The sequence below is a fragment of the Callithrix jacchus genome, chromosome 5, assembly GCF_049354715.1.
Source record: "Callithrix jacchus isolate 240 chromosome 5, calJac240_pri, whole genome shotgun sequence".
NCBI lineage: Eukaryota > Metazoa > Chordata > Mammalia > Primates > Cebidae > Callithrix > Callithrix jacchus.
In genome coordinates, this window is record NC_133506.1 from 82,015,233 (window position 1) to 82,276,100 (window position 260,868).

The following is a 260,868-nucleotide window of genomic DNA, read 5'->3' on the forward strand; positions in this document are numbered from 1 at the left end:
GTTGGACTTGAAGATGTTTAACTCCTGACATTAATATTTGTAAACAGGACAGACATAGTGGCTCACATCTATAATCCCAGCACTTTGGGAGGCTGAGGTGGGCACATCATTTGAGGTCAGGAATTTGAGACTAACCTGGTCAACATGGTGAAACCCTATCTATACTATATATATATATATGTATGTATGTGTGTGTGCATATATACATACACACACACACACACATATAGAGAGGGAGGGAGAAACGTAGCAAAAGATAAGGAATTTTAAAAGATGATATTTTAAAAATAAATTTGAATAGAAGTTGACATGGTACAAGGTGAATCACTATAACAAATATATCTCCCAAATTTCAGTGGCTTGACAGAATAAAGTTTCTTTCTTTCTCATGTTGGAGTTGGTAGAAAGGGTGTCGGCCCCTTGCATTCATTTGAAGATGGAGGACCTTTCCATCTCGTGGCTCTTCCATCCTCTAAGGCCTTGGAATCTTCTTCATTTAACCAGAGAATGGAGAAAGAGAGGAAGACTTGAGGCCTGCATGGTGCATGAAAACTTAAGACCTAGACCTGGAAGGGGCAGCATTATGGCATCATGGCTGCCCTGACTCCATTCATCCAAAGATAGTCATGTGGTCCCAGCAAGGGAGGCTGGGAAACGTAGTCTACCTTGTGCTTGGGAGGAAAAGGCAGTGAGGTTTGGTGAATACATAGCAAACTCTGACACAGAAATTCAAGTATCTCCTTATCCCAGATTTTTTTGAGCACCCTGCAGGGTTTCCCATTTGGAGACTATTCGCCTGGAAGACTAGGCACAGACTGACCCTGTCAACCCCCATTCCTCTCCCACAGAGCAAACTCCCTGAGGAGAACAGATTTAGGGTCAGATGAGAAGATGTTAATAATAGCTAACATTACTGAGCATTTACCCTGTGTCCAGCACCAACTAAGCAGTGCACGTGCATTAACTCATTTAATCCAACAAAAACTCAGTGATGTAGATGCTATTATTATCCCCATTTTCCAGATGAAGAAATGAAACTGAAGTCCAGAGAGACTGTAACCTACCCCAAATCAGACAGCATCAGCTACAGAATTTGACATCCATCACTGTCTCCCGAGTCTGTGCTGTGTGTCACTATATTGTGCTGAGCCTAGAGGGAAAATGGGAGAATAACTCCCAGCTTGGCAGGCTTTCCATGCCAGGTAGAAACAGGGCAGGAGAGTGGCAGGCTGGGGCTGAGGTGGGTGGGTGCCATGAGTGGGGCTATACAGGGAGAGCAGAGTCAGACAGGAATAGGAGGGTGGGCATGAGGTAAGAGGGATGAAGAAAAGTGAGCTTGCAGAGTCAAGCTATTGGAGCTCAGCCATGCCATTCAGGAAGCAAGTACCATGTGGAGGACTCAGAGAGTCCAGGTAGTGCCCGATGCCCAGGGGAGCCCCTTTCACGCTGGTCCCTGTCCTTGATTAAACTTGGAATGACAACTGGGAAGAAGTTAGCCCAACAGAGGTGGTCATGGCCTGCCCACATCCCAGCTGCTCCCAGAGCTCATGCCTGTTGCACTCCCAGGACCACCTCAGCTACTCGCCTGCCCTGGCAACAGGGTCCGAGTGTCACCAGCACTGCAATAGCCCCTGTGGTGTGCTGGGTCCTCCAGACTCACGCTGGCCCTTCTGATGCCCTAGTCCCTTGGGCTGCCTTCTAAGGAGTCCACCCTATCCTGGTCTCCACACCAAATGGACCTAATTTACCCAGGTAGAAAAACTCTCAGTGGGTGTTTCCAGGGTACTGTCACCGCATCATATTCTAAGCCAGTGGCTGAACAACCTCAGTTCTGGCTCCCCTTGGAACATGATCAGAGCCTGCCCATGGGTAAGAAAACAGACTGTCAGATCATGCGTTCTTGTGTTGCTCCTGCCATAACTTCAGCCTCCAGCATCACTCAGTGCCTTCAGTTTCCCCACAGTAAAAGCACCTCAGAAATCTGGTGACTCAAGCCCCCAAGGAAATTCTGGGTAGTTCTGTGTGTCTTCACTTCAGCACTGCTGAGTCTTTTCTCCAGGTGGCTGGATGACAAATCTTCCTCTAGGACATGTGGGGTTGTAATTTGCACTCAGAGATGCAGGTGGCCCGGGGGTTTCCTTTCACAAATGAGAGGCCTGTCCCTGCCACATGCCAGGCTGCCTGTGAACATCACAGAGGTCACCCTAACCTCCTCACAGAGCTTCCCTGCTGTGGTGGCTGTCAACTCTACCTCTCTGCTGGTTGGAGCCCACATCTTGTTCAGGGATCCAGCCCCAAGAAAGAAGAAGCCGCATGCCTTCTCTGCTTCTATTCTGATTTTTTTAAAATTGTCCTATTTATCAATCCGGCATGTTACCACCTGTTTTAATCAATTTGCATTAGATGTAATGGGCAGAAAGTGCTAAGCCATGCAGTATGTTATGGAATATGACTGGCCCACCCTGGAATACTTTGCAAGGCTCTGTCACCCCCACATCCCACTTAACCCTTATAGCTGTCCCTGGAGAGCCCACTCCCGCCACCCTTGTATAGACAACAGAACTGCTGCACAAAGAACATAAGAGACTTGGTCAAGATCACTGAAGCAACTGGGATTCGAACTAGGACTTGCCTGACTCCAAATCCCAGTTATTAACACCTCACTCTGCCTCATCAGGAGGAGAGAAAAATTATATAAGCCAAGGAGCAGTAGGTTAAGGAGCGGTAGGTTACATGGAAAGGAAATAAAGAGGGGAAGTGAGTGGTCTCAGCCATGGAAGGTTTGACAATTCAGGCCATGCACTATATGCTTATTATTATGGTAGACTTACCATTTGACCTCTTTGAACTTGTGAAATCGTTTTTATTCTATAATTTATTTATTCATTCTTTCACTAAGAATTTACTGAAAAATTATCATGTGTTAGAATGTCTTGTAAACTGTTCCCGCACCTGCCAGCAGAGATGGAGTCTTGCTCTGTCGCTCAGAGCTGGAGTACAATGGCACCATCTTGGCTCACTGTAGTCTCCACCTCCCAGGTTCAAGCGATTCTCCTGCCTCAGCCTCCCGAGTAGCTGGGATTATAGGTGCATGCCTACCACATCTGGTTAATTTTTGTATTTTTAGTAAAGACGGGGTTTCCCCACATTGGCCAGGCTGGTCTCGAACTCCTGATGTGATCCACCCGCCTCAGCCTCCTAAATTGCTGTGATTACAGGCATGAGCCACCGCACCCAGTCTGCAAACTTTTAAGTACATATGCAATTATTAATTTCTAAACCTTGGGAGAGCTGCAAAAGATTTCTGCCCTTAAGGAGTTTATAACTTGTTGAGCCTAGAATACGTAGTTCCCTTATATTTCTTAGAACAAAAATGAAGCATCCTCTAATAACAGTGGGAAGGTACAGGATGTAGCTAAAGCATTTCTGTCCAGATTTTCCCACTGTCCCTTCCTATTCATCACTGTCCCTTCCCGTTGACTCATTTCAACTTGGGATTCACTGTGACCACTAGATCCTTTTCTTCTCTATTTCTCTTGAAGTTCATTCTAACTACTTGGACATTATTTAATCCCGTATTCACAATGCCCACCTTCCCAATCTTTAACTGACTTGGTGACCTATTAACAAGAGTTCTGCACCCAGTGACTCACTGAGGAGAGAAGAGAACTTCATATTTGTGGAACTGGCCACAGTATGCACTTAGAAGCTGTGGGACTAATAGCCACTCCTCAGAGAGTCCCTGGGGAAAGTGAGGCATAACAGACCCTAACTGCTGTAAGTCAGCTGTGTCTGGCCTGGTAGCTCTGAGTCTTTTCTGTCACATATTTCCATTGAAAGACTGCCTTTAGGAGCTAGGGAGTTTAATGAGGCTGTCCACAGTGGGACAGCCAGTGGTAGTGGGATCGAAGTGGAAATCATGTGATTTCGGTGAAAAAAGTATAAACTGACCAGATTCAGGGAGCTGCCACCCAGCTAGAGAACAGATGTGACCTCTCAGTGGGCAGAGCTGCACAAGGCCAGATCTGCTCCCTCCTCAGCCATGAAGGCGGCCACTGGCCCCAAGAGAAGGAGGGAGAACCAGACCTCACTCCCCCAAGCCTCAGAGGGATCACCACTGAAGCACAGCTCGGAGGGAGCTCAGGGGCCTCATCCCCCATCTCTCTCCATGTCCTTCCCACTGTGACCTCCTTCAAAGGCATGATCACCCGGCCTGTTCGGCACTACGTAGTAAAACGGGTCAACCTTTAAAAGCACTTTTCAGTATGAAGGCCCAGAAAAAGATAAAAGATGACATTCAATGGCGGGGGGGCGGGGGAGCGTGATTGAAAAAAACACAGTTTCTGGAATTGGACTTGTTAAGCCTTACCCATTAGTCCCCGCCCTCGGAAGTAAGGGCAAAGAGAACAGCCACACGCAGAGAAGGTGGAGGCCTCCGCCCCTTCCCTCTTGGTCCCCGCCTAGGAGGGACCCTGGTGCCAGTAAAAGAGGGACTGCCTGGCCCGGAGCCCTGGGGATCCCCTCCTTTGTCTGGAACCCTCTGGCTCATGGCGTCCTTCCTCCAGGCCACGTGGCCCTGCTCCGCAGGGCAGGCGTGCTGGGGACTACTCAGACATCGGAGGGAGGAGAACCTTGCAGGGACCGCGCTGCTGCCTCTCCTCCGCCCTTTTCCCCTCAGTTTTTCAAGCTTCCAAGAAGAGGAGCTTCAGATTTGTGGGTTGTTTTTAATGCATTCCAGATGCCGGAAGAAATTTTGGCCCGGCCTCAGCAGTTCCTCCGCCTTTGAGAGTCTCCCCGCCTGCACTCCAGGCCCCAGAGCCGCAGGGAGAGAAATAGGCGGACGGGCGCCATCTGTTGGCAGCTGCCTGGACCCGCAGGGAGACGCGGAGGACTAAGGTGGGGCGCAGGTTTCCTGTGAAGAGTTGGATCAGGGATCTTCGGGAAAGAATTAATGTCTATCTGATGAAACGTCCTCGAGGGATGGCCCAAGCTGCAGCTCCCGCCTGTGATCCCAGGGCTTTGTGGGGCAGAAGCGGGAAGATCTCTTGAGCTCAAGAGTTTGAGACCAGCCTGGGCAATGTAGCGAGACCCTGACTCTACACAAAATAAAATAAAAATAAATTAGCCGGGTGTGGTTGTGCACGCCTGTGGTCCCAGCTATTTGAGAGGCTGAGGTGGGAGGATCGCTTGAGCCCAGGAAGTGGGAGATGCAGTGAGCTGTGACCATACCACTGCACTCCAGCCTGGACGACAGAGCAAGACCATGTCTCCAAAAAAAAGTCCTTGAGGCGAAAGGTGACATGCTTTAGAACCCCTCAGTCCTTAGACCCGAACGGTGAAGTGACTGAACATTGCGGGAGCACGTGCAGGACCCTCTTGGCCTCCTTTTATTGCTTCATTATGTTCTATTTCAACTTTAAAAAGAGTTGCTGGCATTAGAATGTCAAAAAGTTGGTGACATTAGAATGTCAAATCCTTTGAAAGATGGAGATTTTTGCATTCAGTTATGTGTTCACCAAAATCAGCTAGCAGAAGATTCTGTGCAAGTTAACTTGTAAGTTTATGGTTTGGTGAAATCTAATAGGTAGAAAAGGGGGAAATGTAAAGTAAATGAAGCAAGTGGAAATAAACGGTTGTTATGGTTAGGAAAAGGCCACTGTGAGACTTTTCATGGCTAGCATGCAGACCATCGAAGTTCTATCCCAAACAGAAGGAAGCTCTTGTAGGATGGTGAGTTATGGTAGGGTTCTAGGAGGAGAGGTTCTCGGTCTGTTGGAAGGGGGAAGGGGAGGGGGAAGTGAATGAAGTTCCAAAGCCAGGGAACTAAGCACAACCCCATGAGTAGCACCAAACCTAAGGATGATTTCTCAGGGACACTCAGAAAAAAAGACCCCTGTCTCCTGAGAGCAAGCGTGCAGCCCTGACTGTCTCCACATTTCCCCTGAACGTGGTCCTGTCCACCCAATCAGGCCTGAGGAACCTGAAACACCTCCAGAACCTGGGCCCTCACTCCCTAGACAGCCCAGGAACTAGGGGCCTAGGCCTGAAAAATGGGAAGCTTCTGGTACTGGGCTTTATATTCCTGCATTTTTATTTATTTATTTATTTTTTTTGAGACGGAATCTCACTCTGTCACCCAGGCTGGAGTGCAATGGCACGATCTCAGCTCACTGCAACCTCCGCCTCCTGGGTTCAAGTGATTCTCCTGCCTCAGCCTCCTGAGTAGCTGGGATGACAGGTGCATGCCATCACCCACAGCTAATTTTTGTATTTTTGGTAGAGTCGGAGTTTCATCTTGGCCAGACTGGTCTCAAACTCCTGACCTTGTGATCTGCCCACCTTGGCCTCCCAGAGTGCTGGGATTACAGGCATGAGCCACCGCGCCTGGCCTATTCCTGCATTTTCATCTGGAACAAGACTTTGTGATGTGTGGGTTTTCACACCCTTTCTCTCTCCCTCTTCCTCTTAGAACCACTTTTGTCTTTGCCAATTTGTCCCTTGGGTTTGGCGACCCAGAGGCAGTGGCCAGAAAAGAGAGGCAGAATTGGAGTTATGGTCATGGGACTTTGGCTTTGGACAAGGCCAAGACTTACTTGGATAAGAACATAAAAACGAGGAGCTGCTGGAAGAGAAGAACTGCACTTTGGATGGGTTTATTGGGAGCTGAGAGCACGGAAGATGAGACAGTTTTGGAAACCAGCTGCAGTAGCATGGAAGATACTGACAATCACTTCAATAAGGACAATTTTTTTTAAGAGACAGGGTCTCATGCTGTGGCCCAGGCTGGAGTGCCATGGTGTGATCACAGCTCACTGAAGCCAAAATCTCCTGGGCTTAAGCGATCTTCCAACCTCAGCCTCCCAAGTAGCTGGGACTACAGGCACATCCAACCATGCCCAGCTCATTTTTAACTTTTTTTGTAGAGCCGGGTCTCACTGTTTTGTCCAGATTGGTCTTAAACTCCTAGGCTGAACTCTCTCTTCAGCCTCCCAAAGTGCTGAGATTACAGGTGTGAGCTGCTGTGCTCCATGGAGGATGAGGTTTTTAAGGTGATTTCTGGTGCATCAAGATAATTCCTCCCCTCCCTCTGATCTTTAGGGGTTTCTTGAGGGACTAAAAATTGGAAGGTACTTTTCACTGCTCTTCTGGAAGAAGGAGATGGGCCAAAAAAACTGCTGTTTCTTTGAACCCACATCATGCATAGCCCAGGCCACACGGACCCCCAGTTACATACTGATTACACATTCAATGCATGTGTGTTTCAGCACTGACGAGGTAGTGGTAATGAAGGCAGATGTGGAGCTATAGTCCTAGACTTTTTCCCTTTAATATTTAAAGCAAACCTGTTCCGGAAAACAAAGGAGGCCGGAAAAAAAAACCTCCATGTCAGTTTTTAGAAAAAATCTGGACCATGTGCCTTTCCAAGATGCATGGAAATCTTTGGTCCAAGGTGCTGCTGATGAGCTGGTGGGTGGGCTGGGAGTTTGTTAGTGGACCAACAGTGCACCATGGAGCTCAAATCAATTCTCCCAGCAGTCTCAGGCAGTGACGCCAGTGGTTTAGAGCACAGATTCTACATCAAGACGTTCCTGGGTTCGGATCCTATATAACTCCTTCCTGTATAACTCAAGAAAGTCAGCTTTTGCAGAGGCCGCTGCCGCCTCTATCAGCCATGGTCAACCCCACCGTGTCCTTCGACATTGCCACAGATCATGAGCCCTTGGGCCGTGTCTCCTTCGAGCTGTTTGCAGTCAAGTTTCCAAAGACAGCAGAAAACTTTCATTCTCTGCGCACTGGAGAGAAAGGATTTGGTTATAAGGGCTCCTGTTCTCACAGAATTATCCCAGAGTTTATGTCAGGGCAGTGACTTTACATGTCATAATGGCACTCGTGGCAAGTCCATCTACAGGGAGAGATTTGATGATGTGAACTTCATCCTAAAGCATATAGGTCCTGGCATCTCATCAGTGGCAAATGCTGGACCAGACACAAATGGTTCCCCATTTTTCATCTGCACTCCCAAGACTGAGTGGTTGGACGGGAAGCATGTGGTCTCTGGCAAGGTGAGAGAAGGCATGGCTACTGTGGACACCGTGGAGCACCTTCAATTCTATTTGTTTTTATCTCTTTTTTTTTTTTTTTTTTTTTTTTTTTTGAGACAGAGTTTCGCTCTTGTTACCCAGACTGGAGTGCAATGGCGCGATCTCGGCTCACCGCAACCTCCGCCTCCTGGGTTGAGGCAATTCTCCTGCCTCAGCCTCCTGAGTAGCTGGGACTATAGGCGCTCGCCACCATGCCCAGCTAATTTTTGTACTTTTGATAGAGACGGAGTTTCACCATGTTGACCAGGATGGTCTCGATCTCTTGACCTTGTGATCCACCCACCTTGGCCTCCCAAAGTGCTGGGATTATAAGCGTGAGCCACCACGCCCGGCCCTGTTTTTATCTCATTTTTAAACTTCTATTCTGGGATATGTTTTAGATTTACATAATGGCACAGTAATAGCTGTTTACATTAATAAATAAACACACAGTTACTTAGGATGCATGAGCAAATGTGAAAGGGCACAATTTTAAAGATTTGGCGGCCAGAGTCCTGGCCCACAGTGCCTGTCTGTCATTCTCTGATCTGGCTTCAGGGAGGTTTTCTTGCTATATCAGCCCCCAGGGTTGTTGCACAACCTCTAACAGAGGGAAGAGCCTGGCACCAACCAACCAATCAGAGGGACCCGGAGGCTCTGGGCTCAGCCCACGTGAACCCCTTAGTTGCTGGACCAAGGGAAAGTGCTAAGGGGCAGCCCAGGTGACAGAATGCACTTGGAAGGCCTGGAGCAGCTGCTGGTTACAACAGTCAGGCAATACTTTGGAAAATTAACAGCAAGGAGTTCTTTCCAAGTGGTGGTTCCTACCAGCCGCACCTTTGCAAATTTCTTGGTCTTTGCTTATACAGGTCCCTGAGAGTAAAATGCCCTTCCACACTTCCTCTGCCTATTAAAATTCCACTCATCTGGCTGGGCACAGTGGCTCACACCTGTAGTCCCAGTACTTTGGGAGGCCAAGGTGAGAGGATCACTTGAGCCCAGGAGATGGAGGCTGCAATGAACCATGATTATGCCACTGCACTCCAGCCTGAGCGACACAGCAAGGACAAAAAGAAAAATCCACTCATCCTTCAAACTCTAGTAGCGATCCTCCCCTATCAGGGAGAACCCTCTGATGCTCTGAGATAGAGGGAAGTGCTCCTTCCCTGACTCACAGGGCGTGCTCTGACTTAGCTTTTACTGTGCTCTTGCCTCACCTGAAGGCAGACTGTTAAGCTCCTTGAAGGAAGAAACTATCATATTCCAACAAGCCTAAGATGACATGGTTGTAAAATGCATCATTATTTTATGTATCTCTAAGAAAGAAAAGAACCTGCCAATGGACTATTGAGGGGTAAGGCATACCCTGATTTCAGAGATGTTAACATTTTCTAAAAAAAGCAAAAGTGCTACTTAGAATGAATGACATGCGGTGGCCAGCTGGCCTGTGTCTCTGCATCGTCCATGTCGAGCATGGTGTCTGATTTGCAGCAAGTGTTCAGGAAATGTTTCTTTTTGCTGTTTTCAGGGTTCTAGCTAGGAGTTCCAGGGGAGGAAGTAGAGAGGAGAGCTGGGCTTGAGGAAGATGATGATGACACCCGAGGGACTAAGACTTGAGCAAACAAACAAATCAACAAGAAAAAAGCAAACGACCACATAAAAAGTGGGCAAAGGACATGAACAAACGCTTATCAAGAGAAGACATACAAGTGGCCAATAAACATGAGAAAATATGCAACATCATTAATTATCAGAGAGATGCGAGTCAAAACCAATAAGATACCATCTTACACCAGTCAGAATGGCTATTATTAAGTCAAAAAATAGCAGGTGTTGGCCAGTCTGTGGAGTAAAGGAAAGCTTATACATTGCTAGTGAGAGCATAAATTAGTTCAGCCTCTATGGAAAGCAGTTTGCAGATCTCTCAAAGAATCAAAAATAGAATTACCATTCAACCCAATATTATACCCAAAGGAAAAAAATTGTTCTACCAAAAAGACACATGCCCCATTCACAATAGCAAAAATATGGAATAGACCTGAGTGCCCATCAGTGGTGGATTAGATAAAACAAATATGGTACATGTACACCATGGAATACTATATAGCCATTAAAAAGAACAAAATCATGCTTTTTGCAGCAAGATGGATGCAGCTGGAAGACATAATCCTAAGCAAATTAAGACAGGAACAGAAAACTAAATGCCATATGTCATCACATATAAGAAGGAACTAAACTTTGGGTACTCATGGACGGCAACAGTAGACACTGGGGACTCTAAAAAAGGGAAGGGAGAGAGGGAGGGAGGCAAGGGTTGAAAAACTACCTATAGAGTCCTATGCTCACTATTCAGATGACAGGTTCAGTTGAAGCCCTAACCTCTGCATCAGGCAATATATCCATGTAACAAACCTGCACATGTGTACTTTCGATACCTAATGTGATATGATCTCATAATAGTTTCATGTTATTTTCATTATTTAATATGTAAAATTAAGTAATCTGATGTTTTTAATGTTTATTAGCAAACAAATTAATTATAGGAGTATGAAGAAGACTTAAGAGATTGGAAATTATGGCTTAATTAGTGGTTATGTAGAACAGCTCTTCTCAAAAATCACCTGGACAACCTGTTGGAACACAGACTGCTGGGTCTCATCTCCACAGTTGCTGATTCAGTAGATCCGGGTGGGACAGCATGATTTGAACTTTTAATAACTTTTAATAACTCCCAGGTAACAGGTGGTCCTGGGACCACCCTTGAGAACCACTGACTTACATGGTTATTGAAAGGGCCAAGAAAGACAAACCACAGAAGACAAACCTCTTCTGTCTTTCTTGGGATGTGGGTTGCTCTGATGCTGACGTGGTGGGGTTAGGAAGAGACTGGGGAAGACACTGTAAGCCAGGATAACAGGTTTCATTTGTAAAATCTTTGGGAGAGTTTCCTTCTTTAATCCAGACTTTGTCTCAAGAGCAAGAAATCATGAGATCTAAGGTCCTTCTGGCAAGAACAGGCTCTAAACTGTCTCCATATTACCCTCGGATCCCAAAAGGACCTTCCATAAGAAGACACAAGGAGGACAAGGCTACAGGGGGAATTCACCAGTACAGGTAACTATGACAACACCCAAATAATCCCTGCAATGTTCGAAGGTTCATAAGAAAGGAGAATCTGTTGACCCATCTGGTGGCATCCAGTCCCCAAGTGGAAAGCGATCTCTGTTGCTACAATGCCCAAACTACTGAAAGCCATGCTCTTTGCTTTGCATATTGCTGACTGCATGAACATCATACACACACACACACACACACACACACACACGTACATTTAATTATTTACTTATTTAAAGACAGAGTTTCGCTCTTGTTGCCCAGGCTGGAGTGCAATGATGTGATCTCAGCTCACCGCAACTTCCACCTCCCAGGTTCAAGGAATTCTCCTGCCTCAGCCTCCCAAGTAGCTGGGATTACAGGCATGCACCACTATGCCTGGCTAAGTCTGTATTTTTAATAGAGACAGGGTTCGTCCATGTTGCTCAGGCTGGTCTCAAACTCCCAACCTCAGGTGGTCCGCCCACCTTGCCATCCCAATGTGCTGGGATTACAGGCATGAGCCACCACGCCCAGCCATACATGTAAATTTTAAATAGCCCATAGAATAACATTAATATATCTTTATTAGATATATAGTTCATATCAGGAAATATTAAGTTACCAACTCCTAGCAGCCATTGTATTAAAAAAAAAACCAATCCTACTACCATGACTAAACCTAATTGGGCCAAAGAAAGATGCCTGGTTAGGGACTATATCAAATCAAAAGGGAGATGACCCATCCACACCCCTGGAGTCCCCTCTGCCTAGGAAGGCTGAGGACATGGCACAAATGGGCTATGTGGGACCTTTGGCAAGTTCCCTTTCCTCTCCTCCCTGGGCTTTGATTTCTTCTTCTAGAAAGCTAGGAGGCTAGATTTCATTTGTTCAGAAGCACTTTTGGTTCTGACGGCCATAAACACAGTAACTTTCTATTCTTTTGCATGCCACTCCTGGGCCCCTTCTCTTTGTACTATGCGAGGAACTTACCCCATCATCAGATTTGAGTGGGGGAGTATGTGGGGCTCCACCAGGCCAGGAACAGTCCCTAGGAAGCCAAGGCAGACTTCAGAATATACGATGAGGCTCAAATGGCAAGGAACTTAGACAATGAATGTCACATTGTGGAGTTTAAAAACATGCATTTTTAAGAGCCTGGGCTTACTGAGTCAGCGATCTGGAACATTCTCAAGAGCCTAAAAATATCCTGAAAGTGGACTGAATTTTAAACTATGCTTTAAAAAGCTTTCTATGTGAAAACAATTGAGTATTTCTTCTTTAAAACAGTTATCCATTTTCTTTATTTAGATTTTTACAACTGGAATTGGTAAGTAGAGAGGAGGCTCCAGCCTGAGATGGGAGATTGAACATCACGGTTCGAAGGTTGTCCAGTCCTAGCGTCGACAGCAAAGGACCAAGATTCATAACTTTAAATCTCTCAAGCAATCTATATTTTCAAAACAAAGAGGTAAAATGCTTTCTCTTTTCTTTCTGACAGTTTGAGGATTCTCTTTCACAGCATCAAACAGCAAGACAAAGGGTTCTTTTCAACCAGGAGGTGAGTATCTGCCAAATGCTTAGCTCTTGGCATTGCCTATCTTTTCCCAGCAAGACATGAGCAGCAGATCTGTAAATGGACTGAAATGTCCAGCAAAAGGGATATCCAAGTACCTACCTATCACCACCCCACCAACTCCATGCGATTAGTCCCTAATCGACACTAAAATAATATGGAGACACAAAAGGCAGTGACAGTAAGCTACTGTCTGAGTCTCAGCATTGAGCAGAAGAAGCTGGATGTAGAAAGTGCTTTCCATCATTTTCTCAAGTATGCTTTAAATGCAGGGGCGGACAGTGAGGGAGGCCCAGAGACCCACGGCCTGTCACCAACCAGAAAACTGCAGCATTCAAAAGCAGCCTCTGCACACTTCCAAGAGAACGTTCTTATCACCATTTGTGGGGTGCAGCTATTCACTCTGGGCTACATGCTTAGGAGCAGAGGCTGGACTCTATGGTTGAATATGGCCTGTCAATCCGGCAGCAAACACACTTTTTAATAAACTATGAATCCTCTCTCAGGTTGGAGCAGCCTTTTCAATGGTCCTGCCCCGGCTCGGACATAACAAAATACTATAGCCTGGATGGTTTAAACAAGTCAAACAAGTAAGTAGGGTCGCTTCAAAAGAACAGGAAATGTTTCTAAGCAGGCACTCACTAATCTTTAAAAATGAATCTTAGGATTTCTGTTGTAACATTAAACACATCACCTCTTTTCAACTTAGTACTGCATGTTAAACTGTAAGACCTACGTAGCTTTCTGATGACGTGGCTAAACAAGTGTGTGCATGCTCCGGCATTTATTTATTACTTTTAAGAATGACAAAAATGCTAAACTGTATGTGATAGAAAACAAATAGCATGAAAGAAAGAGGAAAAATTGAAAATAAGAAGCACAGAATTCCAAAGGTCAGGGAAATAGGCAAGCTGACATCAGCGTGGCCGAGTATAATGTAGGCAATTTATGGCAAAACTGGCAAAACGGGGAGAGTTCTACAATGTAAACGATTGGGGTCAAAGGTTAAACACCTAAAATAATACAGTATTTTGCCACGTCAAAAAGGTTCACGCTGCTCAGCACTTGAGACCTCTGCTGTTACAAGGACAACTTACAGGAGATACCCACAAAACAAAAAGCCACAGAGGACAACGCAAGTGCGAAACTGAGCAAAGGGATCCCCAACCTGAGCCACTGCTCTGGTGGATGAAACAACAGGGACGTACGCGCACGTGGCTGCGGCGGACACTAGGAGCGTGCCACCCAGATCCCCGCCGATCCCTTTTACAGGTTAGAGGCATCTTTCCCCAGCTTCAGTGCGCTTTAGGTTTCCAACAGTCCAGAAGTGCCACTCCTTTTTCGAGGATTGCCTTTGGGGTACCAGAAACACGGCTGCCAGAATACATAAGCCGGAAGTGGCTAGGAGTGCCCATACCCACAGTGGGCGTGGCCCTGAGGGGATGACTGACAGATGTGGGAGGGAGAAAGCCCTGCTCCCTGGGCCCCGGGGACAAAGGAAAAACGTGCACTCCAGAGACACCCTGGGCAATCCGACTGAATCTGCACCCTGGAACTTAACCTAAAATTACAACCCCTCCTACCTAATGCTTCCCCAACTCAACTTTACTCCCGTGGAACCAGAAATAAATCATCTGAGTAAGAATCCTCATGTAAGCGTCAGGATATTTTTAGACGCTTACATGAGGATTCTTACTCAGATGATGGCCTCATAAGGGCCTAGCCTAAGACAAGCACCTATGTGAACCAGGCACCGGGCCTGGCACTGTTGGTGAATTAACCCCTCAGAGGGGAATCCTGCCTCCACTGGGGAAGCATATATGCCCAGTTGGGAGCTTGAAACGCGAGCAATGAAAAATGAACTACACGAGATACGATTTTCATGCTGAAAAAGTACTTTGGATTCAGAGGAGAGTGAGAATACGGGTATCCTTTTAAATGCTTTTTATTAGTGGAGAATCAGAATCTAGAAAGGTCAGGTGATAGAGGATAAGTCCCTGAACATCACACCCAAGGAGTAGAGACCCTAACGATCCTAAACCCCAGCTTTCACTATGCCCTTCCATTGCCCTAGGGTCTCCAAATATCTTTTGGGTGGATTGCTGACCTGAGCAAGATGAATGAATGGCAGGCACAGTGACATAGTTTGGGTTTGTGTCCCTGGCTGTCTCATGTTGGAGTGTAATCCCTAATGCTGGAGATGGGGGCTGGCATCAGGTGATTGGATCACGGGGGTGGCTTCTCATGAATGGTTTAGCACTATGTCCCTAGTGCTGTCCTGACAGAGTTATCATGAGATCTGATTGTTTTAAAAGTGTGTGGCACCTCCACCCCTTCTCTCGGTCCTTCTCCTGCCAGGTAAGATGGCTGCTCCCCCTTTGCCTTCCGCCATGAGTAGAAGCTCCCCAGAAGCAGATGTTGCCATGCTTCCTGTACAGCCTGCAGAATCATGAGCCAGTTAAATTAACCTCTTTTCTTTATAAATTACCCAGTCTCAGATATTTCTTTGGACCAATGAGAGAACAGTCGAATACATACAGCGAAGCCAAAGGCCACCTGCCACAGTGCACAGCGAGGAGGCAACAGCAAGAATGGAAAAGAAATACAGGTGTTGGTCGTGAAGGAAATCTAGGGGACTTGGTAATGAATGTGACAGGAAGAAGGGAGGGATGATTAGTGCGTTAGTCAGCCCGGGCTGCGATAACATATTTCCATAGACTGGGTGGATTGAACAACAGAAATGTGTTACTCACAGTTCTGGAGACTGGAAGCCCAAGATTGAGGTGTCAGCAGGGCTGGTTTCCTCTAAGGCCTTTCTCCTTGGCTTGTGGACGGCATCTTCACCCTTTGTCTTCACGTGGTCCTTCTGTGTATGTCAGTGTCCTCATATCCTCTTCTTATGGAACACCAGTCAGACTGAATGAAGGTCCACCCATACGACCTCATTTTATCTTAATCACCTCTTTAAAGGTCCTGTCTCCAAATACAGTCACTTTGAAAAGTAGTGTGTGGTTAGGGCTCCAACATACGAATTTGGGGGTGGAGGTGGACAATACAGCCCTTAAAAGTTAGCAATATTGGGCCTGGCATGGTGGCTCACACCTGTAACCCCAGCACTTTGGGAGGCTGAGGCAGGTGGATCACCTGAGGTCAGGAGTTCGAGACCAGCCTGGTGAACATGGTGAAACCCTGTCTCCACTAAATTTACAAAAATTAGCCAGACATGGTGGCGGACGCCTGTCATCTCAGCTACTCAGGAGGCTGAGGCAGGAGAATCACCTGAACCTAGGAGACAGAGGTTGCAGTGAGCTGAGATCACGCCATTGCTCTCCATCTTGGGCAGCAAGAGTGAAACTTCGTCTCAAAAAAAAAAGAAAGAAAGAAAGAGTTAGCAATATTATGGTGGGGTTGATTCCAGAAAGACCATGTTTGAGGTGATGACCACACCTCCCAAGTATGAACATCCAGCAGGTGTATCAGAGACCTGGGCATAAACTTCAGGAGAGAGGCCGTGGCTGCAGAAGACTAGAAGATCCTGCTTGCTTGCCCTACTTCAGCGGTGCATCCCACAGTGCATGCTGTCTGCGAAAAGCACAGGCACGGCATCTCACCCCGGGTGTGCAAGCTGAAAAACTCAATTGTATCTATTCAAGTGCTGAGCAAGCCCCCTGTCACTCAGTTCTCTTGTCGAGCAAACTCAAAAGATTCTACTTTATAAATGACCGTGTCTATTTAATAATTTACCCACAGAGATTCCTGGTAGCATAATGCATGCCATTCATTTCCATGGGACACTTCTTTCTATGGACTACTTGATCGTCCACCCTTTTCACCTCCCTGTCACCCCCCAACTGATAGTAAGCTTTCTGTGACCTGGGACTGTGTCCCACTCAATTGCATAGTCCTGTTCATTCATCCTAAATGTACCTTCCTAATATGTGTATCCTCCCCAGTGTCTAACACAGTTTCTTTCAGGGAGCAGGTGGTCAATACCTATGCATCAGTAGTTATGCAGAGAAATGGGTACTGATCCTTAATAGGTGCACAGTAGCTAAGAGCACAGACTTCCATAGTCTGCATCTTGTCTTTACCAAGTATTATCTGTGTGGCCCTCCCTGAGTAGAATTAGCTACTCTATGCCTCAGTTTCCTCATCTTATCCAATAAGGGTGATAATCACTTTTATCATCCACCTTATCAAGTTGTTGGGAGCATTAAATGAGTTAATATATGTAGTACATGGTGCACAGTCAACCTATATGGGTACTGGGAATTGTTTATATCCATCACGTGCTTGACACATGAGCCGGGTTGTCTCGTTAAACCTCCAAACAGTGGTTTCAGGTGGATGTTGCCATCCCACCCTAGAGAGGAGGAAGCCACATCTGGTGAAGGTAAGTAACACCCAGATGACTACACAGGTGGCAGGCAGCAGAGACAGAAGGTGAGCTCAGAGCTGAGTCCCATGGCCATTCTCTTCCCTCTGTGCCATAAGAGAATTCCCACTCAAGAATGTTCCCAGCCTCTCACAGAGAACCCCACAGGCACTAAGAGTCGGGAGCTGAAGCCAATACAGCAGCAGGGTCTACTCAGATATAAGGGGGCTCAGAGACGTGATCATGTCCCAAATCCTGCCCTATATGGTTGCAATGCTGCACACTGTATCAACAGCACAGCCAAGCTAAAAAGCAGCACATCCAAGCTAAAAAGCCCTTCATGTGCATCATCCAGAAGGCATCCCTAGCATTCAGGGGCTCAAAATGTCCCCCTTGGCACTCAGCTGAACCATCAGCATGCCAGCAATACCCATGTAACTCCTACATCTGGAAAGCAGATGACAGCTGGGCTCTCAGCAGCTGGTCAACAACAGACTGTGACTAGGAGAGATTGTCACTGTGCCTTAGAGAATCTTAAGCATTCCTTCAGCTCTAGGATGACACACAGACAGTGTCCATGCTAACTCTAATTAATTAGAAGTGATTGTCTAGAATCTGTGTTTTCCAAAGAATTCCATGGCTAAGACTGGGCTCAATAGAGAAGAGCTCCATGGTTGACTAGCAATGTCTGCCCTGGATACAAGAGGGAGAGGAGAACATGAGACAAAGGTTTTCCAAACCTTCTTCAGGCCAAATCACCTTGTGATATGGTTTGGCTCTGTGGCCTCACTCAAATCACATCTTGAATTGTAATCCCCACATGTCCAGAGAAGGACCTGGTAGGGGTGATTGGGTCATGGGAATGGTTTTCCCCATCCTGTTCTTGTAATAATGCATGAGTTCTCATGAGATCTGATTTCAAGGTATGTGGCAGTTCCCCGCTCTCTCTCACTCTCCTGCTGCCATGTAAAATGTGCCTTGCTTTCCCTTCACCTACTGCCATGATTGTAAGTTTCCTGAGGCCTCCCAAGCCATGCGGAACTGTCCATTAAACCTCTTCTTTTTACAAATTACCCAGTCTCAGGTGGTTCTTTATAGCAGTGTGAAAATGGACTAATACACCTTGCATTCACTTAGGTATTGAAGAAGAACCTGCTATGCACATACTACCAGTTTATTACTGGAACATGAAAACATGTATATGAAATGGACCCTGCCTTCAAGAAAAGACATACAGAGGTGAGAAACCAAATAAAAATACAAATACAAGCCAAGCATGGTGGCTGCTTCCTGTAATCCCAGCACTTTGGAAGGCTGAGGGAGAAGAATCGCTTGAGCCCAAGAGTTCAAGGCTGCAGTGAGCCATGATCACGCCACTGCATTCCAGCCTCAGTGTCAGAGTAAGACCCCATCTCAAATATATATATATACACAAATTATGTGTTAAGCGTGGGGGACACTCTCTTTTAAAACCCTGTCTACTCCGTTTTTTAAAGGTTGGGAGGCAAGGGTTGAGAAAAGGACTCACTTTTCTCAACAAGCCTAAAAGTACTGTCAGTTGGTGACAGCTGCATTTCATGGAGGCCAAGCTATGCAAACCAAACTATGAAACACTTTAAGAGTAAAATCTGGAGACAACGGATGCTGAAGAGGATGTGGAGAAATAGGAAAACTTTTATACTGTTGTGGGAGTGTAAATTAGTTCAACCATTGTGGAAGACACTGTGGTGATTCCTCGAGGACCTAGAAATAGAAATATCATTTGACCTAGCAATCCCATTACTGGGTATATACCCAAAGAATTATAAACTGTTTTATCATAAAGATACATGCACACATATGTTCACTGTGGCACTGTTTACAATAGCAAAAACCTGGAACCAACCCAAAATGTCCATCATCGATAAACTGGATAAAGAAAATGTGGCACATATACACCATGGAATACTACGCAGCCATAAAAAGTGATGAGTTCGTGTCCCTCCTAGGGACATGGATGAATCTGGAAACTATCATTCTCAGCAAACTGACACAAGAACAAAAAACCAAACGCCACATGTTATCCCTCATAAGCAGGTGTCGAACAATTAGAACACGTGGACACAGGGAGGGGAGCATCCCACCAAAAGGTGGGAGCTAGGGGAGGGACAGCAGGGGGTGGGGAGGGTAGGGAGGGATAATGAGGGGAGAAATACCAGATGTAGGTGATGGGCCGGTGAAGGCAGCAAACCACCTTGCCAAGCATGTACCTATGCAACAATCCTGCATGATCTGCACATATACCCCAGAACCTAAAGTACAATTAAAAAAAAGAAGAAGAGTAAAAGGGACCTGGATGCCATTTAGGTCAATCACTTGGCACTGCAGAAGCCCCTTAAGCAAGAGCCCAGCATGCTCACTCAGTCCCTTCATCCCCCGGCTGAGGAAGGCTGCCCACTCCAGTCTGATCAACCATGATAGCTAAAAACTTTTTCCTTGGGCTTCACCAAAATCCCCTTTCTCTCATTTCATCCAGCCGTCCTAATGCTGTCTTTCAGGGCCATACAGAACACAAACAACCCCTGTTCAACGTGACAGTCTTTCTAATCTCTAAAGACAGTTTCCATATTGCCCCTCAGTCTTCTCTACCGCCAGTTAAACAGCCCAAGGCTTCTAACTCTTTTCCAGATGACATGGTTTCAGATCACCTAACCTCCCCTGGGCTCACGTTTTGGGGTCATCTTTGATCTTCTCAACTCAGAGAGGATTCCAGGCTCTGTTTAGATTCCTCCTCCCTTATCCTATTGTCAGAAATTGCCCCCAGGCAAAAAGCCAAGGCAATTATAGGGTTCGTTTCACTTATTTCCATTTTCCCAGGGATCACAATCATGCACTTCCTGAAATAAGTTATTTTATGTATCTTGTCCACTTTCTAGTTACTTAACAGTGGGAGGATAAGTGGCTGAAACTGGACATCTGCACATGTTCAAACAATGCTTTCAATATTTTACCATTAAATATGATATTATCAATGTTCCCCTTAATATTGGGGGCAAGCAAGGGTTCCCGATACCACCATGTCTTTACAAAATTGCACTGGAGCTCCTGATGAAAGCAGTAAGGCATTAGAAAAATAAGATTGGAAATGAATGAAAAGATCGATCAGCTTTTGCAGTTTGCATGTCTGTCTAGATAAAAATCCCAAAATATCTACACATAAATCCTAAAGTATATACATTTAAAATTAACCTTTAAAATGTGATTGTATAAAATACTACTAATAATAGCAACATAAAAATTAACCCAAAAATTAAAGCTACCCACAAATAGAAAAGACCTCTATAGAGGAAATTATAAAAACTTTATTCAAAGAAATCAAGAACTTAAGAGACATACAATCTTTATGGATCAGAAGATTCAACATTGCAAAGATGGGAATCCCCCCAATTGATATATGTTTTCAATGAAGTTATGATCAAAATTCTAGCAGGGTGTCTTTGGTACTTAACAAGTTGATTATAACATTGTTATAGTCTCTCCTAAGTTGGTATTGGTATAGGGGTATTCAAATAGAGAAATAGAACTGAAAATAGAGGCCAGAAAGAGAATCACATATGTGGAGAAACTTAGTTTATGATAGAGTTGGTACTGGAGATCAGTGTGGAAAGGACAGACATTTCAATAATTGGTTAGCCATATGGGAAATACAAAGCAATGTGATTATGTGCTAGCCATGTTGCCGCGACTATGCCGTGTAACAAACAACTTCCCAAGTCTCAGTAGCTTGTAACAACAAACACATATTTGTCACGCAGAGTCAGTTGTGGGATGCTGCAGGTCAGACCTGGTCTACTCCACATGTCTCTCATTCTCTGACCCAAGCTTAAGGAGTGTGGTGGCTACCTGGGGCGTGCACTTCTCATATTACAGGTAAGGAATACATGAGAGCAAATCAAACCACACATTTAAAGTTTCTTGTTGGGTGTGGCATACATTATATCTGCTCACATTCTAATCACCAAGACGAGTCACGTGGTTAATGGTTAAGCTCAAAGACCGTGGGGCACTACATCCTGTCCAAAATGAATCATGGCTCACGGAGGAAGGCAAGAAAGAATTGTGAGCAAATAATACAATTTACTACAGATCCGACCTCAGACCATACCAAAAAAAATCAATCAATCAATCAATTTGAGGAGGCCTAAAGACAAAACTTATGAAACTTTTAAGAGACAATATAAGAGAATATCTTTAGGTGCTTAGTGTAAGAAAGAGATTCAAAAATATGAAACATAAAATAGAAACTATAAAATTTGATTATTTTAATTAAAATTAAGAGCTGCTATTCATGAGAAATTCAAAGTGAGATAAGACATTCACAATATGTATCGGTGGCAAAGAATTAGCATTCGGAAAACACAAAGTTTCCCTATAAATGAGGAACTTGGTATTTGATAGAATGGCATCATGAATCAGTGAGAAGAATCTGGATTATTCAATACAGGGTGCTGGTACAGTTGGCTGTCTACATGAGGAGAGATAAAATGAGATTCCTACTTCACTCTATATGCCAAGATAAATTCTAGATTATTTTAAAAGCTAAATATGTAAAGCAACATTTTATTACTTTAAGAGAAATGTAGAGTATCATTATTACATTGATAAGGAAAGAGTGTTTTAAATGAATATTGAAAAGACAAGTCATAAAAGTTGGTACGTTTGGCAACATTTTTTTAAAACTTGTGTAAGTCAAAAGACTTCTGGCCAAGTGCAGTGGCTCACGCCTGTAATCCCACCACTTTGAGAAGCCGAGGCAGCCAGATCACCTGAGGTCAGGAGTTCCAGACCAGCCTCACCAACTTGATGAAACCCTGTCTCTACAAAAATACAAAAATTAGTAGGTGTGGCGGTGCACACCTGTAATCCCAGCTACTAGGGAGGCTGAGACAGAAGAATCACTTGAACTTGGGAGGTGGAGGTTGCAGTGAGCCAAGATCACACCAGTGCACACCAGACAGAGCAAGAGAGAAAGATTCCCTCTCAAAAAAAACAGGACTACCTAAAAAATGTTAAAAGTGAAGTTATAGAGCAGAATTTGTTTTTTTGAGATGGAGTCTCACTCTGTCAATCGTCTGTCCCCCACCCCCTTTCTGCAATTCCAGGAGTGCCCTGGATGGGGATGCTCTGATGATGACTATGGGTCCCAAGGTGGGAGACAGTAACAAGGGTGACGCAGAGACCTGGGTGATCATGTGAGTGGGGCAGCCAGGCCCAGCCAGAACAGTGACACACCCATGCACACTTGTTCACCCACATAACACATGCATGCTGACATACACAAACACTGCACACAAGCATGTGGACACGTTGGGGTATGGAGGGTGCTGACTCTGGGCCCTGCTGACCCAGGCAGGGGCCCCTTGTGATGGATGTCATGACATCACAATGACACTGCTGCTGAGCACTCACCCACCTGCCCCCCTCCCCTCTCTGTGTCTGGAGCTCTTGGAGACAAGACATAGAGGTGTCTGAGTCTGCAGAAACAGTTTTCTAAGTGACACAGCTGACTCCGTAGACTTGGGTGAGTGTGACCTGCTCTGTTCCCTCCCTGCTGACCTGGGGACAGTGGCTACCTCGTTAGCAGTCCTGGCCTCTGGGGAGGGTCATCCTGAGCACTTACCAGGTGCCTGTTCTACAGCGACCTGGTAGACTCTGTAGGGTGGGTGCTGTCCCCGAATGTACCCATATCACAGGTGAGTGAGATGCCTAGGGTCAGAGAGGCAGTGACTGGCCAAGGGACCCAGTTGTGACTCTCAGCCCTGCCCTGTGTGAGCCCTGACTTCTGTGACCTCCCTACCCTAGATCCCAAATCTGTCTGGGTTCAGCCCGCAATGGGGCAGAGTCTGGCCCTGGAAGAGCCACTGGGATGGAGCTCCTATGGGTGGGGTGGAGGGGGTGGTGCTCGGTCCAAGTCTGTGCCCTAAGCTGGGTCCCCGCAAGAGGAGGTCTCACCAACTCAGACTTCGTGTGCAGTCACCGATGGTCATTGTGGGACCCACTGGACACATGGGGTCCCTTGTCTGGGCCCAGGGTTTGGAGCCGTCTGCCTGTGGGTAATTGCGGAAGGGGACGTTGAGCACCGCTGCTCTGGGCCTGGGCAGTGGGGACCTGGTCAGGAAGGCCTGGTCGCTTGGGGACTGGTCAGCAAGGACGTGGTCAGTGGGGAATTGGTCATCAGGGGTCTGGTCAGCAGAGTCTTGGCCATTGGGGCTTAGTCAGTGAAAACCCGGTCAGTGGAGACATGGTCAGTTGGAGCCTGGTCATCAGGGGCCTGATCAGCAAGGACCTAGTCAGAAGGCCTGGTCACCGGGAAAACAGTGAAAGCCAGGCCAGCAGGGGTCTGGCCAGATACTTGCTGGGTGACCTCAGGCACAGGGTGTGTCCTTAGAACATCCTTGCCTCCATCCATAGCAGAAATGAGTCATGGCAGCCCGCAAGGCTACCGGGAAGAGGAGGTGAGAAGGTGTGTGGAGTCTGACCCTGCCACTCACACCTAGCATGTTACAGTCTAGCTGAGTTCCCCCTAATGAGGGGGCCTGCCCTGTGCCCTCTACCCACTAACCCCCATTTGCATCTTCAGTGCTGCCCCGGGTGGGGAGCTCTGAGGTTGGGGAAGACCATGGATGCTCTGATGCTGGCCACAGGCCCCAAGGGAAGGTGACACTGATGAGGAATTGATGAGAACTTGGGTGCACATGTCAGTGGGACAGCTAGGCCTGGCCAGAGAAGCTACTCACGCACACGCATGTTCACCCACAGGAACTGCATGCTCACCTGCACAAACACATCACACAAACACATTTTGGCACCTTGGGGGCTGGAGGCCACTGACTCTGAGCCCTCTGGGCCTGGGCAATGGAACCATTGTGATGAGTGTCATGACCTCACAATGTCACTGGTGCCGAGGGACCTCCCACCTGCCCACCCGCCCACCTGTGTGTTGTGCGGCACTTGGACACAAAACACACACAGGTGTCTGGTTCTGTGCATAAACGACTTTTCTAAGTGAGAGAGACAACTGCCTCAGTAGACTCAGGTGAGTGACCTCTGGGCAGATGCCAAGGAGAGCCATCCCTGAGCACTCACCGGGTGCACATTCTGCACTGACTGGGTGGACCATCCTCTCCCTTGTCCTCATAGCGACTCTGTGGTGTGGGTGCTGTCCCCAGATGTACCCATTCCACAGGTGAGATGTGAGAGTCAGAGAGGTGGTGACTAGCCCAGAGACCCAGGTGTGACCTGGGCCGTACTCTCAGCCCTACCCTTTGCCATGCTGGACTTGAGCTCTGACCTCTGTGGCCCCCTGCCCTAGATTCCAAATCTTCCTGGAGTTCTGGACTCCAGTGAGGCAGAGTCTGGTCCTGGAAGAGTCACTGCGACAGAGTGTGGGTGGGGTGGAGGGTGTGATTCTTGCTCCAAGTCTGTGCCCTAAGCTGGGTCCCCACAGGATGAGGTCTCACCAACTCAGACTTCAGGTGCAGTCACTGATGGTTGCTGTGGGACCCACTGGACACACGGGGTCCTTCGTCTAGGAGTGGGGTGGGGCGTGCTCTGCCCTCAGGCAGCTGTGGAAAATGAAGGCTCCCTGGAGGGCTGCCTGGAGGGTGAAAATCCTACCTTCTGGTCAAAGGGGCTTAGGGACTGGAACCCACCCACCGTGTCCCATTCTCTCTGTCTGTCCCTCTTGTCATGACAGCTAGGAATTGTGGAGTCTGCCATCCCCCCCATCTGAGACAGGGTCTTCACGAGCACAGAGGCTGCTCTGGAGTCAATAGATCATCATTTCCCCAGACCAAAGGGCTTGGCTGGTGGTGTTCCTGAAGCAGCTTCACTGGCAAGAGTGAGTGACCATTGGAGTAGAACAGAGCAGTCACCAGATGTCTTGCTTCCTACAGAAAACTGAGTATATTCCTGGTCCCTGAACAATCCCCGGAGGATTTCTGACCCCACATGTCTCCAGGTGCCCAGAACAGCCCATCATAGGCGTTTCACCCTCAGTAAGTAGACGCCGTTTGTCCTGCTGGGGCCGGTGCGTGTCTGCCTTGGGGTGCTTGGGGACAATGGGCCTCTCTGTTCAGGTCCCCATGTGCTCAAGTCTTCAGGAAGGAGCCCACCACTGGTTGGAGGCAAGAACTCCAGAGATTGAGTCAGGGGTGGGGCCACTCTTTCTGGCCCCTGTCATCTGGAAGGGGTAGTGGAATGCGTCTGGGAGTCTAGTGGGAGAGATTGGGGTGTTCTCTGGAGCTCTCGGCTGCAGCAGAACCTTGGATGACTTTGTCTTGCAGGATGGAGCTGAATGAGGCCCTGGATATGCTGCCCGGCCAGGGACAAGGAAACATCATCTGCCAGGTACAGGTCGGGCCGCTCCCTCAAGGGAGGCAGGGGCTCACTTCTCCTTCTGTGCCCTGGTCAGAGGGTCCTGGCTTCCTAAGGTCACAAGGCAGGGAGGGACTTCTCACATCACTGGGCTGAATAACCCTCACCTTGCCCCCCTACCCTGGCCACCTCTGGATTTCAGGTACACCGAGCTGGCACAGCAGTGGACGTGGGGCATGGGCCTGCTGATAATGAAAAAGACACCAAGCACCTTGGGATTATGCAGTGAGTCCTTTGTCCACCTCACCCCACCCCTTGCCACCGACCCCAACCTCAGCGATGGGTTTTGTTTTTAGAAAAGCCCCTCTGAAGCAGGACATGTCTCCCCGGCTCGGGCCAACTTACTCTCCAGGGTCAGAACTCCTCCCAGGCTCTCCTGCAGGTCCAGCCCATGGTCAGGGTTGTTGGCACAGCCTCGTGGCACATCTAGGGAGCTCAGGACAGTGGGTGGGGACAGAGCGGGGACTAGGACAGGTCCTTGGGTTTTCAGCTCTGTGGTCTCCAAGCAAGCAGGAGAGGACAGGGCAGCCTGAGGGTCTGGGCCTGTTCCCTTGGGGCCTGCTCAGGTGAGATCTGAGGGTTGTGGCCATGGGGCAAGGGGCACCTCGCCTGCCCTGTGGGTAGATTTACAGTAGATCTCTGAGAGCTCAGGGGGCTAAGCCATCAAAAGGGGCATGGGTACACTGAGGGTCTTGGCCCAGGCCATGGAAGGTTGTGAAGAAGAAGAGCAGGGCTCTGGCCTGGGTTTCTCACTGAGGCTTGGGGGACAACAAAGCATGCAGCTGAAGGCCCCAGAGTGGTGCTGGGAAGGGCTCTGGCCTGGGAAGCAGAGACCAGCCTGGAGCCGGCCCCTCAGGACTCACAGGATCAAGAGAGGGAGGAGCCTGGGGGAAGGGAGCAGAGTGAGCCTGTGAGACCTGCCACTTCTGGGAAGCACCTGAACCAAGCCGGCCCAGTGTGGAGCTGATAGTCCGGGGAGGACAACAGATGGGGTTGGCATGGAAAAGCAGCTCACCTGGGACCCATCAGGTGGGGGACTCAGTCAGTCCCCAAGGCTTTGTATGGCCCTCCAGAGACCCTGCTTCCCGCTGGCTCACTCAGCACTGCACAGGGTGGATGGGGGGCAAAGTCAGGGCAGGCAGAACCGTAGGGGGAGGACAGCCAGGCACCCCATGTCCTTGTTTTTGCAGTGGCTGGGAGGAGGCTGAGGGCTGAACGTCAGACCCTGAGAGCCAGCTGAGGCTGGAGGCAGGGTGGTGGGGCATACCCACTACCTGCAGGGCCCATGCTCACCCTATTACCCTGAATGTCTCGCTGGCAGTCCAGTAAGAGAGTGGCCGAGGCCTGGGTGTGGACGTATCAGGGAGGTCTCACTCAGAGGTTCCGACAGGACAAGGGTCACAGAAAGGCCACTGTGGCTTGAGTGAGGGTCATAGTCTCTGGGCAGGGCAGGATGGGGGAAGATGGGGAAGAGGCAGGGTCAGCGGCCAGGGTGCAGGCAGAGGCAGGTGCATGCTGGGAGATCAGACCCTGCAAGGCCTGTGGGGAGTGTCTTGTGGGACGGGCTCCAGGTGCATCCTCAGGGCCCTGGGAAGCTCTCAGGCCAGGCTCCCTGGACTCTGGCGGGTGATGTGGTCACTCACAAGGCACTGCTGTCCGTCAGGGCTCAGCCACCCACCCTGGGCGGCAGCCATCCTGTCTCAGGACTGGACTTGCTCAGCTCCCACAGAGGGTGTTGCCTCCAGCCCAGAAGGGGCAGCCCCGTTGTGTAGCCGGAGGCACCCCACTGGCCCCAGGTGGCCCCTGCCAGGCCAGCATCAAGCTCCCTCTTCTCTAGGGTCCTGGCGGCTCATGGGCATCAGCTCCGCAGGGAGGTTCTTGCCTTCCTTCCGTGTACCTTCTTCCAGACTGAGACTTAGGGTGGATAGGGATGGGCTGGTCCTTCCCTGGGGCCCTCTCTGGGAGGGGGATGGCTCCTGGCCTGGGCAGGATCTCAGCTCTGCCTGGGTTGCCTTACAGTGAGACAGAGCTGCTCCCTGTGCGTATTCCGGAGGTGAAGGTAAGAGCCTGGGACTGCTGTGTGGGACACTGGTCCAAGGACAGGGAATCAGGTGGTGAGTGAGGCAGCGGGGATGGCCCACAGGCCCGGGCGGTGGTGAGTGGGCCACGGCTATCAATGGGAGGAGGGGCAGCCATTCCTGCTGAACTCTGTTCCCATGAGGGTTTCACCAAAATGCAAACTGCAGTCCTGGCTCAGAGTCAACCACCTGTTTGCACAAGTCCCGAGCTGAAGCCTGGGGCTGACCAAAACTCAGGGCGTCTGTGTCCTGAAGATGGTGTGTCCTGTGGTCACCAGTCCACACTTCTAGCTGCAGTTAGTTCAGAGGGTCTCCGCCCCTGGGGTCTGCCCTTTCCTGGCTCCTTCCCATTGGGTCCCTTCAGGGCCCCAAAGCCCAGGACCCAGCATCCACAGGCCGCTGCCAGACCCCTGACAGCTCAGCTAACTCCATCATGCCTCATTTTACAGCAAAGAAGTCAGGATACAATATGCATCAAGAACTGGGTCAAGGTGTTTAAAAGCTGGCCGAAATATAAAAACACCAAGAAGGTACCATGGGGAGGGAGTGGCCCCATGACTGATTGCTGCAGAGCCAGGAGACAGGCACCCATGGCTGTGACCTGGCACCACCTGCCTCTCAGTGGGTGGGTGGCACCCCATCCTCACTACAGGACAGCGGGCCTGTTCGCCAGCTTTCCTCGCTGGAGCCGCCCCGTGTCCTGTCTCACTGGAAGTTTCTTCTGTCTGTAGCTCTCCCACATAGTATACAAAGGAATTCCCCAAGCAGTACGAGGTCAGGCATGGGCACTCCTGCTTGATGTTGACCAAATCAAGACTGAAAACCCTGGGAAATACAGGGTAAGGCCCTCCCAGACTCAGCCAGGGCAGGACAAAGAGGCCAGACCGTGGCAGGCGCCCGGGACCCCAGCTGGAGGGAACGTGGAGCCCGGGTTGGGGGTGGGGGTTCTGGTCAGACGCACATCCAGGACGGACACTCACGCACCACAGGTGTGCTGGGCTCTGCTGACCCTCCCTGGCTTCAGAAACAAGGCAAAAAGAGCTTTCTGCAGAAGGAAACCTTCCTCCTTTCCTTCCAGAAGTGCTGACTGTGGGATGGCTGCTGTTTGGGGCAGGCAGTCTTTTGTCTGTTCTGAGGCTGCTTCCTCCTCTTGGTCCTTCCCTACAGGTCATGAAGGAGAAGAGCAAGAGTTCCCCCAGGATCATCCGCCGCATCAAGCTAGATGTCAAGTACAATCTCTGGGACAAGATGTTCACAGAAGGACTTCGGGTCAAGTAAGACCTATGGGGGCTGCAGGGGTGCCAGGGAAGATGGAGCGATCCAGAGGAATGAGGGCTTCCCCAGGGCAGAAGCCAGGGTCACCCAGGAGGGGTGACAGAGCCACCAAGGGCTCTCCTGCCCCAGGGAGCAGCCAGCACCATGGACTGAGCACCTCTGGGGCTCTAAGCCCTGGTCCAGGCTGGGAGGCGTGGGGCTAGAATCCAGGTGGTTCCCAAGGAGATGAAAGGCAGCAAAAGGAAAAAGCAAAATATATATATATATATGTATGTATGTATGCAGAACGGTGAAAAGTGCTCTCCATGACCCTCAAGTGCCCAGGGTAGGGACCCATGGGAAGGTAGCAGGATGCCATGGTTCAGGAGCCTTCCTGGGCAACACTAACAGCCCAAAGTACCAGGGAAGATGCTGGGCCCCAGAAACTGGTGGGAATCCCATCTAAGACTGGTGGGAATGGGACAGGGCACAGCCACTTTAGAAGTCAGATAGGCCACAGCTTACAAAGCTCAGTAGCTTCGTACCACACAACCCCGAAGTGTCACAGATATTGACCACGCTGATTTGAAACTGACGTGCAAGTAAAACCCACATGCCACGTTCATTGCTTGATTGATTGTCACTCACACCTGGAGGCTACCGAGATGATCTTCAACACAGGAACTGGGGAGGAAGGGGATTCTGGTCTTCAGACAGACGACTCAGTGAGGAAAAGGAATGAACCCCTGATGCCCACAGGAACATGGGTGGATTGTAGATGCATCTTGCTGAGGGCATGAAGCCAGACCCAACAGGCTACCACTGCAGAAATCCAATTCACAGACCATTCAGGAAAAGGGCAAATCATAGAGACAGAGAGCAGGTCAGGATGGCCAGGGGCTGACGGAGCCCGGAGAGGTCGGCTGCAAAGGGACATGCTGGGGACTTGGAGGATGAAGGAGCTGCTCCAGGTGGGGCTGAGTGGTGGACGAGAGGCCCTGCACATTAGTTCAGAGCCATGGAACTGTACATCCCAAAGACTGGACTTCCATGTGTGCAAACCCAGAAAGGGGGGAAGAAAAAGATCAACCAGAGTGAAAATGATCACTGATCACACCTGTGATATTTGCATTGCGAGGAATGTGAATTTTATCGAAACAATTCCTAAAAACTCAGGTGTCCTGAAGAGCTCCCTGCTTATTTGGGGGATCATCCAAACCCAGAATTGTGTTTGTGGTCCGGGTTTGTAGACAAAATGAAACTGACAGAATCTGAACAAAACAAGCAAAACTCTCTTTTCCCTCTTTTCCAGTCAGCAGGAATTATGTGACATTCTCGTGGCCTACTCTGCATATAACCCTGTGAGTATTCCCGGGCAGCCATATTCCTGGGCCATATTCCCATATTCACAGGCATGGGTTTCTCTCGGGGGTGTCCCCACTTCTTGAAATTTCAGTGTTCGTGACCCACCAGAACGTAGTAGGCGGGACTCAAGCTCACTGCTGGCAGAAAAGGGTTGAGGCCCAGATGTCTCAGATGAAGAAATGACCTTCCCCTCCTGGTGTTGCCCCAAAGCTTGGGAGCTTGGCTGGGTCCAACACAGGATGGCCCTCACAGGAGACAGGTTTGACAAGTTGCCGAGGTGCCTGATGGGCCAGGCTCTTCTCATGAAATGAGTCTGCATCCTGAGGAAGCCTCTTGTTCACTGGAAACCTGGAACGGATACAATTTCCCCTTTGCCCAAACCCCATAGGAGCACAGCAGATAGGGGAGGGGGTCACCCAGGTGGCTGCTCCTGCTCGGCCCCCACTTTCCAGACCATTCCAGGCAGGGAGAGCCGCTGAGCTGACTCCACGGGCTGCCCACATGGGGTCTGGACCCATCCACCCTCCTGTGCCCGGCAGGCAGCCCCTGGGCTGTTGTTGTGGGACCTTTGTGTGGGGGTCAGCGCCCAGCCGTCTGCCCTCATGGTGCGTGCAGTTCATAGGTCCTACTCCAGGCCTGGCCCAGGGGAGGGGCATGAACAATCCCTGCCTGTGCCCTTTTGGGCCATGTGAGCTTGAACGCTCATGGCAGGGGTTCCCCCAGGCTCCTTGTCCACTGAGTTGTGTTTGACCTGCTCTGTCCTCATGGGCCAGGGGAGGAGTGCAGAGGCTACACCTCAAATCCCCTGTGGCCTGAGGCAGATGTCCCTGAGGACCTCTGCCATCTCTGGTGATGCGAACGTCCCGGGTGACATCCTTCTACAGTGAATCTGGCTCTTGCAGGAGATGTGCTACCACAGGGACCTGAGCCACATCACCTCAATCCTCCTCCTCTATCTGCCAGAGGAAGATGCGTTCTGGGCTCTGACCCAACTACTGGACAGTAAAAGGCCTTTCCTGCAAGGTAGGTGGACATCTTTCCCCAGTGCCTTACACAGCCATGCCAGGGGACGGCCACTCTGGCTGGTGATCCCGACTTCCAGGCAAGGTAACTTCCTTGTATCCCAGCTCATTTGGAGACTCCAGGATGTCCCTGCTGAGGTCCCACAGCAGCCTGGGTCTGGGCAGGGACCCCCTCATGTCAGGTCAGACGCCTTTCATCCCCAACAGCAGAGGGCATCGATACCTCCCCCTGGTCACCCTCTTTCACCGAAGCCAGCCTTGACTTTGTGCAGGTGCCGCTCAACTTCCTGAGTGTCCTCCTGCCTCTTAGCTGGCTGTGCTCCCAGCCACCTTCCCTCCCAATGGATGGGCCAACAAGGCCAAGATGGCTGTGTCTGCCCATCACGTGTCCCCCAACCTGACCTCACATCCAAGAGATGCTCACATAGCCCTGAGCTCCCACCCTGTTCTCCCTGCTGGCACCTGCCTCATGGTGTCAAACGCATGCCTGCTCTCCTGGCACCTGGATCCAGGATGCCACTGGGCAGCACCTCCAACTAGACCACACCTATCCAGGTCTGAGGCCATATGAGGGGTCACCATGATGGGAGGGAGGGAGGCCTCAGGGTCCAGGGTCCCCCTCCCTGCCCCACTCTTCCAGCTCAAGCCTCCACTTCTTGGGAATGGGCTCTGACCGGGTAATGGGTTGGGGCCTTCTCAGCATTCTACAGCCCAAATAAAGCCCTGCTGCAGAAGCTCTTATCACGCCAAAAGCAGATGTTGCACAAGTACTTCCCCAAGACCATGAGACACCTGGTGAGTAAATGATGCCCTCGGCTCCTCCCCAGAGGCCCTGGGTCCCATGGGCCAGGGGAGGCTCAAGCGCCTCATGGGGCTGGCAAGAGGCCAAGTCCCAGCCGCGGCCTGACCTGGGATGGGCATTCTCCATGGGTTCAGAGTTGGGTTTCCTTTCTCTGCCCTGGTGGAGGCAGAGGCGCTGGGACCAGGGCCAAGCTGCAGCTGAGCAGGGCTGAGGGAAGTGTTTCCACTGGGCGTCCATACATGGGGCAGGTGTTGGAGCCCTGGCCACTGCCCTGGGTTCTGTCTATGTGAGAAGGGTCTGCAGAAGGGCCTGGAAGTGGGAGGATTTCAGGGAAACCCAGGGGGCCCTGAGCACCTCTGCTCCTTTCTTCAGGGCAAGGAAAGGCTGTGCATTGAGGATTCCATGCTGATGAGGCTCTTCGGGTGTTTTGTTGACGGGGTAAGGAGGCACAGGGAGACCCCAGCCCAGGGACCCTCCTGCCCTGCAGTGTCCGGCTCCCTCAGCCCAGGGGTCTGGCTTTCCCAGGAGGACCTGGCTCACCCCCAGCCTGCAGAAGGCAAAGGCAGGTCCCTGCAGGGCACACAAACCAGGCCCTGCCTGAGAGGGGGCATCTCACAACAGAGGCCAGGGCTCAGGCCCAGCCTCATGAGCAGACTGGGTCAGGACCCAAATTGGGAAGGAAGCCCCAAGTCCTCAGAAAGCCCCTCATTCCAGAAGCCACAGCCCTGAAGAGTCCCACATGAGGAGCTGTAGGACTTTGTCTGACCCAACCTCATGGGGGGGTCTCATCCCACGGAGAGGGGTCCCCACCACTCCAGGGGACTGAAACCCTAATGGGCCCTGCTCAGGCCACCAACCCCAACCTGGCCAAGTCCTCTCAAACCTGCTGTCCCTACAGAAATCCTTAGGGCTCACCCTGCGACTGTGGGATGTGCTCATCCTGGAGGGCCAGCGGGTACTGACAGCCATGGTGCATGCATCATTCAAAATACACAGGAGTAAGTCACGTGTACCCAAGGGTGCGTGAAGGAACACGCGGGACAGACCCCGGCTGGCCTGAGGGACCTGTCCTTACACTGCCTGCCTCATCGGGTCGGGGGTCTGGCCTGGGGCTAGGCAAGGCATGATGACACTGGGCCCCAACGTGACCCAGAGGAAAGTCAGGAGTGTGATGAGCACTTCCCTGCACGGCCTTCCCCAGCTGTGGCCTCCTGTGCACAGCTCGACCTTGGGTGGCCCAAAAGGACCCGGCACTACCCAGTGGGAGGTGGGCCTGGTAGAAACAGGGTGTGGGCACTGACCCTTCCCGGGGAACCCTCATGGCCTGATGCCCCCCTGTCCCTAGAGCTCCTCATGAAGCTTTCCTGGAACACCATCCCGGAGTTTCAGGAGCAGCTCTCTCAGAGCTGGGCCCTGGAGGACAATGCCATCCTCAGGAATCTTCTAGCATCCATGAAGAAACTCACAAGAACACACTGGGACCTGCCACCCCCAGGTGGGCTCCAGCACCAGATCCCCTCTTGAGTCACCCTCTGGGCAGTCAATGGTGGGGAGTGCCCTGGCCCCACCAGTCCTGCTACCTGGCCTTCCTCCTGCACCACAAACGGGTCTGCTGGTCCTCAGGGCAGGTGCTGAGCGCACATGTGCTGGACATGCTGTGCGGGCAGGCAGGGGCTGTGGGCAGGACTCCCCAACAGCCCTCCCACACTTTCCATGTTGCTCCCCTCTCCCACTTGAAGGGCCCTGAGGGACACCGGGGCAGTCAGACCCCACTGTGGAAGCCCCCACCCCTACCTCCAAGCAGCAGGGACCCCCCATTCTTGAGTGCCCCTCCAAGGATGTCAAGATAACAAGACAGGGGGACGAGAGAATCAGGATTTGGGCAGACAGCATTCGGGGGAAGCCCTGACCCAGAGCCAGAACCAAGAGTTCAGCCGGGTGTGGGATCAGTCCAGCCCCAGCATGGCGTGGAGGGCCTGGAGGGCAGAGGGGAACCCGTGCCTGGGGCCTTCTCATGCTCTGTGGAGACAGGCCCCCATGTGAGGTGGCAAGAAGGCTGTGTGACAGTGCAGGTCCCTTCCACCTGTGTTCTAAATCGCGGCTGCCGGGCAGCCCTGAGGTGAGGGTGTGAGGCAGGAAGCCCTGAGCCACCCAGAAACCTGGGGGCCATTCCAGGAGTGACCTGAGGTTCCTAGAAAGGTCCCCCACCACAGACTGTACACAGCCCTCACCCTGAAATCAGCTGCCTGCATGGCCGTCCTCAATGTCAGACCAGGAGGCCAAACATGGACACTGAGGATTCCAGAGACCCAGGCTTGTGGGGTGTAGCCCTGAAGAGAACAGATGGGCCCGGTGAAGATGCCGACTACTTCTGTTTCTTTTTCCAGCCAAGCTCAAGGAAGAGTCCTCGGGTGTGTCCTCTGGCATTGGGCCCCGCTGTGAGGAGGACAGACAGACCCTCCCCACCCCACCAGCTCAGCTCCAGGAGCTCATGCCATCAGACCACCTGCGACAAAGGACTTGTCCTCCCACAGCCTCACCTGACAGGGCTGTCCCTAAGGCCCAGATTGAGGGCCCTCAGCATGAGGGGGCTCCCCAAGAACACAGAGACAGCCCAAAGACTGAAGATAAGAACCGTCTGTCCTCCAGCAAGATCAGACTTTACATTCCATGGAAATGCATGTCCAGGAGCTCTGTGCCACTGCTCCTCAGAGATGTGACTGTTGGGGACCACCATTTCCTGCATTGCCATTTCAAACACGGCTCTAGGGACTCTAAGGTGGCTTCTCCAGGACCCAAGACCACACGCTGCCCTGTGGGGGTCCCAGAGGCTGAAGATGAGGGCCGCCTGTCCCCTGGCGAGGTCAGACTTTGGGATTCAGACACATCCTCATCCAGTAGCTCATCCAGGAGCTCTGTGCCACCACTCCATGCAGACCCGCCCATCAGGGTCCTCCGTTCCATGCCCCGCCATTTCAAACATGCCTCCAGGGACTCTGCGGTGGCTTCTCCAGGACCCAAGGCCACACGCTGCCCGGTGGGGGTCCCAGAGGCTGAAGATGAGGGCCGCCAGTCCCCTGGCGAGGTCAGGCTTTGGGATTCATGCAAATACTCATCCAAAACCACACGCTGCCCTGTGGGGGTCCCACAGGCTCAAGATGAGGGCCGCCTGTCCCCGGGCGAGGTCAGGCTTTGGGATTCACGCAAATACTCATCCAAAACCACACACTGCCCTGTGGGGGTCCCACAGGCTCAAGATGAGGGCCGCCTGTCCCCAAGTGAGGTCAGGCTTTGGGATTCACGTAAATACTCATCCAAAACCACACACTGCCCTGTGGGGGTCCCACGGGCTCAAGATGAGGGCCGCCTGTCCCCAGGTGAGGTCAGGCTTTGGGATTCACTCAAATACTCATCCAAAACCATACGCTGCCCTGTGGGGGTCCCACGGGCTCAAGATGAGGGCCGCCTGTCCCCGGGCGAGGTCAGGCTTTGGGATTCATGCAAATACTCATCCAAAACCACACGCTGCCCTGTGGGGGTCCCACAGGCTCAAGATGAGGGCCGCCTGTCCCCGGGTGAGGTCAGGCTTTGGGATTCACGCAAATACTCATCCAAAACCACATGCTTCCCTGTGGGGGTCCCACAGGCTCAAGATGAGGGCCGCCTGTCCCCTGGCGAGGTCAGACTTTGGGATTCAGACACATCCTCATCCAGTACCTCATCCGGGAGCTCTGTGCCACCACTCCATGCAGACCCGCCCATCAGGGTCCTCCATTCCATGCCCCGCCATTTCAAACATGACTCCAGGGACTCTTCGGTGGCTTTTCCAGGACCCAAGGCCACACGCTGCCCGGTGGGGGTCCCAGAGGCTGAAGATGAGGGCCGCCAGTCCCCTGGCGAGGTCAGGCTTTGGGATTCACGCAAATACTCATCCAAAACCACACGCTGCCCTGTGGGGGTCCCATGGGCTCAAGATGAGGGCCACCTGTCCCCGGGCGAGGTCAGGCTTTGGGATTCTTGCAAATACTCATCGAAAACCACACGCTGCCCTGTGGGGGTCCCACAGGCTCAAGATGAGGGCCACCTGTCCCCGGGCGAGGTCAGGCTTTGGGATTCATGCAAATACTCATCCAAACCACATTCTGCCCTGTGGGGGTCCCACGGGCTCAAGATGAGGGCCGCCTGTCCCTGGGCGAGGTCAGGCTTTGGGATTCACGCAAATACTTATCCAAAACCACACGCTGCCCTGTGGGGGTCCCACAGGCTCAAGATGAGGGCCGCCTGTCCCCGGCGAGGTCAGGCTTTGGGATTCAGACACATCCTCATCCAGTAGCTCATCCGGGAGCTCTGTGCCACCGCTCCATGCAGACCCGCCCATCAGGGTCCTCCATTTCCTGTGCTGTCATTTTGAACACTGTCGTTTCTACATCTCCCATGAACAGCCCTGGAACTACAAGACCCTACTTTTGTTGTGTTTATGTCGAAGAGAGTATTTGTGTAGAAGACAGCTTGGAACATTAGGAGAATAAAGTGTTTCCTGTGGTTACAGCACAGAGTGGGGTGTGTGTGTGTGTGTGTGTGTGTGTGTGTTTATGTGTGTGTGTTTATGTGTGTGTGTTACTCACATCTCTACACAAGAAATTTCTTTAACTTAGAATGCCCTTTTACCATTGTGTTCCTGGAGTTAGAAAACACTTCATGAAAATTAGCATGACCTTCCTTTATGCTTCTCTGGTTTGTTTTATATTCTCTATTAGACACATTTTAAAATATTATAAATCATTGAGAGTAACATTTTGCCTCCCCCTGCTCCAAATATGCGTTTTTCCTGTTTGATTAAACAGCCTTTGAGCATCTGTCACAGATCCAGTTCTGTCCTAGGTAATTCAGAATAAAGATCAGGGCTTGGTTGTTGCCAGGCTAGTCTGTAAATTCTAAGGAAGGGGGTTAAGGACAGGACTCTGGGAGGCAGTATGATGTGATCCTGGAGACAGAAGATAGGAAAAGATAAGCACGTGTTCTAGACGTGTTTAAATTCTCAAGTAGGAGTCAACGCCATTCTCTTTGATGAGGAAGGAGATATGAAATCAGACAGCCAAAAAGGCTTTCTAGAGAACATCCTAACTTTTGATGATGTTTCCATCACCTGGGTGGCATCCTCTTCTCCATCCCTCTGTTTGCTCCAAAGCAGCTGCTGGCGTCTCAGAGAGGTGCACACAGTGGCTATAGGGGTTCATAGATCCACAGCTAAACACTCTTATCTACCCCTGGAAGGTTTTGATGCTTTAAAACCTTTACACCTTCATCCTAAGACCCAAAGTTGCAAATTGCACCAGGAGCTGGAAACAGATGCCCGCTGAGAGCTAAGAACAGACACAGTGCATGAGCAGTGTCCCAGCAGGATCACCACTTGGCTCTTGGCAGTGTCAGGCCTGCTCATGGCTTCTGGCAATGACCATCAGTTGCTTCATCTTCTGAAAAGGAAAACTACCCAGCTGGCCAAGCCAGATCTCCAGGAAGGAGGTGTATCTGTCTCCTGCTTTGAGATCAATCCTTCCACTGCTCCATTCAGGGAGCCCCAGAGAAAGTAATGTGTGAGTTCAACACACTGAAAATCTGTACCTAGCCCAGGTCAATGGTTGAAAACAGCAGGTATACCACGGCTTTCACCTTCATTGTTAAAAGGTGGGTACATGCCCAGTAAATGTTTATTGAGTGCCTTTAGGTGCCCAGCGTTGGGCCATGCACTGGCAGTGTGAAGGCAAATGAGAAAAATAGACTTCCTGCTGTGGTAGCATTTACAGAAAACTGAAGGCATGTGATGGTTAATTTTTTGTTTCAGCTTAGCTAGTACTGAGTTATTTAATCAAACTAGGTGTTGCTTGCTGTGAAGCTATTTCATAAACACGTACAATCTGATAACATTAAGTAAAATAGTTTACCCTTTAACTGTGTGGGAATGTCTCATCCAGTCAGTTAAAGGCCTTATGAGCAAAACTTAAGATTTCCCTGAGGAAGTAGAAAGTTGACCTCAAGATTGCAACATCAGCTCCTGCTTGAGAGTTCCAGCCTGCGGGCCTGCCCTTGTCAGTTCCCACAACTGCATAAGCCAACTCTTTGAAATCAGTCAATCTCTGTGTGGGTACGTGTGCATGTGTATGTGTGTCTGTGTGTGTGTGCGTATGCCCATGTTCGTCTCTGGCACAAGGAGACCCACATACAAAGGTGGTGTTGTAAGGGGTATGATCTCATGTGGTACTCAGCACTGTAATGCTAACGCAGACTATCCAGATATGAATTTGGTTCCATCATGTACTAGATGCACCATAACCTTGGGTCAACTCCTACATTCTCTGACCCTCAGTTTCCTCATCTGTAAAATGGAGATAGTATCTCCCTCATAGGGTTATTGCAAAGAGTCAAAGAGATTAACTATCTCATATTTAAGAGGTTAAATGCCATGAACAACACAGCAAGTACGTATGGAGCCAGGATTTAAACTCAGGTTTGTCTGCACTGTGTATGCCCTTACCCTCTGCCTATCACCTTGCTCTTTGGGAATTATGCTTCAGCTATCAGTTCTTTAACTGACACAGTTGCCATAGACCACCCCTACATTGTTGCAGCTTCAACTCTGCTCTACAGAGTTGCTCTTAAACATATACCTTTGGCCCGATCCTAAGCTTGAGTTCCAGGTTTCCACTGCACTTTGCTACTTTGATAGGACCCATTGGCTTCAAATCTGACATATCTTGAACTCAAGCTCATCATCTTCCCCTCACCATTGACAAGTCCTGGCTTCACCTCTCCTTAGGTATATGACCCTGGGAAAGCTACATATCCCCTAATCCTCAGTTTCCTCACTTGTTAAATGGCAGGGTTTGTCAAGATCAGGAAGGTAGACACATATCACACATAGTTCTTCTTATGTCTCACTGTGTCTACAGTACCTGTCTTGATGTCTGGAACATGGCGGGTATTTTATTGTACTTATTTATTCATCTATTCATCCCCTTGCCCTGCTTTTGACTAATTTCACAATAAGATACATGGATTTAGTCTTAACTCACCACTTGTAGGAAAACCTTCCTTTCTTACTAAACCAAGTAAGTAAATCGGGTGCTCCAGCACCCGTTTGTTTCATTTACATCATACGTTAGTATATTGCCATCTAGAGGATCTAGTGCAAGTTACAAGCAAGAAGAAGGAACTGGGCTTGCAGAGAAAGGCAATATCCTAGAAGAAATGTTTAAAAGCCATTAAAACTCATTTGTAGCAGTGCTGGATTTCAACAATTATCCAAAAAATATAAATAACAGGATGTGCTGTAACTATAAAATAAATTAGAATGAATGTGATAGCAAGTTACCGGCTCGTAAATTTATGATCTCTGTTACATAAAATTCATAGGGGGTCATTGGTTTGGACTGAGTGCATGCACGAGGCCCCAGGAGACCAAAATGGAGTTACTCATAGTAAAGTTCCAGGTCACCAAGCCAAAACTACGTTGTTTATCTGACCTTCCAAGAAATCTAGAGAGCCAGTTTTAGCCTGCCTGATAAGGAAGTCCCCTCTGTTTTAACCTTTCCAAGGAAGGTAACTTTGAAACAACCAATTCACTTTGTCTTCCTTGTTTCTGCATTCTTCAGGTTCTTCTGCCTATAAATACTCCCTGCCCATGTTTCAGAGCAAAGCCTAATTCCCATGAATCATTCTTTGCTGCAACTGTTAAATTTGTTTCAAGTTTTTCTTTTATCATCTCTAACTTGTTCTAAACAAAATAAAAAATAAAATCAGCATTCTCTCCTATAATTGACTGCTTTGCTGCATTTGGAATATCCATGCCCTATACTAGATGAGAACCTAAATTAAAGAGGAGCCACCAAACTAGGGGTTAGGTCTCCTGACTGCTCCACTGTTAACTTAGCAACTGAGTTTTCCATCTGAGCAAGTTACCGTTATCAAGTGCTTACTGTAGGCTTGGGACGATAGGGAATGTTTTACATGAGTTATCTCATTTAATCCTCACAAGCTCCTCCCACCTCAATAGGGTAAGTATTTGTGCTTATGGCTCTCAGCCTGCTGCCTCATCTGTAAAAACGGGATAAGTGGCCAGGCGCGGTGGCTCACACCTGTAATCCCAGCACTTTAGGAGGCTGAGGTGGGCAGATCACGAGACCATCCTGGCCAAGATGGTGAAACCCCGTCTCTACTAAATATACAAAAAAAATTAGCTGGGCATGGTGGCGCATGCCTGTAGTCCCAACTACTCGGGAGGCTGAGGCAGAAGAATCACTTGAACCCGGGAGGTGGAGGTTGCAGTGAGCTGAGGTAACGCCACTGCACTCCAGCCTGGCGACAGAGCGAGACGCCATCTCAAAAAAAAAAAAAAAAAAAAAATGGGATAAGTGATTTTCTCAAAGTCTAAACCAGGATACTGAATTAATCCACAACTCAGATCTGCCTGAATCCAAATTCTTAATGATTACCATTTACTAAATACAACAGCTTCTGCATTCTAAGAATGTTATGAGGATGAAACAATTCATGGACAGCACTTTTTGGAGAAGGAACAACGTTTGAATGCTTAACAGAAAGTCCACACCAAAAATAGGTGTAAAGCGATGTATATTCTATTGGGATAACCCATTGCTTTTTCAGTAAACAGTAATGAGATCTTCTCTTTCAATCTGATTCCAGGTCTGTCAATTTTGTTAATCCTGTTAAAGAACAAACTTCTAGTTTTGTTGATTTTCTCTATCGTTTTTCTAGTCTTTATGATTTTTATTTCCTTTCTAATCTATTATTTTTTTCCTCTGCTTACTTTACCACGGTCATCTGCTGATTTCTTAAGACGAAAGGTGAGATCGTAGATTTGAGATCTCTTCTTTAAAAAAAAAAAAGTGTTTACAGTTATAAATTTCTCTATAAATACTGTTATAGCTGCATCCCGTAAGTCTTGGCATGTTGCGTTTGCATTTTCATTAATCTCAAAGTATTTTCTAATTTCCCTTGTGATTTCTTCTTTGACCCATTGGTTATTTGGCAACATGTTGTTTAATTTGCACATCTTTCTGAATTCTCAGATTCACGAATGTGTTGTTCATTTCTAATTTAATTCCATTTTGACCAAAGATTATATTATACTTTGTTTGACGTTAATTATTTTAAATGTATTGAAGCCTGTTGTATGGCCTAACATATAGTCTATCGTGGAGAATGTTCCATGCACATTTGCATAGAATATGTAGTCGGCTGCTGCTGGATAGAGTCTCTACAGATACCTGTCTTTTGTTTTTGTGTTTGTTTGTTTGTTTGTTTGTGTTTGTTTTGAGATGGAGTCTCACTCTGTCACCCAGGCTGGAGTGCTGTGGCAAGATCGCTCATTGCAGCTTCCGCCTCCAGAGTTCAAGCAAGCAATTCTCCTGCCTCAGCCTCTTGAGACGCTGGGATTACAGGCATGCACCACCACACCCGGCTGATTTTGTATGTTTAGTAGAGATGGGGTTTCACCATGTTGACCAGGCTGGTCTCAAACTCCTGACCTCAAGTGACATGCCCACTCTGCCCTCCCAAAGTGCTGGGATTACAGACATGAGCCACCGTGCCCAGCAGATTTAGTTTGTTTATAGTGCTGTGGAATCCTCTTCTTCCTAGTTGATCATCTGCCTTCTTCTATGCATTATGATGAATGAAGTGGTGATATCTCCAGCCACTATTGTTAGATTTTCTGACTTCTTCACCTTTAACTAGCAAAGCAACTCAGTTTTTCCTTCTAAATAAGGTATCATCATGAAGTGCTTACCATGTATCTGGGACTATGCTGACTCTTTTTTTTTTTCTTTTTTGAGATGGAGTTTCGCTCTTGTTACCCAGGTTGGAGTGCAATGGCGCGATCTCGGCTCACCGCAACCTCCGCCTCCTGGGTTCAGGCAATTCTTCTGCCTCAGCCTCCTGAGTACCTGGGATTACAGGCACGCACCACCATGCCCAGCTAACTTTTTGCATTTTTTTTTTTTTTTTTTTTTAGTAGAGACGGGGTTTCACCATGTTGACCACAATGGTCTCGATCTCTTGACCTTGTGATCCACCCGCCTCAGCCTCCCAAAGTACTGGGATTACAGGCATGAGCCACCACGCCCGGATGCTGACTCTTTTACATGGATTATCTCGTTTAGTTATTAATAATTATTAAGAGCAAATTGTTATGCTGGGCGCGATGGCTCACCCTTGTAATCCCAGCACTTTGGAGGCCGAGACAGGCAGATCACTACAGGTCAGGAGTTAGAGACCAGCCTGGCCAACATGGTGAAACCCAATCTCTACTAAAAATATAAAAATTAGCCTGACTCGATGGTGTGGGCCTGTCATCCCAGCTACTTGGGAGGCTGAGGCAGGAGAATTGCTTGAACCTGGAAGTCTGGGGTTGCAGTGAGCCGAGATAGCACCACTGCACTCCAGTCTGGGTGACAGAGTGAGACTCTGTCTCAAAAATAAAAAAAAAGTAAATTGTTAGTAATTATTAAATTGTTTAATTTTGTCAGCTTTTGCTTCATGTATGGGATTTTTAAAGTGCATATTTGTTTTTAAGTGGTAATGTCTTTCTGATGGATTGGCCCTTTTATCAATATGCAATATCCTTCTTTGTCCCTTGAAACAGTTTTTGTCTTAAAAATCGGTTTTGTTTGGCATCAGCGTTGTACCTCCAGCTATCTTTTGGTTACTGTTTGCATGGTGTATCTGTTTCTATACTTTTACTTTCTACGTTTTTGTCTTTGAATCTAAAATGTGCCTCTTACAGTATATAGTTGGATCATGTTTTTTGCCAATCTGTTTTTTTTTTTTTTTTTTGAGATGGAGTCTTGCTCTGTCACCCACACTGGAGTGCAGTGACGCGATCTCGGCTCACTGCAACCTCCACCTCCCCACTTCAAAAGATTATCATGCCTCAGCCTCCAGGGTAGCTGGAATTACAGGCGCCCACCACCATGCCCAGCGAATTTTTGTATTTTCAGTAGAGATGGGGTTTCACCATGTTGGCCAGGCTGGTCTTAAACTTCTGACCGCAAGTGATCCGATCCACCCACCTCGACCTCCCAAAGTGCTGGGATTACATGTGTGAGCCACTGTGCTGGCCACCAATCTCTTTTGATTGGAATATTTAATTGATTTACTTTTAATACAATTACTGATAAGGTGGGAGTTTTATCTGGGATATTTGCTTTTTCTTTTATGCGTCCTATGTCTTTTGATTTCCTTTCTCTACTACTGCCTTTTGTATTAAATAGGTATTTTCTAGTATATCATTTTAATTTCCTTCTTGTTCCTCTTATTGTATTTTTATTGAGACTTTTCTTAGTGGTTGCCCTAGGCACTATGCTTAATATCTAAACATAAGCTAGGTTCAGATTAATGCCAAGCTGATTTCAGTAATACTCAAACACTTTTTTTTTTTTTTTTTTTTGAGACAGAGTCTTGTTCTGTCGCCAGGCATCAGGCTGGAGTGCAGTGGCACAATCTCGGCTCACTGCAATCTCTGCCTCCTGGGTTCAGGCAATTCTCCTGCCTCAGCCTCCCGAGTAGCTGGGATTACAGGCACACGCCACCATGCCTGCCTAGCTAATTTTTGTATTTTTTAGTAGAGACGGGGTTTCACCATGTTAGCCAGGATGGTCTCGATCTCCTGACCTCGTGATCCGCCCACCTCAGCCTCCCAAAGTACTGGGATTACAGGCGTGAGCCACCGTGCCCAGCCCAAAATCTTTAATATACCTCTATTCCCTCCCTCCTCCTTTGTGCTATTATCATCATACAAGTTGCATCTTTGTAAGTTATAACCCTATCAAAACTATAAGTATTGCTTTATGTAGCTGTCTTTAGGTCAGACAGGAAAAGGATTACAAACAAAAATACATTTATACTCTATTTCATGTCTACCTATGTAGTTACCTTTAATGATGCTTTTTATTTCCTCATGTGGATTGGAGTTACTGTCTAGTGTCCTTTCATTTCAGCCTGAAGGACGACTTTTAGCATTTCTTCTAAGGCAGACCTGCTAGCAGTGAATTCTCTTAGTTTTTATCTGGGTATGCTTTTCTTTTTCTTTTTTTTTTTTTTTGAGGGAGGGGTCTTATTCTGTCACCCAAGCAGGAGTGCAGTGATATGATCAGGACCTTAACCTACCAGACTCAAATGATCCTCCTGCCTCAGCCTCCCAAGTAGCTGGGACCACGGGCACATGCCACCACACCTAGCTGTTTGTTGTACTTTTTGTAGAGATGGCTTTTTACCATGTTGCCCATGCTGGTCTCAAATTCCTGGGCTCAAGCAAACCTGCTGCCTTGGCCTCCTAAAGTACTGGGATTACAGGTGTGAGCCACCATGTTCATCCTTTCCTACAGTTTTGAAGCATAGTTTTGTTGGATCTAAAATTCTGGTTTTTTTCCTTTTAGCACTTGTCTATGAATATGTCATAGAACAAACTACCTCTGTAGCTTCTGATGAGTAGTAGGCATTTAATCTTATTGAGGATCCCTCATACATAAGTTGTTTTCCTCCTGCTGCTTTAAAGATTCTCTGTCTCCGGCTTTTGACAGCCCAACTGTGATGTGTTTAGTAATGGAGCTCTTGGAGTTTATCCTATTGATAATTCGTTGACCTTTTTGAATGTGTGGCTCATGTATTTCATTGAATTTGGGAAGTCTCAGCCATTATTTCTTCAGATATTATTTCTGCCCTTTTCTCTTCATCTTCTGGAACTTCTGCAATGCCTATGTTGGTAACCTGATACCATCCCACAGATCCCTTAGGCTCTGTTCACTCTTCATTTTTTCTTTCTGTTCCTCAGACTGGATACTTACATTTGTCCTGTTTTCAAGTTTTGCTGATTCTTTTGCCTGTTCTAACCTGTAAGCCTAAGAAACTTGTCATTTATTACAGTTTTTTAGCTCCAGAATTTCTTTCATATTTTCTGTTTACTGATATTTCCACATTTTATACATTATTTTCCTTTCTCTTAGTTCTTTGTCCATTGTTTCCTTTAGTTTCTAAAGCATATTTGAAGGTTGACAAACTTTTTGTCTAGTAGATCCAATGTCTGGGTTTTCTTAAGGATGGTTTCTGTTTTCTGAGCTTTCTTCCCCCACCCCCCATACACAGGCGGCCATAATTCCTGTCTCTTCATGTCTTTTGTTGTTGAAAACTGGAAAATTTAAGTAAGGTGACAACTCTGGAAATCAGATTTGTCCCACACCCCCCACCTTTGCAGGGTTTGTTACTATTACTATTTGTTGTCATTTTTAGTGTGATGGTGGCATGTGTAGTACCTTTCCTGGACTAATTTCGTTAAGTCTGTATTTTTTGTTCTGTGCAGTCACCGAAATCTCTGCTTGGTTACTTTAGTCTTGAACATATGATTAGACAGGGATTTCCTCAAGTAGTTGAAGCAATTAGTCTCTCATCTTTCCCTGCCTTTCTAGCTCCCGAGGATATTTTGGCACTTTTCAAAGCCTCTACAGACATCACACTCCCCTTATTTTTCTTTTAAGTTTTCTGGCCAGTCCCGTTTGTCCCAGCTCGTATATACCTGTCAGGCAACTGTGCTGTTTAAACGATTGCCACCAATTTTTCTGACAAATAACCTGAGGATAGGGCTTTCCTCATTGAATGACCTGAATCAGGTTAAATGAAGACAAGCCTGTGATTGGGACTATTCCAGGGAGCTACCAGACAGGTCAAAGAGTGACAGATCTCTGGGGATGGGGCTTCTTGGAAAACTCCAAACCTATCCTGGGGGCACTCTGAATTCTTCCAGTGGTTTCTAGGCTACTGGTTTTCACAGCTACTGTGGTCTCAAGGTTGCTGATTTTCAAGGCTACTGTGGAGTTGGGAGAAGATGGGGACGGGGCAAGTTAAAACACCACAAAGCTTACTGTTCATACAGAGATTCAGACTTTCGCTCAAATATATTTTCTTTGAGTTCTTGTAATCCTTTTGTTGATTTCCAGAGTTTCAAAAAGCTTATTTTGACCATTTCTGCCAGTGTCCTCATTGATTTTATGCAGAATCAGATATTCAAAGATCCATACTCCACCATTGCGGAAATGCTTCTCTAGGATTTTTCTTTTAATGGGATACATAGGATTTCTCTTAAATTAACATAAGCAGCATCTACTACAGTCACTTAGAACACTAGAAATTACCAGCTATGATAGACCACCTGAGTGAGAAAATTGCTTCACTTCTCAAATGTCATAAAACGTCCATTCTGGTTTCCAAAGCATATGGCATCTACCTTCAGTAAGCAGCACAGAATATTAGAACATCAGAGCTCAAGTCCTTATCTACCCACACTCCAGCTCCAACTAAGAGGGCCTAAGGAACAAACTGTTCATCAATGACTGTAGACTAATAGTTTTCACCCCTTCAGGCCCACAGCCACTTTTTATCAGAATACTTTTAAACGTGTTTTATTATTCTACAACACAATGTAACTTACCTCAGGCATAAATCATCTATCATGATTAAAGGTATCTTTAATACCTTTAATAACTGTAATGTAACAGAGAAATAAAATGAAGCAACCTATGGTAATATGTAATTCAATCTAGAAATGAATGGCCAAAACTCCTGAAGACACAATGATTAGATACTTGCATATGTACATATAATTACCATTAATGTGGCCACTACAAATACAGACCACTGCAGTTTTGACTTGGAACTCAAATGCCAGGAGCCATGTTGTCGCTAGTGACAACTTTCAAAATGATGGAAAACTCTTGCTAAAGTACTGAACAAAGACTACAACCTTCCCTCACTTCATTGGGTAAGTCAAGTATTGCAGATCTGCAACAACAAAAATATAAAATGAAGTTATCATCTAGGCTCAAAAAATTATTGTCAATGTCCACCAGTTCGAGATCGTGAGGAACAGCTCTGCGGAGGTTCAATCGAGTTGGGTTTATTAGCACACTTTTGCACAACAGAGACCACATACCATGAGGAACCATGGGGTGCCTCAGTATGAGGGTGCTGGGAAGGGCTTTTTTTTTTTTTAAACCATCCAAGCAGTTTTTATTCATTAATATTCATAAATACACACAGCAGCTTCATTAGAGATTTCAATTTTCCTCTTCAGTTTGAATGTGGAATATTAGGAGAGCCTTTTGCATGTCAAGGTACAGGAAGCAGAGATCACCCCTGCACTGCTACCTACATTTACCTGCTAGAAGTAAAAATTAGTTAAGTGGAAATGATTATCATATATATTTTCTCTCTTCCTTTTGAATGTACACAATGTAACAAGAGTGACAGACCTGAAATTACAATCACCAAACAAACCCAAGATAGTTGTTGTCCACTTACATTGGCAAATACAGCACAGAGGACACTGTCTGCGAATTGGGATGTCATCAAAGAGGAGGTGGTGGAGGCTCATTTCCTTTATTACTCTCTTTTAAATTTAGGTTTCCTAAGCAACATCTAAAGGCATAATATCTACACAGCCCACAGCACCAAAATCTGCCATCTCTCCCCGATCATCCTCGTCTGAGGACGAGCTCTCTTCACGCACTAAAGTGGACAGATGGAGCTCTTGGACAAACAGGCTGCGGTCCGCACGCTCGCTTTCCATGGACTGGCGCTCCGTTTCAGACATTTTAGGATCATTCAACCTTGTTAAAAGAAACGGAATTCTGGAGAGTCTGCTGACTGCTTTCTGTATTAGCTATGTTGGTTGTTGCTGTGGATTGTGTGATGGTAGTGGTGACACTGCTTGTGTTAGTACGCCGGGTTGCGTTGCGTGCGGTCTCCAGTTGTTGCCATGCTGCCTGGGCATGCTGCCGTTCTAGCTGCAGCTGCATCTGCAGTTGTTGTAACTGAGAAGCGGAAGGGCCAGAGGAATTAAGCTGTCCTCCTGCAGAACGTCTCACTCCCGATAACTGAGATAAAAGCTCAGCTATAGGATCCATGGCTTCCCTATTGCTTGGAGAATATGAACTCTGAGAAGAAGAAAGTCCACCAGTAGAACTGCTAGTAAAGTGCATGTTTGATCTACGAGCACGAGGACCTCCTAATCCCCGGCCAGGGTGAAACATTCTACATACATGTCGAACACCACTCGATTCATCTAAATCTCTAGGGGCTCTGTGTTCAAGTGTAAGATGAGCTGCAAAGTCATCCGTGACATGATTAGGATCGCCTCCAGGTAATGCTGCACATATTGGACAAATCACTTCTGTTGATGTTTCTGCGTGTTCAGAAGTAACAAGCTCTTTAAGAGATGTCTCCGTATAGCCCATTTTTCCACAACAGGGACAAGTAAAAGACCGTGGCTGCTCTACAGAGAAAGCTTCCCCACCATAGTATAAATCAAAATCTACCCTTGTTAATATGCACTGCATTGGGTGGTCAGTTGTATGCCTTGTTGTTGTTGCACCACTTTCATAACAAGATGCACAAAGATCGTAATCGTAGCAAATTAAACACTTATATCTGCGACCTCGAAAATTTCCTTTTAAACATGCATCACAGCTGACACCTTCATGTCGGGACATCCTAGTTCAGACGGTGGCGGCGCGGCCCCTCCCGGGCTCCGGCTGCAGTGTCCCCCGCGGGGTCCCGGCGCTGCCCGCGCCGGCCGGCCGACTCCCACTGGACTCCTGGGCTCGGCCGCGGGGGCGGGGTGGGCAGGGGAGCGCTCCGGCGGCGGCGGCGGCGGCGGCGGCGGGGAGGCGGCGCGGGGCGGGAATGGGGACGGGCCTAGTCGGGGCTGAGCTCCTCCAGGAGGCGGGTCCGACGCCGCGGCTCCGCCGGCGCCCACCGTGACTCCGGTCACTCTCGGGCCCGCCGGCTCCCGGCAGCGGCGCGGCGCTCCGTAAATCCCGCTCCTCCCCTTCCCCGGCCCACCCCCCGCGCCTCTCCCCCGGCTCCCGGCCGCCGCCTCCTCCTCCTCTTCCTCCTCCTCCGCCTCCTTCCGCCGCCCGCACGCCAGCCCCGCCTCTCGCTGCCCGCGCCGGACGCAGCGACCCCGAGGCCCCGCGGCCGGCGGGGGCGGTGCGGCGGCGGCGGCGGCGGCGGCGGCGGCTCGGGTTGCGGCGTTTGCCCCCGCTTGCCAGCCGGCCGCGAACGGACGCCCGAGCCCAGCCTCCGCCTGGCCGCCTCCGCGCCGCTCCACGCCGCGCGTAGGGAGGAAGAGCGGAAGGGCTTTTTATAGGATTTGGGGTTGTGTTGGGTGGTTTGAAGAAGGGCTCCATGAATCATCGTTTTACTCTGGATTGAGTGCTTTCAGAAAGCAAGGACAATTTTAAGTGAGTGTAAATAAAATTTTTCATCTAGGAGGAAGGGGGAGCAGAGTGATCTAATGGGTAATGGAGCAACTATCACTCATGTAAGCCAAGAGGCAGAATGTCTGGTCACTCTTTATGATTTGTACAGAATCTTGTTCTATGTTTGAACATGACTATAGAGTGTCCTAATTTTTGTCTTCCTCCACCACACTCAGTGGCCTTGTCAGTTGTTGCTCTTCTATAACATTGTTTATATTCAACAGAGTATAATAGCCTAGCCATTAGGGCAAGGTCAGCTTTCAGCTGCCAGGTGTAGGGTTGCTTTTCCTTTCTCATTATAAACAGGATTTCCATGTACGTAATTGTTCAGCGAGGTACGAAGAAGTCATGAATACAGGACAATTCTTTGTTGTCTGTAACTGTCCTACGCCATTCAGGCACCTAACATCTCTATTCACTTTCACATTTCATTGGCCATTGCTAACCACGTGGCCTCAAACTAATTAAGGAAACTGGGAAATGTAGAACAAATGGGACATCTAGTGAGTATTACTATCCTTACTACATGCAACCTTCAACAAATTAACTTCTGCCAGTATTAGTTACCTACCTGTAACATGAGGTTACGTGGTACATAATGGTCATTCTTCCCTCTTGAGGAGAATCACATAATACATAAAATAACTTTAATAAGCTCTAAGAGTTATACAGATTTAGAAGGCCCACAGTACCTACATGTTGGAATTAATGTGCCATCACCTCTACACATACACACATCCTTACTATCTATTTAGAGGTGTAAGTCAAAGAATACAGATACTCTGGCAGCTGTAGAATTAGAATGGGATGCTACTTTCATTTTAATCGCACCATTCAGTCAATTCACCTGTATCTAAGGCTGACCCAGGGACAATAAAAAGGAAAACCACTGATCCTCAGTCTCTCCCAAGCAATTTCTCCAGTCTTAAGGAAATGATTAGTGTCACAGATTTTATTTTCCAAAGAGTATTTCCCATCCCACATACTCTTATTATTATGTAATCTTAACACTCCTCTCTTCAAATAGTGGGCTCTATGTGCCCTTCTATTGAACCCAAACAGACCTTGGTTACTGCTTCATCCAATAGAGTATGACAGAAGATACATCATGTGAATTCCAAGACTAGTCATGAAAATTAAAATGCCATGCACTTTTCTTGCTCTCGGAAGGACTCACTGGAACCCAGTGCCAAGTTGTGAAGAAGCCAAATGTGTCCACAGGGAGAAACTACACAGTGTACGTGTTCCAACCCACAGCCTAGCTGAGGCCACAGCTGATGGCCAATGTCAACCTCCAGGCCAGTGGCTGAAAAGCTCCCCGCCACTCACTGCCACTGCCTGGCTCCTTCCCCAGCCATCACTGTGCTCCATCCAAATTCCTGTCCCGCAGAATTTGTAAGCATAATAAAATAACATGTTTTTCGCCAGTAATTCTGGGGATACATTTTTATGTAGCAACAGCCCCTGGAACAGTGCAACTCATTGGCACCTATAACTGTTCACTTAATTACTACATAAAGGTCAAATATGTATTTACTAAATTATCACATCTCTACTACTGTACTAATAACTGGAGTTGTTAGTATAATTTAGAAAGTACAAATGGAAATAATCATAAATAATGCTCAAAGTGCACTGTATTGACAAGAATCCAGTTAGGCTGAGTAACAGAGAAGCCAGAACAGTAACACTTAAAGAAGATGGTTTCCTTCACTTAAAAGTTCAGACAGGTGGCCAGTCACGGTGGCTCACACCTATAACCCCAGTACCTTGGGAGGCGGAGACGGGCGGATCACCTAAGGTCAGGAGTTCAAGACTAGCCTGGCCAATGTGGTGAAACACTGTCTCTACTAAAAATACAAAAATTAGCCGGGCATGGTGGTAATCCTAGCTACTAGGGAGGCTAAGGCAGGAGAATTGCTTGAACCCAGGAGGCAGAGGTTGCAGTGAGCTGAGATCACACCACTGCACTCCAGCCTGGGTGACAAGAGCAAAACTCCATCTCAAAACAAAAAAGTCAGTCAGGCAGTTCGGGGCTGCTATACTCCAAGATGGGATTCAGAGAGTATCTACCTCATTTCTCTGCCATTCACAAAACAAGGCCTTTACCACATAGTCCAAGACGGCTGCTCTAGTTCCAGCTATTCTGTCTGCCTATCAGGAAAAAAGGGGAAGGGATGGGCATGCCTCCTCCTTTTAAGGATACTTCCTGGAAGTGTCCCCATTGGCCTAAACTTTGTCATGTAGCCACACCAAGATATAACAATAAAATCTAGGAAAAGTTATCTCTATTCCAGGATGTCATGCCCTAGCGAAGTAAGTGGGAAATCATAGGAGAAAAACAATTATTAGGGAATACATGATAGCTCCTGCCATGTGCATATTCTAAAATTCAGTTGTTTCATGGTTTAGAATTGCAGTTCAAATCACACAGTTACCCAAAGAACTATGCCAGTGTATCCTCTGTTAGACTCTAACCCTAAAGATTTAGGTTAGATCTTACAGGTTAAATTTTAAAATGTCTTTAGTGAAGTACCAACTTTTCTCACCAGACAGAACAGCTGAATATAAGTAAACTAAACAAGCCCTTAATAAATTAGTAATTCTTAAGAAAGGAAACAGCATTTAGAGCAAATACTTTCTCTAAATACTAATATATCGTGTTTTATAGCCTACAGATACTCCTGTAGTCTGTTTTCCTTGGGAAAGTCATTCAATAACCTGAAGTTCAGCTTCATCATCTAAAGTATTACGTATTTGTCATGAGGGTTAAATGAGATTACACATGTCAAATGCCTTGTAAACAGTAGAATTTTATACAAATATAAAGTTTTGCACCTTCAAAGCTATCATTCCAATAAGACACTTATTCAATAAACAAATAATCTTAAAAATATCTTTAAAATGTACAAATATATTTACAACATAATCTGCTGATTAAGACTTCAACAAAGTTTATAGAACCTACAACAGAATTTACAGATGCCTACAACAGTATGTAGATTGGTTTAGTTTAGTTACATCTATTGCTTTAAGAAATACCATTAATACAAATGCATAATTTACAATATCCCCATTATAGCAAGAAAAAAATAGATTCAGAAAATAAAATGTCTTTTTAGGCATTTATTATGCCAAGTATATAAATGATTATTCCCATTATCACATGAGAATAATGCTCTTTAGGTAAAAGATACATTTATTAGCTCAAGGTCCACTGAAGAGTTTTCTATCTAGCTATCCTTTCTGAAAATAAATAGAACAGCAGCAATCTCTGGGTATTCCTTAAACAAACTACGATGATTCCATTTATATTAACTGGGCCTTAAGTAAATGACTTCTTACAGACAAAAATAAAATTTTAGAAAGTAGTTATCATTGGCCTTGTTTTCGCTTGCTTGCATATGTCTAAGAAATTTCCCCATGAAGTACATATTAAAAACTAGTAATTATTTCTAACTTATACATAAGCCAAAGTGCTCACTCTTAACCATGGAAGCAAAACTTACTTTTGAAAATAATCTAAAGAAATAATATGTAAACACATAGAGCTTTCGGACAGACTAAACACATCCTTCTGTGTTCTGTGGATCAAAATACAAAGGTCTCTCTTACCTACGTAAATGAACACTTTCACTAACTTGGGATATATTGATACTACATAGCCATGTGCATACCTACACCACAGAACAAATCTTGACAACGTTTCTAGAGTCAACATAATACTTTCTAGCCCCAATTGCTAGAAAGGATATAAAAGCTTAATAAGAAAACTACTTTTTCTTTTTATAAATAAAGTTTTTAAGTGGAAAAACAAAGCCAACACTCCTTGCTGCAACATGGACTCAGCTCTAAAAGGTTCAGAGTCAAGAATCTCTTCAGTTGTTCCCCAATGTAACAAAGCGCATAATCTTTCTCTCTTCAGAAAGTCTGATCACCTCCAGTGTTCTGCAAAAGACAAAAACTCCTTAATATCAAAGTGATTTCACTTCACACATCATGGACTTCAAGGCCTACGCCTAGGAAAACATTCTATATTTCTAAGCAGAGCATGGCCTTACATACACCCAATCACCTTAAAAAGTAGACATGCTACAGAAGTAAATCCATGGATACCATCATCTACCCAGCTGTCCAATTAGTCCCATTTGAGCAGATGCCAGGAACCATGTAAGATACTAACCCTATCCATGTTACGTCAGGCTTAAGGCTTAATTTCACCTGTATTCCATGTCCCTCCACACCTTCAGAAACACTGAAAATTCTAAGGGAAAAAACCTAATAAGCACATACATGCAAGTTACCCTAAGGTGGACTACAGTAAAGATATACTGGGCCAAGCAAAAATCCTTCAGAATGAGATGACATGTCCCTACACAAATACTCATTTTCTCTACTTTTCATCTTCTGTAAGAGAAACTGTATGGTAAAATAAAAAGAGCAATACATTTTGAGTAGAGAGAGCTGGGTTCAAGATCTAGCTTTGCACCACTTATTAGCTGTATGATCTTAAGTAAATCATTTAATTTCTAAGGGCTTTAGTTATCTAAAATGTAAACCCTGGACCAGCGCCCTCGGTACCACGTGAAAACTTAGGAGAAATGCAAATTATGAGACCCCACCCCCAGATCCACTGAATAAGCAGCCTGGGGGTAGAACCCAGCAATCTTGTGCCCTCTAGGTGATTCTCATCTATGTTCGAGTTTGAGAATCCCTGTCCCATATAACATATAACATCACTTCCCCAACCTACTGTACTAACCAAATGCAAGGTATTACTCATATAAAGACATACTCATTTTTCCCAAGAGATTTAACCAACGATTATTTGTCTATGATTACTACTTATCCTCCTGAAAACCCTGACATGGGGGTATTATAGTAAAACCTTTTATGTTCTAGGGGGAAAGAAAAATCAACTGCTCTCCCTAAAACCACACAACATACACTCTTCAAGGACATTCACTTAAAGCTCCCACAGTTAATGAAAAACAAATGAACCTAAAGTAATTTTTTAAAAACAAGTTACTATCAATGATAGTTTATCTTTCCTGGCTTTAAAAATAATTTTAGGATACTGACAACACACTTCCAGAATGTCTTCAACACCTCCAAAGAGCAATTCAAACATATTTATCTTACATTTAAATAAGCATATGCCTTAAAAAAAAAAACTTCTGTTAAGGAGCATTTCATAAAAATTAAACTATAAAAGTTAAAAATCACTACATTAGTCACTGATAACATCCAGAAAACACTTACTTGTCTTAAAAACTGCTTTCCAACATATGAAGTAGCCATGCTGGTTAAATTCTTTCTGCTGCCCACCTGACACCTGATGTAACCATACAGGTTGGCACCCTGTAGCACCACACCCATGATAACCACCGCCTGGGACAAGGGAAAAAAATTATCAATGATTACTGGCCTGAAATTGACCTTTCTCTGTGCCATAAATGAGACAAGGCAGATTGTCATGAGAAAGAGGAAACAGGAAGCTCTGCAAAGTCACCATTGTGCCAGTGAGACTCTTCCAGAGACAGCTGCCAGAACAAACCCATCTGGATAGACACTCTGTACAAGGCCCAAGTCGTTCACACAGCTAGTATTTACTCAACACAACTGCTGTATGTGCCAGGCACCATGCTAGCCACTGGGGATGCAGTGAAGGGGGAGCCTTCTTGCTCTGTTTCCCATTGGTCTGTGAGTAAAGTTAGGGAAAGTAAATGACTCAGGGAAGGCTCAAATGTTCATTATTCCTGTAAGAATCACAAAAGAACAGTAAAGAGGCAGATCAAGTTCAGTAAACTGAGAGCAGGTAGAGGTGAATCTCTGCTCTATGTGACAACTGGCTTCTGGTAAAGTAGACACAACGCCCTAAGGCAGCAATCAACAGATGCCTGCCTTTGGTGAGGAGGGAGACAGACAGCTCCGAGGGGAACTGTACTTTGGCAGAGCTGTTTGTTCCTGTGAGTTTCTTTTTCTCACCTATGGTGATCTCACTAGGATCAATGAGAAGTGAGAAAAAGAAACTCAAAAACACACTCTTTAAAAATTTGTAATTAATCTTCATTAGAAAAATTAATTAAGACAATGTGAGGAATTCCCAAGGTTAAAAATTAGAATACAGTGATCAGCCAAGTTCTTCTGTAAAGGGCCAAATCATAAATATTTTAGACCATATGGTCTCTGTTGCAATTACTCAACTCTGCTGTTCTAATACAAAGGCAGCCATAGATAATATATAAAAAAATGGACAAGGCTGTTTTTCAATAACAATTTACAAAAGCAAGTGTCAGGCTGGATTTGGCCTGCAGGCCACAGTTTGCCAACCCTTGTTCTGGAATAAACAGCTCACCGGACCTTCTACTCTTTTATATCTATGATAAGCAAAACAGCTAAACAAAATGTCTTTTTCCAATCTAGATTTATTCTCCTTACCCTTAACAAGATATAGTTAATTGTTTAATTAATGGATTTAAATGTTCAATTAATGAACAGGTTCATATTCCTAGTAAAAGAAGAGGAGGTGGTACTTTCTGTTCTAAACTTACGTTTCATGGAATTAAATGTGTTGGTTTAATAAGAGGATGCCAGTTACCTAAGTGAACAGAAAACTGTGTCTTTATTTGAATAAATTTCCTTTTAATTTCCCATGCTTCTCAAACAGGGGCACTACTGGGTATATATATATATCAACATGCCAGGGTGCACCTGAATTCACAGACCAAGGAACCTAAAGATAAGAACTCAAAAAGCTTGAGGGTGAGATAACAGGAGATAAAAATGGAGCTGGCAGTTTACTCAATGGCAACAAATTTTAACAGCTGTAAGTTAAACTTCTGGTTTAAGATGGTGCGGTGAAGTCTGACATGAAGATCTCCCTCCCTGAAGGTATAAACAGCAAACAGTGTTTTTAAAAATGCAAACAAACTAATACAAACAAACATAAAAAAGGGCTAGTGGCCAAAGAAAGAGCCAGCTTGGAACAATCCTAAACAGTTCCAAGCTCTCCAAAGAAGCTCTATGGAAAATTACACTAATTACCATCCCCAGCAACTTATAAAGAAGCAAAAAAATGCAGAGGAAAAAAATGCAGAAATAGTCATGATAGCAGAAACTTCTCCCAACTAACAATGACCCAAAAAGGCAGGAATCTCTCTGCAGCTGGCCACAGTGGTACCACCAGGTGAGAAAAAGGCAGGAGAGGAAGCATAGAAGGACCAAAAATCATGAGCGCTGATCATCTTAAGAGAAGTGAGGAGGTGGGAGACTCATGGAAAGCCTGAGTGAAGCCCCTTCCTGTCCTGTGGTCTTAACCCATTTACACTGTAGGTTGCAATTTTTTGAGTAAAAAAATCAGACCTTGCTAATGACCTTGAGCAGGATATAAATAACTCCCACATGCCTAGCGTTCCAATAATGGAACCCTAGGCATAAGTAGGTTAACACAGGATCAAACTGGCTTTCACATAACCTCTCCCTGTTTTCTTTTAAGGAAGAAGAAACACTACTAGAAAAAAATGGGGCTGACTCTCCTGGATGGATGCTAAAGCTTCAAGGTCTCACAAACAATTCAAAGCAGAAAGGGAGAACCAGAAGGGAGTGCACAGCCAACCAGGAGATAAGAGCTCCCCTAAGGAAGAGAGAACGCAAAACCCAGGCAGCCCAGCAAAGAGCCAGAACCTGGCCAAGTTCTCCACCTTGCACCTCACGCCCGTGTCTTCAGGCCACCGATCCCAGCACTGCACCTCCAGCTCAAAGCAGCAGCCACATGCTTCAGACATCAGGGGAAGGTGGTCAAGGAAGATTCACCAACACTAAACCAGCAGAAAGAGAAGGGCTGGACAGGGCTGTCACCATAAGGATGAGCAAAATGGATTAAGGAAAAAGGGAAGTGCATTTATACAAAACTATAGCAAAAAAAGAAAAAAAGCAGCATAGTATCCAGAAGACAGGTGAAGAATCTACTCTGAAAGAAAAAAAAAACCCGCCAAAATAAAAGCATTCCTGGGAATATTTCACCCTACAGAGGAACCTAAAGATAAGAACTCAAAAACCTTGAGGGTGAGATAACAGGAGATGAAAATGGAGCTGGCAGAGCTAAGAAAATACAGAGAGAAGCTTTAGCTTCTCTAAATATTTCCTAAATAGTTGTTGTTCTCTCCTCTGCACTCTCTACCCCATTGCTCTGTATCATTAACTAACATCCCCTACCGTACTTTTTACTATCTACCTTCCACTAAAACATAAGCTCTACTGGAGCAGTCATCTTGCTTACCTGTCTCCTAACTTATCCCCCCGTGTCCCCAGACAGCTCTGATACAACGGTGAACTCTTAAAAATAATTGCTGAATAAATAAGGAAAAGACGAATGATTAAAGCAACAAGAAAATAGATGAGAAAAGATAAAAATGATCCAACATAGACATAACTGGTACCTCAGAATTAAAGGTCAAAAAATAGAACATAAATAAATGCAAAGATTTAACAGAAAACAATTTTCCTGATTCCAAGCAAAACTTCAGTATGTTTGTCAGAAAGGCACACAGGCCCCAGAAAACTTAATACGGAAAGATAAATACAGATACATCCATGTTATATTTTTAAATGTCACAAACTAAAAAACAAAACCTTACGGGGAGAGATTACAACTGTTAAGTAAGCCTGGCTTCAGACTTCTCCAAAATATTTAATACAAGAAAACGATGGAATAGTGTCTTCCACAAAGAAATAAACTGTGACCCAAGAATATTAATCCAGCCAAGTCATCATTCAGGAACAGTCCATAGGCTCACATGTTTAAACATGAGTCAAAAGAAAATAATGCGTACATGTTCTTTTACAAAATATCACCCAACAGTGAAATGTAGCCAAACAATAGGTAAAAGGAGAAGCTGCAGTAAGATTTGCAATAGGCAATGAATCGACTTTAAAAAAAAAAAAAAAAAAACAGATCAAGGACTGAACAACCAGTAAGAAATGTTTTCGAAAGATAAATATTATGAACTTGACAACACAAAAATAATATTGGAACAAACAAGAAAGAAAGAAACTCACAGGAAGGAATATGAGTGTTTATTTTCTTTCCCTTCTAAACAGTCTATTAAGTCATTAAACAAGCTTAAGTACATTAACTAATGTTACAAAGAAAACCACTAGAAGGACTAAAGTAAGACTATAAGAAGCAAAAATCTAGAGGTAGGAGCAGGGAGAAGTTAAAGAAAGCATATGAGTATAAACTTCCCCATTTTCCAGAGCAGGAAATCCATAAATATTGAAATGAATTTCCAAATTCAACAAAGAGGGTAATGATATAAACATATAAAGTATGTACTAGAGGTAACTACTAGAACTGAAAGACAATAAGCTTCCAAATCCAAAAAAGGAAAGTATGAATATATGAGCACACGCAAGAAAAAAAGAACCTATATCGCAAAATAGGAATAAGAAAATACTACAAATTAGGAGGAAAAACATAATTAAGGCCAAAATATATCTGATATCAATAAGTATTGTGTGATATCAGATATAAAATAAGAAAAATAATGTAAGCTATAAGAAAGAATAAGACTCACAAATTGGTCAAGTGCAAAACTATTTTCCAAAGATGGCAGCAACAAGTCTCCTCTTCTACACAGTCTTCTAGCACCTTCTTACTCCTTAGCAAGAGTAGAGCCTAATTCCCATTTTCGTGAATGTGGGTAGGCAGCAGAAGTGATGCCACGACATCTTAGGCTAGATTGTAAAAGCTTGTGAGCTGTAACACTCCTCAAGTGGAGTCCTGGGCCTCCATGTAAGCAGTCCCACCAACATGAGGCCACCATGCCATGAGGAAGCCCAAACTGAGGCACATGGAAAAACATGTGGAGAGGCCATAAAACCTCACGAAGCAAAGATGCCTCACAACCCCCAATCATTCCAACTACTGTCTGACTACAGCTACTCAGTAGTTGTAAGACTGCTGAAAAGACCACTAATATCCTAGAAAACTGGTGGGAAGGAGTCTTTCATACAATCTCTTCTCCAGTACTACAGACAAAGGTAGTGTTGGGAAGCAAAACTTAGGAATTACATGATGAAGCTGCCTATTCAAGATCGGTCCCTAATGATAGGACTAGGCTGTTGCTTCCTATGCTTACCATCAGACATCTTAATGGATTATTTGAAAGTTTCTACATTGATACTCACCAACCACTTTATTCTGAAGGAGAAGAGGGCACTAAAGGCAAATATCACCCACAGCACTGGACAGGTGATAAGTCCCAACCAAAAGATTCTTGATTCAGCCTCTGACATAGTTTTCTTCTCTTGAGAGGACTCCTATAAAAGAACACAGATTCAATGATCATGTTGTGAGATTTAGCAATAAAAAGTTCAACATGTTTAATAAAAGACATATTACCCACAAGTTCAAATCTTAATACAGACAGCCCAAGTCCTAAGTTAGAACCCCCCAAAAAAATCACTCTATCACTCTTGTAACTTTAGAAACTGATTTATATTAACTCAAGAATTTTGCATTTTCAGGGCAGGATAGACAGTTTACCACAACTCATGACAGTAAAGAGTGGGCTCTGATAGGCTTCTATTCCATTCTTCTTGCACTTGTACTATTTATTTATAAGGAAGCTCTAAATGATACCTTTCTGACTAAAGATCAAGGAAATCACGGTTACAATTATTCTAGAGACTAAAAGGTCAAATTAGGGTCCAGAGGAAAAGAAAATGGAATCAAGGGATACTGAACAATTATCAAAATGTCTTAGCAATACCCAGGAATTTAAAAGGTGGTAAGCTGTTTCCAAGGTAGATTCTATAATATAAAAGAATATAGACTCACTGAACACAGTACCACTTTCTTAGAATTACTTGTCAATGCCCTTGGTGTACTATCGCCAGGAATTTTGTCCTCTGCTTCCAAAACTTATTTCCAAGAGGAAAGTGAATATTTACTATAGTGTAGCAGGCTAACCCAAAGCAGACACGGGACCCCCCAGAGCTCCTGAAGGCAGCAGCTTAAAGAATAGGGTGCTCCAACCAGATTTACTATCCAATTGCACTCCTCCTCCTCCTCCTCCTCCTCCTCCTCCTCCTCCTCCTCCTCCTCCTCCTCCTCCTCCTCTTTCTGCCCAGAAATAAAAGACAGCCATCGGAGCAAAGACAGAATAAGATGTTGAAAGCGGTTACTTGCAGAGCATAGAGGGACACATGGAGATACCCACCAAGACAACAAAGAGATCTTTTATCAGCAATCCCTGACAGGCAGGTTAGCACACTGTATAAACTGTGACCCAGTATCTTCCTTCAAAAGATTCTATTCTGTATATTGCTTGTTTCTGGGCTGAACTAGACAGAAAAATGCATTAAATTCTACAAGGCCATCTCATTTAGTACTGACATGCTAAGTGACTTGGTACAGTGTTTTTAATTCTGAATAATTTATCCTCCCATATTGAAATATAATCTACAAATAATTTAGCTGATAACACTGATTAAAACAAAAAAGGCAGTTTACCTTTCTAGATTCAAACACCCAATGGCTCTTTCCATCTTCATCAATGTGATTCCACCAACGTAGGCCAACCATTAGTCTACCTGTGACATTCTGGTGAAGATTAATATAAACAGGTACATTTTAAAAGCATTATTTAAAGATCTATCGTAAGCTCATATCTTAGTCTAACATTTCGCAAATAAAAGTCTTCAGCTTTCCTCCATAATATCCAGTTAGCAAAGACTACTATGTATCAGGCCTGGCTAAACGATTAAGTAAAACGGTAATGGCAGGATTAGCAGTGGGGTAGAGGTAACAAAGCAAGCAATAAGTCCACCCATAAACATTACCCCTTCTCAATGGCCGGGTGCGGTGGCTCACACCTGTAATCCCAGCATTTTGGAAGGCTGTGGCAGGTGGATCACAAGGTTAGGAGTTCAAGACCAGCCTGGCCAAGATGGTGAAACATCATTCTCTAGTAAAATAGACAAAAATTAGCCAGGCATGGTGGCAGGCGCCTGTAATCCCAGCTACTCAGGAGGCTGAGACAGAGAATCACTGGAACCCAGGAGGCGGAAGTTGCAGTGAGCCGAGATGGCACCACTGCACTCCAGCTTGGATGAAGAATCAAGACTTTGTCTCAAAACCAACCAACAAACAAACAAACATACATTACCCCTTCTCTTTTTCCTCATGAACAATTTGCCCTTTCTCCAGTTCCCTAATTTTACCTAAACCCCTTGCTATTTGATTACTGTGACCTACCTTATATCCTGACTGTAGCTACATATATTTCGTGACTCCATATCCCTAAAAATGGTTATAGGCACTGGCCTTCAGTCTCTCAAGTGTACCAAGCTCTTTTCTTACTTACTAACATAACAAATTACTTTGATAGCTTTCCTAGTGTGTATTTACTCAACAAATATTAACTGAGCATCTACTATGTGCTGGTATTAAAGCAGTGACTAACAGATGCCATCTCTTTCCTCAGGGAGCATAACAGTGAAATTTAATCTAGTCTGGGTGTCAGAAAATGACTCCATGAAGAATCAACATTTGGAATGAAATTTAAAGGATAAACAGGAGTCAACAGTACTGGGGATGTTTAATTAATCACGTTCACTGACAGATTCAGTGGTTCTGTGAACTTTGATGGGAAAAAAATGTTATCTTCATTTTCATTAACCTCTGGCTGAAATTTAGCATACCTTTAAATTATGAATGTAGACAACAAACTATGAATGTAGGCAAAATTAAAAATACCCCAGTGCAATTTTTTCATTTTGTACTATACTTGCTGTGATTATCTCAAAATATTGCTTATGCGCACCACTTCTTTGAAAGTAGTTATTAAACCTGCCACTAGCTCTTATCATTAACACATTCACAAAGCATAGTAGTCCTCCCTTACCTACAGGGGATACATTCCAAAACCCCCAGCGGACACCTAAAATTGTGCATAATACCAAACCTTATATATATATATATATATATGCTCTATTTTTTCTTATACATACTTACCTAAGATAAAGTTTAATTTACAAATAAGGCACAGTAAGAGATTAACAAGAACTAAAAATAGAACAACTGTAACAACATACTCTAATAAAAGTTACATGAATGTAGTTTTCTCTCACGATATCTTAGTGTATGTAGTGTAGTGTACTGCAGTAACTGAAACTGCAGAAAGTGAAACCTCAGATAATGGGGGGACTACTACACACATAACTCAATCAGAAATGTACCTTTTTAATAATTTTAAGTTATAGTCCAATATAAGTACTTACTTTGTAATCGTGTATTTTATGTATGTGAAAACATTATTCGTGAGACTATGAAAGGGGCCCATGCATTAAAAGATTAGGAATACTTGTATTAATGTGATATGGGAGCAAGAAGAGCATTCCAGGTAGAGCAGTAGGCAATGAAGCCCTAATGAAGAAAGTACAATCTACGGATTTATGGGAGTTGGTCATTAATTGGATATGGAGTAGGAAGGAGGCAACTGATCCATTTCTGGTTTGCTCAAGTAAAAAAATAGTGATTCTAGGCCCTGTGAAAGGGAACGCTTAAAGAAGAGCTTCTGGGGAATGGAAGATGACAACTAGTATTTTACACGTTAAGATATGAAATGCCTGGCCAGGTGCAGTGGCTTACTTGGATTTGAGACCAGCCTGGCCAACACAGTGAAACCCATCTCTACTAAATATACAAAAATTAGCTGGACATGGTAGCGTGTGCCTGTAGTCTCAGCTACTTGGGAGATTGAGGCAGGAGAATCACTTGAACCCAGGAGGTGGAGGTTGCAGTGAGCCAAGATGGCGCCACTGCATTCCAGCATGGGCAACAGAGTGAGATTTCATCTCAAAAAAAAAAAAAAAGCCAGGCACGGTGGATCACGCCTGTAATCCCAACACTTTGGGAGGCCCAGGCGGGTGGATCACAAGGTCAAGAGATCGAGACCATCCTGACCAACATGGTGAAACCCCGTCTCTACTAAAAATACAAAATTAGCCAGGCATGGTGGCACTCGCCTGTGGTCCCAGCTACTTGGGAGGCTGAGGCGGAAGAATCACTTGAACCCGGGAAGCAGAGGTTGCAGTGAGCCAAGATTGCACCACTGCACTCCAGCCTGGCAACAAAACAAGACTCCGTCTAAAAAAAAAAAAAAACAAAAAAACAAAATTTGAGATGCCTTCAAGACAGCCACATAAAAATATCAAGAAGACACATGAAGAGGTCTTGAGTTGTGAGGACAAATCTGGATGGAGATACGGATCTGGGAGGCAACACAGTTTACACATCAGCAATCGAAACAAGAAGCACAGATGGCACCCCTTAGGAAAGGAACACAGGAGAAGAAAAGGAGGAGTCTTATGAGACTGAAATTCCTGTAAGAGAGATTCTAATTAAAAGCTAAGTAAAAAAGAAAAAAAAAGAGCTGGCAAGGGACCTAAACCAGAGTTCTCTTCTACAGGTATTTCCAAAGTATGCTCTCAGAATACTTTCAAACTTTTCTATGTTCCCATTTTCCAACTATTTATTTCCTGTTTTTATCTTGATTAGTTTGTTTTCCTAATTTCTCAGGCTTACTGCTTGTTTTTGAAACTTCTGGACTCAAGTAAGTCCATTATTTTCACTCTTTGTCTAAGACAAAGCCTTTAGTCTATGATTTTCCCCTGAATTCAGTTTTTGACATATTCAGAAAGCTTGACTGTAAATGATCACCACCACTAAGGTATAAATAACCTATATTTGCAGTTTTTGCTTCCTTTTAAACACAAGATACATAGTAGTTAGCTTTTTAAAAAGAATTCCAATTTTGACAACCGCTTTCTATTTATTTCTAGTTTTGTTTCATTGGACTAGAAAATCTAGACACTTTGAGCAATTTTATTTGGATTTTCTTCACACTAGTCAATTTTAACAAGAAAGTATTCTCTCTGTACATACACAGTTCCAAATACTGCTATGAAACTGATGTTGCTAATTATTTCATTCAGATTCTTCAGACCTTATTTATTTTTTGGCAATTTGGTTAAAGATAGTAGTTTGTTAGATTTATCAGAATGCTTTTCTATCTTCTAATATTCCTAACTTTTATTACACATAGTTCGATATAGTTTTATTCTGTGAGTGATCTTCACTGTGATTCATAAAATGATCTGTTTTTGTTCCGCTTAGTGCTTTCTTATTCTGATTCCTATCTCATCTGATAATAATATCTTGCCAGGTTTCTTTTTGTTTGAATTGATCTGATGTTATCTTTGCCATATTTTATTTTTTCTAATGTCATTAATTTGGTTAGATCTTTTGTTTGGACTTCCATTTCTGGCCCAATCTTAGTATTCTTGTCTTTAAAAGCATGGTTTAATCAAATTATATTTACTATTATTTGCTATTACTTACATCACCTGATAAATGTGCTTTCTGATATTTAAGCTTCCTTGACACTTGCTTTGTTTTCCTCTTTTGCTATATGAACTGTTTTACTTGCTCCATCTTCTCCATTGTTGCAGAAGATACATAACTTGTTTTAAATTTTACTAATAGTTGTCATTAAGTTTTTTAAAACATTATTTAACCTTTTTGACTCAATTTGTCAGAGTGAAGAATAAAATAAAAACCGATATAAGCTGTAGCATTTAATCACACCTTTAAATAATTTTCCCTTCTCTACCTCTTCTTTATCTTCATTACCACCAGCTAGGGTAAGCCTATCCAACCTGCCGTCCATAGACCTCATGCTGCCCAGGACAACTTCGAATGCGGTCCAACAGAAACTCGTAAACTTTCTCAAAACATTATGAGATTTTTTTTGTGATTTTGGTTTTTGTTGTTGTTGTTGTTGTTGTTTTAGCTCATCAACTAATGTTAGTGTATTTTATGTGTGGCCCAAGACAATTCTTTCTTCCACTGTGGCCTAGGGAAGCCAAAATACTGGACACCTAGGGGTTTAGATAAAGACTGCTTGTTTGTTTTTTTAGTAAGTACACTGAGATTTATGACAATGATGACACATCTCTATTTTAACTGTTTTAGAACCCTTCTTATCCCCTTTCCCAAGTCCACTTAATAATTTCCTTATTCTTGACTTCTTAATTTTGCTTCCTTATCTCCATTGTTTGGCTATCTATAAGTAAACTGTGCCAATGACAAAAGGATGCCATTTTTTAGGCCCTTGTTTAAATAAATAAATAAATACCTTATAAAAAAATAAACCATTTTGATCACATTTTTTGAAACTCTAAACCCAGAAAAATTTTAAGAGTTTAGCAATTACCAGGAAGAACTGACTAGAAAGCATGTTCTATTTAGCTGAACAGAAACTGTATGAACGACAAAAAGAAACGTCTATCAAAATGAAACTGTGACTAGTATGTACTAAATACTTTAGACTTTAGAGCAGAAATAAATACTTTATACTTTAGAGCATAAAGTAACAAAAGTTTTGTTTTGATAGACGTTAAGAAACACTGCCCTAAAGCATCCATAGAAGCCTTTGCAAAAGGTAGGTATTTTTCAGGTATTTGCAGACAAACTATTCTGGGGCTTCATCTAGAAATCCTATACAGCAAACCTACAGGTAAGCCTGAAGGAAACCATGGTATGGATTAGAAGCAACATTGTAGGGTCTGTGGTTGCTAGTCACATTTCTTTATGAGACTTTAAAGCTGAAGTAGGTTAGAAAATGGCACAGAAAAATCAGCGGCACAGTAACCTCTATGTCTCACCTTGTGTTGTCAAAGGGAAAAAATGAAAAAAAAATAATAATAATCTACATGTGATTTGATATATCTAGCACTTTAACAAAGATGAGGTTTGAAGTAACAAAAGATTAACACTAATGCAAAATACTCTCATTTTTTACTATTTATACATCATTTTCATAATAAATATCATTTTAAAATAAAAACAATCAAAATTACCTTCACTGCCCAAAAGTCACATGACAGCAACAAGATAATTGTCACCATACAGGCAATAAAGCTGCTGCTGAGAAACTCACAGAGAAGATAGACGACGACTGCACTGACTCGAAAGAATAAGTGGAAAAAGGATGCTACTGGATGTCTGAAAACCAAAACACAATGAAAGAAATGCAATTACATTTTACTACAGGTACTAGCAAACGCAGAGAAAAATCTTTAGCCATGGTGTAACTGTGAAGAGCTTTGTCAAAATAAAAGGAGCAAGCAAACCTCCTACCTCTCTTTTTCTTATGTCCCACTATTTGACTAGGCCCTAGTGTCACAGAAAATACACTACGCACACACGACTTTAACGCCTCGTTGAATATAAAGTTTCACAAAATATATAAAAAAGACTTTACCTCGCTTGGAGAAATAAGGAAACTGTATCTTAGAATTTGAATCCTATTTTCAAATCATGCCAATCAGTAGCCCTCAGAAATCACTTCAGACATTAAGAAAAAGTTTTCATCAGCTACAGTTTGTTGCTTGTTTTTTAATAACTTTTTGGAGATACAATTCACATATCATACAATTTACTTATTTAAGGTAAACAATCTAATGGTTTGTAGTACATTCGCAGAGTTGTAAAACCATCAGTCCAATCAACTTTACAACTTCATTACCCCAGAAAGAATATTTGTATCCACTGGCAGTCATTTCCCATTTACCTTCAAATCCCTCAGCTTCTAGCAACAGCTAATCTCTTTTGTCTCTACACATTTGCCTTTCTGGACATTTCATATAAATGAAATCATACAATACATGGCCGGTTGTGACTGGCATGAAAGATGAAAGAAAAGTGACAGCATCGTAGCAAAGTTCAGGTATAACTAGCTTTCAATAAGTGAATTTATTTACAGAGAATTAAATTTAGAATAGAAATGTTATATAATATTGAAATGTACACAACAAATCAAAATGTAATGTATCTATAGAAACTATATAAAGAAATGGTACATTCTTGGAAAACGGCACAGAATTAAAAACACAGGTGTTCAAATATCTGGATTTGCTGATTTTAAAACTCAGTATTAAGTAACACTCCATATGCCAATTATTCCCAAAAAATCTGAAATGTCATCTTCGTCTTACACAAAATGTCAAACTAGCAATGTGCAGTATCCAAAACACATCGAAACAACTCTGCCTTGACTCCCATCAGTTAGCACCGACATACATACAGAACAGCACTGGACACTAACACAGCTCATGCAACTTCTCCTCCTACCTGATTTTGGATTTTCTTGGTCTATTAGTTGTCTCCTCTTCCACATCAAACAGTGAAACATCTTCAGTGTCACCATTACTATCCTAATAAGAAAAGTCAATGTTCAAGAAGCAAAAGGAAATTCAATGTTTACATGGCTACTGCATACAAAGCTGCGTACTCATCAAAACAGAAGAAAAAATAATGACATAGTCACAGCATCAGAGTTGCAAAATTTAGAAAAAGGACACATGCAGATCCTCAAAAACACCAGGGAATAATCCACGTCTCTGCTGATCCATCCCTGCCCCTGGGCTGTACCCTCCGAGAAAACTGTGGGGTGCAGACGATGGTCCTACAAACTTACTCCTATCCTCACGTGTTCTCTCCCAAGTCACAGAGCAAGTCAAGGCTACTGGGGATAATCTCAAGGTTGTGGCTCCTTCACAAAATCATCTGACTGCAGGCTTAGTTCCATGACCCCTTCTCACAACTCCTCTCTTCTTGCCCAAGGCTAAACCAATTATTTGTGCTCAGAATCCCTTCTTTTCCTGCCTCCTCGCTTGGGAACTTGTTTCATCACTTTTCCCTTTATTTACACTTTCTTATCTTCAAGGCTATCTACTGGATCTTTCCTTGTGGTTGTTGTTGAGACAGTTTCACTCGTCACCCAGGTTGGAGCGCAGTGGCACAATCTCGACTCACTGCAACCTCTGCCTCCCAGGTTCAAGTGATTCTCCCACCTCAGCCTCCCAAGTAGCTGGGATTATAGGCACATGCCACCATACTCAGCTCATTTTTCTATTTTTAGAAGAGACAGGGTTTCACCATGTTGGCCAGGCTGGTCTCAAATTCCTGACCTCAGGTGATGTGCCTGCAGTTGCCTCCCAAAGTGCTGGGATTACAGGCATGAGCCACCGCCCTCTACTGGATCTTTCTAATCAGCATATAAACTTCTTCAAGGCCACTTACTAGGCAAAAAAAAAAAAAAATTTTTTTTAACCCTGATCCTGGCCAGGTATGGTGGCTCACACCTGTAATCCCAACACTTTGGGAGGCTGAGGCTGATGCATCATGAGGTCAGGAGATCAAGACCATCCTGGCCAACATGGTGAAAAATCCCATCTCTACTAAAAATACGAAACTTAGCTGGGTATAGTGGTATGCACCTGTAATCCCAGCTACTCAGGAGTCTGAGGCCAGAGAATCACCTAAACCCAGAAGGCAGAGGCTGCAGTGAGCCGAGATCACGCCACTGCACTCCAGCCTGGGCGACGGAACAAGACTCTGTCTCGCGGGGGGGGGGGTGGGGGGGGGAGGGAAACCTGATCCTGAATCTCTCGTTCAATCCTCTGTCTTCCCAAAGCATTGCTTCTTTTTACAACCTTAGGCTTCTAAGAGTGGTTCACACTTCAATTCACTGCAATTCCCCTCAACTACAACAAACCTGCTCCTGTTCCTCTCCTAGTGCCACTCGTCAGCCTCCATCCCTTTACCCCTCTCTATTCCAGTCTCTCCTCTACATTACCCAGAGCAATATTCCCAATATGGAAATCACACCATGTCACTCCATTGCTCAGATTTTTTGATGGCATCCCCAACTATAGGATAAAATTTAATTCCTTCACATAAAGCATAGAAGATCATAGAATCTAATGCCCCCTATTTGCCTCTGACATTGTCTCCACTGAGCACTGTTGAGCACTGTACCAATACTATTACTACATGATCTCTAAGAAACACGAGGATCTCTCTCCCATCTCCTGCCTTTCACATTTTCTCAGAAAATTCTTCCCTTCCCCATGCCCTCTTCAACTCCAGATAAATACCAAATCCTCCTTCAAGTTTTTTAGCTCATATACTCAAACAGCTGAAAAACTGTCTCTGAAATCCCCATGTTCCCACAGCATTAGGACAAATCTCCATTTGAACAATTATCTCAGAGTATTCTTACTGCAGGTCTACCCTCTCCTACCTCCATATAGATTAAGCTGCTGGAGAACCTAAAGGGCAAGGTCTTTTTTTTTTCTTGAGACAGAGTCTTGCTCTTCTTAAACTTCTGACCTCAGGTGATCCACCTGCTTCAGCCTCCCAAAGTGCTGGGATTACAAGTGTGAGCCGCCAGGCGCCAACTGTTCCCACTTGATATATTTGTGACGGTGAACCTCAGTTGAGCCCTTAGTGCTGCCAGGCAGTCATTCTACATCTCCATAGCCCCTTCACCCTCTCATCTTAGGCAACTAATAAAACTCAAATTTTCAACATTTCTTCTCTTATACTCTCTCAGCTGGTAACATTGCTTCTTGTTTCACTAAGAAATGGAACCCATCAGAAGAGAATTTTCACACTGCCTGCCTATTTAATTGTGTGTTTACTCATAGTCTGCCATATATTCTTTTGATAACTGGGCTGTCAGTGCTTCGTTCTTAGGTCTTCCTGTCTACTTGTGTCCTGGTTTCCATCTCCTCTTGCCTACCGCCAGGTATTGTTCCAGTAATTCTTGCATCATCCATTTTTTAATCCTTTTAAAAACATTTGTTCACGTCAACATATAAACATGTTTTAATTTCACCTACCTTAAAAAATGAAAACTTGATACCACAAGCCCTTTCACCTGTCACCCCATTCTTTTTCCTTTAAAGATTTGTATTATATAGACTTGTCTCTTAATTCTTCTAGTCTCTCTTGTATTCACTTTAGTCAGCCTTTCCTCCCCTCTCCCAACCATACTGGAACTGCTCTTACTGAAGTCCCTGATGACCTGTTAAAAATACAGTGGTCACTTTTTGGTTCTCATCTTACTTGTGAGCAGCATTTGACACAGATGTTGGATCTTCCTCCTGGAGGCACTTCATTTGCTTTCCAGGACACTACCAACTCCTGGCTCACCTCCCATTTCTTGGCACTTCTTTTGCAGTCCCCAGTGTCTATTCCTTCTACCTCTCTCACCTCTAATTATTAGAATGCCAAGAGTCTGTCTTAGCCATCTTCATCTTCTTAGTTGTTCAGGACAAAAACTTTGGAATCTTCCTTTATTCCTTTTATGTACCTTCTATCTCCCCAATCAACCCATCAGCAAATCCTGGCAGCTCTACCTTAAAATGTATTTGGAATCTATTTTTCATCACCTCCACTGCATCCACCCTAGACTAAGCCATTACTTCTTGGCCTCCTGATTGAAGCAGTTTCCTAATCAGCCTCCTAGCTTCATGCCTTTATTCCTCCTTCCGTGCCCCTCCCCCTCCAGATTTTTACTACAGTAGCTAGAATTTTCTTTTTAACAGGTGAGTCAGAACATGCGGTCTAACAAACACTTACAACACTCCAATGGGTCTCCCTCTCAGTGCTTTTGGTTTTAAAAATACTAACATCTTAAAATGTCCAAAATCAAGCTGCTGATTTTGCCCTGAAATCTTCTGTGTCCATAGTCTTCCCCATCTTAGTAAATTTAACTCCAGGAGTGCAGAGCTATTTGTCTTTTTTTTTTTTTTTTTTTTTAATCTGTACTACTTACAGCAGTACCAGGCACTTGGTAGGCACTCAGTATTTACTGAATAAATGAGAAGAAACCGGTCATTTAAAGAGCAAGATAAAAGAAGCCTGTTCTAGGTAGTATGAACCATAAGTGCAAAAGAACTGGATGGGACCCAAGTTTGGCATGTTTAAGGAACTGAAAAGAAGGCCAGCCTGGCCATGGTGGCTCATCGTAACACTTTGGGAGGCCAAGGCAGGAGAACTGCTTGAGCCCAGAAGTTTGAGACTAGTCTGGGCAACACAGTGAGATCCCATTTCTACAAGAAATTAAAATATTAGTCAGGTATGGTGGCTTGTAGTACTCAGGAGGCTGAGATGGGGAGATGGCTCAGACATGAGAGGTAGAGCCTGCAGTTGTGACCCCCAATTGCTCCACTGCACTCCAGCCTGGGTGAGAGCCAGACCCTGTCTCAAAAAAAAAAAAAAGGCCAGTCTGGCAGAAGCTGATGTACTATATAAGTTTCCTATTGCTGCTGCAGCAGCAAATTCCTATATACTGTTATAAAGTTCTGGTGCTCAGATGTCCAGATGAGGTTCAAGGGGTTAAACATCAAGATGTGGGTAGGGGTTCTGGAGAATCGGTTTCCTTCCCTGTTTCTGCTTCTAAACGCCCTTAATATCATCAGCATGGCATATTCAAATCTGTCTCTGATCTCTACTTTGCTTGTTTCATCACCTTCTCTGACCCACCTTCCTTTGTTTCTCTTGTAAGGACCACTGTGATCACATCATCTGGCCAGCCTGGATAATCAGGATAATCTCTGGACCTCAAGATCCTTAATAGCAATTAATCACATTTGTGAAATTATTTTTGCCAGTCCAGGGATTAGAACCTAGACATTTTTGGCAGGGGTAAGGAGGTATTATTCAGCTTACCACAGTTAATGAAAGGTGAGTGGCCTAAGATAAGGTCTTAGAGATTGACAGGGACCAGATCATGATAGTTCATGAGAGTCTGTTTTTTAGTCATAGTGCTGAGGGGTTTCAGTAGGGGATTATGATCTGATGTGAAAATCTCTCCCTATCCACTGGATGGCGATTAGACTGTTGGGATCGAGAGCAGAAGGCCTCAGCTTTTTATTCGTAACATCATACAGTGGATCTCAATCTTGGACATTATAATCACACCTCAGAGCACTTATATCTGAACCCCTGGGAGCAGGACCCAAGTATCAGCTTTTTTTTTTTTTTTTTTTAAAGAAAAAGAGCATTCTAATTATAGCCAAAGTTGAGAACCACTAGTCTCATAGATCTGAATCCATTTTACCTTTTCAGCCTTAGCTCAATAGGAGCTTCTCCCATCGGTCACTTACTGCATGGGCTACTTGGCCATTTCTTAGACCAACTTCCTGTATTCCCACCTGTGCCTTTGAAAATATACCTAATCTAGGGACTAGAGTGAGCAGAGGCCTACATGGACTGGCAGGGCACAGGTGATACACTCTCCTCCAAAAAGCTTCTCCGGTACCCGGTAGTAGGAATGATTTGCTTCTTTCCCTGGCTCCCATTTGCACTTAGATGTCTCAGCCCTGATCACAGTCAGCTGTATATTATAGACTCCTTTGCTTACTCATGCCTTCAACAAATATACCACTTGACTGAATGCCCTGCTAGACACTAGGATTTATTACAATGTAAAGTCAGTCCTGGTCGGGGGTGGTGGCTAACACCTATAATCCCAGAACTTTACGAGGGTGAGGCGAGCAGGTCACTTGAGGTCAGGAGTTTGAAACTAGCCTGGCTAACATAGGTAAACCCTCTCTCTACTAAAAATACAAAAACTAGCCACACTAATTAGCCACGGTGACACACTCCTGTAATCCCAGCTACTCAGAAGGCAGAGGCACTAGCATCATTTGAACCCAGGAGTTGGAGGTTGCAGTGAGCCAAGATTACACCACTGCACTCCAGCCTGGGCATTGAGAGTGAAACGCTGTCTCAAAATAAATAAGTAAACAAAAATAAAAAGTGGGAACAGTCAGCATGGTCGTGTTTCTCCAGCCTCATCTGGCCTGGGTGCAGGTTCAGATGACAGAAGCACATGAACCAGAACAACCCCATCTTGAACAGGAGCTGGGTGAAATGAGGCTGAAACGGACGGGGCTGCATTACCGGAGAGTTAAGGCATTCTAAGTCACAGGATGAGACAGGAGGTCGGCACAAGATACAGGTTATAAAGATACTGCTGAAAAAACAGGTTGCAGTAAAGAAGCCAGCCAAAACCCACCGAAACTAACATGGCCAGGAGAATGACCTCTGGTCACCCTTACTACCATACTTCCAACAGCACCATGCCAGTTTACGAATGCCATGGCAACGTCAGGAAGGTACCCTACATAGTCTAAAAATGGGGGGAATGAATAATCCACCCCTTGTTTACCATAGCACCAAGAAATAACCAGAAAAATGGGCAACCAGCATTGCTTTACTTTCTTGATAACCTTGCTTTCACTTTGCACTGTGGACACGCCCTGCATTCTTTCTTGCCTGATCCAAGAACCCTCTTTTGGGGTCTGGATCGCGACCACTTTCCTGTAACACAGAGAGCTGAATTTAACCATCACTGGATTTTTCTCCACTCAAGGCATCTCCTCCTAAGTGGTCTTTTCCGACCACAAATCCGACTTGTCCTATCCTCAGACACTTGCTGTTTTATCACCCTTTCTTCGCAATTATCTGAAAATATCTTTAGTTACATAACTTATCGTGTCTCACTGCCCCACCCCAATCCCCTGGAACCCGCGTCCCTAACCTGAAAATACAGGGCAAGAAACCTGACTGTACTGTTCACAGCCCTATCCCTGGGCCCGTGTCTGAGTCACAGTAATCCCTCAGTAAATTATTCGAACGAAAGAAAAAAACACTTAAGGCAATCTAAGTGACAAAACAGTAAGGTTTTCTAGAAGTAAGACATTATTAATTTTACTAGTCTCAGGCTGCCAACACGTGGACTACAATTAACATAAAGGAGAGAATCACCAACAACTTGAGCTTGGTAACAGCAACTGGAGAGCCAGGCTCTGGCGGTGTCGTTGATTCCTACAAATTCGCAGCGCACCCCTGGAGGTCAGGGAGCTAAAAGAGGCCCTCAGGCCGCTCCTCCTCGCCTAAAGGCTGAGAGAAAAGAGACCCCGGCTCGCGCTGGTTAACAATGGGCGTCCTCACAGCCGAAAGCAGTACCTGTTCGGCGGCACACGGATCACGCCTCCTCCAGAGGCCTCAGAGCGCCCAGCCGCCCTCCTCAGACAACTACCCACAGCCCTCCACTCCCGCCCGCCCCGCTCCTCCTCGAGTTCGAGTAGCGGGCAGGGGGGGACACGAACTCCAGTCCCACGGAACCTACAGAGCCAGTCCCAGGAGCCGCCAACCTCCCAGCGCGCCGGCAGCCCCTCACCTGCTGCAACATGGCGGCCCTGGCCAGCCCTATTTCCGGGAGCGACGACAGCGCAGCAGGGTACAGGTCCGGGTCGGAACTGACGCGACCCTTCACCAAAGGCCAGGACGGACCACTGTGCCAGCCTCAATCCGGCTTCACGTCCGCTTAGAAGCACGTAGCCAGAGGAGCAACTCCGGGAGCGGGGCGAGCGGTGGCGGAGCCGGTGGGTGGAGCGGGGCGAGCGGTGGCGGAGCTGGTGCGTGGAGCGGGCCGAGCGGTGGCGGAGCTGGTGCGTGGAGCCGGCCGAGCGGTGGCGGAGCTGGTGCGTGGAGCGGAGCGAGAAGCACGGACTCGGCGGAGGCGGAGCCTGGTCCCAGCAGTAATGAAAACCAGCTGTCAAAGGCACCAGGCCCACAGTGGGCTCCAAGTGGAAAGCTTCGTGGCCTGTTTCGGGGAAATGTTTGCTGTCCATCCAATGCAAACTCTCAAGTCGTTCCGCCAGCGTGGAGGCCGTGAATGCAGGGAACGGGGTTTTATTCTATAATTAAATTTTCTTTAAATGTTTTACAAAGACGTACTCCTGCACATTATTACTTTTGTACTTTAAATTGTAAAAGCAACTTTTAAAAATATGCTCTTGCAAAGAAGTAAAACGTTATTAAAGAAAACAAGGCAGAAGGACTCTAGAGTAAGAAACGGACTGGTATTATGGGAGTTATAACCTTAGACTCCAGGAAACTAAGGAATAGGGACCGTGCGCCCTGGGGCTTGGGCGCCTGGGTCCCCTATTGCCAATCATATTACCAATCTTTATGTACTTCTTTCATCGATCGTAAAGTGGGGGTAATAATGCTGTCCTTACAGTGTAAGTAGTAAATGGGAGACGTTATTAAGTCCAGCGGCTCATGCTGTGATTGAAGGCATTCAATTAAGGAAAATTTTACCTGGCTGTTTGCCAGTGCCATTTAAATCCTAATAATGATAGGAGAAAACACACACACACATTTCTCAAAGGGGATAAAGTTCGGCAGCACAATTGCATTCGTGCCCATGGAGTTGAAAAGCTGACAAATTTGGGGCCTGCACGTCCAGCCCGCCCATGGCAGGTTTTCAGTAGCCCACTCAGTGCTGTGGAGTTTTGTGCTGTTTTGTTGTGGTTGTTGTTGTTTTTGGTTTTTTTAAGACATTTTGTTTAAATTTGTTGCCATCTTTTAAAATTTAGGACATTTCACAGAAAAATCTGAATGTGTGGCTTTTCTTGAAGAGGCTAAAGATCTGACTTTGCTGAGCAAAACTATCACCTATGTACAAAGCTTGAACTTGCTTTTTTTTTCTTTCTTTCCTTTTTTTTTTTTTTTAGTTGAGACAGAGTTTTGCTCTTGTTGCCCAGGCTGGAGTGCAATGGCACAATCTCGGCTCACTGCAACCTCCACCTGCCTCAACTTTCAGAGTAGCTGGAATTTCTGGCACATGCCACCACGATCGGCCATTTTTTGTAGTTTTAGTAGAGACGGGGTTTCACCAGGTTGGTCAGGCTAGTCTCGAGCTTCCGACCTCAGGTGATCCACCCGCCTCGGCCTTCCAAAGTGCTCGGATTACAAGTGTGAGCCACCGTGCCCGGCAATAAGCTCTTTCTTAAAGAGAAGATATTTCCACCTCTAGCTACAAAATCCCAAAATGTACATCAAGAATTTATTTTTAAAAACTTCTCAAAGATCATTTAGAAGTTTTTAAAAATAAATTATTACCACAGTAGAAAAAGTATAAAAAATTGCACAGACCCCTGAAAATACGATTATATACATTTTCTTTTTCGTTTTGTTTTCTTGAGACAGAGTTTCACTCTTGTCGTTCAGGTTGTAGTGCAGTGGCGGGATCTCAACTCACTGCAACATCCATCTCCCAGGTTCAAGCAATTCTCCTGCCTCAACCTCCCGAGTAGCTGGGATCACAGGTGCCCATCACGACCGCCGACTAATTTTTTGTGTTTTTAGTAGAAATGGGGTTTTGTCATGTTAACCAAGCTGGTCTCTAACTGCTGACCTCAGGTGATCCGCTCGCCTTGGCCTCCCAAAGTGCTGGAATTACAAGCATGAGCCACCTCGCCCAGCCTGCTTATATACATTTTCAATGAACATATGTGAAAATGGTCTCAAGCCTTTTCAGAATTAGAAGATCAAAATAAATAAAAATGAAAAAACACTATCCACTATCCAGAATACATAAAAGAAAGACTGAAAAAAATCAGGAGTTGGAAAGGATATCTAATTAGAACTCTCTTAAACATGTGTTTGGGTTGTATATTAGTGAAAAAAAATTTTTGAAATTAAAAAATTGATAAATTATATGTATTTGTGGTGTGCCACATTATTTACACACACACACAGAGATACACACACATTGCAGAATAGCTAAATCTGTGTGTATGTGTGTGTATATGTATATACATATTTGTATATATGGCTACAGACGTACATTGTAGAATGGCTAAATCAAGCTACCTAGCATTATCAGTTACCTTAGCTACTTATCTTTTTTTGTGCGGTGAAAACGTTTAAAATCTGCTGTCTTAGAGATTTCAAGTATTACCACATTGTTATTAACTGTAGTCAACATGTACAATAGAGCTCTTGAGCTTTTTCCTCCTAGCTGAAATTTTTGGTGACATACATTGCATTTGAACATAGGCAGTTACTATGACCAAGCTATTTTATTCGTAAGTCTGTACTTAACTAAAATATCTATACATGTGTACCAAAAGAAATTAACAAGAATATTCATGGTGCCTTTATTGCTAATAGCCCCAAACTGCAAACAAACCAGTGTCCATCAGCAGTAGAATTGAGAGGTGCCATATTCATGCAGAGCACCACCGAGCAGGGAAAAGAAATGAACTGCTTCACGAAACCACATAAAGGAGCATCACAAATGTGATGCTGGGCCAAAGAAGCCACACACACAAGCATTCCTACTGAATGGCCCTCCATGAATCCATTCACGAAACAGGCAGCACTAATTGGGGCTGCTAAAAACCAAGTGATTGTGTGCTTTGGCAAGACAGATGGGCAGTGGTTAGGGAGCAGACCTTCAGGAGAGGGATTTCCAGATTGTTATTTTTAGTTCATTTTCTTGGACTGTGTGGTAGGTCCAAGCATGTGCTCCCTTTGAGATAAATCACTGAGTAGTAGACTAATAGGATTCCTGTGTATATTACACTTTAACGTATTTGAATTCATTTTGCCATTAGGACAAAAAATGTAAATCATAACAAATCTTTGCAATTTTAGTATTATTTCTGGTTGATGAAAAATAAGTTGCCCGAAGGATTCCAAACTTGGGTATTTCAATATAGAACTTATGCGTGCAAATATATATTTCTGGAGATCCACAACAGTCTGACTAATGTCATTTGAGTATTAAAAAAGCACAGTTACGTTTACAATTTGCTGACTCTCTAATCTTTTACTTGAAGTTAATTATCCACATTTATCAATAAAACTGCTTTCATAGAAGAACCCAATCCATAGCATAAATGGTAGGAACTTCAGAAAAGTCATTTTTTCTTCATTATTCATGTAAAAATATTAAATTTCTCAGAAACCCAGGCCATCAAACTCTCAGTTTGGTGTTGCTTTCATTGCTTCCTGTAGTTTTGTTCCCAGAGATTTTTAGTTTCAGAATTGCACAGAGGGAATAGTTGACTATCATGGTTACCACTGTGGCCATCAAGACAAGGCACACGATTCCTAGGATGATCCCAGCAGTGACCTCCCTGGAGGTGATGGGAATTAAGGGACCTGCTATGGAAACTGTGGGGACTGACTAAGCAGTCTCTACAAAGCTTTCTCTGTGTCTGCTACGTGAAGTCCACGGGCAGTAAACAAGGGAAGATTACAAAACAGGCAGGGATTCTATGAGCGAGAGCTGGAACCCCATAAAAATAAAGTGAAACCCATGTTCATAGAGCTAAACACACGCCAGTAACCCAGCAGTGCACACACACTTGCACACTTGCTACAAAATTCATTTTATTCCAGTGTGTGTGTGCACGTGTATGTGTGTGTGCGTGTGTGCATGTGCGTGCGCACTCCTGTTGACTCAGTTTCTGCTCTATGTCAAGGTCCATGACACTAGACGACCCCAGGTGTACCCTTGATGACATCTGCAGGGATCAGGCACAGCCCCTGCTGCTGGGTATTGCACTGTCTGACGCCATCCTGGGGGCCCTTGGAGTCATGGAACCCAATAGGCTTCCTTAGGCTTTCCTTTTAGATGGAAGGGAAATAGATGATGTTCTACTGTCATTTTGTTTCCTTCAGTGGATTCCCTAAACATCTTCCTCTCCTCATTGACTCTGCAAGAAAGGGATTCTTGGTGGGGGAAAGGTAGCTGGTAAGAAATGAGATACGAAGAAATTAGCAAAGGGTCTTCTGGCCATCTCGGGACAGTCCTCATGAGGTCCCTGGCCCAGTCTCAAAGGTTCTGGGCCAGTCACCTTGTGGCCTCTGTGGTGTGTCTCTGGATCCAGCCTCCGCAGGAATGACCTAGGGAGACTCAGCAGAGTGGGGTGTCTGGCCTGACAAACGTTCCCACTTCCTCTGGGTCTGTGGCTCAGGAATAGGCTCAGACATCATGTCCAGGCAGTGCCAGGGCACCTCACTGTCCCCTTTGAGGTGAGCCCAGAGGGCTTTCAGGGGTGAGCATGAAGCTGGGTACCCAGAACCTGAGGCCAACTGTCCCTTTCTGTGTCCTGGAGGAGGGGCTCTGACCCAACAAAACTCACAGGGCATGGCCTGTGGGTGCTGATGTGGGGAGGGGAGGGTCTGGGGACTGAGTGGGGTCATTGGTAGGGGACGCTGAGCACCGAGGCTCAGGGTTCTGCTCAGTGGGGGCCTGGTCAGTGGGGCCTGGTCAGTGAAGGGCTGGTCAGTGGGGGCCTGGTCAGTGGGGGTCTGGTCAGTGGGGGTCTGGCTAGCAGAGGCCTTGCCAGGTGGTCACTAGGTAACCTCAGGTAGGGGTTTGCCCTTGGAGCCTCCTTGCTGCCATCTGTCGAGGGAACGAGTTGTGGCTCTCCAGAGGGCTACTGGGAGGAGGAGGTGAGCAGGTGTGTAGAATCCAGCCCTGACTCACAGACCTAGCACTTTACAGCCTAGCGGAGTCCGCTGCTAGGGAGGGGTTGGCCCTTTGCCCTTTGCCCTTTGCCCTTTGCCCCCAATCCTCAACCTTCTGCCCCCTACCCCTTTTCTGCAATTCCAGGAGTGCCCTGGATGGGGATACTCTGATGGTGACTATGGATCCCAAGGTGGGAGACAGTGGCAAGGGTGACCCAGTGTCCTGGGTGCTCATATGAGTGGGGCAGCCAGGCCCAGCCAGAGCAGTGACACACCCATGCACACTTGTTCACCCACATAACACATGCATGCTGACATACACAAACGCTGCACACAAGCATGTGAACACTTCGGGGGATGGAGGGTGCTGACTCTGGGCCCTGCTGACCTAGGCAGGGGCCCCTTGTGATGGATGTCATGACATCACAATGACACTGGTGCTGAGCACTCACCCACCTGCCCCCCTCCCATCTCTGTGTCTGGAGCTCTTGGAGACAAGACATAGAGGTGTCTGAGTCTGCAGAAACAGTTTTCTAAGTGACACAGCTGACTCAGTAGACTTGGGTGAGTATGACAGGCTCTGTTCCCTCCCTGCTGACCTGGGGACAGTCGCTACCTGGTAAGCAGTCCTGGCCTCTGGGCAGGGTCATCCCTGAGCACGTACCAGGTGCCTGTTCTACACCGACCTGGTAGACTCTGTGGGGTGGGTGCTGTCCCCGAATGTACCCATATCACAGGTGAGTGAGATGCCTAGGGTCAGAGAGGCAGTGACTGGCCAAGCGACCTAGATGTGACTCTCAGCCCTGCCCTGTGCGAGCCCTGACTTCTGTGATCTCCCTACCCTAGATCCCAAATCTGTCTGGGTTCAGCCCGCGATGGGGCAGAGTCTGGCCCTGGAAGAGCCACTGGGATGGAGCTCCTATGGGTGGGGTGGAGGGGCTGGTGCTCGGTCCAAGTCTGTGCCGTAAGCTGGGTCCCCGCAAGAGGAGGTCTCACCAACTCAGACTTCGTGTGCAGTCACCGATGGTCATTGTGGGACCCACTGGACACATGGGGTCCCTTGTCTGGGCCCAGGGTTGGGAGCCGTCTGCCTGTGGGCAATTGCGGAAGGGGACGTTGAGCACCGCTGCTCTGGGCCTGGGCAGTGGGGACCTGGTCAGGAAGGCCTGGTCGCTTGGGGACTGGTCAGCAAGGACGTGGTCAGTGGGGAATTGGTCATCAGGGGTCTGGTCAGCAGAGGCTTGGCCATTGGGGCTTAGTCAGTGAAAACCTGGTCAGTGGAGACATGGTCAGTTGGAGCCTGGTCATCAGGGGCCTGATCAGCAAGGACCTAGTCAGAAGGCCTGGTCACCGGGAAAACAGTGAAAGCCAGGCCAGCAGGGGTCTGGCCAGATACTTGCTGGGTGACCTCAGGCACAGGGTGTGTCCTTAGAACATCATTGCCTCCATCCATAGCAGAAATGAGTCATGGCAGCCCGCAAGGCTACCGGGAAGAGGAGGTGAGAAGGTGTGTGGAGTCTGACCCTGCCACTCACACCTAGCATGTTACAGTCTAGCTGAGTTCCCCCTAATGAGGGGGCCTGCCCTGTGCCCTCTACCCACTAACCCCCATTTGCATCTTCAGGACTGCCCCGGGTGGGGAGCTCTGAAGTTGGGGAAGGCCATGGATGCTCTGATGCTGGCCACAGGCCCCAAGGGAAGGTGACACTGATGAGGAATTGATGAGAACTTGGGTGCACATGTCAGTGGGACAGCTAGGCCTGGCCAGAGAAGCTACTCACGCGCACGCATGTTCACCCACAGGAACTGCATGCTCATCTGCACAAACACATCACACAAACACATTTTGGCACCTTGGGGGCTGGAGGCCACTGACTCTGAGCCCTCTGGGCCTGGGCAATGGAACCATTGTGATGAGTGTCATGACCTCACAATGTCACTGGTGCCGAGGGACCTCCCACCTGCCCACCCGCCCACCTGTGTGTTGTGCGGCACTTGGACACAAAACACACACAGGTGTCTGGTTCTGTGCATAAACGACTTTTCTAAGTGAGAGAGACAACTGCCTCAGTAGACTCAGGTGAGTGACCTCTGGGCAGATGCCAAGGAGAGCCATCCCTGAGCACTCACCGGGTGCACATTCTGCACTGACTGGGTGGACCATCCTCTCCCTTGTCCTCATAGCGACTCTGTGGTGTGGGTGCTGTCCCCAGATGTACCCATTCCACAGGTGAGATGTGAGAGTCAGAGAGGTGGTGACTAGCCCAGAGACCCAGGTGTGACCTGGGCCGTACTCTCAGCCCTACCCTTTGCCATGCTGGACTTGAGCTCTGACCTCTGTGGCCCCCCTGCCCTAGATTCCAAATCTTCCTGGAGTTCTGGACTCCAGTGAGGCAGAGTCTGGTCCTGGAAGAGTCACTGCGACAGAGTGTGGGTGGGGTGGAGGGTGTGATTCTTGCTCCAAGTCTGTGCCCTAAGCTGGGTTTCCACAGGAGGAGGTCTCACCAACTCAGACTTCAGGTGCAGTCACTGATGGTTGCTGTGGGACCCACTGGACACACGGGGTCCTTCGTCTAGGAGTGGGGTGGGGCATGCTCTGCCCTCAGGCAGTTGTGGAAAATGAAGGCTCCCTGGAGGGCTGTCTGGAGGGTGACAATCGTACCTTCTGGTCAAAGGGGCTTAGGGACTGGAACCCACCCACCGTGTCCCATTCTCTCTGTCTGTCCCTCTTGTCATGACAGCTAGGAATTGTGGAGTCTGCCATCCCTCCATCTGAGACAGGGTCTTCACGAGCACAGAGGCTGCTGTGGAGTCAATAGATCATCATTTCCCCAGACCAAAGTGCTTGGCTGGTGGTGTTCCTGAAGCAGCTTCACTGGCCAGAGTGAGTGACCATTGGAGTAGAACAGAGCAGTCACCAGATGTCTTGCTTCCTACAGAAAACTGAGTATATTCCTGGTCCCTGAAAAATCCCCGGAGGATCCCTGACCCCACCTGTCTCCGGGTGCCCAGAACAGCCCATCATAGGCGTTTCACCCTCAGTAAGTAGACGCCGTTTGTCCTGCTGGGGCCGGTGCGTGTCTGCCTTGGGGTGCTTGGGGACAATGGGCCTCTCTCTTCAGGTCCCCGTGTGCTCAAGTCCACAGGAAGGAGCCCACCACTGGTTGGAGGCAAGAACTCCAGAGATTGAGTCAGGGGTGGGGCCACTCTTTCTGGCCCCTGTCATCTGGAAGGGGTAGTGGAATGCGTCTGGGAGTCTAGTGGGAGAGATTGGGGTGTTCTCTGGAGCTCTCGGCTGCAGCAGAACCTTGGATGACTTTGTCTTGCAGGATGGAGGTGGATGAGGCCCTGGATATGCTGCCCGGCCAGGGACAAGGAAACATCATCTGCCAGGTACAGGTCGGGCCGCTCCCTCACGGGAGGCAGGGGCTAACCTCTCCTTCTCTGCCCTGGTCAGAGGGTCCTGGGCTTCCTAAGGTCACAAGGCAGGGAGGGACTGCTCACATCACTGGGCTGAATAACCCTCACCTTGCCCCCCTACCCTGGCCACCTCTGGATTTCAGGTACACCGAGCTGGCACAGCAGTGGGCGTGGGGCATGGGGCTGCTGATAATGAAAAAGACACCAAGCACCTTGGGATTATGCAGTGAGTCCTTTGTCCACCTCACCCCACCCCTTGCCACCGACCCCAACCTCAGCGATGGGTTTTGTTTTTAGAAAAGCCCCTCTGAAGCAGGTCATGTCTCCCCGGCTCGGGCCAACTTCCTCTCCAGGGTCAGAACTCCTCCCAGGCTCTCCTGCAGGTCCAGCCCATGGTCAGGTTGTTGGCACAGCCTCATGGCACATCTAGGGAGCTCAGGACAGTGGGTGGGGACAGAGAGGGGACTAGGACAGGTACTTGGGCTCTCAGCACTGTGGTCTCCAAGCAAGCAGGAGAGGACAGGGCAGCCTGAGGGTCTGGGCCTGTTCCCTTGGGGCCTGCTCAAGTGAGATCTGAGGGTTGTGGCCACGGGGCAAGGGGCACCTGGCCTGCCCTGTGCATAGTTGAACAGCAGATCTCTGAGAGCTCAGGGGGCTAAGCCATCAAAAGGGGCATGGGTACACTGAGGGTCTTGGCCCTGGCCATGGAAGGTTGTGAAGAAGAAGAGCAGGGCTCTGGCCTGGGTTTCTCACTGAGGCTTGGGGGACAACAAAGCATGCAGCTGAAGGCCCCAGAGTGGTGCTGGGAAGGGCTCTGGGCCTGGGAAGCAGAGACCAGCCTGGAGCCGGCCCCTCAGGACTCACAGGATCAAGAGAGGGAGGAGCCTGGGGGAAGGGAGCAGAGTGAGCCTGTGAGACCTGCCACTTCTGGGAAGCACCTGAACCAAGCCGGCCCAGTGTGGAGCTGATAGTCCGGGGAAAACAACAGATGGGGTTGGCACGGAACAGCAGCTCACCTGGGACCCCTCAGGTGGGGGACTCAGTCAGTCCCCAAGGCTCTGCATGACCCTCCAGAGACCCTGCTTCCCGCTGGCTCACTCAGCACTGCAGAGGGTGGATGGTGGGGCAAAGTCAGGGCAGGCAGGACCGTAGGGGGAGGACAGCCAGGCACCCCATGTCCTTGTTTTTGCAGTGGCTGGGAGGAGGCTGAGGACTGAACGTCAGACCCTGAGAGCCAGCTGAGGCTGGAGGCAGGGTGGTGGGGCATACCCACTACCTGCAGGGCCCATGCTCACCCTATTGCCCTGAATGTCTCACTGGCAGTCCAGTAAGAGAGTGGCCGAGGCCTGGGTGTGCACATATCAGGGAGGTCTCACTCAGAGGTTCCGACAGGACAAGGGTCACAGAAAGGCCACTGTGGCTTGAGTGAGGGTCATAGTCTCTGGGCAGGGCAGGATGGGGGAAGATGGGGAAGAGGCAGGGTCAGCGGCCAGGGTGCAGGCAGAGGCAGGTGCATGCTGGGAGATCAGACCCTGCAAGGCCTGTGGGGAGTGTCTTGTGGGACGGGCTCCAGGTGCATCCTCAGGGCCCTGGGAAGCTCTCAGGCCAGGCTCCCTGGACTCTGGCGGGTGATGTGGTCACTCACAAGGCACTGCTGTCCGTCAGGGCTCAGCCACCCACCCTGGGCGGCAGCCATACTGTCTCAGGACTGGACTTGCTCAGCTCCCACAGAGGGTGTTGCCTCCAGCCCAGGAGGGGCAGCCCCATTGTGTAGCCGGAGGCACCCCGCTGGCCCCAGGTGGCCCCTGCCAGGCCAGCATCAAGCTCCCTCTTCTCTAGGGTCCTGGCGGCTCGTGGGCATCAGCTCCGCAGGGAGGCTCTTGCCTTCCTTCCGTGTACCTTCTTCCAGACTGAGACTTAGGGTGGATAGGGATGGGCTGGTCCTTCCCTGGGGCCCTCTCTGGGAGGGGGATGGCTCCTGGCCTGGGCAGGATCTCAGCTCTGCCTGGGTTGCCTTACAGTGAGACAGAGCTGCTCCCTGTGCGTATTCCGGAGGTGAAGGTAAGAGCCTGGGACTGCTGTGTGGGACACTGGTCCAAGGACAGGGAATCAGGTGGTCAGTGAGGCAGCGGGGATGGCCCACAGGCCCAGGCGGTGGTGAGTGGGCCACGGCTCTCAATGGGAGGAGGGGCAGCCATTCCTGCTGAACTCTGTTCCTATGAGGGTTTCACCAAAATGCAAACTGCAGTCCTGGCTCAGAGTCAACCACCTGTTTGCACAAGTCCCGAGCTGAAGCCTGGGGCTGACCAAAACTCAGGGCGTCTGTGTCCTGAAGATGGTGTGTCCTGGCGTCACCAGTCCACACTTCTAGCTGCAGTTAGTTCAGAGGGTCTCCGCCCCTGGGGTCTGCCCTTTCCTGGCTCCTTCCCATTGGGTCCCTTCAGGGCCCCAAAGTCCAGGACCCAGCATCCACAGGCCGCTGCCAGACCCCTGACAGCTCAGCTAACTCCATCATGCCTCATTTTACAGCAAAGAAGTCAGGATACAATATGCATCAAGAACTGGGTCAAGGTGTTTAAAAGCTGGCCGAAATATAAAAACACCAAGAAGGTACCATGGGGAGGGAGTGGCCCCATGACTGATTGCTGCAGAGCCAGGAGACAGGCACCCATGGCTGTGACCTGGCACCACCTGCCTCTCAGTGGGTGGGTGGCACCCCATCCTCACTACAGGACAGCGGGCCCGTTTGCCAGCTTTCCTCGCTGGAGCCGCCCCGTGTCCTGTCTCACTGGAAGTTTCTTCTGTCTGTAGCTCTCCCACATAGTATACAAAGGAATTCCCCAAGCAGTACGAGGTCAGGCATGGGCACTCCTGCTTGATGTTGACCAAATCAAGACTGAAAACCCTGGGAAATACAGGGTAAGGCGCTCCCAGACTCAGCCAGGGCAGGACAAAGAGGCCAGACCGTGGCAGGCGCCCGGGACCCCAGCCGGAGGGAACGTGGAGCCCGGGTTGGGGGTGGGGGTTCTGGTCAGACGCACATCCAGGACGGACACTCACGCACCACAGGTGTGCTGGGCTCTGCTGACCCTCCCTGGCTTCAGAAACAAGGCAAAAAGAGCTTTCTGCAGAAGGAAACCTTCCTCCTTTCCTTCCAGAAGTGCTGACTGTGGGATGGCTGCTGTTTGGGGCAGGCAGTCTTTTGTCTGTTCTGAGGCTGCTTCCTCCTCTTGGTCCTTCCCTACAGGTCATGAAGGAGAAGAGCAAGAGTTCCCCCAGGATCATCCGCCGCATCAAGCTAGATGTCAAGTACAATCTCTGGGACAAGATGTTCACAGAAGGACTTCGGGTCAAGTAAGACCTATGGGGCCTGCAGGGGTGCCAGGGAAGATGGAGCAATCCAGAGGAATGAGGGCTTCCCCAGGGCAGAGGCCAGGGTCACCCAGGAGGGGTGACAGAGCCACCAAGGGCTCTCCTGCCCCAGGGAGCAGCCAGCACCATGGACTGAGCACCTCTGGGGCTCTAAGCCCTGGTCCAGGCTGGGAGGCGTGGGGCTAGAATCCAGGTGGTTCCCAAGGAGATGAAAGGCAGCATAAGAAAAAAGCAAAATATATATATATATATTTATATGTATACATATATATACATATATAGGTATGTATGTATGCAGAACGGTGAAAAGTGCTCTCCATGACCCTCAAGTGCCCAGGGTAGGGACCCATGGGAAGGTAGCAGGATGCCATGGTTCAGGAGCCTTCCTGGGCAACACTAACAGCCCAAAGTACCAGGGAAGATACTGGGCCCCAGAAACTGGTGGGAATCCCATCTAAGACTGGTGGGAATGGGACAGGGCACAGCCACTTTAGAAGTCAGATAGGCCACAGCTTACAAAGCTCAGTAGCTTCGTACCACACAACCCCGATGTGTCACAGATATTGACCACGCTGATTTGAAACTGACGTGCAAGTAAAACCCGCATGCCACGTTCATTGCTTGATTGATTGTCACTCACACCTGGAGGCTACCGAGATGATCTTCAACACAGGAACTGGGGAGGAAGGGGATTCTGCTCTTCAGACAGACGACTCAGTGAGGAAAAGGAATGAACCCCTGATGCCCACAGGAACATGGGTGGATTGTAGATGCATCTTACTGAGGGAATGAAGCCAGACCCAACAGGCTACCACTGCAGAAATCCAATTCACAGACCAGAAAAGGGCAAATCATAGAGACAGAGAGCAGGTCAGGATGGCCAGGGGCTGACGGAGCCCGGAGAGGTCGGCTGCAAAGGGACATGCTGGGGACTTGGAGGATGAAGGAGCTGCTCCAGGTGGGGCTGAGTGGTGGACGAGAGGCCCTGCACATTAGTTCAGAGCCACGGAACTGTACATCCCAAAGACTGGACTTCCATGTGTGCAAACCCAGAAAGGGGGGAAGAAAAAGATCAACCAGAGTGAAAATGATCACTGATCACACCTGTGATATTTGCATTGCGAGGAATGTGAATTTTATCGAAACAATTCCTAAAAACTCAGGTGTCCTGAAGAGCTCCCTGCTTATTTGGGGGATCATCCAAACCCAGAATTGTGTTTGTGGTCCGGGTTTGTAGACAAAATGAAACTGACAGAAGCCGAACAAAACAAGCAAAACTCTCTTTTCCCTCTTTTCCAGTCAGCAGGAATTATGTGACATTCTCATGGCCTACTCTGCATATAACCCTGTGAGTATTCCCGGGCAGCCATATTCCTGGGCCATATTCCCACATTCACAGGCATGGGTTTCTCTCGGGGGTGTCCCCACTTCTTGAAATTTCAGTGTTCGTCACCCACCAGAACGTAGTAGGCGGGACTCAAGCTCACTGCTGGCAGAAAAGGGTTGAGGCCCAGATGTCTCAGATGAAGAAATGACCTTCCCCTCCTGGTGTTGCCCCAAAGCTTGGGAGCTTGGCTGGGTCCCACACAGGATGGCCCTCACAGGAGACAGGTTTGACAAGTTGCCGACGTGCCTGATGGGCCAGGCTCTTGTCATGAAATGAGTCTGCATCCTGAGGAAGCCTCTTGTTCACTGGAAACCTGGAACGGATACAATTTCCCCTTTGCCCAAACCCCATAGGAGCACAGCAGATAGGGGTGGGGGTCACCCAGGTGGCTGCTCCTGCTCGGCCCCCACTTTCCAGACCATTCCAGGCAGGGAGAGCCGCTGAGCTGACTCCACGGGCTGCCCACATGGGGTCTGGACCCATCCACCCTCCTGTGCCTGGCAGGCAGCCCCTGGGCTGTTGTTGCGGGACCTTTGTGTGGGGGTCAGCACCCCGCCGTCTGCCCTCATGGTGCGTGCAGTTCATAGGTCCTGCCCCATGCCTGTCCCAGGGGAGGGGCATGAACAGTCCCTGCCTGTGCCCTTTTAAGCCATGTGAGCTTGAACGCTCACAGCAGGGGTCCCCCCAGGCTCCTTGTCCACTGAGTTGTGTTTGACCTGCTCTGTCCTCATGGGCCAGGGGAGGAGTGCAGAGGCTACACCTCAAATCCCCTGTGGCCTGAGGCAGATGTCCCTGAGGACCTCTGCCATCTCTGGTGATGCGAACCCTCCCGGGTGACATACTTCTACAGTGACTCTGGCTCTTGCAGGAGATGTGCTACCACAGGGACCTGAGCCACATCACCGCAATCCTCCTCCTCTATCTGCCAGAGGAAGATGCGTTCTGGGCTCTGACCCAACTACTGGACAGTAAAAGGCACTTCCTGCAAGGTAGGTGGACATCTGTCCCCAGTGCCTTACACAGCCATGCCAGGGGACGGCCACTCTGGCTGGTGATCTTGACTTCTAGGCAAGGTAACTTCCTTGTATCCCAGCTCATTTGGAGACTCCAGGATGTCCCTGCTGAGGTCCCACAGCAGCCTGGGTCTGGGCAGGGACCCCCTCATGTCAGGTCAGACGCCTTTCATCCCCAACAGCAGAGGGCATCGATACCTCCCCCTGGTCGCCCTCTTTCACTGAAGCCAGCCTTGACTTTGTGCATGTGCCGCTCAACTTCCTGAGTGTCCTCCTGCCTCTTAGCTGGCTGTGCTCCCAGCCACCTTCCCTCCCCATGGATGGGCCAACAAGGCCAAGATGGCTGTGTCTGCCCATCACGTGTCCCCCAGCCTGACCTCACATCCAAGAGATGCTCACATAGCCCCGAGCTCCCACCCTGTTCTCCCTGCTGGCACCTGCCTCTTGGTGTCAAACGCAGGCCTGCCCTCCTGGCACCTGGATCCAGGATGCCACTGGGCAGCACCTCCAACTAACCCACACCTATCCAGGTCTGAGGGGTCACCATGATGGGAGGGAGGGAGGTCTCAGGGTCCAGGGTCCCCCTCCCTGCCCCACGTTTCTAGCTAAAGCCTCCACTTCTTGGGAATGGGCTCTGACAGGGTAATGGGTTGGGGCCTTCTCAGCATTCTATAGCCCAAATAAAGCCCTGCTGCAGGAGCTCCTAACGTGCCAAAAGCAGATGTTGCACAAGTACTTCCCCAAGACCATGAGACACCTGGTGAGTGAATGATGCCCTTGGCTCCTCCCCAGAAGCCCTGGGTCCCATGGTCCAGGGGAGGCTCGAGCGCCTCATGGGGCTGGCAAGAGGCCAAGTCCCAGCCGCGGCCTGACCTGGGATGGGCATTCTCCATGGGTTCAGAGTTGGGTTTCCTTTTTCTGCCCTGGTGGAGGCAGAGGCGCTGGGACCAGGGCCAAGCTGCAGCTGAGCAGGGCTGAGGGAAGTGTGTCCACTGGGCGTCCATACATGGGGCAGGTGTTGGAGCCCTGGCCACCGCCCTGGGTTCTGTCCCTTGGGGAAAAGTCTCCAGAAGGGCATGGAAGTGGGAGGATTTCAGGGAAACCCAGGGGGCCCTGAGCACCTCTGCTCCTTTCTTCAGGGCAAGGAAAGGCTGTGCATTGAGGATTCCATGCTGATGAGGCTCTTCGGGTGTTTTGTTGACGGGGTAAGGAGGCACAGGGAGACCCCAGCCCAGGGACCCTCCTGCCCTGCAGTGTCCGGCTCCCTCAGCCCAGGGGTCTGGCTTTCCCAGGAGGACCTGGCTCACCCCCAGCCTGCAGAAGGCAAAGGCAGGTCCCTGCAGGGCACACAAGCCAGGCCCTGCCTGAGAGGGGGCATCTCACAACAGAGGCCAGGGCTCAGGCCCAGCCTCGTGAGCAGATTGGGTCAGGACCCAACTTGGGAAGGAAGCCCCAAGTCCTCAGAAAGCCCCTCATTCCAGAAGCCACAGCCCTGAAGAGTCCCCCATGAGGAGCTGTAGGACTTTGTCTGACCCAACCTTATGGGGGGGTCTCATCCCACAGAGAGGGGGTCCCCCCCACTCCAGGGGACTGAAACCCTAATGGGCCGTGCTCAGGCCACCAACCCCAGCCTGGAAAGGCCAAGTCCTCTCAAACCTGCTGTCCCCACAGAAATCCTTAGGGCTCACCCTGCGACTGTGGGATGTGCTCATCCTGGAGGGCCAGCGGGTACTGACGGCCATGGTGCATGCATCATTCAAAATACACAGGAGTAAGTCACGTGTACCCAAGGGTGCGTGAAGGAACATGCGGGACAGACCCCGGCTGGCCTGAGGGAACTGTCCTTACACTGCCTGCCCCATCGGGTCGGGGGTCTGGCCTGGGGCTAGGCAAGGCATGATGACACTGGGCCCCAACGTGACCCAGAGGAAAGTCAGGAGTGTGATGAGCACTTCCCTGCACGGCCTTCCCCAGCTGTGGCCTCCTGTGCACAGCTCGACCTCGGGTGGCCCAAAAGGACCCGGCACTACCCAGTGGGAGGTGGGCCTGATAGAAACAGGGTGTGGGCACTGACCCTTCCCGGGGAACCCTCGTGGCCTGATGCCCCCCTGTCCCTAGAGCTCCTCATGAAGCTTTCCTGGAACACCATCCCGGAGTTTCAGGAGCAGCTCTCTCAGAGCTGGGCCCTGGAGGACAATGCCGTCCTCAGGAACCTTCTAGCATCCATGAAGAAACTCACAAGAACACACTGGGACCTGCCACCCCCAGGTGGGCTCCAGCACCAGATCCCCTCTTGAGTCACCCTCTGGGCAGTCAATGGTGGGGAGTGCCCTGGCCCCACCAGTCCTGCTACCTGGCCTTCCTCCTGCACCTCAAACGGGTCTGCTGGTCCTCAGGGCAGCTGCTGAGTGCACATGTGCTGGACATGCTGTGCGGGCAGGCAGGGGCTGTGGGCAGGACCCCCCAACACCCCTCCCACACTTTCCACGTTGCTCCCCTCTCCCACTTAAAGGGCCCTGAGGGAAACCGGGGCAGTCAGACCCCACTGTGGAAGCCCCCACCCCTACGTCCAAGCAGCAGGGACCCCCCATTCTTGAGTGCCCCTCCAAGGATGTCAAGATAACAAGACAGGGGGACGAGAGAATCAGGATTTGGGCAGACGGCATTCGGGGGAAGCCCTGACCCAGAGCCAGAACCAAGAGTTCAGCCGGGCGTGGGATCAGTCCAGCCCCAGCATGGCGTGGAGGGCCTGGAGGGCAGAGGGGAACCCGTGCCTGGGGCCTTCTCATGCTCTGTGGAGACAGGCCCCCATGTGAGGTGGCAAGAAGGCTGTGTGACAGTGCAGGTCCCTTCCACCTGTGTTCTAAATCGCAGCTGCCGAGCAGCCCTGAGGTGAGGGTGTGAGGCAGGAAGCCCTGAGCCACCCAGAAACCTGGGGGCCATTCCAGGAGTGACCTGAGGTTCCTAGAAAGGTCCCCCACCACAGACTGTACACAGCCCTCACCCTGAAATCAGCTGCCTGCAGGGGCGTCCTCAGTGTCAGACCAGGAGGCCACACATGGACACTGAGGATTCCAGAGACCCAGGCTTGTGGGGTGTAGCCCTGAAGAGAACAGATGGGCCCGGTGAAGATGCCGACTACTTCTGTTTCTTTTTCCAGCCAAGCTCAAGGAAGAGTCCTCGGGTGTGTCCTCTGGCATTGGGCCCCGCTGTGAGGAGGACAGCCAGACCCTCCCCACCCCACCAGCTCAGCTCCAGGAGCTCATGCCATCAGACCCCCTGCGACAAAGGCCTTGTCCTCCCGCAGCCTCGCCTGACAGGGCTGTCCCTAAGGCCCAGATTGAGGCCCCTCAGCATGAGGGGGCTGCCCAAGAACACAGAGCCAGCTCAGAGACTGAAGAGAAGAACCATCTGCCCTCCGGCAAGGTAAGGCTTTGCATTCCATGGAAATGCATGTCCAGGAGCTCTGTGCCACCGCTCCACGCAGACGCGATCGTCGGGCACCCCAGTTTTGTGTGCTTTCATTTCAAACAGGGTTCCAGGGACTCTGTGGAAAATTCTTCAGGACCCAGGGCCAGAGGCCACCCTCTGGAGGTCGCAAAGGATCAAGATGACGGCCACCTGTCCCCCAGAAAGGGCAGACTTTACATTCCATGGAAATGCACATCCAGGAGCCCTGTGTCACCGCACCACAGAGATATGACAGTTGGGGGCCCCCATTTCCTGCGCTGCTATTTCAAACACAGCTCCAGAGACTCTGAGGTGGCTTCTCCAGAACCCAAGAACACACGCTGCCCTGTGGGAATCCTAGAGGCTGAAGATGAGAACCGCCTGTCCCCTGGTGAGGTCAGGCTTTGGGATTTAGACGCATCCTCATCCAGTAGCTCATCCGGGAGCTCTCTGCCACCACTCCATGCAGACCCGCCCATCAAGGTCCTCCGTTCCCTGCCCTGCCATTACAAACATGGATCCAGGGAATCTGCAGTGGCTTCTCCAGGACCCAAGACCACACGTTGCCCTGTGGGGGTCCCAGAGGCTGAAGATGAGGGCCGCCTGTCCCCTGGTGAGGTCAGGCTTTGGGATTCACACAAATCCTCATCCAAGGCCACACGGTGCCCTGTGGGGGTCCCAGAGGCTAAAGATGAGGGCCGCCTGTCCCCTGGCGAGGTCAGGCTTTGGGATTCAGACACATCCTCATCCAGTAGCTCATCCAGGAGCTCTCTGCCACCACTCCATGCAGACCCGCCCATTAGGGTCCTCCGTTTTCTGCCCTGCCATTACAAACATGGCTCCAGGGACTCTGCGGTGGCTTCTCCAGGACCCAAGACCACACGCTGCCCTGTGGGGGTCCCAGAGGCTGAAGATGAGGGCCGCCTGTCCCCTGGTGAGGTCAGGCTTTGGGATTCATACAAATCCTCATCCAAGACCACACACTGCCCTGTGGGGGTCCCAGAGGCTGAAGATGAGGGCCGCCTGTCCCCTGGCGAGGTCAGGCTTTGGGATTCACACAAATCCTCATCGAAGGCCACACATTGCCCTGTGGGGAGCCCAGAGGCTGAAGATGAGGGCCGCCTGTCCCCTGGCGAGGTCAGACTTTGGGATTCAGACACATCCTCATCCAGTAGCTCATCCGGGAGCTCTCTGCCACCACTCCATGCAGACCCGCCCATCAGGGTCCTCCGTTCCCTGCCCTGCCATTACAAACATGGCTCCAGGGAATCTGCAGTGGCTTCTCCAGGACCCAAGACCACACGCTGCCCTGTGGGGGTCCCAGAGGCTGAAGATGAGGGCCGCCTGTCCGCTGGCGAGGTCAGGCTTTGGGATTCACACAAATCCTCATCCAAGGCCACACGCTGCCCTGTGGGGATCCCAGAGGCTGAAGATGAGGGCTGCCTGTCCCCTGGCGAGGTCAGGCTTTGGGATTCAGACACATCCTCATCCAGTAGCTCATCCGGGAGCTCTCTGCCACCACTCCATGCAGACCCGCCCATCAGGGTCCTCCGTTCCCTGCCCTGCCATTACAAACATGGATCCAGGGAATCTGCAGTGGCTTCTCCAGGACCCAAGACCACACGCTGCCCTGTGGGGGTCCCAGAGGCTGAAGATGAGGGCTGCCTGTCCCCTGGCGAGGTCAGGCTTTGGGATTCACACAAATCCTCATCCAAGGCCACACGCTGCCCTGTGGGGATCCCAGAGGCTGAAGATGAGGGCTGCCTGTCCCCTGGCGAGGTCAGGCTTTGGGATTCAGACACATCCTCATCCAGTAGCTCATCCGGGAGCTCTCTGCCACCACTCCATGCAGACCCGCCCATCAGGGTGCTCCGTTCCCTGCCCTGCCATTACAAACATGGCTCCAGGGACTCTGCGGTGGCTTCTCCAAGACCCAAGACCACACGCTGCCCTGTGGGGGTCCCAGAGGCTGAAGATGAGGGCCGCCTGTCCCCTGGCGAGGTCAGGCTTTGGGATTCACACAAATCCTCATCCAAGACAACACGCTGCCCTGTGGGGGTCCCAGAGGCTGAAGATGAGGGCCGCCTGTCCCCTGGCGAGGTCAGGCTTTGGGATTCACACAAATCCTCATCCAAGACCACACGCTGCCCTGTGGGGGTCCCAGAGGCTGAAGATGAGGGCCGCCTGTCCCCTGGCGAGGTCAGGCTTTGGGATTCACACAAATCCTCATCCAAGGCCACACGCTGTCTTGTGGGCGGCCCAGAGGCTCAAGATGAGGGCCGCCTGTCCCCTGGCGAGGTCAGGCTTTGCGTTTCCAACAAATCCTCATCCAAGGCCACACGCTGCCCGGTGGAAATCCCAGAGGCTCAAGATGAGGGCCGACTGTCCCCTGGCGAGGTCAGGCTTTGGGTTTTCAACAAATCCTCATCCAAGGCCACACGCTGCCCGGTGGAAATCCCAGAGGCTCAAGATGAGGGCCGACTGTCCCCTGGCGAGGTCAGGCTTTGGGTTTCACACAAATCCTTATCCAAGGCCACACGCTGCCCGGTGGGGGTCCCAGAATCTCAAGATGAGGGCCGCCTGTCCCCTGGTGAGGTCACGCTTTGGGTTTCACACAAATCCTCATCCAAGGCCACACGCTGTCCTGTGGGCGGCCCAGAGGCTCAAGATGAGGGCCGACTGTCCCCTGGCGAGGTCAGGCTTTGGGTTTCACACAAATACTCATCCAAGGCCACACACTGTCCTGTGGGGGGGCCAAGAGGCTCAAGATGAGGGCTGCCTGTCCCCTGGCAGGCTTTGCGTTTCACACAAATACTCATCCAGTTGCTCGTCCGGGAGCTCTGTGTCACCGCTCCACAGTGGTGACTGTTGGGGACCCCCATTTTCTGAATTGCCATTTCAAACACACTCCAGGGACTCTGAGGTGGTTTCTCCAGGACCCAAGCCCACATGCTGCTCTGTGGGGGTCCCAGAGGCTCAAGGTGAGGGCCGCCTGTCCCCTGGCAAGGTCAGGCTTTGCATTCCATGGAAATGCTCATCCAGGAGCTCTGTGCCACCCCTCCACATAGACCCTCTCATCAGGGACCCGAGTTTCCTGCCCTGCCATTTTGAACACAGATCCTGGGACTCTATCAGTTCTACATCTTCCGTGAACAGCCCTGCAACTACAAGACGGACCCAACCGAGCTAGCCCAGTGGGACCCTTACACTAATCCTGCCTGGGCTTATGACAGAGAGGAGGCACCTCAAGAGAAACCCCAGCAACAAAGTTTCCCTGCATGTGACTCCCCTCGGTAGAAGAACAACACAGCATGGAAGGAGCTCAGGGGCCTCTGCCCAGCGGCCTCGAAGACCCAGATGGCTGCTGGACCTTGTTTTCTACAGCTCTTTTATTTCTATTTTATGTTTTTGGCTTCTGGGCCTTGGGAAAAACGACTCGATGGGGAACTTGGCCCCATCAAGGCCTCTGGAGGGAAGGCTGAGCATGGGGTTCTGGCAGCCCCAGCCAGCCAGCAGCATGCCCTGGGACCTCTAACTCCACCTGTGGATCAGAGCCCCTCGCCCAGTGCCCAAGTCCAAGCCCAGAGGGACCTGGCTCCAGCCAGAGTCCTAGAAGGAGAGGGGCACTGCAGGCCCCCAGGTGACCATGCAGGGGACCAGGGCACTGTGAGCCCTGGGTGCTGTGAGGATTCACATCAGAGAACCTGTGCAAGCCGGCCCAGAGGCGCTGAGCCTGTGCAGTGATGCTATGGGTGGCTGGTACAGGGGTCAACAGCCGTGAACACTGCTGCCTCTTCCTGATGTGATCGCTGCAGTGCGGGCAGTCAGCACCCTGCAGCCTGGCCCCGCAGCCGACCGAGCACCCTGGTCTGCTATGCCAACATGCCACCTGGAAGCTTCGAGGCCCTGCCTGCTACAACATTCGCCTCCTGAAAGTCTTGTCCTGAAGCCTAGCCACCACCGCAGCCACAGGGGGTACCACTGCCAAGCGCCTTCCAGCCAGGCTTCCCAGAGGGTTGGGGTGCCTCAGCAGCTCAGACTGGGAAGGTAGTTTCATCCACATTTCCATTGTTTCCACCAAAGAGATTCCCTACAGAGGATGCTTTTGAGGTGGGCAAATTGGCACATCAAGTGGATGGAGTCAGCTCCTTTCCCTGGCCGCCACATTAGGTTGGGGACAAAGTGGCCATCAGACAGGCATGGGACATGAGAGGCTCAGCATGCTACACATGGCCTGACCAAGGCTGACCAAGCCACCACCACTGCCAAGCGCCCCATCTGCTGATGAGCGACTTGCTGTCAATCCCTGGGAGGGCACTGTTTCCCAGGACGACCGGCTGGCTGCCTGTGGGTAGGATGCCACACTGTGGAGGGAGCAGAGATCGGCCTTCACCGCAGGGATCTCTTACCTGGATATAGACTTGCCTTGCCTGTCCTTCCTGTCATCACGACAGCAGCCCACATCGCATTGCTTTTGATCAGGTCACTTCATTCAGAGCAAGGGACATGCAGCAGTAACCCCAGACCAAGGAACTACCCGTTCTCACTACATCACCCACTGCCTGGAAGCCACTGGGCTTACGATCACTCAGTTACACTGAATTTTATCCTTTCTACTGGAAACCAGTAGATGGTGCTGACTCCCTCACGGCCAGAAGGTACAGGTCTGAGAGTCAAGGTGTGAAAGCGGACAATGTTCAGTATTGCACCTCATCTCTCAGTCACAAAGTTTTCTATGCCTGTCCTGGAGAAATGGAGCTTTGCTGGTTAAAAGGTCTTAGGACCCAGGCAGAGTGAAGCTTCCCCCAGGGGAACACAACGATGTTTCTCTTTAATGTGAAGACACCGGACTGTCTGAAACCCGGGCACTCTCTGGTGTTCTTGGTGTTTCCATGTGAAGAAAGTCAAATAACTTGCCACAAAGGTTTGCCACAGAGGCATCTGAAAAAAGAGGGGGCAGAACTATTCAGAACTCAGAGGCTTCAGAGTCAAAGATGAGGCCAGGAAGGAGATTCCTGACCCATTGAGGGCAGGGGAAGTATGGAGGCCACTGGGAGAGGACATCAAAGAGGTCCACTCCCACCTTGTGATTTGTCACAGAACCATGCACTAAAATAGCTGTGCATATTTTCTCTCCACTGATTATAGTATTTCTTTGCATTTGCAACTCTCCAGTCACATAGACAGCTTGGTACAAAATGCACATTGCTATACCACAGCCTGGGTCTTGCAATCCAAGCCTGGCAAGGATCCCTTCATGTTCAAGGAATAAAGGAATGGCTGTCCTGAATCCTAGATGTCACCTTTATGCCCAAAAAAAGGAGGAATGGGGTCAACCAGCAGCAGGCCAGTCACAGAAAGAGATAAAATGTGAGGGCATGGCCTTCTTGACACCCAGGCAAGACTTTGACACAAAGCCCAGCTGCAGCTCTGGCCACTGACTCGGACCAGGGATGCCCCCATGCAGGCTGATCTGCCCTGGCTGCTCTTCTCCCTCCTACCACCCTCTCTTCGGCTGATTGTGTTAGGAAGGGAGAACCTGCCAGTTTTCAGAAGAAAATGTAGCTTTGTTGTGACATAGGAAAGACTGCAAGTTATTAGGAAAGGAGGAGGAGTCGAACAGCTCCCAAAAATCAGAGGGAAAAGGAAGGTGTAAATATGTCGGTAATAAAATCTCCAACTACAGCACAGTCATTGGAACGTTTTCCTTACAATTTTTGTTTTCAAGAACATAGTAAATCAAACAGTCACTTGAATTGTCAAAAAAGAAACAATTTTACACAATGAAAAGGATACACACTAAGCCAGAATACAACAGCACTCAGGTCTATATGTTTTAGTGGTGCTAGTGCAGGAGAAAAATGTCCAGGGAGGTTGCAGTGCCCACCAGGGAGCCCAGACCCATGGAAGGGCCTGGGGTTGGAGGGAGGCCACAAAGCACTTCCTTCGGGCATCCGAAGGGGGAAAGCCCAGGTCTTCCTGTGAAGCACCAGAAGGACAGCCAGCCTCTCAGAAATGCAGGCGATTTTTAATACACTGGTGTGAGTGAGTCTGGAGTTACCCAAGGGGTCCCTTCGTGGTCGGATGCACTATGAAACTGAAGCAGGAGCAGCAAGGAACAAACCTCTCGAACACCAAACTGAGGAAGGAAGTGGCTTTTTATCCAGCTGGGAGCTGCAGGGGGCTACAGCCTCATTCACTGAGCTCCCTGAGCTGCAGCTTCTCTCCCCTTTTATAGCCTTACAACACTAAAGAGGAAACTGAGATGGAACCATGTCCTTGTCCATTTGCTGGATGTCTGACCTTGCAATCTTTTGGGTTCATTGATTTGCTAATTCATATGCAGGGTGCATGGGGACTGGCATGGGGAAGGGGGCCTTACAGAGACAAGACAAAGCCAACAAGCTGTTTGTTGGCAGAGATGTTTGCAGGAGGGAGCCTGGTCCATGGAGATGTGGGGGTGTGACCCAGTGCCCGGCTCCAGCTGGCAGAGATAACCTTGAAAGAGCTGCAAATGTATGTTAACAGATCACAGAGACGCTGGGAATGAAAAAGGGAGTTATTTGCCTCCCTCTTAGGTATTTTAGTTTTTTCATTCTTCACTCTCCTTTCCATCTGGAAGGGGGGAAGGGAGGAGGTGAAATAGAAGGAGGTGAGGGGGATCTCCCCTCTCACCCCCACTTGGAGAATCTCACTTACCTTTTTTTTTTTTTTTTAAGTGAAAATTCTCAGTCTTACCTTCAGCCTCGCTGTTGGGGTTTTCTTGGTGAGACAGATTGGTAGTGGTTCATGTAACAAGCCTGTGCTAACGTTTTTTCTTGAACCACAGCAGTAATAAATCCTTTTATCACATGCGGCAGCAAGGACATTAAGCAGGGGAGCAATGTGCATGTCCCTATTATTAGTAACACACGTATGATAATGGTCTTGAGCCCTCCTATAGCAGGAAACCAATTCACAAACATTCATTCAGGGTCAAACCCATGCCAGGCCTGTACAGGTACATGTGCCAGTGTTGTTGACATCCCTTACAGTATTTTTAACCACCTGACCCTGGTCATCTATTTGTAGGCAACGGGTAGTTAAGGTGAATTTTCACATACCCCTCCTTTAGCTTTTGTAATTACTTCACTTGTGTCCCCTAGAAAGGGAACAGTTTTTAGCCTTATTTCAAATATGGAGGACATGGTAGGTTCAGATGGGGTATAACACACATCAGGTTGGTTGCTCCCTGGGCTGCACACTCGGTATAGGGTAGCATGATATAAATAAGTTCCTTTGCGAGTTCTGGTGCATTCATTATAACTGTAGAAGAAGAGAACTGTGGTAACCTTTTGTTCTACCTTAGTAACCTTATGTATGCACTGTGAACAATCCTTGGATGGGGGATTTACATCTACCGGGGTAGCAAAGATACAAGTCCGTAGTCCAAAGAGAAGGAGTACCCATCCGACAGAGGCAGTCCTCATGCTTTGGCCCTGCATAGACCAGTCAGCTTCCAGGGTGTGACACAGCAGGGCTTGTTGTCTTGATTCTCCTTAAGGTGATCTTACATGGGTTATGGAGATCTGGCTTTGCTTCCCAGGTGTCTGGTGCTGCAGGTTTCACATGGCTGTGATGGATCCACACAGGAACTCCCTCGACCTTCATGGCAGTTGAAGTTGTCAGAATGACAGTTTGGGGTCCTTTTCATCTCAGTTGTAGGGGGCCACATTCCAGTCCTTGATCCAAACTCAGTCACCTGGTGAGAAAGGGTGAACTGGGGAGAATAAGCTGGCACAGCATCTTTCATTAACCCATTTAGACACCTTCTCTGCCACCTTTCCCAAAGCCTGTAATTGCCATCATAGTTTCCCCTAATTCCTGGGGAGTCCCTGGAAGTCCTCAGAGAAGGGGGGGAGGCCTGTGATACAGGATACTATAAGGGGAATAGCCAGTGTTTTTAGAAAGCGTACATCTAATTTTAAACAAAACCATAGGAAGGACCTGTACCCACTTTAACCCCAACTCCTGGCACACTTCCCCTAAACTATTCTTTATAGTTTGGTTCATTCACTCCACTTTGCCTGAACTCTGAGGCCGGCAGGCAGCATGTAGTTTCCGGTTTATTGCTAGCATTCTTGCCGTACTCTGCACCAGGTCAGCTATGAATGCAGGCCCGTTGCTGGGCCTACCCACAAAGGCAGTCCAAATCTAGGGACGGTGTCTCCGTGTCTCTTAAAAGAGCACGAGTCACTTCATGGGCCTTCTCAGTCCATGATGGGTCGGCTTCTACCCACCTGGAGTAAGGACATACCGGAACCAGCAGATACCGGTTACCTCTGCACTTAGGCATCTTGGTGAAATCCCTTAAAAGCTTGCAAGTCTTTAAAAGGAGCACTTCCATAAGGCTGGATTCCTGGTGAGACCACAGGTCCTTGTCTGGCATTGTGCTGTCTGCATGTTACACACCATTGTGTTACTGTTTTTGCTAGCGCAGATAAATGAGAGATGTAAAAACACCAGCCTAACAATTTTTCAAGGGTTTCTTGACCAAGGTGGGAGGTTTCATGGACAGCTAAGACCACTTCAGGTCGTAACAGCTGTGGCACTGCTACCCATCCATCTGGCAGGCATATCCATCTTCCCTTTATTTTAACCTTTCCACCTTCAGTTTGAAGGAAATTTTTTCTCCCCCTGAGTAAACTGGCAAGTCTAGGGCCTGGGGCAAGTAGGGGGGCTGTGACTGATGCCCGTTATGGGATGGATGCGACCCTCCGAGCCTCCGCATCTGCACAGGCATTTCCCTGGGCGACTGTGGCAGAGGTTTGCTGATGTCCTCTGCAGTGTATGACTGCCACTTTCCGGGGCTTTCATACTGTTTTCAGTAGCTGCAAAATTTCCTGTTGGTATTTTATTTCTTTGCCCCCAGAGTTAAGTAGGCCCATCTCCTTGGACAGTGCCCCATGTACGAGGACAGTGAGGAACGCATACCGTGAGTCAGTGAAAATGTTAACAGATTTTTCTTCACTTAATTCGAAGGCACAAGTTAAGGCTACTAACTCTGCTCCCTGTGCTGAGGTGCTTTGAAGTAATGGCTTGGCCTCTGGCGTTGAGTCCAGAGTCACCACCACACATCCAGCACACCTTTACCCTAGAGGGCTGACGAAACTGCTTCTGTCCACATACAGTTCCCAATCAGCATGAGACCATGGCTAGTCCCACAGATCCGGCTGACTGAAATAAACTAAGTTCAGCACCTTTAAGCAGTTATGTGTTACCAGGTCCTGAGACACCAGGAGTAAGGTGGCTGGATTTAGGGTGATACAAACATCTATGGTGATGCACAGATTCTTGCACAGTAGGCGCTGGCACTTAGTCAAGCGGGCACTGGTGAGCCAGTGATGGCCCTTCATGTTCATTAAGGTGACCATGGTGTGGGGGGCTTTTATCTTTAAATTCTGCCCCAAAGTGAGCTTGTCAGCCTCTTGTGCCAGTAGGGCAGTGGCTGCTAAGGCTCGTAGACATGGGGGCCATTCCCTGGAAACTCCATCCAGTTGTTTGGACAAGTATGCCACTGGTCAAGGCCATGGGCCCACAGTCTGGGTCAGGATCCCCACTGCCATGTTCTCTCTCTCAGACACATACAGCGTAATGTGGACTGTATGGACTTGACTTTGTCAAGTCCAGCAGTCCCAGAGCCGGGGCAGTCATCGGTTTTGCTTGTGACTGTGAGAAGGTTCCCCTGCTGCTCTGAGTGCCACTCAAATGGCTCTCCATGCCCCGCTTTTGTGGTTTCATACAGGTGTTTAGCCAAAACTGCAAAGTTAGGAATCCACAGTCTGAAGAATCCCACTCCCCAAGAATTCTCCTACCTGCCTTTGATTCTTAGGCACCAGCAGGTTACTGATAACCTGCTTTTTTATATTTTTCTTTGTTTTTTTTTTATTCCTAGGCTTCGCTGCCCCTACTGGATAATAAATCCCAGATAGCACACCTGCTGCTGGCAAACCTGGGCCTTCCTTTTGGAGACATTGTATTCACAGGTCTCCAGATGTCTGAGCAACAAGTTAGTTCCCCGGGCACATCTGGCTGCTACCGGGTGTCCTGGCAAAAACTCATTCACATACTGAAGCAGCCCACAAACTAGGTCCTTGGTGAGGAATCTCTGGAGGTCCCGGGCCAATGCCTCTCAGAAGACGGTCGGGGAGTTTTTGAATCCCTGTGGAAGCCAAGTCCAGGTGTACTGTGCTGTTACACCTGACTCCGGGTTTTCTTATGGGAAGGCAAACAGTTTCTGGCTCTCAGGGGCTAACTGGATACTGAAGAAAGCATCTTTAAGTCTAAGCAAGTGAAAGGGCTGGCCTCAGCTGGCAGGAGTCCTGGCAATGAATAGGGATTGGGCACCATGGGGAACAACATCACAGTTGCCTGGTTGACCAAGCGTAGATCCTGTAAAAGTTTATAGTCCTTGGTCCCCAGCTTGGGGACAGACGGGAGAGGCATGTTCCAAAGAGACTGGCAGGGATCTATAATACCATAGGCTTTTAGGTGTCTGATACGGACCTGGATGCCCTCAAGGGCTTTTCTTGGTACTGGGTACCACCTCTGTTTAAATGGTCGTGCCCCCGGCTTTACTTCAGTAACTACCAGGGCTTGGTTTACTACCAACACTGGGGGGTTGTCTTCTGCCCAGACCCATGGCCATCACTTGGTCAGCGCAGAGGTTAATTCTCCTCCCAGTTCAGTCAGGAAGAGTCTCCACTCCCCTTCCCTCGGGACTGTGAGAGCCGTAATTATTCCTGTCAGAGGCAGTTTGAGCTGCGGCAGCTCTTATCAGTAAAGTGATAGTAGCTCTTAGTTTGCTCAGCAAGTCTCTTCCAAGAGGGGTAGATGGCAGTCCAGCATGTACAAGAACTGATGTACAATCTCATGGCCTCCCATTGAGCAGGTCTGTAGCAGGCAAAAAGCTTTTTTGTTTTTTTGAAACTTCAGTTGCTCCAGTTGTATTTATTGTCTTGCTGGACAAAGGGGCCTTGGGTTGGGTCATCACCAAGTGCTCCCAACAACTGTGCAGTGCTCATGGCCGTGCACCCATTCTGTTTTTGAATCTTTTTCCTAATATCATTTGCATGCTGACGCAAGTTAACTTCACCATGGGCTGATTCTCAGGGTTCTCAGGGTCAAAAGGAGTATACATGCAGCAGGCCTCACACAGTCTTTTATAAAACTAGGTTGGACTTTCATTTTGCCCCTGCTTGAGATACTTTCTGTATATTTGTGACTTTTTGTGCTCCTTTTCTTTCTACTCTGGGTGATCTAGGAGGGTTCAGATCTTGCAGAGGTATGGAGATCTATGGCTCTGGAGAGGGGGCCTCTCCCCCCTATAAGGAGGAGGTGTTACTGGAAGAGGGTCCTCTGGTACAGAGTCAGCAGAGTCAGCCAAGATCTTAGGAGGCTACATCCTCTGGTGGGTGGAACAAGATTCTTCCCTAACTGCCTATCCCTTTGCTACTAATGCTGCTGCTGCTTGGCCTCTTAACCACTGTGAGGGGTTTAAAACTAACTGTAACAAGAATCTATGTACAGAAATTGGTCAAGGTGCCCTGGCTTGCCTGTAACCTTGTGCCACACTTTGGAGACAAGGGATCTGTTCAGGCTCCCTTCTGTGGGCCAATCTGCCTCTAATGCTGGCCAGGGTACTTCACACAGAGTTTTAAGTTTTTTTGGTGTCATGGTAGCATTATAATCTCCACTAAATCCCTTCTAGAAATTCTTTAGCATAGTTCCCAACAGAGTGGGTTTACTCTGCATCTTACTCATCTCCCTCCAGCCAAGTCAGAAACAGAAACAAGCTTAAGGCACCATGACTGGCTTACAGAGTCACAAAATTAAAACCAAAGTGCAAAGATTGGCACACACACACAAGAACAAAACCAAGGTGCCAACTCAGCGTGTTCCATTACGACTGCCCTGGCAGCAGGTAAGCTATTCCCCCCTGCACTGTGCCAGCTGCCAGCTCAGCAGGCCCTATTCCACTCTTTGCTGGCTCTCAGGACACACACACACACACACACACACACATGCACGCACGCACGAACAGAACCAAAACTAAGGTGCTGACCTTGGCACACCATGGGTGATCAGGCCACACTTTCACCCAGTGGGGTGGGCCAGCGAAGCTTCCCAGAATTAATCCTACCAAGTTTCTGATGTCTGGACTCCAAGTGCACCAGTTCCTTCTCAGGGATCAGCCTCTGCTCCAGATCCCCATGGGCCTACCTGGCCGTGCTGGGAGAAGGGTCCACCAGGTCAATTGCCTACACAGGAGTGCTGTCAGGACCCCATTGCCCAAGCAGGCTGGAGTTCACATGGGGATGCTCCCCAGAACAGGGCACAGCTGCCTGGGAGGCTGTCCTGGCCATCATCTGCCAATCAAACTTCGTTTCCAGATCAGGGAATCAAAAATGAGGCAGGAGTGGCAAGGAACAAACCTCTCAAACACTGAACTGAGGAAGGAAGTGGCTTTTTATTGGGCTGGGAGCTGCGAGGGGGCTACCACTTCATTCACTGAGTTCCCCGAGCTGCAGCTTCTCTCCCCTTTTATAGGTTTACAATGCTAAAGGGGAAACTGAGGTGGAACTATGTCGTTGTCCATTTGCTGGACGTCTGACCTTACAATCTTTGGGCTTCATTGATTTGCTAATTCATATGCAGTGTGAGCTGGGAGCAGCAGGGGAGGGGGCTTACAGAGACAAGAGAAAGCCAACAAGATCTTTGTTGGCAGAGGTGTTTGCAGGAGGGAGACTGGTCCATGGAGACGTGGGGGCGTGACTCAGTGCCTGGCTCCAGCCAGCAGGGATAACATTCATTTGCAGCTCTTTCAAAGTTAACAGCAAAGGGAGTTATTTTCCTTACTGTCTGGTATTTTTATTTTTTACCTTCTTCACCCTCCTTCCCATCTGGAAGTGGGGAAGGGAGGAGGTGAAATAGAAGGAAGCGAGGGGATCTCCCCTCTCAAAACAATCAACATCTACACAGGAGGTTACTAGAAAACAGGAAAAATATTTTCCTGAATTCCATAGCAGATTAGGAGCTAAAGGAAGAGATTCTCAAGCCCATCATGGAAATGTTTTGTTCTAACAAAGTAAATTCACAAAAGCACATCAAACACCAGACCTAATGCAAGGGGCAGTGCCCAGGGCCACTGACTGCCTCAGGTGGGAAGTTCCTTAGCAGCAGTCACAGGGCAATGCTTAGAATGGCAATGCCACAGTGAAGAAGCGGGATTAGATACAAAAGGTTAGAATAATGCCCACCAAGAATGCACGTAGCTACATCTCTCTCTCCAGTTCTAATTTTCTCAGAGTAGTAGCAACCCCTGAACACGAGGGGAAACAGGAAAGGGCCCAGGGGCATGGGGGTTTATTTCTGGGTTCTCTATTATTTTGCATAGGTCTATGTATCTGTTTTTATGCCAGCACATTACTGTTTTAATTACTATAGCTCTGTAGTATAATTTGAAGTCAAGTAATGTGACTCCTCCAATTTTGATCTTTTTGCTTAGGGTAAGCTTTGGCTATTCTGGGTCTTTGTGGTTCCATTTGGATTATTTTTTTCTATTTCTGTGAAGAATGTCATTGGTGTTTTGATAGGGATTTCATTGAATCTAGATTGCTTTTGGCAGTGTAAACATTTTAAGAATATTGATTTTTTGAATCTATGAACATGGAATATATGTCAATCGGGTGTGTTCTCTTCAATTTCCTGCATCAGTGCTTTATAATTTTCATTGTAGAGATCTTTCACTTCTTTAAGTTTATTCTTAAGTGTTTTGTTTTTACTTGTAGCGATTGTAAATGGGATTTCTTTCTTAATTTCTTTAGATTGTTCACTGTCAGCATATAGAAACACTACTGATTTTTGCATGTTAATTTTGCATCTTGCAATTTAACTAAATTTGTCTATTCTAATAGTTTTCCAGTGGATTCTTTAGGTTTCTCCAAATATTTAGGAGTGTATTATCTTCAGACTAAGAGAATTTGACTTCTGTATATTTGGCTTCAACCTTTATGCTTCCTAGAGTTTCTTATTTTGGTTAAAAAGATATGTGGGGCTGGGCATGGTGGTTCACGCCTGTAAATCCCAGCTCTTTGGGAGGCCAAAGCAGGTGGATCACGAGGTCAGGAGATTGAGACCATCCTGGCTAATATGGTGAAACTCCGTCTCTACTAAAAATACGAAAAAATAATTAGCTGGGTGTGGTGGCATGTACCTGTAGTCCCAGCTACTGGGGAGGCTGAGGCCAGATAATTGCTTGAACCTGGGAGGCAGAGGTTGCAGTGAGCCGAGATTGTGTCTCTGCACTCCAGCCTGGGTGACAGAGCAAGACTCCTCTAAAAAAGATAAAGAAGAAGATATGTGACTCAGAGGCTGAGGCAGGAGAATTGCCTGAACCCAGGAGGCAGAGGTTGTGGTGAGCCGAGATCTCGCCATTGCACTCCAGCCTGGGTAACAAGAGCAAAACTCCGTCTAAAAAAAAAACACACACACACACACACACATTTTGTGTCATTTTATACTCTGATCTTTTTAATGGTTTACCACTCAGTTACACAATCACACACTTAGTTTTAAGTATATGCTACACTTCTGGCTATTTTTTAAGATCATTTTTACCTTTAGCCATCCAAAAAGTTGACAATTTCCAAAATAATGCCCTATTGATTCCCTTTTTTGTCTATGCTGAAACAGTTTTTTCAGCAATTTATTTCTATTCTTAGGTTTTATTATAAAAAGCAAGAAGAAACAAGGTAGCACTTTCAGCATATTGCTTAGAAATCTCCTCAGTACCGTATCAAGGTTTCTCACTTTACAAGTTTGCTTTCCACATACTATCAGAAGACCAAACTGCTGAGCTCTCTGCCTTTCATCCAACTTCCTTAACATGAGCTTCAGTCTCAAACACTCAGGGGCAGCGTCCATAAAGAATCTCTTCAAGGCAACTTATACTTTCAAAATCTTTTGGACTCCCACCATTTTCCAGATGCTAAATTGCTGATACTTTTGAAAGCACTTTATTAAAGCAGTACCCCATAAATATGGGGCTTTTTATTACTGCCTAAGAAATTAGTAGGGCGGCTTGAAACGCATACATATTTTACCTCCCAGTTTCCACGGGCTAGGAGTTTGACACAGTTGTGCTGGGTGCTCTGCTCAGGGTATTACCAAGATAAAAGCACAGGGTCCTTTCCTAAGCTCACCAGTGGTTGGCACAATTAGGTTCTGTGTGGTTATAGGACTGATATCTCTGGGTTTTTGCTGGTTGTCAAGGAGGAGCCCTTCCTTCTCAACACCTAGAGACCACTTGCCAGTCTCTGCCATACAGCCTTTTCCACAAAGATTGATTTTTGAAGGCCAGCAGGGGAAAATGCCTTGCTTTAAATCTTTCTGACTTCTATATAGGTCATTCCTAAGGTAATCTCTGTCTTGACTAACTACAAGTTGACTGACTATAACCTTTGTATATCTGCCAAATCACTTTTGTTAGAAGATTTAACACATAGGAATAATATTCAACCTTGATATCCTGGCTATCGTATGAAGGAACAAAGATAAGAGTAACAGCAAACAAATTATTAAAGTGATGAAGCCAAGAGGCAATGCAGTCACATGTCTTAAAGAACTGAGAAGGTGGGGGCCGCGGTGGTTCCGGCCAGCTGTCCTGGCACTTGAGGAGGCAAGGCTATGAGTTCAAGGCCAACCTGAGCAATGGGTTGATTACAAGCTCTCATTGATTAAAAAAAAAAGATCTGAGAAGGAAACAAAACTGGAATAGAATTCTATGTCCAATGAAAATATTTTTCAAAAATTAGGGTAATATTTTTAAATATATAAATATTAATACAATTTACTGCCAAGAGACTTGTACAATAAGACATTTTCAAACAGCACATTCAGGAAGAAGGCAACAATATCAGATTAAAAATGTGGATTATCACAAATAAATTAAATGTGCTTTAAATAGTAAATATGTGATAATTTATAAAATTTTCTTTTTGATATGATGGGACATTCCAAAAAATATATATTTCAATATTTAAACTCTTTAGCATATAAAAAACATAAATGCAAGAATCCTGCTTCTGACCAAGACGGAGTAACGGATTAGTCACCCAATACAATATGATATGATGTGCAAAATGTATCTAGCAATGTTTTCTAAAACCTGATATCAGGCAACAAAGCTCAGTCATCCATGATAGACAGGGAACATAAGATATCAGCTCTCTGATTTCCATTGTCATGGCCTTGAGAGAGTATCTATAGTGCAATGTAAGGATTAAGATGTAGCCCAGCAGATTCCCTGATTTGATGAGAAAGAGCTGAGAATCTGGTTAGATCAAGACAGCTGGAGTTCACAGGACAGAGTACCACAGTAAGGAGAGTTAAATATAGAAATTGTCAGAAATCTGTACTGTCCCCACTGTACATTTGGATTTCTGATCAGTAGGAGGTTCATGGGAGGAAAAGAGAAACCCCTGAAGAGAACAGGGGTAACAGCACCTAGTGCCCACACAGAACTGAGAAAGGTGCCTTTTCCAAAAGTTAGAATGAAAAAAAATCTCGGCCGGGCACGGTGGCTCAAGCCTGTAATCCCAGGACTTTGGGAGGCTGAGGCGGGTGGATCACGAGGTCAAGAGATCGAGACCATCCTGGTCAATATGGTGAAACCCCGTCTCTACTAAAAATACAAAAAATTAGCTGGGCATGATGGCGCATGCCTGTAATCCCAGCAACTCAGGAGGCTGAGGCAGGAGAATTGCTTGAACCCAGGAGGCAGACTTTGCGGTGAGCCGAGATCGCACCATTGCACTCCACCCTGGGTAACAAGAGCGAAACTCCGCCTCAAAAAGAAAAACAAAAACTCATAATTCATTGAAGAGTAGTGACTAGATTTAATAAAAATGTTTTGTTTCAGCACTGGGGAATTGAAGAAAAGTAGTGACTAGATTTAACAAAAATGGTTTGTTTCAGCACTGGGGAATAGAAGAAAAATCACTTTTTAAAAAATTTTCTCATATGGTATTAACTAAAAGCTGTGCTATGCGTTTCCCAGGCTCAACATTCCAAGGAATGGAGGAAGACACTAGAATTTGAATTTCCCCTATAAAGTCCACATCAATAACTTCTGTATGAATTCTCTCTCCTTGAGCATTAAGACTAGATCTTCCTAGAATTAAGCCCATGGTTGGGGTGGGAGCAAAGGTCCACAAACTCCTGTAGATATTTTTTTTGTGGTGGCTCTCCTAGTAAAATACTTACTCTTTGAGAGCTGCACAGATTTACTGCCATGCTCCCAGTTGTGGCAGGGAACAAGCATTGCATATGGATGAGGGAATAGCTCGCACTGGTTAGGCCCCAGGTTTGGATCAGGGTCCGAGGCGGGACCCTCAATCCATTTCCCAAAATTAGATTCTCTTCCTGGTCAAATTTTGAATGACATTGATTTGCCCAATGCCTTTCTTTTCTACATCTGGGACATAACTCTGGGCCCAGTAGTACCCTTTTGCTTTAAAGAAGGTAAAGGCCTTCTTTTTTGTCCTTTTCTACCTTCCTTTCTTGTATGACCTTTTTTCCCCACAATTGTGACATGCTCCAGGAAAAACCACATCCCCTTTATCTATTTTAAGTCCAGCCATAGTTTGTGCCAGCAAAGTAGCTTTATGCAAACTTCCCCCTATTCCATCACATGCCTTAATGTAATCCACCAAGTGAGCTTTCCCTTTAAGTGGCCGTAAAGCAGCCTGGCAGTCAGAATTAGCAATGTCAAACACCAGTAAGCATAAAACAATATCCCGAGCCTCTGTATCTGATATGGCCTTTCTTATGGCTTCTTGCAGTCGAGCTATAAAGTCGGCATATGGCTCTTTCGGGCCCTGCTTAACAGCTCCAAAAGAAGGGGTTTTTCTGTTGCTGTTGTTGTTTTCTGATGTAATTATCTACCAAGCTCTTAAACATACTTTCCTAATCTGCTCTATGACCAAATCGGCCATAGTAGCTTGTGCCTGCCGAGAAGCCCAGGGACCTGTTTCTGTAAGCTGTTCCATGGGAATATTAATTGGGGGTTGAACATTAACATTTATATTAGCTTGAATATTAGCCTTGTCAGTCCACCAGGTCTCAAACCGTAAACATTGAGAGGGCAATAAACAAGCTCGGGTTAAAGTATCCCAGTCTACTGGAATCGGCCGGTAAGACGTGGCTGCATTCTTTAATAATCCTAGCACAGAGACCCAGGCCCATATCAGCTAATGGCCTGTTTAAACACCTTCAGCAATTTGAAGGGAAAGTGTTCAAAAGCAACCCATACTGCCCCTGCCGATCTTGAGGGTGTACAACTGGAAACTGCCATGCCTCCAAATCTCTTTTCCTGCTTGTTGAATTCAGGCTTGGATGGAACCAGTTACCATATTACACATGGCAACAGGAGCAGCCAATCTGATTTTTGAGACAGCTTCCAATTCCTTTCATGGAGAAATATTGGGAGAATCTGGCCATCCCTCAACAAGATACTGAGGGGTGCTGACAGGCACATCGTTTCCTCATTTGACTTCTCTTCCTTTTGCTCTACAATTTCTTTACATACTTCATCACACTCCCTTTCCTCTTCTGAATCCTCTTCCTCATCTTTGTCTGAAACAGCTCCAGGGCAGAACGCACCAAAGCCCAAACGGACCCCACTGGAACAGAAGTATCTTCTACTCCTTCTCTGTGTACCTTCCTTAAAGTAGTACCCACCTTTCCCCATTCCTCCATGCTCCATGCTCCCTGCTCAGGAAACCAGGGACAAAATTCCTCAACTACATCAAAAAACTGCGTTAAGCTGTCAGTACTACCTTTAATTCCCTCTCTTTTAGGCAGCTGACGAAGCAAACCAGAACAAGCCTCTCGTTTGTTCGATCCTTGTCCCTTGTTACCCCAATATTACCAAGCTCCCCCAGCTACTCCTGGGAGATTTTTTTCAAGCGTTCTCGGGCTCATTCCGAGCTCCCCCAACTAACCCTGGGAGATTTTTTCCCCTTTTTTTTTTTCTCTTTTCCTCAAAAGTTCTCAGTCTACTTCTGAGTTCTCCCTAACTCACCTGGGAGATCCAAATTTTCCTGGGCCTCTTCCGAGCTCCCTGACTTACCCCAGGGATTTTTTTTCCAAGAGTACTCAGGATACCTTCAGCTTAGCCTCTCCTCTCTCCATTGCTCAGACAACTCTTCATCCTGGGTTCGAGTCCCCATACTTGGGCGCCACTTACTGAGTACCACCTTGGCCAAGAGACCCCCACCCAGGTGGCACTGAAGGAAGTGAGAGGCAAACACCCAGATAGAACAGCAAAGCGGGTCTATGGGGGGGCGGGGCAAGCAGCCTACTGAGCTGAGAGCTTCAGGGGCTGACAGCATTCCAGGCTGAAGGTCCTGAGCAGATGCTGATCCACGTATTTATTCTCTCTGAACAGGTGACTATTATTAACAAACAGGTGGTCTGTACTTTCCAATAACTCAAAAATATACCGAGTAGGCAGCTGTTACCTTCTCACCACTGATTACAGCCACTAAAAGGTATTCTCCATGAGGGAGCCACAGGGGCAGGATAAACTTCATATTTCTCAACAGAAAAGTGCATTAGCCAGCTGCGAGATTACTCAAAGCCACATATTATGGAATTTGAATCCCTTAAAGGAGAAAGATGGAGTACAGAAAATAATTTTTAATGGTTTAAAGTTTTCAAATTTGATAAAAACATAAGTCACAGATCTGAATATCTCAAAAAAAAAAAAAAACCCAAGCACAAGAAACATAAAGAAACTGCCACAGGGAATATCAAAGTTAAATTTTTCCAAAACAGTAATAAAAATTCAACCTTAAAATTAGCCAGAGGATAAAAGAGAAACACAAATAAAGAGAATGGCAGATTTCTCAGTGAAAGCCCCCCCCGCTTTTTTTTTTTCTTTTTCTTTTTGAGACCGAGTCTTGCTCTGTTGCCCAGGCTGGAGTGCAGTGGCACAATCTCAGCTCACTGCAATCTCCACCTCCCAGGTTCAAGTGATTCCCCTGCCTCAGCCTCCAACATAGCTGGGACTACAGGCACGCACCACCATGCCCGGCTTATTTTTTGTATTTAGTAGAGATGGGGTTTTACCATGTTGGCCAGGATGGTCTCGATCTCTTGACCTCGTGATCCACCCGCCTTGGCCTCCCAAAGCCCTGGGATTATATGCATGACACACCGTGCCTGGCCAAACCTCTGAGTTTTTATTTAAAAATCTTTACTGAAAAAAAAATCTGCAGGTATAATTCTATTACTATAAATATATGTCAGTAAAAAAGTAATATATCTTCATTTTGATTTCATTGGACAAATTTAGACAAAGCTGGGTCTTTAGCCATTTGTTTACCCAATATGATATGTCTGTCTTACCTAAAGTGTGAAAACAGTTTAAATTTAATGTAGTTATTTACATGGTTAGATTTAATCCAGCATTCCATTTTTTTCCTATTGATACTATCTGTTCTTTTGCCCCCCTCCCTTTTTTTTGTCTCTGTTTTCTTTCCAATTAAAAAACATCAGCTGGGCACGGTGGCTCACACCTGTAATCCCAGTACTTTGGGAGGCCAAGGCAGGTGGATCACAAGGTCAGGAGTTTGAGACCAGCCTGGCCAATATGGTGAAACCCCATCACTACTAAACACACACACACACACACACACACACACACACACACACAATTAGCCAGGCATGGTGGCAGGTGCCTGTAGTCCCAGCTACTCAGGATGCTGAGGCAGAAGAATCACTTGAAACTGGGAGGCAGAGGTTTCAGTGAACCAAGATTGTGCCAGTGCACTACAGCTTGAGTGACAGAACAAGACTCCATCTCAAAAAAAAAAAAAGAAAAAGAAAAGAAAGTGTTAAGTAATTACATTTATATTGACTTTGGCTTATTAATTACATAATTTTGTCTTATTTTAGAGGTTTCTCTGGGGCTTAAAGATGGAGCTGCAGACCATTATATTTAGCAAACTAACACAGGAACGAAAAACCAGATGCTGCATATTCTTACTTACAAGTGGGAGCTATATGATGAGAACACACAGACACACAGAGGAGAACAACACACACTGGGGCCTTTCAGAGGGTGGAGGGTGGGAGGAGAGAGAGGATTGGGAAACATAACTAATGAGTAATAGGCTTAGTGCTTGTGTGATGAAATAATCTGTACCACAAACCCCATGCCACAAGTTTACCTGTGTAACAAACCTGCATTTGTACCCCTGAACTTAAAAGTTAAAAAATAAGCAAATAAATAAATGAAATGCAGAACAGTGTGTACAGTCAAAAATAATTGAATAAGACAAAAGAAATGGAACAAAATGCATCCCATGTACAAAGATTTAAATAAATTAATATTGTTAAAACGTTCATAGTATTCAAAGTGATCTACAGATTCAATGAAATTCCAATCAAATTTCCAGTGACATCTTTCACAGAAATAGAAAAAAATCATAAGATATGTATGAAACCACAAAAGACTCCAAATAGCCAAAGCAATTTTGAGAAAGAACAAAGCTGGAAACATCACAGTCGCTGTTTTCAAACAATATTACAAAACTATAGTAATTGAATCAGTATGGTTCTGGTATAAAAACACACACATAGACTAATGAAACAAAAGAGAGAGCCCAAAAAGAAACCCATACATATATGGTCAACTAGTGTTTGACAAGGACACCTAGAATGCACAACGAAGAAAGGAAAGTCTTCAATACACGATGCTGGGGAAACTGGATATCCACATACAAAAGAAAAAAGTTGTGTACCCTTGTCTTATATCATGTATAAAAATTAACTGAAAGCACTCTTTAGTTGGATTGACAGTGAGTGCATTAGCCTTTCCTAGTAATTTGTAGAAATCATAGGAAAGTCTTGGAAACTTTCTTAATCCAAGGATAATTTGTATTAAGTGGCATGTGACATTTGGGTGACGTATTCATATATTTTTTTAAGTTATTATATTTTACACACTAATTTTGATTTGTTTTTTTAAGTCAAATATACGTTTTTCACTTGTCACTAACTACTCTTGTAGATGATTTTGGTGGAATAGGAGACACTTATGAAGTGATTTATACGATGTAATTGTTTTTGCTGTGGTTATAACTACCCAAAAGAGAAATCTTTATTTTCTGCAGAAAAATAATAAAAGTAAAAATAAATTATAAAGAATATACAGGCCAGGCATGGTGACTCACACCTGTAATCCCAGCACTTTGGGAGGCCGAGGTGGGTGGATCGCGAGGTCAAGAGATCGAGACCATCCTGGTCAATATAGTGAAACCCCATCTCTACTAAAAATAAAAAAAATTAGCTGGGCATGGTGGCGCGTGCCTGTAATCCCAGCTATTCAGGAGGCTGAGGCAGGAGAATTGCCTGAACCCAGGAGGCGGAGGTTGCAGTGAGCCGAGATTTACCATTGCACTCCAGCCTGGGTAACAAGAGTGAAACTCCATCTCAAAAAAAAAAAAAAAAAAAAAAAAAAGAATATACAATACATTCACAAACTAAAACAGAATGAAAACATAAAAATTAACAGATGAGCTGTAAATTGAAAGAGATTAAAAATTACGGAAGCTATTTCATTGACTATTATACTGGTCATACTGGTCATTATTGATGTTTGCTGAAATTTAAAGATTTCAGATTGTTGAACATGTATGTAAATAAATTATCAATAAGAATATATGTATTTATAAATATGATTCAAAAGCTTCACTTCCTCAGAATAGTGTTACTACTCAAGTATCAAAGAGGCCAATTGGGTCATGAACACATGAAGAAGCATCGACACAATGTTTATAATCTAATCTTCATGGGGAAAAACAATGCTCAAAAACCTAGAGATGTGAGCAAGACCAATAAAATTTCTACAATTTGTCAAGATTGTTTAAAATGATAACTCCTATTTCCCTGGTTGGCTATTGCTTTTCTGGAAGCCTGAGGGGGGAAGCTGTCACTGAGGTCCCTGAAGTTACCCGGGCCCAGAAGAGAGACAGCATCAGCTGACAGCTGCAGTACATGCCGCTGAAGACCCTCACTGGGAAGAGACTGCCGGACCGTGTCTGCCATGCTCATGCTTTGTTTTGTTTTTTTTGAGAGAGAGTCTTTCTGTTGCCAGGCGCCAGACTGGAGTGCAGTGGCACAATCTCGGCTCACTGCAACCTCCACCTCCCGGGTTCAAGCAGTTCTCCTGCCTCTGCCTCCCAACTAGCTGGGACTATAGGCGCACGCCACCACACCAGCTAATTTTTTTGTATTTTTAGTAGAGACAGGGGTTTCACCATGTTGGCCAGGATGGTCTCGATCTCTTGACCTGGTGATCCGCCCACCTCAGCCTCCCAAAGTGCTGGGATTACAGGCTTGAGCCACCGCACCCGGCCACCATGCTCATGATCCACCCACCTGGGTCTCCTAAAGTGCTGGGATTACAGGTGTAAGCCACCATGCCTGGCCAAGGCTTGAACTTTCCAGTTGGCCATAGCTTTTGCAGTGGGCAGCACTCTTCTAAATTACCTAGTCCCTGACACTGTAGCCCAAAGGTTTAAGCAGAAACCTCAGTGCACTTGATGTTACTGGCCCTCTTTATACAGAGGATCAATATGCTAATTCTCTTCTTTAAGAGATAGCCCTGAAAAGGAAAAGTTCAATGTCATCAAATGCAACCAGCTCAATCCCATTGAGCGCTTCCCCTTTCAAATTCTTAACTCAGTGGGTTTCATCAGGCTTCTATGTAAAAATACCAGAAGACTCCAATTCGTTACCCTGATACAATCCCATGACTTCATTTGCTGGAAGAACTCATAGCACTAAATTGGTAGTGCTGAATGGTATCTAATTTCCATGATCATCTCCTCATCCCCCATCAACGAAACTGAGTTTTCCTAATGCTCACTAAATTGTTTTCAGTGGGACTACAGAAGCCATCTCTCCCAGCCTCCTTCTGTTTTCTTCTTTTGATGATATCAGATATTTGGCTTAGAGGAAGACAATTAAGAGTTCCCACATTAATTACCAGGAAGAGACAGTCCCAAAAAAGGCCAAACAGCAACATCCACTTGGCTCTCTGTTTATTGTAAGACATTGTAATTTCCCAAGGCTGGTTTAGATAAACACATTTTGTCCAAGTTCAGGCGCCGCTGTTTTCCCCCGTTTCATGAAATTATCAATAGGCAGGCCTTTGATTTTTCTGATCCACGCAGCTTTGCGAGCTTTTTCTGGATCAACCACTCCAGTGGACTCCCTGGCCTGATATTCCTTCATCTTGGCTTCCTGGTACTCTTTCTCCTCCTTCACAGTCAACAGCATGAACTCAGTGTTCACTCTAAGGGGATCAAGGGCTGTGTATATGCAAGGCCGTTCTTTCTTAAGAGACAGGGTGGCTGTGCCCATTTGTGGAGCTAGCATGCGGTTTGGTTTAATGACCTGCATACTGGTCAGGGGACCCGTACTGCCCACTGCCCTTTCAATTGAACTGGTCACTTGGTCTCCACCCTTTAAGCTGCCAGAGAACCTGGAGCAGATAATCATGGGCTGGGGTATGGTGGACTGGACTCTGGGACTGTGCAAAGAGTTCTTCAAGTTGGGCTGCAGTTTCCGGATTTCAAGGGGAATACTGGTTTGTTTCACGTCTATGGGAGGATTGCTGAATCTCAACCGATCAACTGCATATTGGATTGATTTTCCTTTGAAATTCAAGACCTTCCTTGGGTATGTAATTGAAGCTTCCCAGGCATCGGTGATTTCTGTTTTGGGCCTACAGGGATAGGCAAATTCCCCAGAATTATGGGCTTGCTGCAGGGTGCTGACAGTCAGGAGGAATCGATCAGGTGACATAGGGATTTTCCAAGACTTTCTCTTTGGGTGATTGATCAATTCCTCTGGAGTTTCCAATTGTTCTTGTTTTTGTCCTTTTTCTGCATCATCCGCTTTTTCAAAAAAAGAAAATAAAAACAAATTGGCATTCTGTGAAAAATATTGAGTTGTATGCATTTAGTACTCGGGCATTCTAACTTTGAAGCACATTGAGGTCTTTGTTGCCCAATAGGTATGCCATTGTACAGGCAGGCATCCTCAGTGGTATTAAAAGTGAGGATACTAGGCTGGGTGTGGTGACTCGCGCCTATAATCTCAGCGCTTTAGGAGGCTGAGGTGGGTGAATCACCTGAGGTCAGGAGTTCAAGACCAGTGTGGCCAACATGGCAAAACTCCATCTCTACCAAAAAGGCAAAATTTAACCAGGCATGATGGCAGGTGCCTGTAATCCCAGCTACTCAGGAGGCTGAGGCAGGAGAATTGCTTGAACCCAGGAGGCAGATGTTGCAGTGAGCCAAGATCCAGCCTCTGAACTCTAGCCTTGGTGGCTGAACAAGACTCCATCAAAAAACAAAAAAAATGAAGATACTAGAAATGATTTAATAAAACAACGTTTTGTTGTCGTTATTTTTGTTTTGTTTTTGAGACGGAGTTTTGCTCTTGTTGCCCAGCCTGGAATGCAATAGTGCCATCTTGACTCACCGCCACCTCCACCTCCCAAATTCAAGTGATTCTCCTGCCTCAGCTTCCCGAGTAGCTGGGATTACAGGCATGCGCCACTATGCCTGGCTAATTTTGTATTTTTAGTGGAGGTGGGGTTTCTTCACGTTGGTCAGGCTGGTCTCGGACTTCCAACCTCAGGTGATCCACCCGCCTCGGCCTCCCAAAGCACCTGGCCTAAAACAAGTTTTTAATATAATGCTAGTATTGAATAAAGTGTATACTAGCCTCTAGGTGTGCATATTTTGAAGGCAACAGGTGTGATTTCAATGCTCCACATATTTTTGAAAATGTGAAGCTGGGAATGACCTTCACGTCTCATTTAGGATTCACACAAAGCAGATCTTATAAGTTTATAGTAGCATACCTATATTTTTGAACAGTTATTATATCACAAAATTTGAACTTTATCTTATTAATCAAATTTGATTCCAAATAATCTTGAATGTTGCTCAAAATAAAACCTGTCTTCAAATAACATGTCACCCAGGGTAATGCAAATAATCACAACATGACTAAAAGGCAGTTCCTAAAGAGGAGTTCCCAAAATGAACGATTAGCAACAGGTCCAAGAGCTACTGACCTGAATCAGAGACTCCTGCCATGTTGGTTTTGATCAAGACCTCAGAGGTATGAAGACCATTAAGTGAACAAAGATATCTTCACAGGCAAGCAAGTCTATTATGCCTTTCCCATTTGAGCTTCTCAATCCCTACAATACCTCACAGAAACACCAAAAGCATTGTCCTTATTTTAAAAAAGGAATAACTGAGTCATGAAAAGTAGAAGTCCTTTGCCTAGTCTAACCTAACAAGTAAAATCTGTATCCCAGGCTATACCAGAAAACAAAATGTAACAGTGTGTGAAGCATATCATTTCCCTTGGCCAAATAGATTATATCCCAAGATGTTTGTGCATAGACACTAGGAGCGAAGGAAACATCACATTTTCCCAAATCTTTACGTTCTTAATTAAACAATATTGTATTAGAACATGTATCACTGAGTGGCTGGGCTCAGTAGCTCATGCCTGTAATCCCAGCACTGTGGGAGGCCAAGGCAGGCAGATCACCTGATGTAAGGAGTTCAAGACCAACCTGGCCAACATGCTGAAACCCCATCTCTACTGAAAACACAAAAATTAGCTGAGCATGGTGGTGGGCACCTGTAGTCCCAGCTACTCGGGTGGCTGAGGCAGGAGAATCACTTGAACTCCGGAAGCGGAGGTTGCTGTGAGCCAAGGTTGCAACACTGCACTCCAGCCTGGGCAACAGAGCAAGACTCCATCTCAAAGAAAAACACAAAAAGCAAAAAACTGAGTGAAATCAAGATGTGAAAATCTTCCCTATTCTCCTTCCAAACTCAAAAAGAGGATTTTTCTCCTTTTATAAAAAAAGGGATTGTGATGAGCTCATTGCTTATTAATTTGTCTTTTTTCAAATGATAATGCATTGTGGATCTTTTTTTTTTTTCTGCTGGAGTGCAATGGCTCTTTTTTTTCTTTTTTCCTGGAGTGCAATGGTGCAATCTTGGCTCACTGCAACCTCGAAAACAATACGAAACTAGAGAGAGACAGAGAGAGGCCACTAATTGGATGTTGCCACTAATTCAGAATTAAGTATCACCGTTTGTCTTATCTCCTGCCATGGATTTTGCTTCCAAATGCTCCTGCCCACCATCCATGCCATTTGTCCCCTTATGAACTGAATAAACTCTCCTCTTACCATCTCTCCCGAGTAATTTTGACTTTCCTTGACTTTGAGGTTCCTCTGTTAACACTGCTAAATTGGGATTGAGAAAAAAACGTAGTCATTATATACTTCAATTAGGGCACAAAATAATATAATAAGTAATAATGGGGGCTGATAATTGGACTGATTTTTATACAAAATATCACTATCTTTTTTATAGATACATAATGATGGAGTACATGTGCTATTTTGATACATGCATGCAATGTGTAATGATTAGATCAAGGTAATTAGGATAGCCATCGTTTTAAACATCTATCATCTCTTTGTGTTAGGAACATTCCAACTCTTCTCCTCTAGCCATTTGGAAACACACAGTGCCTTATTGCTAACTGTAGTCACCCTACTGTGCAACCAAACACTGGAACTTATTCCTTCCATCTAACTGCATTTTTCTACCAAACACCATATTTGTTTGTTGTCATATGAAACCAAATAGTTACCTGCAGTCTGTGAAAAGTAAAGGGAGTGTAACAACCTTCTAAACTGACTGTGTGACAGGGAAAAGTGAAGCCCTGGAAACTGAGTCACATAGCACAGCTGTTTTCCTGCTCTGGTGCGTGATCATTGCTTCCTGACCTTTGTGTTGAGGTCTTTTCCATTAACCAGACTCCCTAGTCTTCATTGAAACTGAGACTATGACGTGGAGACTGACACCCCTGTGATTGTCACTTCTTTACAGCAGAATGTTAAGAACCCATTAGAGTGTAATCAGTAGTAACCAATCTAGTCTTACATCTGTATGTTAGCCTTTGTATGGAAAACTGAATTCTGTTCAGCACCTCTATTTCTGTCTATGTAAAGGATCTTCACTTTTCCCCACCCCAGGAGCACTGGTCACACTAGTCTTTGGTGTCCCTGTGCCCCTGGATGCTGCCCTCAAACTTTGCACTTGGGTAAACTCTTTTAGGTAGATCCTGAATCTTTCGATTATTTTAGGTTGACAAGTCTAAGGTCTAGATCTCATCCTGACTCCCCCTATATGGGGCTGGTAAAAGGAAGGAGTCTTGCCACTCTAACCCATGCATGATTAGTCTTTGGATGTCTTATAAATGGCATTAGCCATGCCTACACCCCCCCACACACACACAAACACACACACACCTGCTTTATACGTAAGATTTTCCGGCTACAAACGTGATCTCTCGGGTCTAAAAACAATACATTCTGCGTAGATCATTTTTCTGTTTGTCTCTGTCTTAAATGAACAGTTTTATTTATTTATTTGTTTGTTTGTTTATTTATTTGAGACAGAGTCTCACTCTGTCGCCCAGGCTGGAGTGCAATGGCGTGCTCTCGGCTCACCGCAACCTCTGCCTCCCAGGCTCAAGCGATTCTCCTGCCTCAGCCTCCCCAGTAGCTGGGATTACAGGCCTGTGGTACCACATCCGGCTAATTTTTGTATTTTTTTAGTAGAGATGGGGTTTCACCATGTTGGTCAGGCTGGTCATGAACTCCTGACCTCGTGATCTGCCCGCCTCGGCCTCCCAAAGTGCTGGGATTACAGGCTTGAGCCACCGCGCCCAGCCTGAAACAGTTTTATGATATACGTTTTGAATTTGGGGAATGGGGTATTGGTTGCTTTTTGTTTCGGTGGCAAGTATTAAGGCTAGTCTTATCTACTGTGCAAAGATTCTTATAAGTTTGAAAATCTAGCTTCTGCAAATCAGAAAGTTCCCTTTAACCAGCTGATAAATTGTTTGGTGGATCAGGGAGAATGGCTCCTACCTTCCTGGAGGGTTAGGATTTATATCCTCAGGAAACCGCTGGCCAAAATATTCCACAAAGAAACCAGTCCTCGCCTGTTCCCATCACCCCCCCACCAAACCCCAAGCTACGCTGTGGCTTATCACTGAACTTGCTCGTATTTCATTTTTTTTTACCTGAAGATAACTTGGCTGGCTTCAGGAGTACTCGGGACTTGGGGGGTTTCTTTGGTAGGAGCTCCTGGATCACAGTTTGTTTACTGGATACAGACTCTCTCGGGCTGTGAACCTGAGTATTAGACTTGAAGAGAATTTCCATGAGGATATTTTCTTCTTTTTCCTCCTCTTTCTCCTTATTCTTCTCTTGTTTCATTTTTTCCATGGCATACTGCCACTTTATGTGCTCAAACTGGAACATGAGAACATTGCTCTCTGTGTTGACCACCATCCTGGAACCAAAACAGGGATGCCCGTAAACAGGGCGTGGAGGCCACTGAGAGATGCACTGCAGTTACTGTCTTACCTGATCTTTAGACCAAGGGAACAGTGTCGGGGTAACGACCCAACAGACTAGTGGTGTAGGGGGCTGGAGGGTGGATAGCGGTAAAAGGTATCAGACCATGTAGCAGGATTCGTTAGCTTTGTCACTTTTCTTTAAAAAATAAACATGATCGGGGCACATATGTTCTGATTATTTCACTTCTCAAGTTAAAATGCCTTTTTTTTTTTTTTTTTTTGAGACAGAGTTTCGCTCGTTACCCAAGCTGGAGTGCAATGGCGCAATCTCAGCTCACGGCAACCTCCGCCTCCTGCGTTCAGGCAATTCTCCTGCCTCAGCCTCCTGAGTAGCTGGGATTGCAGGCCCAGCTAATTTATTTATTTATTTGTTTGTTTGTTTATTTATTTATTTATTTATTTTGATACAGAGTTTCACTCTTGTTACCCAGGCTGGAGTGCAATGGCACGATCTCGGCTCACCACAACCTCTGCCTCCTGGGTCCAGGCAATTCTCCTGCCTCAGCCTCCTGAGTAGCTGGGATTACAGGCACACGCCACCATGCCCAGCTAATTTTTTGTATTTTTTAGTAGAGATGGGGTTTCACCATGTTGAACAGGATGGTCTAGATCTCTTGACCTCGTGATCCACCCACCTCAGCCTCCCAAAGTGCTGGGATTACAGGCGTGAGCCACCGCAGCCGGCCAAAATGCCTTTTTTAAAAAATTCAGTTTGAGACAGTCTCCTTCTGTCACCCAGGCTGGAGTGCAGTGGCATTATCTCGGCTCACTGCAGCCTCCACCTCCCGGGTTCAAGCAATTCTCATGGCTCAGCCTCCTGAGTAGCAGGGACTACAGGCATGGGACACCATGCCGGGCTCATTTGGTGCTTTTAGTAGAGACAGGGTTTCCCCATATTGCCCAGGCTGGTCTTGAACTCCAGAACTCAACGACCCACCTGCCTTGACCTCCCAAAGTGCTGGGATTATGAGCCACCATGCCCGGCCTCAAGTTAAAATGCTTTTAAATGAATTTCTGTTCTTGGAGTGACTGCCTCTGCACACAGATGTCTTGAAATTCACTGGATTTTTTCGCTGTTTTGTTTTGCACAGCTTCCAAACCCAATATTACTATTGCTGCTGCTGGGAATGAGGGAAGCTCTCTAGTGGGGAGGCCTCATCTCCTTCTCAGATCCTCCACACAGACACCACACACTCCATGCTGTCACTCCAGGCAGGATCTCTGCACATACCCTAGATGTAGACAGAGCATCTGTACTTTATAAACAGAGGTGATTTCTAACTTCTCTAATCCCCACTTTTATGCTCCATAGACAAAGAGCTCCAGAACTTGCCCTCCCTATCCCTTTCCTGTCCCCCTCAGCACTGCCTCCCCGACCCCCCAGTTTCACAAGCAAGCGGCTTTCCCCTGTCTGTGCTCTTCCATTAACTATTAGCAAAAAATGAAAATACACTGCGCAGGATCCTTTCTGCTCCAAAAGGCTGCAACATTAAGACCTTAATCAATAGCATAAACTCAAGAACAGTAACTTGTTTTGGCTGGAACTGCTGGAATGGAATGGGGGGAGTCATTCCAATAAGAAATCTCTTTTAGACTTATTTTTACTCAAGCTGAAAGGAAATCACCTTTCTTTGGATGCTGTGAATAAAATATGGTCTGAGCTTTTTCTTTCTTTTTTTTTTTAGCAGCATGACTGAAAGGTGTTGATTAATTGAGCCTTGTTACCAGGCTGCCCTCTTTATGATGGTAAATAGTACCAATGAAGTTTCACTAAAATGAAGGCAATATGGTTCAGAGAGATTAAGTGATGCCTCAAGTGAGCCTGAAGTAGAATTTATGGGTTAGTTCTATTTGGTCATTTTCATATAACGGCACCTGAATCTATGCATATAAAAAGCTCAGTACTGTATACAATGCAGACAGTTCAGGTACTAGTTTTGTAAGCTCACCAGCTCAGCTCTCCTTCACTGCACCCCCTGCTGCTGCCAGCCCCCACACTCTTATTTGTCCCTTTGCATTAGAAGTGAGGCATCAGAGATAGCTCATAGAACTCTCAGGCAGCCAAAGGCATGATCAAAAAGCAGGCAGGGGCTGCACGTTGATCGAACTGTGGTCCTTACAGAAGCGTTACCTTGCACCCACTGCAATTCCCACAAACACCCAGGATGAATTAAGAGTCAAAATGAACCATGATTGCTTCCTGATTACTAAGTTTCGTGCAAAGCCCTATTAGTCCCCACAAGACTGTCGCTCTGCCCAGCCAAAATTGTAGAGAGGCACTGCCCACTCTCTCCTGTTGACAGCAAATCCAGGGCTAGTATCCCAGGGGAGGAAAAAATCAAGCAGAATCACTCACAGTTCTGACCTCCACACCTACCACCCACCTGCTGCCCCGAATAAAGAAGGACAGCACAGGATCGCCTCTGCCATTGGCTTTTATCACCTTCATACAGTTCCCACTGAGGAAATTGTAAATTCGGATCTTGCCATCTGCACAGGCGCTGATGACCCGGAGGAAGAGAAGGAACACGTGGAGCACCTCCCTGGAAAGGAACAGAGCAGCAGGCAGTACCCTTCCTCTCATAAAGGGCCTGGGTTTGTTTGGAGTTTGGGGTATTTTGTGTGTGATTGGGAGGCAGTGGCCGTAACTGGCCTCGAAATGGGGTTTACCATCATTTCATAATTGTGGAAGTAAATCATGAACCACTTCTCAAGACATACCTCTTCCCATTCTGGAGCTACTTTCCCTGCAATTAGGTCACAGGGCCACAGATGACAAAACAAAGGGGATAATGTCACAATCTTTTTTTTTAATCTGACATATAGATGATCATGTTTGTCTCTTGCAATTTGATTCCTAGCTTTTAGTTATACATAGTCATGCTGAGAATTATTTGATATTTTAATTCCTTTTAAAATAATATTATCATATTAAAAAGAAAACAGTAAGGAAAATGATTATCTTTATCTAAAGCAAATACTTTATATTTGAGCAGTTTCCTTTTTATCTTAAATTGGTGGCTTTTATTCTTTCAGTGAAATATCCTTAGGGAAAATTATATCCAGGGATGAGATTGAGGAGTGTCCTTTTTTTTTTTTTTTTTTTGAGACGGAGTCTCGCACTGTCGCTAGGCTGGAGTTCAGTGGCGTGATCTCAGCTCACTGTAACTTCCACCTCCTGGGTTCAAGAGATTCCCCTGCCTCAGCCACCCAAGTAGCTGGCACTACAGACGCACCACCACACCTGGCTAATATTTTGTATTTTTATTAGAGATGAGGTTTCACCATGTTGACCAGGATGGTCTTGATCTCCTGACCTCATGATCCACCTGCCTTGGCCTCTGAAAGGGCTGACATTACAGGCGTGAGCCACCACGCCCGGCCTCAGGAGTGTCTTTTTTGACGGCCAGCAGGAAAAGGGAGGAGGGAGCAGGAGAAGATCTAGACAGATTCCTCCAACAAAATCCTTTCTAGAAACTTTCTGGGTTCAGATTAGATCCCAGATATGTGAAGTACTCAATTCTAAGAAGTAAAAGGACCCCATTCCTGTTAATGACACAGAAAAGTTGAATTTGATACCACCAATTTGTTAGATTCTATATGCAAAGCAAGTCTATAAATCCCCGCCAGCTCTACCCATCCAAGTCCATTCATGGCCTAGTTCATGTGCTACCTTCTCCAAAAAGCCATTTCTTATCTTAATTTCTTCCCACCTCTCCCCCCATCACACATGTATACAAACTTCAAGTATACTTTCAGATTATCTTGGGCACAACTCATATTATTGCATGCTTATCACCTACCATAGCACTCAGCCCATAGTTAAGTCCTTAATTTATATTTGTTGAAAAAGTGACCATCTGATCATGTTTTCAGAGTATGGTCATTGCTACAGTGTGTTAAAAACATGACATCCACCCTATGCCATTTGGTCTCAGACTTGGTCAGACCCCAGGATCAGATGAAGACTTTTCAAGGCCCCAACCATTAACCAAACAAAAATAGCAAAGACCTCAAAAGGCAGGAGCATGATCAGCATACCCAAAGAACAGCAAGGAGGCAAATATGACTTGAATCCCTGATTATGTGGTTAAGATAGAGAGAGAGAGATAAAACTCATCTATAAAATAAGTATTAACAAGTCTAACAAGGCCAAGCATAGCAGCTTATGCCTAAAATCCCAGCACTTTGGGAGACAAAGGTGGGAAGATTGTTTGAGGCCATAAGTTCGAGACCTTGGCTCTAAGAAACATTTAAAAATTAGCCAGGCGTGGTGGTGTACTTCATAAGTTGCTTCACAAGTCCAGCTACTTGTGAAGCTGAGGTGATAGGCTAACCTGAGTGTAAGAGTTTGAAATTATGAGGTTACAGTCAGTCATGACTGCATCACTGCACTCCAGCCTGGGCAAGAGAGTGAGACCCTGTCTCAAAAAAGAAGAAAGAAAGAAAAGAAAAGAAAAGAAAAGAAAGAAAGAAAGAAAGAAAGAAAGAAAGAAAGAAAGAAAGAAAGAAAGAAAGAAAGAAAGAAAGAGAAAGAGAGAGAGAAAAAGTCCAACAAATTTTGAGATTTTTTTCAAGGTGGAAATATAACTTTTTTGGTGTCCTAAGCACATCAGTCTGCCAATCATGTAATCCAGCGCTGGGAGAGATGCTATGTGATAGAAAAGTTGGCCTCTTTGTATATCTCTTTTGATCTTGCTGAACTGAGCCCAATACTTTTCTTCCCAGAGATCCCCATGATACTTAGTAGTTCAGTCTACATCGGTGTAGCCTAGTAATTAAAAGCACAATTGGGATCAGAAAACCTGGGATCAAAACCTGACTCAACCACTTATGGGCTGTATAACCTTCAGGAAGTAGTTTAATATCTCAGTCTTCAGTTTCCTTTTCTATGAGACAGAGATAGTAAAAATTTCTGCCTCAGAGGATTGCTGTTAGCACTAAATTAATTAAGGCATTTTAAAAGCTTAGTTGAATACCTGACACAATAGTGGTTACTATGATCTTACAATAGCCCAATCTCCTTTCAGCTTTTACCTCTGCCCTAGAAATAAATTGTTTGTCTCCTTTTTTTTCTCCTTCTTCATCAAAGTCGCTGTAGACTGATGTTAATGAAAATGGTGGGGTAAGAAATTCCAAAATTCTGCCCTTCCATAAAAGCAAAGAGAATCTAGCAAAAACTTCCAAAATCAATTTATCCAGAACTCTGGAAAATAATCAAAGGTTTGCAGCAACCCCGGGAGAACTTAGACAAGTAAAATGGCGTGGTGTCACTAAGAATAGTGAGACTTCAAGGTCAGGAGTTCAAGACCAGCCTGACCAACATGGTGAAACCTTGTCTCTACTAAAAATACATGCACCTGTTATCCCAGCTACTCAGGAGGCTGAAGCAGGAGAATCACTTGAACTCGGGAGGTGGAAGTTACAGTGAGCCGAGATTTCACCACTTCACACCTCCCAGCCCAGTGGTAGCCACCAAAGTAACAGCCCCCATTTCTGGTAGTGGAGGGAACAGAATGGACCTCATTCTGACAACTACAACAACTGAAGAAAGAAAAAGAAAGCTCACTAGAGGGGGCTCTAGTGAAGAGGAGGCTCAACAGCATATTCAAGCAAGCAGAAGAAGCAAAGTACTTGAAATAAGGTCACTTGAAGTTATGCAGTGCGTGGAACAGAAAGAAAATAAAGAGTAAAGGAAATCAATAGAGCCCCAGAAATCTGTATGGCATCATCAAACAAATCAATATATGCATAACACGAAATCCAGGAGGAAAGTAGAGAAAGAGGCAGAAAGAATATTTGAACAAATTATTGCTGAAAGCTTCTCAAATATGATGAAAAACATTCTTTTTCTTACAGGTCCAAGAAGCTCAACAAATTCTAACTGGGACAAACTACAAAAGCTCCATACTTAGATGTATCATAATCAAATTTTCAAAAACCAAGGGTGAAAAGAATAATGAAAACAGCATGAGAAAAGCAGGCCCTCATGTAAAGAGGATCCTCAAGTAAGATTAATTAATGATTTATCTTTAGAAAAGTGTCTTAGTCTATCGTGTGCTGTTATAACAAAATACCATACAATGGGTAATTAATAATCAACAGAAGCTTATTGACTCATGGGGTTTAGAGGCTGGGAAGTCCAAAACCAAAGGACTGGCATCTTGAGTGAACCTTCTTGCTGTGCCCGTCCATGGTAGAAAGGCAAAAAGAGGGCAAAAGAGAGAGCAAGAGAGAACTGAAATCATCCTTTTATAAGGAACCCATTCCCACAGTAATGAACCTATTCCAACTATAGCATTAGTCCATTCCTGAAAGAAGACCCCTCATGACCTAAATACCTCCCATTAGGCTCCACCTCCGAACACTGTTGCATTAGGGATTACGTTTCTAACACATACTTCTTGGGGACACATTCAAATTATAGAAAAGAAAAATGTCAAGAAAATTAAAATGACACACTAAAAATATACAATTAATGCAAAAGCAGGCAGCAATGGAAGAATTCAGGAACAAAAAGTACATAAGACTATAAAAAACAAACAGCATAATGACAGAAGTAAGTCCTCTCTTTTTTTCTTTAGAGTCAGGGTCTCACTCCATCACCCAGGCTCGAGTGCAGTGGTGAGATCATAGCTTACCACGGCCTTGAGTTCCTGGGTTCAAGTGATCTTCCCACCTCAGCCTCCTCCTGAGAGGGTGGGACTGAAAAGGACAACTAGTTAGAAGATCCACAAGGAAATAGAAGACGTGAATATCATAAACTATCTAGAGCTAACATACATATACAGAACACTCCACCAAACAGCAGCAGAGGGCACATTTATCTCAAGGGCACATGGAACATTTTCCAGGATAGACCATATGTCAGGCTACAAAACAAATCTTAATATATTTTGAAAGACTGAAATCATACAAAGTATGCTCTCCAACTACAATGAAATTAAATTAGAAATGAATAATGAAGGACATTTAGAAAATTCATAATTATGTGGAAATTAAACAACCTTCTCTCAAATAACCACTGAGTCAAAGAATAAATCAGAAAGGAAACAAGAAAATAATTTGAGATGAATGAAAATGAAAACACAACATATCAAAACTTATGGAATGAAGCTAAGCAGTTCTCAGAGGGAAATTTATAGCAGTAGATGGCAATCTTTCTCCAATAGAAACTAGAAAACGATCAAACAAAAATCAAGAGGCAGAAAGGAAATAATAAAAATTTTGCAGAAATTAAAAATAGACAATTTAAAAATACAGAAAATCAAATTAAACCAAAAGTTTTTTTTTTTAATTCATTCATATATTTATTTATTTTGAGACAGAGTTCTGTTCTTGTCGCCCAGGCTGGAGTACAATGGCGTGATCTCAGCTCACTGCAACCTCCACCTTCCAGGTTCAAACTATTCTCTGGCCTCAGCCTCCCAAGTAGCTAGGATTAAAGGCGCCCGACACCACACCCAGCTAATTTTTGTATTTTTCAGTAGAGATGGGGTTTTGCCATATTGGCCAGGCTGGTCTCAAATTCCTGACCTCAGGTGATCCACCCGCCTCGGCCTCCCAAAGTGCTGGGATCACAGGCGTGAGCCACCATGCCCGGCTGGTTCTCTTTTTAAAAAGTCAACAAACTGTTAGCTAGATAATTGACAAATCTTTGACCAAGAAACTAAGAGAGAGGACTCAAATTACTAATACAAAGAATGAAGCAGGGGACATTTTTACTAACTGATGAAAATGTTCTATAACTGGATAGTGGCAATGATTGCACATTATAAATATACTTTAAAAATTTAGTTGTACACTAAAGTGGTGAATTTTATGTCATGTGAATCATATCCTAATTAAAAATTGCAAAGAAAACCAAATTACAATGTGAGCTATGGAAAATACATTGAGGAATAAAGTGTTTTGTTTGTTTTGTTTTGTTTTTATGAAACAAGGTCTCACTTTGTCGCCTAGTGCAGTGGCACAATCCCAACTTCCTGCAGCCTCAACCTCCCCAGTCTCAGGTGATCTTCCCACTTCAGCCTCAAGAGTAGCTGGGACTACAGATATGTGCCACCATGCCAGGCTAATTTTTGTAGAGACAGGGTTTTGCCATGTGGTCAGGCTTAAATTTAAAAAAAAAAAGACACTTTACAGGCCAGGAGCGGTGACTCATGCCTGTAATCCCAGAACTTTGAGAGGCCAAGACAGGTGGATAACTTGAGGTCAGGAGTTCGAGACCAGGCTGGCCAACATGGTGAAACACCATCTCTACTAAAAATACAAAAATTAAGCACTTTGGGAGGCCAAGGCGGGTGGATCACGAGGTCAAGAGATCGAGACCATCCTGGTCAACATGCTGAAACCCCGTCTCTACTAAAAATACAAAAAATTAGCTGGGCATGGTGGCACGTGCCTGTAATCCCAGCTACTCAGGAGGCTGAGGCAGGAGAATTGCCTGAACCCAGGAGGCAAAGGTTGTGGTGAGCCGAGATCGTGCCATTGCACTCCAGCCTGGGTAACAAGAGCGAAACTCCGTCTCAAAAAAAAAAATACAAAAATTAGCCAGGTGTGGTAGCACACGCCTGTAGTCCCAGCTACTCAGGAGGCTGAGGCAGGAGACTTGCTGGAACCCAAGAATCACAGGTTTACAGTGAGCCAAGATCATGTCACTGTCCTCTAGCCTGGGCAAGAAAGCAAGACTCTTTCAAGAATAAAAACAAAAGACACTACATAGTACGGAAGCTTTTCCAAAGATCATCGTTCCTGTTGGTCCTACTTTGCATCCTCAGATTTCCTCCCTCCTATCCATTCTGTCCCATGCTACATTCAAAAATCTTAATTTTAGTTGAAAAAGTATTAGACCAGGATTGGAAAGGAGACCACTTTCTCTAGCCCCTGTTCCATCAAAGGACAGACAGCAACTATATCTGCTTTCTCACCTATGTCACATTCAAAATATAAGTTATCAGTCCAATCATTAGAACTTTCCAGAAAGGCAAGCTGTCAAATTATTCCTTGTTACCAATCAGTTAGATATATTTATTGAGGACAGTGCTCCTACAGACAAGTAAGACAAGTGGAGAGAAGACCTACAAATGAGAGATTGACCACGTCTTCCAAATATCTCTGGTTTTTCTGTTACTGTGTAGGATAGCAAGAGCTAATACGAATGTTATGTTAGGGATTGTCATTCAATAGCAGTGAGAGTTGTCTGAGAACGTCTCATAGCAGAGGCAGAGGGAGAGGCTAATGATATGAAGGAACAGAGACCAAATTGCTGGGCTTCCTAGGAACAAATTATTTTCTGCTAACTAACTAATCCTACTAAATCCTGCTGAGAAGGTTTTAAAACACATAGATGACATTATCAGGTGATTTCATAAAGTTTGACTTCCTCCCTGAGATCAAGGCTTGATAATCCAGAAGGTTTACTAAGCTGGTTGGACAGAGTTAAAATCTTGTGGTGGGGACTAAGAGGGCTTTTCACAAAACTTAGCAATCAGGAAGCAATCATGGTTCATTCTGACTCTTAATATCTAAGGGTAAGCTAAGTCACTGAACACAGGGCCCTCCTGGCACCTACCTGTCAATAATGCAGTCATATACCATAGACCGAGACCACACAGATACACCCACACCTTCTTACACATCCCACAAAACTAATGTGCCCACCTCAAAGTTTCCTATAAGGGCATAAGAAAATCTAGGACTATACTAAAAATAATGAGCTGGGCACGGTGCTCATGCCTGTAATCCCAGCACTTTGGGAGGTAGAGGCAGGCAAATTGCTTTGAGCTCAGGAGTTCAAGACCATCCTGGCCAACATGGCAAAACCCCACCTCTACTAAAAATAAAAGAATTAGCTGGGCATGGTGGTGTGTGCCTGTAATTCCAGCTACTCAGAATTACTTGAACTTGGGAGGCAGAGGTTGCCGTGATCCGAGATTGACCACTGCACTTCCAGCCTGGGTGACAGAGCGAGACTTCATCTTAAAAAAAAAAAAAAAAAAGAAAAAGATCAGTTTACTAAAAATAAGATTCCCCTGATAGATCCCCTAGAAAGCCCACTTATTTGTTTAATCAATTAAGGCAGCATTTAGTTTCCTGGAAATTTTTATAATGCATGCAGGGGCAGAAGCTGTATTCATGTAGTATAAGAGTAGCATAGCAGCATATAAAACTCATGACCATGGCAGAATCACTAATTGACCACAATACTCTTTCCAAACAAGCCTGGACGCAGTCTCAGAATGCTTATCAATTGGCTCCAAGCAGCCACACCACTAAATTTGAATTGGCATGTAAATGAAAATATAACTTGTAGTTATAAGCTCTCAGCTCCTTTTAAGTCTTTAGATCATTTTTAAGCTTTTGTGAGCACAAGCATCCTGAGATAAAGACCAATTCCTAGAATTTTAAGTTTACTAGAATTGGCATTATTTGGGATTGTTCTGCCAGTATTCATATGTCTGATAGGTATCTGGTATGCATTCATCATGAACTTATCGTGTTGTAAATATACAATTTTAATAACTTCTCAAAACCCCCAGCTCCTATAGTAACTGCTCAAGAGAAATGAGATAGTGTGGAAGAGGTTAATAGCCAGACAGAGAAGATGGTGGGGAAAAATGGGTTCCACGTGGAAGAGGGGGGAAGCAGAGGGGGCAAGATACAGAGAACACGACATCCGCAGGGAGCAGAAGATCTGCCAATAATTGCAATCTAGGCTGTAACAGGGAAGGGAAGGACACCAGGTTTATTGTTCCAGGCTTCACAGGCACCTACCTGGGATGCTTGAAGGCCATCAGGCAGCGCTCATACTTCCCCGCCATGCTCCAGGCCATGACCAGGCCATCAGCACTTCCCGAGAGGAGATGCCACTGGTCAAAGAACAGACACTTCACAGCTCCCTCATGGCCACTGAGAGTCTGCAAGAAAAGATGCCACTGTCTTCAACTCAGACTGTGACTCCTCCAAGAACCAAAGCTGAGGCTTCTGCAGACAAATCCCAAAGTCACACCCCACCAATCTGTGACTGCCATTCATTCACCCAGTAGGTACCTGAGCTAATCTTGCTTTTGCTCCAAGAAGGCCAATGGAGTCCATTCCATGCCTTCCTCTCTTTAGAGCTCTCTTTCTCTCTGGTTAAGGAGGAATAGGATCAGGGAGGGGCCTTGCTCCTGGTGGGTCTGAGTTTGGGGCAGCCACTACCTTCTTGGAGCACCAGAGAGGGTCAGAAATCACTGTCCTTTGCTGTCAGAAGGATGAAGGTAAGGGTGCCATCCCAGCTCCTTGCCAGAACCCAGAGTGCACATGAGCCATCCCTGTGCCAGCAATTGATGGATTGGCCATAGTGACAAGATTGGTGGGAAAATTCCACAGGCCAAGCCAGCCACTTTTCACTATGATCCTGTGTTCCTGGTAAAAAACATATCAACACCACCCGCTAAGGCCAGAGGTTCAGATACGGCAAGAATATGTGTTGTGACCATCCAGTCACTTTCAAGACCATCAGTGTTCTCTCTTCATTAGAGAGCAAGGAGAAAAAAACTTATCTGTTCATCCCCCAGTGTTTTCTTCTTAGGGAAAAAGAAAATGTTTTGTTCATCCCCTCACCCCACGCCAGAATCAGAGTGCAATGCTCTTGAGGAGAAAAAAGCACTTCACCTGCACTGCTGTTAGAAGGCCCTGAGCCCATATCTCATGCTAAGTTAGAATGCAGCCTTCCTCCACCAACCCCAGGATACTGTGGGTTATGATGTGGGTGGTGGAGCCCCTACCCTCCACGGACTCTGAATGCTACACTTTGGGGCCCTCCCCTTTAGAGCTTCAGGACCTTCCTTCTTAATGGCTGTCCTCAGTTGCTCTAGGATGACCTGGGGAGCTAGGTAAGGGGAGCCCACCCACCTCCTCCCCTGTGCCCTTTCCCCCAAGGCAGCCCACTGTCCCCTCACCTTTACCAACTGGCCCATAGCAATGTGCCACACTTTTACCACCCCTCGCTCACACGCGCTCACAATGTAGGTGTCGTTGATCCTGGTGGCCAAGATGGGGTCTTTGTGTCTAAACGTCTTCAGGCACTTCCCTGTGTCTACATCCCACACTGAACAGGAGGGAGAAAGAGGAAGAAATGGGAGGGGGGAAACGGAAGAAAAGGAAAGGTTACACTGGAGTACTGCTTCCCATCACAGAACTGAAGACTCACCGAGCCCAACAAATCAGACCCTAGAAGGCCTTCCCCTGGCCTAGCACTTCCACAGGGCATGCTCACCAACAGCTCATGTACCCACAGCACAGAGCACCCTGACTACAGGTGGCTGAGGAGCCCACAGTACAGAAGACCTTGGCTATGGCCCTGGAACTTAGCCTTGAGGCCCAAGTGCTAGACAGCTCATCTCCAATCAGCTGAAAATATACTTGAAACATGCTTGCTATTGAGTAGATTTCATGGCATACATGAAAATCACGGCATACAGTTTGAGTAGGAGCAGGTAAAGTAATTAAAAAAAAAAAAAAAGAAAATCATGGCATATGTTTAGTGTTGTCATGTTTTGCAGATGCTGTCTTCCTGACTCACACCTTCTGTCCCGAAAAGAAAAGAAAGTTGTCTGCTCTCACATTTTTAAATACTTCTGAATCTGACTTTTGGGTTTTATGGAGAAATGGTCATGGCTAGGGGTGGGCCTACTGCTGCTTCAACACAGACTGTGTTAAAACAACTGCCTGGCATCTTCTAGGTGCTGAGTGGGGAAAAGAGTGGGTAGGTGGGTAGGAGAACAGGGCTAAAAGGAAGAAGTCGAAAGTGAGCTCTATGAATTCAGGAATGAAATCATTAAAGTCTCCTTCAAAGGTGCTCCCCTAAAGCACCTTCTTCCTCAGGCAACAGAACAAGTGGCCTGAGACAAAATATAATAATAACCAGAGTTGACACTTACATAGCACTAACAGTAAGCCAGCGACCACTCAAGGTGCATGACATGCATTAGCTCATCTTCACAAGACATGTACTATTACTATTCCCCACTACATAGATGAGGAAACTGAGGCAGAGAGAAGTTAGATTGCCTGCTCAAGTCATGCAGGTGGTGAGTGGCAGAGCCAGGATTTGAACCTAGGGAGTCTGGATCCAGAGGCCATGTGCTTAACCATTCTGCTAGGTTAACCCTAGCTATGTGAGTATGCATGCTTTCTTTCACTTATATTTTAGGTATATATCTTGGCCCACTTATAAAATTACCAGTGGGGCTCTCAGGAGGATTAAATGATATATGTTAAGCATCTGTCACATATTAGTACTCAGTAAGTGGCAGCTATTGTTGTTCATGTATTTATTATATTCCCCACTATATATTCATGTATCTGCTTCCATTAGGAGACTATGAGCCCTTTGAAGAAATGAAAAGTTGTATCTAAAGGGCTACATCCTATTCTTTATTTCTTCTCAGCATCTAGCTCAGTGTGTAGCTTATTGTAGGCATTCTACAAATAGTTGTTGAATGGATGGATTAACAGATAGGTGGAAGGAAAAAAGGATGGATGGATGGATGATAAAGAATAAATGACTGTCTACAGAAATGAGCAAAACAAAGCATTTGGGGTTGGGGGAAACTTCTCAGAAAATTGAAGGCATTTTTCTCTCACCTTTTACCTGGCAATCTCTTGCTCCAGATACAAGCCTGTTCTTACATAAATCCATGCAAGTGACAGTCCCCTGGTGACCATTGAAGATTCGTGTGCAAGCCCCACTTCTCAGATCCCAGTATCTGCAGGAATCAGGCCAAAAGAACATTTGTGAGAGTTCCTGAGGGCCCAGAGGATCATATTGCGTAGAACCCCTGTAGACAAGAAGGCAGTTGGGAGGCAGCAGGCTCTCATGGTTCAGCTTAGAGTCAGGGGCCTGGATTTGAATCCCAGCTGCAGCACCTATTTGGTGTAACTTTGAGGAAGTTAATTTCTGTGTAAGTTTCCTTTCCTCATTGATAAAATGGAAATAATAATAATAATAGTCACATCGTAGGGTTGTTGTGAAGAATTAAATGGACAAATACAGTGATTGTCAGTCAATCATGGGTAACATCTACCTCCAGGGACCATCTGGAAATGTCTGTACATATTTTTGGTCACAAGCAGACAAGGAGGTGCCACTGGCATCTAGTGCACAGAATCCAGGGATGCTGTTAATCATCCTACATTGCATAGGGCAGACCCCACAGTAAAGAAATTCCCAGCCCCAGATGGCAATAGTGCCAAGGTTAAGAAACCCTGCCCCAGTGGAGGTAACGATGGAATAGTGACTACCATGTACAAAACGGTTGATCGATGTCAGGTGGTTTTTAGGTAAAAGCGTGTCGAATGACCACCAGGCTTAGAATCCACGGCACTGATTCAATGGTATGGCTAATCTTCAAATAAGAGCAACAGAATCCTTTACCAATCACTTAGATCCAAAATATTTATGTACATATAAAGCATATCTAAGAGATAGATGGGAGCAAAGACAAATTATCCTGTTTTTTAATAAGAAAACTTGCCCAAGGTCTCTCAACTACCACTGATACTTCCGATTCAGCTAGGCTGCGTTTGAAACAGGACAAAGCAGAATGCTGAGAGAGTGGGCTCTGGAGCAGGCTGCCTGAAGTCCATTCCCAGGCCCATCACTTTCTGGCTGTGTGATCCTAGGCAAGTTACTGAACCACCACGTACCTCAGATTCTTCTTCTGTAAACTGGGGATAATAATTATACTTACTTCATAGAATTATTGTGTGGCTTGGCACATAAAAATGATTAATAAATATGTCTTTGGGGTTTTTTTGGGATATGTTCAGCTTTTTTTTTCTAATATTTCCAAGGGCCTTGCAGCCTTACCAATGCCTCACCAGCTTCTCAGAGCCCACAATACAGCCGCAGTGCATTGAATGATGTCCCTGCGCTCTGTAAAACAGCATGTTTTGAATTTCTGTTTCTAGCACTATGGTGGTATACGTCTTCAGGTTGGTTTTTAAAATTTATATAAAAAACGGTATTTGATAAATATTTTTAGAAAAATAGGGATACAAGGAACTTTCCAGACTTAGTGAAAGGTATAAGCCAAAGTCATAACAGTAAGTAATATGCTCAGTGGAGAAACGGTAGATGTATTCCCTTCCAGAAGGGAAACAAGATGAAGATGCCCACTCTCACTGCTACAGCCCACTGCGGCACTGGAAGGCCTGGGAAAAGTGAGAAGGAAAGAAAAACAAAAAGTGGTATAGGCATTAGAAAAGGAGATAATACATTGTCATTATTTGCAGTTGAAGAGATCATCTACATAGAAAAACCAATTCGACATATATGCTCTTCGAACTAATAAGAGAGTTTGGCAAGGATGCCAGACACAAGATCAATTTACAAAAATCAACTGCGTTTCTCTATGCCAGCAAAAACTAATTCGCCTGAACCCAGGAGGCGGAGGTTGCGGTGAGCCAAGATCGCGCCATTGCACTCCAGCCTGGGCAACAAGAGCGAAACTCCGTCTCAAAAAAAAAAAAAAACTAATTTGAAAATATAAGCAAAGTAAGATACCATTCACAATAGTAATAAAATTATAACATTTACAGGCATTAAGTAAAAATATACAAGACTTTTATAAAGAAAACTTTCAGTCTCTAAGAAAGAACAAAGATGATCTAATTGAGTGTATTTACCAAACTAATCTGTAAATTCAATGCAACCCCAATAAAAAGTCGTTAGGTTTTACTGAAAGTGGATAAACTTACTCCAAAAACTCAAAATGTATATCCCATAGCCGTTACATTAAAAAAGAAAAGTGAAAAGGAGAATTTCCCTCCCCATCACATTTTAAAACATTCTCCAAATGCATAGCTAAAAAAAAAAACTTTTCAAGGAGGGGGATTTTGATGAAAAACAGAAAAACAGACAATGGACTAGACCAGGGAGGTCAGGGACATTCTCATGCACATATGGGAAATTTCCATGTGATAGAGATGGCACCACAGATCAGTGGAGGAAGTGGCAGATTATATGGTAGTTGCTGTAGGGGAGAAACTGCTCACTTCATTTAAGTATGAATAAATGAAACAAAACCCTACCTAACACCACATACAAGCTTGAATTGGAAATAGATTAAAAAACTGAATGCAAAAGATAAAACTGTAATGTTGATAGAAGAAAATGTCAGAAACTATCTCTGTGACTTGGAAGAGGGAAGAATCACACAAGTCAGGGGGGAAAAAGCCCTGATAAACTGATGCTTTATTACACTTATATTGAGAACTTTTGTTCAACAAAATTCAGGTAGACACAATGAACAAAGTTAATAGATAGTCCTGGCAAGACGGAATTCTCCGGCAGATGGCCTTTGGACATGTTAAGCCAGCATCTGCACTGCTGGCCCTCCTGGGTCTCCAGCCTGACAGCCCATGCTGCAGATTTTGGACTTGCCAGCCTCCTTGATCACACAAGTCAATACTTTATAATACATCTCCTTTGTATATACACATTCTGTTGGTTCTGTTTCTCTGGAGACCCTGACTAAGACACATGTGAAAAGGTGTTCAACTTCATTAGTAATCAGGAAAGTTAAAATTTAAACCCCAATAAAACACAGTGGGTTTAACACCCATCAGATTGACAAAACTGTTAGACTGACAATATTAAGTGTTGGTGAGAATATATAAGAGAGATATTCTCATACACTGCCAATGGGAATGTAAATTAATACAAGCACATTGGAAAACAGTTTAGTACTCCTTCCTAGAAATTCCCATACAGCCGGGCGCAGTGGCACATGCCTGTAATCCCAGCACTTTGGGAGGCCAAGGCAGGCAGATCACATGAAGTTGGGAGTTTGAAATCAGCCTGACCAACATGGAGAAACCCTGTCGCTACTAAAAATACAAAATTAGCCAGGCCTGATGGTACCTGCCTGTAATCCCAGCTACTCGGGAGGCTGAGTAAGGAGAATCACTTGAACCTGGGAGGTGGAGGTTGCAGTGAGCCAAGATCACGCCATTGCACTCCAGCTTAGGCAACAAGAGCGAAACTCCATCTGAATGAAAAAAAAAGAAATTCCCCTACTAAGACTATCCCTTTAAAAACCTCCTGCACATGGGCATGAGGGAACATATCTGAGATCCGTCTCCGGCAGCATTCTTTGAAATAATTAAAAACAGGCTGGGCGTGGTGGTTCATGCCTGTAATCCCAGCACTTTGGGAGGCCGAGGCGGGTGGATCATGGGGTACATGGTGAAACTCCGTCTCTACTAAAAATGCAAAAAATTATCTGGGCATGGTGGCACTTGCCTGTAATCCCAGCCACTCAGGAGGCTGAGACAGGAGAATTGCCTGAACCCAGGAGGCGGAGGTTGCGGTGAGCCGAGATCGCGCCATTGCACCCCAGCCTGGGTAACAAGAGTGAAACTCCGTCTCAACAAAAAAAGAAGAGAAAAGAAAAGAAATAATTAAAAACTGGAAACAATGCAAATGTCCACCAACAGAAAAATAAATGAGTGATAATACATTTATCCAATTTAATACTGTATCTCAGTCCAAGTAAGTTAATTACTGCCATCTACGTCATACAGGTGACTCTGAAAAACATAGTTCTATGTAAGAATGAAGTACCGACAAATTTTTTAAATGATTCATTTTATGTTGAGTTCAAAAACAGGCGAAAGTAATTAATACTCTTGGAGATATGTAAGAAGGAAGCAAAAATGATAATGAAATGCAAGAAAATAATTAGTATAAAATCAGGATAACATTACCTCTGGTTGGCAGGAAGAAGCAAGAAGAGAAGAGCACATTGAAAGGATTGGGGAATGGTGATATCTTATTTTCTGGCCTGAGTGATGGATGCACGAGTGTTTTTTATATTGTTTAAAAATGTACATACATATACATTTTTAAAACACTATTTTGTATCTATACTCTTGTCTCATACTCATAAGAATCCATGTTCCCCTGAATCTGTAAGAACAAATGTAAGTTATTTCTTCATCTAAGAATGCTAATAAAGAAAATTTTTCCGATTCACAGTCATCAATTAGAAAATACATCTGATAACTGTTATAAATCTATCTTATTCAAATTTTAAGCAATATATATGTTCCTGACTTTTTCCTGGCCAAAAAAAAAAAAAAAAAAAAGCTGAAGGTTCTAGAAGTCAGTATCTTCTAGGATAACTGTTAAATATAAAAAGAAAAAGAGCTGTGGGCCCTCTAGGCCCTAGGTGGGATGGGGATCATGATGCCTTTGGACTCCTCACCTGATACTTAGGTCATAGCTCCCGCTTAGGAGAAAGTTTTCCTCCTCACACAGGAAGAGGGCGCGGACACTCCCAGCATGGCCTCGGAACTCAATGGGTATCGCTTTTACTTGTATGATATCCAGAAGATGGATCTTTCGATTAGATGACACAGCTATCAGATCTCCCCCGGAGTAGTGGATGACTCTGTTTTGATCCCACCTGAGTGCCAGGAGAAAAGGATTATCCATGAAAGAAGAGTCAGTGTCCATCCTGGGACTGACTTAGCCCTATGACTTTTGCCTGCAGCAATGGTATAAAGGAAAATTCAGGGCCTTTCAGCAAGGGAGGCAACAGAAGGCCAGGCTGAGAATTAACAGGCCGTGAGGGATCCCCACTCTCATATGATGACAAAAATCCATTTCTGTTCAATTTAAAACCTAAAGACACAAGGCAATTTTTTTAAATTCTGCAAATGTATGCTAAATCCCCAAGAGAAAGAATGAAGTCTGTGGCATTGCCCAAATGTCATTGATCATGGAAACCTTTTTTCTTGGAAAACATCAGAGGAACACAGTTGGGAAGCCCTGTGCAAACAGTATTTCTTTTCCCTTAATATTCAGTGAGCATATATTAGGTTCAAAGTCCTGTGCTAGTAGATACCACAGGAAATACAAAGAATTATCAGATAAGGACCTTACTTACAATGAGCTTATTGTCCCATAAAACTAGGTGAGTTGAATTAATTAGCTGGGTATGGTGGTCTATGCCTGTAATCCTCGCTACTCAGGAGGCTGAGGCAGAAGAATCACTTGAATCTGGGAGGTGGAGGTTGCAGTGAGCTGAGATGGCACCATTGCACCCCAGCCTGAGAAACAAGAGTAAAACTCCATCTCAAAAAAAGAAAAGGAAGGGGATTAATGACACCAGGACTGCAGAGTAGAAAGGGATTGTTCCAATAAACAGGGATATATCATCACTCTAAATATGAGGAGCTTGGAGACCAGCCTGGCCAGGAGAACAAAACCCCATCTCTGCAAAAAAATTCAGAAATTAGCCAGGCACAGTGGCATGTGCCTATAGTCCCAGCTACTTGGGAGGCTGAGGCAGGAGGATTGCTTGAGCCCAGGAGGTGGAGGTTACAATGAGCCAAGATTGCGCCACTGCACTCCCAGCCTGGACAACGGAATGAGGTTCACTCTGAAAAAAGAAATACGGAGAGTATGGTGATAACTGTTCTTTAAAAAAATAAATATATATATATGTATACATACATATATTTTTATGTATATACATGTACATATGTGTATGTGTGCATATATCCGTATATATGTACACACACATATATAAGGAGCAATTCTGGATATTTTTGCCCTCATTCCATTTGTCGTACCTAGAGTTCAACTAGTCACCATCTCTTCTAAAGAGCAGTTATCACCATACCATCCATAAAAATTCAGCTTTGCCTTTCCACTATCTTATTTGCTCTGTCTTCCCCATACTGACTGTTCTATTGTCAAGATGCAATTTGTTAATAAGATTCATGGCCAAAAATAAGTAGAGGTGGATTTCACAAAACCTTGTGAATATAAAGTAAAGAATCCTAGGCCTAAAATATGACAGAAAGTTGATTTTTAAAGAACCTTCTCTCGGCATATTGCAATAATGTGAGAGTATCCAATTGTTATAAATATGATTGTCATATTTACCATGGGAAGATATCTATATAGTACCTTGCTGGACTGGGTTACAGAAAGATATGTAATGGGCCAGATGCAGTGGCTCACGCCTGTAATCCTAGCACTTTGGGAGGCCAAAGTGGGCATATCACGAGGTCAGGAGTTCAAGACCAGCCTAGCCAACATAGCAAAACCCTGTCTCTATTAAAAATACAAAAAAATTGCTGGGCATAGTGGCACACGCCTATAATCCCAGCTACTTGGGAGGTTGAGGCAGGAGAATTGCCTGAACCTGGGAGGTGAAGGTTGCAGTAAGCCGAGATTACGCCACTGCACTCTAGCCTGGATGACAGAGCAAGACTCTGTCTCAAAAAAAAATGTGTAATATAATCCCACTTCTACTTAAAATATGTGCTATATATATGCAAATAAAAGAATTCTAGAAGGATAGACATCAATATTAATGGTGGTTATCACCAGGTGATTATAAAAAGGCAAAACTTTGCCTTTCTCTATACACTTTCTGGTATTTGAAAGATTTTTTTTTCAATAAGCATATATTATTTCTAAAATTAATATAACAAAACAAAGATATTTCAAAAAATAAAGATTTTATGTGCGACTTGTGCAAAAGGTTGTTGGTTAGCATACCCAAAAGTTATAAAGGGAAAGCGTCCTGTACCCACTGCCAAGAACAGTGCAAAATGAAGCACCTATTGTCTACGTGGGATCATGTGCAAGTTTGGGGCTAGAGCTTGAGGTGAGGAGAGCCTGCCTTTCCACGCACACAAGGATCGGGGAAATCCCAAGTGCCAGTGGGGATAGCTCAAGCGTCCCTAGAGACCTAGATTCTGACCCCAGTACCTACCTGTCAGAGAGAATGCGGACATTGTAGGTCCCACAGAAAACATTTCTCTCCTCCATCAGGACCTGCTGTGTTTCCTGGTTCTGGTATGCAGTCCACAGGTTGTAGTCAGTCTAACAAGGGAATACTTGAAGTTAAAGCTCAGAGGCAACTTTAAATACCCACAGTCCCAGAGCCCCTAGGGTCTCCCTGGCAAGGGCACAGGGCTCACGGATTCTTCCTCTGAAGGCTGAGGTTGCTGCTCTGCAGAGAAGGGACTGGCCAGTGAGCAAGCACCAAAGTAAATAATGAGTTAGAAAGTGTCGGGTTAAGGGTCCTAATTCTTTTACCTCTTTGTGTTTGCCATGTTCCCTGATTCCATGAACTATCAATGCTGAATTCCAAATGTTACCAATAATGCAACTGTTTCAAAAATGAGCTCACAAGGGGTATCCTCACAACTTAAGGTCACAGGTGCCCTTTGACTGACCATTTTACAGAAGTCAGAAGGTCATATGTATGTTACATCTACCTGATAGTACAAAGCACACTCGAGGGAGTTTAAGCCATATGTGAAATTACTGCTACACAGGCTATGCATTTGCATTTTTTTAAGATGGAGTTTTGCTCTTGTCACCCAGTCTGGAATGCAACGGTGCGATCTCAGCTCACTGCAACCTCTGCCTCCTGGGTTCAAGCAATTCTCCTGCCTCAGACTCCCAAGTAGCTGGGATTACAGACACACACCAGCAAGCCTGGCTAATTTTTGTATTTTTAGTAGAGATGCGATTGCACCACATTGGCCAAGCTGGTCTCGAACTCCTGACCTCAGGTGATCTGCCCGACTTGACCTCCCAAAGTGCTGGGATTACAGGCAAGAGCCACTGCACCCAGCCTGTATTTGCATTTCAAAGTTTTCATACATCTTCAACCTTCATTTGCTCTTGGAGCTGCCTTACAAGGTAGATCACTTGCCCCACAAAATGTTCCCATTATTTTACAGAGAAGGTATCTGGGACTCAGGGAGAGGAAATCAATAGTATCAAGTCTTGACAGTGGCACTTTCATTTGCTTCACAATCTTTATTTCCTTTCTACCTGCCTGCCTGCCTTCAATCTTCCTCCCTCCTTTGCTCTCTCCCTTGCTTCCTCTATCACACACCTTCTGAGCAGGTATGGCATGCCAGACATGCTAAATTTTGGCATAGATGACTGAATAGACTCTCAGTTCCATTTATCTTCCCTGCCATACTCTATCCTCAAATAGCAGGGAATAACAGTCCCATTAAACTAGCAGGGGAAAAAAAAGCAGAATATATTTATCTTGAAGGCAAAGAGAACATATGCACCTGAAAGTCCTCCTGGGGGACATCTCCAAAGTCTCCTTCCAAACCTTAGTCTTCTGCAGCATGCCTTTAGACTCTTCCTCAGATGCCCTCTTTCCTCTGCTTGCTCTCCTTCTTAATCTTTAACCATGTATCAATGTCCACAAAGAAAAAGTCTCTGCCCAGAAGAATCTGCCAACCTGCCTCCCCTCCAGTGTCCAGGCAGCTTTCCATATCCTAGCCTGAATTAAATGAGGCTGCCCTGGATTCTCCCAACCCAGGTGGGAATTCCTTGGTCCTTGCTCATCTCCTAAGTTTTGTGAGCCCCAGAAACCACATGGTGGAGTCATTGGGAGGGAAAAGACCTGAATTTAAATTCTAGCTCTGCCATTGCTCAGCTACGAGAACTTGGGCACACTTTCTCATACCACATCCCTCATTTCCCCATCCATAAATTAGGAGCAATAACATCTCCTTGATCTCTGGTGAAATCAAGTAAATGTTGTATGCAGAGCTACAGGCATTGTGCCTGGCATACAGTTTACACTCATGCTATTACACACCACTCTGAGAAGCACTCAATTCCACCTTTTCCTAGGAGACTCCATAACTGCCTAGTCCTGCTACTTCATGTGTTCTCCATACTGCATCACCCATTACTCTCCCTTTTCTGTCTGTCCATTTTTTTTTTAATTTGAGACAGAGTCTCACTCTGTTGCCAAAGCTGAAGTGCAGTGGTGTAATCTCTGCTCACTGCAACCTCCATCTCCCCAGTTCAAGTGATTCTCTTTCCTCATCCCCCTGAGTAGCTGGGATTACAGGCATGCACAGCCACACCTGGCTAATTTTCTGTTTTTTTAGTAGAGACAGGGTTTTGTCATGTTGGCCAGGCTGGTCTTGAACTCCTGACCTCAGGTGTGAGTCACCACACCTGGTCCCTTTTCTTAAATTATACATGTAAGAATTAAAGAGAAGAGAAATACAAAGGGTGGCTCGACAGTCAACAGGTTTATTTCAAACCTGGGAGGGACTTCTAACCCAGTTAGTTCAGAAGCTGCACTCTCTTACAGACAAGAGTTTTTAAGGACTCAGGGTGGGAGAGTTTATCACAGGCTTGGACTGTTTCTGTGTCTCTTTGTTATGCTTATCTGGGAGGGAGAGTTATGTGTCTATCCCCATACATCTTCCTGCAGCTGCAGGCATACCTCCAAGTCTGCTTTCAGCTTCCCTATCTTAGTGCACCTGAAGGGAAAGGAATGTGCTTATTAAGGCCCACTCTTTTACCGGGGCCCAGTATACGAGGGTGAAATTTGGCAGTTACCCAAGAGACTTTCCCCCCACCTCCCTCTGTGCACAATCTGTCTTATCTGTATTTTACTGTCTGCTCTTTCTGGCTGCTTGTAGTTAGAAGAGAGGTGATTTCCTTGAAATGCATGAGGTTAGCAAGGGACCTGGAACTTCAAGTGGTGGTGTTTGCCGGAGATGACAGTTCTCCTGCTCTTGTCAATACATTCCATCACAGCCACACCATCCTCTGCTGCCCACATCACCTGCCTCCTCCTTTGTGTCACCTGCCTGGCCCCTACAGGTCATATGAACTAGATGCTCTCTCTGGATGCTTCTGTTTCTCAAATTCTAATTTAACACAGCTTCTTTATGGAAAGTGACAATCAAACCATCCCTCATTAACTAACCTTTTTGAGCCAACTGAACAGACTTCAAAATAGACTTTAAGCAGAGGAGAGGGGGCAGAAATCTAATGGCTTTAGGAATACCAACCATGCCTTGATAGACAAAGCATAGAGCTCGAAGGGTCTTCTGTTCACTCTTCATTATTGCCTAAGAACTAGTGGAGAGGGCTGCATTTAATTAACTCTCCCCTTCCAACCTAGAGCCAGAATGAACCTGGAAATGAAGGATGAGGGAGCCAAATTCATCTAGGCCCTAGGCATTCGGAACCAGCCCTGGCCCTCCCCTCAGGTCCTCCTCAAATTCCTGAGCAACAGATGCTGGAGCCTCCAGAGGCATGGGAAACTGATGGGGTTGCTCCTGGCCTCTGAACTCGCCACTCGATGACCTGGTGCCATGGACGGGGAACATGGCCATGGGCTTTGAAGTAAGGAAGAACCCTGAGAGGACAATCAAATCAATCTACCCATCCAACAGATGAGGAAAACAAGGCTTAAGAAGACGAAGGGACTTGCAAGTCAGTAGCAACACAGAACTCTCGTCTTCCTTAGGGAGTGTTATCTGCCGTGATCCTCTGTCCTTACTCCAGGGCCGAGTCCAGACTTCAGCCTTCAATGGCCAGTTCGAATGAGACACTCACAGCTACTTGCCCCAGATGTCATTGGAACCCACCTTCGTTCTCAGCTTCCATTTCTGATGTTTCACACGCACGTGCTTCCCGTCATCTACCATTTTAGGAACTGGGATAGAAACTTTACTGGCGTAATTAGGATCAATTTCTCTTGTGTAGGACCCCTGGAAAATACCAGAAAAAAAAATAAACACAGAAAATAGTTACTGTTAGTTCTGATTCTGCAGGAGGAAGGGAAAACTAGTTCTTGGCAAAATCTGAAGGATAGGTAAGCCCTGGCTGTGGCAGGCAGGCCCAGTTCTGGCCGGTTCCCCCGTCACTGTGTGTAGACTGAATGGAGGAGAAAATAAGCATCAAATGCTGGCCGGGAGCACTGGCTCACGCCTGTAATCCCAGCACTTTGGGAGGCCGAGGCGGGTGGATCACAAGGTCAAGAAATCGAGACCATCCTGGTCAACATGGTAAAACCCCATCTCTATTAAAAATACAAAAAATTAGCTGGGCATGGTGGCACATGCCTGTAATCCCAGCTACTCAGGAGGCTGAGGCAGGAGAATTGCCTGATCCCAGGAGGCGGAGGTTGCAGTGAGCCGAGATCACGCCATTGCACTCCAGTCTGGGTAACAAGAGTGAAACTCCATCTCAAAAAAAAAAAAAAAAAGCATCAAATGCCACAGGGAGACCAGCAAAGATGGTCAGACTATCACCAGCCTCACCATATCTGCTGTTTCTCATCCTCTGTCATCTCTCTCTGCTGGGAAAAAAAAAAAAATCTAAGCTACCAAAATCCATGGTTTAGGGTGAGACTTCTGGCAAGAAACTGAGAAGTAAAAATGCTGGAGTAGATTGCCATTTGGGAAAATTGTATTTTAACTTAAGAAATACTTTGCAGCCTTGTAAACATCTGTGTTCCACATGAAGCTGATGCAGAAACATAATTATGGCTTTCTTGCTGCGTAAGCTGTGATATAACTCCCTGGGGCTGGGGTTCTCTGCTTTGTGAGGTTTTGGAAAGGCTCTGCCTCTCTGCTCCTAAGCGGTCTCTATTCCTGTTGTCCTTGTGAGATGCACTGACAATGAGAGTACTCAGTTATCGACAGGAGTTTGGACCAAAAGGAAGGGACCCAGGAAGCCTAAAAGGCCACAAATGTAGAGCAGGAGGCCAGCTAAGGGTTTACTGAAAGGTTCGCAGTCAATCTCAACACAAAAATGAAGTTGTTCTCAGATATTCCCCCGTCAGACTTGCAGGAAGTACCTGCAAGAAGGCAATCTGGTTCTGAATGAAGCCGTGCGCCGACAATTCCACCTTAACCTGCTGAGCCAGTGCGGCCCAGTGCTGGCTCACAGAGGCACATTTGTTCAGGGTGTGTCTATCCAGCATTCCTGGAAAAAAGAAAAAAGATGGATTCGGAAACCCCAGAACTGGGCCAAGATGGGAGGTGTCTGAGAAATCCCCTCATACGGCCCAGCATACTTAGAATGTACTTGGAGAGGTGGATGGGCAGGTAACGGATAAAGTCTCGGTATTTGCTGAACCCAGAAGACAGGTCTCTGATGTCATCCAGGTCAACCAACAGATTGCAGGGATCGAACCCTGGCTTGGTTAAGTCTCCTTTTTCAGAAAACAGCCTATTCATCTCGGAAATACACTGGAGTGAACGCCTCCACGGTCCCTCTAGAGTAAAGCCAGAGAAAGGTGCGTGGTTGAGTTGGCTCTGTAGAAACTCCAGGCCAAGAACAAGTCCTCACCAAAAGCTCTCCCACAAAATAAACCTCCTCAGAGTCTACCCTTAGGCCACTAGATTTTTGTCATCTCTTCTGCCACATGAGAATAGAACCTTTTGATCCAAATATACGTGTACTTTTCAGCACAAAGAGAAGTCTATAGTATCAGAGTCTGAAATGACATCGTGTCTGGAATTTTCTTAAAAATACTCCAATAAGAAAAAATTTAAATCAGTTTAAGAAAGGGGGAGGCTGGGCATGGTGGCTCACGCCTGTAATCCCAGCACTTTGGGAGGCCAAGACAGGCAGATCACCTGAGGTCAAGAGTTTGAGACCAACCTGACCAACATGGAGAAACCCCATCTCTACTAAAAATATATAATTAGTCAGATGTGGTGGCACATGCCTGTAGTCCCAGCTAGTCAGGAGGTGGAGGCAGGGGAATCACTTGAACCCAGGAGGTGGATGGAGGTTGCAGTGAGCCAAGATGGGCCACTGTACTCCAGCCTGGGCAACAAGAGTGAAACAAGAAAGAAAGAAAGAGAGAGAGGAGAGAGGAGGGAGGGGGAGAGAGAGAGAGAGAGAGAGAGAGAGAGAGAGAGAGAGAGAGAGAGAGAGAGAGAGAGAAAGGAGGGAGGGAGGAAGGAAGGAAAGGAAAGGAAAGGAAAGAAATAAAGAGGTTGAATGGAATGGAATAAAATTGGTAAAATGTTGATAACTGTTGAAACCAGTGCTATGTGGGTAGTTATCATACTGTTCTACATACTTAGGAAATTTGAAATTTTCCATATAAAGAATGTTTTAGAATCTGTGCTTTGTATTTCCTATAATATTGTGTCTTCCATGATATTTTGTGTATATGTGTTGCTGCAAAACCCAGCTTAGGAGTACCATGAGGCCGAGAACCAAATTCCCCATTAATGTTTTCCCTCCTCAAGACTGAATCCAATACTGCAAAAATAGCCACTGATGGGTTTAATTCTAGAGCTGCCCACCATGCCTGAGTCCAGAGGCTAGATGATGGATTGTGGCCTGGAGCAGAGAAAGACTCCAAAGGAAACCACTGATAGTTTCCTTTCTGATCTCTGTGGTCAGATGTCTCAGTGGAAAGGTGAAGATACCGGTTTTGGTATCATCCTGCCAGCCCCTTCAGTTCCACTGGGACTTCCCATTCTCATAATGGTTTCATATTGGCTTTCTTGCTTAAAGTGGACTTACCCGGGTTAGATGCTGCCCCAAGCAAGTGTTCATTTTCTAGGGCTTTGGACAAAGGAAAGGACGTGTGCTGAGTTTTGGTTCTCCAATAGACTTGTGAGGTCGCAGACTTGGAGCTGTGGTCTTTTTCTGGGGAAAAACACACATCTGTGATGTCCTGATTGAGCCCTGGAGAACAAAACAGCAAGGCAAGGTTGCTCTTGAAGCAGGTGTGTTGAGGAAAATGAGGTGGATAGAAACGGTTATGTTTTGTCTTCCTTCTTTTAAAAATGCACTGTACGGACCAGGGCTGTTATGTCTATTTTTATTTGGGGCCTCCAAACTTCTATGAAAAAATCTCAGAAAGCTTCCTGATAGCTTTTCAGTCCACCTCCAGTGTAAAATTTATTGAGCTGTATATACAAGGAGACAGAGAAAGAGAGTTACTGAGTCCAGGTCAGGAATTGCAACAGGGAAAGCTCTTTGGAAGCTCATGCTGAATTTTCTTCAATTATAGAAATAACCACCCTCAAGTCATATTAGAACATTTTACCTTTTTTTTGAGACCAAGTTTTGCTCTTATTGCCCAAGCTGTGCAATGGTGCGATCTTGGCTCACTGCAAGCTCCGCCTCCCTGAGGCAAGTGACTCTCCTGCCTCAGCCTCCCAAGTAGCTGGGACTACAGGTGCATACCACAATACCCAGCCTATTTTTGTATTTTTAGTAGAGATGGGGTTTCACCTTGTAGGTTGGGCTGGTCTTGAACTCCTGACCTAAGGTGATCTGCCTGCCTTGGCCTCCCAAAGTGCTGGGATTACAAGTATAAGCCACTGCACAGGGCCAGAACATTTAACTTTTTAAGAGAGAATCTGCTCTAAGAAAAGAGATGGTTGCCACACCTGTAACAGGTCTTATAAAACTTCAGTATGGATAGCCCATTCCTATGGTGTGTGATGAAGCTCTTAAAAGAGCACCGTGGAGCACTGCATCTGTGCCTACAAGCCAGGCCCTCCACTGCTGGCAGCACTCCAGAGTGGAAGGGGCTCAGGAGGGGATCCTCCTTTAGATCCTATGTGGTGGGTGACCCAAGCAAAGTCATTCAGATGCCCTGGACTTTGGTCTCCGTCTTTAAAAATTAAGGAATCGGACTGGTTGATCTCTAATCTAACTTAAACTGTTTTTGATACCCTGGGATTCACTGTGTCTTCATTTTGTATTATCATTCTTTTATACCCCTGCCTGATGCACCAAATAAATCAAGTCACATACATTGTGATCTAATTGCATCCTAGGTCATCCACTTTTAAAATTCTTTTGGATTTCATTAGTTTACAAATATGACCACCTCTCAGGTCTCATTGGTGGCAGGAATTACACACCTTCAAGAGCTAAAACTCCAAAACTCCTCCATATGACCACCCCCTCCCAGCTTTGTCCCACTCCTGCCTAAATCCAAGCTTCCCCACACTGGACCTTCCACTCATGGACCCCACCAAAGTTCAAGTCTCTTGCCTCCTAATACTGTGTGGATATTTGTTCCCTCCAAATCCCATGTTGAAATGTGAACCCCCAATGTTGGAGGTGAGGCCAGGAAGGCAGAACCCTCAAGAATGGCTTAGTGCCCTTCCCACAGTGAGTTCTCACTCCATTAATGTAGTTCAAGCAAGAGCCGGCTATTTAAAAGAGCCTGGTACCCCTCCCCCTCTCTTGCTTCCTCTCTTACCGCATGATACACAATTCCCCTTGCATTCCACCGTGAGTGGAAGCTTCCTGAAGCCCTCACCAGAAAGAGATGCTAGTGCCATGCTTCTGGTACAGTCTGCAGAACTGCAAGCCAAATAAACCTCTTTTCCTTAGAAATTACTTATAAACTTCTTTTTATAAATTACTCAGCCTCAGGTATTCCTTTGTAGCAAAGCAAAACGGACACCAACCTAATGGTTTCCTTTGCTTCCCTGAACTAGCTGGCCAAACACTTCCAGGATTCTCTAACACCCTAGGCTTGTGATTCTCAAAGAGAGATCCCCAGACCAGCAACATCATCACTAGCTGGAAACTCGTTAGTTAGAAATACAGAATCCCGAGGCCGGGCACAGTGGCTCAAGCCTGTAATCCCAGCACTTTGGGAGGCCGAGGCAAGTGGATCACGAGGTCAAGAGATGGAGACCATCCTGGTCAACATGGTGAAACCCCATCTCTACTAAAAATACAAAAAATTAGCTGGGCATGGTGGCACATGCCTGTGATCCCAGCTACTCAGGAGGCTGAGGCAGGAGAATTGCCTGAACCCAGGAGGTGGAGGTTGCAGTGAACTGAGATCATGCCATTGCAATTGCACTCCAGCCTGGGTAACAAGAGCAAGACTCTGTCTGAAAAAAAAAAAAAAAAAAAAAAAGGAAATACAGAATCCCAGGCCCACTTCAGACCTGCTGAGTCTGAAGTTCTGGGGGTGAAGCTTGTTTTAACAGGTCCTGCTGGAGATCCTGATACAAGCCACAGTTGCAAAACTACCACCCTAGACCTATTTGGCCCTTAAGCTATCTCCAGCCTTGGAGAAACTCTACTTCAAGGTTTGATGTCATGGATAAGCAAGGAACATAGTAGAGTGAATGAAAAAAGAGCTCTGAGTTTTAACTTCTTGCCCTGGTTTTTGTGCAGGGCAGCTGAAGAGCAAAATAGTTTATCAGCTTCCCCTTTATAATCCTCTCAAGCCCAGTCCAATCCCCAAAGCAGGAATGACACCAGCATTGAGGGGTCAGAGTCAGGGACCAGCCATTTCTGGGCCTATGAGATGCAGAAATCCATTATAAATGCTTGACGGTTAAAAGTTCTGCACTTCCTCCTGCATTTACCATTTTAAAGACGGGAGTTACATTCAGTCATTTCTCTTTTGATAAACGGGATCAGGTGTCAGGACAAGGTGTCAATTCAAGGAACCTGTGCTGCATTCTGTGCACTCCGTCTACCTAAGCTGTCTACAACTGCAGTTCCTTACAGATTTCTCAAGTCTGGCTTTCTGGTCTTTGGGGGCCCTCTGGTCTTGCCTGTGGCCTTGTTTACCTGAGATATTGTTCTGTTCTCTCAGAAACAGGACTCTGATCACGTTGGCAGCAGTGAGCAGTAATTTGGGGTTGCACATCTGCAGCAATAAGAGAGTATAATTCGCCTTGGTCCAGTGGGTGCTGTTCACAAACCAGTACAAGAGCTCCTTCATCTTCTGTTCTACTGTTTTATCTGACATTTGGTTCAAGGAGGACTTAGCAACTTTCCCCTCCTTCTTGCTGAGATCGACCAGGGACCTGTTATAGATGAAATCCTTTCCCTGTGTGGTCTGAAGGATATTTTGGAAATAGTGTAACAAATATAAGCTATTTAACTGCTTCAGAATGCTAACTAGAAACCTCCTCTGAGACACGTCATTGATCCTGCAGAACCACTCTTTGGTAGAGAAGATCTTCCAGGCCAAGACACACGTCTCACACTTCTGACATATAGAGTAGAAATCGTTTCCCTTCTCACAACGAAAATCGGGGGCATTCTTGAGCCTTGATTCCAGGTTTTCCATGATCCTGGGATAACCAGTTCATTTTAGCCCTGCCTACTTGCAAGGGCAACGCCACCAAACAATAGAGGAACAGAGGGCAACAAGTAAATACCCCACTTGTGCCTTTTCTATTATGAACGTCTCCCAGATCAAAAGTAAACGGCCGCCATGGAAAGCCTATCTCTCCCAGAAACTGCCAGTAGAAGTCTGGCTTTCTGTACAGACCTCCTTGGAAACATGGGTTTACCGTAAATCTCCTAAACCTGGCACTGCTTTATGTGGAGGCAGTTGCTGTATATTCTGAAAGAGCTGGTCATCTCATTTCTAGAAAAACAAGAATACCGTTAGTCAAATTTAAATAATATATGGAGTATTAATGGTGTTGGGCTTTAGTTATTGTTGTTAATAATGGATTCTGAATATTCATGAATATAAAATAAGATGCAAATTTTTATATCTGTTCAGTTACAAGGTGGCTATCCCAACGATGCTAAATATGTTTCTATTCATTTTCTTAAGTCATCATCAAAGTAAAACCAGAAACGTTTAATATAATTTATTTAACTGCTTCAGAATACTAACCAGAAATCTCACTGCAGTCAAAGTTCCCAGGCAAAAAATATTGGGCAGCTTTCTTTGAAAGAATTTCAAAGTCATGCTGAGATAATTCTCCTACTTCAGGCAGGACTAGGTTCAAACATGGACTCTGGTACTTAGGAGCTATATGGTCTCGAGCAAGCAACCTGTCCTCTCTGAGCCTCAGTGTCTCCATCATAGTTATGCGGATGGGGAAGATAAAGATGGATACGAAAAATGATAACTACCTTCTAGGATTGCATTACATATGAGATCAGTTGTTGACGCTACTGTTACCATTACTAAAGTATTACTACCCTAGATAAAACCAAAAGGTTTGCAATATTGTGTGCCTTTCTAATGCCCATGTCAGGAGACTAGGCACAACCAGAGAAAGGTAATGGGAGTCCATCGCTGGGGTTTGGTTGGTGATGGCAGTCACAGATTAGGGTCAGAATGCGGGATAGGAATCAGGTTAGGAATGAGATCAGTTCTCACAACTCTACCTCTTCTGTCTAAAGAACAATCTGGAGAAAAGGCGAGAGTAGATTAATATAAAATTTATCGGGAATGCCAGACAAAGGACGGTGACAAAGAGAAGGGAGGCCCAAAGCAGCCTCTTTGAATCTGTAAGGCGGGTCCATTATGCTCAGAAGTGCTGCAAACTAAAAGTAGCTCTTTTTTTTTCCTTAATTAACTTGTTTATTTATAATGACACATTATAAATAGCTTGTTTTTAAAGGTTTAAATAAATTTGGGTTTTAATCTATGAGGCTGACATTCCTCAAGCAAGCAGTTTCAACCACCCAACTCAGTCTTTATTCCACATTTCAGGGCCACAAACTTGGGAGTCAGATTGAGAGACTAAGTTTCATACATCAGTCATGGTATGACTGATCCCCTCTCCCTCAACACTGCACACGCACTGTTCTCCTTAAACACCTGTGGACCATAGTGTGTTGTTGCCACACTCGGCACCTCCTTTTCTTAACAGCTTCTTGGAGAATATGACAAGGGGCTGCCTCCTGAGAACAGAGGGACAAGGGGTGCTCCAGAGCAACAGAGTGCGAGAGGGCAGCGCCTCACTGCCTTCCTCCCTGCCACCTGCTGGCCTGCACCTTTTAGAGGTTGGGCCATACACCGATTTTAGAGTTAAAAATGTGGCCTCCGCATAGGGCAGGACAGATGGGCTAGATGGGACAGACCAATGTGGGGACATGGCGCCAGTGGTACTTAGGCAGGTGGGCAAACAGGCCTCATCAGAGTGACTCACAGGAGTCCAGTGGGGAAGAGCACTTCGCAGAGGAATGCTTTAGGATGAGAGGGGCATCTGAGACCTCTCAAGTATTCAGGCTTTGAGCAGTCTGGAGGCTTCATGCCAATACCCTACCTTTCCTTTCTGCCCTGTTTTATTCAAGATCCTGATGAAACCCCCTCAGCACACAACCCTAAATCTCCACTTGCTTTTCCTGCCTTCCCACATGGTACGGAGAAGCTTGGAAGGTGCAGCCACTACTGGGCTGGGTAGGGAACAATATGTCACACCCATCTAGCTCTGCTGTCGCACCTAACACTTCACCAGAGGACCTGAGCCTCTGCTGGCTGCAGCCCATCCCCTCTGCCTTCCCCAAAGGCCACCTGCCCTGGCCAGCCAGCAGGAATTCGGGAAAGCACGCAGGTTTCAGAGTAGGAAGACAAGGAGCAGCTTCATATCCCTGGATAATTCACTTGACACTCTCAGCTTGCTCCTCTTTCATAAAAGAGAGACCACAGTCCCACCTAGCCCATAGGTGGCTGTCAGGGTCAAATGAGTCGACTTTTACACCATGCAAAGAGCTAACAATATTATTAGTATCATTAGGGAGTCTGGGAAAAGCATGATGTCTCATCTGTCCCCTTCCCATCATGTGGTATTACACTTGCTGGCAAAGCCAAATTTTAAAAAGCTTTTGTTCATGAGAAACCAGTGCATGCACATATAAACACACCTTCTTTCAGGTAATTCAGGGTTACTACTTAAGTTATTAATGTGAGGGGAAGCATTTTCACCTAAAATGTCTGACCACTGCTATATTGACCCTTGGTCCTTGTGAAATGATCTGTTCTCTCTCTTCTTTTCCAGTACTTGACCTCCTTCCTTCTGGGAGATGGTGGGATTTTCCCAACAAGCTAGAACTAGAGATAAAACTAGGCATATTCCAGCAAAGCAGGCATGGCCAACACTCTACCTGAGCCACGTGCAGTCTGTGCCCTGCATGGACATACTGGGGGCATACAGACAGCAGACTGCCCTGCAAGGGCCTCCTCCCCAGCCACCAAGATGTCTAGTCACAAGTGCAGAGGGAGGGAGTCGGTGCTGAAACCTGAGGAAGCCAAGAGAAGCAGGAAATATATGCACCACCTTTCCTTCCACCTCCCACTTGATTTCTGCCACTGAAAATGTCTTTCATCATGCATGATCAGTGGATAAAGGTGAAAAGGGTGGGGGCTAACATTATTGCAGTTACACCCATGCATAATTTTTTTGTGTGTGACAGAGTCTCACACTGTCGCCCAGGCTGTAGTGCAATGGTGCAATTTCGGCTCACTACAGTCTCTGCCTCCTGGGTTCAAGCAATTCTCCTGCCTCAGCCTCCCGAGTAGCTGGGACTGCAGGCGTGCACCACCACATCCAGCTAATTTTTTTTGTATTTTTAGTAGAAATGGGGTTTCACCATGTTGGCCAGGATGGTCTCGATCTCCTGACCTCGTGATCAGTCCGCCTCGGCCTCCCAAAGTACTGGGATTACAGGCGTGAGCCACCATGCCCAGCCCACTCATACATAATTTGTATATAACTAAACCTAGAAGCTATTGACTGAGTGTCACAAGATTCTAGATTTGGTCCTAAACTCATTAATATACTTATAAACAAGGGTAAGACTTAAGAAAAAAGCACTGGTCGGGTGCGGTGGCTCACCCGCACCTGTAATCCCAGCACTTTGGGAGGCCAAGGCATGCAGATCATGAGGTCAGGAGATCGAGACCATCCTGGCCAACATGGTGAAACCCGGTATCTATTAAAAATACAAATATTAGCCAGGCATGGTGGCACACACCTGTAACCCCAGCTACTCAGGAGGTATATCTGACATAGCATATCAAAGATCGCTTGAACCCGGGGGGTGGAGGTTGCAGTGAGCCAAGATCATGCTACTGAGCTCCAGCCTGGTGACAGAGCAAGACTCCATCTCAAAAAAAAAAAAGAAGAAGAAGAAGAGGAAAGGGTTACCAATTGTGCAGGTGGCACTAAGCTAGGAAGGAGAGGGAATATACTGGATGAGGAATCATGAAGCGAAAGTTTCTCAGCATGAAGCAATCATGTAATGAAATTAAAGTAAAATCATTTTAAATCTCACACTGTATACATCCTTAGATACAAATATAGATACAAGTCATATTATTCCCAAGTAATATACTCTTGAGACAGGTCAATCACACTGACTGAAGAAAAAGAGATTTGCCTTGACAGAGGTCACAGGAACTGACTCAAAAGTTATATATCTGGTGAATCCCACCAGAGACTCAGGTTATAGCCTCAGAAACCCATTTAAAGACAGTTTGCCATTTGCTTGAAGGCTTGATGAATGCTTGTGATTAATCTTAGGAAGCTTATCTGTCAAAAGAAGATGAAATAATCAGGGGCAAAGGACTGAGAACCATAAAGGAAGGTGAGAAATTTAATATGAAAACAAGAACACCAGGGGTGTGGGGGTTACGTGAGTTCTTGAAGAACCATTCTTTGAATGAGAATTCAGACAAGTCCACATACTCCAGGTTACTTTAGAGAAGAGGAGTAGGGCCCCTTCCCAGGGGTCACAGGGACTAAGACTCCATTAAGACATTTCTTTTAATCCTTGCTGTCCCAAAATAGAAAGCACTGCTATGGGAGGTAGTGGGGCAGTGAGACAGTGAGTCAGTGCATGGCAGTATGGGCTGAGTCAGATGTTGTCTGTGGATTTGCAAACTGAAAGATGTGGGTTTCAGATGCACTATTTCTCTGCTATGTACATTATTCCCTTATATACAATGTCCACGATCTAATAAGGAAGGCAATACGATGTGGTGGTTAAAAGTCCAGTGTCATTCTACCCAGACTTGAATCTCAGCTCTGCCTCTCACTGACCATGTGACCAGAGTGATCATGAACAAGTTAGCTAACTGCCCTGGACCACAGTTTCTCCATCTCCAAAATAATGATGACATAAGCATCTACCCACGAATCCTCTGTAATGATTAAGTGAGTTCATGTGCAGGACGCATAAGAAACAGTGTCTGGCACATAGGAAATACACAAGTTCGCAATTTATTATAACTCTGCAATCTTCTCAGCCACTCTGAAGATTCCTGGTCATCCATTCTGGGCACAATGTGACATTTACCTGAGCAGACAGGAGAATTGTACTAGGAGATGAGGGAGACTTGGTGCCTAAGATTACTACAAACAGGCCAGGCTCACACCTGTAATCCCAGCACTTTGGGAGGCTGAGGAGGGTGAATCACGAGGTCAGGATTTCAAGACCAGCTTGGCCAACATTGTGAAACCCTGTCTCTACTAAAAATACAAAAAATTAGCTGGGTGTGGTGGCAGGCGCCTATAATCCCAGCTACTCGGGAGGCTGAGATGGAAGAATCTCTTGAACGTAGGAGGTGGAGGTTGCAGTGAGCCGAGATCACGCCACTGCCCTCCAGCCCAGGCGACAGTGCGAGACTTTCTCAATAAAAAGAAAACAAAGAATTACTACCAACACATAAAGAACAGCACCGTATGGAGCAAAGGAGAGCAGCTGGAGAATCTTCTCATTCGGGGATGCATGAGATTTTAAAAGTCTGCTACCACTGGCAGTTATTTCTGCCCACAAATCACCCTAAAATGCAAATCCCATCACTATGGCTAGCAAAGGCCTGGCATATGGTTCCTGTAGGCTAGGAAGCAGTCTCCACCAAGGACGGTGCTGGCTTCTCGGGTTCCTCTCCCAGATCCACAATCCGGATGGTGGAAAGCCAGAAGGCAGCGTAGACTGGCTCTGAAAACTTGCAGGCGAACTTGTGAACCAGAGTCATAGCATCATACTCTACGCCATAGAAGGAAAGGATCCCTCCTGGGAAGTCGACATAGACCCCGAGCCTACGGAAAGGGCCGGATTTGAGCGGGGTCTCCATGTCACTGTGCCAGGCCGTGAACTCCTTCCCGTTACATTGGAGGCTCCAGGAGAAGTTGTTCCCGGAAATGCAACTGTTGCGCTCCTCCCCTTTCCGGTCGATGCCTTTACAGGTCAGGCCAACATAGGCGCCTGCCCCGAAGATCTCCACCTCAAAATAGTACCTGTGCAGGTACAGACTCTGCTGGGACAGCACCTGCCGCCAGTGCAGGAACCTGCTGGGGAGGTCCGGGTAGGGGTGCTCCCAGGGTGTGGTGTTGGTGACTTTGCGGTTGTCCTCCTGCAGCCGGAGATACCTGTGTGCCGTGTCCGGGTCGAACGTGATGTCGTGCGCATCTGGGGATACACAGAAGGCAGAAGAATGGTTCGGGAATTGACAGCTGATTCAGACGGAACACTTTAAACCCAGCTGGGCTCCAAAGCACATAGAAGAAAGCATCCATTTCTCTGTTCTCTATTTACCCAGGCTGCTATTTCCCTAGGAAAAGAGCTGAGTGGTCCTAATCTCATCTATATATTTATCAACAAAGATAATACTTAAGAAAGTCTTATGAAGATTCCCCTTATGAAGCTCAGATTGCTTGACATTGATGACATCATTTGATGAACTGAATCAAGAAATAGATTAATTTACATTCATTCTTTCAGTCAACAAACATGTATTTAAAGTATTTGAGGAAGCAGGTACTCTTATACCTACATTTGACCCATTCATTCATTTTTAAAAATCTTTGACCAATATCTTAAAAGTGAACCAATGGATCAAACGGAGCATGATGAACTCTCAAACATGCCCTCATATTCCCCTCCCAAGCCCAAAGAATAAAAGTATCTCATGCACCCCATTGCTCAAGTCAAGCTCTGTGTTATTTTTGACATTTGTTTTGCCCTCAGTCTCATCCCCCATCCTCACCACACACACAGGCAACAGCAACGCCTATAGATTCTACCACTTCTCTCCAGACCCCTGCTTTACCCCCCACTAAGCCATCAGTCATCTCACTTGGACTAGTGCAATGTGTTCCTGACTGGTCAGTCATTGCTCTCTCTTGTCCCCTTGAAGACCTTCTCCACAACAGAGCCATGCTGCTTGTTTCAAGCTGTAGGCTAAGGCCAGTCATGTTGTTCCAGCTTAAAACCCTTTCATGGTGCCCTCTGTTCTTACAATAAAGCAGTGACCCCTTGCAATGACCTACCAGGCGCCACATTCCCAGTCCTTTCCTGTGTCTCTGATGCTCTCCCTTGATTACTGCATTCCTGCCATGCTGACCTCAGACCTACTCAGCACTCAACACCCGCTTTGGGCTTTTGGCACAGCCTGTTCCGTCTGAGACATGATCATGCCCTACTCTGAGTCTGGTGATTCCTACTGATCTGTTCAGGCTGCAACTGAGAGTTCATGTCCTTGAAGAGGCCCTCTGTGACTCTAAAGCACTTTCTCTCAGAGCACCATGGCTTTTTAAACTTGGTACCCCTCCCCATTTATAACAGTATATTCGTGTGAGTGTTTGTTTCCTGCTTGTCCTCCCTCTAATCTATGAGCTTCACATTTTGCACGAGATTCTTCTCTACCTCAGAGAAGATGTTCAGTATATATTTACCAAATGAATTAGCACATTAAAGACTATTTAAAAATCCCATAATTGGCTGGGTGTGGTGGCTCACGCCTGTAATCCCAGCACTTTGGGAGGCCAAGGCAGGTGGATCATGAGGTCAGGAGATTGAGACCATCCTGGCCAACATGGTGAAACTCGGCCTCTGCTAATAATACAAAAAATTAGCTGAGCATAGTGGCACGCACCTGGAGCCCCAGCTACTTGGGAGGCTGAGGCAGGAGAATCACTTGAACCAGGTAGGCAGAGGTTGCAGTGAGCCGAGATCATGCTACTGCACTCCAGCCTGGGCAACAAAAAAAGAATCCCATAATTTAAAAAGTTCTCGCTGGATACAGAGGCTCATGCCAACACTTTGGGAAGCTGAGAGGAGAGAATCACTTGAGGCCAACAGTTTGAGACCAACCTGGGCAACATAGGAAGCCTCCATCTCTACAATTGTTAAAAAAAAAAAAATTTTTTTTTTTAATTAGCCAGAGGTGATGGCACGTGCTTGTGGTCCCAGCTACACAGGAGACTGAGGAAGAAGGATTGCTTGAGCATGGGAGCCACGCTGGAGCCACTGCACTCCAACCTGGGGAGGAGACGGAGACCCTATCTCAAAAAATATACATACATACATATATATATGTCTACATGTTTATATATGTAAACATAGAAAACGTTTTAAGTGACTGTTTGTATTAACAGAAAGCTATCACTAATTAAGTTCTTGAGGAATCAAAAGCTACAGATGGATTTTTAACTATATGAGGGATTGGTATCCCAACGCCCATGTTGTTCAAGGGTCAACTGTACAGTGTTTTAAAAATGCTCATGGGCCAAGTTAATACCACTTAGAGACAGGTTCCTGACTTATGCAATTCTGGCCAAGCCATACATAGAAATGAACCACTTGGTAACTAGCCAGGAATCTTCAAAGTGCTATGGTCATGAAAGACAAAGATTGAAAGACTGATCCAGATTGAAGAGGACTAAGGAGACATGGAAACATCTGTGATCTTGGTTTGGACTTTGGGCCAGAAAAAAGGGCATTGATGAAACAGTTGGTGAAAGCTGAATAAGTTCTGTAGATTAGTTGATAGCATTGTAACGATGTTAATTCCCTAGTTTTGATCAATGCATTGTAGTTATGTAAAGCGTTAACATTAGGAAAAACTGAGTGAAAGATACATGGGAATTCTTTGTCCGATTTCTGTAATATTTGTGTAAGTTTCATATTATTTCAAAATGAAAAGTTAAAAAAACTGTTATTAAATTTTAAGAAATATATCATTTAGGGATAGACATGAAGTTGCAAGAACCTGAAACCCATATGAGAGATGGCAGTTCTTACTTAGCAAAGCGCTACACGGATATCAACAACTGGAGAAGGGGGTGCGTTCACAACTTACATTGGAGGAACTGTTCCCTGGTGCTGGGCTCAGGTTTTGAAGTCCAGTATTTGCGCTGAACAACAGCAGACACTTGAGTGCTGATGTCATACTCCTCTAGAAAACCAGAGAGTTGTGAATGCACACCTGTGCAGGTGGTCAGGAGACTCTGTGAATCAGGACTTCCCAGCCACCCTTCCCTGGGCTTCCTGGGGAAAGAAGGGGCTGAAGCCTAGTAATGTCTCACAGAAATATGCTCAATAGACTACAGTCCTTTCATAGGTAAGACAGAAACCACTGAAAAAGTGATCCAGACTGTCTTGGATTTAACTTCAAAGTACAGGCATCAGCAACCTGAGAAGCCAGTCATAGAAATGCCAGCCAATGGTATAATATAAGCATGACTAACTGACCTTTTCTGGGTCTCAATTGTAGAACAAAATCATCAAGAACAGAGTCCATGGGTATCACAGCTTGTCAGAAGGATGGCTTTGAAAATGAGACATTAGGCTGGGCGGGTTGCTCATGCCTATAATCCCAGCACTTTGGGAGGCTGAGGTGGGCAGATTACTTGAGGTCAGGAGTTCGAGACCAGCCTGGTCACATGGTGAAATCCCATCTCTACTGTCTCTACTAAAAATACAAAAATCAGACAGGCATGGTGACAGGTGCCTGTAATCCCAGCTACTAGGGAGGCTGAGGCAGAAGAATCTTGAATCTGGGAGGTGGAGGTTGCAGTGAGCCAAAATCGTGCCATTGCTCTCCAGCCTGGGCAACAGAGTGAGACTCTGTCTCAATTAAAAAAAAGAAAAAAGAAAAAAGAAAATGAGATATGAGATATTCACCCTGATATCATCTTCCCTTCCCTGTCTCTCACCTTCCTATCATCTACTGCTAGAGACATACCAGCCAGAGCCCATGGCCCAGAAAGCATCTCACCTTCCTTGGAAAACTCCTGGAGCTTTTCCTTATAGTTCTCCAACAACTGGATTAAGTGTACCGTGGAGTCCGTGATGACTTTGCGGATGCCCGAGGGTTTATCCTTCAGCCCTATGTAAACACTAGGGAAGGTGATGTCTTCGGTATTCTTAAACTTGCAGTATTCCTGCAGAAAAGAAAACAGCAAAACTTGCTGTGGTTTCTGTATTCTAAAATCAGATTTCTGTCTTCATTAAGTCACTTTTCGCATCTGTAAAATGGGCTGACGGTGTTGTGTCCTTCACAAAGAAAGTACATGTAAAATTTCAAGCTCAGGGTCTAACAAAATAGAAAGCACTTTTCTAATGTTGCAGAATATTCTGGAGACCGGAGAGACCAATGGATGAAACAGGAGGATTTTATTAAGGTGGCCACTGGCTCAGCAGATTAGGATCCCAAGGCTGAGCAAAGGAGAAAGAAAATGGGGTATTTTTTAGACAATCAAGATGAGGTAGCAGCTAACAGGTTTCCAGAAGCCAGAACAAAGAACAGTTAATTAATTTGCAACATGTAGTGCTGTACATTACATTTGAAAAGTAGCATTTTGAGAAACACACTGTACATTCTTTGGATGTTATCTTGCCCTGTGACCTTGCAACTGGTCAAGAAGAAAAACAAGAGTCTTGAGATGCCTGGGAACTCTGCTGAGAATGTGGGGAGAATAAATAAGGTTAAGTTTTACAGGGAGTTAGTTCACTTTAAGAAGAGCTGGGGGTTAAGTTTTATATTAAACAGCATACAACACAGCAAAATTTATTATATAGCAACTACAAATTATAAGGGTTTGTTTTTACTATTATTGCTATTATTTCCCTTCTTCACTTGCTGTTAGGCCCTCAAAATAAGTGGGATTTTAAAAAATCAAGTGAGAAAGTAGGTTTTTAAAAATCAAGACATACTAGATAGCCATGAACAGCTCCAATACACGGTCCAGACTGGGGACCAAAAAATAAAGAACATTCTTGCTTGGTTCATTCTGTCAATACTTGTTTTTTGATAATTTTTAAACACAAACCATAGTAGGAAATGGAGGAGCTCTCGGACAGGAGCGCCACCTCTTCCTTGTCAGTTTCATCCAATGCATAAATTTCTGTAATGCCTGTACCTTGCTTTAGCATTTACAAAGTGTTTTCACACAAATAATCATAGTTTCACCTAAGTTTCCAAACAATGTGTTATCAGGAGGGATGCTTTCAGATATAACACAGTATCAAACTTCAGCTGCAACTGAAGCATTAAAGAGCAGAGCAGGTGTAGAAGAACACATAGCAAAACCATAGCAATTAAAAGAGTTGTATGAAAATGATTAGATAGAGGCACAGAAGTAAAAACCAGAGAATTGATAGCGAAAGGGTGATTCAATATTTTAATGCTATATTCTGTATATGACAAAAGCAGCATTTATAATCAGTGGGAGAAAGGATGAGCTACTCAATAAATGTTGTTTTGAATGCCTAACCAACAATCTGGGGGGCAATGTTACCTTTTACCAAAATAAATAAATAAGTTATCTTACACTAAAATTTATTTTATATGTATTAAAGTCTTTTACGTTAAAAATAAAGTTACGAACGGAGAAAAGAAAACAAAGAAAAATAATTTATATATATATATTTTTTTTTCTTTTTTTTTGAGACAGAGTCTTGCTCTGTTGCCAGGCGCCAGGCTGGAGTGCAGTGGCACTATCTCGGCTCACTACAACCTCCGCTTCCCGGGTTCAAGCAGTTCTCCTGCCTCAGCCTCCTGAGTAGCTGGGACTACAGGCATATGCCACCATGCTCAGCTAATTTTTTTATTTTTAGTAGAGACAGGTTTTTGCCACGTTGGCCAGGATGGTCTCGAACTCCTGACCTCATGATCCACCCGCCTCAGCCTCCCAAAGTGCTGGAATTACAGGCATGAGCCACTGTGCCAGGCCAATTTATATACTTTTTGAATAGGAGAATCTGGAGGGAAACTTGTGAGGCAGGAAGCCAAATGCTTATTCATATTTTGTTTTGATATTGAAAAGCACAGAAAGAGAAACACTGTTGGTGTTTTTGTCTTTCTCAGCTTCTTTTTTATTCATTCGGAAGTTAACTATGTTGCATTTGTGTATTGGGATTACTGATAATTTTTTCCCCTCTTTTTTTGTATTTTCCAAGTTTTTTAACAATAAACATTTATTTTTTCTAACTAGCAGATAATTTTTTTTTAAATGCAAGCAAGAAAAAAAATCCTATTTCAGAATACTGAAGCTTGGATGGAGCCTTCTGAATTATTTACTTCAGTGGGCTTGTAGATAAATGAGAAATTTGAGACCCAGAGAGGTTAACAGCAGAGCTGTTTAGTGACAGATTTAGAAGGATGGTGTTTACCCCCAAACTAGTGTTCCTTCCCTGAAAAGTTACATGTTCTTCAGATGGGCTCCAATGGCTTGGCATTTAATGTCTATTGATACACTGTAATGAAAAGCATTTGCTCTTCCCAGCCTTCTTCAATTATTCCAGCCACAGCCTCTCTGTGGCAGGGCTCCAGTCTTATCCCTACCAAGCAAACCTCCATGCAGCAGACTGCTGGAGTGGTTTATAAAACATACTCACTGACTCATCACTCTCCCATGTGAAGCCCTTCCCAGCCAGACACCTGCCTGGCCATGCCAGCCTCATCACTCTGCACCTAGCATTCCAGGCTCCACCCTTGTTAAAGTACCTTGGCTCCCCAAGTCAGCTATGCTTCCCTCTCCCTTTGCATATGTTGTTCCCTCTACCTGGAACTACTGCACATTGAACTGACTGATCTTCCAGGACCTGCTTCAAGCTTCCCTACTCTGAGCAGTCCTACCTCCCTACCCCTTCACCTACTGCCATGATTGTAAGTTTCCTGAGGCCTCCCAAGCCATGCGGAACTGTCCATTAAACCTCTTCTTTTTACAAATTACCCAGTCTCAGGCGGTTCTTTATAGCAGTGTGAAAATGGACTAATACACCTTGCATTCACTTAGGTATTGAAGAAGAACCTGCTATGCACATACTACCAGTTTATTACTGGAACATGAAAACATGTATATGAAATGGACCCTGCCTTCAAGAAAAGACATACAGAGGTGAGAAACCAAATAAAAATACAAATACAAGCCAAGCATGGTGGCTGCTTCCTGTAATCCCAGCACTTTGGAAGGCTGAGGGAGAAGAATCGCTTGAGCCCAAGAGTTCAAGGCTGCAGTGAGCCATGATCACGCCACTGCATTCCAGCCTCAGTGTCAGAGTAAGACCCCATCTCAAATATATATATATACACAAATTATGTGTTAAGCGTGGGGGACACTCTCTTTTAAAACCCTGTCTACTCCGTTTTTTAAAGGTTGGGAGGCAAGGGTTGAGAAAAGGACTCACTTTTCTCAACAAGCCTAAAAGTACTGTCAGTTGGTGACAGCTGCCTTTCATGGAGGCCAAGCTACGCAAACAAAACTATGAAACACTTTAAGAGTAACATCTGGAGACAACGGATGCTGAAGAGGATGTGGAGAAATAGGAAAACTTTTATACTGTTGTGGGAGTGTAAATTAGTTCAACCATTGTGGAAGACACTGTGGTGATTCCTCGAGGACCTAGAAATAGAAATATCATTTGACCTAGCAATCCCATTACTGGGTATATACCCAAAGAATTATAAACTGTTTTATCATAAAGATACATGCACACATATGTTCGCTGTGGCACTGTTTACAATAGCAAAAACCTGGAACCGACCCAAAATGTCCATCATCGATAAACTGGATAAAGAAAATGTGGCACATATACACCATGGAATACTACGCAGCCATAAAAAGTGATGAGTTCGTGTCCCTCCTAGGGACATGGATGAATCTGGAAACTATCATTCTCAGCAAACTGACACAAGAACAAAAAACCAAACGCCACATGTTATCCCTCATAAGCAGGTGTCGAACAATTAGAACACGTGGACACAGGGAGGGGAGCATCCCACCAAAAGGTGGGAGCTAGGGGAGGGACAGCAGGGGGTGGGGAGGGTAGGGAGGGATAATGAGGGGAGAAATACCAGATGTAGGTGATGGGCCGGTGAAGGCAGCAAACCACCTTGCCAAGCATGTACCTATGCAACAATCCTGCATGATCTGCACATATACCCCAGAACCTAAAGTACAATTAAAAAAAACAAGAAGAGTAAAAGGGACCTGGATGCCATTTAGGTCAATCACTTGGCACTGCAGAAGCCCCTTAAGCAAGAGCCCAGCATGCTCACTCAGTCCCTTCATCCCCCGGCTGAGGAAGGCTGCCCACTCCAGTCTGATCAACCATGATAGCTAAAAACTTTTTCCTTGGGCTTCACCAAAATCCCCTTTCTCTCATTTCATCCAGCCGTCCTAATGCTGTCTTTCAGGGCCATACAGAACACAAACAACCCCTGTTCAACGTGACAGTCTTTCTAATCTCTAAAGACAGTTTCCATATTGCCCCTCAGTCTTCTCTACCGCCAGTTAAACAGCCCAAGGCTTCTAACTCTTTTCCAGATGACATGGTTTCAGATCACCTAACCTCCCCTGGGCTCACGTTTTGGGGTCATCTTTGATCTTCTCAACTCAGAGAGGATTCCAGGCTCTGTTTAGATTCCTCCTCCCTTATCCTATTGTCAGAAATTGCCCCCAGGCAAAAAGCCAAGGCAATTATAGGGTTCGTTTCACTTATTTCCATTTTCCCAGGGATCACAATCATGCACTTCCTGAAATAAGTTATTTTATGTATCTTGTCCACTTTCTAGTTACTTAACAGTGGGAGGATAAGTGGCTGAAACTGGACATCTGCACATGTTCAAACAATGCTTTCAACATTTTACCATTAAATATGATATTATCAATGTTCCCCTTAATATTGGGGGCAAGCAAGGGTTCCCGATACCACCATGTCTTTACAAAATTGCACTGGAGCTCCTGGTGAAAGCAGTAAGGCATTAAAAAAATAAGACTGGAAATGAATGAAAAGATCGATCAGCTTTTGCAGTTTGCATGTTTGTCTAGATAAAAATCCCAAAATATCTACACATAAATCCTAAAGTATATACATTTAAAATTAACCTTTAAAATGTGATTGTATAAAATACTACTAATAATAGCAACATAAAAATTTACCCAAAAATTAAAGCTACCCACAAATAGAAAAGACCTCTATAGAGGAAATTATAAAAACTTTATTCAAAGAAATCAAGAACTTAAGAGACATACAATCTTTATGGATCAGAAGATTCAACATTGCAAAGATGGGAATCCCCCCAATTGATATATGTTTTCAATGAAGTTATGATCAAAATTCTAGCAGGGTGTCTTTGGTACTTAACAAGTTGATTATAACATTGTTATAGTCTCTCCTAAGTTGGTATTGGTATAGGGGTATTCAAATAGAGAAATAGAACTGAAAATAGAGGCCAGAAAGAGAATCACATATGTGGAGAAACTTAGTTTATGATAGAGTTGGTACTGGAGATCAGTGTGGGAAGGACAGACGTTTCAATAATTGGTTAGCCATATGGGAAATACAAAGCAATGTGATTATGTGCTAGCCATGTTGCCGCGACTCTGCCGTGTAACAAACAACTTCCCAAGTCTCAGTAGCTTGTAACAACAAACACATATTTGTCACGCAGAGTCAGTTGTGGGATGCTGCAGGTCAGACCTGGTCTACTCCACAGGTCTCTCATTCTCTGACCCAAGCTTAAGGAGTGTGGTGGCTACCTGGGGCGTGCACTTCTCATATTACAGGTAAGGAATACACGAGAGCAAATCAAACCACACATTTAAAGTTTCTTGTTGGGTGGGGCATACATTATATCTGCTCACATTCTAATCACCAAGACGAGTCACGTGGTTAATGGTTAAGCTCAAAGACCGTGGGGCACTACATCCTGTCCAAAATGAATCATGGCTCACGGAGGAAGGCAAGAAAGAATTGTGAGCAAATAATACAATTTACTACAGATCCGACCTCAGACCATACCAAAAAAAATCAATCAATCAATCAATTTGAGGAGGCCTAAAGACAAAACTTATGAAACTTTTAAGAGACAATATAAGAGAATATCTTTAGGTGCTTAGTGTAAGAAAGAGATTCAAAAATATGAAACATAAAATAGAAACTATAAAATTTGATTATTTTAATTAAAATTAAGAGCTGCTATTCATGAGAAATTGAAAGTGAGATAAGACATTCACAATATGTATCGGTGGCAAAGAATTAGCATTCAGAAAACACAAAGTTTCCCTATAAATGAGGAACTTGGTATTTGATAGAATGGCATCATGAATCAGTGAGAAGAATCTGGATTATTCAATACAGGGTGCTGGTACAGTTGGCTGTCTACATGAGGAGAGATAAAATGAGATTCCTACTTCACTCTATATGCCAAGATAAATTCTAGATTATTTTAAAAGCTAAATATGTAAAGCAACATTTTATTACTTTAAGAGAAATGTAGAGTATCATTATTACATTGATAAGGAAAGAGTGTTTTAAATGAATATTGAAAAGACAAGTCATAAAAGTTGGTACGTTTGGCAACATTTTTTTAAAACTTATGTAAGTCAAAAGACTTCTGGCCAAGTGCAGTGGCTCACGCCTGTAATCCCACCACTTTGAGAAGCCGAGGCAGCCAGATCACCTGAGGTCAGGAGTTCCAGACCAGCCTCACCAACTTGATGAAACCCTGTCTCTACAAAAATACAAAAATTAGTAGGTGTGGCGGTGCACACCTGTAATCCCAGCTACTAGGGAGGCTGAGACAGAAGAATCGCTTGAACTTGGGAGGTGGAGGTTGCAGTGAGCCAAGATCACACCAGTGCACACCAGACTGAGCAAGAGAGCAAGATTCCCTCTCAAAAAAAACAGGACTACCTAAAAAATGTTAAAAGTGAAGTTATAGAGCAGAATTTGTTTTTTTGAGATGGAGTCTCACTCTGTCAATCGTCTGTCCCCCACCCCATTTCTGCAATTCCAGGAGTGCCCTGGATGGGGATGCTCTGATGATGACTATGGGTCCCAAGGTGGGAGACAGTAACAAGGGTGATGCAGAGACCTGGGTGATCATGTGAGTGGGGCAGCCAGGCCCAGCCAGAACAGTGACACACCCATGCACACTTGTTCACCCACATAACACATGCATGCTGACATACACAAACGCTGCACACAAGCATGTGGACACGTCGGGGGATGGAGGGTGCTGACTCTGGGCCATGCTGACCCAGGCAGGGGCCCCTTGTGATGGATGTCATGACATCACAATGACACGGCTGCTGAGCACTCACCCACCTGCCCCCCTCCCCTCTCTGTGTCTGGAGCTCTTGGAGACAAGACATAGAGGTGTCTGAGTCTGCAGAAACAGTTTTCTAAGTGACACAGCTGACTCAGTAGACTTGGGTGAGTGTGACCTGCTCTGTTCCCTCCCTGCTGACCTGGGGACAGCGGCTACCTCGTTAGCAGTCCTGGCCTCTGGGGAGGGTCATCCTGAGCACTTACCAGGTGCCTGTTCTACACCGACCTGGTAGACTCTGTGGGGTGGGTGCTGTCCCCGAATGTACCCATATCACAGGTGAGTGAGATGCCTAGGGTCAGAGAGGCAGTAACTGGCCAAGGGACCCAGTTGTGACTCTCAGCCCTGCCCTGTGCGAGCCCTGACTTCTGTGACCTCCCTACCCTAGATCCCAAATCTGTCTGGGTTCAGCCCGCGATGGGGCAGAGTCTGGCCCTGGAAGAGCCACTGGGATGGAGCTCCTATGGGCGGGGTGGAGGGGGTGGTGCTCGGTCCAAGTCTGTGCCCTAAGCTGGGTCCCCGCAAGAGGAGGTCTCACCAACTCAGACTTCGTGTGCAGTCACCGATGGTCATTGTGGGACCCACTGGACACATGGGGTCCCTTGACTGGGCCCAGGGTTTGGAGCCGTCTGCCTGTGGGTAATTGCGGAAGGGGACGTTGAGCACCGCTGCTCTGGGCCTGGGCAGTGGGGACCTGGTCAGGAAGGCCTGGTCGCTTGGGGACTGGTCAGCAAGGACGTGGTCAGTGGGGAATTGGTCATCCGGGGTCTGGTCAGCAGAGGCTTGGCCATTGGGGCTTAGTCAGTGAAAACCCGGTCAGTGGAGACATGGTCAGTTGGAGCCTGGTCATCAGGGGCCTGATCAGCAAGGACCTAGTCAGAAGGCCTGGTCACCGGGAAAACAGTGAAAGCCAGGCCAGCAGGGGTCTGGCCAGATACTTGCTGGGTGACCTCAGGCACAGTGTTTGTCCTTAGAACATCCTTGCCTCCATCCATAGCAGAAATGAGTCATGGCAGCCCGAAAGGCTACCGGGAAGAGGAGGTGAGAAGGTGTGTGGAGTCTGACCCTGCCACTCACACCTAGCATGTTACAGTCTAGCTGAGTTCCCCCTAATGAGGGGGCCTGCCTTGTGCCCTCTACCCACTAACCCCCATTTGCATCTTCAGTGCTGCCCCGGGTGGGGAGCTCTGAGGTTGGGGAAGACCATGGATGCTCTGATGCTGGACACAGGCCCCAAGGGAAGGTGACACTGATGAGGAATTGATGAGAACTTGGGTGCACATGTCAGTGGGACAGCTAGGCCTGGCCAGAGAAGCTACTCACGCGCACGCATGTTCACCCACAGGAACTGCATGCTCATCTGCACAAACACATCACACAAACACATTTTGGCACCTTGGGGGCTGGAGGCCACTGACTCTGAGCCCTCTGGGCCTGGGCAATGGAACCATTGTGATGAGTGTCATGACCTCACAATGTCACTGGTGCCGAGGGACCTCCCACCTGCCCACCCGCCCACCTGTGTGTTGTGCGGCACTTGGACACAAAACACACACAGGTGTCTGGTTCTGTGCATAAACGACTTTTCTAAGTGAGAGAGACAACTGCCTCAGTAGACTCAGGTGAGTGACCTCTGGGCAGATGCCAAGGAGAGCCATCCCTGAGCACTCACCGGGTGCACATTCTGCACTGACTGGGTGGACCATCCTCTCCCTTGTCCTCATAGTGACTCTGTGGTGTGGGTGCTGTCCCCAGATGTACCCATTCCACAGGTGAGATGTGAGAGTCAGAGAGGTGGTGACTAGCCCAGAGACCCAGGTGTGACCTGGGCCGTACTCTCAGCCCTACCCTTTGCCATGCTGGACTTGAGCTCTGACCTCTGTGGCCCCCTGCCCTAGATTCCAAATCTTCCTGCAGTTCTGGACTCCAGTGAGGCAGAGTCTGGTCCTGGAAGAGTCACTGCGACAGAGTGTGGGTGGGGTGGAGGGTGTGATTCTTGCTCCAAGTCTGTGCCCTAAGCTGGGTCCCCACAGGAGGAGGTCTCACCAACTCAGACTTCAGGTGCGGTCACTGATGGTTGCTGTGGGACCCACTGGACACATGGGGTCCTTCGTCTAGGAGTGGGGTGGGGCGTGCTCTGCCCTCAGGCAGCTGTGGAAAATGAAGGCTCCCTGGAGGGCTGCCTGGAGGGTGAAAATCCTACCTTCTGGTCAAAGGGGCTTAGGGACTGGAACCCAACCACCGTGTCCCATTCTCTCTGTCTGTCCCTCTTGTCATGACAGCTAGGAATTGTGGAGTCTGCCATCCCCCCCATCTGAGACAGGGTCTTCACGAGCACAGAGGCTGCTCTGGAGTCAATAGATCATCATTTCCCCAGACCAAAGTGCTTGGCTGGTGGTGTTCCTGAAGCAGCTTCACTGGCAAGAGTGAGTGACCATTGGAGTAGAACAGAGCAGTCACCAGATGTCTTGCTTCCTACAGAAAACTGAGTATATTCCTGGTCCCTGAAAAATCCCCGGAGGATTTCTGACCCCACATGTCTCCAGTTGCCCAGAACAGCCCATCATAGGCGTTTCACCCTCAGTAAGTAGACGCCGTTTGTCCTGCTGGGGCCGGTGCGTGTCTGCCTTGGGGTGCTTGGGGACAATGGGCCTCTCTGTTCAGGTCCCCATGTGCTCAAGTCTTCAGCAAGGAGCCCACCACTGGTTGGAGGCAAGAACTCCAGAGATTGAGTCAGGGGTGGGGCCACTCTTGCTGGCCCCTGTCATCTGGAAGGGGTAGTGGAATGCGTCTGGGAGTCTAGTGGGAGAGATTGGGTTGTTCTCTGGAGCTCTCGGCTGCAGCAGAACCTTGGATGACTTTGTCTTGCAGGATGGAGCTAGATGAGGCCCTGGATATGCTGCCCGGCCAGGGACAAGGAAACATCATCTGCCAGGTACAGGTCGGGCCGCTCCCTCAAGGGAGGCAGGGGCTCACTTCTCCTTCTGTGCCCTGGTCAGAGGGTCCTGGCTTCCTAAGGTCACAAGGCAGGGAGGGACTTCTCACATCACTGGGCTGAATAACCCTCACCTTGCCCCCCTACCCTGGCCACCTCTGGATTTCAGGTACACCGAGCTGGCACAGCAGTGGACGTGGGGCATGGGCCTGCTGATAATGAAAAAGACACCAAGCACCTTGGGATTACGCAGTGAGTCCTTTGTCCACCTCACCCCACCCCTTGCCACCGACCCCAACCTCAGCGATGGGTTTTGTTTTTAGAAAAGCCCCTCTGAAGCAGGACATGTCTCCCCAGCTCGGACCAACTTCCTCTCCAGGGTCAGAACTCCTCCCAGGCTCTCCTGCAGGTCCAGCCCATGGTCAGGGTTGTTGGCACAGCCTCGTGGCACATCTAGGGAGCTCAGGACAGTGGGTGGGGACAGAGCGGGGACTAGGACAGGTCCTTGGGTTTTCAGCTCTGTGGTCTCCAAGAAAGCAGGAGAGGACAGGGCAGCCTGAGGGTCTGGGCCTGTTCCCTTGGGGCCTGCTCAGGTGAGATCTGAGGGTTGTGGCCATGGGGCAAGGGGCACCTGGCCTGCCCTGTGGGTAGTTGTACAGCAGATCTCTGAGAGCTCAGGGGGCTAAGGCATCAAAAGGGGCATGGGTACACTGAGGGTCTTGGCCCAGGCCATGGAAGGTTGTGAAGAAGAAGAGCAGGGCTCTGGCCTGGGTTTCTCACTGAGGCTTGGGGGACAACAAAGCATGCAGCTGAAGGCCCCAGAGTGGTGCTGGGAAGGGCTCTGGCCTGGGAAGCAGAGACCAGCCTGGAGCCGGCCCCTCAGGACTCACAGGATCAAGAGAGGGAGGAGCCTGGGGGAAGGGAGCAGAGTGAGCCTGTGAGACCTGCCACTTCTGGGAAGCACCTGAACCAAGCCGGCCCAGTGTGGAGCTGATAGTCCGGGGAGGACAACAGATGGGGTTGGCACGGAACAGCAGCTCACCTGGGACCCCTCAGGTGGGGGACTCAGTCAGTCCCCAAGGCTTTGTAAGGCCCTCCAGAGACCCTGCTTCCCGCTGGCTCACTCAGCACTGCACAGGGTGGATGGGGGGCAAAGTCAGGGCAGGCAGAACCGTAGGGGGAGGACAGCCAGGCACCCCATGTCCTTGTTTTTGCAGTGGCTGGGAGGAGGCTGAGGGCTGAACGTCAGACCCTGAGAGCCAGCTGAGGCTGGAGGCAGGGTGGTGGGGCATACCCACTACCTGCAGGGCCCATGCTCACCCTATTACCCTGAATGTCTCACTGGCAGTCCAGCAAGAGATTGGCCGAGGCCTGGGTGTGGACGTATCAGGGAGGTCTCACTCAGAGGTTCCGACAGGACAAGGGTCACAGAAAGGCCACTGTGGCTTGAGTGAGGGTCATAGTCTCTGGGCAGGGCAGGATGGGGGAAGATGGGGAAGAGGCAGGGTCAGCGGCCAGGGTACAGGCAGAGGCAGGTGCATGCTGGGAGATCAGACCCTGCAAGGCCTGTGGGGAGTGTCTTGTGGGACAGGCTCCAGGTGCATCCTCAGGGCCCTGGGAAGCTCTCAGGCCAGGCTCCCTGGACTCTGGCGGGTGATGTGGTCACTCACAAGGCACTGCTGTCCGTCAGGGCTCAGCCACCCACCCTGGGCGGCAGCCATCCTGTCTCAGGACTGGACTTGCTCAGTTCCCACAGAGGGTGTTGCCTCCAGCCCAGGAGGGGCAGCCCCATTGTGTAGCCGGAGGCACCCCACTGGCCCCAGGTGGCCCCTGCCAGGCCAGCATCAAGCTCCCTCTTCTCTAGGGTCCTGGCGGCTCATGGGCATCAGCTCCGCAGGGAGGTTCTTGCCTTCCTTCCGTGTACCTTCTTCCAGACTGAGACTTAGGGTGGATAGGGATGGGCTGGTCCTTCCCTGGGGCCCTCTCTGGGAGGGGGATGGCTCCTGGCCTGGGCAGGATCTCAGCTCTGCCTGGGTTGCCTTACAGTGAGACAGAGCTGCTCCCTGTGCATATTCCGAAGGTGAAGGTAAGAGCCTGGGACTGCTGTGTGGGACACTGGTCCAAGGACAGGGAATCAGGTGGTCAGTGAGGCAGCGGGGATGGCCCACAGGCCCGGGCGGTGGTGAGTGGGCCACGGCTATCAATGGGAGGAGGGGCAGCCATTCCTGCTGAACTCTGTTCCCATGAGGGTTTCACCAAAATGCAAACTGCAGTCCTGGCTCACAGTCAACCACCTGTTTGCACAAGTCCCGAGCTGAAGCCTGGGGCTGACCAAAACTCAGGGCGTCTGTGTCCTGAAGATGGTGTGTCCTGGCGTCACCAGTCCACACTTCTAGCTGCAGTTAGTTCAGAGGGTCTCCGCCCCTGGGGTCTGCCCTTTCCTGGCTCCTTCCCATTGGGTCCCTTCAGGGCCCCAAAGCCCAGGACCCAGCATCCACAGGCCGCTGCCAGGCCCCTGACAGCTCAGCTAACTCCATCATGCCTCATTTTACAGCAAAGAAGTCAGGATACAATATGCATCAAGAACTGGGTCAAGGTGTTTAAAAGCTGGCCGAAATATAAAAACACCAAGAAGGTACCATGGGGAGGGAGTGGCCCCATGACTGATTGCTGCAGAGCCAGGAGACAGGCACCCATGGCTGTGACCTGGCACCACCTGCCTCTCAGTGGGTGGGTGGCAACCCATCCTCACTACAGGACAGCGGGCCTGTTCGCCAGCTTTCCTCGCTGGAGCCGCCCCGTGTCCTGTCTCACTGGAAGTTTCTTCTGTCTGTAGCTCTCCCACATAGTATACAAAGGAATTCCCCAAGCAGTACGAGGTCAGGCATGGGCACTCCTGCTTGATGTTGACCAAATCAAGACTGAAAACCCTGGGAAATACAGGGTAAGGCCCTCCCAGACTCAGCCCGGGCAGGACAAAGAGGCCAGACCGTGGCAGGCGCCCGGGACCCAAGCTGGAGGGAACGTGGAGCCCGGGTTGGGGGTGGGGGTTCAGGTCAGACGCACATCCAGGACGGACACTCACGCACCACAGGTGTGCTGGGCTCTGCTGACCCTCCCTGGCTTCAGAAACAAGGCAAAAAGAGCTTTCTGCAGAAGGAAACCTTCCTCCTTTCCTTCCAGAAGTGCTGACTGTGGGATGGCTGCTGTTTGGGGCAGGCAGTCTTTTGTCTGTTCTGAGGCTGCTTCCTCCTCTTGGTCCTTCCCTACAGGTCATGAAGGAGAAGAGCAAGAGTTCCCCCAGGATCATCCGCCGCATCAAGCTAGATGTCAAGTACAATCTCTGGGACAAGATGTTCACAGAAGGACTTCGGGTCAAGTAAGACCTATGGGGGCTGCAGGGGTGCCAGGGAAGATGGAGCGATCCAGAGGAATGAGGGCTTCCCCAGGGCAGAGGCCAGGGTCACCCAGGAGGGGTGACAGAGCCACCAAGGGCTCTCCTGCCCCAGGGAGCAGCCAGCACCATGGACTGAGCACCTCTGGGGCTCTAAGCCCTGGTCCAGGCTGGGAGGCGTGGGGCTAGAATCCAGGTGGTTCCCAAGGAGATGAAAGGCAGCAAAAGGAAAAAGCAAAATATATATATATATTATATATATATATATACATATATATGTATGTATTATATGTATGTATGTATGCAGAACAGTGAAAAGTGCTCTCCATGACCCTCAAGTGCCCAGGGTAGGGACCCCTGGGAAGGTAGCAGGATGCCATGGTTCAGGAGCCTTCCTGGGCAACACTAACAGCCCAAAGTACCAGGGAAGATGCTGGGCCCCAGAAACTGGTGGGAATCCCATCTAAGACTTGTGGGAATGGGACAGGGCACAGCCACTTTAGAAGTCAGATAGGCCACAGCTTACAAAGCTCAGTAGCTTCGTACCACACAACCCCGAAGTGTCACAGATATTGACCACGCTGATTTGAAACTGACGTGCAAGTAAAACCCGCATGCCACGTTCATTGCTTGATTGATTGTCACTCACACCTGGAGGCTACCGAGATGATCTTCAACACAGGAACTGGGGAGGAAGGGGATTCTGCTCTTCAGACAGACAACTCAGTGAGGAAAAGGAATGAACCCCTGATGCCCACAGGAACATGGGTGGATTGTAGATGCATCTTGCTGAGGGAATGAAGCCAGACCCAACAGGCTACCACTGCAGAAATCCAATTCACAGACCAGGAAAAAGGCAAATCATAGAGACAGAGAGCAGGTCAGGATGGCCAGGGGCTGATGGAGCCCGGAGAGGTCGGCTGCAAAGGGACATGCTGGGGACTTGGAGGATGAAGGAGCTGCTCCAGGTGGGGCTGAGTGGTGGACGAGAGGCCCTGCACATTAGTTCAGAGCCACGGAACTGTACATCCCAAAGACTGGACTTCCATGTGTGCAAACCCAGAAAGGGGGGAAGAAAAAGATCAACCAGAGTGAAAATGATCACTGATCACACCTGTGATATTTGCATTGCGAGGAATGTGAATTTTATCGAAACAATTCCTAAAAACTCAGGTGTCCTGAAGAGCTCCCTGCTTATTTGGGGGATCATCCAAACCCAGAATTGTGTTTGTGGTCCGGGTTTGTAGACAAAATGAAACTGACAGAAGCCGAACAAAACAAGCAAAACTCTCTTTTCCCTCTTTTCCAGTCAGCAGGAATTATGTGACATTCTCGTGGCCTACTCTGCATATAACCCTGTGAGTATTCCCGGGCAGCGATATTCCTGGGCCATATTCCCATATTCACAGGCATGGGTTTCTCTCGGGGGTGTCCCCACTTCTTGAAATTTCAGTGTTCGTCACCCACCAGAACGTAGTAGGCGGGACTCAAGCTCACTGCTGGCAGAAAAGGGTTGAGGCCCAGATGTCTCAGATGAAGAAATGACCTTCCCCTCCTGGTGTTGCCCCAAAGCTTGGGAGCTTGGCTGGGTCCCACACAGGATGGCCCTCACAGGAGACAGGTTTGACAAGTTGCCGAGGTGCCTGATGGGCCAGGCTCTTCTCATGAAATGAGTCTGCATCCTGAGGAAGCCTCTTGTTCACTGGAAACCTGGAACGGATACAATTTCCCCTTTGCCCAAACCCCATAGGAGCACAGCAGATAGGGGAGGGGGTCACCCAGGTGGCTGCTCCTGCTCGGCCCCCACTTTCCAGACCATTCCAGGCAGGGAGAGCCGCTGAGCTGACTCCACGGGCTGCCCACATGGGGTCTGGACCCATCCACCCTCCTGTGCCCGGCAGGCAGCCCCTGGGCTGTTGTTGTGGGACCTTTGTGTGGGGGTCAGCGCCCAGCCGTCTGCCCTCATGGTGCGTGCAGTTCATAGGTCCTACTCCAGGCCTGGCCCAGGGGAGGGGCATGAACAATCCCTGCCTGTGCCCTTTTGGGCCATGTGAGCTTGAACGCTCATGGCAGGGGTTCCCCCAGGCTCCTTGTCCACTGAGTTGTGTTTTACCTGCTCTGTCCTCATGGGCCAGGGGAGGAGTGCAGAGGCTACACCTCAAATCCCCTGTGGCCTGAGGCAGATGTCCCTGAGGACCTCTGCCATCTCTGGTGATGCGAACGTCCCGGGTGACATCCTACTACAGTGACTCTGGCTCTTGCAGGAGATGTGCTACCACAGGGACCTGAGCCACATCACCGCAATCCTCCTCCTCTATCTGCCAGAGGAAGATGCGTTCTGGGCTCTGACCCAACTACTGGACAGTAAAAGGCATTTCCTGCAAGGTAGGTGGACATCTGTCCCCAGTGCTTTACACAGCCATGCCAGGGGACGGCCACTCTGGCTGGTGATCCCGACTTCCAGGCAAGGTAACTTCCTTGTATCCCAGCTCATTTGGAGACACAGCAGCCTGGGTCTGGGCAGGGACCCCCTCATGTCAGGTCAGACGCCTTTCATCCCCAACAGCAGAGGGCATCGATACCTCCCCCTGGTCGCCCTCTTTCACCGAAGCCAGCCTTGACTTTGTGCAGGTGCCGCTCAACTTCCTGAGTGTCCTCCTGCCTCTTAGCTGGCTGTGCTCCCAGCCAACTTCCCTCCCCATGGATGGGCCAACAAGGCCAAGATGGCTGTGTCTGCCCATCACGTGTCCCCCAACCTGACCTCACATCCAAGAGATGCTCACATAGCCCCGAGCTCCCACCCTGTTCTCCCTGCTGGCACCTGCCTCATGGTGTCAAACGCATGCCTGCTCTCCTGGCACCTGGATCCAGGATGCCACTGGGCAGCACCTCCAACTAGACCACACCTATCCAGGTCTGAGGCCATATGAGGGGTCACCATGATGGGAGGGAGGGAGGCCTCAGGGTCCAGGGTCCCCCTCCTGCCCCACTCTTCCAGCTCAAGCCTCCACTTATTGGGAATGGGCTCTGACAGGGTAATGGGTTGGGGCCTTCTCAGCATTCTACAGCCCAAATAAAGCCCTGCTGCAGAAGCTCCTATCGCGCCAAAAGCAGATGTTGCACAAGTACTTCCCCAAGACCATGAGACACCTGGTGAGTAAATGATGCCCTCGGCTCCTCCCCAGAGGCCCTGGGTCCCATGGGCCAGGGGAGGCTCCAGCGCCTCATGGGGCTGGCAAGAGGCCAAGTCCCAGCCGCGGCCTGACCTGGGATGGGCATTCTCCACGGGTTCAGAGTTGGGTTTCCTTTCTCTGCCCTGGTGGAGGCAGAGGCACTGGGACCAGGGCCAAGCTGAAGCTGAGCAGGGCTGAGGGAAGTGTTTCCACTGGGCGTCCATACATGGGGCAGGTGTTGAAGCCCTGGCCACTGCCCTGGGTTCTGTCTTTTTGAGAAGGGTCTGCAGAAGGGCCTGGAAGTGGGAGGATTTCAGGGAAACCCAGGGGGTCCTGAGCACCTCTGCTCCTTTCTTCAGGGCAAGGAAAGGCTGTGCATTGAGGATTCCATGCTGAGGAGGCTCTTCGGGTGTTTTGTTGACGGGGTAAGGAGGCACAGGGAGACCCCAGCCCAGGGACCCTCCTGCCCTACAGTGTCCGGCTCCCTCAGCCCAGGGGTCTGGCTTTCCCAGGAGGACCTGGCTCACCCCCAGCCTGCAGAAGGCAAAGGCAGGTCCCTGCAGGGCACACAAACCAGGCCCTGCCTGAGAGGGGGCATCTCACAACAGAGGCCAGGGCTCAGGCCCAGCCTCATGAGCAGACTGGGTCAGGACCCAAATTAAGAAGGAAGCCCCAAGTCCTCAGAAAGCCCCTCATTCCAGAAGCCACAGCCCTGAAGAGTCCCCCATGAGGAGCTGTAGGACTCTGTCTGACCCAACCTCATGGGGGGGTCTCATCCCACGGAGAGGGGTCCCCACCACTCCAGGGGACTGAAACCCTAATGGGCCCTGCTCAGGCCACCAACCCCAGCCTGGCCAAGTCCTCTCAAACCTGCTGTCCCTACAGAAATCCTTAGGGCTCACCCTGCGACTGTGGGATGTGCTCATCCTGGAGGGCCAGCGGGTACTGACGGCCATGGTGCATGCATCATTCAAAATACACAGGAGTAAGTCACATGTGCCCAAGGGTGCGTGAAGGAACACGCGGGACAGACCCCGGCTGGCCTGAGGGACCTGTCCTTACACTGCCTGCCCCATCGGGTCGGGGGTCTGGCCTGGGGCTAGGCAAGGCATGATGACACTGGGCCCCAACGTGACCCAGAGGAAAGTCAGGAGTGTGATGAGCACTTCCCTGCACGGCCTTCCCCAGCTGTGGCCTCCTGTGCACAGCTCGACCTCGGGTGGCCCAAAAGGACCCGGCACTACCCAGTGGGAGGTGGGCCTGGTAGAAACAGGGTGTGGGCACTGACCCTTCCCGGGGAACCCTCGTGGCCTGATGCCCCCCTGTCCCTAGAGCTCCTCATGAAGCTTTCCTGGAACACCATCCCGGAGTTTCAGGAGCAGCTCTCTCAGAGCTGGGCCCTGGAGGACAATGCCATCCTCAGGAATCTTCTAGCATCCATGAAGAAACTCACAAGAACACACTGGGACCTGCCACCCCCAGGTGGGCTCCAGCACCAGATCCCCTCTTGAGTCACCCTCTGGGCAGTCAATGGTGGGGAGTGCCCTGGCCCCACCAGTCCTGCTACCTGGCCTTCCTCCTGCACCACAAACGGGTCTGCTGGTCCTCAGGGCAGGTGCTGAGCGCACATGTGCTGGACATGCTGTGCGGGCAGGCAGGGGCTGTGGGCAGGACCCCCCAACACCCCTCCCACACTTTCCATGTTGCTCCCCTCTCCCACTTGAAGGGCCCTGAGGGACACCGGGGCAGTCAGACCCCACTGTGGAAGCCCCCACCCCTACCTCCAAGCAGCAGGGACCCCCCATTCTTGAGTGCCCCTCCAAGGATGTCAAGATAACAAGACAGGGGGACGAGAGAATCAGGATTTGGGCAGACAGCATTCGGGGGAAGCCCTGACCCAGAGCCAGAACCAAGAGTTCAGCCGGGTGTGGGATCAGTCCAGCCCCAGCATGGCGTGGAGGGCCTGGAGGGCAGAGGGGAACCCGTGCCTGGGGCCTTCTCATGCTCTGTGGAGACAGGCCCCCATGTGACGTGGCAAGAAGGCTGTGTGACAGCGCAGGTCCCTTCCACCTGTGTTCTAAATCGCAGCTGCCGGGCAGCCCTGAGGTGAGGGTGTGAGGCAGGAAGCCCTGAGCCACCCAGAAACCTGGGGGCCATTCCAGGAGTGACCTGAGGTTCCTAGAAAGGTCCCCCACCACAGACTGTACACAGCCCTCACCCTGAAATCAGCTGCCTGCAGGGCCGTCCTCAATGTCAGACCAGGAGGCCAAACATGGACACTGAGGATTCCAGAGACCCAGGCTTGTGGGGTGTAGCCCTGAAGAGAACAGATGGGCCCGGTGAAGATGCCGACTACTTCTGTTTCTTTTTCCAGCCAAGCTCAAGGAAGAGTCCTCGGGTGTGTCCTCTGGCATTGGGCCCCGCTGTGAGGAGGACAGACAGACCCTCCCCACCCCACCAGCTCAGCTCCAGGAGCTCATGCCATCAGACCACCTGCGACAAAGGACTTGTCCTCCCACAGCCTCACCTGACAGGGCTGTCCCTAAGGCCCAGATTGAGGACCCTCAGCATGAGGGGGCTCCCCAAGAACACAGAGACAGTCCAAAGACTGAAGATAAGAACCATCTGTCCTCCAGCAAGATCAGACTTTACATTCCATGGAAATGCATGTCCAGGAGCTCTGTGCCACTGCTCCTCAGAGATGTGACTGTTGGGGACCACCATTTCCTGCATTGCCATTTCAAACACGGCTCTAGGGACTCTGAGGTGGCTTCTCCAGGACCCAAGACCACACGCTGCCCTGTGGGGGTCCCAGAGGCTGAAGATGAGGGCCGCCTGTCCCCTGGCGAGGTCAGACTTTGGGATTCAGACACATCCTCATCCAGTAGCTCATCCGGGAGCTCTGTGCCACCACTCCATGCAGACCCGCCCATCAGGGTCCTCCGTTCCATGCCCCGCCATTTCAAACATGCCTCCAGGGACTCTGCGGTGGCTTCTCCAGGACCCAAGGCCACACGCTGCCCGGTGGGGGTCCCAGAGGCTGAAGATGAGGGCCGCCAGTCCCCTGGCGAGGTCAGGCTTTGGGATTCACGCAAATACTCATCCAAAACCACACGCTGCCCTGTGGGGGTCCCACAGGCTCAAGATGAGGGCCGCCTGTCCCCGGGCGAGGTCAGGCTTTGGGATTCACGCAAATACTCATCCAAAACCACACGCTGCCCTGTGGGGGTCCCACAGGCTCAAGATGAGGGCCGCCTGTCCCCGGGCGAGGTCAGGCTTTGGGATTCACGCAAATACTCATCCAAAACCACACACTGCCCTGTGGGGGTCCCACAGGCTCAAGATGAGGGCCGCCTGTCCCCAGGTGAGGTCAGGCTTTGGGATTCACGTAAATACTCATCCAAAACCACACGCTGCCCTGTGGGGGTCCCACGGGCTCAAGATGAGGGCCGCCTGTCCCCGGGCGAGGTCAGGCTTTGGGATTCATGCAAATACTCATCCAAAACCACACGCTGCCCTGTGGGGGTCCCACAGGCTCAAGATGAGGGCCGCCTGTCCCCGGGTGAGGTCAGGCTTTGGGATTCACGCAAATACTCATCCAAAACCACATGCTTCCCTGTGGGGGTCCCACAGGCTCAAGATGAGGGCCGCCTGTCCCCTGGCGAGGTCAGACTTTGGGATTCAGACACATCCTCATCCAGTAGCTCATCCGGGAGCTCTGTGCCACCACTCCATGCAGACCCGCCCATCAGGGTCCTCCATTCCATGCCCCGCCATTTCAAACATGACTCCAGGGACTCTTCGGTGGCTTTTCCAGGACCCAAGGCCACACGCTGCCCGGTGGGGGTCCCAGAGGCTGAAGATGAGGGCCGCCAGTCCCCTGGCGAGGTCAGGCTTTGGGATTCACGCAAATACTCATCCAAAACCACAGGCTGCCCTGTGGGGGTCCCATGGGCTCAAGATGAGGGCCACCTGTCCCCGGGCGAGGTCAGGCTTTGGGATTCCCGCAAATACTCATCCAAAACCACACGCTGCCCTGTGGGGGTCCCACAGGCTCAAGATGAGGGCCACCTGTCCCCGGGCGAGGTCAGGCTTTGGGATTCACGCAAATACTCATCCAAAACCACACGCTGCCCTGTGGGGGTCCCACAGGCTCAAGATGAGGGCCGCCTGTCCCTGGGCGAGGTCAGGCTTTGGGATTCACGCAAATACTTATCCAAAACCACACGCTGCCCTGTGGGGGTCCCACAGGCTCAAGATGAGGGCCGCCTGTACCCGGCGAGGTCAGGCTTTGGGATTCAGACACATCCTCATCCAGTAGCTCATCCGGGAGCTCTGTGCCACCGCTCCATGCAGACCTGCCCATCAGGGTCCTCCATTTCCTGCGCTGTCATTTTGAACACTGTCGTTTCTACATCTCCCATGAACAGCCCTGGAACTACAAGACCCTACTTTTGTTGTGTTTATGTCGAAGAGAGTATTTGTGTAGAAGACAGCTTGGAACATTAGGAGAATAAAGTGTTTCCTGTGGTTACAGCACAGAGTGGGGTGTGTGTGTGTGTGTGTGTGTTTATGTGTGTGTGTTACTCACATCTCTACACAAGAAATTCCTTTAACTTAGAATGCCCTTTTACCATTGTGTTCCTGGAGTTAGAAAACACTTCATGAAAATTAGCATGACCTTCCTTTATGCTTCTCTGGTTTGTTTTATATTCTCTATTAGACACATTTTAAAATATTATAAATCATTGAGAGTAACATTTTGCCTCCCCCTGCTCCAAATATGCGTTTTTCCTGTTTGATTAAACAGCCTTTGAGCATCTGTCACAGATCCAGTTCTGTCCTAGGTAATTCAGAATAAAGATCAGGGCTTGGTTGTTGCCAGGCTAGTCTGTAAATTCTAAGGAAGGGGGTTAAGGACAGGACTCTGGGAGGCAGTATGATGTGATCCTGGAGACAGAAGATAGGAAAAGATAAGCACGTGTTCTAGACGTGTTTAAATTCTCAAGTAGGAGTCAACGCCATTCTCTTTGATGAGGAAGGAGATATGAAATCAGACAGCCAAAAAGGCTTTCTAGAGAACATCCTAACTTTTGATGATGTTTCCATCACCTGGGTGGCATCCTCTTCTCCATCCCTCTGTTTGCTCCAAAGCAGCTGCTGGCGTCTCAGAGAGGTGCACACAGTGGCTATAGGGGTTCATAGATCCACAGCTAAACACTCTTATCTACCCCTGGAAGGTTTTGATGCTTTAAAACCTTTACACCTTCATCCTAAGACCCAAAGTTGCAAATTGCACCAGGAGCTGGAAACAGATGCCCGCTGAGAGCTAAGAACAGACACAGTGCATGAGCAGTGTCCCAGCAGGATCACCACTTGGCTCTTGGCAGTGTCAGGCCTGCTCATGGCTTCTGGCAATGACCATCAGTTGCTTCATCTTCTGAAAAGGAAAACTACCCAGCTGGCCAAGCCAGATCTCCAGGAAGGAGGTGTATCTGTCTCCTGCTTTGAGATCAATCCTTCCACTGCTCCATTCAGGGAGCCCCAGAGAAAGTAATGTGTGAGTTCAACACACTGAAAATCTGTACCTAGCCCAGGTCAATGGTTGAAAACAGCAGGTATACCACGGCTTTCACCTTCATTGTTAAAAGGTGGGTACATGCCCAGTAAATGTTTATTGAGTGCCTTTAGGTGCCCAGCGTTGGGCCATGCACTGGCAGTGTGAAGGCAAATGAGAAAAATAGACTTCCTGCTGTGGTAGCATTTACAGAAAACTGAAGGCATGTGATGGTTAATTTTTTGTGTCAGCTTAGCTAGTACTGAGTTATTTAATCAAACTAGGTGTTGCTTGCTGTGAAGCTATTTCATAAACACGTACAATCTGATAACATTAAGTAAAATAGTTTACCTTTTAACTGTGTGGGAATGTCTCATCCAGTCAGTTAAAGGCCTTATGAGCAAAACTTAAGATTTCCCTGAGGAAGTAGAAAGTTGACCTCAAGATTGTAACATCAGCTCCTGCTTGAGAGTTCCAGCCTGCGGGCCTGCCCTTGTCAGTTCCCACAACTGCATAAGCCAACTCTTTGAAATCAGTCAATCTCTGTGTGGGTACGTGTGCATGTGTATGTGTGTCTGTGTGTGTGTGCGTGTGCGCGTATGCCCATGTTCGTCTCTGGCACAAGGAGACCCACATACAAAGGTGGTGTTGTAAGGGGTATGATCGCATGTGGTACTCAGCACTGTAATGCTAACGCAGACTATCCAGATATGAATTTGGTTCCATCATGTACTAGATGCACCATAACCTTGGGTCAACTCCTACATTCTCTGACCCTCAGTTTCCTCATCTGTAAAATGGAGATAGTATCTCCCTCATAGGGTTATTGCAAAGAGTCAAAGAGATTAAGTATCTCATATTTAAGAGATTAAATGCCATGAACAACACAGCAAGTACGTATGGAGCCAGGATTTAAACTCAGGTTTGTCTGCACTGTGTATGCCCTTACCCTCTGCCTATCACCTTGCTCTTTGGGAATTACGCTTCAGCTATCAGTTCTTTAACTGACACATTTGCCATAGACCACCCCTACATTGTTGCAGCTTCAACTCTGCTCTACAGAGTTGCTCTTAAACATATACCTTTGGCCTGATCCTAAGCTTGAGTTCCAGGTTTCCACTGCACTTTGCTACTTTGATACGACCCATTGGCTTCAAATCTGACATATCTTGAACTCAAGCTCATCATCTTCCCCTCACCATTGACAAGTCCTGGCTTCACCTCTCCTTAGGTATATGACCCTGGGAAAGCTACATATCCCCTAATCCTCAGTTTCCTCACTTGTTAAATGGCAGGGTTTGTCAAGATCAGGAAGGTAGACACATATCACACATAGTTCTTCTTATGTCTCACTGTGTCTACAGTACCTGTCTTGATGTCTGGAACATGGCGGGTATTTTATTGTACTTATTTATTCATCTATTCATCCCCTTGCCCTGCTTTTGACTAATTTCACAATAAGATACATGGATTTAGTCTTAACTCACCACTTGTAGGAAAACCATCCTTTCTTACTAAACCAAGTAAGTAAATCGGGTGCTCCAGCACCCGTTTGTTTCATTTACATCATACGTTAGTATATTGCCATCTAGAGGATCTAGTGCAAGTTACAAGCAAGAAGAAGGAACTGGGCTTGCAGAGAAAGGCAATATCCTAGAAGAAATGTTTAAAAGCCATTAAAACTCATTTGTAGCAGTGCTGGATTTCAACAATTATCCAAAAAATATAAATAACAGGATGTGCTTTAACTATAAAATAAATTAGAATGAATGTGATAGCAAGTTACCGGCTCGTAAACTTATGATCTCTGTTACATAAAATTCACAGGGGGTCATTGGTTTGGACTGAGTTCATGCACGAGGCCCCAGGAGACCAAAATGGAGTTACTCATAGTAAAGTTCCAGGTCACCAAGCCAAAACTACGTTGTTTATCTGACCTTCCAAGAAATCTAGAGAGCCAGTTTTAGCCTGCCTGATAAGGAAGTCCCCTCTGCTTTAACCTTTCCAAGGAAGGTAACTTTGAAACAACCAATTCACTTTGTCTTCCTTGTTTCTGCATTCTTCAGCTTCTTCTGCCTATAAATACTCCCTGCCCATGTTTCAGAGCAAAGCCTAATTCCCATGAATCATTCTTTACTGCAACTGTTAAATTTGTCTCAAGTTTTTCTTTTATTATCTCTAACTTGTTCTAAACAAAATAAAAAATAAAATCAGCATTCTCTCCTATAATTGACTGCTTTGCTGCATTTGGAATATCCATGTCCTATACTAGATGAGAACCTAAATTAAAGAGGAGCCACCAAACTAGGGGTTAGGTCTCCTGACTACTCCACTGTTAACTTAGCAACTGAGTTTTCCATCTGAGCAAGTTACCGTTATCAAGTGCTTACTGTAGGCTTGGGACTATAGGGAATGTTTTACATGAGTTATCTCATTTAATCCTCACAAGCTCCTCCCACCTCAATAGGGTAAGTATTTGTGCTTATGGCTCTCAGCCTGCTGCCTCATCTGTAAAAACGGGATAAGTGGCCAGGCGCGGTGGCTCACACCTGTAATCCCAGCACTTTAGGAGGCTGAGGCGGGCAGATCACGAGACCATCCTGGCCAAGATGGTGAAACCCCGTCTCTACTAAAAATACAAAAAAAAATTAGCTGGGCATGGTGGCGCATGCCTGTAGTCCCAACTACTCGGGAGGCTGAGGCAGAAGAATCACTTGAACCCGGGAGGTGGAGGTTGCAGTGAGCTGAGGTAACGCCACTGCACTCCAGCCTGGCGACAGAGCGAGACGCCATCTCAAAAAAAAAAAAATGGGAAAAGTGATTTTCTCAAAGTCTAAACCAGGATACTGAATTAATCCACAACTCAGATCTGCCTGAATTCAAATTCTTAATGATTACCATTTACTAAATACAACAGCTTCTGCATTCTAAGAATGTTATGAGGATGAAACAATTCGTGGACAGCACTTTTTGGAGAAGGAACGTTTGAATGCTTAACAGAAAGTCCACACCAAAAATAGGTGTAAAGCGATGTATATTCTATTGGGATAACCCATTGCTTTTTCAGTAAACAGTAATGAGATCTTCTCTTTCAATCTGATTCCAGGTCTGTCAATTTTGTTAATCCTGTTAAAGAACAAACTTCTAGTTTTGTTGATTTTCTCTATCGTTTTTCTAGTCTTTATGATTTTTATTTCCTTTCTAATCTATTATTTTTTTCCTCTGCTTACTTTACCACGGTCATCTGCTGATTTCTTAAGACGAAAGGTGAGATCGTAGATTTGAGATCTCTTCTTTAAAAAAAAAAAAGTGTTTACAGTTATAAATTTCTCTATAAATACTGTTATAGCTGCATCCCGTAAGTGTTGGTATGTTGCGTTTGCATTTTCATTAATCTCAAAGTATTTTCTAATTTCCCTTGTGATTTCTTCTTTGACCCACTGGTTATTTAGCAACATGTTGTTTAATTTGCACATCTTTCTGAATTCTCAGATTCACGAATGTGTTGTTCATTTCTAATTTAATTCCATTTTGACCAAAGATTATATTATACTTTGTTTGACGTTAATTATTTTAAATGTATTGAAGCCTGTTGTATGGCCTAACATATAGTCTATCGTGGAGAATGTTCCATGCACATTTGCATAGAATATGTAGTCGGCTGCTGCTGGATAGAGTCTCTATAGATACCTGTCTTTTGTTTTTGTGTTTGTTTGTTTGTTTGTGTTTGTTTTCAGATGGAGTCTCACTCTGTCACCCAGGCTGGAGTGCTGTGGCAAGATCGCTCATTGCAGCTTCCGCCTCCAGAGTTCAAGCAAGCAATTCTCCTGCCTCAGCCTCTTGAGACGCTGGGATTACAGGCATGCACCACCACACCCGGCTGATTTTGTATTTTTAGTAGAGATGGGGTTTCACCATGTTGACCAGGCTGGTCTCAAACTCCTGACCTCAAGTGACCTGCCCACTCTGCCCTCCCAAAGTGCTGGGATTACAGACATGAGCCACCGTGCCCAGCAGATTTAGTTTGTTTATAGTGCTGTGGAATCCTCTTTTTCCTAGTTGATCATCTGCCTTCTTCTATGCATTATGATGAATGAAGTGGTGATATCTCCAGCCACTATTGTTAGATTTTCTGACTTCTTCACCTTTAACTAGCAAAGCAACTCAGTTTTTCCTTCTAAATAAGGTATCATCATGAAGTGCTTACCATGTATCTGGGACTATGCTGACTCTTTTTTTTTTTTTTTTTTTGAGATGGAGTTTCGCTCTTGTTACCCAGGTTGGAGTGCAATGGTGCGATCTCGGCTCACCGCAACCTCCGCCTCCTGGGTTCAGGCAATTCTTCTGCCTCAGCCTCCTGAGTAACTGGGATTACAGGCATGCACCACCATGCCCAGCTAACTTTTTGCATTTTTTTTTTTTTTTTTTTTTTAGTAGAGACGGGGTTTCACCATGTTGACCACAATGGTCTCGATCTCTTGACCTTGTGATCCACCCGCCTCAGCCTCCCAAAGTACTGGGATTACAGGCATGAGCCACCACGCCCGGATGCTGACTCTTTTACATGGATTATCTCGTTTAGTTATTAATAATTATTAAGAGCAAATTGTTATGCTGGGCGCGATGGCTCACCCTTGTAATCCCAGCACTTTGGAGGCCGAGACAGGCAGATCACTACAGGTCAGGAGTTAGAGACCAGCCTGGCCAACATGGTGAAACCCAATCTCTACTAAAACTATAAAAATTAGCCTGACTCGATGGTGTGGGCCTGTCATCCCAGCTACTTGGGAGGTTGAGGCAGGAGAATTGCTTGAACCTGGAAGTCTGGGGTTGCAGTGAGCCGAGATAGCACCACTGCACTCCAGTCTGGGTGACAGAGTGAGACTCTGTCTCAAAAATAAAAAAAAAGTAAATTGTTAGTAATTATTAAATTGTTTAATTTTGTCAGCTTTTGCTTCATGTATGGGATTTTTAAAGTGCATATTTGTTTTTAAGTGTTAATGTCTTTCTGATGGATTGGCCCTTTTATCAATATGCAATATCCTTCTTTGTCCCTTGAAACAGTTTTTGTCTTAAAAATCGGTTTTGTTTGGCATCAGCGTTGTACCTCCAGCTATCTTTTGGTTACTGTTTGCATGGTGTATCTGTTTCTATACTTTTACTTTCTACGTTTTTGTCTTTGAATCTAAAATGTGCCTCTTACAGTATATAGTTGTATAGTTGGATCATGTTTTTTGCCAATCTGTTTTTTTTTTTTTTTTTTTTGAGATGGAGTCTTGCTCTGTCACCCACACTGGAGTGCAGTGACGCGATCTCGGCTCACTGCAACCTCCACCTCCCCACTTCAAAAGATTATCATGCCTCAGCCTCCAGGGTAGCTGGAATTACAGGCGCCCACCACCATGCCCAGCGAATTTTGTATTTTCAGTAGAGATGGGGTTTCACCATGTTGGCCAGGCTGGTCTTAAACTTCTGACCGCAAGTGATCCGATCCACCCACCTCGACCTCCCAAAGTGCTGGGATTACATGTGTGAGCCACTGTGCTGGCCACCAATCTCTTTTGATTGGAATATTTAATTGATTTACTTTTAATACAATTACTGATAAGGTGGGAGTTTTATCTGGGATATTTGCTTTTTCTTTTATGCGTCCTATGTCTTTTGATTTCCTTTCTCTACTACTGCCTTTTGTATTAAATAGGTATTTTCTAGTATATCATTTTAATTTCCTTCTTGTTCCTCTTATTGTATTTTTATTGAGACTTTTCTTAGTGGTTGCCCTAGGCACTATGCTTAATATCTAAACATAAGCTAGGTTCAGATTAATGCCAAGCTGATTTCAGTAATACTCAAACACTTTTTTTTTTTTTTTTTTTGAGACAGAGTCTTGTTCTGTCGCCAGGCATCAGGCTGGAGTGCAGTGGCACAATCTCGGCTCACTGCAATCTCTGCCTCCTGGGTTCAGGCAATTCTCCTGCCTCAGCCTCCCGAGTAGCTGGGATTACAGGCACACGCCACCATGCCTGCCTAGCTAATTTTTGTATTTTTTAGTAGAGACGGGGTTTCACCATGTTAGCCAGGATGGTCTCGATCTCCTGACCTCGTGATCCGCCCACCTCAGCCTCCCAAAGTACTGGGATTACCGGCGTGAGCCACCGTGCCCAGCCCAAAATCTTTAATATACCTCTATTCCCTCCCTCCTCCTTTGTGCTATTATCATCATACAAGTTGCATCTTTGTAAGTTATAACCCTATCAAAACTATAAGTATTGCTTTATGTAGCTGTCTTTAGGTCAGACAGGAAAAGGATTACAAACAAAAATACATTTATACTCTATTTCATGTCTACCTATGTAGTTACCTTTAATGATGCTTTTTATTTCCTCATGTGGATTGGAGTTACTGTCTACTGTCCTTTCATTTCAGCCTGAAGGACGACTTTTAGCATTTCTTCTAAGGCAGACCTGCTAGCAGTGAATTCTCTTAGTTTTTATCTGGGTATGCTTTTCTTTTTCTTTTTTTTTTTTTTTTTTTGAGGGAGGGGTCTTATTCTGTCACCCAAGCAGGAGTGCAGTGATATGATCAGGACCTTAACCTACCAGACTCAAATGATCCTCCTGCCTCAGCCTCCCAAGTAGCTGGGACCACGGGCACATGCCACCACACCTAGCTGTTTGTTGTACTTTTTGTAGAGATGGCTTTTTACCATGTTGCCCATGCTGGACTCAAATTCCTGGGCTCAAGCAAACCTGCTGCCTTGGCCTCCTAAAGTACTGGGATTACAGGTGTGAGCCACCATGTTCATCCTTTCCTACAGTTTTGAAGCATAGTTTTGTTGGATCTAAAATTCTGGTTTTTTTCCTTTTAGCACTTGTCTATGAATATGTCATAGAACAAACTACCTCTGTAGCTTCTGATGAGTAGTAGGCATTTAATCTTATTGAGGATCCCTCATACATAAGTTGTTTTCCTCCTGCTGCTTTAAAGATTCTCTGTCTCTGGCTTTTGACAGCCCAACTGCGATGTGTTTAGTAATGGAGCTCTTGGAGTTTATCCTATTGATAATTCGTTGACCTTTTTGAATGTGTGGCTCATGTATTTCATTGAATTTGGGAAGTCTCAGCCATTATTTCTTCAGATATTATTTCTGCCCTTTTCTCTTCATCTTCTGGAACTTCTGCAATGCCTATGTTGGTAACCTGATACCATCCCACAGATCCCTTAGGCTCTGTTCACTCTTCATTTTTTCTTTCTGTTCCTCAGACTGGATACTTACATTTGTCCTGTTTTCAAGTTTTGCTGATTCTTTTGCCTGTTCTAACCTGTAAGCCTAAGAAACTTGTCATTTATTACAGTTTTTTAGCTCCAGAATTTCTTTCGTATTTTCTGTTTACTGATATTTCCACATTTTATACATTATTTTCCTTTCTCTTAGTTCTTTGTCCATTGTTTCCTTTAGTTTCTAAAGCATATTTGAAGGTTGACAAACTTTTTGTCTAGTAGATCCAATGTCTGGGTTTTCTTAAGGATGGTTTCTGTTTTCTGAGCTTTCTTCCCCCACCCCCCATACACAGGCGGCCATAATTCCTGTCTCTTCACGTCTTTTGTTGTTGAAAACTGGAAAATTTAAGTAAGGTGACAACTCTGGAAATCAGATTTGTCCCACACCCCCCACCTTTGCAGGGTTTGTTACTATTACTATTTGTTGTTATTTTTAGTGTGATGGTGGCATGTGTAGTACCTTTCCTGGACTAATTTTTTTAAGTCTGTATTTTTTGTTCTGTGCAGTCACCGAAATCTCTGCTTGGTTACTTTAGTCTTGAACATATGATTAGACAGGGATTTCCTCAAGTAGTTGAAGCAATTAGTCTCTCATCTTTCCCTGCCTTTCTAGCTCCCGAGGATATTTTGGCACTTTTCAAAGCCTCTACAGACATCACACTCCCCTTATTTTTCTTTTAAGTTTTCTGGCCAGTCCCGTTTGTCCCAGCTCGTATATACCTGTCAGGCAACTGTGCTGTTTAAACGATTGCCACCAATTTTTCTGACAAATAACCTGAGGATAGGGCTTTCCTCATTGAATGACCTGAATCAGGTTAAATGAAGACAAGCCTGTGATTGGGACTATTCCAGGGAGCTACCAGACAGGTCAAAGAGTGACAGATCTCTGGGGATGGGGCTTCTTGGAAAACTCCAAACCTATCCTGGGGGCACTCTGAATTCTTCCAGTGGTTTCTAGGCTACTGGTTTTCACAGCTACTGTGGTCTCAAGGTTGCTGATTTTCAAGGCTACTGTGGAGTTGGGAGAAGATGGGGACGGGGCAAGTTAAAACACCACAAAGCTTACTGTTCATACAGAGATTCAGACTTTCGCTCAAATATATTTTCTTTGAGTTCTTGTAATCCTTTTGTTGATTTCCAGAGTTTCAAAAAGCTTATTTTGACCATTTCTGCCAGTGTCCTCGTTGATTTTATGCAGAATCAGATATTCAAAGATCCATACTCCACCATTGCGGAAATGCTTCTCTAGGATTTTTCTTTTAATGGGATACATAGGATTTCTCTTAAATTAACATAAGCAGCATCTACTACAGTCACTTAGAACACTAGAAATTACCAGCTATGATAGACCGCCTGAGTGAGAAAATTGCTTCACTTCTCAAATGTCATAAAACGTCCATTCTGGTTTCCAAAGCATATGGCATCTACCTTCAGTAAGCAGCACAGAATATTAGAACATCAGAGCTCAAGTCCTTATCTACCCACACTCCAGCTCCAACTAAGAGGGCCTAAGGAACAAACTGTTCATCAATGACTGTAGACTAATAGTTTTCACCCCTTCAGGCCCACAGCCACTTTTTATCAGAATAGTTTTAAACGTGTTTTATTATTCTACAACACAATATAACTTACCTCAGGCATAAATCATCTATCATGATTAAAGGTATCTTTAATACCTTTAATAACTGTAATGTAACAGAGAAATAAAATGAAGCAACCTATGGTAATATGTAATTCAATCTAGAAATGAATGGCCAAAACTCCTGAAGACACAATGATTAGATACTTGCATATGTACATATAATTACCATTAATGTGGCCACTACAAATACAGACCACTGCAGTTTTGACTTGGAACTCAAATGCCAGGAGCCATGTTGTCGCTAGTGACAACTTTCAAAATGATGGAAAACTCTTGCTAAAGTACTGAACAAGACTACAACCTTCCCTCACTTCATTGGGTAAGTCAAGTATTGCAGATCTGCAACAACAAAAATATAAAATGAAGTTATCATCTAGGCTCAAAAAATTATTGTCAATGTCCACCAGTTCGAGATCGTGAGGAACAGCTCTGCGGAGGTTCAATCGAGTTGGGTTTATTAGCACACTTTTGCACAACAGAGACCACATACCATGAGGAACCATGGGGTGCCTCAGTATGAGGGTGCTGGGAAGGGCTTTTTTTTTTTTTTAAACCATCCAAGCAGTTTTTATTCATTAATATTCATAAATACACACAGCAGCTTCATTAGAGATTTCAATTTTCCTCTTCAGTTTGAATGTGGAATATTAGGAGAGCCTTTTGCATGTCAAGGTACAGGAAGCAGAGATCACCCCTGCACTGCTACCTACATTTACCTGCTAGAAGTAAAAATTAGTTAAGTGGAAATGATTATCATATATATTTTCTCTCTTCCTTTTGAATGTACACAATGTAACAAGAGTGACAGACCTGAAATTACAATCACCAAACAAACCCAAGATAGTTGTTGTCCACTTACATTGGCAAATACAGCACAGAGGACACTGTCTGCGAATTGGGATGTCATCAAAGAGGAGGTGGTGGAGGCTCATTTCCTTTATTACTCTCTTTTAAATTTAGGTTTTCTAAAGCAACATCTAAAGGCATAATATCTACACAGCCCACAGCACCAAAATCTGCCATCTCTCCCCGATCATCCTCGTCTGAGGACGAGCTCTCTTCACGCACTAAAGTGGACAGATGGAGCTCTTGGACAAACAGGCTGCGGTCCGCACGCTCGCTTTCCATGGACTGGCGCTCCGTTTCAGACATTTTAGGATCATTCAACCTTGTTAAAAGAAACGGAATTCTGGAGAGTCTGCTGACTGCTTTCTGTATTAGCTATGTTGGTTGTTGCTGTGGATTGTGTGATTGTAGTGGTGACACTGCTTGTGTTACTACGCCCGGTTGCGTTGCGTGCGGTCTCCAGTTGTTGCCGTGCTGCCTGGGCATGCTGCCGTTCTAGCTGCAGCTGCATCTGCAGTTGTTGTAACTGAGAAGCGGAAGGGCCAGAGGAATTAAGCTGTCCTCCTGCAGAACGTCTCACTCCCGATAACTGAGATAAAAGCTCAGCTATAGGATCCATGGCTTCCCTATTGCTTGGAGAATATGAACTCTGAGAAGAAGAAAGTCCACCAGTAGAACTGCTAGTAAAGTGCATGTTTGATCTACGAGCACGAGGACCTCCTAATCCCCGGCCAGGGTGAAACATTCTACATACATGTCGAACACCACTCGATTCATCTAAATCTCTAGGGGCTCTGTGTTCAAGTGTAAGATGAGCTGCAAAGTCATCCGTGACATGATTAGGATCGCCTCCAGGTAATGCTGCACATACTGGACAAATCACTTCTGTTGATGTTTCTGCGTGTTCAGAAGTAACAAGCTCTTGAAGAGATGTCTCCGTATAGCCGATTTTTCCACAACAGGGACAAGTAAAAGACCGTGGTTGCTCTACAGAGAAAGCTTCCCCACCATAGTATAAATCAAAATCTACCCTTGTTAATATGCACTGCATTGGGTGGTCAGTTGTATGCCTTGTTGTTGTTGCACCACTTTCATAACAAGATGCACAAAGATCGTAATCGTAGCAAATTAAACACTTATATCTGCGACCTCGAAAATTTCCTTTTAAACATGCATCACAGCTGACACCTTCATGTCGGGAAATCCTAGTTCAGACGGTGGCGGCGCGGCCCCTCCCGGGCTCCGGCTGCAGTGTCCCCCGCGGGGTCCCGGCGCTGCCCGCGCCGGCCGGCCGACTCCCACTGGACTCCTGGGCTCGGCCGCGGGGGCGGGGTGGGCAGGGGAGCGCTCCGGCGGCGGCGGCGGCGGCGGCGGCGGGGAGGCGGCGGCGGGGAGGCCGCGCGGGGCGGGAATGGGGACGGGCCTGGTCGGGGCTGAGCTCCTCCAGGAGGCGGGTCCGACGCCGCGGCTCCGCCGGCGCCCACCGTGACTCCGGTCACTCTCGGGCCCGCCGGCTCCCGGCAGCGGCGCGGCGCTCCGCAAATCCCGCTCCTCCCCTTCCCCGGCCCACCCTCCGCGCCTCTCACCCGGCTCCCGGCCGCCGCCTCCTCCTCCTCTTCCTCCTCCTCCGCCTCCTTCCGCCGCCCGCACGCCAGCCCGCCTCTCGCTGCCCGCGACGGACCCAGCGGCCCCGAGGCCCCGCGGCCGGCGGAGGCGGCGCGGCGGCGGCGGCGGCGGCGGCGGCGGCGGCTCGGGTTGCGGCGTTTGCCCGCGCTTGCCAGCCGGCCGCGAACGGACGCCCGAGCCCAGCCTCCGCCTGGCCGCCTCCGCGCCGCTCCACGCCGCGCGTAGGGAGGAAGAGCGGAAGGGCTTTTTATAGGATTTGGGGTTGTGTTGGGTGGTTTGAAGAAGGGCTCCATGAATCATCGTTTTACTCTGGATTGAGTGCTTTCAGAAAGCAAGGACAATTTTAAGTGAGTGTAAATAAAATTTTTCATCTAGGAGGAAGGGGGAGCAGAGTGATCTAATGGGTAATGGAGCAACTATCACTCATGTAAGCCAAGAGGCAGAATGTCTGGTCACTCTTTATGATTTGTACAGAATCTTGTTCTATGTTTGAACATGACTATAGAGTGTCCTAATTTTTGTCTTCCTCCACCACACTCAGTGGCCTTGTCAGTTGTTGCTCTTCTATAACATTGTTTATATTCAACAGAGTATAATAGCCTAGCCATTAGGGCAAGGTCAGCTTTCAGCTGCCAGGTGTAGGGTTGCTTTTCCTTTCTCATTATAAACAGGATTTCCATGTACGTAATTGTTCAGCGAGGTACGAAGAAGTCATGAATACAGGACAATTCTTTGTTGTCTGTAACTGTCCTACGCCATTCAGGCACCTAACATCTCTATTCACTTTCACATTTCATTGGCCATTGCTAACCACGTGGCCTCAAACTAATTAAGGAAACTGGGAAATGTAGAACAAATGGGACATCTAGTGAGTATTACTATCCTTACTACATGCAACCTTCAACAAATTAACTTCTGCCAGTATTAGTTACCTACCTGTAACATGAGGTTACGTGGTACATAATGGTCATTCTTCCCTCTTGAGGAGAATCACATAATACATAAAATAACTTTAATAAGCTCTAAGAGTTATACAGATTTAGAAGGCCCACAGTACCTACATGTTGGAATTAATGTGCCATCACCTCTACACATACACACATCCTTACCTATCTATTTAGAGGTGTAAGTCAAAGAATAGAGATACTCTGGCAGCTGTAGAATTAGAACGGGATGCTACTTTCATTTTAATCGCACCATTCAGTCAATTCACCTGTATCTAAGGCTGACCCAGGGACAATAAAAAGGAAAACCACTGATCCTCAGTCTCTCCCAAGCAATTTCTCCGGTCTTAAGGAAATGATTAGTGTCACAGATTTTATTTTCCAAAGAGTATTTCCCATCCCACATACTCTTATTATTATGTAATCTTAACACTCCTCTCTTCAAATAGTGGGCTCTATGTTCCCTTCTATTGAACCCAAACAGACCTTGGTTACTGCTTCATCCAATAGAGTATGACAGAAGATACATCATGTGAATTCCAAGGCTAGTCATTAAAATTAAAATGCCATGCACTTTTCTTGCTCTCGGAAGGACTCACTGGAACCCAGTGCCAAGTTGCGAAGAAGCCAAATGTGTCCACAGGGAGAAACTACACAGTGTACGTGTTCCAACCCACAGCCTAGCTGAGGCCACAGCTGATGGCCAATGTCAACCTCCAGGCCAGTGGCTGAAAAGCTCCCCGCCACTCACTGCCACTGCCTGGCTCCTTCCCCAGCCATCACTGTGCTCCATCCAAATTCCTGTCCCGCAGAATTTGTAAGCATAATAAAATAACATGTTTTTCGCCAGTAATTCTGGGGATACATTTTTATGTAGCAACAGCCCCTGGAACAGTGCAACTCATTGGCACCTATAACTTTTCACTTAATTACTACATAAAGGTCAAATATGTATTTACTAAATTATCACATCTCTACTACTGTACTAATAACTGGAGTTGTTAGTATAATTTAGAAAGTACAAATGGAAATAATCATAAATAATGCTCAAAGTGCACTGTATTGACAAGAATCCAGTTAGGCTGAGTAACAGAGAAGCCAGAACAGTAACACTTAAAGAAGATGGTTTCCTTCACTTAAAAGTTCAGACAGGTGGCCAGTCACGGTGGCTCACACCTATAACCCCAGTACCTTGGGAGGCGGAGACGGGCGGATCACCTAAGGTCAGGAGTTCAAGACTAGCCTGGCCAATGTGGTGAAACACTGTCTCTACTAAAAATACAAAAATTAGCCGGGCATGGTGGTAATCCTAGCTACTAGGGAGGCTAAGGCAGGAGAATTGCTTGAACCCAGGAGGCAGAGGTTGCAGTGAGCTGAGATCACACCACTGCACTCCAGCCTGGGTGACAAGAGCAAAACTCCATCTCAAAACAAAAAAGTCAGTCAGGCAGTTCGGGGCTGCTATACTCCAAGATGGGATTCAGAGAGTATCTACCTCATTTCTCTGCCATTCACAAAACAAGGCCTTTACCACATAGTCCAAGACGGCTGCTCTAGTTCCAGCTATTCTGTCTGCCTATCAGGAAAAAAGGGGAAGGGATGGGCATGCCTCCTCCTTTTAAGGATACTTCCTGGAAGTGTCCCCATTGGCCTAAACTTTGTCATGTAGCCACACCAAGATATAACAATAAAATCTAGGAAAAGTTATCTCTATTCCAGGATGTCATGCCCTAGCGAAGTAAGTGGGAAATCATAGGAGAAAAACAATTATTAGGGAATACATGATAGCTCCTGCCATGTGCATATTCTAAAATTCAGTTGTTTCATGGTTTAGAATTGCAGTTCAAATCACACAGTTACCCAAAGAACTATGCCAGTGTATCCTCTGTTAGACTCTAACCCTAAAGATTTAGGTTAGATCTTACAGGTTAAATTTTAAAATGTCTTTAGTGAAGTACCAACTTTTCTCACCAGACAGAACAGCTGAATATAAGTAAACTAAACAAGCCCTTAATAAATTAGTAATTCTTAAGAAAGGAAACAGCATTTAGAGCAAATACTTTCTCTAAATACTAATATATCGTGTTTTATAGCCTACAGATACTCCTGTAGTCTGTTTTCCTTGGGAAAGTCATTCAATAACCTGAAGTTCAGCTTCATCATCTAAAGTATTACGTATTTGTCATGAGGGTTAAATGAGATTACACATGTCAAATGCCTTGTAAACAGTAGAATTTTATACAAATATAAAGTTTTGCACCTTCAAAGCTATCATTCCAATGAGACACTTATTCAATAAACAAATAATCTTAAAAATATCTTTAACATGTACAAATATATTTACAACATAATCTGCTGATTAAGACTTCAACAAAGTTTATAGAACCTACAACAGAATTTACAGATGCCTACAACAGTATGTAGATTGGTTTAGTTTAGTTACATCTATTGCTTTAAGAAATACCATTAATACAAATGCATAATTTACAATATCCCCATTATAGCAAGAAAAAAATAGATTCAGAAAATAAAATGTCTTTTTAGGCATTTATTATGCCAAGTATATAAATGATTATTCCCATTATCACATGAGAATAATGCTCTTTAGGTAAAAGATACATTTATTAGCTCAAGGTCCACTGAAGAGTTTTCTATCTAGCTATCCTTTCTGAAAACAAATAGAACAGCAGCAATCTCTGGGTATTCCTTAAACAAACTACGATGATTCCATTTATATTAACTGGGCCTTAAGTAAATGACTTCTTACAGACAAAAATAAAATTTTAGAAAGTAGTTATCATTGGCCTTAATTGTTTTCGCTTGCTTGCATATGTCTAAGAAATTTCCCCATGAAGTACATATTAAAAACTAATAATTATTTCTAACTTATACATAAGCCAAAGTGCTCACTCTTAACCATGGAAGCAAAACTTACTTTTGAAAATAATCTAAAGAAATAATATGTAAACACATAGAGCTTTCGGACAGACTAAACACATCCTTCTGTGTTCTGTGGATCAAAATACAAAGGTCTCTCTTACCTACGTAAATGAACACTTTCACTAACTTGGGATATATTGATACTACATAGCCATGTGCATACCTACACCACAGAACAAATCTTGACAACGTTTCTAGAGTCAACATAATACTTTCTAGCCCCAATTGCTAGAAAGGATATAAAAGCTTAATAAGAAAACTACTTTTTCTTTTTATAAATAAAGTTTTTAAGTGGAAAAACAAAGCCAACACTCCTTGTTGCAACATGGACTCAGCTCTAAAAGGTTCAGAGTCAAGAATCTCTTCAGTTGTTCCCCAATGTAACAAAGCGCATAATCTTTCTCTCTTCAGAAAGTCTGATCACCTCCAGTGTTCTGCAAAAGACAAAAACTCCTTAATATCAAAGTGATTTCACTTCACACATCATGGACTTCAAGGCCTACGCCTAGGAAAACATTCTATATTTCTAAGCAGAGCATGGCCTTACATACACCCAATCACCTTAAAAAGTAGACATGCTACAGAAGTAAATCCATGGATACCATCATCTACCCAGCTGTCTAATTAGTCCCATTTGAGCAGATGCCAGGTACCATGTAAGATACTAACCCTATCCATGCTACGTCAGGCTTAAGGCTTAATTTCACCTGTATTCCATGTCCCTCCACACCTTCAGAAACACTGAAAATTCTAAGGGAAAAAACCTAATAAGCACATACATGCAAGTTACCCTAAGGTGGACTACAGTAAAGATATACTGGGCCATGCAAAAATCCTTCAGAATGAGATGACATGTCCCTACACAAATACTCATTTTCTCTACTTTTCATCTTCTGTAAGAGAAACTGTATGGTAAAATAAAAAGAGCAATACATTTTGAGTAGAGAGAGCTGGGTTCAAGATCTAGCTTTGTATCACTTATTAGCTGTATGATCTTAAGTAAATCATTTAATTTCTTAGGGCTTTAGTTATCTAAAATGTAAACCCTGGACCAGCGCCCTCGGTACCACGTGAAAACTTAGGAGAAATGCAAATTATGAGACCCCACCCCCAGATCCACTGAATAAGCAGCCTGGGGGCAGAACCCAGCAATCTTGTGCCCTCTAGGTGATTCTCATCTATGTTCGAGTTTGAGAATCCCTGTCCCATATAACATATAACATCACTTCCCCAACCTACTGTACTAACCAAATGCAAGGTATTACTCATATAAAGACATACTCATTTTTCCCAAGAGATTTAACCAACGATTATTTGTCTATGATTACTACTTATCCTCCTGAAAACCCTGACATGGGGGTATTATAGTAAAACCTTTTATGTTCTAGGGGGAAAGAAAAATCAACTGCTCTCCCTAAAACCATACAACATACACTCTTCAAGGACATTCACTTAAAGCTCCCACAGTTAATGAAAAACAAATGAACCTAAAGTAATTTTTTAAAAACAAGTTACTATCAATGATAGTTTATCTTTCCTGGCTTTAAAAATAATTTTAGGATACTGACAACACACTTCCAGAATGTCTTCAACACCTCCAAAGAGCAATTCAAACATATTTATCTTACATTTAAATAAGCATATGCCTTAAAAAAAAAAACTTCTGTTAAGGAGCATTTCATAAAAATTAAACTATAAAAGTTAAAAATCACTACATTAGTCACTGATAACATCCAGAAAACACTTACTTGTCTTAAAAACTGCTTTCCAAGATATGAAGTAGCCATGCTGGTTAAATTCTTTCTGCTGCCCACCTGACACCTGATGTAACCATACAGGTTGGCACCCTGTAGCACCACACCCATGATAACCACCGCCTGGGACAAGGGAAAAAAATTATCAATGATTACTGGCCTGAAATTGACCTTTCTCTGTGCCATAAATGAGACAAGGCAGATTGTCATGAGAAAGAGGAAACAGGAAGCTCTGCAAAGTCACCATTGTGCCAGTGAGACTCTTCCAGAGACAGCTGCCAGAACAAACCCATCTGGATAGACACTCTGTACAAGGCCCAAGTCGTTCACACAGCTAGTATTTACTCAACACAACTGCTGTATGTGCCAGGCACCATGCTAGCCACTGGGGATGCAGTGAAGGGGGAGCCTTCTTGCTCTGTTTCCCATTGGTCTGTGAGTAAAGTTAGGGAAAGTAAATGACTCAGGGAAGGCTCAAATGTTCATTATTCCTGTAAGAATCACAAAAGAACAGTAAAGAGGCAGATCAAGTTCAGTAAACTGAGAGCAGGTAGAGGTGAATCTCTGCTCTATGTGACAACTGGCTTCTGGTAAAGTAGACACAACGCCCTAAGGCAGCAATCAACAGATGCCTGCCTTTGGTGAGGAGGGAGACAGACAGCTCCGAGGGGAACTGTACTTTGGCAGAGCTGTTTGTTCCTGTGAGTTTCTTTTTCTCACCTATGGTGATCTCACTAGGATCAATGAGAAGTGAGAAAAAGAAACTCAAAAACACACTCTTTAAAAATTTGTAATTAATCTTCATTAGAAAAATTAATTAAGACAATGTGAGGAATTCCCAAGGTTAAAAATTAGAATACAGTGATCAGCCAAGTTCTTCTGTAAAGGGCCAAATCATAAATATTTTAGACCATATGGTCTCTGTTGCAATTACTCAACTCTGCTGTTCTAATACAAAGGCAGCCATAGATAATATATAAAAAAAATGGGCAAGGCTGTTTTTCAATAACAATTTACAAAAGCAAGTGTCAGGCTGGATTTGGCCTGCAGGCCACAGTTTGCCAACCCTTGTTCTGGAATAAACAGCTCATCGGACCTTCTACTCTTTTATATCTATGATAAGCAAAACAGCTAAACAAAATGTCTTTTTCCAATCTAGATTTATTCTCCTTACCCTTAACAAGATATAGTTAATTGTTTAATTAATGGATTTAAATGTTCAATTAATGAACAGGTTCATATTCCTAGTAAAAGAAGAGGAGGTGGTACTTTCTGTTCTAAACTTACGTTTCATGGAATTAAATGTGTTGGTTTAATAAGAGGATGCCAGTTACCTAAGTGAACAGAAAACTGTGTCTTTATTTGAATAAATTTCCTTTTAATTTCCCATGCTTCTCAAACAGGGGCACTACTGGGTATATATATATATCAACATGCCAGGGTGCACCTGAATTCACAGACCAAGGAACCTAAAGATAAGAACTCAAAAAGCTTGAGGGTGAGATAACAGGAGATAAAAATGGAGCTGGCAGTTTACTCAATGGCAACAAATTTTAACAGCTGTAAGTTAAACTTCTGGTTTAAGATGGTGCGGTGAAGTCTGACATGAAGATCTCCCTCCCTGAAGGTATAAACAGCAAACAGTGTTTTTAAAAATGCAAACAAACTAATACAAACAAACATAAAAAAGGGCTAGTGGCCAAAGAAAGAGCCAGCTTGGAACAATCCTAAACAGTTCCAAGCTCTCCAAAGAAGCTCTATGGAAAATTACACTAATTACCATCCCCAGCAACTTATAAAGAAGCAAAAAAATGCAGAGGAAAAAAATGCAGAAATAGTCATGATAGCAGAAACTTCTCCCAACTAACAATGACCCAAAAAGGCAGGAATCTCTCTGCAGCTGGCCACAGTGGTACCACCAGGTGAGAAAAAGGCAGGAGAGGAAGCATAGAAGGACCAAAAATCATGAGCGCTGATCATCTTAAGAGAAGTGAGGAGGTGGGAGACTCATGGAAAGCCTGAGTGAAGCCCCTTCCTGTCCTGTGGTCTTAACCCATTTACACTGTAGGTTGCAATTTTTTGAGTAAAAAAATCAGACCTTGCTAATGACCTTGAGCAGGATATAAATAACTCCCACATGCCTAGCGTTCCAATAATGGAACCCTAGGCATAAGTAGGTTAACACAGGATCAAACTGGCTTTCACATAACCTCTCCCTGTTTTCTTTTAAGGAAGAAGAAACACTACTAGAAAAAAATGGGGCTGACTCTCCTGGATGGATGCTAAAGCTTCAAGGTCTCACAAACAATTCAAAGCAGAAAGGGAGAACCAGAAGGGAGTGCACAGCCAACCAGGAGATAAGAGCTCCCCTAAGGAAGAGAGAACGCAAAACCCAGGCAGCCCAGCAAAGAGCCAGAACCTGGCCAAGTTCTCCACCTTGCACCTCACGCCCGTGTCTTCAGGCCACCGATCCCAGCACTGCACCTCCAGCTCAAAGCAGCAGCCACATGCTTCAGACATCAGGGGAAGGTGGTCAAGGAAGATTCACCAACACTAAACCAGCAGAAAGAGAAGGGCTGGACAGGGCTGTCACCATAAGGATGAGCAAAATGGATTAAGGAAAAAGGGAAGTGCATTTATACAAAACTATAGCAAAAAAAGAAAAAAAGCAGCATAGTATCCAGAAGACAGGTGAAGAATCTACTCTGAAAGAAAAAAAAAACCCGCCAAAATAAAAGCATTCCTGGGAATATTTCACCCTACAGAGGAACCTAAAGATAAGAACTCAAAAACCTTGAGGGTGAGATAACAGGAGTGGAAATGGAGCTGGCAGAGCTAAGAAAATACAGAGAGAAGCTTTAGCTTCTCTAAATATTTCCTAAATAGTTGTTGTTCTCTCCTCTGCACTCTCTACCCCATTGCTTTGTATCATTAACTAACATCCCCTACCGTACTTTTTACTATCTACCTTCCACTAAAACATAAGCTCTACTGGAGCAGTCATCTTGCTTACCTGTCTCCTAACTTATCCCCCTGTGTCCCCAGACAGCTCTGATACAACGGTGAACTCTTAAAAATAATTGCTGAATAAATAAGGAAAAGACGAATGATTAAAGCAACAAGAAAATAGATGAGAAAAGATAAAAATGATCCAACATAGACATAACTGGTACCTCAGAATTAAAGGTCAAAAAATAGAACATAAATAAATGCAAAGATTTAACAGAAAACAATTTTCCTGATTCCAAGCAAAACTTCAGTATGTTTGTCAGAAAGGCACACAGGCCCCAGAAAACTTAATACGGAAAGATAAATACAGATACATCCATGTTATATTTTTAAATGTCACAAACTAAAAAACAAAACCTTACGGGGAGAGATTACAACTGTTAAGTAAGCCTGGCTTCAGACTTCTCCAAAATATTTAATACAAGAAAACGATGGAATAGTGTCTTCCACAAAGAAATAAACTGTGACCCAAGAATATTAATCCAGCCAAGTCATCATTCAGGAACAGTCCATAGGCTCACATGTTTAAACATGAGTCAAAAGAAAATAATGCGTACATGTTCTTTTACAAAATATCACCCAACAGTGAAATGTAGCCAAACAATAGGTAAAAGGAGAAGCTGCAGTAAGATTTGCAATAGGCAATGAATCGACTTTAAAAAAAAAAAAAAAAAACAGATCAAGGACTGAACAACCAGTAAGAAATGTTTTCGAAAGATAAATATTATGAACTTGACAACACAAAAATAATATTGGAACAAACAAGAAAGAAAGAAACTCACAGGAAGGAATATGAGTGTTTATTTTCTTTCCCTTCTAAACAGTCTATTAAGTCATTAAACAAGCTTAAGTACATTAACTAATGTTACAAAGAAAACCACTAGAAGGACTAAAGTAAGACTATAAGAAGCAAAAATCTAGAGGTAGGAGCAGGGAGAAGTTAAAGAAAGCATATGAGTATAAACTTCCCCATTTTCCAGAGCAGGAAATCCATAAATATTGAAATGAATTTCCAAATTCAACAAAGAGGGTAATGATATAAACATATAAAGTATGTACTAGAGGTAACTACTAGAACTGAAAGACAATAAGCTTCCAAATCCAAAAAAGGAAAGTATGAATATATGAGCACACGCAAGAAAAAAAGAACCTATATCGCAAAATAGGAATAAGAAAATACTACAAATTAGGAGGAAAAACATAATTAAGGCTAAAATATATCTGATATCAATAAGTATTGTGTGATATCAGATATAAAATAAGAAAAATAATGTAAGCTATAAGAAAGAATAAGACTCACAAATTGGTCAAGTGCAAAACTATTTTCCAAAGACGGCAGCAACAAGTCTCCTCTTCTACACAGTCTTCTAGCACCTTCTTACTCCTTAGCAAGAGTAGAGCCTAATTCCCATTTCCGTGAATGTGGGTAGGCAGCAGAAGTGATGCCACGACATCTTAGGCTAGATTGTAAAAGCTTGTGAGCTGTAACACTCCTCAAGTGGAGTCCTGGGCCTCCATGTAAGCAGTCCCACCAACATGAGGCCACCATGCCATGAGGAAGCCCAAACTGAGGCACATGGAAAAACATGTGGAGAGGCCATAAAACCTCACGAAGTAAAGATGCCTCACAACCCCCAATCATTCCAACTACTGTCTGACTACAGCTACTCAGACAGTAGTTGTAAGACTGCTGAAAAGACCACTAATATCCTAGAAAACTGGTGGGAAGGAGTCTTTCATACAATCTCTTCTCCAGTACTACAGACAAAGGTAGTGTTGGGAAGCAAAACTTAGGAATTACATGATGAAGCTGCCTATTCAAGATCGGTCCCTAATGATAGGACTAGGCTGTTGCTTCCTATGATTACCATCAGACATCTTAATGGATTATTTGAAAGTTTCTACATTGATACTCACCAACCACTTTATTCTGAAGGAGAAGAGGGCACTAAAGGCAAATATCACCCACAGCACTGGACAGGTGATAAGTCCCAACCAAAAGATTCTTGATTCAGCCTCTGACATAGTTTTCTTCTCTTGAGAGGACTCCTATAAAAGAACACAAATTCAATGATCATGTTGTGAGATTTAGCAATAAAAAGTTCAACATGTTTAATAAAAGACATATTACCCACAAGTTCAAATCTTAATACAGACAGCCCAAGTCCTAAGTTAGAACCCCCCAAAAAAATCACTCTATCACTCTTGTAACTTTAGAAACTGATTTATATTAACTCAAGAATTTTGCATTTTCAGGGCAGGATAGACAGTTTACCACAACTCATGACAGTAAAGAGTGGGCTCTGATAGGCTTCTATTCCATTCTTCTTGCACTTGTACTATTTATTTATAAGGAAGCTCTAAATGATACCTTTCTGACTAAAGATCAAGGAAATCACGGTTACAATTATTCTAGAGACTAAAAGGTCAAATTAGGGTCCAGAGGAAAAGAAAATGGAATCAAGGGATACTGAACAATTATCAAAATGTCTTAGCAATACCCAGGAATTTAAAAGGTGGTAAGCTGTTTCCAAGGTAGATTCTATAATATAAAAGAATATAGACTCACTGAACACAGTACCACTTTCTTAGAATTACTTGTCAATGCCCTTGGTGTACTATCGCCAGGAATTTTGTCCTCTGCTTCCAAAACTTATTTCCAAGAGGAAAGTGAATATTTACTATAGTGTAGCAGGCTAACCCAAAGCAGACACGGGACCCCCCAGAGCTCCTGAAGGCAGCAGCTTAAAGAATAGGGTGCTCCAACCAGATTTACTATCCAATTGCACTCCTCCTCCTCCTACTCCTCCTCCTCCCCCTCCTCCTCCCCCTCCTCCTCCTCCTCCTCCTCCTCTGCCCAGAAATAAAAGACAGCCATCGGAGCAAAGACAGAATAAGATGTTGAAAGCAGTTACCTGCTGAGCATAGAGGGACACATGGAGATACCCACCAAGACAACAAAGAGATCTTTTATCAGCAATCCCTGACAGGCAGGTTAGCACACTGTATAAACTGTGACCCAGTATCTTCCTTCAAAAGATTCTATTCTGTATATTGCTTGTTTCTGGGCTGAACTAGACAGAAAAATGCATTAAATTCTACAAGGCCATCTCATTTAGTACTGACATGCTAAGTGATTTGGTACAGTGTTTTTAATTCTGAATAATTTATCCTCCAATATTGAAATATAATCTACAAATAATTTAGCTGATAACACTGATTAAAACAAAAAAGGCAGTTTACCTTTCTAGATTCAAACACCCAATGGCTCTTTCCATCTTCATCAATGTGATTCCACCAACGTAGGCCAACCATTAGTCTACCTGTGACATTCTGGTGAAGATTAATATAAACAGGTACATTTTAAAAGCATTATTTAAAGATCTATCGTAAGCTCATATCTTAGTCTAACATTTCGCAAATAAAAGCCTTCAGCTTTCCTCCATAATATCCAGTTAGCAAAGACTACTATGTATCAGGCCTGGCTAAACGATTAAGTAAAACGGTAATGGCAGGATTAGCAGTGGGGTAGAGGTAACAAAGCAAGCAATAAGTCCACCCATAAACATTACCCCTTCTCAATGGCCGGGTGCGGTGGCTCACACCTGTAATCCCAGCATTTTGGAAGGCTGTGGCAGGTGGATCACAAGGTTAGGAGTTCAAGACCAGCCTGGCCAAGATGGTGAAACATCATTCTCTAGTAAAATAGACAAAAATTAGCCAGGCATGGTGGCAGGCGCCTGTAATCCCAGCTACTCAGGAGGCTGAGGCAGAGAATCACTGGAACCCAGGAGGCGGAAGTTGCAGTGAGCCGACATGGCACCACTGCACTCCAGCTTGGATGAAGAATCAAGACTTTGTCTCAAAACCAACCAACCAACAAACAAACATACATTACCCCTTCTCTTTTTCCTCATGAACAATTTGCCCTTTCTCCAGTTCCCTAATTTTACCTAAACCCCTTGCTATTTGATTACTGTGACCTACCTTATATCCTGACTGTAGCTACATATATTTCGTGACTCCATATCCCTAAAAATGGTTATAGGCACTGGCCTTCAGTCTCTCAAGTGTACCAAGCTCTTTTCTTACTTACTAACATAACAAATTACTTTGATAGCTTTCCTAGTGTGTATTTACTCAACAAATATTAACTGAGCATCTACTATGTGCTGGTATTAAAGCAGTGACTAACAGATGCCATCTCTTTCCTCAGGGAAAGAGACAAAGACAGGCAGACAATCAATGCACAAATGCACCACTATTAACTGAAGTAAGTGCTGCAAGGGAAAAGTGTGGGATGCTTGAAGAGCATAACAGTGAAATTTAATCTAGTCTGGGTGTCAGCAAATGACTCCATGAAGAATCAACATTTGGAATGAAATTTAAAGGATAAATAGGAGTCAACAGTACTGGGGATGTTTAATTAATCACGTTCACTGACAGATTCAGTGGTTCTGTGAACTTTGATGGGAAAAAAATGTTATCTTCATTTTCATTAACCTCTGGCTGAAATTTAGCATACCTTTAAATTATGAATGTAGACAACAAACTATGAATGTAGGCAAAATTAAAAATACCCCAATGCAATTTTTTCATTTTGTACTATACTTGCTGCGATTATCTCAAAATATTGCTTATGCGCACCACTTCTTTGAAAGTAGTTATTAAACCTGCCACTAGATCTTATCATTAACACATTCACAAAGCATAGTAGTCCTCCCTTACCTACAGGGGATACATTCCAAGACCCCCAGCGGACACCTAAAATTGTGCATAATACCAAACCTTATATATATATATGCTCTATTTTTTCTTATACATACTTACCTAAGATAAAGTTTAATTTACAAATAAGGCACAGTAAGAGATTAACAAGAACTAAAAATAGAACAACTGTAACAACATACTCTAATAAAAGTTACATGAATGTAGTTTTCTCTCACGATATCTTAGTGTATGTAGTGTAGTGTACTGCAGTAACTGAAACTGCAGAAAGTGAAACCTCAGATAATGGGGGGACTACTACACACATAACTCAATCAGAAATGTACCTTTTTAATAATTTTAAGTTATAGTCCAATATAAGTACTTACTTTGTAATCGTGTATTTTATGTATGTGAAAACATTATTCGTGAGACTATGAAAGGGGCCCATGCATTAAAAGATTAGGAATACTTGTATTAATGTGATATGGGAGCAAGAAGAGCATTCCAGGTAGAGCAGCAGGCAATGAAGCCCTAATGAAGAAAGTACAATCTACGGATTTATGGGAGTTGGTAATTGGAAATGGAGTAGGAAGGAGGCAACTGATCCATTTCTGGTTTGCTCAAGTAAAAAAATAGTGATTCTAGGCCCTGTGAAAGGGAACACTTAAAGAAGAGCTTCTGGGGAATGGAAGATGACAACTAGTATTTTACACGTTAAGATATGAAATGCCTGGCCAGGTGCAGTGGCTTACTTGGATTTGAGACCAGCCTGGCCAACACAGTGAAACCCATCTCTACTAAATATACAAAAATTAGCTGGACATGGTAGCGTGTGCCTGTAGTCTCAGCTACTTGGGAGATTGAGGCAGGAGAATCACTTGAACCCAGGAGGTGGAGGTTGCAGTGAGCCAAGATGGCGCCACTGCATTCCAGCATGGGCAACAGAGTAAGATTTCATCTCAAAAAAAAAAAAAAAGCCAGGCACGGTGGATCACACCTGTAATCCCAACACTTTGGGAGGCCCAGGCGGGTGGATCACAAGGTCAAGAGATCGAGACCATCCTGGCCAACATGGTGAAACCTCGTCTCTACTAAAAATACAAAATTAGCCAGGCATGGTGGCACTCGCCTGTGGTCCCAGCTACTTGGGAGGCTGAGGCGGAAGAATCACTTGAACCCGGGAAGCAGAGGTTGCAGTGAGCCAAGATTGCACCACTGCACTCCAGCCTGGCAACAAAACAAGACTCCGTCTGAAAAAAAAAAAAAAAAAAAAAAAAAAAATTTGAGATGCGTTCAAGACAGCCACATAAAAATATCAAGAAGACACATGAAGAGGTCTTGAGTTGTGAGGACAAATCTGGATGGAGATACGGATCTGGGAGGCAACACAGTTTACACATCAGCAATCGAAACAAGCAGCACAGATGGCACCCCTTAGGAAAGGAACACAGGAGAAGAAAAGGAGGAGTCTTATGAGACCGAAATTCCTGTAAGAGAGATTCTAATTAAAAGCTAAGTAAAAAAGAAAAAAAAAGAGCGGGCAAGGGACCTAAACCAGAGTTCTCTTCTACAGGTATTTCCAAAGAATGCTCTCAGAATACTTTCAAACTCTTCTATGTTCCCATTTTCCAACTATTTATTTCCTGTTTTTATCTTGATTAGTTTGTTTTCCTAATTTCTCAGGCTTACTGCTTGTTTTTGAAACTTCTGGACTCAAGTAAGTCCATTATTTTCACTCTTTGTCTAAGACAAAAGCCTTTAGTCTATGATTTTCCCCTGAATTCAGTTTTTGACATATTCAGAAAGCTTGACTGTAAATGATCACCACCACTAAGGTATAAATAACCTATATTTGCAGTTTTTGCTTCCTTTTAAACACAAGATACATAGTAGTTAGCTTTTTAAAAAGAATTCCAATTTTGACAACCGCTTTCTATTTATTTCTAGTTTTGTTTCATTGGACTAGAAAATCTAGACACTTTGAGCAATTTTATTTGGATTTTCTTCACACTAGTCAATTTTAACAAGAAAGTATTCTCTCTGTACATACACAGTTCCAAATACTGCTATGAAACTGATGTTGCTAATTATTTCATTCAGATTCTTCAGACCTTATTTATTTTTTGGCAATTTGGTTTGTTAAAGATAGTAGTTTGTTAGATTTATCAGAATGCTTTTCTATCTTCTAATATTCCTAACTTTTTTTTATTACACATAGTTCGATATAGTTTTATTCTGTGAGTGATCTTCACTGTGATTCATAAAATGATCTGTTTTTGTTCCACTTAGTGCTTTCTTATTCTGATTCCTATCTCATCTGATAATAATCTCTTGCCAGGTTTCTTTTTGTTTGAATTGATCTGATGTTATCTTTGCCATATTTTATTTTTTCTAATGTCATTAATTTGGTTAGATCTTTTGTTTGGACTTCGATTTCTGGCCCAATCTTAGTATTCTTGTCTTTAAAAGCGTGGTTTAATCAAATTATATTTACTATTATTTGCTATTACTTACATCACCTGATAAATGTGCTTTCTGATATTTAAGCTTCCTTGACACTTGCTTTGTTTTCCTCTTTTGCTATATGAACTGTTTTACTTGCTCCATCTTCTCCATGGTTGCAGAAGATACATAACTTGTTTTAAATTTTACTAATAGTTGTCATTAAGTTTTTTAAAACATTATTTAACCTTTTTGACTCAATTTGTCAGAGTGAAGAATAAAATAAAAACCGATATAAGCTGTAGCATTTAATCACACCTTTAAATAATTTTCCCTTCTCTACCTCTTCTTTATCTTCATTACCACCAGCTAGGGTAAGCCTATCCAACCTGCCGTCCATAGACCTCATGCTGCCCAGGACGACTTCGAATGCGGTCCAACAGAAACTCGTAAACTTTCTCAAAACATTATGAGATTTTTTTTGTGATTTTGGTTTTTGTTGTTGTTGTTTTAGCTCATCAACTAATGTTAGTGTATTTTATGTGTGGCCCAAGACAATTCTTTCTTCCACTGTGGCCTAGGGAAGCCAAAATACTGGACACCTAGGGGTTTAGATAAAGACTGCTTGTTTTTTTAGTAAGTACACTGAGATTTATGACAATGATGACACATCTCTATTTTAACTGTTTTAGAACCCTTCTTATCCCCTTTCCCAAGTCCACTTAATAATTTCCTTATTCTTGACTTCTTAATTTTGCTTCCTTATCTCCATTGTTTGGCTATCTATAAGTAAACTGTGCCAATGACAAAAGGATGCCATTTTTTAGGCCCTTGTTTAAATAAATAAATAAATACCTTATAAAAAAATAAACCATTTTGATCACATTTTTTGAAACTCTAAACCCAGAAAAATTTTAAGTTTAGCAATTACCAGGAAGAACTGACTAGAAAGCATGTTCTATTTAGCTGAACAGAAACTGTATGAACGACAAAAAGAAACGTCTATCAAAATGAAACTGTGACTAGTATGTACTAAATACTTTAGACTTTAGAGCAGAAATAAATACTTTATACTTTAGAGCATAAAGTAACAAAAGTTTTGTTTTGATAGACGTTAAGAAACACTGCCCTAAAGCATCCATAGAAGCCTTTGCAAAAGGTAGGTATTTTTCAGGTATTTGCAGACAAACTATTCTGGAGCCTCATCTAGAAATCCTATACAGCAAACCTACAGGTAAGCCTGAAGGAAACCATGGTATGGATTAGAAGCAACATTGTAGGGTCTGTGGTTGCTAGTCACATTTCTTTATGAGACTTTAAAGCTGAAGTAGGTTAGAAAACGGCACAGAAAAATCAGCGGCACAGTAACCTCTATGTCTCACCTTGTGTTGTCAAAGGGAAAAAATGAAAAAATAATAATAACAATCTACATGTGATTTGATATATCTAGCACTTTAACAAAGATGAGGTTTGAAGTAACAAAAGATTAACATTAATGCAAAATACTCTCATTTTTTACTATTTATACATCATTTTCATAATAAATATCATTTTAAAATAAAAACAATCAAAATTACCTTCACTGCCCAAAAGTCACATGACAGCAACAAGATAATTGTCACCATACAGGCAATAAAGCTGCTGCTGAGAAACTCACAGAGAAGATAGACGACGACTGCACTGACTCGAAAGAATAAGTGGAAAAAGGATGCTACTGGATGTCTGAAAACCAAAACACAATGAAAGAAATGCAATTACATTTTACTACAGGTACTAGCAAACGCAGAGAAAAATCTTTAGCCATGGTGTAACTGTGAAGAGCTTTGTCAAAATAAAAGGAGCAAGCAAACCTCCTACCTCTCTTTTTCTTATGTCCCACTATTTGACTAGGCCCTAGTGTCACAGAAAATACAAAACGCACACACGACTTTAACGCCTCGTTGAATATAAAGTTTCACAAAATATATAAAAAAGACTTTACCTCGCTTGGAGAAATAAGGAAAGTGTATCTTAGAATTTGAATCCTATTTTCAAATCACGCCAATCAGTAGCCCTCAGAAATCACTTCAGACATTAAGAAAAAGTTTTCATCAGCTACAGTTTGTTGCTTGTTTTTTAATAACTTTTTGGAGATACAATTCACATATCATACAATTTACTTATTTAAGGTAAACAATCTAATGGTTTGTAGTACATTCGCAGAGTTGTAAAACCATCAGTCCAATCAACTTTACAACTTCATTACCCCAGAAAGAATATTTGTATCCACTGGCAGTCATTTCCCATTTACCTTCAAATCCCTCAGCTTCTAGCAACAGCTAATCTCTTTTGTCTCTACACATTTGCCTTTCTGGACATTTCATATAAATGAAATCATACAATACATGGTCGGTTGTGACTGGCATGAAAGATGAAAGAAAAGTGACAGACAGCATCGTAGCAAAGTTCAGGTATAACTAGCTTTCAATAAGTGAATTTATTTACAGAGAATTAAATTTAGAATAGAAATGTTAAATAATATTGAAATGTACACAACAAATCAAAATGTAATGTATCTATAGAAACTATATAAAGAAATGGTACATTCTTGGAAAACGGCACAGAATTAAAAACACAGGTGTTCAAATATCTGGATTTGCTGATTTTAAAACTCAGTATTAAGTAACACTCCATATGCCAATTATTCCCAAAACATCTGAAATGTCATCTTCGTCTTACACAAAATGTCAAACTAGCAATGTGCAGTATCCAAAACACATCAAAACAACTCTGCCTTGACTCCCATCAGTTAGCACCGACATACATACAGAACAGCACTGGACACTAACACAGCTCATGCAACTTCTCCTCCTACCTGATTTTGGATTTTCTTGGTCTATTAGTTGTCTCCTCTTCCACATCAAACAGTGAAACATCTTCAGTGTCACCATTACTATCCTAATAAGAAAAGTCAATGTTCAAGAAGCAAAAGGAAATTCAATGTTTACATGGCTACTGCGTACAAAGCTGCGTACTCATCAAAACAGAAGAAAAAATAATGACATAGTCACAGCATCAGAATTTCAAAATTTAGAAAAAGGACACATGCAGATCCTCAAAAACACCAGGGAATAATCCACGTCTCTGCTGATCCATCCCTGCCCCTGGGCTGTACCCTCCAAGAAAACTGTGGGGTGCAGACGATGGTCCTACAAACTTACTCCTATCCTCACGTGTTCTCTCCCAAGTCACAGAGCAAGTCAAGGCTACTGGGGATAATCTCAAGGTTGTGGCTCCTTCACAAAATCATCTGACTGCAGGCTTAGTTCCATGACCCCTTCTCACAACTCCTCTCTTCTTACCCAAGGCTAAACCAATTATTTGTGCTCAGAATCCCTTCTTTTCCTGCCTCCTCGCTTGGGAACTTGTTTCATCACTTTTCCCTTTATTTACACTTTCTTATCTTCAAGGCTATCTACTGGATCTTTCCTTGTGGTTGTTGTTGAGACAGTTTCACTCGTCACCCAGGTTGGAGCTACCCAGGTTGGAGCGCAGTGGCACAATCTCGACTCACTGCAACCTCTGCCTCCCAGGTTCAAGTGATTCTCCCACCTCAGCCTCCCAAGTAGCTGGGATTATAGGCACATGCCACCATACTCAGCTCATTTTTCTATTTTTAGAAGAGACAGGGTTTTACCATGTTGGCCAGGCTGGTCTCAAATTCCTGACCTCAGGTGATGTGCCTGCAGTTGCCTCCCAAAGTGCTGGGATTACAGGTATGAGCCACCGCCCTCTACTGGATCTTTCTAATCAGCATATAAACTTCTTCAAGGCCACTTATTAGGCAAAAAAAAAAAAAAATTTTTTTAACCCTGATCCTGGCCAGGTATGGTGGCTCACACCTGTAATCCCAACACTTTGGGAGGCTGAGGCTGATGCATCATGAGGTCAGGAGATCAAGACCATCCTGGCCAACATGGTGAAAAATCCCATCTCTACTAAAAATACGAAACTTAGCTGGGTATAGTGGTATGCACCTGTAATCCCAGCTACTCAGGAGTCTGAGGCCAGAGAATCACCTAAACCCAGAAGGCAGAGGCTGCAGTGAGCCGAGATCGCGCCACTGCACTCCAGCCTGGGCGATGGAACAAGACTCTGTCTCGGTGGGGGGGGGGGGGGAACCTGATCCTGAATCTCCTGTTCAATCCTCTGTCTTCCCAAAGCATTGCTTCTTTTTACAACCTTAGGCTTCTAAGAGTGGTTCACACTTCAATTCACTGCAATTCCCCTCAACTACAACAAACCTGCTCCTGTTCCTCTCCTAGTGCCACTCGTCAGCCTCCATCCCTTTATCCCTCTCTATTCCAGTCTCTCCTCTACATTACCCAGAGCAATATTCCCAATATGGAAATCACACCATGTCACTCCATTGCTCAGATTTTTTGATGGCATCCCCAACTATAGGATAAAATTTAGTTCCTTCACATAAAGCATAGAAGATCATAGAATCTAATGCCCCCTATTTGCCTCTGACATTGTCTCCACTGAGCACTGTTGAGCACTGTACCAATACTATTACTACATGATCTCTAAGAAACACGAGGATCTCTCTCCCATCTCCTGCCTTTCACGTTCTCAGAAAATTCTTCCCTTCCCCATGCCCTCTTCAACTCCAGATAAATACCAAATCCTCCTTCAAGTTTTTTAGCTCATATACTCAAACAGCTGAAAAACTGTCTCTGAAATCCCCATGTTCCCACAGCATTAGGACAAATCTCCATTTGAACAATTATCTCAGAGTATTCTTACTGCAGGTCTACCCTCTCCTACCTCCATATAGATTAAGCTGCTGGAGAACCTAAAGGGCAAGGTCTTTTTTTTTTCTTGAGACAGAGTCTTGCTCTTCTTAAACTTCTGACCTCAGGTGATCCACCTGCTTCAGCCTCCCAAAGTGCTGGGATTACAAGTGTGAGCCGCCAGGCGCCAACTGTTCCCACTTGATATATTTGTGACGGTGAACCTCAGTTGAGCCCTTAGTGCTGCCAGGCAGTCATTCTACATCTCCATAGCCCCTTCACCCTCTCATCTTAGGCAACTAATAAAACTCAAATTTTCAACATTTCTTCTCTTATACTCTCTCAGCTGGTAACATTGCTTCTTGTTTCACTAAGAAATGGAACCCATCAGAAGAGAATTTTCACACTGCCTGCCTATTTAATTGTGTGTTTACTCATAGTCTGCCATATATTCTTTTGATAACTGGGCTGTCAGTGCTTCGTTCTTAGGTCTTCCTGTCTACTTGTGTCCTGGTTTCCATCTCCTCTTGCCTACCGCCAGGTATTGTTCCAGTAATTCTTGCATCATCCATTTTTTAATCCTTTTAAAAACATTTGTTCACGTCAACATATAAACATGTTTTAATTTCACCTACATTAAAAAATGAAAACTTGATACCACAAGCCCTTTCACCTGTCACCCCATTCTTTTTCCTTTAAAGATTTGTATTATATAGACTTGTCTCTTAATTCTTCTAGTCTCTCTTGTATTCACTTTAGTCAGCCTTTCCTCCCCTCTCCCAACCATACTGGAACTGCTCTTACTGAAGTCCCTGATGACCTGTTAAAAATACAGTGGTCACTTTTTGGTTCTCATCTTACTTGTGAGCAGCATTTGACACAGATGTTGGATCTTCCTCCTGGAGGCACTTCATTTGCTTTCCAGGACACTACCAACTCCTGGCTCACCTCCCATTTCTTGGCACTTCTTTTGCAGTCCCCAGTGTCTATTCCTTCTACCTCTCTCACCTCTAATTATTAGAATGCCAAGAGTCTGTCTTAGCCATCTTCATCTTCTTAGTTGTTCAGGACAAAAACTTTGGAATCTTCCTTTATTCCTTTTATGTACCTTCTATCTCCCCAATCAACCCATCAGCAAATCCTGGCAGCTCTACCTTAAAATGTATTTGGAATCTATTTTTCATCACCTCCACTGCATCCACCCTAGACTAAGCCATTACTTCTTGGCCTCCTGATTGAAGCAGTTTCCTAATCAGCCTCCTAGCTTCATGCCTTTATTCCTCCTTCCGTGCCCCTCCCCCTCCAGATTTTTACTACAGTAGCTAGAATTTTCTTTTTAACAGGTGAGTCAGAACATGCAGTCTAACAAACACTTACAACACTCCAATGGGTCTCCCTCTCAGTGCTTTTTGGTTTTAAAAATACTAACATCTTAAAATGTCCAAAATCAAACTGCTGATTTTGCCCTGAAATCTTCTGTGTCCATAGTCTTCCCCATCTTAGTAAATTTAACTCCAGGAGTGCAGAGCTATTTGTCTTTTTTTTTTTTTTTTTTAAATCTGTACTACTTACAGCAGTACCAGGCACTTGGTAGGCACTCAGTATTTACTGAATAAACGAGAAGAAACCGGTCATTTAAAGAGCAAGATAAAAGAAGCCTGTTCTAAGTAGTATGAACCATACTTGCAAAAGAACTGGATGGGACCCAAGTTTGGCATGTTTAAGGAACTGAAAAGATGAGCCTGGCTCATCGTAACACTTTGGGAGGCCAAGGCAGGAGAACTGCTTGAGCCCAGAAGTTTGAGACTAGTCTGGGCAACACAGTGAGATCCCATTTCTACAAGAAATTAAAATATTAGTCAGGTATGGTGGCTTGTAGTACTCAGGAGGCTGAGATGGGGAGATGGCTCAGACATGAGAGGTAGAGCCTGCAGTTGTGACCCCCAATTGCTCCACTGCACTCCAGCCTGGGTGAGAGCCAGACCCTGTCTCAAAAAAAAAAAAAGGCCAGTCTGGCAGAAGCTGATGTACTATATAAGTTTCCTATTGCTGCTGCAGCAGCAAATTCCTATATACTGTTATAAAGTTCTGGTGGTCAGATGTCCAGATGAGGTTCAAGGGGTTAAACATCAAGATGTGGGTAGGGGTTCTGGAGAATCGGTTTCCTTCCCTGTTTCTGCTTCTAAACGCCCTTCATATCATCAGCATAGCATATTCAAATCTGTCTCTGATCTCTACTTTGCTTGTTTCATCACCTTCTCTGACCCACCTTCCTTTGTTTCTCTTGTAAGGACCACTGTGATCACATCATCTGGCCAGCCTGGATAATCAGGATAATCTCTGGACCTCAAGATCCTTAATAGCAATTAATCACATTTGTGAAATTATTTTTGCCAGTCCAGGGATTAGAACCTAGACATTTTTGGCAGGGGTAAGGAGGTATTATTCAGCTTACCACAGTTAATGAAAGGTGAGCGGCCTAAGATAAGGTCTTAGAGATTGACAGGGACCAGATCATGATAGTTCATGAGAGTCTGTTTTTTAGTCATAGTGCTGAGGGGTTTCAGTAGGGGAATATGATCTGATGTGAAAATCTCTCCCTATCCACTGGATGGCGATTAGACTGTTGGGATCGAGAGCAGAAGGCCTCAGCTTTTTATTCGTAACATCATACAGTGGATCTCAATCTTGGACATTATAATCACACCTCAGAGCACTTATATCTGAACCCCTGGGAGCAGGACCCAAGTATCAGCTTTTTTTTTTTTTTTTTTAAAGAAAAAGAGCATTCTAATTATAGCCAAAGTTGAGAACCACTAGTCTCATAGATCTGAATCCATTTTACCTTTTCAGCCTTAGCTCAATAGGAGCTTCTCCCATCGGTCACTTACTGCATGGGCTACTTGGCCATTTCTTAGACCAACTTCCTGTATTCCCACCTGTGCCTTTGAAAATATGCCTAATCTAGGGACTAGAGTGAGCAGAGGCCTACATGGACTGGCAGGGCACAGGTGATACACTCTCCTCCAAAAAGCTTCTCCGGTACCCGGTAGTAGGAATGATTTGCTTCTTTCCCTGGCTCCCATTTGCACTTAGATGTCTCAGCCCTGATCACAGTCAGCTGTATATTATAGACTCCTTTGCTTACTCATGCCTTCAACAAATATACCACTTGACTGAATGCCCTGCTAGACACTAGGATTTATTACAATGTAAAGTCAGTCCTGGTCGGGGGTGGTGGCTAACACCTATAATCCCAGAACTTTACGAGGGTGAGGCGAGCAGGTCACTTGAGGTCAGGAGTTTGAAACTAGCCTGGCCAACATAGGGAAACCCTGTCTCTACTAAAAATACAAAAACTAGCCACACTAATTAGCCATGGTGGCACACTCCTGTAATCCCAGCTACTCAGAAGGCAGAGGCACTAGCATCACTTGAACCCAGGAGTTGGAGGTTGCAGTGAGCCAAGATTACACCACTGCACTCCAGCCTGGGCATTGAGAGCTAAACGCTGTCTCAAAATAAGTAAACAAAAATAAAAAGTGGGAACAGTCAGCATGGTCGTGTTTCTCCAGCCTCATCTGGCCTGGGTGCAGGTTCAGATGACAGAAGCACGTGAACCAGAACAACCCCATCTTGAACAGGAGCTGGGTGAAATGAGGCTGAAACGGACAGGGCTGCATTACCGGAGAGTTAAGGCATTCTAAGTCACAGGATGAGACAGGAGGTCGGCACAAGATACAGGTTATAAAGATACTGCTGAAAAAACAGGTTGCAGTAAAGAAGCCAGCCAAAACCCACCGAAACTAACATGGCCAGGAGAATGACCTCTGGTCACCCTTACTACCATACTTCCAACAGCACCATGCCAGTTTACGAATGCCATGGCAACGTCAGGAAGGTACCCTACATAGTCTAAAAATGGGGGGAATGAATAATCCACCCCTTGTTTACCATAGCACCAAGAAATAACCAGAAAAATGGGCAACCAGCATTGCTTTACTTTCTTGATAACCTTGCTTTCACGTTGCACTGTGGACACGCCCTGCATTCTTTCTTGCCTGATCCAAGAACCCTCTTTTGGGGTCTGGATCGCGACCACTTTCCTGTAACACAAAGAGCTGAATTTAACCATCACTGGATTTTCTCCACTCAAGGCATCTCCTCCTAAGTGGTCTTTTCCGACCACAAATCCTACTTGTCCTATCCTCAGACACTTGCTGTTTTATCACCCTTTCTTCGCAATTATCTGAAAATATCTTTAGTTACATAACTTATCGTGTCTCACTGCCCCACCCCAATCCCCTGGAACCCGCGTCCCTAACCTGAAAATACAGGGCAAGAAACCTGACTGTACTGTTCACAGCCCTATCCCTGGGCCCGTGTCTGAGTCACAGTAATCCCTCAGTAAATTATTCGAACGAAAGAAAAAAACACTTAAGGCAATCTAAGTGACAAAACAGTAAGGTTTTCTAGAAGTAAGACATTATTAATTTTACTAGTCTCAGGCTGCCAACACGTGGACTACAATTAACATAAAGGAGAGAATCACCAACAACTTGAGCTTGGTAACAGCAACTGGAGAGCCAGGCTCTGGCGGTGTCGTTGATTCCTACAAATTCGCAGCGCACCCCTGGAGGTCAGGGAGCTAAAAGAGGCCCTCAGGCCGCTCCTCCTCGCCTAAAGGCTGAGAGAAAAGAGACCCCGGCTCGCGCTGGTTAACAATGGGCGTCCTCACAGCCGAAAGCAGTACCTGTTCGGCGGCACACGGATCACGCCTCCTCCAGAGGCCTCAGAGCGCCCAGCCGCCCTCCTCAGAACTACCCACAGCCCTCCACTCCCGCCCGCCCCGCTCCTCCTCGAGTTCGAGTAGCGGGCAGGGGGGGACACGAACTCCAGTCCCACGGAACCTACAGAGCCAGTCCCAGGAGCCGCCAACCTCCCAGCGCGCCGGCAGCCCCTCACCTGCTGCAACATGGCGGCCCTACGCCAGCCCTATTTCCGGGAGCGACGACAGCGCAGCAGGGTACAGGTCCGGGTCGGAACTGACGCGACCCTTCACCAAAGGCCAGGACGGACCACTGTGCCAGCCTCAATCCGGCTTCACGTCCCCTTAGAAGCACGTAGCCAGAGGAGCAACTCCGGGAGCGGGGCGAGCGGTGGCGGAGCCGGTGGGTGGAGCGGGGCGAGCGGTGGCGGAGCTGGTGCGTGGAGCGGAGCGAGAAGCACGGACTCGGCGGAGGCGGAGCCTGGTCCCAGCAGTAATGAAAACCAGCTGTCAAAGGCACCAGGCCCACAGTGGGCTCCAAGTGGAAAGCTTCGTGGCCTGTTTCGGGGAAATGTTTGCTGTCCACCCAATGCAAACTCTCAAGTCGTTCCGCCAGCGTGGAGGCCGTGAATGCAGGGAACGGGGTTTTATTCTATAATTAAATTTTCTTTAAATGTTTTACAAAGACGTACTCCTGCACATTATTACTTTTGTACTTTAAATTGTAAAAGCAACTTTTAAAAATATGCTCTTGCAAAGAAGTAAAACGTTATTAAAGAAAACAAGGCAGAAGGACTCTAGAGTAAGAAACGGACTGGTATTATGGGAGTTATAACCTTAGACTCCAGGAAACTAAGGAATAGGGACCGTGCGCCCTGGGGCTTGGGCGCCTGGGTCCCCTATTGCCAATCATATTACCAATCTTTATGTACTTCTTTCATCGATCGTAAAGTGGGGGTAATAATGCTGTCCTTACAGTGTAAGTAGTAAATGGGAGACGTTATTAAGTCCAGCGGCTCATGCTGTGATTGAAGGCATTCAATTAAGGAAAATTTTACCTGGCTGTTTGCCAGTGCCATTTAAATCCTAATAATGATAGGAGAAAACACACACACACATTTCTCAAAGGGGATAAAGTTCGGCAGCACAATTGCATTCGTGCCCATGGAGTTGAAAAGCTGACAAATTTGGGGCCTGCACGTCCAGCCCGCCCATGGCAGGTTTTCAGTAGCCCACTCAGTGCTGTGGAGTTTTGTGCTGTTTTGTTGTGGTTGTTGTTGTTTTTGGTTTTTTTAAGACATTTTGTTTAAATTTGTTGCCATCTTTTAAAATTTAGGACATTTCACAGAAAAATCTGAATGTGTGGCTTTTCTTGAAGAGGCTAAAGATCTGACTTTGCTGAGCAAAACTATCACCTATGTACAAAGCTTGAACTTGCTTTTTTTTTCTTTCTTTCCTTTTTTTTTTTTTTAGTTGAGACAGAGTTTTGCTCTTGTTGCCCAGGCTGGAGTGCAATGGCACAATCTCGGCTCACTGCAACCTCCACCTGCCTCAACTTTCAGAGTAGCTGGAATTTCTGGCACATGCCACCACGATCGGCCATTTTTTGTAGTTTTAGTAGAGACGGGGTTTCACCAGGTTGGTCAGGCTAGTCTCGAGCTTCCGACCTCAGGTGATCCACCCGCCTCGGCCTTCCAAAGTGCTCGGATTACAAGTGTGAGCCACCGTGCCCGGCAATAAGCTCTTTCTTAAAGAGAAGATATTTCCACCTCTAGCTACAAAATCCCAAAATGTACATCAAGAATTTATTTTTAAAAACTTCTCAAAGATCATTTAGAAGTTTTTAAAAATAAATTATTACCACAGTAGAAAAAGTATAAAAAATTGCACAGACCCCTGAAAATACGATTATATACATTTTCTTTTTCGTTTTGTTTTGTTTTCTTGAGACAGAGTTTCACTCTTGTCGTTCAGGTTGTAGTGCAGTGGCGGGATCTCAACTCACTGCAACATCCATCTCCCAGGTTCAAGCAATTCTCCTGCCTCAACCTCCCGAGTAGCTGGGATCACAGGTGCCCATCATGACCGCCGACTAATTTTTTGTGTTTTTAGTAGAAATGGGGTTTTGTCATGTTAACCAAGCTGGTCTCTAACTGCTGACCTCAGGTGATCCGCTCGCCTTGGCCTCCCAAAGTGCTGGAATTACAAGCATGAGCCACCTCGCCCAGCCTGCTTATATACATTTTCAATGAACATATGTGAAAATGGTCTCAAGCCTTTTAAGAACTAGAAGATCAAAATAAATAAAAATGAAAAAACACTATCCACTATCCAGAATACATAAAAGAAAGACTGAAAAAAATCAGGAGTTGGAAAGGATATCTAATTAGAACTCTCTTAAACATGTGTTTGGGTTGTATATTAGTGAAAAAAAAATTTTGAAATTAAAAAATTGATAAATTATATGTATTTGTGGTGTGCCACATTATTTACACACACACACAGAGATACACACACATTGCAGAATAGCTAAATCTGTGTGTATGTGTGTGTATATGTATATACATATGTGTATATATGGCTACAGACGTACATTGTAGAATGGCTAAATCAAGCTACCTAGCATTATCAGTTACCTTAGCTACTTATCTTTTTTTGTGCGGTGAAAACGTTTAAAATCTGCTGTCTTAGAGATTTCAAGTATTACCACATTGTTATTAACTGTAGTCAACATGTACAATAGAGCTCTTGAGCTTTTTCCTCCTAGCTGAAATTTTTGGTGACATACATTGCATTTGAACATAGGCAGTTACTATGACCAAGCTATTTTATTCATAAGTCTGTACTTAACTAAAATATCTATACATGTGTACCAAAAGAAATTAACAAGAATATTCATGGTGCCTTTATTGCTAATAGCCCCAAACTGCAAACAAACCAGTGTCCATCAGCAGTAGAATTGAGAGGTGCCATATTCATGCAGAGCACCACCGAGCAGGGAAAAGAAATGAACTGCTTCACGAAACCACATAAAGGAGCATCACAAATGTGATGCTGGGCCAAAGAAGCCACACACACAAGCATTCCTACTGAATGGCCCTCCATGAATCCATTCACGAAACAGGCAGCACTAATTGGGGCTGCTAAAAACCAAGTGATTGTTTGCTTTGGCAAGACAGATGGGCAGTGGTTAGGGAGCAGATCTTCAGGAGAGGGATTTCCAGATTGTTATTTTTAGTTCATTTTCTTGGACTGTGTGGTAGGTCCAAGCATGTGCTCCCTTTGAGATAAATCACTGAGTAGTAGACTAATAGGATTCCTGTGTATATTACGCTTTAACGTATTTGAATTCATTTTGCCATTAGGACAAAAAATGTAAATCATAACAAATCTTTGCAATTTTAGTATTATTTCTGGTTGACGAAAAATAAGTTGCCCGAAGGATTCCAAACTTGGGTATTTCAATATAGAACTTACGCGTGCAAATATATATTTCTGGAGATCCACAACAGTCTGACTAATGTCATTTGAGTATTAAAAAAGCACAGTTACGTTTACAATTTGCTGACTCTCTAATCTTTTACTTGAAGTTAATTATCCACATTTATCAATAAAACTGCTTTCATAGAAGAACCCAATCCATAGCATAAATGGTAGGAACTTCAGAAAAGTCATTTTTTCTTCATTATTCATGTAAAAATATTAAATTTCTCAGAAACCCAGGCCATCAAACTCTCAGTTTGGTGTTGCTTTCATTGCTTCCTGTAGTTTTGTTCCCAGAGATTTTTAGTTTCAGAATTGCACAGAGGGAATAGTTGACTATCATGGTTACCACTGTGGCCATCAAGACAAGGCACACGATTCCTAGGATGATCCCAGCAGTGACCTCCCTGGAGGTGATGGGAATTAAGGGACCTGCTATGGAAACTGTGGGGACTGACTAAGCAGTCTCTACAAAGCTTTCTCTGTGTCTGCTACTTGAAGTCCACGGGCAGTAAACAAGGGAAGATTACAAAACAGGCAGGGATTCTATGAGCGAGAGCTGGAACCCCATAAAAATAAAGTGAAACCCATGTTCATAGAGCTAAACACACGCCAGTAACCCAGCAGTGCACACACACTTGCACACTTGCTACAAAATTCATTTTATTCCAGTGTGTGTGTGCACGTGTATGTGTGTGTGAGCGTGTGTGCATGTGCGTGCGCACTCCTGTTGACTCAGTTTCTGCTCTATGTCAAGGTCCATGACACTAGATGACCCCAGGTGTACCCTTGATGACATCTGCAGGGATCAGGCACAGCCCCTGCTGCTGGGTATTGCACTGTCTGACGCCATCCTGGGGGCCCTTGGAGTGATGGAACCCAATAGGCTTCCTTAGGCTTTCCTTTTAGACAGAAGGGAAATAGATGATGTTCTACTGTCATTTTGTTTCCTTCAGTGGATTCCCTGAACATCTTCCTCTCCTCATTGACTCTGCAAGAAAGGGATTCTTGGTGGGGGAAAGGTAGCTGGTAAGAAATGAGATACGAAGAAATTAGCAAAGGGTCTTCTGGCCATCTCGGGAAGTCCTCATGAGGTCCCTGGCCCAGTCTCAAAGGTTCTGGGCCAGTCACCTTGTGGCCTCTGTGGTGTGTCTCTGGATCCAGCCTCCGCAGGAAGGACCTAGGGAGACTCAGCAGAGTGGGGTGTCTGGCCTGACAAACGTTCCCACTTCCTCTGGGTCTGTGGCTCAGGAATAGGCTCAGACATCATGTCCAGGCAGTGCCAGGCCACCTCACTGCCCCCTTTGAGGTGAGCCCAGAGGGCTTTCAGGGGTGAGCATGAAGCTGGGTACCCAGAACCTGAGGCCAACTGTCCCTTTCTGTGTCCTGGAGGAGGGCTCTGACCCAACAAAACTCACAGGGCATGGCCTGTGGGTGCTGATGTGGGGAGGGGAGGGTCTGGGGACTGAGTGGGGTCATTGGTAGGGGACGCTGAGCACCGAGGCTCAGGGTTCTGCTCAGTGGGGGCCTGGTCAGTGGGGCCTGGTCAGTAGGGGTCTGGCTAGCAGAGGCCTTGCCAGGTGGTCACTAGGTAACCTCAGGTAGGGGTTTGCCCTTGGAGCCTCCTTGCTGCCATCTGTCGAGGGAACGAGTTGTGGCTCTCCAGAGGGCTACTGGGAGGAGGAGGTGAGCAGGTGTGTAGAATCCAGCCCTGACTCACAGACCTAGCACTTTACAGCCTAGCGGAGTCCGCTGCTAGGGAGGGGCCGGCCCTTTGCCCTTTGCCCTTTGCCCTTTGCCCCCAATCCTCAACCTTCTGCCCCCTACCCCTTTTCTGCAATTCCAGGAGTGCCCTGGATGGGGATACTCTGATGGTGGCTATGGATCCCAAGGTGGGAGACAGTGGCAAGGGTGACCCAGTGTCCTGGGTGCTCATATGAGTGGGGCAGCCAGGCCCAGCCAGAGCAGTGACACACCCATGCACACTTGTTCACCCACATAACACATGCATGCTGACATACACAAACGCTGCACACAAGCATGTGAACACTTCGGGGGATGGAGGGTGCTGACTCTGGGCCCTGCTGACCTAGGCAGGGGCCCCTTGTGATGGATGTCATGACATCACAATGACACTGGTGCTGAGCACTCACCCACCTGCCCCCCTCCCATCTCTGTGTCTGGAGCTCTTGGAGACAAGACATAGAGGTGTCTGAGTCTGCAGAAACAGTTTTCTAAGTGACACAGCTGACTCAGTAGACTTGGGTGAGTATGACAGGCTCTGTTCCCTCCCTGCTGACCTGGGGACAGTCGCTACCTGGTAAGCAGTCCTGGCCTCTGGGCAGGGTCATCCCTGAGCACTTACCAGGTGCCTGTTCTACACCGACCTGGTAGACTCTGTGGGGTGGGTGCTGTCCCCGAATGTACCCATATCACAGGTGAGTGAGATGCCTAGGGTCAGAGAGGCAGTGACTGGCCAAGGGACCTAGATGTGACTCTCAGCCCTGCCCTGTGCGAGCCCTGACTTCTGTGATCTCCCTACCCTAGATCCCAAATCTGTCTTCTGTCTGGGTTCAGCCCGTGATGGGGCAGAGTCTGGCCCTGGAAGAGCCACTGGGATAGAGCTCCTATGGGTGGGGTGGAGGGGCTGGTGCTCGGTCCAAGTCTGTGCCGTAAGCTGGGTCCCCGCAAGAGGAGGTCTCACCAACTCAGACTTCGTGTGCAGTCACCGATGGTCATTGTGGGACGCATGGGGTCCCTTGTCTGGGCCCAGGGTTGGCAGCGGTCTGCCTGTGGGCAATTGCGGAAGGGGACGTTGAGCACCGCTGCTCTGGGCCTGGGCAGTGGGGACCTGGTCAGGAAGGCCTGGTCGCTTGGACGTGGTCAGTGGGGAATTGGTCATCAGGGGTCTGGTCAGCAGAGGCTTGGCCATTGGGGCTTAGTCAGTGAAAACCCGGTCAGTGGAGACATGGTCAGTTGGAGCCTGGTCATCAGGGGCCTGATCAGCAAGGACCTAGTCAGAAGGCCTGGTCACCGGGAAAACAGTGAAAGCCAGGCCAGCAGGGGTCTGGCCAGATACTTGCTGGGTGACCTCAGGCACAGGGTGTGTCCTTAGAACATCCTTGCCTCCATCCATAGCAGAAATGAGTCATGGCAGCCCGCAAGGCTACCGGGAAGAGGAGGTGAGAAGGTGTGTGGAGTCTGACCCTGCCACTCACACCTAGCATGTTACAGTCTAGCTGAGTTCCCCCTAATGAGGGGGCCTGCCCTGTGCCCTCTACCCACTAACCCCCATTTGCATCTTCAGGACTGCCCCGGGTGGGGAGCTCTGAGGTTGGGGAAGGCCATGGATGCTCTGATGCTGGCCACAGGCCCCAAGGGAAGGTGACACTGATGAGGAATTGATGAGAACTTGGGTGCCCATGTCAGTGGGACAGCTAGGCCTGGCCAGAGAAGCTACTCACGTACACGCATGTTCACCCACAGGAACTGCAGGCTCATCTGCACAAACACATCACACAAACACATTTTGGCACCTTGGGGGCTGGAGGCCACTGACTCTGAGCCCTCTGGGCCTGAGCAATGGAACCATTGTGATGAGTGTCATGACCTCACAATGTCACTGGTGCCGAGGGACCTCCCACCTGCCCACCCTCCCAGCTGTGTGTTGTGCGGCACTTGGACACAAAACACACACAGGTGTCTGGTTCTGTGCATAAACGACTTTTCTAAGTGAGAGAGACAACTGCCTCAGTAGACTCAGGTGAGTGACCTCTGGGCAGATGCCAAGGAGAGCCATCCCTGAGCACTCACCGGGTGCACATTCTGCACTGACTGGGTGGACCATCCTCTCCCTTGTCCTCATAGCGACTCTGTGGTGTGGGTGCTGTCCCCAGATGTACCCATTCCACAGGTGAGATGTGAGAGTCAGAGAGGTGGTGACTAGCCCAGAGACCCAGGTGTGACCTGGGCCATACTCTCAGCCCTACCCTTTGCCATGCTGGACTTGAGCTCTGACCTCTGTGGCCCCCCTGCCCTAGATTCCAAATCTTCCTGGAGTTCTGCACTCCAGTGAGGCAGAGTCTGGTCCTGGAAGAGTCACTGTGACAGAGTGTGGGTGGGGTGGAGGGTGTGATTCTTGCTCCAAGTCTGTGCCCTAAGCTGGGTTTCCACAGGAGGAGGTCTCACCAACTCAGACTTCAGGTGTGGTCACTGATGGTTGCTGTGGGACCCACTGGACACACGGGGTCCTTCGTCTAGGAGTGGGGTGGGGCGTGCTCTGCCCTCAGGCAGTTGTGGAAAATGAAGGCTCCCTGGAGGGCTGTCTGGAGGGTGACAATCGTACCTTCTGGTCAAAGGGGCTTAGGGACTGGAACCCTCCCACCGTGTCCCATTCTCTCTGTCTGTCCCTCTTGTCATGACAGCTAGGAATTGTGGAGTCTGCCATCCCTTCATCTGAGACAGGGTCTTCACGAGCACAGAGGCTGCTGTGGAGTCAATAGATCATCATTTCCCCAGACCAAAGTGCTTGGCTGGTGGTGTTCCTGAAGCAGCTTCACTGGCCAGAGTGAGTGACCATTGGAGTAGAACAGAGCAGTCACCAGATGTCTTGCTTCCTACAGAAAACTGAGTATATTCCTGGTCCCTGAAAAATCCCCGGAGGATTCCTGGCCCCTCCTGTCTCCGGGTGCCCAGAACAGCCCATCATAGGCGTTTCACCCTCAGTAAGTAGACGCCGTTTGTCCTGCTGGGGCCGGTGCGTGTCTGCCTTGGGGTGCTTGGGGACAATGGGCCTCTCTGTTCAGGTCCCCGTGTGCTCAAGTCCGCAGGAAGGAGCCCACCACTGGTTGGAGGCAAGAACTCCAGAGATTGAGTCAGGGGTGGGGCCACTCTTTCTGGCCCCTGTCATCTGGAAGGGGTAGTGGAATGCGTCTGGGAGTCTAGTGGGAAAGGTTGGGGTGTTCTCTGGAGCTCTCGGCTGCAGCAGAACCTTGGATGACTTTGTCTTGCAGGATGGAGGTGGATGAGGCCCTGGATATGCTGCCCGGCCAGGGACAAGGAAACATCATCTGCCAGGTACAGGTCGGGCCGCTCCCTCAAGGGAGGCAGGGGCTCACCTCTCCTTCTCTGCCCTGGTCAGAGGGTCCTGGGCTTCCTAAGGTCACAAGGCAGGGAGGGACTGCTCATATCACTGGGCTGAATAACCCTCACCTTGCCCCCCTACCCTGGCCACCTCTGGATTTCAGGTACACCGAGCTGGCACAGCAGTGGGCGTGGGGCATGGGGCTGTTGATAATGAAAAAGACACCAAGCACCTTGAGATTATGCAGTGAGTCCTTTGCCCACCTCACCCCACCCCTTGCCACCGACCCCAACCTCAGCGATGGGTTTTGTTTTTAGAAAAGCCCCTCTGAAGCAGGACATGTCTCCCCGGCTCGGACCAACTTCCTCTCCAGGGTCAGAACTCCTCCCAGGCTCTCCTGCAGGTCCAGCCCATGGTCAGGGTTGTTGGCACAGCCTCGTGGCACATCTAGGGAGCTCAGGACAGTGGGTGGGGACAGAGAGGGGACTAGGACAGGTCCTTGGGCTCTCAGCACTGTGGTCTCCAAGCAAGCAGGAGAGGACAGGGCAGCCTGAGGGTCTGGGCCTGTTCCCTTGAGGCCTGCTCAGGTGAGATCTGAGGGTTGTGGCCATGGGGAAAGGGGCACCTGGCCTGCCCTGTGCGTAGTTGTACAGCAGATCTCTGAGAGCTCAGGGGGCTAAGCCATCAAAAGGGGCATGGGTACACTGAGGGTCTTGGCCCTGGCCATGGAAGGTTGTGAAGAAGAAGAGCAGGGCTCTGGCCTGGGTTTCTCACTGAGGCTTGGGGGACAACAAAGCATGCAGCTGAAGGCCCCAGAGTGGTGCTGGGAAGGGCTCTGGGCCTGGGAAGCAGAGACCAGCCTGGAGCCGGCCCCTCAGGACTCACAGGATCAAGAGAGGGAGGAGCCTGGGGGAAGGGAGCAGAGTGAGCCTGTGAGACCTGCCACTTCTGGGAAGCACCTGAACCAAGCCGGCCCAGTGTGGAGCTGATAGTCCGGGGAGGACAACAGATGGGGTTGGCACAGAACAGCAGCTCACCTGGGACCCCTCAGGTGGGGGACTCAGTCAGTCCCCAAGGCTCTGCATGGCCCTCCAGAGACCCTGCTTCCCGCTGGCTCACTCAGCACTGCAGAGGGTGGATGGGGGGGCAAAGTCAGGGCAGGCAGGACCATAGGGGGAGGACAGCCAGGCACCCCATGTCCTTGTTTTTGCAGTGGCTGGGAGGAGGCTGAGGACTGAACGTCAGACCCTGAGAGCCAGCTGAGGCTGGAGGCAGGGTGGTGGGGCATACCCACTAACTGCAGGGCCCATGCTCACCCTATTGCCCTGAATGTCTCACTGGCAGTCCAGTAAGAGAGTGGCCGAGACCTGGGTGTGGACATATCAGGGAGGTCTCACTCAGAGGTTCCGACAGGACAAGGGTCACAGAAAGGCCACTGTGGCTTGAGTGAGGGTCATAGTCTCTGGGCAGGGCAGGATGGGGGAAGATGGGGAAGAGGCAGGGTCAGCGGCCAGGGTGCAGGCAGAGGCAGGTGCATGCTGGGAGATCAGACCCTGCAAGGCCTGTGGGGAGTGTCTTGTGAGACGGGCTCCAGGTGCATCCTCAGGGCCCTGGGAAGCTCTCAGGCCAGGCTCCCTGGACTCTGGCGGGTGATGTGGTCACTCACAAGGCACTGCTGTCCGTCAGGGCTCAGCCACCCACCCTGGGCGGCAGCCATCCTGTCTCAGGACTGGACTTGCTCAGTTCCCACAGAGGGTGTTGCCTCCAGCCCAGGAGGGGCAGCCCCATTGTGTAGCCGGAGGCACCCCACTGGCCCCAGGTGGCCCCTGCCAGGCCAGCATCAAGCTCCCTCTTCTCTAGGGTCCTGGCGGCTCGTGGGCATCAGCTCCGCAGGGAGGCTCTTGCCTTCCTTCCGTGTACCTTCTTCCAGACTGAGACTTAGGGTGGATAGGGATGGGCTGGTCCTTCCCTGGGGCCCTCTCTGGGAGGGGGATGGCTCCTGGCCTGGGCAGGATCTCAGCTCTGCCTGCGTTGCCTTACAGTGAGACAGAGCTGCTCCCTGTGCGTATTCCGGAGGTGAAGGTAAGAGCCTGGGACTGCTGTGTGGGACACTGGTCCAAGGACAGGGAATCAGGTGGTCAGTGAGGCAGCGGGGATGGCCCACAGGCCCAGGTGGTGGTGAGTGGGCCACGGCTATCAATGGGAGGAGGGGCAGCCATTCCTGCTGAACTCTGTTCCCATGAGGGTTTCACCAAAATGCAAACTGCAGTCCTGGCTCAGAGTCAACCACCTGTTTGCACAAGTCCCGAGCTGAAGCCTGGGGCTGACCAAAACTCAGGGCGTCTGTGTCCTGAAGATGGTGTGTCCTGGCGTCACCAGTCCACACTTCTAGCTGCAGTTAGTTCAGAGGGTCTCCGCCCCTGGGGTCTGCCCTTTCCTGGCTCCTTCCCATTGGGTCCCTTCAGGGCCCCAAAGCCCAGGACCCAGCATCCACAGGCCGCTGCCAGGCCCCTGACAGCTCAGCTAACTCCATCATGCCTCATTTTACAGCAAAGAAGTCAGGATACAATATGCATCAAGAACTGGGTCAAGGTGTTTAAAAGCTGGCCGAAATATAAAAACACCAAGAAGGTACCATGGGGAGGGAGTGGCCCCATGACTGATTGCTGCAGAGCCAGGAGACAGGCACCCATGGCTGTGACCTGGCACCACCTGCCTCTCAGTGGGTGGGTGGCAACCCATCCTCACTACAGGACAGCGGGCCTGTTCGCCAGCTTTCCTCGCTGGAGCCGCCCCGTGTCCTGTCTCACTGGAAGTTTCTTCTGTCTGTAGCTCTCCCACATAGTATACAAAGGAATTCCCCAAGCAGTACGAGGTCAGGCATGGGCACTCCTGCTTGATGTTGACCAAATCAAGACTGAAAACCCTGGGAAATACAGGGTAAGGCCCTCCCAGACTCAGCCCGGGCAGGACAAAGAGGCCAGACCGTGGCAGGCGCCCGGGACCCAAGCTGGAGGGAACGTGGAGCCCGGGTTGGGGGTGGGGGTTCAGGTCAGACGCACATCCAGGACGGACACTCACGCACCACAGGTGTGCTGGGCTCTGCTGACCCTCCCTGGCTTCAGAAACAAGGCAAAAAGAGCTTTCTGCAGAAGGAAACCTTCCTCCTTTCCTTCCAGAAGTGCTGACTGTGGGATGGCTGCTGTTTGGGGCAGGCAGTCTTTTGTCTGTTCTGAGGCTGCTTCCTCCTCTTGGTCCTTCCCTACAGGTCATGAAGGAGAAGAGCAAGAGTTCCCCCAGGATCATCCGCCGCATCAAGCTAGATGTCAAGTACAATCTCTGGGACAAGATGTTCACAGAAGGACTTCGGGTCAAGTAAGACCTATGGGGGCTGCAGGGGTGCCAGGGAAGATGGAGCGATCCAGAGGAATGAGGGCTTCCCCAGGGCAGAGGCCAGGGTCACCCAGGAGGGGTGACAGAGCCACCAAGGGCTCTCCAGCCCCAGGGAGCAGCCAGCACCATGGACTGAGCACCTCTGGGGCTCTAAGCCCTGGTCCAGGCTGGGAGGCGTGGGGCTAGAATCCAGGTGGTTCCCAAGGAGATGAAAGGCAGCAAAAGGAAAAAGCAAAATATATATATATATATATATACATACATATATATGTATGTATGTATGCAGAACAGTGAAAAGTGCTCTCCATGACCCTCAAGTGCCCAGGGTAGGGACCCATGGGAAGGTAGCAGGATGCCATGGTTCAGGAGCCTTCCTGGGCAACACTAACAGCCCAAAGTACCAGGGAAGATGCTGGGCCCCAGAAACTGGTGGGAATCCCATCTAAGACTTGTGGGAATGGGACAGGGCACAGCCACTTTAGAAGTCAGATAGGCCACAGCTTACAAAGCTCAGTAGCTTCGTACCACACAACCCCGAAGTGTCACAGATATTGACCACGCTGATTTGAAACTGACGTGCAAGTAAAACCCGCATGCCACGTTCATTGCTTGATTGATTGTCACTCACACCTGGAGGCTACCGAGATGATCTTCAACACAGGAACTGGGGAGGAAGGGGATTCTGCTCTTCAGACAGACAACTCAGTGAGGAAAAGGAATGAACCCCTGATGCCCACAGGAACATGGGTGGATTGTAGATGCATCTTGCTGAGGGAATGAAGCCAGACCCAACAGGCTACCACTGCAGAAATCCAATTCACAGACCAGGAAAAAGGCAAATCATAGAGACAGAGAGCAGGTCAGGATGGCCAGGGGCTGATGGAGCCCGGAGAGGTCGGCTGCAAAGGGACATGCTGGGGACTTGGAGGATGAAGGAGCTGCTCCAGGTGGGGCTGAGTGGTGGACGAGAGGCCCTGCACATTAGTTCAGAGCCACGGAACTGTACATCCCAAAGACTGGACTTCCATGTGTGCAAACCCAGAAAGGGGGGAAGAAAAAGATCAACCAGAGTGAAAATGATCACTGATCACACCTGTGATATTTGCATTGCGAGGAATGTGAATTTTATCGAAACAATTCCTAAAAACTCAGGTGTCCTGAAGAGCTCCCTGCTTATTTGGGGGATCATCCAAACCCAGAATTGTGTTTGTGGTCCGGGTTTGTAGACAAAATGAAACTGACAGAAGCCGAACAAAACAAGCAAAACTCTCTTTTCCCTCTTTTCCAGTCAGCAGGAATTATGTGACATTCTCGTGGCCTACTCTGCATATAACCCTGTGAGTATTCCCGGGCAGCGATATTCCTGGGCCATATTCCCATATTCACAGGCATGGGTTTCTCTCGGGGGTGTCCCCACTTCTTGAAATTTCAGTGTTCGTCACCCACCAGAACGTAGTAGGCGGGACTCAAGCTCACTGCTGGCAGAAAAGGGTTGAGGCCCAGATGTCTCAGATGAAGAAATGACCTTCCCCTCCTGGTGTTGCCCCAAAGCTTGGGAGCTTGGCTGGGTCCCACACAGGATGGCCCTCACAGGAGACAGGTTTGACAAGTTGCCGAGGTGCCTGATGGGCCAGGCTCTTGTCATGAAATGAGTCTGCATCCTGAGGAAGCCTCTTGTTCACTGGAAACCTGGAACGGATACAATTTCCCCTTTGCCCAAACCCCATAGGAGCACAGCAGATAGGGGAGGGGGTCACCCAGGTGGCTGCTCCTGCTCGGCCCCCACTTTCCAGACCATTCCAGGCAGGGAGAGCCGCTGAGCTGACTCCACGGGCTGCCCACATGGGGTCTGGACCCATCCACCCTCCTGTGCCCGGCAGGCAGCCCCTGGGCTGTTGTTGCGGGACCTTTGTGTGGGGGTCAGCGCCCCGCCGTCTGCCCTCATGGTGCGTGCAGTTCATAGGTCCTGCCCCACGCCTGTCCCAGGGGAGGGGCATGAACAGTCCCTGCCTGTGCCCTTTTGGGCCATGTGAGCTTGAATGCTCACAGCAGGGGTCCCCCCAGGCTCCTTGTCCACTGAGTTGTGTTTGACCTGCTCTGTCCTCATGGGTCAGGGGAGGAGTGCAGAGGCTACACCTCAAATCCCCTGTGGCCTGAGGCAGATGTCCCTGAGGACCTCTGCCATCTTTGGTGATGCAAACCCTCCCGGGTGACATCCTTCTACAGTGACTCTGGCTCTTGCAGGAGATGTGCTACCACAGGGACCTGAGCCACATCACCGCAATCCTCCTCCTCTATCTGCCAGAGGAAGATGCGTTCTGGGCTCTGACCCAACTACTGGACAGTAAAAGGCACTTCCTGCAAGGTAGGTGGACATCTGTCCCCAGTGCCTTACACAGCCATGCCAGGGGACGGCCACTCTGGCTGGTGATCTTGACTTCCAGGCAAGGTAATTTCCTTGTATCCCAGCTCATTTGGAGACTCCAGGATGTCCCTGCTGAGGTCCCTCAGCAGCCTGGGTCTGGGCAGGGACCCCCTCATGTCAGGTCAGACGCCTTTCATCCCCAACAGCAGAGGGCATCGATACCTCTTCCTGGTCGCCCTCTTTCACCGAAGCCAGCCTTGACTTTGTGCAGGTGCCGCTCAACTTCCTGAGTGTCCTCCTGCCTCTTAGCTGGCTGTGCTCCCAGCCACCTTCCCTCCCCATGGATGGGCCAACAAGGCCAAGATGGCTGTGTCTGCCCATCACGTGTCCCCCAGCCTGACCTCACATCCAAGAGATGCTCACATAGCCCCGAGCTCCCACCCTGTTCTCCCTGCTGGCACCTGCCTCTTGGTGTCAAACGCAGGCCTGCCCTCCTGGCACCTGGATCGAGGATGCCACTGGGCAGCACCTCCAACTAGCCCACACCTATCCAGGTCTGAGGGGTCACCATGATGGGAGGGAGGGAGGCCTCAGGGTCCAGGGTCCCCCTCCCTGCCCCACGTTTCGAGCTCAAGCCTCCACTTCTTGGGAATGGGCTCTGACAGGGTAATGGGTTGGGGCCTTCTCAGCATTCTACAGCCCAAATAAAGCCCTGCTGCAGGAGCTCCTAACGTGCCAAAAGCAGATGTTGCACAAGTACTTCCCCAAGACCATGAGACACCTGGTGAGTGAATGATGCCCTCGGCTCCTCCCCAGAGGCCCTGGGTCCCATGGGCCAGGGGAGGCTCGAGCGCCTCATGGGGCTGGCAAGAGGCCAAGTCCCAGCCGCGGCCTGACCTGGGATGGGCATTCTCCATGGGTTCAGAGTTGGGTTTCCTTTTTCTGCCCTGGTGGAGGCAGAGGCGCTGGGACCAGGGCCAAGCTGAAGCTGAGCAGGGCTGAGGGAAGTGTGTCCACTGGGCGTCCATACATGGGGCAGGTGTTGGAGCCCTGGCCACCGCCCTGGGTTCTGTCCCTTGGGAAAAAGTCTCCAGAAGGGCCTGGAAGTGGGAGGATTTCAGGGAAACCCAGGGGGCCCTGAGCACCTCTGCTCCTTTCTTCAGGGCAAGGAAAGGCTGTGCATTGAGGATTCCATGCTGATGAGGCTCTTCGGGTGTTTTGTTGACGGGGTAAGGAGGCACAGGGAGAACCCAGCCAAGGGACCCTCCTGCCCTGCAGTGTCCGGCTCCCTCAGCCCAGGGGTCTGGCTTTCCCAGGAGGACCTGGCTCACCCCCAGCCTGCAGAAGGCAAAGGCAGGTCCCTGCAGGGCACACAAACCAGGCCCTGCCTGAGAGGGGGCATCTCACAACAGAGACCAGGGCTCAGGCCCAGCCTCATGAGCAGACTGGGTCAGGACCCAACTTGGGAAGGAAGTCCCAAGTCCTCAGAAAGCCCCTCATTCCAGAAGCCACAGCCCTGAAGAGTCCCCCATGAGGAGCTGTAGGACTCTGTCTGACCCAACCTCATGGGGGGGGTCTCATCCCACGGAGAGGGGTCCCCCCCACTCCAGGGGACTGAAACCCTAATGGGCCGTGCTCAGGCCACCAACCCCAGCCTGGAAAGGCCAAGTCCTCTCAAACCTGCTGTCCCCACAGAAATCCTTAGGGCTCACCCTGCGACTGTGGGATGTGCTCATCCTGGAGGGCCAGCGGGTACTGACGGCCATGGTGCATGCATCATTCAAAATACACAGGAGTAAGTCACGTGTGCCCAAGGGTGTGTGAAGGAACACGCGGGACAGACCCCGGCTGGCCTGAGGGAACTGTCCTTACACTGCCTGCCCCATCGGGTTGGGGGTCTGGCCTGGGGCTAGGCAAGGCATGATGACACTGGGCCCCAACGTGACCCAGAGGAAAGTCAGGAGTGTGATGAGCACTTCCCTGCACGGCCTTCCCTGGCCTCCTGTGCACAGCTCGACCTCGGGTGGCCCAAAAGGACCCGGCAATACCCAGTGGGAGGTGGGCCTGGTAGAAACAGGGTGTGGGCACTGACCCTTCCCAGGGAACCCTCGTGGCCTGATGCCCCCCTGTCCCTAGAGCTCCTCATGAAGCTTTCCTGGAACACCATCCCGGAGTTTCAGGAGCAGCTCTCTCAGAGCTGGGCCCTGGAGGACAATGCCGTCCTCAGGAACCTTCTAGCATCCATGAAGAAACTCACAAGAACACACTGGGACCTGCCACCCCCAGGTGGGCTCCAGCACCAGATCCCCTCTTGAGTCACCCTCTGGGCAGTCAATGGTGGGGAGTGCCCTGGCCCCACCAGTCCTACTACCTGGCCTTCCTCCTGCACCTCAAACGGGTCTGCTGGTCCTCAGGGCAGGTGCTGAGCGCACATGTGCTGGACATGCTGTGCGGGCAGGCAGGGGCTGTGGGCAGGACCCCCCAACACCCCTCCCACACTTTCCACGTTGCTCCCCTCTCCCACTTAAAGGGCCCTGAGGGAAACCGGGGCAGTCAGACCCCACTGTGGAAGCCCCCACCCCTACCTCCAAGCAGCAGGGACCCCCCATTCTTGAGTGCCCCTCCAAGGATGTCAAGATAACAAGACAGGGGGACGAGAGAATCAGGATTTGGGCAGACGGCATTCGGGGGAAGCCCTGACCCAGAGCCAGAACCAAGAGTTCAGCCGGGCGTGGGATCAGTCCAGCCCCAGCATGGCGTGGAGGGCCTGGAGGGCAGAGGGGAACCCGTGCCTGGGGCCTTCTCATGCTCTGTGGAGACAGGCCCCCATGTGACGTGGCAAGAAGGCTCTGTGACAGTGCAGGTCCCTTCCACCTGTGTTCTAAATCGCGGCTGCCGAGCAGCCCTGAGGTGAGGGTGTGAGGCAGGAAGCCCTGAGCCACCCAGAAACCTGGGGGCCATTCCAGGAGTGACCTGAGGTTCCTAGAAAGGTCCCCCACCACAGACTGTACACAGCCCTCACCCTGAAATCAGCTGCCTGCAGGGGTGTCCTCAGTGTCAGACCAGGAGGCCACACATGGACACTGAGGATTCCAGAGACCCAGGCTTGTGGGGTGTAGCCCTGAAGAGAACAGATGGGCCCGGTGAAGATGCCGACTACTTCTGTTTCTTTTTCCAGCCAAGCTCAAGGAAGAGTCCTCGGGTGTGTCCTCTGGCATTGGGCCCCGCTGTGAGGAGGACAGACAGACCCTCCCCACCCCACCAGCTCAGCTCCAAAAGCTCATGCCATCAGACCCCCTGCGACAAAGGCCTTGTCCTCCCGCAGCCTCACCTGACAGGGCTGTCCCTAAGGCCCAGATTGAGGCCCCTCAGGATGAGGGGGCTCCCCAAGAACACAGAGCCAGCTCAGAGACTGAAGAGAAGAACCATCTGCCCTCCGGCAAGGTAAGGCTTTGCATTCCATGGAAACGCATGTCCAGGAGCTCTGTGCCACCGCTCCACGCAGACGCGATCGTCGGGCACCCCAGTTTTGTGTGCTTTCATTTCAAACAGGGTTCCAGGGACTCTGTGGAAAATTCTTCAGGACCCAGGGCCAGAGGCCACCCTCTGGAGGTCGCAAAGGATCAAGATGAGGGCCACCTGTCCCCCAGAAAGGGCAGACTTTACATTCCATGGAAATGCACATCCAGGAGCCCTGTGTCACCGCACCACAGAGATATGACAGTTGGGGGCCCCCATTTCCTGCGCTGCCATTTCAAACACGGCTCCAGAGACTCTGAGGTGGCTTCTCCAGGACCCAAGAACACACGCTGCCCTGTGGGAATCCTAGAGGCTGAAGATGAGAACCGCCTGTCCCCTGGCGAGGTCAGGCTTTGGGATTCAGACACATCCTCATCCAGTAGCTCATCTGGGAGCTCTCTGCCACCACTCCATGCAGACCCGCCCATCAGGGTCCTCCGTTCCCTGCCCTGCCATTACAAACATGGCTCCAGGGACTCTGCGGTGGCTTCTCCAAGACCCAAGACCACACGCTGCCCTGTGGGGGTCCCAGAGGCTGAAGAAGTGGGCCGCCTGTCCCCTGGCGAGGTCAGGCTTTGGGATTCACACAAATCCTCATCCAAGGCCACACGCTGCCCTGTGGGGGTCCCAGAGGCTGAAGATGAGGGCCGCCTGTCCCCTGGCGAGGTCAGGCTTTGGGATTCAGACACATCCTCATCCAGTAGCTCATCCGGGAGCTCTCTGCCACCACTCCATGCAGACCCGCCCATCAGGGTCCTCCGTTTTCTGCCCTGCCATTACAAACATGGCTCCAGGGACTCTGCGGTGGCTTCTCCAGGACCCAAGACCACACGCTGCCCTGTGTGGGTCCCAGAGGCTGAAGAAGAGGGCCGCCTGGCCCCTGGTGAGGTCAGGCTTTGGGATTCATACAAATCCTCATCCAAGACCACACACTGCCCTGTGGGGGTCCCAGAGGCTGAAGATGAGGGCCGCCTGTCCCCTGGCGAGGTCAGGCTTTGGGATTCATACAAATCCTCATCCAAGACCACACGCTGCCCTGTGGGGGTCCCAGAGGCTGAAGATGAGGGCCGCCTGTCCCCTGGCGAGGTCAGGCTTTGGGATTCATACAAATCCTCATCCAAGACCACACGCTGCCCTGTGGGGGTCCCAGAGGCTGAAGATGAGGGCCACCTGTCCCCTGGCGAGGTCAGACTTTGGGATTCAGACACATCCTCATCCAGTAGCTCATCCGGGAGCTCTCTGCCACCACTCCATGCAGACCCGCCCATCAGGGTCCTCCGTTCCCTGCCCTGCCATTACAAACATGGCTCCAGGGAATCTGCTGTGGCTTCTCCAGGACCCAAGACCACACGCTGCCCTGTGGGGGTCCCAGAGGCTGAAGATGAGGGCCGCCTGTCCCCTTGCGAGGTCAGGCTTTGGGATTCACACAAATCCTCATCCAAGGCCACACACTGCCCTGTGGGGATCCCAGAGGCTGAAGATGAGGGCTGCCTGTCCCCTGGCAAGGTCAGGCTTTGGGATTCAGACACATCCTCATCCAGTAGCTCATCCGGGAGCTCTCTGCCACCACTCCATGCAGACCCGCCCATCAGGGTCCTCCGTTCCCTGCCCTGCCATTACAAACATGGCTCCAGAGAATCTGCAGTGGCTTCTCCAGGACCCAAGACCACACGCTGCCCTGTGGGGGTCCCAGAGGCTGAAGATGAGGGCCGCCTGTCCCCTGGCGAGGTCAGGCTTTGGGATTCACACAAATCCTCATCCAAGGCCACACGCTGCCCTGTGGGGATCCCAGAGGCTGAAGATGAGGGCTGCCTGTCCCCTGGCGAGGTCAGGCTTTGGGATTCAGACACATCCTCATCCAGTAGCTCATCCGGGAGCTCTCTGCCACCACTCCATGCAGACCCGCCCATCAGGGTCCTCCGTTCCCTGCCCTGCCATTACAAACATGGCTCCAGGGACTCTGCGGTGGCTTCTCCAAGACCCAAGACCACACGCTGCCCTGTGGGGGTCCCAGAGGCTGAAGATGAGGGCCGCCTGTCCCCTGGCGAGGTCAGGCTTTGGGATTCACAGAAATCCTCATCCAAGACCACACGCTGCCCTGTGGGGGTCCCAGAGGCTGAAGATGAGGGCTGCCTGTCCCCTGGCGAGGTCAGGCTTTGGGATTCACACAAATCCTCATCCAAGGCCACACGCTGTCTTGTGGGCGGCCCAGAGGCTCAAGATGAGGGCCGCCTGTCCCCTGGCGAGGTCAGGCTTTGGGTTTCCAACAAATCCTCATCCAAGGCCACACGCTGCCCGGTGGAAATCCCAGAGGCTCAAGATGAGGGCCGACTGTCCCCTGGCGAGGTCAGGCTTTGGGTTTCCAACAAATCCTCATCCAAGGCCACACGCTGCCCGGTGGAAATCCCAGAGGCTCAAGATGAGGGCCGACTGTCCCCTGGCGAAGTCAGGCTTTGGGTTTCACACAAGTCCTTATCCAAGGCCACACGCTGCCCGGTGGGGGTCCCAGAATCTCAAGATGAGGGCCGCCTGTCCCCTGGCGAGGTCACGCTTTGGGTTTCACACAAATCCTCATCCAAGGCCACACGCTGTCCTGTGGGCGGCCCAGAGGCTCAAGATGAGGGCCGACTGTCCCCTGGCGAGGTCAGGCTTTGGGTTTCACACAAATACTCATCCAAGGCCACACACTGTCCTGTGGGGGGGCCCAGAGGCTCAAGATGAGGGCTGCCTGTCCCCTGGCAGGCTTTGCGTTTCACACAAATACTCATCCTGTTGCTCGTCCGGGAGCTCTGTGTCACCGCTCCACAGTGGTGACTGTTGGGGACCCCCATTTTCTGAATTGCCATTTCAAACACGCTCCAGGGACTCTGAGGTGGTTTCTCCAGGACCCAAGCCCACATGCTGCTCTGTGAGGGTCCCAGAGGCTCAAGGTGAGGGCCGCCTGTCCCCTGGCGAGGTCAGGCTTTGCATTCCATGGAAATGCTCATCCAGGAGCTCCGTGCCACCCCTCCACATAGACCCTCTCATCAGGGACCCGAGTTTCCTGCCCTGCCATTTTGAACAGAGATCCTGGGACTCTGTCAGTTCTACATCTCCCATGAACAGCCCTGCAACTACAAGACGGACCCCACCGAGCTAGCCCAGTGGGACCCTGACACTAATCCTGCCTGGGCTTATGACAGAGAGGAGGCACCTCAAGAGAAACCCCAGCAACAAAGTTTCCCTGCATGTGACTCCCCTCGGTAGAAAAACAACACAGCATGGAAGGAGCCCAGGGGCCTCTGCCCAGCGGCCTCGAAGACCCAGATGGCTGCTGGACCTTGTTTTCTACAGCTCTTTTATTTCTATTTTATGTTTTTGGCTTCTGGGCCTTGGGAAAAATGACTCGATGGGGAACTTGGCCCCATCAAGGCCTCTGGAGGGAAGGCTGAGCATGGGGTTCTGGCAGCCCCAGCCAGCCAGCAGCATGCCCTGGGACCTCTAACTCCACCTGTGGATCAGAACCCCTCGCCCAGTGCCCAAGTCCAAGCCCAGAGGGACCTGGCTCCAGCCAGAGTCCTAGAAGGAGAGGGGCACTGCAGGCCCCCAGGTGACCATGCAGGGGACCAGGGCACTGTGAGCCCTGGGTGCTGTGAGGATTCATATCAGAGAACCTGTGCAAGCCGGCCCAGAGGCGCTGAGCCTGTGCAGTGATTCTATGGGTGGCTGGTACAGGGGTCAACAGCCGTGAACACTGCTGCCTCTTCCTGACGTGATCGCTGCAGTGCGGGCAGTCAGCACCCTGCAGCCTGGCCCCGCAGCCGACCGAGCACCCTGGTCTGCTATGCCAACATGCCACCTGGAAGCTTCGAGGCCCTGCCTGCTACAACATTCTCCTCCTGAAAGTCTTGTCCTGAAGCCTAGCCACCGCCGCAGCCACAGGGGGTACCACTGCCAAGCGCCTTCCAGCCAGGCTTCCCAGAGGGTTGGGGTGCCTCAGCAGCTCAGACTGGGAAGGTAGTTTCATCCACATTTCCATTGTTTCCACCAAAGAGATTCCCTACAGAGGATGCTTTTGAGGTGGGCAAATTGGCACATCAAGTGGATGGAGTCAGCTCCTTTCCCTGGCCGCCACATTAGGTTGGGGACAAAGTGGCCATCAGACAGGCATGGGACATGAGAGGCTCAGCATGCTACACATGGCCTGACCAAGGCTGACCAAGCCACCACCACTGCCAAGCGCCCCATCTGCTGATGAGCGACTTGCTGTCAATCCCTGGGAGGGCACTGTTTCCCAGGACGACCGGCTGGCTGCCTGTGGGTAGGATGCCACACTGGAGGGAGCTGAGATCGGCCTTCACCGCAGGGATCTCCTACCTGGATATAGACTTGCCTTGCCTGTCCTTCCTGTCATCACGACAGCAGCCCACATCGCATTGCTTTTGATCAGGTCACTTCATTCACAGCAAGGGACATGCAGCAGTAACCCCAGACCAAGGAACTACCTGTTCTCACTACCTCACCCACTGCCTGGAAGCCACTGGGCTTACGATCACTCAGTTACACTGAATTTTATCCTTTCTACTGGAAACCAGTAGATGGTGCTGACTCCCTCACGGCCAGAAGGTACAGGTCTGAGAGTCAAGGTGTGAAAGTGGACAATGTTCAGTATTGCATCTCATCTCTCAGTCACAAAGTTTTCTATGCCTGTCCTGGAGAAATGGAGCTTTCCTGGTTAAAAGGTCTTAGGACCCAGGCAGAGTGAAGCTTCCCCCAGGGGAACACAACGATGTTTCTCTTTAATGTGAAGACACCGGACTAAGTCTGAAACCCGGGCACTCTCTGGTGTTCTTGGTGTTTCCATGTGAAGAAAGTCAAATAACTTGCCACAAAGGTTTGCCACAGAGGCATCTGAAAAAAGAGGGGGCAGAACTATTCAGAACTCAGAGGCTTCAGAGTCAAAGATGAGGCCAGGAAGGAGATTCCTGACCCATTGAGGGCAGGGGAAGTATGGAGGCCACTGGGAGAGGACATCAAAGAGGTCCACTCCCACCTTGTGATTTGTCACAGAACCATGCACTAAAATAGCTGTGCACATTTTCTCTCCACTGATTATAGTATTTCTTTGCATTTGCAACTCTCCAGTCACATAGACAGCTTGGTACAAAATGCACATTGCTATACCACAGCCTGGGTCTTGCAATCCAAGCCTGGCAAGGATCCCTTCATGTTCAAGGAATAAAGGAATGGCTGTCCTGAATCCTAGATGTCACCTTTATGCCCAAAAAAAGGAGGAATGGGGTCAACCAGCAGCAGGCCAGTCACAGAAAGAGATAAAATGTGAGGGCATGGCCTTCTTGACACCCAGGCAAGACTTTGACACAAAGCCCAGCTGCAGCTCTGGCCACTGACTCGGACCAGGGATGCCCCCATGCAGGCTGATCTGCCCTGGCTGCTCTTCTCCCTCCTACCACCCTCTCTTCGGCTGATTGTGTTAGGAAGGGAGAACCTGCCAGTTTTCAGAAGAAAATGTAGCTTTGTTGTGACATAGGAAAGACTGCAAGTTATTAGGAAAGGAGGAGGAGTCGAACAGCTCCCAAAAATCAGAGGGAAAAGGAAGGTGTAAATATGTCGGTAATAAAATCTCCAACTACAGCACAGTCATTGGAACGTTTTCCTTACAATTTTTGTTTTCAAGAACATAGTAAATCAAACAGTCACTTGAATTGTCAAAAAAGAAACAATTTTACACAATGAAAAGGATACACACTAAACCAGAATACAACAGCACTCAGGTCTATATGTTTCAGTGGTGCTAGTGCAGGAGAAAAATGTCCAGGGAGGTTGCAGTGCCCACCAGGGAGCCCAGACCCATGGAAGGGCCTGGGGTTGGAGGGAGGCCACAAAGCACTTCCTTCGGGCATCCGAAGGGGGAAAGCCCAGGTCTTCCTGTGAAGCACCAGAAGGACAGCCAGCCTCTCAGAAATGCAGGCGATTTTTAATACACTGGTGTGAGTGAGTCTGGAGTTACCCAAGGGGTCCCTTCGTGGTCGGATGCACTATGAAACTGAAGCAGGAGCAGCAAGGAACAAACCTCTCGAACACCAAACTGAGGAAGGAAGTGGCTTTTTATCCAGGGAGCTGCAGGGGGCTACAGCCTCATTCACCGAGCTCCCTGAGCTGCAGCTTCTCTCCCCTTTTATAGCCTTACAACACTAAAGAGGAAACTGAGATGGAACCATGTCCTTGTCCATTTGATGGATGTCTGACCTTGCAATCTTTTGGGTTCATTGATTTGCTAATTCATATGCAGGGTGCATGGGGACTGGCATGGGGAAGGGGGCCTTACAGAGACAAGACAAAGCCAACAAGCTGTTTGTTGGCAGAGATGTTTGCAGGAGGGAGCCTGGTCCATGGAGATGTGGGGGTGTGACCCAGTGCCCGGCTCCAGCTGGCAGAGATAACCTTGAAAGAGCTGCAAATGTATGTTAACAGATCACAGAGACGCTGGGAATGAAAAAGGGAGTTATTTGCCTCCCTCTTAGGTATTTTAGTTTTTTCCTTCTTCACTCTCCTTTCCATCTGGAAGGGGGGAAGGGAGGAGGTGAAATAGAAGGAGGTGAGGGGGGTCTCCCCTCTCACCCCCCTTGGAGAATCTCACTTACCTTTTTTTTTTTTTTTTTTTTAGTGAAAATTCTCAGTCTTACCTTCAGCCTCGCTGTTGGGGTTTTCTTGGTGAGACAGATTGGTAGTGGTTCATGTAACAAGCCTGTGCTAACGTTTTTTCTTGAACCACAGCAGTAATAAATCCTTTTATCACTTGCAGCAGCAAGGACATTAAGCAGGGGAGCAATGTGCATGTCCCTATTATTAGTAACACACGTATGATAATGGTCTTGAGCCCTCCTATAGTAGGAAACCAATTCACAAACATTCATTCAGGGTCAAACCCGTGCCAGGCCTGTACAGGTACATGTGCCAGTGTTGTTGATGTCCCTTACAGTATTTTTAACCACCTGACCCTGGTCATCTATTTGCAGGCAACGGGTAGTTAAGGTGAATTTTCACATACCCCTCCTTTAGCTTTTGTAATTACTTCACTTGTGTCCCCTAAGAAGGGACCAGTTTTTAGCCTTATTTCAAATATGGAGGACATGGTAGGTTCAGATGGGGTATAACACACATCAGGTTGGTTGCTCCCTGGGCTGCACACTCAGTATAGGGTAGCATGATATAAATAAGTTCCTTTGCGAGTTCTGGTGCATTCATTATAACTGTAGAAGAAGAGAACTGTGGTAACATTTTGTTCTACCTTAGTAACCTTATGTATGCACTGTGAACAATCCTTGGATGGGGGATTTACATCTACCGGGGTAGCAAAGATACAAGTCCGTAGTCCAGAGAGAAGGAGTACCCATCCGACAGAGGCAGTCCTCATGCTTTGGCCCTGCATAGACCAGTCAGCTTCCAGGGTGTGACACAGCAGGGCTTGTTGTCTTGGTTCTCCTTAAGGTGATCTTACATGGGTTATGGAGATCTGGCTTTGCTTCCCAGGTGTCTGGTGCTGCACGTTTCACATGGCTGTGATGGATCCACACAGGAACTCCCTCGACCTTCATGGCAGTTGAAGTTGTCAGAATGACAGTTTGGGGTCCTTTTCATCTCAGTTGTAGGGGACCACATTCCAGTCCTTGATCCAAACTCAGTCACCTGGTGAGAAAGGGTGAACTGGGGAGAATAAGCTGGCACAGCATCTTTCATTAACCCATTTAGACACCTTCTCTGCCACCTTTCCCAAAGCCTGTAATTGCCATCATAGTTTCCCCTAATTCCTGGGGAGTCCCTGGAAGCCCTCAGAGAAGGGGGGGGAGGCCTGTGATACAGGATATTATAAGGGGAATAGCCAGTGTTTTTAGAAAGCGTACATCTAATTTTAAACAAAACCATAGGAAGGACCTGTACCCACTTTAACCCCAACTCCTGGCACACTTCCCCTAAACTATTCTTTATAGTTCGGTTCATTCACTCCACTTTGCCTGAACTCTGAGGCCGGCAGGCAGCATGTAGTTTCTGGTTTATTGCTAGCATTCTTGCCGTACTCTGCACCAGGTCAGCTATGAATGCAGGCCCGTTACTGGGCCTACCCGCAAAGGCAGTCCAAATCCAGGGACGGTGTCTCCGTGTCTCTTAAAAGAGCACGAGTCACTTCATGGGCCTTCTCAGTCCATGATGGGTCGGCTTCTACCCACCTGGAGTAAGGACATACCGGAACCAGCAGATACCGGTTACCTCTGCACTTAGGCATCTTGGTGAAATCCCTTAAAAGCTTGCAAGTCTTTAAAAGGAGCACTTCCATAAGGCTGGATTCCTGGTGAGACCACAGGTCCTTGTCTGGCATTGTGCTGTCTGCATGTTACACACCATTGTGTTACTGTTTTTGCTAGCGCAGATAAATGAGATATGTAAAAACACCAGCCTAACAATTTTTCAAGGGTTTCTTGACCAAGGTGGGAGGTTTCATGGACAGCTAAGACCACTACAGGTCGTAACAGCTGTGGCACTGCTACCCATCCATCTGGCAGGCATATCCATCTTCCCTTTATTTTAACCTTTCCACCTTCAGTTTGGAGGAAATTTTTTCTCCCTCTGAGTAAACTGGCAAGTCTAGGGCCTGGGGCAAGTAGGGGGGCTGTGACTGATGCCCGTTATGGGATGGATGTGACCCTTTGGGCCTCCGCATCTGCACAGGCATTTCCCTGGGTGACTGTGGCAGAGGTTTGCTGATGTCCTCTGCAGTGTATGACTGCCACTTTCAGGGGCTTTCATACTGTTTTCAGTAGCTGCAAAATTTCCTGTTGGTATTTTATTTCTTTGCCCCCAGAGTTAAGTAGGCCCATCTCCTTGGACAGTGCCCCATGTACGTGGACAGTGAGGAACACATACCGTGAGTCAGTGAAAATGTTAACAGATTTTTCTTCACTTAATTCGAAGGCACAAGTTAAGGCTACTAACTCTGCTCCCTGTGCTGAGGTGCTTTGAAGTAATGGCTTGGCCTCTGGCGTTGAGTCCAGAGTCACCACCACACATCCAGCACACCTTTCCCCTAGAGGGCTGACGAAACTGCTTCTGTCCACATACAGTTCCCAATCAGCCTGAGACCATGGCTGATCCCACAGATCCGGCTGACTGAAATAAACTGAGTTCAGCACCTTTAAGCAGTTATGTGTTACCAGGTCCTGAGACACCAGGAGTAAGGTGGCTGGATTTAGGGTGATACAAACATCTATGGTGATGCACAGATTTTTGCGCAGTAGGTGCTGGTACTTAGTCAAGCGGGCACTGGTGAGCCAGTGATGGCCCTTCATGTTCATTAAGGTGACCATGGTGTGGGGGGCTTTTATCTTTAAATTCTGCCCCAAAGTGAGCTTGTCAGCCTCTTGTGCCAGTAGGGCAGTGGCTGCTAAGGCTCGTAGACATGGGGGCCATTCCCTGGAAACTCCATCCAGTTGTTTGGACAAGTATGCCACTGGTCAAGGCCATGGGCCCACAGTCTGGGTCAGGATGCCCACTGCCATTTTCTCTCTCTCAGACACATACAGCATAATGTGGACTGTATGGACTTGATTTGTCAAGTCCAGCAGTCCCAGAGCCGGGACAGTCATCGGTTTTGCTTGTAACTGTGAGAAGGTTCCCCTGCTGCTCTGAGTGCCACTCAAATGGCTCTCCATGCCCCGCTTTTGTGGTTTCATACAGGCGTTTAGCCAAAACTGCAAAGTTAGGAATCCACAGTCTGAAGAATCCCACTCCCCAAGAATTCTCCTACCTGCCTTTGATTCTTAGGCACCAGCAGGTTACTGATAACCTGCTTTTTTATATTTTTTTTTGTTTTTTTTTTATTCCTAGGCTTCACTGCCCCTGCTGGATAATAAATCCCAGACAGCACACCTGCTGCTGGCAAACCTGGGCCTTCCCTTTGGAGACATTGTATTCACAGGTGTCCAGATGTCTGAGCAACAAGTTAGTTCCCCGGGCACATCTGGCTGCTACCGGGTGTCCTGGCAAAAACTCATTCACATACTGAAGCAGCCCACAAACTAGGTCCTTGGTGAGGAATCTCTGGAGGTCCCGGGCCAATGCCTCTCAGAAGACGGTCGGGGAGTTTTCGAATCCCTGTGGAAGCCGAGTCCAGGTGTACTGTGCTGTTACACCTGACTCCGGGTTTTCTTATGGGAAGGCAAACAGTTTCTGGCTCTCAGGGGCTAACTGGTTACTGAAGAAAGCATCTTTAAGTCTAAGCAAGTGAAAGGGCTGGCCTCAGCTGGCAGGAGTCCTGGCAATGAATAGGGATTGGGCACCATGGGGAACAACATCACAGTTGCCTGGTTGACCAAGCGTAGATCCTGTACCAGTTTATAGTCCTTGGTCCCCAGATTGGGGACAGACAGGAGAGGCATGTTCCAAAGAGACTGGCAGGGATCTATAATACCATAGGCTTTTAGGTGTCTGATATGGACCTGGATGCCCTCAAGGGCTTTTCTTGGTACTGGGTACCACCTCTGTTTAAATGGTCATGCCCCCAGCTTTACTTCAGTAACTACCAGGGCTTGGTTTACTGCCAACACTGGGGGGTTGTCTTCTGCCCAGACCCATGGCCATCGCTTGGTCAGCGCAGAGGTTAATTCTCCTCCCAGTTCAGTCAGGAAGAGTCTCCACTCCCCTTCCCTCGGGACTGTGAGAGCCGTAATTATTCCTGTCAGGCAGTTTGAGCTACGGCAGCTCTTATCAGTAAAGTGATAGTAGCTCTCAGTTTGCTCAGCAAGTCTCTTCCAAGAGGGGTAGATGGCAGTCCAGCATGTACAAGAACTGATGTACAATCTCATGGCCTCCCATTGAGCAGGTCTGTAGCAGGCAAAAAGCTTTTTTTTTTTTTGAAACTTCAGTTGCTCCAGTTGTATTTATTGTCTTGCTGGACAAAGGGGCCTTGGGTTGGGTCATCACCAAGTGCTCCCAACAACTGTGCAGTGCCCATGGCCGTGCACCCATTCTGTTTTTGAATCTTTTTCCTAATATCATTTGCACGGTGATGCAAGTTAAGTTCACCATGGGCTGATTCTCAGGGTTCTCAGGGTCAAAAGGAGTATACATGCAGCAGGCCTCACACAGTCTTTTATAAAACTAGGTTGGACTTTCATTTTGCCCCTGCTTGAGATACTTTCTGTATATTTGTGACTTTTTGTGCTCCTTTTCTTTCTACTCTGGGTGATCTAGGAGGGTTCAGATCTTGCAGAGGTATCGAGATCTATGGCTCTGGAGAGGGAGCCTCTCCTCCATATAAGGAGGGGGTGTTACTGGAAGAGGGTCCTCTGGTACAGAGTCAGCAGAGTCAGCCAAGATCTTAGGAGGCTACATCCTCTGGTGGGTGGAACAAGATTCTTCCCTAACTGCCTATCCCTTTGCTACTAATGCTGCTGCTGCTTGGCCTCTTAACCACTGTGAGGGGTTTAAAACTAACTGTAACAAGAATCTATGTACAGAAATTGGTCAAGGTGCCCTGGCTTGCCTGTAACCTTGTGCCACACTTTGGAGACAAGGGATCTGTTCAGGCTCCCTTCTGTGGGCCAATCTGCCTCTAATGCTGGCCAGGGTACTTCACACAGAGTTTTAAGTTTTTTTGGTGTCATGGTAGCATCATAATCTCCACTAAATCCCTTCTAGAAATTCTTTAGCATAGTTCCCAACAGAGTGGGTTTACTCTGCATCTTACTCATCTCCCTCCAGCCAAGTCAGAAACAGAAACAAGCTTAAGGCACCATGACTGGCTTACAGAGTCACAAAATTAAAACCAAAGTGCAAAGATTGGCACACACACACAAGAACAAAACCAAGGTGCCAACTCAGCGTGTTCCATTACGACTGCCCTGGCAGCAGGTAAGCTATTCCCCCCTGCACTGTGCCAGCTGCCAGCTCAGCAGGCCCTATTCCACTCTTTGCTGGCTCTCAGGACACACACACACACACACACACACACACACACATGCACGAACAGAACCAAAACCAAGGTGCTGACCTTGGCACACCATGGGTGATCAGGCCACACTTTCACCCAGTGGGGTGGGCCAGCGAAGCTTCCCAGAATTAATCCTACCAAGTTTCTGATGTCTGGACTCCAAGTGCACCAGTTCCTTCTCAGGGATCAGCCTCTGCTCCAGATCCCCATGGGCCTACCTGGCCGTGCTGGGAGAAGGGTCCACCAGGTCAATTGCCTACACAGGAGCGCTGTCAGGACCCCATTGCCCAAGCAGGCTGGAGTTCACATGGGGATGCTCCCCAGAACAGGGCACAGCTGCCTGGGAGGCTGTCCTGGCCATCATCTGCCAATCAAACTTCGTTTCCAGATCAGGGAATCAAAAATGAGGCAGGAGTGGCAAGGAACAAACCTCTCAAACACTGAACTGAGGAAGGAAGTGGCTTTTTATTGGGCTGGGAGCTGCGAGGGGGCTACCACTTCATTCACTGAGTTCCCCGAGCTGCAGCTTCTCTCCCCTTTTATAGGTTTACAATGCTAAAGGGGAAACTGAGGTGGAACTATGTCGTTGTCCATTTGCTGGACGTCTGACCTTACAATCTTTGGGCTTCATTGATTTGCTAATTCATATGCAGTGTGAGCTGGGAGCAGCAGGGGAGGGGGCTTACAGAGACAAGAGAAAGCCAACAAGATCTTTGTTGGCAGAGGTGTTTGCAGGAGGGAGACTGGTCCATGGAGACGTGGGGGCGTGACTCAGTGCCTGGCTCCAGCCAGCAGGGATAACATTCATTTGCAGCTCTTTCAAAGTTAACAGCAAAGGGAGTTATTTTCCTTACTGTCTGGTATTTTTATTTTTTACCTTCTTCACCCTCCTTCCCATCTGGAAGTGGGGAAGGGAGGAGGTGAAATAGAAGGAAGCGAGGGGATCTCCCCTCTCAAAACAATCAATATCTACACAGGAGGTTACTAGAAAACAGGAAAAATATTTTCCTGAATTCCATAGCAGATTAGGAGCTAAAGGAAGAGATTCTCAAGCCCATCATGGAAATGTTTTGTTCTAACAAAGTAAATTCACAAAAGCACATCAAACACCAGACCTAATGCAAGGGGCAGTGCCCAGGGCCACTGACTGCCTCAGGTGGGAAGTTCCTTAGCAGCAGTCACAGGGCAATGCTTAGAATGGCAATGCCACAGTGAAGAAGCGGGATTAGATACAAAAGGTTAGAATAATGCCCACCAAGAATGCACGTAGCTACATCTCTCTCTCCAGTTCTAATTTTCTCAGAGTAGTAGCAACCCCTGAACACGAGGGGAAACAGGAAAGGGCGCAGGGGCATGGGGGTTTATTTCTGGGTTCTCTATTATTTTGCATAGGTCTATGTATCTGTTTTTATGCCAGCACATTACTGTTTTAATTACTATAGCTCTGTAGTATAATTTGAAGTCAAGTAATGTGACTCCTCCAATTTTGATCTTTTTGCTTAGGGTAAGCTTTGGCTATTCTGGGTCTTTGTGGTTCCATTTGGATTATTTTTTTCTATTTCTGTGAAGAATGTCATTGGTGTTTTGATAGGGATTTCATTGAATCTAGATTGCTTTTGGCAGTGTAAACATTTTAAGAATATTGATTTTTTGAATCTATGAACATGGAATATATGTCAATCGGGTGTGTTCTCTTCAATTTCCTGCATCAGTGCTTTATAATTTTCATTGTAGAGATCTTTCACTTCTTTAAGTTTATTCTTAAGTGTTTTGTTTTTACTTGTAGCGATTGTAAATGGGATTTCTTTCTTAATTTCTTTAGATTGTTCACTGTCAGCATATAGAAACACTACTGATTTTTGCATGTTAATTTTGCATCTTGCAATTTAACTAAATTTGTCTATTCTAATAGTTTTCCAGTGGATTCTTTAGGTTTCTCCAAATATTTAGGAGTGTATTATCTTCAGACTAAGAGAATTTGACTTCTGTATATTTGGCTTCAACCTTTATGCTTCCTAGAGTTTCTTATTTTGGTTAAAAAGATATGTGGGGCTGGGCATGGTGGTTCACGCCTGTAAATCCCAGCTCTTTGGGAGGCCAAAGCAGGTGGATCACGAGGTCAGGAGATTGAGACCATCCTGGCTAATATGGTGAAACTCCGTCTCTACTAAAAATACGAAAAAATAATTAGCTGGGTGTGGTGGCATGTACCTGTAGTCCCAGCTACTGGGGAGGCTGAGGCCAGATAATTGCTTGAACCTGGGAGGCAGAGGTTGCAGTGAGCCGAGATTGTGTCTCTGCACTCCAGCCTGGGTGACAGAGCAAGACTCCTCTAAAAAAGATAAAGAAGAAGATATGTGACTCAGAGGCTGAGGCAGGAGAATTGCCTGAACCCAGGAGGCGGAGGTTGTGGTGAGCCGAGATCGCGCCATTGCACTCCAGCCTGGGTAACAAGAGCAAAACTCCGTCTAAAAAACACACACACACACACACACACATTTTGTGTCATTTTATACTCTGATCTTTTTAATGGTTTACCACTCAGTTACACAATCACACACTTAGTTTTAAGTATATGCTACACTTCTGGCTATTTTTTAAGATCGTTTTTACCTTTAGCCATCCAAAAAGTTGACAATTTCCAAAATAATGCCCTACTGATTCCCTTTTTTGTCTATGCTGAAACAGTTTTTTCAGCAATTTATTTCTATTCTTAGGTTTTATTATAAAAAGCAAGAAGAAACAAGGTAGCACTTTCAGCATATTGCTTAGAAATCTCCTCAGTACCGTATCAAGGTTTCTCACTTTACAAGTTTGCTTTCCACATACTATCAGAAGACCAAACTGCTGAGCTCTCTGCCTTTCATCCAACTTCCTTAACATGAGCTTCAGTCTCAAACACTCAGGGGCAGCGTCCATAAAGAATCTCTTCAAGGCAACTTATACTTTCAAAATCTTTTGGACTCCCACCATTTTCCAGATGCTAAATTGCTGATACTTTTGAAAGCACTTTATTAAAGCAGTACCCCATAAATATGGGGCTTTTTATTACTGCCTAAGAAATTAGTAGGGCGGCTTGAAACGCATACATATTTTACCTCCCAGTTTCCACGGGCTAGGAGTTTGACACAGTTGTGCTGGGTGCTCTGCTCAGGGTATTACCAAGATAAAAGCACAGGGTCCTTTCCTAAGCTCACCAGTGGTTGGCACAATTAGGTTCTGTGTGGTTATAGGACTGATATCTCTGGGTTTTTGCTGGTTGTCAAGGAGGAGCCCTTCCTTCTCAACACCTAGAGACCACTTGCCAGTCTCTGCCATACAGCCTTTTCCACAAAGATTGATTTTTGAAGGCCAGCTGGGGAAAATGCCTTGCTTTAAATCTTTCTGACTTCTATATAGGTCATTCCTAAGGTAATCTCTGTCTTGACTAACTACAAGTTGACTGACTATAACCTTTGTATATCTGCCAAATCACTTTTGTTAGAAGATTTAACACATAGGAATAATATTCAACCTTGATATCCTGGCTATCGTATGAAGGAACAAAGATAAGAGTAACAGCAAACAAATTATTAAAGTGATGAAGCCAAGAGGCAATGCAGTCACATGTCTTAAAGAACTGAGAAGGTGGGGGCCGCGGTGGTTCCGGCCAGCTGTCCTGGCACTTGAGGAGGCAAGGCTATGAGTTCAAGGCCAACCTGAGCAATGGGTTGATTACAAGCTCTCATTGATTAAAAAAAAAAAGATCTGAGAAGGAAACAAAACTGGAATAGAATTCTATGTCCAATGAAAATATTTTTCAAAAATTAGGGTAATATTTTTAAATATATAAATATTAATACAATTTACTGCCAAGAGACTTGTACAATAAGATATTTTCAAACAGCACATTCAGGAAGAAGGCAACAATATCAGATTAAAAATGTGGATTATCACAAATAAATTAAATGTGCTTTAAATAGTAAATATGTGATAATTTATAAAATTTTCTTTTTGATATGATGGGACATTCCAAAAAATATATATTTCAATATTTAAACTCTTTAGCATATAAAAAACATAAATGCAAGAATCCTACTTCTGACCAAGACGGAGTAACGGATTAGTCACCCAATACAATATGATATGATGTGCAAAATGTATCTAGCAATGTTTTCTAAAACCTGATATCAGGCAACAAAGCTCAGTCATCCATGATAGACAGGGAACATAAGATATCAGCTCTCTGATTTCCATTGTCATGGCCTTGAGAGAGTATCTATAGTGCAATGTAAGGATTAAGATGTAGCCCAGCAGATTCCCTGATTTGATGAGAAAGAGCTGAGAATCTGGTTAGATCAAGACAGCTGGAGTTCACAGGACAGAGTACCACAGTAAGGAGAGTTAAATATAGAAATTGTCAGAAATCTGTACTGTCCCCACTGTACATTTGGATTTCTGATCAGTAGGAGGTTCATGGGAGGAAAAGAGAAACCCCTGAAGAGAACAGGGGTAACAGCACCTAGTGCCCACACAGAACTGAGAAAGGTGCCTTTTCCAAAAGTTAGAATGAAAAAAAATCTCGGCCGGGCACGGTGGCTCAAGCCTGTAATCCCAGGACTTTGGGAGGCTGAGGCGGGTGGATCACGAGGTCAAGAGATCGAGACCATCCTGGTCAATATGGTGAAACCCCGTCTCTACTAAAAATACAAAAAATTAGCTGGGCATGATGGCGCATGCGTGTAATCCCAGCTACTCAGGAGGCTGAGGCAGGAGAATTGCTTGAACCCAGGAGGCAGACGTTGCGGTGAGCCGAGATCGCACCATTGCACTCCACCCTGGGTAACAAGAGCGAAACTCCGCCTCAAAAAGAAAAACAAAAACTCATAATTCATTGAAGAGTAGTGACTAGATTTAATAAAAATGTTTTGTTTCAGCACTGGGGAATAGAAGAAAAGTAGTGACTAGATTTAACAAAAATGGTTTGTTTCAGCACTGGGGAATAGAAGAAAAATCACTTTTTAAAAAATTTTCTCATATGGTATTAACTAAAAGCTGTGCTATGCGTTTCCCAGGCTCAACATTCCAAGGAATGGAGGAAGACACTAGAATTTGAATTTCCCCTATAAAGTCCACATCAATAACTTCTGTATGAATTCTCTCTCCTTGAGCATTAAGACTAGATCTTCCTAGAATTAAGCCCATGGTTGGGGTGGGAGCAAAGGTCCACAAACTCCTGTAGATATTTTTTTTGTGGTGGCTCTCCTAGTAAAATACTTACTCTTTGAGAGCTGCACAGATTTACTGCCATGCTGCCAGTTGTGGCAGGGAACAAGCATTGCATATGGATGAGGGAATAGCTCGCACTGGTTAGGCCCCAGGTTTGGATCAGGGTCCGAGGCGGGACCCTCAACCCGTTTCCCAAAATTAGATTCTCTTCCTGGTCAAATTTTGAATGACATTGATTTGCCCAATGCCTTTCTTTTCTACATCTGGGACATAACTCTGGGCTCAGTAGTACCCTTTTGCTTTAAAGAAGGTAAAGGCCTTCTTTTTTGTCCTTTTCTACCTTCCTTTCTTGTATGACCTTTTTTCCCCACAATTGTGACATGCTCCAGGAAAAACCACATCCCCTTTATCTATTTTAAGTCCAGCCATAGTTTGTGCCAGCAAAGTAGCTTTATGCAAACTTCCCCCTATTCCATCACATGCCTTAATGTAATCCACCAAGTGAGCTTTCCCTTTAAGTGGCCGTAAAGCAGCCTGGCAGTCAGAATTAGCAATGTCAAACACCAGTAAGCATAAAACAATATCCCGAGCCTCTGTATCTGATATGGCCTTTCTTATGGCTTCTTGCAGTCGAGCTATAAAGTCGGCATATGGCTCTTTCGGGCCCTGCTTAACAGCTCCAAAAGAAGGGGTTTTTCTCTTGTTGTTGTTGTTTCCTGATGTAATTCTCTACCAAGCTCTTAAACATACTTTCCTAATCTGCTCTATGACCAAATCGGCCATAGTAGCTTGTGCCTGCCGAGAAGCCCAGGGACCTGTTTCTGTAAGCTGTTCCATGGGAATATTAATTGGGGGTTGAACATTAACATTTATATTAGCTTGAATATTAGCCTTGTCAGTCCACCAGATCTCAAACCGTAAACATTGAGAGGGCAATAAACAAGCTCGGGTTAAAGTATCCCAGTCTATTGGAATCGGCCGGTAAGACGTGGCTGCATTCTTTAATAATACTAGCACAGAGACCCAGGCCCATATCAGCTAATGGCCTGTTTAAACACCTTCAGCAATTTGAAGGGAAAGTGTTCAAAAGCAACCCATACTGCCCCTGCTGATCTTGAGGGTGTACAACTGGAAACTGCCATGCCTCCAAATCTCTTTTCCTGCTTGTTGAATTCCGGCTTGGATGGAACCGGTTACCATATTACACATGGCAACAGGAGCAGCCAATCTGATTTTTGAGACAGCTTCCAATTCCTTTCATGGAGAAATATTGGGAGAATCTGGCCATCCCTCAACAAGATACTGAGGGGTGCTGACAGGCACATCTTTTCCTCATTTGACTTCTCTTCCTTTTGCTCTACAATTTCTTTACATACTTCATCACACTCCCTTTCCTCTTCTGAATCCTCTTCCTCATCTTTGTCTGAAACAGCTCCAGGGCAGAACGCACCAAAGCCCAAACGGACCCCACTGGAACAGAAGTATCTTCTACTCCTTCTCTGTGTACCTTCCTTAAAGTAGTACCCACCTTTCCCCATTCCTCCATGCTCCATGCTCCCTGCTCAGGAAACCAGGGACGAAATTCCTCAACTACATCAAAAAACTGCGTTAAGCTGTCAGTACTACCTTTAATTCCCTCTCTTTTAGGCAGCTGACGAAGCAAACCAGAACAAGCCTCTCGTTTGTTCGATCCTTGTCCCTTGTTACCCCAATATTACCAAGCTCCCCCAGCTACTCCTGGGAGATTTTTTTCAAGCGTTCTCGGGCTCATTCCGAGCTCCCCCAACTAACCCTGGGAGATTTTTTCCCCTTTTTTTTTTTCTCTTTTCCTCAAAAGTTCTCAGTCTACTTCTGAGTTCTCCCTAACTCACCTGGGAGATCCAAATTTTCCTGGGCCTCTTCCGAGCTCCCTGACTTACCCCAGGGATTTTTTTTCCAAGAGTACTCAGGATACCTTCAGCTTAGCCTCTCCTCTCTCCATTGCTCAGACAACTCTTCATCCTGGGTTCGAGTCCCCATACTTGGGCGCCACTTACTGAGTACCACCTTGGCCAAGAGACCCCCACCCAGGTGGCACTGAAGGAAGTGAGAGGCAAACACCCAGATAGAACAGCAAAGCGGGTCTATGGGGGGGCGGGGCAAGCAGCCTACTGAGCTGAGAGCTTCAGGGGCTGACAGCATTCCAGGCTGAAGGTCCTGAGCAGATGCTGATCCACGTATTTATTCTCTCTGAACAGGTGACTATTATTAACAAACAGGTGGTCTGTACTTTCCAATAACTCAAAAATATACCGAGTAGGCAGCTGTTACCTTCTCACCACTGATTACAGCCACTAAAAGGTATTCTCCATGAGGGAGCCACAGGGGCAGGATAAACTTCATATTTCTCAACAGAAAAGTGCATTAGCCAGCTGCGAGATTACTCAAAGCCACATATTATGGAATTTGAATCCCTTAAAGGAGAAAGATGGAGTACAGAAAATAATTTTTAATGGTTTAAAGTTTTCAAATTTGATAAAAACATAAGTCACAGATCTGAATATCTCAAAAAAAAAACCAAGCACAAGAAACATAAAGAAACTGCCACAGGGAATATCAAAGTTAAATTTTTCCAAAACAGTAATAAAAATTCAACCTTAAAATTAGCCAGAGGATAAAAGAGAAACACAAATAAAGAGAATGGCAGATTTCTCAGTGAAAGCCCCCCCCTTTTTTTTTTTTCTTTTTCTTTTTGAGACCGAGTCTTGCTCTGTTGCCCAGGCTGGAGTGCAGTGGCACAATCTCAGCTCACTGCAATCTCCACCTCCCAGGTTCAAGTGATTCCCCTGCCTCAGCCTCCAACATAGCTGGGACTACAGGCACGCACCACCATGCCCGGCTTATTTTTTGTATTTAGTAGAGATGGGGTTTTACCATGTTGGCCAGGATGGTCTCGATCTCTTGACCTCATGATCCACCCGCCTTGGCCTCCCAAAGCCCTGGGATTATATGCATGACACACCGTGCCTGGCCAAACCTCTGAGTTTTTATTTAAAAATCTTTACTGAAAAAAAAATCTGCAGGTATAATTCTATTACTATAAATGTATGTCAGTAAAAAAGTAATATATCTTCATTTTGATTTCATTGGACAAATTTAGACAAAGCTGGGTCTTTAGCCATTTGTTTACCCAATATGATATGTCTGTCTTACCTAAAGTGTGAAAACAGTTTAAATTTAATGTAGTTATTTACATGGTTAGATTTAATCCAGCATTCCATTTTTTTCCTATTGATACTATCTGTTCTTTTGCCCCCCTCCCTTTTTTTTGGCTCTGTTTTCTTTCCAATTAAAAAACATCAGCTGGGCACGGTGGCTCACACCTGTAATCCCAGTACTTTGGGAGGCCAAGGCAGGTGGATCACAAGGTCAGGAGTTTGAGACCAGCCTGGCCAATATGGTGAAACCCCATCACTACTAAAAACACACACACACACACACACACACACACAAAATTAGCCAGGCATGGTGGCAGGTGCCTGTAGTCCCAGCTACTCAGGATGCTGAGGCAGAAGAATCACTTGAAACTGGGAGGCAGAGGTTTCAGTGAACCAAGATTGTGCCAGTGCACTACAGCTTGAGTGACAGAACAAGACTCCATCTCAAAAAAAAAAAAAGAAAAAGAAAAGAAAGTGTTAAGTAATTACATTTATATTGACTTTGGCTTATTAATTACATAATTTTGTCTTATTTTAGAGGTTTCTCTGGGGCTTAAAGATGGAGCTGCAGACCATTATATTTAGCAAACTAACACAGGAACGAAAAACCAGATGCTGCATATTCTTACTTACAAGTGGGAGCTATATGATGAGAACACACAGACACACAGAGGAGAACAACACACACTGGGGCCTTTCAGAGGGTGGAGGGTGGGAGGAGAGAGAGGATTGGGAAACATAACTAATGAGTAATAGGCTTAGTGCTTGTGTGATGAAATAATCTGTACCACAAACCCCATGCCACAAGTTTACCTGTGTAACAAACCTGCATTTGTACCCCTGAACTTAAAAGTTAAAAAATAAGCAAATAAATAAATGAAATGCAGAACAGTGTGTACAGTCAAAAATAATTGAATAAGACAAAAGAAATGGAACAAAATGCATCCCATGTACAAAGATTTAAATAAATTAATATTGTTAAAACGTTCATAGTATTCAAAGTGATCTACAGATTCAATGAAATTCCAATCAAATTTCCAGTGACATCTTTCACAGAAATAGAAAAAAATCATAAGATATGTATGAAACCACAAAAGACTCCAAATAGCCA

General features: G+C 46.6%; 8 protein-coding genes and 2 pseudogenes across 26 annotated transcripts; 4 read left to right on the top strand and 6 right to left on the bottom strand.

Moving 5' to 3' along the window:
* The first annotated feature begins 22,596 nt into the window (after window positions 1–22,596).
* On the top strand, window positions 22,597–36,612 carry LOC100412261 (uncharacterized). 2 transcript variants are annotated; one of them, XM_035300092.3, is made up of 15 exons: window positions 22,597–22,685; window positions 25,060–25,161; window positions 25,450–25,513; window positions 25,683–25,765; window positions 27,560–27,599; window positions 28,068–28,148; window positions 28,350–28,457; window positions 28,786–28,892; window positions 30,185–30,233; window positions 31,140–31,260; window positions 31,960–32,054; window positions 32,434–32,499; window positions 32,960–33,059; window positions 33,407–33,556; window positions 34,449–36,612. In XM_035300092.3, exons 3-15 carry the CDS (start codon window positions 25,451–25,453, stop codon window positions 36,392–36,394), a joined length of 3,009 nt encoding a protein of 1,002 aa, XP_035155983.3. In that variant the 5' UTR covers window positions 22,597–22,685; window positions 25,060–25,161; window position 25,450; the 3' UTR covers window positions 36,395–36,612. The 2 variants fall into 2 exon arrangements, with proteins under 2 accessions (XP_035155983.3, XP_035155984.3); XM_035300093.3 differs by lacking the exon at window positions 22,597–22,685 and adding an exon at window positions 24,100–24,200.
* A 10,859-nt stretch (window positions 36,613–47,471) lies between these two features.
* On the bottom strand, window positions 47,472–48,716 carry LOC144582586 (E3 ubiquitin-protein ligase KCMF1 pseudogene; annotated as a pseudogene).
* A 3,465-nt stretch (window positions 48,717–52,181) lies between these two features.
* Window positions 52,182–74,741, bottom strand: TVP23B (trans-golgi network vesicle protein 23 homolog B). 5 transcript variants are annotated; one of them, XM_035297858.3, is made up of 7 exons: window positions 74,284–74,337; window positions 67,591–67,673; window positions 66,318–66,462; window positions 60,907–60,996; window positions 59,580–59,711; window positions 54,651–54,779; window positions 52,182–53,336 (listed from the first exon to the last, which is right to left on the bottom strand). In XM_035297858.3, exons 3-7 carry the CDS (start codon window positions 66,363–66,365, stop codon window positions 53,310–53,312), a joined length of 426 nt encoding a protein of 141 aa, XP_035153749.3. In that variant the 5' UTR covers window positions 66,366–66,462; window positions 67,591–67,673; window positions 74,284–74,337; the 3' UTR covers window positions 52,182–53,309. The 5 variants fall into 5 exon arrangements, with proteins under 5 accessions (XP_035153749.3, XP_054110960.2, NP_001268794.1 ...); XM_054254985.2 differs by having other exon boundaries at window positions 74,083–74,337; NM_001281865.1 differs by lacking the exon at window positions 74,284–74,337 and adding an exon at window positions 74,498–74,673 and having other exon boundaries at window positions 53,081–53,336.
* Window positions 74,742–80,065: 5,324 nt separating this feature from the next.
* Window positions 80,066–97,920, top strand: LOC118151082 (uncharacterized). 4 transcript variants are annotated; one of them, XM_035290226.3, is made up of 16 exons: window positions 80,066–80,154; window positions 82,530–82,631; window positions 82,920–82,983; window positions 83,154–83,236; window positions 85,032–85,071; window positions 85,540–85,620; window positions 85,822–85,929; window positions 86,258–86,364; window positions 87,682–87,730; window positions 88,638–88,758; window positions 89,448–89,542; window positions 89,922–89,987; window positions 90,454–90,553; window positions 90,901–91,050; window positions 91,943–92,208; window positions 92,317–97,920. In XM_035290226.3, exons 3-16 carry the CDS (start codon window positions 82,921–82,923, stop codon window positions 95,002–95,004), a joined length of 4,017 nt encoding a protein of 1,338 aa, XP_035146117.3. In that variant the 5' UTR covers window positions 80,066–80,154; window positions 82,530–82,631; window position 82,920; the 3' UTR covers window positions 95,005–97,920. The 4 variants fall into 4 exon arrangements, with proteins under 4 accessions (XP_035146117.3, XP_078229203.1, XP_078229202.1 ...); XM_078373076.1 differs by lacking the exon at window positions 80,066–80,154 and adding an exon at window positions 81,570–81,670 and having other exon boundaries at window positions 92,317–95,152; XM_078373077.1 differs by lacking the exon at window positions 83,154–83,236 and having other exon boundaries at window positions 92,317–95,152.
* Window positions 97,921–116,348: 18,428 nt separating this feature from the next.
* LOC144582587 (F-box/WD repeat-containing protein 10) lies at window positions 116,349–152,896 on the bottom strand. 8 transcript variants are annotated; one of them, XR_013535596.1, is made up of 15 exons: window positions 152,204–152,896; window positions 149,168–149,332; window positions 147,699–147,899; window positions 147,480–147,607; window positions 146,266–146,388; window positions 142,605–142,714; window positions 140,079–140,279; window positions 135,454–135,575; window positions 133,767–133,915; window positions 132,598–132,740; window positions 124,206–124,364; window positions 121,483–121,754; window positions 119,573–119,626; window positions 118,433–118,561; window positions 117,106–117,242 (listed from the first exon to the last, which is right to left on the bottom strand). XR_013535596.1 is itself a non-coding variant. In XM_078373081.1 (14 exons), exons 1-14 carry the CDS (start codon window positions 152,706–152,708, stop codon window positions 116,419–116,421), a joined length of 3,096 nt encoding a protein of 1,031 aa, XP_078229207.1. In that variant the 5' UTR covers window positions 152,709–152,896; the 3' UTR covers window positions 116,349–116,418. The 8 variants fall into 8 exon arrangements, 5 of the variants coding, with proteins under 5 accessions (XP_078229207.1, XP_078229206.1, XP_078229205.1 ...); XR_013535595.1 differs by having other exon boundaries at window positions 119,573–119,629; XR_013535594.1 differs by having other exon boundaries at window positions 118,433–118,570; window positions 119,573–119,629.
* A 4,698-nt stretch (window positions 152,897–157,594) lies between these two features.
* On the bottom strand, window positions 157,595–171,433 carry TRIM16 (tripartite motif containing 16). The gene is made up of 7 exons (XM_078375414.1): window positions 171,400–171,433; window positions 171,051–171,161; window positions 170,291–170,509; window positions 169,956–170,019; window positions 162,390–162,598; window positions 161,472–161,567; window positions 157,595–158,800 (listed from the first exon to the last, which is right to left on the bottom strand). Exons 1-7 carry the CDS (start codon window positions 171,431–171,433, stop codon window positions 158,229–158,231), a joined length of 1,305 nt encoding a protein of 434 aa, XP_078231540.1. The 3' UTR covers window positions 157,595–158,228.
* On the top strand, window positions 169,746–183,768 carry LOC144582873 (uncharacterized). The gene is made up of 15 exons (XM_078375541.1): window positions 169,746–169,834; window positions 172,209–172,310; window positions 172,599–172,662; window positions 172,832–172,914; window positions 174,709–174,748; window positions 175,217–175,297; window positions 175,499–175,606; window positions 175,935–176,041; window positions 177,366–177,414; window positions 178,321–178,441; window positions 179,115–179,209; window positions 179,589–179,654; window positions 180,115–180,214; window positions 180,562–180,711; window positions 181,604–183,768. The coding sequence occupies exons 3-15, from the start codon at window positions 172,600–172,602 to the stop codon at window positions 183,736–183,738; spliced, it is 3,198 nt and encodes a 1,065-aa protein (XP_078231667.1). The 5' UTR covers window positions 169,746–169,834; window positions 172,209–172,310; window position 172,599; the 3' UTR covers window positions 183,739–183,768.
* Window positions 183,769–194,612: 10,844 nt separating this feature from the next.
* LOC100410444 (E3 ubiquitin-protein ligase KCMF1 pseudogene) lies at window positions 194,613–195,858 on the bottom strand (annotated as a pseudogene).
* A 3,482-nt stretch (window positions 195,859–199,340) lies between these two features.
* LOC144582588 (Golgi apparatus membrane protein TVP23 homolog B) lies at window positions 199,341–221,937 on the bottom strand. 2 transcript variants are annotated; one of them, XM_078373086.1, is made up of 7 exons: window positions 221,721–221,937; window positions 214,835–214,917; window positions 213,558–213,702; window positions 208,072–208,161; window positions 206,746–206,877; window positions 201,814–201,942; window positions 199,341–200,499 (listed from the first exon to the last, which is right to left on the bottom strand). In XM_078373086.1, the coding sequence occupies exons 1-7, from the start codon at window positions 221,730–221,732 to the stop codon at window positions 200,473–200,475; spliced, it is 618 nt and encodes a 205-aa protein (XP_078229212.1). In that variant the 5' UTR covers window positions 221,733–221,937; the 3' UTR covers window positions 199,341–200,472. The 2 variants fall into 2 exon arrangements, with proteins under 2 accessions (XP_078229212.1, XP_078229211.1); XM_078373085.1 differs by having other exon boundaries at window positions 221,670–221,937.
* A 5,245-nt stretch (window positions 221,938–227,182) lies between these two features.
* LOC144576470 (uncharacterized) lies at window positions 227,183–245,589 on the top strand. 3 transcript variants are annotated; one of them, XM_078373088.1, is made up of 16 exons: window positions 227,183–227,271; window positions 229,629–229,730; window positions 230,019–230,082; window positions 230,253–230,335; window positions 232,132–232,171; window positions 232,640–232,720; window positions 232,922–233,029; window positions 233,358–233,464; window positions 234,771–234,819; window positions 235,727–235,847; window positions 236,537–236,631; window positions 237,011–237,076; window positions 237,543–237,642; window positions 237,984–238,133; window positions 239,026–239,291; window positions 239,400–245,588. In XM_078373088.1, the coding sequence occupies exons 3-16, from the start codon at window positions 230,020–230,022 to the stop codon at window positions 242,085–242,087; spliced, it is 4,017 nt and encodes a 1,338-aa protein (XP_078229214.1). In that variant the 5' UTR covers window positions 227,183–227,271; window positions 229,629–229,730; window position 230,019; the 3' UTR covers window positions 242,088–245,588. The 3 variants fall into 3 exon arrangements, with proteins under 3 accessions (XP_078229214.1, XP_078229213.1, XP_035146115.3); XM_078373087.1 differs by having other exon boundaries at window positions 239,026–245,589; XM_035290224.3 differs by lacking the exon at window positions 230,253–230,335 and having other exon boundaries at window positions 239,026–245,589.
* Window positions 245,590–260,868: the final 15,279 nt, after the last annotated feature.

What these genes read in the sequence shown, in the direction of transcription:
- TRIM16 (XM_078375414.1), bottom strand. Translation starts at nt 171,433, where the DNA reads ATGGTCCACCCAGTCAGTGCAGAATGTGCACCCG. An exon ending in GTGGGTGAACATGCGTGCGC is followed by an intron (nt 170,510 to 171,050) that starts GTGAGTAGCTTC and finishes CCAATGGCCAAG; the next exon opens with CCTCTGCTGACCAGACCCCG. An exon ending in CCAGGAGTTTTCCAAGGAAG is followed by an intron (nt 161,568 to 162,389) that starts GTGAGATGCTTT and finishes CTGGTTTTCTAG; the next exon opens with AGGAGTATGACATCAGCACT.
- LOC144582588 (XM_078373085.1), bottom strand. Translation starts at nt 221,732, where the DNA reads ATGTTGCAGCAGGTGAGGGGCTGCCGGCGCGCTGGGAGGTTGGCGGCT. An exon ending in CCAAGAAAATCCAAAATCAG is followed by an intron (nt 213,703 to 214,834) that starts GTAGGAGGAGAA and finishes TTTGGTTTTCAG; the next exon opens with ACATCCAGTAGCATCCTTTT. An exon ending in GAAAGCAGTTTTTAAGACAA is followed by an intron (nt 200,500 to 201,813) that starts GTAAGTGTTTTC and finishes TGTCTTTTGCAG; the next exon opens with AACACTGGAGGTGATCAGAC.
- LOC100412261 (XM_035300092.3), top strand. Translation starts at nt 25,451, where the DNA reads ATGGAGCTGAATGAGGCCCTGGATATGCTGCCCGGCCAGGGACAAGGA. An exon ending in AATATAAAAACACCAAGAAG is followed by an intron (nt 28,149 to 28,349) that starts GTACCATGGGGA and finishes TTCTGTCTGTAG; the next exon opens with CTCTCCCACATAGTATACAA. An exon ending in CCTACTCTGCATATAACCCT is followed by an intron (nt 30,234 to 31,139) that starts GTGAGTATTCCC and finishes TGGCTCTTGCAG; the next exon opens with GAGATGTGCTACCACAGGGA.
- LOC144582587 (XM_078373079.1), bottom strand. Translation starts at nt 152,708, where the DNA reads ATGGAAAACCTGGAATCAAGGCTCAAGAATGCCCCCGATTTTCGTTGT. An exon ending in CCTCTCCAAGTACATTCTAA is followed by an intron (nt 147,608 to 147,698) that starts GTATGCTGGGCC and finishes TCTTTTTTCCAG; the next exon opens with GAATGCTGGATAGACACACC. An exon ending in ATGGCCTTCAAGCATCCCAG is followed by an intron (nt 124,365 to 132,597) that starts GTAGGTGCCTGT and finishes GTTCCTTTCCAG; the next exon opens with GGAGGTGCTCCACGTGTTCC.
- TVP23B (NM_001281865.1), bottom strand. An exon ending in CCAAGAAAATCCAAAATCAG is followed by an intron (nt 66,463 to 67,590) that starts GTAGGAGGAGAA and finishes TTTGGTTTTCAG; the next exon opens with ACATCCAGTAGCATCCTTTT. An exon ending in GTGACTTTTGGGCAGTGAAG is followed by an intron (nt 60,997 to 66,317) that starts GTAATTTTGATT and finishes AATCTTCACCAG; the next exon opens with AATGTCACAGGTAGACTAAT.
- LOC144576470 (XM_078373087.1), top strand. Translation starts at nt 230,020, where the DNA reads ATGGAGGTGGATGAGGCCCTGGATATGCTGCCCGGCCAGGGACAAGGA. An exon ending in AAGGAAACATCATCTGCCAG is followed by an intron (nt 230,083 to 230,252) that starts GTACAGGTCGGG and finishes TCTGGATTTCAG; the next exon opens with GTACACCGAGCTGGCACAGC. An exon ending in ACAGAAGGACTTCGGGTCAA is followed by an intron (nt 233,465 to 234,770) that starts GTAAGACCTATG and finishes CCTCTTTTCCAG; the next exon opens with TCAGCAGGAATTATGTGACA.
- LOC144582873 (XM_078375541.1), top strand. Translation starts at nt 172,600, where the DNA reads ATGGAGCTAGATGAGGCCCTGGATATGCTGCCCGGCCAGGGACAAGGA. An exon ending in AATATAAAAACACCAAGAAG is followed by an intron (nt 175,298 to 175,498) that starts GTACCATGGGGA and finishes TTCTGTCTGTAG; the next exon opens with CTCTCCCACATAGTATACAA. An exon ending in ACAGAAGGACTTCGGGTCAA is followed by an intron (nt 176,042 to 177,365) that starts GTAAGACCTATG and finishes CCTCTTTTCCAG; the next exon opens with TCAGCAGGAATTATGTGACA.
- LOC118151082 (XM_035290226.3), top strand. Translation starts at nt 82,921, where the DNA reads ATGGAGGTGGATGAGGCCCTGGATATGCTGCCCGGCCAGGGACAAGGA. An exon ending in CCTACTCTGCATATAACCCT is followed by an intron (nt 87,731 to 88,637) that starts GTGAGTATTCCC and finishes TGGCTCTTGCAG; the next exon opens with GAGATGTGCTACCACAGGGA. An exon ending in CTGGGACCTGCCACCCCCAG is followed by an intron (nt 91,051 to 91,942) that starts GTGGGCTCCAGC and finishes TTCTTTTTCCAG; the next exon opens with CCAAGCTCAAGGAAGAGTCC.